Below are 288,358 nucleotides of genomic sequence, written 5' to 3' on the forward strand. Positions count from 1 at the left end.
AATCGTTCGATGTTCTGGTCCAACATGTGTAGGCAGGTGGTCGTGACAGTTTTTGGTATGGGGATGTTTTCCTGTGGAGCCCTCTACTCCTAGACCTCACTGTGAATAATAAAAACTACCTGGAAATCACTGGCCACTGAACCTGTCCAATATGAATCTCGTAGACCATCTCCAGGATAATGTGGATCGACAGATCAGTCGTTTGAACCGTCTACAACAGACTGTCACAGATCTAAGGGATGCAATCCTGGTGACATGGAACAACATACCTCCTGCAAGTTTCAGAGGCCTCATAGAGTCCATGCCTTGCCGTGTGGCTATGGTACTGGCGGCAAAAGAAGGACATACCCACTATTAGGTAGATGGTCATAATGTTTTCACTGGCCAGTATATAGTCAATTTTTTTTCTAATAACTAGAAAATTATTCGCTGGTTTCATCTACGCACTCTTCATTAACTTAAAATATGTCATTTCGTTAACACATTGATAAACCGTGTTTTTTTTTTCGGATTAACGAGGTTTAGATTATCGAGAGGAACATCAACAACGAAATAAAGATGCTTCAACATTATACTTACGGGACATTTTTTTTAAATATTAAATTATACGATATATTAACTATTCACTTTAATTATTATTAGATGTCATTGTTATCTGTTTATTGATTGAGAATTTATGATTATTGATATAATTTTCTTTACCACAGTGCCATTTTGTTTTGTATTATTTATTTATTTTTTATTATTTTATTTATTAACACATTAATAACGATTAAAAACAAAACTTTAATAACTATATTTCAACAATAATAATTAATAATTTATTAATAATAATTACCAACCACAATTTATCCACACTAATATTAACTTACGCGCTTATTTTAATTTATTTTAATAACTAATCTTATGAATCTTTCTGTATTTTAGGTGTGGCTCGGACTGTTTCTGTCTCTTCTTTTCATCAATATTTTTTCTGCAATTATAGAATTCATACTGATTCCAAAAATGCATTCTTCATTTATGTTTAAAAACCGCCTGTCAAGATATTTTTGGTGTTTATTGTCCAGCTTGTTCTGTGAAGGTAAGTTAGAACAAGTTGATGGCCTTGGGCTGCATGACTCAGATAGTGTCAGAGCTAATTAATTCAAGAACTGTAGCTTATTGGTGTGTTGTTGTTGGTGCATGTGAGAGGGACTAATAATACCTCATATAATCTACAGTTCTTTAATTAATCACTAATAATCCATAACAATCACTAATCCGAATTAACTTAGATTTTAATTAAGTTAGTAAGTACGCCTTAATTTCTGTAATCTGTATAACTGTTCTTTAAAAAAATAAAAACTAAAAACAGTGCAGTATGGTTAATTGTACTTAACTCTATTCTTCCAGGATTTCCAAATACACCAATCACCATCTCAGGAAGGACAATAATGGCTGTTTGGTGGTTAGCAGTTTTGGTTCTAATGAATGGATTTAGTGGAAATTTGAAGGCTACTTTGATGGTGAATCCAGAATTGACAAGGATCGAGTCCGTGAAAGATATTCTCGCCAATCCTTCCATTATTCCTCTGGTACACAGAGGGACAGCTTACGAGATCTATCTTACGGTAAGTAATTAAGGTAAACCGATTGTTTATAATGAGTCAGTTGATATGGAATTCAGTTTCATATGTTTTTCTTTGCGTGCTATGTCTGTACAATTCAATGTCCAAGGGCCGATCTGCATGTTTTGCAGACTGGAAATCCTTTAATAACATACTGAGGTACATCTGGTCCTTACATACATTTCTGCAGCCAGCGCAATTTAACTGCCTAATTCATGCAACTAACTAGGCAGTTAAATGCTCACAGAGGAACAAACCTTGCGTTTTATCTAAAGAAACTACCTTCTATTGTTTTTGTTGTAGGGTTTTTCGGCAACTTAGCCCATATTGCGCCATATATAATATGACTGTAAATTGCGCGTGTTCTGTGGCCAATTTGCTGTTTGCCAGAAGAAAAATCCGAGTTTCCTGAAAGGGAAAACCTTCGCCTTTGACCGACTCAGCCGCTTTGTGATAAAGACCCATAAAAATTCCTCACGTCATTGACAAGATTCGAACTCAGGTCTCTTCCATTCGATGTGGAGAGAATAGTGATTATACCAACTGTGCTACCCGGGAGGGTCCTGCTACTTTGTGAGAGGAAGTAGTAATTCCTGAAACTGGGGACTATCTTTTAAGTGAATGATTGATTAAACTCTTGCCGATACTATTTGTTTGAAATTAGTGCAATAACGCTGCAACGCGTTGTGAAGCCAAAGTTTGTGTGTCATGAACGGAATATCGTTTCTTTTAAATCACGAAATAGTACTTTCACCTACTTATTGTTTTCTTAACTAAAATAATGGCTAGATTATTATTTCATTGCATAAAATAACAGTTACCCAAAAGGCAGAAACATACACCGTGCTGCCACTTTATTAGGTACACCCCTGATGTGCACACAAATGATTTGTCCCACAACAAGTCACATGACCATAGTTGTGGATATAAATGCAGCAGAACAACATTTCCAGTATCAGTTAAGCGTACAAACGTAAGTTAAGCTTAAGTGTAGCAAGAATGGGAAAAGGAGTGATATAACGGACTTCGAACGTGGCATGGTAGTAGGTGCAGAACATGCTGGACAAAGCATCTCTGAAAGGGCAGTTCTGAACTTTCCACGCACCACAGTTTCAAGGGTGTATCGAAAATGGTGCAACGAACAGAAAACATTCTCTCAACGGCACTCCTGTGGAAGAAAATCGTTTGTTGATGAGAACTGTATTATTTTATCCGTTCCTCATCAGATAGTGAGTGCACTCTAATGACAACAAGCTGACAAAACAGTTGTTAAGAAGTTATTCGATGTGAACTGCATGGGGTACACGAAATCAGTTTTCAAAGGGGTGAAGAGTTAAATCTATCTTTTGATAGTAGTACAATACCAGGATAAATTATTACAAAGACAATTTTGTGATGCTGCGAGAATGTAGACCGTAGTTTTTCCAATACATCAACTCCAGTCCATAAAACATACGTCACGTCAAGTCCATCAAATAAACGTCATGTACCTTTAGTCAGGCCTCCGTAGCCGAGTGGTCATGAGCAGTATTGTAATAGAACGCGCTGCTTGAGTGCATTGGGGTTCAAGCCACTGATTGCAGACCAGCATGGCGGATTATGGTCATATTTCTTTCAGTGTGAATTGTTGAGGAAGCTTCCATCCAGCAGTGGGTTGATAATGGCTGCAATTTACCTTTTTTTTTTTTTTTTCCTTTACTTATTTGATATTAAAAATTGTGTTTATTATGTACTGTATACGATTTTTTGGAAATATTTCTATAATAACGCAATAGCCTTATAACAATAATGCTATAATTATAATTTGTTTATATTTATACTAATAATATTATCTAATTTATTCAGCAAGGCAAAGATGAAGAAATGAGAGCATTGGCGGCTAGACTGAAGGCAAATGGACGTAGTTTACCGGGTGATGAGCTATACAGTGATAAATGGTTGCAAGAAGTCCTTCACGGTCGAGCAGTCATCATCAGCGATTTGTTATCCATGAAGACGGCGCTGGGAGGCTGGTGTAGCAGGCTCACAAGGGGCTCGTTTTACTTCGCCAAACAGACTTTTTTCACACATTCAATGGCCATGACTTACTCTTTCAACAAGTCCTTTGCCAAAACTTTCGACTCAAAGTAAGAATCAATTCCTTCTGATATCTGGTGAAAAACGATTAAATTAAGGCGATAATCTGACATTTTTTATTATTAATTTTTTTTAATTAAAATCTTATTTGTTACCTTAAGGTGTGTCCCCGATACAGCTATCTGGCTATGAAGGAGTCTTAAACACTGATGGAACTGATATTCAGGTGACACTTTAGTCAAGCGGTCAATATTTTGGCGCAGTCCCGTTGTTCTGCGTCAACCAAATCCTCTGGTTCAACTGCACGATGGTGCGACTCTTAGTAACCCTGGGTATAACCCAAATATAGGTGACCACCCAGAGTACGCAAAGGTCAGTGTTGCGTCCACACCACACAGAGGAATGCTGCCCCTCTGTGTTACCAAGCGATACTATCTGGTAGATGACTCTCACCGACCGGTGCAATATTGGAGGCTTATTGAACTTTGTTCAACTTTGCTTATTGGATGCTTGAAGTGATGAAACCCGTGTTAATCTCCAAAGCAAAGATCTGGACACCTTAATCTCTTCCATCATGCGGTATGATGTCTTTTGAGGTTATGATGGACATCATAGCCAAATACAATCTTTCTTACATTTCGAGGGTACAGCTCTAGAGTGGTGTTCGCAGGCAGCTAAATAGTCCACGGACCAAACCTATCGGTAACTTCTTTGAGGAAACCGGATCAGCTAGTGTATAATCTCGCTACCTCTAATCCTGCCAATAGTGACTGGAGGGAGTCCGAGTTTGGTGCATGCAGGAGATTTATCGAGGCCACATTATGTCAAGGATCTTGGTATATTCTTAGCGTATATACCATATCCAAAAGATTACTTCATACAACGTCTTCCCCACCTTTTCTTTAACTAAATTTTGAACAGACTAAGAGTAGAAAGGTTGGTTGTGGTTACAACGGTAGTCCAGTATTCTAGTCTCTTGTCAAAGAGATTGGCCGAAAACTTTTACCATCTGTATTCCTACATATGCTACAACTCGATAGTTCTGTTTCCAAATTAGCTAAAGATAAAGCCGACTTGATAGCATCCTACTTTTCGTCTAACTCGTGTACTGATGATCTTGTTAAATGATCTCCTATAATTCCCAATACGTTCCACTCGATGCTTCCTATGGTTTTCTGTCAAACGGATATTAGAAGATGGACAATCTTGATGCTCAGAATCTCGTGTAATGATTGTATTTTTCCACTTGTTCTCAAAACATGTGCTCCTGATGTTGCCTCTGGTCAGTATCGCCTTTAAACACGTTCTTGTTCCACTGTTTTCCTTCTGCGGGGAAATTTTCTAATATCCAGAAAGTCCCTAAAAAGAGGAACGAAACCCTCCCATCCAACTATCGTCCCATTGCGCTCACTTCTTCTCTTACTAAAGTAATGGAAAAATCCATTAACCGCCAACTTTAATTCATCTTTAAACCTTCCATCTGGTCAATGATCGTCAATGTAGATTCCGTAGTGTCGACCCACTGGTGATACTCCTGATTACTTTACCCATCTATGGACAAATTCAATGGATATGTTTGGTGAAACTCAAGCAGTTGCTCTTGCCATTTCAAAGGATTTTGATCGTGTTCGTCATAAAGGTTTTCTAAATAAGCTACCATTTTATGGTTTGGAGACTGTTTTTGTAATTAATTATTAGTTTTCTCTCTACCCGCTCACTGCGGTTATAGTAGATGGCTGTCTTCTAACTTCTCCACTAATGCTGGTGTTCTCCAAGGTTCTTTCTCCCAGCCTTTTCTTCTTGTATATTAATGACATTCTTCCATTGCCTGGAAATTCCACCTTCCAGTTTGAGAAACCTTGCCCTGCACAAACAGCTTCAACTTCTCGAATACCCACTACCAATTCTTCAATGCCGAATTCTACAGTGGGGAAAAGATAACTTAGTTGATTTCAATCCTTCTAAACCTCAGTCCTGTCTTATATTTCGCAAAAAGGATTCTTCTTCTCCTATGCTTATCTTTAGTGACACTCCGATTTCTAGGCAAAATGATATACAGTGAAACGTCTCCTAACGGACACCTCTCGTTAACGGACATCTCTCTACAACGGACATTTGCAAATTCCCCAACTCACCTCCATTGGTTTTAACGTGTTTGCAGCTTCTGTCTAGCGGACATTCTCTGTAACGGATGCGGACAGGCAATCTGCACTGTTTCGTTTAGATCTCCCCATAACGGACAGCGGGCGAGCTCACGGCCCTTTTTCTAGGAACGTTTCTTCCACGTATTGCCTCAATCGTGTGTTTATTTTCTATTTCCGATTCTCTGAATTTTATCAAGGTTTACGTCGCGGTTCTAAACCCTTTTTCAAGAATTTTAAGGCACGTGTAAAACTTCTGATGAATTCGGTGTGTGCAGGGGGGGGATATGGTCAGCCTTTCGTCTTTTCAGTTTCAGTTTTCAGTTTTGTTCAGTGTCGTGTGAAGTGCACAATGTCTTCTCGTAAACATTTAACTTTATCTTTTAAAGTCGAACTCATTAATGCGTATGATCGGCAAAAAAATAGTGTTAGCAATCTCGCTGCAAAATTCAAAATCGGGAAGACGCAGGTAAGCGACATCCTAAAGAAAAAAAATGAACTGCTCAAACAATTTTGGCAACACGGAAATGATCAGGTTCAAAATTCATTCCCGAAAACTGTTGGACTTCAAATTTGTCGCGCACGTGCTAAAAAAATTCCCATTAATAGGCCTATTATTAGGGAAAAGGCTTTGGAGGTTGCGAAATCTATAGGAGTAAATGAGTTCAAAGCTTCTGTGGGATAGCTAGACAAGTTCAAAACTCGGATAAAATTTCTTGGAAAACCGTAAGTGGTGAAGGTGGATCTGTTGATACTGGGGTTGTAACAGAGTGGACCGTCAAATTGGAAGATTTATGTCGTGATTTTGAAGCTAAGGATTTTTACAACTGTGACGAAACAGGGGTGTTTTTTAAAGCTCTTCTTGAAAAAACAATGAGTCTAAAAAACGAAAAGTGCCAGGGCGGAAACATTTCTAAGGAACGCTTGACTGTACTATTGTGTACAAATATGCTGGGAGACTTTAAACAACCTCTTGTTATAGGAAACCCATAAAATCCTTGTTGTTTCAAGGGCATAAAGTTGAATCTTTTGAAAGTTTGACTGGAAGTCTAATAAAAAAGCGTGGATGACACGAGATATCATGAGCGAATGGATAAGTCACTTTAACCAAAACATGATTCGGCAAAACAGAAAGATTATTTCTTTTCATGGATAATGCTGGATCTCACCCGCACATTGAATTGTCCAACATTCAAATCATTTTTCTGCCACCAAACACATCTCCAGAGTGTCAGCCCTGGGATCAAGGGATAATAAAAAATTTTAAACTTCACTACAGAAAACGTGTTTTAAGACATCTCATTGCAAACATGAACGATGTAACATGTGCGAGTGACCTTGCAAAGAAAATCAGCATCCTAGATGCGATTCAATGGATTTCCTCTTCAGTAAACGCAATTAGAAAACAAACTGTCGCGAACTGTTTTGTAAAGTCTGGCTTCTCAAACGCAAAAATTTAAGTTGTGAACAGCAATGTGGAGCACCAAGAAGAACAAGAACTTCAACATCTATTGATAATTTCCGATACTTCCGCTACAAGTGAACCTGGCTACAAAGACTCGAACCTCACTACAGAAGATGGTGCTCTAGATATCAACGACATTATCATCGATATTTTTCAAGAAGTTCCTCATGAGGATGAAGAAATGGAAGGAGGTCATTCTGTCGAAGAACATATTAACGACGAACCACCGATGAAAATAGAAGCGCTCATACAAATCAATCGTTTAAAAATGTTTTTCGCCGCTCAAGAAGATACTTTCGATGGTTTCTTCACTCCAAACAAATGTTGAAAACAAAATTATCAGCCGGAAGAAGGTGCAGAAGAAAATAAGTGATTACTGTATGCATTTTTCTTAAGATAAAATCATAATATGCATAGCACAATTGTATGTATATTATTTACAAAAATATTGTGCAAAATCTGTATTTATTTTAATTTAATTTTACATTAAATGTTTAACGATTTTTCTTTCTTTCTTTTTTTTTTTTTTTCTCCCTCAGACTTCTTGTTAGCGGACACTTCTCTCTAACGGACACATTTTCGTTCCCCATGGCTGTCCGTTAGAGGGAAGTTTCACTGTATCTCTTTTGGGGATTATCCTCACTTCTAACCTCTCTCTTGGCATTAGCACATTACAAATATTTCTTGCGCTGCATCTAAAAAACTTTGTTTTCTCTTTCGCTCTCGGCGTTGCTTTTCTTCCAAACAGCTGCTCACTCTGTACAAATCGCAAAACCGCCTTACCATGGAATATTGTTCCCACATCTAGGGCAGTGCCCCTAAATCCTCTCTCAGGCTTCTAGATTCCATTCAAAGGACGGCAGTTAGGTTAATTAATGACTCATCTCTAAAGAGAGGATCATAAGCACCGAAATGTAGTGATGCAGTATCACACAGTAAGATCAAAGATGGAAGGAATGCCATATTGCTCCATATATACTGTCTGTAAATTGCGTGTGTTCTGAGGTCGATTTTCTGTTTGCAGGATGAAAAACCAGAGTGTCTTTGAGAAAAAACCATGCTACCCTCTCCTGAGACCGACTAACACAGCCACAATGTGAAAAAGACATAAAAATTGCTCAAGTCATCAATGGGACTCGAACTCAGGTCTTTTCCAGCCGGTTTGCTGAGAATGGCAATCCTACGAACTGTGCTACCCACGAGGGCTTGAATTCAATGGAAATGACATTCTAAGGTTATCGGAATCACTGCAGCCCCATTATGTAGTTGTGAACATTTCTTGCAAACCTGTATTTGAAAAACATAATGAACACAACACCCATCGTTTATCATTGTCCAGGGAAATTTATGAATCTTCTATGCATGTGCTTGGAAGATTCATATTTACCAAGTCACGTTTGAATATTTAATAATTGCGATACTCAGAAATCTTTATTATAAAAACGTTTTGTAATTCGTGAAATTCTAATATATTTTCAGTGCTAGAAGAATGGTGGAGACAGGAATCGCCGATAAATTCATCAATCAGGTAATTTCAACGTGGTCTGCATGCACAGTCGTCACAGCAAAAGGAGAGAAACCGCTTCGTATGGAAGAAATGAAAGGAATATTTCTACTATGGTTTGTGTGTTTGGGCATTTCCACCTGTTTCTTCTTTGGAGAAATTATATCTTGCGTAAAACTGACCAGGCGAAAGAAGTAGTTATGCTGAAGACCCAAATGAAGTCGTTTCGATCTTCAATGAAATTTTATTGTCCCAAATCACCTTAAACACGTTTCAATTAGCTAATAGGCCCCCTCGCTTAAAAGAAGATCGGATAATCGAATTCCTTAAAGTCTAATATATTGATTGGAACAGTTTCTTTATGCATTTATGGGATGTTACTTCCCGCAGGTGAGCAAAAAGACGAAATGAATCCTTTGACGATTGAGTTATTTGTTTTTAAAAGTTTTCTAAGAAAAGTAATGAAAGAAGCATAAAGTTACCACAAACATACTGCGTTGACTTTTAATGCAGATATATACACTAAATTGTCGTTTAACTTTGTATAAAATGTGTTGTTTGTTTTCCAAAAAGGCAGTTGGCCAATTTAAGGTTTCTTGACCCATTGGTCGATCACATTGTAACCATTGCGTCCATTAGTCATCTTAAAAGAGAAATCAATAATATGTTCTTTGGTTATGGCTGGATAAACGAGAGACAGGTAACAAAGTTAGATTTATTGTGCCATCTGGTTTCAATGATTTCCTATATGGTAACACACGATGGGTGGTACTGGTGGTTAACGAAGTGGATCATTGCAAATTCGTGATATTTCTCGAACATTGTCTATTGCTTCCTGGCGTTTTAATAAGCCACTACAAGCAGTTTTAAAAAATGATTAATATTTATGATTTCAAAGTTTTTCTTTGGTTATAGATTTTCCCCAACTTAAAATGCTTTTAGTTCATATCAAATAAACTTCATGAACTCAATTTATTGTCTTGATTGATTCATATTTATTTATTCGATGTTTCTTTAACGTTGTGAATAAATATCTATAAAAGTTTTTGATCCATTGTAATTTGGACAACCTCCTGTGATTTATATCATTTTTAAAAAAATTAAAGAATTATTATTAAAAATAAACAATAGTAAACCATGTGATTCTATAATTGGTGTCAAACGTACAGCGTGAAAAGTTGGCTGTCAGATGGAATGATCACAATTCCTTGCTATCAGATAAATGCTTCACTCTTACTAGAGGTTCTTAGTCGGTCTGGTCATGGGAGAAGACAGTGCCCCTTCCGATTTTTCAAAAAAGGTGTTATTGTTGGAGCAATTTACCACAGATGTCCATAGAAAACTAACAAGTCTTCGAAACTTGAGTACGAGGGGCGTTTGAAAAGTTCGTGGCCTGAACATGAAGGATTTATTTGAGGAGTCTGGTAGCATGTTACTTTTCGACATAGTCCTCTTTGGAGTCAATACACTTTTGCCACCGACACTGCAATGCGCTGATGATTCCAGCTGCGAAGAAAGTTTTCTCTTGGGTCTCCAAGAATGCATTCATTGCATCAATGATATAATGTCGAAATGTCGGTGGGAAAACGGATGCCAACCAGGTATTTTTTGCTAGATCTGGTGAATACGTGGAATGGTCAAAGATTTCAAAACCTCGTGCAGTGCAGTCATAGCAATGACAGACTTGTGAGTAGTTGAGTTGTCCTGGTGGAACAAGACTTCTGTGATGAGTTTTTCTCAACTTTTGTCTTTGATATTTTCGTGAAAACGCCGCACAAGGTCTGCGTAATATGCCCCATGTGACCGTTTGGCCTTTATGAAGCAATCCACTAACATCATTCTATCAGCATCCCATAAAAACCGATGCCACGACATTGCCAGCAGGAGGAATCGACTTGGCTTTCTTTGGAGGGGAAGATGAGCTGCGTTTCCACTGTTTGCAAGGCTCTTTTGTGTCTGGCTAAAAGTGATGGATGCACGTCTCATCCATGATCACAAATCCTTGCGACGAAAAGGATGCCGATGTTCACTTGACTTAAACTCTTGTGCGTTTTTGATCTGCCGTCATCAACTTTAGGACCCATCGTTCTGACACCTTTTTCATAGAGAGAACCTCTGCTATTATGTGGTACACATGTTCAAATGAGATGTCCAAGCCGCTGTCAATGTACTGAACTGTCACTCGTCGAACACTCATCACCAGACCATGCACACTATTAATAACCTCTGGAGTTATGGACATTGCAGGTCTTCCACGGCGTGGATCATCTTCCAGGCTCTCCCTCCCTCATTTCAATTCTGCCGCTAACTCCTTAACCATGGAATAGGAAGGGGAATCCTCCCCAAAGTTTTAACCATATCCGCATGAATTGCCTTTGGCATAGTCCCATTTTTCTAAAATATTGGATGACTGCACGGTGACTGATTTTGTCCATCTTTCCACATTCACACAGTTTTCACTTCAGGACCTGTAATTAAAAAAAGAATTTATTGAAACTGCATGATTACTATTTGAAGTGTTATACATTAAGTACAGAAATTTTTAACTGCCACTACGCTTTCATAGCGTAGTGGCAGTTAAAATTTTCAGGCCACGAACTTTTCAAACAGCCCTCGTAGTGTAACGAACCAGTCCTTTGCCAGAGCAACGCTAATCACATCGAATGTCTTCTGAAGGAAGACTATAAATTACACATTCAGATACGTTGGCCGATATCAGGCGGAAGGAGTGTAAATTTTTTTTGAGGTATTCCGGACTTTTCATCCCGCACAACATATAAATCGGCCAGTGAATATACACTTGTACAAAGTGCAGTACAAAGCAGCAAATTCAAATTAATTCTACTTCCATGGATACGTAATAGAATTTATTTCACACATATTTTGGCTGTGTGGTACAAAATTCATTGTTTGTGTTGATCTGTTTTGCTGGACCAAAAACCCGAGATTCCCAGGAGGGGCTCCTTTCTCTTTACACCTGAGACTGACTAAATCAGCCACCGGTTGGCGGGATTCGAACCCAGGCCTTTTCCACCCGGTGTGGGGAAAGTGATTATAACCACTGTTCTACCTCACAGACACTCCCCTTTCTCTGAGACATACCGAACCACTAAATACAACAGCAAGATGAAAGCTATAAGGAAAACCTAAACAAGTTACCAAACTATTGCCTTTTGCAAAACATGGTACTCAGAATGTCAGAGACGTTAATACCAATAGACACTGCCCTACCATTAATTCCAGACACCACCCCCCGTTTGGTAGTTCGTCACGTTCTATCCAAGCACCACGTCATACATAGGCATTCGAGGAGATAGTATGAATGTGAATGAAAGATGTCGAGATAAACAGAGTTAAGAGACTTTCAGCGGCGAATGATAATAGGGTGCCACATAAACAATCGCTCTGTATGTGACATTTCAACAGTACTGAAAATCCCTAGGACGATGACTGATGACGTGATCTGCAAATAGAAACGGTCTAATGCCAAATGAAATGAGAGCCCCTGCAAAGAATCATCCGCTCGAAATGCAAGTCGACGTTGTCGCAGCACACACGTAGGCCTTCGGTGAGACGAGTGGGACACATGGCAGCACCAGTATACAGGGCTCAGGCTGCATGATATGGATTACCACCGACGCACAACTGTCCACAAGCTACTAATCATCCCAACTATTGCAAGATTGTGGATCTTGGTTCAAGGCCCCCCCGGTCTTAGATTGTAGACCAATGAAAAGCTGTGCTTTGGAGTGATGAGTCACTTTATATGGTCTACTGCTTGACGGTTGTGCCTGGGTGTGGCAGATGCCCTCCTGGGTAGCACAGCTGGTATAATTACATCCTCTCTACACCTGGTGGAAAAGAGCTCGAATCTCGTCAATGACGCCAGGAATTTTTATGGGTGTTTTTCACAACGCAGCTGCATTAGTGTTAGTAGTGGGAAATGACGCAAGAAAGCAAGCTTATAACAGCCAAAAAAAAAAAGACCTTCCCATTTTCCCTTTCCATCCCTTCCATCAGTTTGTCTAGCTCTTCATTGAATTTATTCAAGCCATTCACTTCCACAACATCAGACTTAAGTTTCTTTCAACAATCAACCACCCGTTGGCTAAAGGCAAACTTCCACACATCTATTCTGCAACCGTCGTTCCTCAGTTTGAATTTGTGTCCCTTTTTGCAGTCTGAGCAAGAGGAAGAATCCTATCAGCCTTGATCTTGCTCAATCCATTCAAAGCCTTAAACAATTCAATCAGATCACTTTGCAGGTGCCTAGTCTCCAGATGCTGCAATTTGCAGAAGTGAAGCCTTCCTTGGTAAGAGCACCCCTCGCTGTACTTGTCTCAGCAGCTCTACATCCTTCCTAAAATAAGGCCATCAGATCTATATGCAGTACTCAAGATGTGGCCTGACCACAGGTTTTTCTCCCCAAACTCGGATTTTTCGTCCAGCAAACACCAAATTGACCACAGAACACAGCAATTTTCGGATATATTATATACGGCACAATATGGCCTCAGTTGCTGATGGACCTAAAACTTTACAACAACAAGAGTCGCGAATACCCGGATTGATTTGTTTTTGGTTTTTGTGGTGCATGAGCGACTAAGGCCATGATGCACAAAGTCGGGTATATTGGGAGAAAGTTACCACCCGGACTGTATCGTCCTGACAAAGCGGCATTATGGTCTGGGGCTGTTTTTCGTATTTGAGACCATTGGTTGTTTTGGACAAAACCATGAATGCTGAGGTCTATCTAGACGTTGTGCAGCACGCTGGGGAAGGCCTATATTTGTATGAGCTGGACAAAGCTCCATGTCATACTCCAGCCGAGGGCCCTGACCTTAATCCTATAGAGACTTTTTGACCTTTGAGACTATATGACTGTTTTCTTATTTTTGACCGTAGGATACGTCTTAAAATTTTTTTGCCCATACTTTTGAAACACCCCGCATTACTCCGTGCCTATTTAAGACAAAAAAGTGAACAGAACAACAAAAATCTTCATCTTGTTACTTCAAAAAGACGAAGACGTTTCCGAGAGCATTCAATTATCTCTTCGTGTCATTACTTGGTTACTGCTTTGTCTGCGGTCCACTGATGGCTCTCTGATGCCCACCCAACCACTTAGAAAACTTGCCGGCCACTAGATAATGAGAAAATCTATAAAGAGGTTGGATCGTGGAAACAGTCTTCGAGTATTTAACGTGTCATTCCTTACGTCTCTTTGGAAACGTGACTCATTGATTTTTCATATAAGATTATATAATGCAGAAAAATATATTTGGTGCCATCAGAAGCTATTTCCCGGAACGAATTCATACCTTTCTGAGCAAAGTAAGTTACCTATTTTCAGGTATCCAAGATTTCACTAGAAAGATAATCATTTAGTGTTAAATACTATAATTTCCGATTAACCATTTTTATCTCAGTATAATGCATGACACGTCTTCAAACTTAAGTGCTGTAGCGTTCCAGATATCTGCTAATTTTCTTTTTACAATTTTTAAACCCGGTTGAGGGTGGTAGTAGTAGGGTTTAGGGATTAAGCGTGTTCTGTGGTCGATTTTTTGTTTGCTGGATGAAATTCCACAGTTTCCGGGAGACAAAACCACGCTACCCTCGCCTGAGACCAACTAACTCAGCCAAGTTGCAAAAATGGCCTATAAAATATCCTGACGTCATTAACGGGACTCGAATTCAAGTTTTTTTGTCTTAAGGCAGGTGTCCTGATATTAATGGTAGGGCAATATATATCTGTTGATTTATCTGTTCTGTATTCGATCGCCAAAGTTGTACGATTTAAGTTTTCCCATGAGTTGATAGATACAGCTCACCCACGTTAGTTAGTCCCCTTGCTGGCAACATGCCAGTAATATTCCATGTGTAGCAGGAGGCATCACATCGTAGTTTGAGATTTAAACTCACGTTCTTACGATTTATTATATGCACAGTTGGTAGGATTGTCATCCTCCCCATACCAGGTGGAAAAGTCCTGAGTTCGAGTCCTGTCGATGACAGGAGGAATTGTTATCGGCCTTTTTCACAACGTGTGAGTTAGTCGATCTGAGGTGAGAGAAGCATGATTTTATTCCCGGAAACTCGGTTTTTTCGCCCAGCAAACAGAAAATCGACCACAGAACACACGGAGCAATATGGTCTTAGTCGCTGATGGTCTTGAAACCCCTATACTACAACAGACGAATTACTTCTCCGAATTAGGAGAAGAAGCACAGAAAGGTTTTCTCATGTTGAGATTACACTAATATCACTGAGATATCGATGTCATTGAATATCACCTGTAGATCCTCTCCAGCAATTTGTTTACGTCTTCCATGAATTTATTTAAACTTCCACAACAGATGTAAGTTGGTTTCAACAATCAACTACCGCTAGATGAAGGCGAACTTCTGCAAGTCCTGCAACCATCCTTCTTCAGTTTGAATTTATGTCCCCTCTTGCGTGTATTTTTGAGCAAGAAGAAGAAGGATGCCATCAGCATTGAGCTTGTTCAATCCATTAAAAGCTTTAAACACCTCAATCAGATTACCTCGCAGGTTCCTGGTCTCCAGACTCTACAATTTGCAGAACTTAAGCCTTTCTTGGTAAGACCACCCTTGTTCCCTTCATCAATCGCGTTGCCCTTCTCTGTACCCGTTCCAGCACATCTACCTCCTTTCTGAAATCAGGCTTCCAGACCTGCATACATTCAAGATTCGGCAAAACCATTGCCTTGTACAATGGGATAATCACCTCCTAACCTTGCTAGCAAAGTAAATTTTGTATAACATTAACAAAACCCATGAGCTGTCCTTGGGTTTTGTCAATCTGTCTGCATTGCTCAGAGAAGTTCATATCTAACTGCACAATTACCTCCAGGTCTCTTTCAGTCTCCAGACCCTGAGTGTGGTACCACACAGCTGGTACGTTAATCCGAGCTCTACAGAAGGACAGTGGTTCATCCCAGAGAAATGAAATTTGCTATATTTTGTCTCAAGACTGAAGTCTTTCAGGAACTCAAGATTTCAGTCTTCTGGCTCTTCAACGTTCAGAGATACAGAGGTGTGATGTGAAAACAGTTATTTGTTGGTTCGAGTAAAATGTGCGGGAATCTTGGAACTTGGCTAGATGCACTGCCACGCACCTCGATTCTAGTGATGGGCATAATCGAATGATTAACAATCGATTACTTCTATACCTTGATAAATTCTAAATGGGAAGCATATATATATACAGGGTGTCTCAAAAATTACAGGCCTCACATCGACGTCTCATGGACTCGCGAAGACGATGCCAAATTCCTGGCATGTTTCGTATTGTTTCACAACCTGCCACAATTCGATTGCGGAGAGTTTCCACATCAGCTACCGAAGTCGAATACACCAATGACTTTAAATGACCCCACAAGAGGAAATCTAGTGGGTTTAAATCAGTGAGCGTGAAGGCCAGGCAGTTGGTCCACCTCTACTTATCCACCGACCAGGAAACCTTCGATTCAGGTAATTGCGGGCTAGGTGGCTGAAATGTGCGGGAGAACCATCGTGCATGAAGTGTGCTTGTTGACGAATGATCAGTGGCGTGTCGTCCAAGAAATAAGGCACGTTGTTTTCCAGAAAGTTTCTGTACGCCTGCCCTGTGAGTTTGTTTGGAAGTACATGGGGCCCAAATAACTTATCACCAAAAACACCCGCCGAGATGTTGAGGCTGAACCTCTGTTGGTGATGTGATGGAAGAATTGCATGTGGGTTTTCCTCAGCCCATACATGCTGATTGCGAAAGTTTTGGATTCCGTCTCGTGTGACCTGTGCTTCATCTGTGAATATCACTAAGGCAGGAAAGTGAGGAGTTGTACCACACTGCAGCAAGAACCACCGGCAGAACATTACTCGCGCAGTGTAATCTGCTGGTGACAAGGCCTGTACCCATTGCAGATGGTAAGGATACAGTTGGTGTTCTCGCAACACTCTCCAAAGAGTCGAACGTTGAACAGCCAGTTGCATTGCTATTCTGCGTGTGCTGATTCCAGAAGTGGAATGCATATATATATATAATATATATATATATATATATGGTGATTGCATCTGCTACCCGCATGAAGTACCTTACATCTGTCAATGTTAAACTTCAATTGCCACTTCTGAATCCATCTGTCTAATATTTCTAGATCTTGTTGCGGTAGCACAACATGATTACTGTCATTAACCACCCTGCCAACCTTCGTTCATCAATATCATTAATAAATCGAGAGAACAACAATGGGCCCAGCATCGAATCCTGAGGACTCCATTAATAACAGTATTCCAAGAAGAGCCGTGCCCACTGTTAATCTTTTACCACTCAACTATCTCTTTATCCATAGCAGCAACTTGCTTCTAATGCCACACTGCTCTAATTCGTGTAGTAGTCCTTTATGATGCAAAAAAGCAAACTTATACAGCATCAGCCAAAAAAAAAAATAAAATAAAATCCCATTTAACCCATCAATTTGCTCCAAAGTTTATCTAGAAGCTTCTTCCATAAATCAACCACACGCTGGCTAAAGGCAAATTTTCTCACATCTATTCTAAAACTGTCCTTCCTCAATTTGAGTCTATGCCCCTTCAGGTTCATAATCTAAGCAAGAGGAAGGATCCCATCAGCATTGAGCCTACTCCAATCATTCAAGGCCTTATACACCTCAATCAGATCGCCTCGCAAGTGCCTAGTCTTCAGACACTGCAATTTTCAGAACTTAAGCCTCTCTTGGTAAGAGCACCCCTTTGTTCCCCTCAGCAGTCTTGTTGCCCTTCTCTGTACACGCTCAAGCAACTCTACATCCTTCCTTGCATTTGTTAATGTTAAATTTCAGTTGCCACTTCTCAGCCCATCTGCCCAGCTTTTTTAGATTCTGTTGCAGTAGCATACATTAACAACTCTAATAGGCTATTGAATCTCAAACTCATCTCAAACTGCCCGGGTTACCCGGACAGTTTGAGATGAAGCAGGACAAACTTTGGTATGGTGGTGTACCATAAATTAATGATAAAATGAGGAGAGAGCGAGAAACTTCGGACGAGTATCGGGGACATTTACAGGGGATGTATAAGAATTACCAAAAAGGTCACATTAGAGAAGTCGATACAAGATGCTCGAAAATATGGTCACATGACATCAGCACGGCATATGATCCTCTTTAACGGCTAAACAGACCTGACAGTAGTGAACCATGCTCGATATAATGGTGTCTATAAGATTTTGTGGCCACAAATCCCATTCTTCCATCACCTCAGCTCACCAAGTGACCGAGGAGTTGGCTATCAGCGTGCAATGCGACGCCCAAGGACGTCCCATACATGTTCGATCGGATTTCAGTCTGGAGATCGTGCTGGCCACTGCAGTCTTTGGAAATCTTCAGTTTCAAGATATTCCTCCAGCACTTGAGCTCAATGTACAGTGGCGTTTTCGTGCATGAAAAGAAAATCGGGGCCAATCGTACCCCTAAAAAGTGGCACATAGGGTTCTAGGATCTGTTCTCAGTACCTCTGCACAGTTACGGTACCCCAATCAAAAAACATGAAGAGGGGTGCGGCCGTATTTTTTCTATGTGTTCTGTTAATTTTGTCGAGCAGTGTACCTCTTCTATCTTTTTCCAAATTTCCTTATTAATTATTATTTTATTTCATTTTATTATTGTTTTTTTTTTTTTTTTCCAGAAAGTGAGTGGCGTATTCTGTGCAACATAAAATGGCTGCGGTGTTCAATCCAAGTGGAAAATTTCGTTTAAGAGTCTGTGCAGTTCCAGTAAGTTTAAAAAAAATACTTGAGAATAAGTAAGAAGTCTTGATAGTTTAAAATGCTCAAATAATATTTTACAATAAACAAATAATAAAAAAACCTACAGTGAAGTTGGTCATGAGTGCTTTTATACTTCGGACCTAAGGTTACAGTATTCTATGGTCCACATGAGGACTGAAGCACATTCACTTCTGGTCTATGTCAAGTACATCCCTTCCCAATAGAGTCTTCCTGAGGGCTGAAATACATATCTTCTCCTGTTGGATGTGAGGAATTTTTTCATTATGAAAATTTTATGGAACTAACCCTTGAATCTTCTTCCAAACAGTCATGCAAGGAATGGGAATGCGTGATTTGAAGAGTATAACATTGTCAGAACATTGCAGTGCTCAGCACAGAGCACCGATATCAACCCAATTGAAGATCCTTGGGATGAAGGAAACAGGATTAGAGTAAGGCTCTTCGTTAGTAGTTCATGTGAGTGCTTTAAACACGAATGGGGCCCGCTACCACAATTTAGTAAAAAATCTTCAGTTACATATTGAAGAAATGTTTAAGATGGAACATGTTGGGATCACAGGAAAGATCCTTAGATGGATCGCAGGGTGGCGGCAAAGCAGAAGTCGCGCTTAACTGTTACTCCACAGACTAGACTAACGTAAAAAGCGAAGTCCCCTAAGGATCAGTACTGGAACCACTGTTGTTTTTGATTATCTTTAATGACATCAATAAAAATATACAGAGTATTATGTCAAATGGGGAGCTAAATCTGGATTTTTTGATGGTTGAATGTTGAGGACATTCAATTAGGATATGCTTTTTTGTTAGTTGCGACTGGAAAAAGAAACACTGAGGAGGGTTCTCCCCAATAAGCAAATACAGATGAGTTGTATGCGAATGACCGATGTGGAGCCTTGCCAGAATCACTTCTTCTCGTCTACTTCTCTTGAAACTAGATGCCCACAGTTTATCTGCAACAGTTTATTATTGATTTGAGTTTTCCTGAGGTGAGACCATTGTTTCCTTCATGTTGTTATAATAATGGATTTGTAGTCAGTATAGGGCCCTTTCATTTGACTGGAAGATCCAGAGTCGGGATGTTTAGCAGCGTCATCTGCACGTTCATGACCAGGCATCCAGCAGAAGGTAACCTTCTGGTTGGCTGCTTGGCGGTGATATTATTTGGATCGGATCTCTTTAAGTATGGGATGAGACGGAAAAGGTATATTGAATGGCAGTAATTGCACTTAAGGAGTCTATATGTATCAGAGATTGTTTAAAATGAATCTCTATGTTATCTAGGGCCAGTTTCATTGCGTACAATTCTGCACTATAGATACTGAATTCAGTAGGAAGACGCACAGCTACTGAGAAGATGGAAGAAACTGCTGCAGATCTACAGCCGCACCTGTTTTGGATCCATCAGTATATATTTGTACTTTCTCTGAGTTTTCCAAGGAGTGAGATTTATGGAGCTGTTGAAAGTTGATGTTTGCCAGAGAAGATTTTCCCCATCTTTAAAATAATCGCAGAGAGGTGAGAATTCAGTACAGGGAGGTTCAGGAGGAGCTAGGTCGTGGAATATGTCCTGAAAGTTAATGTCTCAATTGAGCAAGAGCTCTTGAGGTCAAATATCTGCGGGAGGGTTTTCATTAGGCTTATTTTGATATAACATGGTATATTGGGGATCAAACAGGTATTGCCAGCATGGATGGGATTGAATACTTTTAATCTTTGATGAATAATTACACAATAAATTTTTCCTCCTGAGTTGCAGAGGGGGTTCATTTGCTTCAAATAGCTGTGAACTAGGGATGTTCTGAAGACTCCTACAGCTGTCCTAAGGGCACTATGCTGGATGGTGTTCAGACGTTATAAGGGGCTTTTCCTAGAGGACTCATTGACAGGTGACCCATAATCCAAGTGACACCAACGTAAGAGGAACCACACTGGTTCTTTCATTTGGTTGGTGCAGCAAAAGCCTGTGGTTTCCTTGCACCATATGGTTAATACCAGTAATAAATACATTACATTTAATTTTGTTTATGCCATGTAATAATCCTTTAAATTATCCCTAATTGACAATATCTTTGATGATATTTTCAGCTGATGAGGTGGTTCATTGGTAACGTCGATCCTAATAATACGATTACAAGTTTTGGTGGGATGATGGGTAAGATTATCATTTATGCTGCTACAGGAATGGATTTCAGGTGAGAGAACCAATAATTTTCCAAAATAAGTAAACATAAGCGTTCATTTTCTTACCATTTTTTTTTTTAACTTTTAGTATAACTTTAGTATAACTTAGTTTAACTTTTATTCGAGTACCTCAGTACACTCTGGTAGGTGTACTGAGGTACAATAATCATTTCATTATCAATGCACTTTTAAATCTTAATGGCTGCAAAAACAGATCAAATGATAGGTAGTCCTGATAATAATAACTTCTCTGAGGCCACATGCCTTTAGTGATATTACAACTTTCAATTTCCCTCTTTTAGTATTCAGTAAACTTTGTAACTTAGCGCGAACTGCCCTTACAAATTACAGCTATCTGGCAGGTCACACAGGCCCTCGCGGGTAGCACAGTTAGCACAATGGATGTCCCCCCCCCGCACCGGGTGGAAAAAATTGAGCCCCATTTGACAGTAGGAAATTTTATGGGCCTTTTTCACATAGTGGCTGAGTTAGTCAGTCTCAGGATAGAGGAGAATGGTTTTTCTCCCGGAAATTTGGGTTTTTCGTCCAGCAAACAGAAAATCGACTACAGAACACATGCAATTTTTTTTTTACAGGCACGGTATACAAGGAGTAATATGGCCTTAGTCGCTGGTGCTCCTAAAACCCTACCACTATAACAACAACAGGTTATACAGCGCTTACGTGTGCGTGACCAATTAAGATACGTTAAGCTTCAAGAAACTAAAGCTATGAGGGGTCAGTAATTTCTTGTATTCTTCGGTCGGTTGGCTGGACGAAAAACCGGAGTCTCCCGGAGGAAAAAAAACATAAACCTGAGATAAACTAACACGTTGTGAAGAAAAAAAAAAAAAAAAAAATCCTCACGTCATTGAGGGGATTCAACAGTGATTATAACACATGTGCTACCACGAGAATTCACGTTATAAGAAACCATTGTCATTGTAAAAGGACTTTTCTTAATCGAACTAATTATTGAACTATCGAACTAATTATTTCGAACTCCTGAAGTTCGAAATTACAAGGCGTGAAATAGAGCGGGTGCTTCTGCACCCTGGTCAAGTGCTAGGGTGCAGAAGCACTCACTCTATGAGAGGACCGTGGTTCAAGTTCGCGTAACTGCTAAATACGGTTAATGATTGTATTCCAGAAGTTATGATAATGACGTCAACGCCTTTTTATCATTAGAGGGAAAGGAATCAGCTAATCATCATTGTTAAAGTTTCCATTTGAAAAAAGTATTTTATCGCCCCCTAAACCAGTGCCGGATTAAGGCACGGGCTAGCAGGGACCTTTCCCAGGGTACCATTCTTTATGGGGCGCCAAATTTTACAAATGATTAAAATATAAATAAATCCTTAGTAAGGGGGGCGCCGAAAAATCTTTCTGCCCGGGGACGAAAATACCTTGGTTCGGCACTGCCCTACACTTGCCAAACATATTTCTCTCTCGGGAATATGAAATATTCGAAGTATTAATTAGACAAATATGCAAATTCTGAATCAATTTAATTTAATTTAAGATTAATCTAGCAGAAAGGAAACTGCTGATCTTTAATGCGGCGTTTTTGTTTTCTTATATTTCAGTTACACCGCCACAATGCCAGCAGATCGTGAGTGGGGAGTGCTAAGAAATAACACGTGGACAGGGATGGTTGGAATGATAGCTAGAAATGTAAGGCAAAGAAGTGTCACACATTTTTAAAAGTTGATTAAATCAAAAGCTAAAAACTGGTTTTCAAAATCATTCGATGAATAAGTAAATCTAAAGCCCCGTTTCAATGTCTCCCTTGCACTGTCTCGCATCCAACTACTTTCATTTTCATCCCTACTCGATGTGTTACACATTTCAATAAACATCACACACAAACAACTGACCTCGTTTACATCTGTAAACATTTTGTAACGAGTTGCCCTGGTATTATCCTACTTTCAACCAGTGCCGGATTAAGGCACGAACTAGTAGGGCCCTTGCCCGAGGAGTCATTCTTTAAGGGTTGCCGAAAACAGAAGAACAATGAGGCAAAAAATATCCTGAGTAAGAGGACGCCGAAAAAACTTTCTGCCTGGGGGCGCGGAAATACCTTGGTTCGGCTCTGCTTTCAACAGACAGTATTATCTACACTGAGTGATCACTGAATTATGACCACCCCTATGAAAACTGAATGCGATCCGTTGACCACGTGAGGTACGAGAGTGCGGAGGTGCTCGACCTACGTAGAATAGATAAGGTGTCAGTGGTTCAGCAGGTAGCAAAATTCCGAGCGTGACGGGTAAAAGGAAGGATTTATCAGACTTTGATAAAGGACAGATTGTGGGTGCTCGACGATCCGGTGCATCGATTTCCCAAACGGCTGAATTGGTGGGGTGTTCGAGGGCCGCCGTAGTTAGTGTACCATGACTGGCGTCAAAATGGTCAAACAACGACCCGACGACAAAACTGCAAAGGTCAGTGAAAGGTTCATGTTAGAGCTGAGCGTCTGGTCCGACGACTTGTACAGGCGCAGCACTGTCGAAGAGTTGACTACCCAATACAACATGGGCCAACCCGGAACAATATCTGGCATGACCATGCGTCGCATGCTCGCACGTATGGGCTATACTAGCAGACGACCCCTACGGCATCCTCTCCTAACCAAGGTTCATCGGCGTAAAAGACTCGCCTGGTGCAAAGAGCATGCAAGTTGGACGTTAGAAGACTGGAAGGTGTGCTGGTCGGATGAATCACGTTATTTAATCCACACCGTGGATGGTCAACTACATGAGCCTCTTCATCCGTCATCCATGGTATCAAAAGTGCAAGCCGGTGGAGGCGGTTGTATGGTGTGGGGCACGTTTCACTGGGAGGAACTTGGACCCCCGGTGCATGTGCAACAATGTATCAGTGGTCTCCGCTATCGTCAATTGCTTGCTGACTGTGTACACCCCACTATGTTACACTTTTTCCCAAATGGCAATGGTGTCGTCCAGGATTACAATGCGCCGAGCCATCGGGCACTTGACGTGCAGGAATGGCTTGAGGAATACAGTTCCAGTATATATCGATTGGCCTCCGAAGTCCCGATATCAATCCAATAGAGCACTTGTGGGACACTATGGAAAGGCATATCAGGCGTCTGGATACACCAATCAACCATACCTGCATTACTGGCCGCATTACACACAGCTTGGTTGGCCATACCTCCCGAACGCTTCTGACATCTTGTTGAATCAATGCCACGTCCGATAGCTGCTGTACTGAGGGAAAAAGGAGGTCCTGCGAAGTATTAGGTAGGTGGCCATAATTCAGTGATCACTGAGTGTATATTACAGCATTGAAAGCATTTTGTGGCAGCTCACATCGAACAACTTTACAACTGTTTTGTCTGCCATATGAGATTTTTGAGCGTTAACAACTACTCATCTTGTTGTCCGATTTATTCTCAGTACGATTCCTTTTGCCTCAAAAGTGATACTTCTGCATATGTTCGCTCTGATATTTCCTGTGAAGGATTTCGAATCTCCTCTTTTCAATCTCCTTTGGCTTAAAATCTCTTCACCCCATTCTTCAAATTCCTCTGTTGCCTCTATCGTTCTCCTAACTCCACTTGGAACTCTTTGACTTCTCTTTGAAACTCAACTTTCTCCAGTCCAACTTTTACTAACAGTGAGGTAGTTTTCCTTGGTGATTTTAATGTCCAAAACTCCAGTTGTCTCCAGTAATATAGTTACAGAGACCCAGTCAGAGTACACGGTCAATATAAATGGTCCTCTAGGTACCTCAGATTACACCTTGATGATGGTCTCATCTCCAACATTTCACTCGTGACCATTCTTGGCTTTGTGTCATTTGGCAGTGAAATTATTCTTTTATTTCACATTTCAGACTAAATTCTCGCTCTTAACCATGTTTTTTCTTCTTGTTTTTTTCCAAAAAAAATCTTCTGCAGCTCTTCAGGATTAGAATATAGCATACCACAATTGGCTTGTTCTCTCCTGTGTGAACACAACCTGCGTACTTTGACTCTCTGTCAAATATAATAACAAATTTAATGGGATTAAAGCGTTCATTTGTCTGGATTCAATAAGTTAACCTCATAATTTTTAAATTATTAACACACCCTTTTGAAGATTGTACCTGTACCTGTTAATAGGTCACTTTTTTGTATTCTAGGAATGCGACATTGCAGCTGGTCCATTTGCCTTCGATGAAAAAAGGTTCCGAGAAATGAGATACTCCCCCGTCTTTTTCGAAAATAAAATGGGCATCTTAGGAGGAATGCCAGATGCTAAACCAACGAATCTTTTCAAAAGTCTGCTCACCTTTGACTGGCCGGTAAGTGAAAGTTTAACTGACATACAATCATTGGTGTTGTTGTGGTTGTTGGGTTTTAGGAGCATCGGCGACTAAGGTCAAAATACATATGGACTGCATCCTCCCAACTATGAAGTAGTGGTGGAGGCATAAAAGTATGGGGATGCTGTTCTTGGTGCTGATGCCCTCATTTTTGTAGAGGATACAGTGAATGGATTCTCACCATGATAATAGTGCGTTTCTTCCAATGATGGAATTTTATGATGAAGAGCCACACACGTTTCAGTAACATATTGATCCCTGCCATTAACTGCAATGTATGATGACCCGGTTCAAAGAGAATAGTCAACTCAGAACACCGATCTTAACTCCATTGAGCATTTTCGAAATAAATTGGAGAGGTATGTGCGAAATCAACCACAGAAGCCTTGTAAACAAGGTGCGTTAAAAGATTACTGGGCCCCAAGAATGGTGAAATATTCCTAATGAATCCTGGCAAACCCTGCCTTCCTATAGAAAGTGGAAAGTTTTCTATGCAGGTAGTTGTTGTACCAAAGGCTAAATGTAGGCCTGTACTGTATTCAAATTGCGTTTTTCACTTATGAATGACTCTTGGTGTTCCAATACATTCTGAAAACGATGTATACTCAATGGCCAACACATTATGACCTCCAACCTAATAATGTGTTGGTCGATGTCACGCAAAGTGCAAGCGGTTATCACGCTTTCGCCGGTATAACCTCTTAACCCTGCTTGGCATCGACTACACAAGACCGCAAAACATGTCTTCAGATATCCTGAACCAGCTGGACAAAAGGACATCCCGGAGTTCAGCAAAGAAGAGAGGTACTGGCGTGGACTGGAGAATGCTATGTTCCACAGCATCCCACAAATATTAATGTAGGGGAGTTTTGGCGGCCAGGAGAGCATCTGCACAATGCGGGTCTTGTGACACAGGGCGTTGTCTTGTTGAAAGAGTCGAGTACCATCTGAATCCAAACGATCATTATGTACGGCAAAACTTAGTAGGATCTGGCATGATGGAACTGGAACCTTAATTCATCAGATCAAGAGACTTTTTTCTAGTCGTCCAATGTCCAGGAACTTTGCTCCCATGCGCACTGTAGGCAGCGTGTCGATGATGGTAGCTTCACATAGTCACATGAACAGGTCTCCTACTCTGCAAAAAACGTCCTCTGGATGGTATGCCAGGAAACGTTTCTCTAGGCGCCCTGGTTATAGTTTGTCATTAACCGAAAGATCTTGATCCATCTGTTGTCCCGGACACCACGTGCCAATCGCCATTCACCTCGTCTTTCAACCAGTGATGGTCTCCTCGTCCCGGCACATTGGGTGGGTGTTTATGTGTCCCACTTCGGACTATCCGGCCACACCTTCACTACGGTAGTGTTAACAGCCGACAATGCCTGCAGTTGCTGAGATGCTGGTCCCCACCTTCCTAGCCAAATCATTCCCCGTTAAAACTCCATCAGATCCTTCCCTTTCCCCATTGTACTGACAAACTCGCAGGCACTACTTGTACCGTCACTACATATGCTGTACTGGTCGGTGATGTCACTCATAGGTGCTATGTGATGAGTGCCCTGGTGGAGACAGGGGTGGTCATAATGCTTTGGCTCATGATTGTATGTAATGACCATAAATAATTATAAATTAAAAATAACATGGCCTTTTGATTTGATCTTAATAAAAAATAAATAAACGACAAATAATTATGATGTCTATGAAAATTAATTGACGGAATGAAGAATAAGTTTCACTGAAAAATATTATTTTTTATTGTTTCCCTAGGTGTGGCTTGGACTATTTTTGTCTCTTATTTTCATCGTGGTTTCTTCTGCAATTGTAGAAGTGATACTATTTCCCGAAAGGCGTTCCATCTCCATGTTCAAAAGACGCCTGTCCCGATATTTCTGGAGTTTGGTATCCAGTCTGTTCTGTGAAGGTAAGGAATATTCAGTAGATGTCTTTAAAGGTGAATCCTCGAAATTCAACAAACAGCATGCCCAATTATATCCGATTATAATGTAGATGGCCGAGGATAGAAGAACTTACATTTCATTGTGACTGCACATATGTTGTATTAAAGACAGCTGATTTATTTATTTATTTATTTTTATTTTTATTTATTTTTTTTCTTTTTCAGCGCCAGAATGAACAACATTCTTAAACTATTAAAAGGTTGTCTACATTACATATTCACTATATCCAGAATAAAGTCAATAAGACGACCTTGCGGGGATAGGAAATAGATCCCCCTATGCCCTTGTTTAAAAATCGGAAAAGTGAATGAAACACTGATGAGAAATATTTTTTGATATTTCGGGCTGAATATTTAGGACTTTTGCCTTACCAGAATGATAATAAAAGCCCCATTTTCGGGCTTTTACCAAAGAGAATCGGTAAATCCTAGAAAACAGAAGAATAAATACGCTGAAATTAAAAAGGTAATGTTTTCCTTCGGTCGTCTGACGGTAGCCATTTTGTCAGGGAAAAAAAAGTACGCAGAGTATTCGAGAAAATACGATTATATTCGATTCTATTTTAACGTTTAACCATTTTAAAAGCCATATATTTAAATATTCGTCCAAAAGTTTTAAATGTTCAGGCGCGTGGCGCATTTTGTGCACTATTCACTGTTAATGGAATGACAAGAACTAGTTTAAAAGTGTGCACTTCTAAATTTATAAACTGTTAACTGAGAGCAATACTTGTATGTCTTTTCTTAATGTGGACGAATATTACAGTGCAATTAATTGGGTCACTCTAGGGTTTCCGGATGAACCAGTTTCCATCTCTGGGAGGATACTAATGGCAGTTTGGTGGTTATCGGTTCTTGTTCTGATGAATGGATTTAGTGGAAACTTGAAGGCTGCTTTGATGGTGCAACAGGAACCGGATAAGATGGAGTCTTTGAAGGATTTACTTGCTACACCTGACGTAATTCCACTGATACACAGAGGAACGGCTTACGATCTTTACATCATGGTAAGTTGGGATGTCCTCCTGTAAACGGAGTCTTTGAAATCAAAGCTTTTAAGAAACTGAAAAATTAGACTTAATTAACGTATTCTAAGAGTACCATTTTGATTTTTATTATTGAAAAATCTTCACTGTACTTGGTTACCACAGTTTGTTTTATTGTTTCTTTTTTCACTGCTACAAAGGTTAATGGTTCTCCAGAATACTGCTTTAGTAAATCCCCTCCCCTTTTAGAAAATCCCGGACTGTCCCTGATTGGTACGAAGCGTATTTTACTCTTTTGAGATTAAATTTACAAAAATATGTACTCTAGCTAAATTTTAGGTTAAATCTGTTTATTTGAACTTATATTAGAAGGGGGAGTGAAATTTAAGAAATATTTAGGGGAGACGCAAGGCGTAAAAGTTTGGGAACCTCTGCTGAGGAACAATTGGTAATCAGAAAATTCCTAGAATATGACAAAGGCGCCTTTGTTTTCATGAATGCAATTAAATTAGAACTGTAATATTAAATTATTGTCCATAAAATTATAGATTCAATAAGTCTTTCACTACATTCGATGTCGGCGATTAATCGGCGCCTGTGGCTGGGCCACCCTTACCAGGAACGCTGGCATATTGATTTTTATTTAAAATGAATGCTCCATTACTGAGACTCGCGTTTCCACCCTGCTAGGAGTATCGTTAGTGGGATCGCATTCCTCCCCACATCGGGTGGAAAAGACCTGAGTTCGAATCTCGTCAATGACGTGAGGAATATTTTTGGCCCTTTTTTTACAACGTGGCTGAGTTAGTCGGTCTCAGGCGAGGGTACCGTGGTTTTTTCTCCAGAAAACTTGGGTTTTTCATCCAGCAAACAGAAAATTGACTACAGAACACGCGCAATTTACAGACAATATACACGGAGCAATATGGCCTTAGTCGCTGATGCTCCTAAAACCCTACTAAAACAACAACAAGAAAGAAGAAGTGGGTGGGTAGGCATTGTGAAGACTTGGGTTGTGACTTACAGATCATTAATGTAATATTGTACTATTCATGCAATGCTAATTTCTCTGATTATACATTGTAGACTGCCAAGGACGCAGAACTAAAAGCGTTGTCAGCCCGGGTGAGAAAGCATGGAAAGAAACTACCACAACAAGAGCTGTACAGTAAAAAGTGGCTTCAACAGGTAATGCAAGGACGGGCCGTCATTGTGAGCGATGTCCTGACCATGAAGGCGGCACTTTTAGAGAAATGCAGTCAACTCACTGGAGGATCTTTTTACTTCGGCAAGGAGACGTTCTTTCCTCACACGATGGCACTGGCTTCGAGGATCTCTTTAGAAAAGACCATCAGCAAAGATTTTCACAAGTAGTAAGATTCTGATTTTCATTTTTCTGAACGGTGTCCACTATACATGGAACTTTTAGGGATTTTTAGTAGGATAGTGTATATTTGTTTCTGATTGTCTGAGAACAAAATTTTTATTTTTTTCACTTCAATTTGGAGTCTATTCAGTTCAGTATTACTTGATAAAAGCTTTAGTTTTAATTCTCTTGTTTTGTTTCTTATATTTCAGTACGAGAAGAGCAAAGGAAATAGGAATCTTTGAAAAATATATGGAAACGGCGCTGTTGATGAGCACTTGTTCAGCGAGTACAGTCCAAGGAGAAAAACCCCTTTATATGGAAGAAATGAAAGGAATATTTCTGTTGTGGTTTGTGTGCTTGATTATATCAACTTGTGTCTTCTTTGGGGAGATGATACTTGGCTTCAGGGGTATTAAAAAAGAGAAAAAGTGCTCGTGGAGAGGATAAAAATCTTTACTACTGTTTCTGCACGAGGGATTAACGTATTAATTGCTACACGTGGTATTAAAATTTCCATGAAAATCAGCGTATTCCATCTTCAAAGCACCCAAATGATTTTCAAGACATTCTGTAGAGTTGTTAGATATAAATATTATGATCGGTTCCACCAATTGGAGTTGTATAACGATTTGGTCGAAAACTTTTAAAAATTAAAGAAAAATTCAGCCACACTCAGAATGTGCAATTTGTCCATTCCAATGGACCTGTTATTCGTGACATAAAAAGATTTTACTGAAGATAAAAGTAAACACCTATAAAAGATTTAAAAGTTAATTTTATTGAATAGTAAAGCTTTGAGAAGAAAATACAAAAAACGTAACTTTAGTATATACAAGACAGGTACTTAAATCCCGATAGTTAATTAATGTACAAGACACAGTATGATGTCCAATTACTTTTGGAAGGAATTCAGATTTTTGATTTTTCTCTTAACCAAAATGGCCGCCTCCATGCATAGCAACTGGAACGGGAATTGGAATGAACTGTTGTCCTCCATCGTGACCCTTATGTTTCATCAGCATAGCAAGAAGTCCGGCAGCCAAGAGCTGTTCCATACCTTTGCTCTTACCAGCCATAGTTTCTTGAACTTGAGCTCCTAAAATCACCACAACAAGGGCAGCCCAAAAGAGTTTCTGGTTCATTTTGCCTGTATAAAAGCTGAAAGAATAACTCCAGTTAATCACCGCTAAATCACATTAAACTATTTTCCAAAATTAAATTAAAATTCTTTAATTAAAAATTGATTAATTTAAAATAATTTGGAATTTTGGAAAAAGTCGCTTAAATAGACCTTCTTAAATTTTCTTTTCTCTGAAATATCAAACTAGAAAGCAAGAGATTTTTATCTTTCCAATTAATACTCAAATATTCTTCTTAAAGTTAATAGATGTTGATTTTTGATTAAAAATTACGTTTTGGAATGGTTGTTATTCCCAATCATCATAGAATGAGATAGAAGCTAAAACTTCTTATCTGTTTCAAGCTCGTGGAGATGCTTTGATGTCTTTCGTATACTGAGGGCAGTCCCTTTTATACGCTGGTCAGAGGGTCCTTGAACTTGATTGAATGGGTGCGGCTGAAACAATTATTTTCCTCATCCTGCATTATTGACCTTTTTTCCCTCTTTTGATCAATATTAAAATAGCGAAATGAAAATGAGCGTGTAAATTATCCACTCAGGTGTGTAACTACGCGTTTGTTTACACCCTGTTGTACTCCAATGCGTAAACCTTTTTCCTCTCGGAACAATGCTGCTTTCTTCCTTTTTCAGGTATTTATTTTCTGTAAGGGAAAGAAAAAAAACTGAAAAGGGAAAGTGCAAGTGTTTCTTAAAATTTAGAGCAGCATTTCATTAATGCTAATAGTAGCGAAGTTCAATATAGGTCACAGAAACATGGGCTCACAATATCCGCAATGGTACAGGAGAGCGCAGGGGCATAACGATATGATGCCCTTTTAGGAAACATCGTGCACAGAAGGGTACTGCAAGGGTGGTGTAATCCTGGAACTTTTTAGAATTTTTTTCGCGCATTGTGATATCATGAAGTGGTAAATTGAAGTTTTCATGACGATACGTATTATCAATCGATTATTATTATTTCTCCCTGGAGCCTGGTATTAGTTAATCTTACTCCATTGCTCAATATGTTGCCCCATAACTCCTCGACCATCTTCTGCTCGGGTGGTCCGTTTTCGTCTTTCCCGTCTTGTCCGAGACTCTTGTAGAAGGCTCTTTGGTCCTCATCGAAGATTCGGTTGCTTATTTTCCTCTGGGAGCTCTCTTTGTACACGGACCGGAAAAAAAATTTTTCTTTTTCACTCCCTTTTAAAATTCAGGATGATTCTTGTAGATTTTACTTTGCTGAACTCAAATATGGCAACCATATTGCTGTAATACTCACCCGTTTTAAGGGAGAAGGGATTACAGTCAAAAACTAAGTTTCTAGTCAAGAAACATTTCATATATTTTGAGAAAATGTGCATACAGTACTAAATATTGAACAATGGGTCGATTAACCTTATTCTGTTTACAAAAATGTTTATCTGATAAAAAAAAAAACACTTATTTTGTCCTTTTTTGACCTTTATAATTGTCCATAAATGTCTCGGGTACGAGATTCCAACATCTTTTTTCAATTTGAGAAATGTCTTGGTGAAACCATCCACCGTGTTCATTGGAGACCGCTCTCAAATCTTTAGGAAAAAAAGTCTAAATGGGAATGTAAGAAATGAGGCTTTAACGACAGGTCTTTGTTTTCGGTCATTAACCTACGATATTTGAAAACTGAGGGTGATGAGAATTTTTTAAGCACATATCTGAGTTTTTGAACGTATTTCCTATGAGAATCTGTCGAAATTATTTCAGGGAGAAAATTGATGGCGACCAGTATTTGCGGATTGAGGTGGTCTGCGACTCTCCGCAGGATTCTATTGGGTCTCTGCTTCAGTATCATGTGGGTCTTTATGGAGTCCATTCTGTAATTCTGTTAGGGTCTTCTTCCACTCATCTTCCATTCTGGATATCATGAACCGGTCTCTTCCCACTTCAGCTGCTCTCGGTTGTATTTCTTCTTGCCCTTCTTCCTTTCGTTCCATGTTGTCCATATTCTTTGTTCTTTGTGGTTTATTGCCCGCGTTCTGCTTGATTTTTTTCCAAGATTGCAGGAGCTATCAGGTTCTTTGTGATGGCGATCCTCCTCTGGTCCTCTATTCGCTGTTCGGTAGCCTGAACATCCGGGAATCGTTCCAACCACTTGGTATTATTATTAGTAGTAGTATTTAATGGTAAACAAATTTTTTTGATGAATACATTGTAAATAATAATATATTGTAAATAATAATAATATCGGCGGAAACTACCAGTTGCAGACTGACAAAAAGATCGAAGCCATGACAGGAGGAGAGACCTACAAATATCTGGGGATGATGCAGGTTCAGCAGTTAGAGCACAAAGAAACCAAGGCCTGCCTGTCCAAAAAAAATACCATCAGAGGCTCAGAAGCCTGCTGAAGGCAAAGTTGAACGGAGGGAACACAATTAAAGTCATAAACGCTTATTTAGTCCCAGTGCTAACATACTCCTTCAGGGTCATAGATTGAACTAATACCGAGCTGGTGGATATTATGAGAAAGACAAGGACAATGATAACCAACAGCCGCCAACACCACCCAAAGTCAGCCGTGGAGAGACTGACAATAGCTCGGAAAGTGGGAGGAAGGAGCCTGATTGACCTCATCGAGCAACAGAAAACAGCGATAGCTAACCTGAAGGATTTCTTCCAGAAAAACGCAGCAGCACTCTATCAGGCCATAAGGAAGATAGACAAGCGGCATACCCCACTCAACCTAAGCAAGAAGTCCCCTCCCGCCCAGACCGAATAAACGAAGCTAGAAATGTGGCTAAAGAAGACACTCCGTGGCAGACCCTACAATGACCTCCATCATGGTCACATAGATGAAATGGCTTCCACTGCATGGCTCACGAGCGGAACGCTCTTCCTCGAGGCTGAAAGATTCATGCTCGCCAACCAAGACCAGGTAATCAACACCAGAAACCATAGAAAATATAAAAAGAAAATAAAAAAGGAGCCTGGCATGTCAGATGACACATGTCGACGATGCCACCTGCCCTCAGAAATGATCCAACACATCACCGCGGGATGCAAAGTGCTCACCCACACTGAGTGCACCCATAGACACGACCAGGTAGCTAGGATAATACATCAGAAGTTAGCAAGGAAATACCAGTTGATCAAAGAAAGTGTACCGTACTACAAGTACGAACCTCAGACAGTACTAGAGACCCCAACCCACAAGCTGTACTGGGACCTCGCCATAATAACGGATAGGACAATTCCGTACAACATATCGGACATAACTCTTGTCGACAAGAAGGAAAAGGCTACCTATATGATTGACATAGCGGTGCACAACACTAGCAATGTCCAGAAAACCCATGAGAAAAAAATCAGGAAGTACACGAACCTAAGACAGGAGACCAAAGAGATGAGGCATATGCAACAAGTAACGACCATCCCGATCATCGTATCAACTACCGATATGGTGCCAAAGACCCTACATAACAGCTTAGCAGCAATTGGTCTTCCAGAGAACACCTACAAGAACTCCAGAAGGTCGCAATCCTGAACACCTGTAGGATAGTCAGAGAGTTTCTCGACCAACCATAACACCAGACATTACAACAACCACCCTGTGTGCTTGGAGGCAATACCCGTCACAGGGTGGAAATCTCCCCTCCCCCAAATCAGGGAGAAATAATAAAAGAGCAACAATAATAATGGTTCATATGCAGTGGTACCGAAATAGTTTTTTATACCCTAGTTTAAGTGTAATTGATCAATTTTTATTATTTTTTTTCTATGTTCCTAATTTTTTTATTTTATTTTATTATTATTATTTATTTTTTCATTTTTTATTTAAGGGGCGGTGGGTAACGAGGATTTTAATTCAGCCTTAAAATTCAAAAATTCGTATGGAAGTACGACCACCAGTCACTCCAACCCAATCCAGTTGGCTTAAGTTGAATTTCTGTATGGACGTTCTACAGAACATCGAATCAACATCAAGTTTTGTGTAAAGCTGGGGAAAAGTTCCATGTATACTTCAGGCTTTTTTTGTTATACAAATTTGTATTTTGTTCCTGTTCACTTCTAAACTGCAAAAACGTAAATATATGTTCATCAAAACTAATAGGAGTTGGAGAAAAAGGGAATAATAAAGACAGAATTAACGCAATAATGGTTTCCAGATTACATTTTATTAGTTTCAAAGCCTCATTTGACAAGATATACACAGGAAATATCTCGAATGGAAAACCTACTCCAATTTATGACAAAAGAAGAAGGAAATACTTCATTCCTCCACCAAGAGCTGCTATTTTGGCAAGAGACGTTATCTCCCATGACTTTCCAATTCTTCCAGAAGTGGTTCTTCTGGGTTTGCATCTGGACTCTGAGTAGACACTCCTGTGACTTCATACACTCATTGAAACTGCTTCTATACAGGGCACGAAGCATTTCAGTTCGCACAGACTGATCATTTTTAAAGAGGAATTGTGCAGATAAGCAAGAGCATGGTGTCTGAAATTTGGTAGCGATATACACTGGAGTCTGCAATCCACACATAAAATTGAAATGTTTTTTTACTACAGTTTATGCATCAATATTGGTTATGTTTCAGTAATTATGTAAATACCACCTTTTATGCCCTTGCTCTTTCTTATCAGCATAAGTTTCACTTAAAAGGGGAATGATCACTATGTAGGACTCCGAATGGTGAAGGTTCCATGTATACTGGAGGCTTTCTTATTATAATATTTTGTTCCTGTTTGCTTCTAAACTGCAAAAGAATGCCCAAATACTTCAAATAAAAGATAATTTTTATAATACAAGTTGTTTTTAATGAATACCGTTCGTTGTTCTGCCCTCAAGAAGACATTCGTAATATAAATAAAATTGAAAGTGTTTCTTTTATTTAAATAACCAGCTTTTCACGAAGAGGAAATTAATGCGTGGAAATTTACTGACATGCAGCACATGTCAGTAGACTTCCACAGCAACCCACCACCTGCCCTATGAGCATCCTCTTCGTGGATGGATACTCCAAATCCCAACTACGCATGACATTGTGTAGAAAATAATCTCGTGTCCACCAATCCGCCTAACGGTCATATTCGCTACGACAGTGTGCTGCTACAACTGGGACTTAACATACCCATCGCTCATCCCTAAAGAATCTTAAATCTACTGGGGGGAACAAAATGTATCAGATTTCAATAACAATAATTCTAACACCAAAGAATTCATAGCTAGAAAATCATAGCTGATGAATTTACGTTTTCTTACTAAAATATTAAGGCAAAATTAAAAATGAATCTGAAAAAAGAAATTTAAAGTTAGTTTTACGTGTGTGTTGGGTCTAAAGGTGAGGTAAAACCATACCTAGTCTAGCGAACTGGAACCTTCGGACAGACTAACCAAAAGGAGAGACATCAGGAATGACAGGCAACGATCCGTTCCCTCCCCCAACCTCACGGGTCGGATGACTGCCACACTGATGCCTCCATCTTCCTCCAGTTCCAGCCCTCAATCATTGTGCTCCTTCTTGTCCATCGCGTCTTCGTGGATACTGAAAATCCGTCTTCGAAATAGGTGGCGTGAATAAAAGAAAAGAATACTCATTCCATTATCCGTGAACTTAATTTATTTTGTTATATAATAAGTGCATTTCCAGCAAAAGAACTGTAAGTTAGCCATTGCTCCCTCAGGGCGTAACTCAATAGCTAACCAATGTTGTCTTTCTCTGAACGCAGTGACCATTCTTGGTCTGAGACTGGTTATTAAATCCAAGATTCTCATTGTGACGCATCCAGTCATAACTGCAGATGTCTCAATAATAATAAGAAAACTTTCAGAATGACAGAGTTGGTGTATTGTAATCACAATTATTGCGATATTTCAATACAAACTTTGCAAACACTAAAGAAACTGTTATATAATATTGACTTTTGATTGATGTTAAACTAACAAAATTTCCATCATTCAGTGAAATCAGAGCTTCAGATTTATAATACAGCTAATGGTTTATGGCTTCAGAGAAATCATGTCAGGAACAACAAAAATTTATACAAAACATTAGACAAATTTCAACACATTTCGGAGGAAATATGAGAATATGTAATTCTTAATTGGATTTGAAGGCAAAATTTTATATGCTCGTTGTATACTGATTGAAATTGTCCATTAACTTCATTCATCTTTGGTTGGTATGAAGAGTTCCAAAATTCCACACAGTTCTAGATCTGTTTGATGATTTGAAATCTGCACGCTCCGCTAGTGATCAATTTTTGGAAGTCGATTATGTCAATTGATCAGTTAAGTAGAGTTCTGGGAATTGCCTGCCCACTTGGAGTTTGTTCATTTTGGAGATATATAGAGTAGACTGGCTCTTGTGTTTCGTAGTTCTGTCTAGAAGGAGATGCAATGATTGTGGTTGTGATGTTGGGAGAAACTGTCACTTCAAAGAGCAGATTAGACAGGAAAGCTATATTCACCCGTTTTATCTGTATATGGTACTGTCTTTATCACGATTATATGTGTGCATGTATCACTTGACGCTTTACACGTTGTAAGGGTTGAACACCCTGGATTAACTACTCTGGCGCACATCAGCGACTTACACCCTATTGCATCATACATGTCTGTAAATTGTGTGTTTTGTGATCGACTTTGCCTATTTGCTGATTGAAAAATCTGAGTTTCGGTGAGAAAAATCATGTAAGTGTCGTCTGAGACGGACTAACTCAGCCACATTTAAAGAAACCTATAAAAATTCCTCGTGTCGTTAACCGGATTTGAACCCGGGCCTTTTCCATCCAGTGTGAAGAGGATGATGGTTGTATGTACTGTGCCACTAACGAGTGCCAGATTGAATAGGTCAAGTATTTTTCAGAATGTGAATCATTCTGAATCTTGACCTCTTCAAATGAGTAAGTGTCAAGCTCACTGGACCAGGAATCAGCAGCCTATGGTGTACACTGAAAGGACAGAATTCATGATAACAACAGGGCATCTCTCTGTTATTCTGAAAGTTTGCTTATTATTGTAGAAACATCCTCAATTTTCAATTTTTTACTAATTATGGCTCGCTACGTCACAATGAGAATTTTGGATTTAATAACCTATCTCAGACCAAGAATGGTCACTGTGTTCAGAGAAAGACAACATTGGTTAGCCATTGAGTTACGCCCTGAGGGTGCAATGGCTAACTTGCAGTTCTTTTGCTGGAAATTCACTTATTATATAAAAAAATAAATTAAGTTCACAGATAATGGAATGAGTATTCTTTTCTTTTATTTACTCCACCTATTTCGAAGACGGATTTTCAGTATCCACGAAGGCGCGATGGACAAGAAGGAGCACAATGATTGAGGGCTGGAACTGGAGGAAGATGGAGGCATCAGTGTGGTAGTCATCCGACCCGTGAGGTTTGAGGAGGGAACGGATCATTGCCTGTCATTCCTGATGTCTTTCCTTTTGGGTAGTTCGTCCGAAGGTTCCAGTTCTCTAGACCAGGTATGGTTTTACCTCACCTTTAGACCCAGCACACACGTAAAACTAACTTTAAATTTCTTTTTTCAGATTCATACTTAATTTTGCCTTAATATTTTAGTAAGAAAACGTAAATTCATCAGCTATGATTTTCTAGCTATGAATTCTTTGGTGTTAGAATTATTGTTATTGAAATCTGATACATTTCGTTCCCCCCAGTAGATTTAAGATTCTTTAGGGATGAGCGATGGGTATGTTAAGTCCCAATTGTAGCAGCACACTGTCGTAGCGAATATGACCGTTAGGCGGATTGGTGGACACGAGATTATTTTCTACACAATGTCATGCGTAGTTGGGATTTGGAGTATCCATCCACGAAGAGGATGCTCATAGGGCGGGTGGTGGGTTGCTGTGGAAGTCTACTGACATGTGCTGCATGTCAGTAAATTTCTACACATTAAACTCCTCTTCGTGAAAAGCTGGTTATTTAAATAAAAGAAACACTTTCAATTTTATTTATATTACGAATGTCTTTTCTTGAGAGCAGAACAACGAACGGTATTCATTAAAAACAACTTGTATTATAAAAATTATCTTTTATTTGAAGTATTTTGGCATTCTTTTGCAGTTTAGAAGCAAATAGGAACAAAAAATTATAACAAGAAAGCCTCCAGTATACATGGAACCTTCAGCATTCGGGGTCCTACATAGTGATCATTCTCCTTTTAAGTGAAACTTATGCTGATAAGAAAGAGCAAGGGCATAAAAGGTGGTATTTACATAATTACTGAAACATAACCATTAATATTCATGCATAAACTGTAGTAAAAAAACATTTCAATTTTATGTGTGGATTGCAGACTCCAGTATATATCGCTACCAAATTTCAGACACCATGCTCTTGCTTACCTGCACAATTCCTCATTTAAAATGACCAATCTGTGTGATCTGAAATTCTTCTTCCACCGTGTAGAGAGCAGTTTCAATTAGTGTATCTAGTGACAGGAGAGTCTACTCAAGAGTCCAGATGCAAGCCCAGCAGAACCACTTCTGGAAGAATCGGAAAGACGGGAGAGATAACTTCAATTGTCCGAATGAGAACTCTGCTGGAGTAATGAAGAAGTATTTTCGATCGAATTTTGTCATAAATTAATACCGTATGTCTCTTGCTAAAGAAGGCTGTAAAATTATAATAAAATGTGACCTTCAGACCATTTTTGATTTGTTACTATTTTCTTGATTTCCCAATACTTTTGGTCAGCATACAGTCGCAGACAAAAAAAAACTATATCACCTTAAACAAAGTAACATTTGAGTGAAACGTATAAGATATTGTTTGATTAGTCGTTTTGTTTGTCACAAAGCAAAGGTATTGCATCAGATAACGCTTCGATTGCATCAGACAGTAATTGCAAGGTATTGCATCAGCCGTTTCTATAAACACGGCGTTGGAAGGGTATACACGCTCATTAGTATTCTGTTTTGCGGACGTGTAAGCATGGCTCCATATGTTCAGTTGACACCAAGAAAACAAAGTGCAACTGTTGCTCTGTCCCAGGAAAGGCTTTCTAAGCAGATACTCAAATTTTTGTAGCCATAGAAGTTCCCAAAATCCCAGTGTCTTAGACCCTAAAGTAATATAAACTCACCACTACAAAGAACTATATTGTGAATATGTCAATTTGCTATTTGTAGTATCACCAAAATTGGTTAAATTTAGAATATGAGGCACAATCCCATGGATCTTTGGACTGAAAATGATGGGCAGTTCTAACCCCGACCCCATCCCACCATAAATTCCATTTTCGTTTAATCAAAAAAGTTAGGTTATGCACTAATAGTATCTCTGGTTCTTTAGGAAACGTTTCGCTTATCGTTGGCGACGCATCAGAAGGCAAGAATCAGATAAGCCAAAAACATTTGGACATTAAATATACAAAATTTGTATAATTATTAAGATACAATACTTCCATAGTACAATGGGCCCTTTATTTTTCTGCACGAAAAATTTGCAATAAAATTCAATAACTGAAGGGGGAAGGAACTAAATGACTACGATAATTTCCAGTATCATCAAGGGTTATCAAAATTTCCTTGAAACCGGCTTTTAAGACAACCACGGAAAGTTAAGAGGGACATAACAAATAAATAATACTACTTTACTGGTACATGAGTTGTGGTCTCTGGAGCAGCACGCATATAACAGTCATGCGACGCATATAACAGGCACGCATAAAACTTGGTCGCGGAAGTAAATTTTGTAACTGGGAAGTAAATGAACCATGTAAAATACTGCCGGTTAGTAGAGAAACTCGGTTATGGCGAAAAACATTGGTGCAACAAGGCTGATTAATGCCAAGGAATGTGTAGCACACTTTTTTCTGTCTTGAGGCTAAATTCTTCGTCTATTTTAGCAACAGTATACAAATTAATCTTCTACATTTAGTAACTTGCCATGTAAAATCCATAATTTATTTTACTACATTGTTAATAATTATGACTATAGTCCAAAAATGGAAACTTGACTAGCACGACCCCAGATTACGTCACTTTGTGACGTAAAAAGGGACGGCGAACTTCAATTGTGGATCTCCGCGAAATGAAATTGGCCCTCAGGGGCCAAAACAAATAAAATGCTAAAGGTCAATGCCACATTTTTCTTTCAAAATGTAATTATTGTACATATACTCCGGGAAGACCACACGGTCAGAGGAGTTCATGAGGTAGAGAGAATACAAGAAACAGCGCCATATTCAGCAGTAACGGGCTTGAACCCGGGTCACTCAAGGCACGTGTACTTATGCACCCGCGCGCTTGGCCTGTTGGCGTCAACAAATAATTAAGTGAATCGTTTTCGAGATATTGCACATTTCTAGTTGGGATCCACCACTGACAAGGCGAACTGGACAGAGTTGGGATCTACCACTGACTTGTTTGTTTTTCTGGGGGAAAACCTTGCTATCTACGCCTGACACCGACTAATTCAGCCACGAAGTGAAAAAAACCCCATTAAAGTTCCTCTCATCATCGACGGGATTCGAACCCTGGCCTTTTCCACTCGGTGTGGGGAGGACGGTGACGATACCACTGTGCTACACGCGCACACTGTTAGAAAGAACAGAACAAAATCCAGGAATTTCGAAAGGATGGTTGCTATGCAAGAGCGTGTACTGAGCACGTGTCCGTGGCTGAGTTAGTCAATCATAGCAGTGTGTGGCGAATTTTATATCGCCAATTACTGTACCCCTACCACATCCAGCGTGTACAAGGTCTCAGCAATACAGACTACCCTCTCAGAGTGAACTTCTGCCAGCTAACAGGAGAGCTGTACCTTCAGCTCCTGCAGAATGTTCTTCCAGACCTCCTTGATAATGATAATGTTCCACTTCAGCAACGCCAGAACATGTGGTTTATGCATGATGGTGCACCGACACATTTTGCTCGAGTTGTGACTCGGTATCTAACTAGAAGGTATGGTGAACAATGGATAGGTAGAGGTGAGCCTGTAATGTGGCCTCCCAGATCACCAGACTTAAATCCTATGGATTTTTGTATCTGGGGTCATGTAAAAAGCTTGGTGTACACTTCTGACATTAACATAGTTCAGGATTTGCAGCGTAGGGTTGAAGGAGCCTTTCAGCAAATCAGAAATGACTCAGAAATTCCTGAGAGGATTCGCAACTCAATGCAGAGAAGACTACAATTCTGTGTACGCATGCAAGGACAGCATTTTGAATACCTTTTGTAATATCTGTAAAATCCTATGGTGTTGAAACCAAAAATTAAAAATGTATTATCTTATGTTTAATAAAACCACCCTTAGCAAAAGGATTCACAGCTTTTTGCTGAACTAGTGCTCCTATAGTCAGTGGCGGATCTTAACAGAAAATGTGCATTATCTCGAAAAGGGTTCATTTGCGGCCCAACGTTCACTGGGACTCTTTTGCTTGTTTTAGTTTGTGCTTTTCACCTTTAAATTATTGACCATCATTTTTGAAACACCCTGTATAATAACAAAAAGAGAAACAAAATGTGAAAATCAATAACAGAAGAGATTTATAGTTTCCATTTTCGTGTCTTCGTTTCGGCAAATTTATCGATAACCTCATCAAAATTAATTTTACTGTCATATTAATTTTCAACATTTTTTACATTTATTTATACACACAATTCTATATACATTCTCAAGATTTATATACATCCATTTATATATACATGATACAAGATTTATATACAATTTATATACATTCTCACATATATATCCATTCGCGACATGTATACAGATAAAGTGTATTTGTAAGTTATTAGCGGCTTCCAGGGTTTCCCCTATATCCGCCGTTTGTTAGGCTTTTTGCCAAGTTGCCGGCTTAGAAAAGAACTTAAAAGAGCATCAAAATTTCACGTATATATTTAACACAAAACAAAAAAAAAAAAAAAAAAAAATGCATCTGATAGATGAAATATGTAATTAGGTGTGCATTAGTGTTGTGTTTGCGTTGTGTGTTAGCCGGCACCTGGCATTTAGCAGTAGGGGGCTGTGGCAGGTTTGTGTCACAGCCCCTCACTCCCATCCCTAGCCACATGGAGGCAGCCAGGATCTACTGTATCTTAAGAGGACACGGACTGATCCGGTCCTGTGGTTAAGTTTTTGGACGTCTGATGTCCCATCAAGTTAATCCTGTGTGGCCGGGTAATGCATCAGGGAAGGTCCCCTCAGAATTACCAGGGCACACTTTTTTGGTTTTATTTCCCCTTAGATATGAAATAAAATAAAATAAAATAAAATAAATAAAACAATTAAAATAAAGTAAAGTAAAATAAAATAAATAAAACAATTAAAATAAAGTAAAGTAAAATAAAATAAGATAATTAAAATAAATAAAATAAAGTAAAACATATTAAAATAAAATAAATAAAATAAAATAAATTAAACTATAATAATAATATGACTATCATTTACTTTTCGATATCCCTATACCCCATCTCTCACAGGGCTCAGTCCTGGCCAAGAGTGGGAGGGATGTACTATTCCATCTCTTGCAGGGCTCAATCCTGACCAAGAGTGGGAATGAGGGGACAAAGTTTCTTCTCTTCCCCTTCCCTTCTTCTTTGTAGTTGTTCATGTCTCAATCTTTGCTTGTTGTCCATGTCATACTATTGTGACCTGGGAATTTCACCCCATTACCTCTGCTCACTTGATGTGCCTTTGGCTTTGGCAATGTTAGGGTTAACTGGCCTTATTGTGCCTGGTACTGTTGATGTGAGGTACAAAGTTTTTGGCCCTTGGTGTAATTTGTGATGTCAGTGTTGCAGTCAACCTGCTTTGTTCTCATTGGCACTTAACTGCTTGCAGGGTGAGCTGTCTGAGGCATGGGCACTGGGAATGTGATTCAGTGACCTGCCCCTTGATTTTATTCTGTCTCTCTTCTTCCCCTTTTCCTTCTACTCTCTTTCCTTCCCTTTCCTCCCTTCTTGTTGTCTTCTATGCCTCAATCATTCCTTCTTGTTCTTGCAGTGCTACTGTGATCTGGGACAAATATTCACTACTTCCTATACCTACCAGATGAGCCTTGGGCCCAGGCACTGGCAGGGTTAACTGGTCTTAGTGAGCTTGGCACTAATAGTTTGTGGTTCATACTGTGATCTAGGACACTTATTCACTACTACCATGATCTAGGACAATTATTCACTGCTTCCTATACCTACCAGATGTGCCCTAGGCCCAGGCACTGACAGGGTTAACTGGTCTGAGTGAGCCTGGTACTGATAATTTGTGGTACATATAAGGTTTATGACCGTTGTTGAGGTTCCCTAAGAAGGTACTATTGTAGTCAACATGTATTTTCTTAATGGTGCTAAACTACTTGTGTGGTAAGTGCACCGTGTTGTCTGAAACATCAACAGATAATATAGCAAGATTTCATAATTAGTCTGGCTCATTAGATGAGCGACAGGGTCGCTCCAACCAGGGGTGCATCGCATCCGGGCGCCGACCCTAAAGGCCATTAAATTATATAATTCTTATATTAAAAATCTCAACAAAAAATTATAAAAAGCAAGGAAAATTTATTTTGATTTTATTTCGTTTGATTTTATCTCATATTATGGCTACCTTCACCACGACATACCAGGTATTGCACTACTTCGAATAAACAACGCTTCTCTAATAGAGGAGACACCCACCGATGAGTGAGCCAACAAGCTCCGAAACGCGTATGGGTGGTGGTGTCCACTGAGAATACACCATATATACATATAGGGGTTTTACATTGGCTCGTGGACAATAAATAGCCTTGGGGAGACGGGGCCCACATCGGCTCCGAGACCATTCTCGTTGTCATCTTGACAGTGAGAACAAAGCGTTTTTCAAATACAAGATCTGGAAGTCGGGAAAAATTAAGTGACATCGCCATCGCAGTTGTCCTTTGCTGGGGTGGACGACGATGTTTTTGCGTGATCCAACGAAGGAGCCAGTAATTGGCGGAGTACACGCGCTTGATGTTGGTAGGAGCCGCGGACCCCCAAATTTCCGAAGCATACAATACGACGGAGTATACTGAGGTGTATATGTACCGACGAGTCACATCCAGATCCCTAACGTGGAGCAGTTGTTGTTTTGTGGTCCAGCGCATTTGACAGAATTTTGCTATGAGCTTGTCAATGTGGGGGTTGAAGCTCAGTTTATAGTCGAAGACGACTCTCAAGTCTGTATGCATCTTGACCACTGGGAAGGGAATGCCGTCTAGAGAAGCTTGGATTTCAGTGGGTTGGCGCTTCGGAGAAAAGACAATTTGGGCTGATTTGGCAGGGTTAATGAGGAGGCCAAATTGATGGAGATAGGATCCTAAGTTGTATAACTTTTCACTGATTTTTTATTGATGTTTGAGAGATGTTCACCAGGGTTAATCTGAGGATATATCTTAATATCATCCGCATAGCAGAGTATGCCTTCTCTCTGTTGCACAAACGGAATAATGACTGCAGCGAATAATGCTCCAGAGAGGACTCCGCATTGGAGAACTCCCGCAGTGATCTTTCTCCAGATTGTGTTGATCCGCTTTAAGAAGAATGGTTCTGTCAAAGAGCAGGGCTGTGATAAACCACAACATATCACCTTTTATGTAGGGAGGTGAACAAGTGAAGGAATACTGATGAGTCGCAGGCAGCTTCCAGGTCGATGTACGTGACGGCAAGTTCTACTTTAGCTTCTAGTGCGCTGAGAATGGTGTTGGTTATGGATGTTAACTTGGTGACTGTGGATCTTCCTGGAATTGCATAGTGAATCTGCGAGGCATGATTTGATTGGTGATGGTGGAAAGTAATATCTTCTCCATGAGCTTCAAGAGGCTGGAAGAATGAGAGATTGGCCTGAACCGTTTAATGAAGGTTGCAGATTGGCATTTAGGGTGTGGCCTCACAACATATCTGTTCCAGAGAGGGGGAAAGTAGTGCTGCGTTAAGACACGGTTAAAAATTGATAGTAGAGGATCGATGATAAACGAGCTAAGACATTTAATCATGAATTGTGGCACAAGATCGGGGCCTGCAGTTGCAGTGGATGGCAATCCATTTATAGCAGTTATAAGCTGCTTCCTGGTTATGTAAACGGTGGCGAGCATATCAGTAGGAACGTTGTTGATGGGTAAGTTGCCTAGGTACATCGGGGCAAAAGTGTTTGAGAACCGTGCAATGTGGTCCATCCACAGTTCAAGGTCCAGTGTTTTAGGAATTCCTGTGTGCTGAGAGTCATAAAACGATTTGCCTTTTCGTAGGGTTGCATTTTAAATGCTTTTTAATTGCAAATGATTTCTGGCGGTTGAAAACTGCCCAGGCTCTGGAGAAGGCAATACGATCTTGTATAGCTTCTGAATCTTTCCGTCTCTTATGCAGATTTTGTTTTTCTTGAAAGCTGTTGTTCAATGCTGGTGTCCACCAAGCTCTCGAACGGGGAGTGATGCAGACAGTCTTTGTAGCACCATAACTTGCAATGGTTCGAATCCATCTGGTCATGAGGTCCACAGCTAACTCGAGATCACAATTATTGAGAGCCTCCCAAGATATCGAGGATGCAGCTTCGAGACATCGTGGTCGATCAATGAATTTGGATGTTGTGATGTCTTTTTTTCTTTTTTGGGCCTTGAATATCGAAGTTAGGTGAGGCTAAGTGCAGGAGTATGGCAATGGGTTCTGATCGGATTGAAATAGATTGTGAGGACTGTCTTCGAGGTCGCATGGTGCTGAAGAAAATATCAGATCCAAGAGATTAGATCCTCTCGCGGTGTTTATGGTGTATTTACACCAATATTATACAGTTAATTTCAACCCATAACATATTATGCCTTGTGCATTTAGTTTTCAAAATAAGACATGTACATACGAATCGAACTCGTCTTCATTAACTTTTCAGTGACTGACGAGAAAACAGTTGATGTAAAAGGCCTAAAGGGCGGAAAATTATATCTCGCACCCAGGCGACAAACACCCTTGGCATGCCCATGATGAGCGGAAGTAATTTTTAATTAATTTTAGTTTGGAAAAGCTTCTTTCGTAAGGAGCTATAGATACATATACTGCTAAAAAGAACTTTAAACATAATAATATAAAATTTGGTAGAGATTTCGAAAAATTACACTTTATAATAAACTGTACAAATTAGAAAGCTGTCCAATGTTTTGCTTCCTCAACAGTTATCTCTGCAGCTTGTGTCTTCTTAGTCGGCCAATTTCAAATTATTATTATTATTAGCCACATAGTGCAAGGAAGCCTGAAGCTCATGCTGCACCAGCCAAAAAAAAAAAATAATAATTCCCGAGTTACCCTGAGAGAGAGAGAGTCAAAATTAGAAGGAAATCACCAAGAAATAGAAGAATGATGATATCCAGCTCAGGACCCTGGATGTGGCAAGCCCATACTCACCAGATGTGAGTCCCTGGGGATAGATACAATTCCTTCATGACGAAATACATGAAGAAAGTTTTTGGCAGCTTTGAAATATGCATTTCATATTCTTCTTTCTTCGCCAAACCGAATTATACAGTTGAATAATGGCAAACGGTGAAATAATTTCGTCCATCGCTTTTGAAGGAACCTCCAATTCTCGACGAAATCTATCCAGGCGTTCATACATCGTTCATTTTAATTCTTCTTGAAGTGACAGTCCAGCATCCTTCGTCATTTCTCCTGGCATTTGTTTTTTTATCTTTATTCTTCTTCTTCTTTCCATTGAAATGCCAATTTCCTCACAAATTGTAGCTGCGAATTGAAGAGCACTTCTACAGTTTTATTTCTTCCTTCATTAATAATTTTAAGATTTGTAACCTTACATTTTTCCAGGCTTTTGTGTAAAGTTAACTTCTTGTAGAATTTCGTGCCAGAAAGAAAGATAACTTAGAAAAGAAAAATCACATGTGGGTGATAATAACATTTCGGCGGTGCCTCTGGTATCTATATTCTCTGGAGGTTCACAGAATGTAAGTTATTTTTTCAAATTTCATTTTGACCATATTTACAGATTCATAATGTGCACTCCACCTTGTCTGTGCAAGTCTTTTTACAGGCATTCCTGTATGTTTCTTTATTATTATTATTATTATTATTTCCCAACGGTGTGGAGAGACTGTAAAGAAAGAATAAAGGTTTTCCAAAGTTCCAAAGAAAGTTATGCATGACGAAACGCTTGCAAATGAATGCACTCTGCATAAATTCAACGAGTGGTTTTCACAGGGCGCAAACAATGCTTTAGGATTAATTTCCTTGGTTTTAGATTGGACCCCACTATGGATGCCACACTGTCGTGACCTTGATCACTGCACAGATTTATATCCAGTCCATCCTTTTCTAAATTATTCAAAGTTTATTCTGTGAGTTCGGCAGTGGTCTTTCCAACAATGGGAAGAAGCCTAAAAATGACTCCATGACTTCAACCTTGTCACCTACGATGTGAACATATCTAGTTACCTCAAATAGAATTCCAAAATATTTAGCTTGTTTTATATTATCGACTACTATTTTTTCTCTCACATAATTTTCTAAAATGTTAATAAACTCATTTTGAATCTCTGGCGAGGAATATGAAGGTTTTTTTCTTATCAGATGAATGTTCAATTCTTAAAATGTTCTCTCAAACGGGGTCATATTTTTTAAATTTTTTCTACCATTTCTCTAAAATTTCCTTTATTTGTAGAAAATATGGATTCATCACGTCCACGAAAAGGAAGATTCTGACGAGCCAGAAATTATATTACAATAAAAGCCGATATAAAACATCTCTCTCCTTCTTTATCCAGTACCGTCTGATGAATGTGGTCAACAACATTCATCAGAAATCTGTGGGTTTAATTTCCACCAAGTTTTAAATCCCGTGATAAAGTTGGATTTTTCGATTCCTTTGTTCTCCAATGAAAACAATTTGCAGAAAAAACAAAATAAATTTCCTGATGATGGTGAATAAACCATACATGTTCTTAAAATTTTTTTCTCCATTTGGCAGTGTCTTTTATAACCAGGAAGTTGTTAGCTGTTGACATTTCCCTTTAATTTGTTCTTGTGCTCTTTCAACATTGTCAAAAGGTGCATCCTTATTTTGAAAATATTCACTGCTTTTCTTATAAAATAAATTCTCAAGTTATCTGATAGTGGGATAGGCGAAAAGTGACATGGGAATACTTTAAAAATAAGTTTATTTCCTCTTCCTTTCAGAATCTTCTCTCTGCTCGTGTATTTTCACTAGTGGATGAAGACTTTCTGTTAGATCCTCTTGAGAAGATGACTCTTGTACTTGCTCTTCTGATTTATCATACTGAATACCTATTTCACTAGGTGTTGAAGGTGTAACATACCGGGTGGTTATAAAATAAGTTTCACTATTCAAGAGACCTGAGTGTCAAAACAGTTAGAGTTAGCGCTGTCGAGAAAATCTGTGGGTATGCCATTTAGGGTATGGGGAAGTGATTTTTAGAAGAAAAAAAATTAGTTCAAATTTCCGCCACCAGGGAAAACGACGCTGCACATGCGTAAAAGTTAGTCCTTTATTCCAAGACACGCTGCTTATGCAAATTACATCCTGTTAGATAAAAGCAGAAAGGCCAACACCACCATCAATAACCATTATGGCTATTACAAAAAAGGAATGTGCACTTTTAGTAAAACTGTTCTACCAGAATAATAGTAACACTAATGCAACACTACATGAATATCGGAAACTTAAAGGTTTGCGTAAAGGACCTTTGACATTGTCAGTGGGGGCTTTGAGAAATTTGAAGCAATTGGGGAGTTAGGTGTAATTCTGGGCAGGGGACGACCACGTATTGGAATGGAGGTAGCGGTGGTTGCAGTGGTCAGAATGCGAAACACTACCAGTCAGTAGTGCCTGCCAAAGGTGTGTCAAGAGACTTGAACCTTCTCTGGTCTACTGTACATAAAGTGCTTTGAATAATTTTATGCTGATTCCCGTACAAGATTCACATAGTGCAAGAATTCCCATGTCTTGTGATCAGCAACAATGAATAGATTTTGCTCTATGATTTCTGGCTCGTATGAAACTTGACGATACATGGGCTCGAATGGTCTTGTGGTCTGAGGAGGGATATTTCACTCTTCGTGGGGCTGTCAATGCACAAAACTGCCGAATATGGGGAACTTCTCATCCATCTGTTGTGCATGAAAGACCACTACAAGTCCAAATGTTACAGTATGGTGTGGATTCACAAAAGAGTTTATAATCAGACCATTTTTCTTTGAAGAGTCTACACCTCAAGGTCCCATAAGGTGTACAGTAACTAGTGCACAGTACTGGGCTCTTCTAGCGATCACATTATTCCCGCTCTGCAAGAAAGGCAATGCTTGGAGGCTGTAGTGTTCATGCAAGATAGTGCCCCTCCCCACATTGGTTGACAAGTGAAGGAACTGCTCCATCCAACATTTGGGCATGATCGCATCATTTCTAGAGACTTTCGGCAGTTTTGGCCAGCCTGATCAAACATTGCAATACAAAGATCGCTTTAAAAATTTGAGATTACAGAGGCCATGCAAGGTCCCCCCTATGGTGAGGCCTGAGGCTAGTGCCTCATGTGCCTGTTCATAAGTATGGCCCTGTGAAGGAAGGTATCAAAACAAGGTTTAAATTGATGGTTTATATGATCAATTGTTAAGTTTACAGAAAGCACAATTTGCATTTTTCTTAAATAAATCTATATGTTTGTGACCATTGGTCTACATCAAGGTCACAGTTATCAATCAGCTTTATTGCAAAGTTTACCATATTTGGCATTGACATTCACACATGAGGAGTTATTCGGCGAGGGGAATGCCAGAGGTGTAGTAGTAGTAGTAGTGGCACATGATGCAAGAAAGCAAGTGTAGGAGCTTATGCAGCATCAGGCAAAAAAAAAAAAAAAAATCACACCATTCCCTCCAAATGCCTGTCCAGTTCCTCCTTAAATTTATTTAACCTATCAACATCCACGACAGATGGAAGTTTGTTCCAGCAATTAACCACCCGCTGGCTAAAGGCAAATTTCCGCACATCTATTCTACATCTGTCCTTTCTTAATTTGAACTTATGTCCCCGTAGGTTCGTAATCTGAACAAGTGGAAGGATCCCATCAGAATTCAGCATGCTCAACCCATTCAAGGCCTTATAGACCTCAATCAGATCACCGCGCAGGTGCCTAGTCTCCAGCCACTGCAATTTGCAGAACTTAAGCCTCTCTTGGTAAGAGAATCCCTTCATTCCCCTCACCAATCGTGTTGCTCTTCTCTGTACACGCTCAAGCAAATCTACATCCTTCCTAAAATGCGGCCTCCAGACCTGTACGCAGTACTCAAGGCGTGGCCTGACCATTGCCTTATACAGAGGGACAATCACCTCCTTTTCCCTGCTAGCAAAATTCCTATATATCATTGACAAAACCCCATGACCTGCCCTAGCAGCCTGTCTGCATTGCTCAGAAAACTTCATATCTGACTGCACAATTACTCCCAGGTCTTTTTCATTTTCTACCACCTTAAGTGTAGTACCACACAGTTGGTACGTTTCTCTGGGGTTACTTCTACCCATATGCAGTACTTTGCATTTGTCAAGGTTGAACTTCAGTTGCCACTTCTTAGCCCATCTGCCCAAATTATCTAGATCCTGTTGCAGTAGCACACTGCCATTACTGTCATTAACAACCCTGCCAACCTTTGTGTCATCTGCAAACTTCGACATTAAGCCTGATATACCTTCATCAATATCATTGATAAATACACAAAACAACAGTGGACCCAACACCGAACCCTGTGGGACTCCACTAATAACATTAGTCCATGAAGAGCAGCACCCATTGATTACCACCCTCTGTCTTCTCCCACTTAACCATCCTTTTATCCATTGTAGCAACTTACCCTTAATACCATTCTGCTCCAATTTGTACAGTAGTCTTCCATGCGCAACAGTGTCAAAAGCTTTCCTGAAATCCAAGTATATGATATCAAAATTACTTTTTGCATCCAGTTCCTTTGTAACAACATCATAATAACCAATCAAATTTGTCAGACAAGACTTTCCCTTAACAAACCCATGCTGTGTTTGAATTATTGCTGCAGTCTTGTCTAGATGATCCTGCAATGCATCTTTAACCAGTGACTCCATTATTTTACCTGGAACAGAAGTTAAACTAACTGGTCTGTAATTACTCGTGTCACCGTTCGATCCACCTTTGTGAATTGGGGACACATTTGCACATCTCCAGTCCATGGGAACCTCCCCTGAGTCCAAGGATGCTCTCATAATTATGGCTAAGGGTTTCCTTAGTTGCTTTGCCGCCTCCTTTAAAATAACTGGATAGATCCCATCCACCCCAGGTGCCTTTCTTATGTTTAACTTCAACAATTACTCCTCCACTTTGCTCTCAGTTATTACAAAATCATTAAGCACACTGCTACAATTTGATAACCTTCTGGCATTTTCAAACCTTAATAACTCCTCATGTGTGAATGTAGATGCAAAATACTCATTCAGTTTGTTTGCTATCTGAGCAGGATCATCAACAGTCGAACCATCGATGTCAAGTGGACCAATCATATTCATCCCCTTCCTTTTAGAGTTTATATAAGTAAAGAAATCCTTGCTGTTTTTCTTAGCATCTTTTGCCAAAGATTTCTCGTAATCCGCCTTCGCCTGCCGAACCTCCTTTGTGACCTGATTACAGACTAGCTTATATCTGCCACAGGCTTCTGCGTCACCTGATAATTTATATGCATCCCATGCATTTTTCTTCTCTGTCACGAGTCTCATTAGTTCATTTGATAACCATTTAGGCCTAAACCTTGAACGATATTTCTTAATCGGTATATAAAGTCTAGTAGCTTCCACGATTAATTCCTTGAATGCTTCCCACTTAGAATTCTGTTGGTAACATCGTCAGTTGATCCCACTGTACAGAATTTAAAAACTGTCTGAGACCACTGTACTCCCCTTTACGGAAGCAAAAACCCTTTCCTTTACCCCTGACGGTAGTTACCTCTTTGAGTAAATCCCACTTCAGCACACTGTGATCACTGCCACCTAGTGGTTCCTTTATCTGCAAATTCTTAATACACGAATGATCACTGCTGATAACCAGATCAAGAGTGTTACTTTCTCTGGTTGCCTCTCGAACATGCTGCTGCAGAAAACAATCATCCAATAAATCCACAAAAGTCTGACTAGTGTGTGAGTGACCAACCCACAAGTTCCAGTCAATATCTGGGAAGTTAAAATCCCCCATTATAAGACATTCTGATTTACTGGCCCACTCTATTTCTCTGTACAATTGTTCATTGTACTCATTCAACTCTGGCAGTAAGCTAGAGAAGCTTGTAATAACTGAGAGTAAAGTGAAGGAGAAATTGTTGAAGATAAACACAAGAAAGGCACCTGGGGTGGATGGGATCTATCCAGTTATATTAAAGGAGGCAGCAAAGGAAGTAAGCAAACCCTTAACCATAATTATGACAGCTTCCTTGGACTCAGGGGAGATACCCATGGACTGGAGATGTGCAAATGTGATCCCAATTCACAAAGGAGGATCAAAGGCTGACACAAGTAATTATAGACCTGTGAGTTTAACTTCTGTTCCCGGAAAATTAATGGAGGCACTGGTTAAAGAAGCACTGCAGGATCATCTAGACAAGACTTCAGTTATAGCTCGGACACAGCATGGATTTGTTAAGGGGAAGTCTTGCCTGACCAATTTGATTGGATACTATGATGCAGTCACAAAAGAACTGGATGCAGGGAATAACTTTGATATTATATACTTGGATCTTAGAAAGGCTTTTGATACTGTTGCACATGGAAGACTGCTGCACAAATTGGAGCAGTGTGGCATTGAAGGCAAATTGCTTCTATGGATAAAGGGGTGGTTGAGGGGGAGAAGACAGAGAGTGGTAATCAATGGACACTGCTCATCGTGGACTAATGTTATTAGTGGAGTCCCTCAGGGTTCAGTATTGGGTCCATTATTGTTTTCTGTATTTATAAATGATATTGATGATGGTATATCAAGCTTAATGTCCAAGTTTGCAGACGATACGAAGGTTGGCAGGGTTGTCAAGGACACTACTGACACTATGCTGCTGCAACAGGATCTTGGAAAGGTTGAGCAGATGGGCTGAGAGGTGGAAAATGAAGTTTAACATTGACAAATGTAAAGTACTACATATGGGAAACAGCAACCCCAGAGCAAAGTATCAACTCTGTGGTACTACACTGACAGTGATAGAGAATGAAAGGGACCTGGGGGGGTGGTTGTGCAGGCAGATACGAAGTTCTCTGAGCAGTGCAGATGGGCTGCTAGAGTAGCTCATGGTGTATTGTCAATGATATATAGGAATTTTTCTAGCAGGGATAAGGAGGTGATTATTCCCTTGTATAAGGCAATGGTCAGGCCACACCTAGAGTACTGTATACAGGCCTAGACGCCTCATTTCAAGAAGGATGTAGAGCTGCTGGAACAAGTACAGAGAAGGGCAACAAGATTAGTGAATGGAACAAAGGGGTGCTCTTACGAAGAAAGGCTTAAGTTTTGCAAATTGCAGTGTCTGGAGACTAGGCACCAGCGAGGTGATCTGATAGAGGTGTATAAAACCTTGAATGGTTTGAGCATGCTCAATGCCGATGGGATTCTTCCTCTTGCTCAGAATAATCACCTGAGAGGGCATAAATTCAAATTGAGGAAAGACAGATGTAGGATAGACGTGAGGAAATTTGCCTTTAGCCAGCGGGTGGTTGGTTGGTGGAATAGACTTCCATCCCTTGTCGTGGAAGTTGATAGCCTAAATAAGTTTAAGGCTCAGCTGGACAGGTATTTCGAACGAACAGAGGGGTGAAGTGGAAGTGGTTATTTTTTATTTATTTTTTTTTTTATTTTTTTGGCTGATGCTGCATAAGCTTGCTTTCTTGCATCAAATGCCTCTACTAATGCTAATATAATGTTAAAATTTTACCAGTTCAGCCAGGCCTGCAGCTAGTTTAGGTGTGTCAAAGGTTGGCTGCTGGAACTCTGATGCCAATAAATTTCTCAGGAGGCCATGATCTGGACAGAAAGATGGAATATTGACCTTGTTTAAGATAAGCATTTATGTATAAACAAAAATATTAAACACAAAATGAGGGTTGAAATATTCAGGTTCCCAGGGTGTATATACACGTTAAAAAAAAAAAAAAAAAAAAAAAAGTATGCATATTTTACAGGGCCCCCTAGCCAAGTGGTCAGAAGTGGGAGTGCCATAGCACATGCTCTTTGAGTAGACCAGGTTCAAGCCCCTGACTGCTAAATACAGTCAATCTACCAATTCGCACTGGCCCAGCGTAGCAGATTTCCCTCAATGTGGATCGTTGAGGCTTCCATCCTGCAATCGATTGATAATGGCTGCACTTTATGCATATTTTACACATTTCAGAGTCTCTAATGCATTGTTTCACTCAGTTTCAAAGGTTTGTGTATCTTTTCTTGGAATAGACTGAATATTTGGTAAATTTCTGATATACAAAATAAGACTGCAAAAGTCACTGGATTGTTTAATCGAAGCACACGATAAACTTAAGACCACAGGACATCAGTATACTCTATCTGTAAATTGCATATATTCTTGGCACTTTGCAGAGTGGTGTAGCATTTTGTCTCCTACAAAATGCTACACCACTAAGTAATTAAACCCTGATTAAGACTGACTAATTAGTGCTGAGTGGAAAATCTTTATACAGAATTCCATTAGCTGTCGAGAAGCACAACTTAAACAAACAAACAATGTAAAAGGAAACAATGTACAGGTTTTTTGAGAAAAGCTTGATGCAATCAGGACTGAAATACTTGCTGCTATCAAGATTTCTCACTTTTGTTCTTGAATTTTCCCGAATATTCCTAAATTTCATGAATACAACATCAAAATATAACACAACTTAAAACTATAGTAATTAAAATCATGATGTACAAAACAGGACATATTCCAGCCTCTGCTGAATAAAATTGGTTGCTGTTTTGCCCAAGATGGAGGATATTAGCATTAGTAGTGGCATATGATGCAAGAAAGCAAGCTTATACAGCACCAGCCAAAAAAACCCCTCCCATTCACCTCTATTCGCTCCAAACGTTTGTCCAGTTCTTTCTTGAATTTATTTAAACTATCAATTTCTACGACAGATGGAAGTTTGTTCCAGCAATCAACCACTCGCTGGCTAAAGGAAAATTTACGCATTTATTCTGCAACTGTCTTTCCTCAATTTGAATTTATGCCCCCTCAAGTGCATAGCCTGAGTGAGAAGAAGAATCCCATCAGGATTGAGCTTGCTCAAACCATTCAAAGCCTTAAACACCTCAATCAGATCACCTCACAGGTGCCTAGTCTCCAGATGCTGCAATTTGCAGAACTTAAGCCTTTCTTGGTAAGAGCACCCTTTGTTCCCATCACCAATCTTGTTGGCCTTCTCCGTACTCATTCCAGCAGCTATACAGCCTTCCTAAAATGAGGCCTCCAGACCTGTATACAAGGTGTGCCTGACCATTGCCTTATGTAAAGAGATAATTGCCTCCTTATCCTGAGGATAACCACCTTATTAAATGCTGACATACTGGAATTAAAAAATGTTTCTGACTTCATATTTTGTCCTAGTTGAAATAATTAAAATTTATTAATTGTTTAAACCATTTCATAAAATTTTAAACAATGAAAATTAAGCAAGATTTTTGCATTCAAGTTTTTAATAAACTAAATTAGCTAATAACCCATCATAAAATGATGCCCCTACCATAACATGTCACCAAAATGGTGGTGGCAATCACAGCTCTGATCCTCCCATTATTATGTACCTAAACACTATGTATAAATATAGTGCAAGTCTGAGTACCTAAACACTTCAAGTCACATCACATAACAGCAACACAATACCAAGGACAATACTTGAACATGGAGACTGCACTGTAAGAATAAAATTCCGTTTTAACAAAATGTATATTTTTAAGCTTAAATATTTTTTATTCAGAGTATTAGTAAAAGTATTCTATAGAACATTTAATGTACCATCACAACGGATATTGCAAGGCCTAAACAGCATTACTAAGTTTTGTCAAACTAATAAATTTTGCCTACCAGTAACCTTGTGTAGTGAAAATATAAACATAATTGTGTGGAAATATGCATTACTCATAGTTTGACAGTGCTTCTAGAAGAAAAATTTCACTTTTAGTGTGACAGTTCTTAGCTTCATATACATTATATTTATTGTACTTGAAATATTAAAAATAAATAAATTTCTCTGTTTATATTCGAGGATGACCACATAAGGTCAGAGGAGTTTACAAAATAGAAAGGATACGAGAACATTACTGTATTTAATAGCCATGCAGTTTTGAATCAGTCACTCAAAGTGCATATACTTCTGTACCATTATGCTTGACTTGGCTACGGTAGCCTGAAGAAAGCTAGTGAAAGAATAGAAGGAACTAAATAGTTGGCAGTATGAACTTTTGGGGCTTAATTGCATAATTTTTTATATAATAAAATTAAAATTTCCACTGAATAATTCATACAAACTTCGTACAATGATGACGAAAATGTTTTATTTTACATCTCACTTTGCCACATCACATTTCATTTACATTAAATACATTTGTAAAGTATTTGTACAAAAGTCTTTATATATTTTAGGACATTTTTTTCTTCAATAAGTGGGCTTTCACTTAAGAATACATAAAATGTGCTCCAGCATTAGAAATATATATATATTTTACAGAAGTAAAGGAGGCAGCATTTTGATTATTACAAACTGAAATTTACATTAACTTTGTCTTTTCTGTTAGGATTTCTTATTTAAGAATCCTTGTAAAAATCTTTAAACAAGTAATGCCATAGTATTAGAATACAAACATTTCATCAGCTGTTTCACAAATGATATCATCCAAACCAATTTCAGTGACACAGTTTGTCACAGGATGCTCAGTAGTGTACACAGAATCACAAAACTTGTAATGTTACATAAAGTTTAATTTTAATAATGGCAGCTGTTTTATTTGTCAGTGGATGGAGATTCTAGAACAAAGTCAAAGTGGCAAATCTCTGTCTCTCTCGTGCGTGCGTGCGTGTGTGTGTCATTTTTCCTCTCTTCCCCCACTTGCATAATGTTTCCTGTGATAAGCATCTTTCACGACCTTATAAGTTTTATGACCATTTATGATAAAAAAATCTAAAGAATATGACAATAAATCACATTTCTGCAATTTTAAATTACTAAATTAAGTTAAGATTTAGTTCTTACCTTAACAAGAAAACTTTTATGTATAGTTTCTGAATACAAAAATAAATCAGCTATACCACTTATATATACATATTACATTTCAAACATGATCAAAGATCACCTGGTTCTGATATAAATTATCTTTGGCATGCATTCCTCTTCAAAAATGCACTGCTTCTGTGTCACAAATGCCACAACATCAGCCATCTTGAAAGCATTCCAAAAAATATAGCTTTCGACAAATTTCAAAGCTAAGAGTTTGTCCATAAAAATCTTTTACCACTTCACTGAGTTCTTACACTTCCAGCAGATATAACAAACACAGAACTGTTATCACCTTCTGAATAATGGGCAGTGGAACGATTAGTCCTTGAATCATTTACATCAACCGAACATCTGGTTAACACAACCCCATTAGATGGGGTGCCAGGAACTACCCCTTGTCCATATTTTAAAGAAGATATGGGATCACAACTAAAGCCATTAGACTTTGTTTCAGGTGGTTTATAGAGGAACCATGCTAGAAAGAAGAAACTGGTAGTTACTGCTTTCACACTGGTCATAATTATAAGCATATTAGTATTCAGAAGTTTGTTATCATAAAAGAGACAAGACCCATTATTGCTACAGGAGTGTTGCCACAGTTTGCAACTCACATCTATAATGGCACCAAATAAGATTGGTGCAGGAATTGTTCCTATATGAAAAAATAAAATAAAATAACATATTTTACACATACAGAAAATAAAATATGCAAATTGTCAAATATAGTGCAAAAAATATGAGCAATTTTTTTGTCTTTCATTAGTGGCCTCACTAATTAATTAATGAAATATTTATCAATTACAATCAGTGGACTTCACTGCAGTTTCTTCTTATATTGGAAATTGTAGACAAAATGATGTTATTCCTAAAGTTCTGTGTATACAATTAGGCATACCTAGGTTATGAATATACCCTTCAGAGAGCTTATCAGAAATTGTACTTATATTCATACTAGCAAATGGTGATGAGTTCCAGTACCGATCAGTGCATATTTAGTTTGTAAAAACATTATGTACATTACTTGCTTAAGGGTTCTTTATATTCTTTCCATATACCTCTGCTCTAAGCTGTATGATGGTTTGGCAGGCTAAAATAGAGATAAGCATATACTCTATTATCTTTTAACATGCTCTTTAGAAAACATGATCAAGTAACCCTGGAGGCTAAGGAGAGTTCTTAATATCAGCAAAGGTACTCAGCATATTTGTGTGGTACTTGGGTTGCTAGAATACATGAATGGCAAAAACATGACTCACAAAAATCATCAAATGCGCACACACACTTTACCTAGTACAATGTAAGGAGTGAAATTCCTGCGATTTTCACATTCAGCTTATTGGGATACATTAATGAAAATTAATGCACCAATAAGATGAATGAGGGAAAAATTGAGAGAAATCTTGCTTTAGCTCTCTCTTCAGTCTTCCAAAGCTTTTCTCTCAGAAGCAACTTCTGGATAATTCAACATAACTGCCTTTGGCACTATTTCCCCTCCAGTACTCAGTAATTCGGGTCTAACTTAATCTGCACCTGCTACTGCCACCTTTCCATACTTGATATTTTCTGTGATCATTTATACCTCAAAAACAGAAATATTAGTTTGACATCACATGCTGCAAAGGTAATTTTGAAAATAATGAACATAAGATTTTTGTAATGCTGGGACACAAGGAGATATTGATTGGTGTGACAACTGACTGAGTTTTCTATGTTGTCAAGCTATGGGTGTAAATGACTCTTTCAGTGGTACAGTCATTATTAAAGTCCCAACAGCACATTTCTTGAAAGTATGCAGAACAATCTTTTCTGCATATGTTGCCTTATTGCCACTTACTGGTTTAATTACTTTTCTAGCCTCCTGATATGAGATGTTCAATCTTAAGTCTTATTTCTTTTTCTTCCTTCCACCTCTGGTAAGCTCGAAAGTATGCAAGGGGCTTTCCTTGGCAATTAATACAGGTGGGTTTTGCAGCTTTATATGAGGTAATTTCATGGTCCTTTGCACCACATTGAGAACAGACAAGGGCACCACAGCAGGCCATTTGTGAATGTCCATATTTCTGGCACTTGAACCACCTTAATGGGTTTGGAACACATGGATGTTCTGTGCAGATCAGATAACAAGCTTTAATCTCTTTAGGAAATACTGGCATATTAAAAGTAAAGATGAGGTTTCTAGTCAGGAACAGATTTCGTCCTTATGTACAAAAATTCACTTTGCAGCTGTCACTCCTTGCGATTTTAGTTCTGAACAGATCTCTTCAGGCACTTCAAGAAAACCATTCAGAGAACATGCCTCAGGATAAGTTTAGTGTCTTGTGGAGTGTTACCATAATTGGCATTCCTCCAATGGAGGCGGATCGGGGAAGCTGTTCTGAGTGTTTCTAGCAGGGGCAGGCCGTCCTGAGGGTGCAAGGGGTGCACTGCACCCAGGCTCCAAAGTTCAAGGAGTACCTGAAAACCTGAAACTTACATACACACTTTAAAAAAAAAATTTAAGAGGGGCTCCAAATTTCAATTGGCACCCGAGCACCAAATACCCTAGGAAATGCCCCTGGTTTCTAGCACTTAGTTTCAACAAGGATATCCCCAAATTGCAGTCATCTTACAGATTTCAGGGAGTCTGCCAACCTTTCCAAAACCTTCTGAATATAGATGGGTGACATTTTCCCTATAGATTACTCTCTGGTGGAATGAGTATCAGATATCAGACTTGATATAGCTTCAGTCCTGGGCTTCTTTACTGAAGTAGTGGGTTTTTTTTTTTTTTTTTTTTGATTTGGTAGTTGTTGGCGCATCGGCTTCTGTGGCCATATTGCACCTCCCAAGGTTTTTGCAGTACTTTGATCCAAGCCCGAGGCGGGAATCGAACCCGCGACCTTTGGGTTGCCGGGCAGGTACTTTACCCACTCGGCTAGCCCGGTCGGCTTGAAGTAGTGGTGTCTTTATCCATGTCATTATTAACTGGTAGAGACCATGTTGGGACTCGAGAAGAAAAGCTCAGATTATCAAGATTCAATTTAGTTTTATTTTGGTTCAGTGCCCCTGCTCCCCACAGAACCAAAATGGGACACCCACTACCCAACAAGCAATAAATGCCCTTGGCAGTGGGATGCCAAGGGTATCCAGACACTAGACCTGCACTGCCACCAGCCCAAATCCTGTCCCTCAAGGAGCATGGCATTGACCCAGTTGACCCTTGCAGGCTAACCACTAGCCGATTGATCCTGGCTGAGCCATCCAGGACCACCCATCTTGTCAAAGCAGGGGCTAAAGTGGTGTGTTAGAGATGGGGATCCCCAACTATCAGGATCCTCCTTTCTGAGTTTCCACAGGTCACAATGTATAGCAAACATGCCAGATTCCTATAATTTTAGCCTGGAACCTAGGCTATAGACATTGGATCCCAGTGATGCAAATCTGGAGAACCAACTGCATTACTGAGAGGTCCTCTCACTGTGTACAAGTGCCTACATCAAGGAGGACATTGCCAGGGAAAAGAGAAAAATCCAAAAGTCAATCTAAAATTACTCATATCATTTTTAATCAAATAACATCAAGAAGCCAAATCTGTTATTCATTAAAAGCTAAAAGCTCAGTTATTCAATTCATTATAAACTTTAGTGGCTCTGAGGTTTTAATGAATAATAGATCTGCCTTTTTGCTGATGTTATTCAATTAAAAATGATATTAGTAACTTTAGGTTGACTCATGGATAACATCATTTCTAAAGTGAGCATATCCTAAGCTCTATCACTGGAGGGACAAGAATGTCCCCAAACAGTAAAGACAGTACTTGTTTACAATACACTGAAACCAAAAACAACAGAAAACGTGAAAGATGAGAAATGCTAACAAAACCTGTTGTTACAAAGAATCTGACAGATTGTGTTCACATAAAATTCAGAGTAAACAACAACTGTTCACTTGCAATATTACTCAAGTAAAACTGTCTATATTTAGGAAAAGAGCATTAAGATTATTTGGGGACACAAAAGGGTATTATTACCAAGAAACACTGGGGAACTTAAATTGCAGCATCTGGAAATTAGATGTCTGCACGACCCAACTGGACCAATTAAAGCTTTAAAACAGGGATCGGCAACCTTTTTTGAGTGAAGAGCCATTTTTGATCTAATAAATAAAAAAGAATCCGAAGAGCCGCACCTCAGCTCAAGCTGGGATGAGGAGGGGATGGAAGATGTTCGATTAAAAAAATATTTTTGGAAATATTATTTATTAATACTGAACAAAATGTAACAAACATCCAGTTAGGTACGAATTAATGTGACTTTTGCTGCTGAACTTCTTGAGAGAGTCTCCCAACATCAGGTGAATATGCTGTAATATTCATCGTTAAACATGCTGAGAGACTCTTATTGTTCAGACGGTTTCTTGATTTATTTTTAATATAGTTCATGTTCAAAAATAGTTGCTCACAGAAATACATTGCTTGTCATACATGTGGGCTAAAAGTTAAAGAGCCGCAGCTACATGTTCAAAGAGCCGCAGGTTGCCAACCCCTGCTTTAAAAGGATTGCGTAAACTAAAAGCTGATGACATTTTAACTCTTTCTCTGATAATATATACATGCCATAAATTTAAACTGAAGATCATGGTAAGTAGAAGAGCATAAAAATAACAATGCAATCCATTTTCTATAAAAGCATGTGATCAGAATAATTTGAAATCATTTGCAATTTTATATCATTCATTTTGTACCATACTTTTATTTCAGTAATTAAAAAAAAAAAAAAAATGGGGAAAGGATTATATCTGACGAAATCATCCAGAAATGATCCAAACGTACCAAGTACTCTTACAGCAATCCACTGTATACCAAGGGCAAAGGACTTCTGAGACTCTGCCACACACCTGAAAGTAATAATAAACTGCTATTCATTATGATTACTCTAATAACTTTGTTTAAAATGTCACATATATAAAATTTCTGCTTTATATCATTTTGAATACAAATTGAACTGGGTAATGAATTGGTCCATTTTGAATTGGATAATGTACATCATTATCCAATTCATGTATGTGGTCATCCACTTCACACAATTCAATCACCAGTTTGAGTGCATCATTCTGCAGACCACCTGTACAGAGAAGTGACCAGGGAGGAATTCCATCTCGATCTGGCAGAAGTGCCAGAGAGTACTGGAACCCTAGATGACTCTGCAATATAGGAAGGCAGTGCGGCCCAGATTCAGGACATGCTTTCAATTGCAGATGTGCGATTTCTTTGTTTTAGAATGCTTTGTGTCGTCCATTTGAAGTTCTTATTTCATACGGTGATCAGTAGCTGCACGTAACATGCCATAGGCGCCTCCGTAGCCGGGTGGGCAGGAGTAGCAGTGTGTAGCACACTGCTTCTGGATTAGACTGGGGTTTGAGCCCATCACCACCAAATACGGAGGATGCAGAAAGGTCAGGGAATGACCACGCATATCCCAGAGCAATATGGCTTTAGTTGCTAATGCTCTTAAAAACCAAATAACAACAATAACAGTAACATGCCATATACAACTCCAGTAAATTACCTTGAGTAGAACAGCAATTGTTTTTTAAACCAAGTCTGCTTGCCATCTGAGCAAGCATTCTTGCTTTCTGAGATTAGGAAGGACACAGAGCTGATGGAATGAGTACAGAGAAGGTTAACGAGATTGAGCAACAATTAATGATGTCACCAACAGATTGTCAGATTGTAAGGGGGGATAAAGAGAATATTATTATTCATGTGGAGACTAACGATATTAAGCACACATGATCTGATGATTTGTTAGACAAATATAGGATCATGCTGAAGAAATGGCACGAGTTAGGTCACAATGTCTATGTGTCTGCATTTCTGCCCAGCCATGATAGGAGGGATTATATGCTGAAAGCCTTGTGGATTAACTTAAGACTTTAACTCTGCAAGGCTTTTGGGGGGCATTTTTTTTTTTTTTTTTTTTTAAAATCAGCTTGGCCCACACTTGTAGGTAGAAGGAATCAGTTTTGTAGAGATGGGATACATTTAAACAAAGGTGGTGCAAGGATTTTTGTCAGTATTATTGAGAATACCTTAAAGGTTCCGGGAAACTGCTAGTTTTGGGGGACAAAGGTAATACAGATACGCATTTATCTGATAATATTGGTCAAAGTAATGCTTGCACATACCTTAAGAGTTCTTGTTTGTTACCACAACAGAACATATTAGCAAGATGTTCTTAGGGCAGAAATGTTTCAAATGAGCAGGTAGCTAATGCCAGGGAAGCGAGCTTAAATAACTCTTTAAGGGATGTGTCAGGGTAGTTAACTATATAAGAACACTGTCTTAATTGTTTATACAGTAATGTCAGAAGTGTTGTCAATAAAATGAGTGAATTTGAACTGCTGGTTAGGAAAAGTAACGCTGACATAATAGAGCTTACAGAAACAGAGTACCACCCATAAATAGGGGATGAGTTTCAGTATGGTATGTACAACATATTTAGGAAAGATAGGGCAGATAGAAGGGTCGTGCTTCTTATCAAAAGCAGTCTAGGTGTGACGAAAACTTTTCCAGATTGAGACATTTCACATGATAGTATAGAATCAGTATGGTGTGAGCTAGTTGGAAGCAAGGGTATAATTAGATTGGGAGTAATCTACAGACCAGGTGATTGTGAAGATTATGGGCAAGTAAGCATGAATGTCTTATTATATGCAATTTCAATTTTCCTCCAATTGATTGGAGCAAATGGAAAGGTAACTTGACATGGGGGACAAAATTTTAAATCAACTAGATTTTTATTTGTACCAACATGTCAAGGAAAATACTAGGGAAAAGAATATTCTAGACCTCATCATCACCCATGAACCAGATGACAACAGGGTTGACAGTACAAGAACCAGTAGAAGGAAGTGATCACGGAGTTCTATGGTGGATGATGAAGAGAGAAGTAGCAGTAATTAAAGACAACGGAATGGGTTATAATTTCAGAAAAGGAAATTACAATGTCTTAAGGTGCTACATGGCCTCTATTAACTGGGTAGATATTGCACAGAGAGCAAATACAATTGAATTATGAAGCCTTGAATACGTATATACTATTAAAAAAAAAAAATACTCCATGAGCAGGATTCCAAGTTGGATGAATAATGAAGTTGCCAGATTACTTGAGCAGAAAAAGACAGTATGGAAAAGTTACAGAGCAATAAAGAGTACCGAAGCCTAACAGCTACAAATTGATCTGTAATAATGCCACAGAAAAGGTTAGGCGGGCAAAGGCAGATTATGAGAAATTGCTGGCAAAGAGCATAGAGTGGGAATAAGGTATTCTTCGCATATATAAATGCAAAGAAAGGAGGGCAAACCAGATCTGACCCTTATGTAATGAATGTGGGATAGTATTAGATACCCCAGCTGATGCTGCACATGAACTCAACAGCTACTTTGCATTGATATTTACAGAAGAAAAACCCTTTATATCAAAGAGAAATTATGGGAGTGAAGTTGAAAAATATGTAATTAATGATATTGGAATTTCACATGATTATTTAATGAAAAAAAGCTTTCAAGCCTACAGGCCAGTAAGGCTCCTAGGGTTTATGACATATACCCTATAATCTTAAGGGAATATAGGGTTTATGCCATCATACCTTATAATTCCTTAAGATTATAGGGTATATGGTTGAATGCATAGGGTATATGGTTCAATGCAAGTGAGTGCATTGAACCATTGAGGCTAATTATGAGAGCATCACTGGATGCAGGAGTGATTCTATTGGATTGGAAAAGTGCCAGTGTATCTCCAATACATAAGGGCAGTTCTAAGAGTGAAATGGGAAATTACCAACCGGTCAGTCTAACTTCAGTAATAAGGAAAATCATGGAGGCAATGATCAAGGGTGGAATTCAGGATCATTTAGATAGAAATTGAATTCTGAAGGATACTCAGTATGGTTTTGTAAAGGGAAAATCATGTTTAACAAATCTGGTTAGCTATTTTGACAGGGCCACCATGAACTGGATTTAGGGAATTTCGACATTGTTTATTTGGATTTCAGCAAAGCATTTGACTCAGTCCCACATGAGGGGTTACTTTACAAGCTGGAATCACAGGAAAAATCCATAGATGGGTAGCAGGATGGCTTCGGTTATAAATGATTTAATGGGCAGAGGGTTGTGATAAATGGTTATTCCTCAGATTGGGTTGATGTAAGAAGTGGGGTTTCCCAAGGATCAGTATTAGGACCGCTATCGTTTCTAATTTTCATAAATGACATTGATGAAAAGATAATGGACGTGATGTCTAAATTTGCAGATGATGTAAAGATCACCGCAAAGAGCTTCTTCACAGTGATCTAGATAGACTTTAAGGATGGTCAGAAAAATGGCAGCTATGCTTTAATCCAGCAAAGTGTAAGGTATTGCACCTGGGGAACAGTAACCCCAAAATAACTTATACACTTGGAGTTGAACTAAAGCCAGTAGTGGAGGAAAGGGACTTGAGTGTTATGATATAGTCAGATATGAAGTTCTCCGAGCATTATAGACAGGTTGCAAGGAAGGCCCATGGTGTCCTATCAATGATTTATCGAACATTTGCTAGTAGAGATAAGGACTTCATAATCCCATTATATAAAAGACTATTGTTAGACCACACTTGGAATACTGTGTTCAGTATGGAGACTGCACCTAAAGAAAGACATTGAATTTCTTGAAAGGGTCCAAAGACAGGAGGTGGCGCCTCCTTAGCCAGGTGGGAAGGAGCAGCAGTGCGTAGCACACGCTTCTTGATTAGACCGGGGTTCGAGCCCGTCACCACCAAATACGGAGGATGCAAAAAGGTCAGGGAATGACCACCGCATATCCCGGAGCAATATGGCCTTAGTTGCTAATGCTCCTAAAAAAGACCAAATAACAAATAAATAACAAAACCAAAGACAGTTAACTCATCCTGGTGAGATCGACAAAAGGGCATCCACATCAGAAAAGACTTTGAATATGTGGGTAGCAGAGCTTGGAAACTAGGCACCTTAGAGGAGACTTGATTGGGGTGTTTAAAGCTCCGAGAGGTATAAGTAAAATGAATGAGAATGAAATTTTCACTGTTATAAATGATTCTAGAACTATGGGCCATAAATTAAAGTTATGGGGGAGATGTTTAGACTGGATTGCATAAGTTTTATTTTAGCCAGAGAGTTATAAATTACTGGAATAAGTTATCTACATGAGTGGTAGAGGCTGACAGTTTGGGAAAATTCAAAGGTCAGCTGCATTTCCCTTCTTCCGTAGTAACCTACGGAAGAAGGGAAATGCATAGGTTGTCTGTTTCCTTTCCTTTTATTATTATTTTTTTTTAAATTTTCTTCTTATTATTCTTTTTTCTTTTTTTTTTGGCTGGTGCAGCATAACCCTTAGGCTTCCTTGCACCATGTGGCTATTGCTAATATACTAATTGTTGAGGGGAACAATGGGATGCCCTTACCAAGAAAGGCTTCAGTTCTACAACTTGCAGTGTCTGAAGACTAAGCACCTCAAGGTGATCTGATTGAGGTGTTGAATGAATTGAGCAAGCTGATAGGATTTCCTCTTGCTCAGACTACACACACGAGGGTGGGGGTATAAATTCAAATTGAGGAAGCACAGTTACAGAATATATGTGCAGAATTTGGCATTTAGCCAGCAAGAGGTTGATTGCTGGAACAAACTGCTATCTGTTGTTATGGAAGTTGATAGCTTAAATAAATTCAAGGAAGAACCAGTCAAACTACTCTAGGGAATGGATAGGTTAAATTGGAAGTGTTGATTTTTTTGTTTGTGGCCGATGCTGTTATAAGCTGTCTTTTAAGCATCATTTGCTGCTACTAATGCTAAATCAATTCCCCTGTAATTTTAATTTATGGCTCTTTCTAGAACCATTTATAACAGTGAAAATATCACCTTTGTTCATTTTACTATTGCCTCTCAGAGCCTTACAAAACTCAATCAGGTTCCCCCCTCTAAGGAGCCTGGTTAGCAAGCTCTGTAAGCCCATATATTTGAGGTCCTTCCTCATATAGGTGCCTTATTGCAGATCCCACCAAATGGGTTGCCTGTCTTTGGACTGTTTCAAGAAGCTTGTATCCTTTTATAAGTGCAGTCTCCATACTTGGACATTTATTTTGACTACAATTTCAGTGTTTGACTATAATTTCCCAGAATATTGTAGTCAAACATTGCAATAGCTCATTAACTGTCATTTAGCTCCTCACTGATATGATACTTATTTCTGAGTATTTTCTGTTTCAATAATCACCATAGTAAATGTATGGAGAAGTGAATTCCAGAAACCTGACTGACCACCCAGTGATTTACTGCATGTTTTTCAGAATATAGAGTTTCAAAAAAATAGAGAGTGGGATCTGCAATTTTTGGAATACAGAGTGCTGTTTTCAGGTGTGCTATCCAACCAAATCTGAACAGAAGTTTTCAGCACCTTTTATGAGTCAGACTGATTTCATGTAATTTGAGATGTTCAGTGATAGAAATAATGATTTTCTAGAGCTCCACATAGTAATAAATCTAGTACTAAACCTTCAAAGTATCTGGATATGACTCATAGCACAAGCAGCTATAAAAGCATCATAAGAGTAAGAGATAATGGTAGTAGCCAGTACAGGTCACAGTGTGGACCTTCAGAATTTCTTAGAGGTTTGATACTTAGATACTTTATCAATCATCATTTATTTTGTGTGTGCTACTATAACCTTTTTTAAACTTAACAGTCAAATACAACCAACACTCTTAAAAGAATGGAACAATGCAACAGTTGAGAAAAGAGATTTCTTAGGATGAGAATCTACCATTGGGAGGAACTGCCCCTCCCTGAATAGGATTAGTTGTCTTCACAAATAATGAGGTCAGAAGTCTGAGAAACAAGAAGGGATCCATAAGTAAATCCCATTCATAAAGAGTGAACAGCTTTAAATTTCACAGCAACTATCCTTGGTGTCCATTATGCTAGACTTGTGATCTGGTTGACAACATAATGCTAATGAAATCTTGTCTCTTGAAGTAGTGTATTTCCCATCATTCTTGAATTCTACAAAGGAATTCTAATCAAGGTAGGTTGGTTGATTGGTTGGTCAGTTGCAGTTTCATGGCACATTAGAAACTAAGACCATAATGCACCAAGTCAGAAAGCAAAATACACGTCAAAAATATATTTGGTAACCTAAAGAGGTTACCACATCAAAATATAGAAATGTATATCAAAATATAAATAAGTGTATATAAATTAGTATTAGTATTGGCCGCATGGTGCAAGAAAGCCTATGGCTTATGCTGCACCAGCCAAAAAAAAAAAAAAAAAAATCCAAACAAAACAATGATAAAAACAAAAAATAAATAAATAATAATAATTAATAAAAAAAAGGAGATTAAACCTATCATCCTATGCGCTTCCCTTACCCAAAAGTACTATCCAGATGACCTTTGAATTTCCCCAAACTGTCGACTTCTACCACCCATGAAGGCAACTTATTTCAGTAATTTATAACTCGCTGGCTAAAATAAATCTTCCTGCAGTCCAATCTAAACATTTCCCCCCGTAACTTGAATTTATGTCCCCTAGTTCTAGCATCATTTATAATCTTGAAAATTTAATCCTCATTCATTTTACTGATGCCTCTCAGAGCCTTAAACACCTCAATCAAATCTTCTCTAAGGTGTCTAGTTTCCAAACTCTGCAACCCACATATTCAAAGTCTTTCTTCATAAGGACGCCCTTTTGCTGATCTCACCAGGCGAGTTACCCGTCTTTGCACCCTTTCAAGTAGCTCGATGTCTTTCTTTAGGTGTGGTCTCCATACTTGAACACAGTATTCCAAGTGTGGTCTAACATAAGCCTTATATAATGGGATTATCACATCCCTATCTCTACTTGCAAAAGTTCGATAGATCATCGACAGGACACCATAGGCCTTCCTTGCAACCTGTTTACAATGCTCAGAGAATTTCATGTCTGACCGTATCGTAACACCCAAGTCCCTTTCCTCCAGTACTGGGTTTAGTTGAACTCCACCAAGTGAATAAGTTATTTTGGGATTACTGTTTCCCAGGTGTAATACCTTACACTTTGTTGGATTAAAGCATAGCTGCCATTTTTCTGACCATTCCTGAAGTCTATCTAGGTCTCTCTGAAGAAGCTCAGCTTGACAGTGATCATTAACTACTCTACCAATTTTAACATCATCTGCAAATTTAGACATCACGCCCTCTATCCCTTCATCAATGTCGTTTATGAAAATTAAAAACAACAGTGGCCCTAATACTGATCCTTGGGGAACTCCACTTCTTACATCAACCCAATCTGAGGAATAGCCATTTATCACAACCCTCTGCCTCCTGCCCTGAAGCCATCCTTCTATCCATCTAAGGATTTTCCCAGTGATTCCAACCTGTTCCAGCTTATAAAGCAACCGCTCATGTGGGACTAAGTCAAAAGCTGACTCAGACTGTAAAAATTCATAGACTGTAAAAAGTTAAAAACGTTAAGACATTGTCATTTAAAATCTGGCTATGTGTAAATGATTCAGCCAGATTAATAAAAATCACTAAAATATTAACAGTGTGCACTGGTAAAATGCAGACATTCAGTAAAAATATGAAGAATGGTCAAAACAGTTTTACATTTCTCTCACATAGGAGGGTCATTCACCCTCAGCAAATAAGATTGTGTCAGATGCCTGTGACCTATGTGGAGTCAAGCAAGAACAACTTCCTCTTTTTTTGGACCCTGTGTGGACTGTACTGCCACTGCATGATTACAGGCTTAACCATATATAGTTTATTTATGACCTATCTGTGCCAATAATCTTGCCATTGGGAATATAATCTGGTGTGTATTATTTGCCTATAGTCCGTATAGGGAAATGACAGGCAATGATTATCCAGGGGAGTGGCTGATTTGGCAGCAATATCAGCTAATTCATTTCCCCTGATCCCGATGTGGTTTGGGATCCAGCAGAAGTGAATGTGAAATTCTGACTCAAGGAGAGGAAAAAAGCATCTGCCGAATCTGGGACAGGACCAGATGATGTTACACCTCACCGACAGAAGAGCTTGTAACACACTGAATGAATCACTATATATTATATACCTTTGGTAATGGCTATTTTTAATGTGTTCAAGGGTAATTCCTATTGCATGCAACTCTGCAGTATATATGCCAGTTTCTTGTGGAATCGTGTTGCATACTGTTTTGTATGGGAGAACCACAACTGATCACACATATGACTCTGACTTTGAGTTGTCTGTGTAGACTGGCAGGAAGTCAGAATACTGCACTCCATATGATGTAAAGAGTTGCTGGTAGACAGCTGGTGGTGTTAGCTTTCTCCCACATCTTGAAGGAGAAGTCACAAGTTGGAAGACAGGCGTGCCAGGGTGGAAGGGGCTGCCTTGGTGACTGGGCAACATTGTCTACTGTCACGTTTAGTTCACTTAGTAGCCCTTGGATTTAAATACAAAAAAGGTTGATTGATAGCCTGACATATGTTGTAGAGATTTTCCAATTGTGGTTCAAAAACTGATGCCCATGTAGCATTGTCAAGCAGGGATTTTAATTTAAAAATGTATTGTAGGAACAACTGCTTAAGTCAAAGAGACAGATGGTTCATCTGCTTCAACATACAGGCTTTGGACAAGAGAAGTGTGGAATGCTCCAGTGGCAGTCTGAATGGTGGATTGGATCTAACCATTGTAGTGCACTGTCTCTAGCAAAAGCATACACCTGAGAACCATAATCTAGTTTGGAATGGACAAGGGCTCGCCAGAGACGAAGAAGGGTACAGTGATCTGCACCCCAAGAAGTTGATGAAAGGGCACAAAGGATGTTCAGCCCTTTGACACACCTTGTCCTAAGCTAATGAATGTGTTGCAGAAATGTCAGTTTCTTGTCAAAAATTAGTCCTAAGAATTTGGCTTCTACTACCACTGGGATTTTGCTTTGTCCAAGACTTAATTGTGGATCAGGATGAAGACTATGTTTGCAACAAAAGTTGCACAAACAGTCTTCTCTGACAAAAACCTGAACTCGTTGGCCAAAGACCAAGATGTAAGGTGATCAATGCATTTTGCAGGTTCCTTTCAATGACCCTCATATTGCAAAATATTATAACATCATCAACGTAGAGGGCATTGTTTACTGCTGGTGGAAGTTGTTCTGTGATAGTTTATTTTAATTGCAAAAAAAGCATGATCTCTAGAACAGATTCTTGTGGGACACTCTCCTCTTAGCAAAATACTTGAGAGTATGAATCCTAAATGAACTTGCCGATTTAAAAGAAAGTTCTTATTAAAGAGAGGAAGGTTATCTTTAAGACCAAAGTTACAGAGGCCTTGCAATATGCCAAATCACCATGCTGTGTCGTATGCTTTTTAAATATGAAAAAAAAAAAAAAACTGCTACCAGATGCTCAGATTTAATAAAAGAATCACAAATGCACATTTTCAATATGATCAAATGATCCAAAGTCTGTTTCTTCAGCAGCTGCACTGTCTCATGGGAAGCAGACCATTAGTTTCCAAATACCACATAAAGCAAGTATTAACTATTCTTTTAGGACCTTGCACATGCAACTTGTTAGAGCATTGTCCAAGTAACTATTGTCAGAGACAATAGTTACTTGGATTTTTAGGATTTTTCCTGGCTTTGGGAAGGCAAGGACAATTGCTTTTCACTAGGAATCTAGAAATTTTGTCAAGAAAGATTCTAATAAATAAAATTAAAAGGTTATCTTTGATTGTGGTGAGAGATGCTTAATTATTTTGTAATGGATGCCATCTGGCCAAAAAGCACTTGCTCATGTGAGAAAGACTGCTTCGCTGAACTCTTCATGTGTAAATAGCTTGTTACATGGTTCAAGCCCCTTTGAAGAGAAGTTTAATGGATGTTTCTCACATTTCTCTTTCAGGGCAAAGAACTCTGAGGGAATGCTGTTACTGCAGAGATTTTGGCAAATGTTTCTGCAACTGCAGTTCGATCTGCAATTGAGCATCCATTGCAGTTGAGGATGACTGAAGGACATGGCGGATATTTTCCCTTCATTTTACAGATCTTATCCCAGACCACCGTTGGGCTAGTAGCCTGGGTTATCGAGGAAGTAAACCGAATCCAGGATTTCCTTTGGCTCTGACGTTGAATATAGCATGCTTTTACATTTGTGCACGTTTAAATAATATTAAAAAGTTTCATTTGTGAGATATCAGCAGAATATCCCCCAAGCTTTGTTTTGTGCCTTTTTTTGCTGCTGTGCATTCTGAATTCCACAAAGGTTTGGGGAAATAGTGGAAACTAGGTGGAAGTTTTTGGAATTCTGACTGCTGCTGCTGCATGGACAATATCTTCTGTAATGTATGAAACTGCATCATCTATGGGCTACTGGCTGATCTTTGTGGTGTCAAATTGTGCCAGCTGTTCCCATCAGCCTTATCAAACTTCCACTGAGATATCCTTGATGGCTGACAGTGTTTTTTTCCAGTCATAACAGATATCACAGGGAAGTGATCATTCCTGTAGGAATTTTGGTCAAATTCCCATGCGAATAAAGAGAAGAGAGTAGAGGAGCAGATGGCAAGATCAATGGCAGTAAATGTACAGGTAGGCATGCAGAAAAGAGTGTTCATTCCCCAAGGAGAGAGAGAGAGAGAGAGAGAGAGAGAGAGAGAGAGAGAGAGCTCATTATTTTCCAACATGCACCCAGTGGCAAATGTACTGAACAAACTGTGAGAAGAAACCCCACAAACAGGTGAATAGCAACTGTCTCTATGGTGGTTGTCAGAGGGATTACTTGAAAAGGGGTATGGCTGCTCACTAGAATGGCAACTCTACTGTGAACAAGGCCATCCCTGGTTGTCGTTACGTATTATACTAACATTACGTAAGATGGGATCTTCATTTGCCTTTAGATGTGTCTCCTGCAAACATACACACTGGCCTTATGCCTACGGAGGAGGGCCTTAACGTCAACAGCATTTTGTCAGAATCCGCAGCAGTTAGACTATGAATTTGGCCGTTATTTTGGCTTTGTGGGTCCATCACATGGCTTCTGAAGTGCTGAGAACTTTGCTTTCTCAGCCTTGGATTAATCCTTTTTGGGGAAGTATGGATGTTGTCCAATGTCCATATCTTTGTCCACAAAGTTCCAAAACAATGTCATAATTTTCTTCCTTCTCTATTTCCATGTTTTTATTTGTTGTGGATATAGAGTCAGGTGTTTTAGGTTCAGGTTTTTTTTTTCCATGTTATTTTGCTTATTTCGAGGCAGAGCAGTAAGTAGTATCAATATGGGAGTGGCAGGTGATTGAGTGTTTTGTACTGGCTTTTTGAGTGCTCAAAAAGTAGCATGCAGTAGGAGCAAAATATTCTTTAGGTGGGATTGCCATATCTGTTTGAGTCCCAACAGATTCCTTCCCTGTAGCCTTCTGAGCATATGTGGGCTTATTGCTACTTATTGGCATTACCAGTTTTCTTGCTTCTTGACATGGAATATTCAGTTCAGCCTTGTGTCACTGTATTTGCTTTTGTTTCCACCACTGGCATGCCCTTGAGTTTGCAGGGTGTTCACTTCACAGTTGACACAAGTGGATTTGGTGGCAGTATATTTATTGCTTTTCATAGCACAGGCAGGCTTTTAGCCCCGGGAGAGGGACTTTCTTCTCCCAGGTTACCAGCCCCCACCACGTGGAAGCAGGAGCAGTGCCAACCAGTGACCAAGTGATTGGGAGAATAGTACGTTGGTAGCTGAGGTAGCAGGGTTAGCAGTAACACTGCAAGCAAGTGTAGCAATGACATTTCTAGTGGCCAGCAGTAACATTGCAAGCAGAGGATTATTTTTGAAAGAACTAATACTCACTCCAGGAAAAACACTAGAAAAATCGCACAAGAGATCGCTTGGGAACTATCACTCGGCATGCATTTGGGGCACTGTACTATTGCAAGATACACCTAAAAATACTTAATATAACTCCTCAACTAATATTAATACAATATTTTGAAAGATACTATTATAATATTTTGTTTTTACTAAATCAAAAACTTCAGATAAGTGAATATACCTAAGGGTTGCTGCAAGGGAAGGCATGCTAACCAAGAAGGTGAAAAACATGGAAAAGAACATCATAACAGTAATGATGACAGGTTTATATCCACAATCTGTTGTACATTTTTCTCGAGTTGCTTGGTAAGTTACCTCCTTGACACCATTACTTGAGTTCTTGCCTATGTCATCAATGCAATGACACTTTCCATACAGCTAAAAGAAAACAGAGATATTAGATGTTTACTACATTAATAACCAAAACATAATTTAAACAGTATCTTATATTGGTAATTACTATTATTTCCAGCAGTAAACTACTTTTCAAATTGGACTCTGGGAGGTATAAGGGGAGATAGGGAATTTGGTAAATTCAGCTATACCCTCCCACCCCAACAGTTTCTTTGCTGAAAAAAAAAAAAATAAAATAATAATAATAAAAATAAAAATATTAAAAAAGAAAAAAAGAAAAATATAGAACAATTATTTAAAAACTGATCTTCAGTGGGTACTGTGTTCTAGAAAAGCAGATTAATCTGAACTTCCATCAGTATTTTGCAATGAATGAGTTAACTGAATGAGTATTTTCCAATGAATCCATTAATATTATAATTTTTGCATTGCAGCAGAGGATGTTTGCTAAGTTTTGAAAACAATGAGAAATGATAATTTAAAAAAATGACCTTTAACTGATTAATTACACTGATCAGATGACAAGATAAAAAACTTGCTACCTAGATAACAAGGATGCTTCAGTTAGTTTTCTTTCTTTAATGGAAAGATGTCTAAAGCCCTAGAATTACTAAAAACTCCTCTATATTAAACTGAGTTTCAAGCACACTCTCCAATTAGTAGAAAAATTTCTTTTGACGTTTTTTGGAAGTAGCCTTCAGTATCCAAGGTTGTTGATGAACAAAAGATAAAATGGTTTGCTACAGACCAGTAACAAATGGAAAGTATGCTTGCCTTGTAGTGCCTGCCACAAAGTAAATAACACACTTTCACATAGGGGATGGCACTTCCGTAGCCAGGTGGGAAGGAGCAGCAGTGCATAGCACACACTTCTTGATTAGACTGGGGTTCGAGTCCGTCACCACCAAATACGGAGGATGCGGAAAGGTCAGGGAATGACCACCGCATATTACGGGAGCAACATAGCCTTAGTTGCTAATGTTCCTAAAAACCAAATAACAACAACATAGGGGATGCGTAATTTAAAAAAAAAAAAAATTATATATAAATTTAGTATCAACTGCTTACAACCTTTTTATTTAACATTGGACACAAAAAAAGTGTTCTGTGCTTGCTAACAGCAGAGACTACTTCTACAGGGATGGGATACACTTAAATAGAAAGGGTACAAGAATATTTGCTGATGCTATCGCGGCAGTGTTAGGTGGGTCGCTGACCTTTGCAGTTTTGCCTTGCAGGTCGTTGTTTGAACATTTTGATGCCAGTCCTGATACGCTTTAATTACGGCGGCTCTCGAACACCCCACCAGTTCAGCCGTTTGGGAAATCGAGGCACCAGCTCATCGAGCACACAATCTGTCCTTTATCAAAGTCCAATAAATCCTTTCTTTTACCCATCACGCTCGGAATTTTACTACCTACTGAACCACTGAAACCTTATCTATGCTATGTAGGTCAACTAACTGTGCACTCCTGTACCTCATGTGCTCAACAGGTCGCATTCAGTTTTCATAGGGGTGGTCATAATTCAGTGATCACTTGGTGTATATATATTACATACACTGAGATATATATTTATCTCAGAGTTTGCTTGATATAATGGAGTTTTTTTTTTTTGTTATCTAGAGCTTTTACTGCATACAATTCTGCAGTTTAGGTACTGCATTCAGTAGGAAGAGACACAGCTACTGAAGGTGGAAGGAACTGCTGCAGCATCTACAGCTGCATCTGTTTGGAGCCATCAGTATAGATATGTAGTTTCTCTGATTTTACAAGATACCTGCTTCATGTAATTACTGAAAATTGCTGTTTGCTAGGGAGCATTTACCACATCTTAGAAGGAATTGTCACAAAGAGGTAAGAATTGAGTCCAGGGAAGTTAGCAACATCTTGAAAGATGTACTGGAAATTAACCTCCCAACTGCATATGAGATCTTCCAATCAGTCCCGGACTGTACTTTTCATTAGGTTTATTTTGGTATAAGCATGGCACATTGAGGGTCAAACAGGTACTCCCAACTGGGATGATATGGAATATTTTTAATTTTTGCCATGTAATTACCAGTGGCAGCTCGTGACTCTGATCTATGGGATGCTGCTTCTTAAAGTTACGTTAAATTGCCTCGGTTATAAGACATGTAGACATAGATGGTAATAATAATAAGCAAGTTAAAAATACTACAAAGCATTAACTGGACACTTGCCATTAACAGACTTGGGTAATCTCGAAATTTTATTTAAAAATAAAATCTATTCTTCAGTTTTTATTTGTTGAAAATAGATTAATAACTTTTTCATTCAAGTTTGGTGCACTGTTCAAATCTACAAAGCACTACAAAATACTACAAAGCATTAACTGGACACTTGCCATTAACAGACTTGGGTAATCTCGAAATTTTATTTAAAAATAAAATCCATTCTTCAGTTTTTATTTGTTGAAAATAGATTAATAACTTTTTCATTCAAGTTTGGTGCACTGTTCAAATCGGCACTGCTCGCTCCGTAGTTCCATTGACTCATTTTATCACCTCTAATACGCAATTTTAGAGGTGATAAAACGCGTTTTTAATTTTTATTGTAAATATGTCTTCATGTTTTTAATTCTTATTGTAAATCACATTGATTCAACCACTGGGGCCTAAATGTAGAACTGCGTAGTGCACAGTTCCACCTACAATTAAACTTCCAAGTTGAAAACGATCTCGTGTTTTTATTCATCTATTATTGAAATGATTATTGGAAATAGAGGACGAGTATACTATATGCGAGACCTGTTAATAAAAATATTCACTGTGTTGCATTGTTCTTCACAAAATTTCATATAACTCCATTGACTGTATATTTAGATTTAAAAAGCTGGGGGTGCTGCAGTTCCATAGTGCCTACCAATGAGCCGCTCCTGGTAATTACACATTAAGGATTTTCTCTTAAGGTGCAAAGAGGGTTCAGTTGCCTCAATATACAGAATGCGGATCAGATATGCTCTGAAGAGGCCCACAGTTATCCTAAGAGCACTCTCTTCTGGATGGTATTCAGACAGAGAACTTTTCCTTGGGAAGTCACAGACTGGTGATCCATAATCCAAAGGTATGAATTTCCAAAGAAAACTTCTATCAACACCCCAGGACATAGAAGAGACAACTCTTAGGATGTTCAATTTTTTTTTTAGACAAGTCATCCAAAGGTAAGCTATACAAGTAGCAAAATTAAGTTTATTATCTAAATATAAGCCAAATAAATGAAAGTTGTTAGTAGGAGAAATTAGATTGTTTTTTAAATATACTTCTGGATCTGGATGCAGTTTGCATTTTTTAAAGAAATGAATTGCAGTGTATTTCTTTTCTGGTAGGGAATGGCCATTTCATAGTAAAGTGCCCATAATTCTGTTTTGGCTATGGAAATTTGAAGTTTCCTTTCAATGGTATTCATAGTTTGTGACTAACAAAAGATAATCAGGTCACCAACAAACATGTACAATTTAACTGTTTTTGGAATGTCCTGTGTCATGTTTTTAATTCTTACTGTAAATAACGTTGCACTGAGTATGGAACCCTGTGGTACACCCTCCTATTTTCAAATAATTTGCATAAATTGTTCAGATAACTAACCTGAAATGTTCTGTGCCATAGGAAATTGTATAAATTGCAGTAACTAGCCTCCCAAACCAAAAGAATGAAAATCTTGACGTACATCATATTTCCAAGTGGCATCAAAGGCTTTTCAATATCGAGAATAACCATGACCAGTGTTGTCTCCTTATGAAACCATTGCAGATGTTTGCTTCTCCTTTGATTATCATGTATAATGTGGACCAATTCTTTTGAAACTTGTACAAATTATTGTTTAACAAGTTGTAGCCAAGTGGTTAGGAGTGAAAGTGCAGTATCACATGCTCTTTGAGCAGACAGTGGTTCAAGCTTGTGACTGCTAAATACAATTAACAATTCTATTCATGATTTATTTTAAACTGCTCTAACCTGGTAGTTATAATGGAGTATAAACAAGAACAAGTCAGCCACCAGCCTGGAATTATGTGGAAAAGTATGATCCTTTCCTGGCTTCAGGAAAGGATCATACTTTTGAGTGATGCCAGGAGTTTGAGCAAGTATTTTCTAAAAATATTCAATTGGTTGGTTGGTTTGTTATTTCATGGCACAAGAGCTACTAAGGCCATATTGTGCCCGTTTCTTTTCAGTAATGCAGTTACAAGTTAAAATCTGTTAATTGTGTCTGCTTCAGGAACACAAAAAATCTCTGCTAGATTTACATTGTCTCCAATCAGATGAGATAACGTTAAAGGTTCTTGAACATGAGAAAGCAATGTGAAGATGGTGTTTCAAACATTAACATAATGGTTACATTCTATTAGAATATTCTTCACTGTAAGTAAAGACTGACAACAGGTCACTGTTGAAAAAAAGCCGTGAATTAGGGTTGAAATTGAAAGTGTATGCAATTCTGCCCAGACACGATAGGAGGGAGTATATGATGAGAGCCTTGTCGATCAATTCGGCCCCGGAAAGATTGTGCAAAGCTCAAGGGGTAGAATTTTTCTCAGCCTGGACTGTACTTGTTAACAGGAGAGACTGCTCCTACAGGGATGGGATACACTTAAATAGAAAGGGTGCAAGAATATTTGCTGATGCTATCGAGGCAGTGTTAGGTGGGTCGGAAAACTGCTAGCTTGGGGGGGGATACAAAGACTAATAGATTAACAGTAGCCGCTGGCAGAGATGAAAGTGATTCTTGCACTGCTTCTATTGGAATAAGCAGAAGCCTGAAAAACTAGATGCAGGATATTTCAGAGACTGCTGGGAGTCATTGCAGTACAAGTAAACACATGGGTTGTGTTAGGGTAGCTAAGAATAGAAACAGGTGCATGTATACTTGCGTGTACACCAATGCTAGGAGTTTGGTAAATAAAATTGATGAATTTGAGGTATTGCTCAAAGCATCAAAGGCGGATATTGTTGGGATATCAGAGACGTGGTGTCACACAGATATAAGGAATGCAGAACTGGAACTTGGGGAGTACATCTACAGAAAGGATAGACAGGATAGGAAGAGAGGAGGGGTTATGCTATTAGTTAAGAAACACATAAAATCCAGGGAAGTGAAGCCAGTCGGTCGACATCGCTGGACAGTGCAGTGTCGAGTCAGTTTGGTGTGACATAAGCATTGGGAGATCAAAATTGAGAGTAGGAGTGTGCTATAGGCCTAATGACTCTGATGAGTATAATAAGAAACTGTACAGGAAAATAGAGTGGGCCAGTTTTTTTTTTTTTTTTTTTGATTTGGTAGTTGTTGGCGCATCGGCTTCTGTGGCCATATTGCACCTCCCAAGGTTTTTGCAGTACTTTGATCCAAGCCCGAGGCGGGAATCGAACCCGCGACCTTTGGGTTGCCGGGCAGGTACTTTACCCACTCGGCTAGCGCGGTCGGCTAGTGGGCCAGTACATCAGAGAGTTTTATAATGGGGGATTTTAATTTCCCAGATATTGACTGGAATTTGTGCGCTGGTCACTCACACACTAGCAAGGCTTTTATGGATTTATTGGATGATTGTTTTGTACATCAGCATGTTCGGGAGGCAACTAGAGGGAGTAATTCTCTTGATTTGATTATCAGTAGTGATTCTTCATGCATTAAGAATCTGCAGATAAAGGAACCACTAGGTGGCAGTGATCACAGTGTGCAGAAGTGGGATTTACTCAAAGAGGTAACTACCATTAGGGGTAAAGGGAAGGGTTATTGCTTTCGTAAAGGTGACTACGATGGTCTGAGACAGTATTTAAATTCTATACAGTGGGACCATCTGATGATGTTACCAACAGCAAATTCAAAATGGGAAGCATTCAAAGAACTTATCATGGAAGCTACTAGGCTTTACATACCAACTAAGAAATATTGTACAAGATTAAGGCCTAAATGGATGTCAGATGAACTAATGAGACAAATGGGAGAGAAGAAAAATGCATGGGATACATACAAATTAACACGTGACACAGAAGCCTATGATAGATACAAGTTTATCTTTAACCAAGTTACAAAGGAGGTTAGGCAGGCGAAGGTAAATTACGAGAAATCTTTGGCAAGGGATGCAAAGAAAAACAGCAGAGTTCTTTACTTATGTAAACTCTAGAGGAAGGTTATGAATCAAATTGGTCCACTTGATATCGATGGGTCAACTGTTGATGATCCTGCTCAGGTAGCTAACAAACTAAATGAATATTTTGCATTGACATTCACACATGAGGTGTTATTCGGCGAGGGGAATGCCAGAGGTGTATTCAACTCTGGCAGTAGGCTAGAGAATCTTGTAATAACTGAGAGTAAAGTGGAGGAGAAATTGTTGAAGATAAACAAAGAAAGGCACCTGGGGTGGATGGAATCTATCCAGTTATATTAAAGGAGGCAGCAAAGGAAGTAAGCAAACCCTTAGACATAATTATGAAAGCCTCCTTGGACTCAGGGGAGGTACCCACAGACTGGAGATGTGCAAATGTGACCCCAATTCACAAAGGAGGATCAACGGCTGACACAAGTAATTATAGACCTGTGAGTTTAACTTCTGTTCCAGGAAAATTAATGGAGGCACTGGTTAAAGAAGCACTACAGGATCATCTAGACAAGACTTCAGTTATAGCTCGGACACAGCATGGTTTTGTTAAGGGGAAGTCTTGCCTGACCAATTTGATTGGATACTATGATGCAGTCACAAAGAAACTGGATGCAGGGAATAACTTTGATATTATATACTTGGATCTTAGAAAGGCCTTTGATACTATTGCACATGGAATACTGCTGCACAAATTGGAGCAGTGTGGCATTGGAGACAAATTGCTACTATGGATAAAGGGGTGATTGAGGGGACAGAAGGCAGAGAGTGGTAATCAATGGACACTGCTCATCGTGGACTAATGTTATTAGTGGAGTCCCTCAGGGTTCGGTGTTGGGTCCATTATTTATTCAATTTATAAGCATATAAATTAATAGCAAACAACGAAACCTACCATGACAAGTGCATAACACATGCTGAACAAGGATTAGCGAGAAACATCCACACTCGCGATTTTGTCACCCCTCTCCCCCCACCCACTGAGCGCTGTTTTGACTGGGAAAGAATTTTAGCCACGCCCATGTTTTTTTATGGCGGAAAATGATCACGGCACTTTAAAATTCACATTTTTTTAGGTTTCATTTTATATTAAATCAGCGACCGCGAATACGCGAAACCACGAATACAGATACTGCGAATAGCAGGGGGTTTACTATATATATATATATAGTACATTTTTAAGTTTAACCTTCAGTTATTAGTATATAACTGTGTCAATAAATATTAAAAGAATTTTATGCTTTGCTAAAAAAACAAATCTTTAAATACTTTTAAAAATTTTAACAATAGCATAAAAATTAGAATAACAAAGCTCATAGCTTACTCTTGCATCCCCAACAATATAAACATCTTCACAGCCAGCAAAGCAAGGTGAAAAATACATAACATTGTTTGTACTACACACAGGATCATAATCAAGCCTGGAACATTTGCAGTTTTGATTACATTGAGAAGAAAAGTTCATATTTGTGCTAGAAATGGAAGAAAAAAATGCATATAGATTAGTAAATAATCAGTTTCAAAGTACATTTATTTTCATGTGTTAGTAATTTTGCTATAGTGATTCAAATAATATAAGAAATATAAATAGATGGACACTCACACACTAGCAAGGCTTTTGTGGATTTATTCAATGATTGTTTTTTACAGCAGCATGTTTGGGCAGCAACTAGAGGGAGTAATACTCTTGATCTCATTATCAGTAATGATTCTTCATGCATCAAGAACCTGCAGATAAAGGAACTACTAGGTGGCAGTGATCAGTGTGCTGAAGTGGGATTTACTCAGAGAGGTAACTACCATCAAGGGTAAAGGGAAGGGTTTTTGCTTTCGTAAAGTTAACTATGGTGGTCTGAGACAGTATTTAAATTCTACATGGTGGAACCAACTGATGATGTTACCAACAGCAAATTCAAAATGGGAAGCATTCAAAGAATTAATCTTGGAAGCTACTAAGCCTTTCATACCAACAAAGAAATATTGTTCAAGATTTAGGCCTAAATGGATGTCAGATGAACTAATTAGACATGTGACAGAGAAGAAAAATGCATGGAATACATATAAATTAACATGTGACACAGAAGCCTACGATAGATATAAGCTGGTCTGTATCCAAGTTACAAAGGAGGTTAGGCAGGTAAAGGCAGATTATGAGAAATCTTTGGCAAAGGATGCAAAGAAAAACAGCACAGAGTTCTTTACTTATGTAAACTCTAGAAGGAAGGGAATGAATCAGATTGGTCCACTTGATATCGATGGTTCAACAGTTGTTGATCCTGCTCAGGCAGCTAACAAACTAAATGAATATTTTGCATCGACATTCACACATGAGGAGTTATTCAGTGAGGGGAATGCCAGAGGTGTATTCAACTCTGGCAGTAAGCTAGAGAAGCTTGTAATAACTGAGAGTAAAGTGGAGGAGAAATTGTTGAAGATAAACACAAGAAAGGCACCTGGGGTGGATGGGATCTATCCAGTTATATTAAAGGAGGCAGCAAAGGAAGTAAGCAAACCCTTAACCATAATTATGAGAGCTTCCTTGGACTCAGGGGAGATACCCATGGACTGGAGATGTGCAAATGTGATCCCAATTCACAAAGGAGGATCAAAGGCTGACACAAGTAATTATAGACCTGTGAGTTTAACTTCTGTTCCCGGAAAATTAATGGAGGCACTGGTTAAAGAAGCACTGCAGGATCATCTAGACAAGACTTCAGTTATAGCTCGGACACAGCATGGTTTTGTTAAGGGGAAGTCTGACTAATTTGATTGGATACTATAATGTAGTCAACAAAGGAACTGGATGCAAAGAATAACTTTGCTGTCATATATTTGGATCTCAGAAAAGCCTTTGATACTGTTGCACATGGAAGACTGCTGCACAAATTGGAGCAGTGTGGCATTGGAGGCAAATTGCTGCTATGGATAAAGGGATGGTTGAGTGGGAGAAGACAGAGTGGAAATCAATGGACACTGCTCTTCGTGGAGTAATGTTGGGTCCACGAAGTGTTGGGTCCATTGTTGTTTTCTGTATTTATAAATGATATTGATGATGGTATATCAGGCTTAATGTCCAAGTTTGCAGACGATATGAAGGTTGGAAGGGTTTTTAATGACACTAATGACAGTACACTGCTGCAACAGGATCTAGAAAAGTTGAGCAGATGGGCTGAGAGATGGCAAATGAAGTTTAACATTGACAAATGTAAAGTACTACATATGGGAAGCAGTAATCCCAGAGTAACGTATCAACTCTGTGGTACCACACTGACAGTGGTAGAGAATGAAAAGGACCTGGGGGTAATTGTGCAGGCAGATATGAAGTTTTCTGAGCAGTGCAGATGGTCTGCAAGAGTAGCTCATAGTGTCTTGTCAATGATATACAGGAATTTTTCTAGCAGGGATAAGGGGGTGATTATACCCTTGTATAATGCAATGGTCAGACCACACCTTGAGTACTGTATACAGGTTTGGAGGCCTCATTTTAAGAAGGATGTAGAGCTGTTGGAACGAGTACAGAGAAGGGCAACAAGATTAGTGAATGGAACAAAGGGTTGCTCTTACAAAGAAAGGCTTAAATTTTGCAAATTACAATGTCTGGAGACTAGGCACCTGCGAGGTGATCTGATTGAGGTGTATAAAGCCTTGAATGGTTTGAGCATGCTCAATGCTGATGGGATTCTTCCTCTTGCTCAGAATAATCGCCTGAGAGGGTATAAATTCAAATTGAGGATAGACTGTTATAGGATAGATGTGCGGAAGTTTGCCTTTAGCCAGCGGGTGGTTGATTGCTGGAACAAACTTCCATCTGTCATTATAGAAGTTGATAGATTAAATAGATTCAAGGCAGAACTTTACAATATTTGGAGCGAGTGGATGGGTGAAATAAAGTTTTTTTTTTTTTTTGGATGATGCTATATAAGCTTTCTTTCTTGCATCATGTGCCTTTGCTAATGCTAAATTCCATTGTATTACAGTGTCTCAATGCCCAAAAATGAAATATAGATGAGAGATGCATGTGTGTATTAAGGTACCAATAAGATATTAGCATTTGCAAAATGACACAAGAAAGCTAATTGTTTTGAGTTTATAGGCATAAAAGCTACTAAAACTATATTGTGTCTTTCAAATGGTTTTGCATGATACCAGATTTCTCAGTTATTTTAATAAGAAATATGTTTGCCTATATCAGCATGCAGTTCATTTTTCTTTGTTTCTTTTTATGTTATCTCTAGTTATAAAAATTTATTAATATTAGGTGTTTGAAAAGTTGTACCGATTATGTCATACAGGGGATCCTCGTTATCCAAGGATAATTGGTTCCAGAAAATTCCACTTAAAATAAATTCACTTAAAGCGAGGGCCAATTTTCGTAATGTTTACTATTTAAATAAAACTAAATGCAACTAGGCATAATATTTTATGAGTTTAAGATTCTATACCTATATAATATCGGTGTAGATACACCACAGACAACTCTTAAAGAAAAACTATGATAGTAGAGTGAAAAGCATCATTTCATCTGTACCTCATATTGCTCATCCTTCACAATGAGTTGCCCATGTATTACACTACCTCAAATAAGTAACGAAAGAGAAGACTATTGTTACTTATTTTGGTGGGTGCCGCCACTCAGACGGCACCGTTTCAAAGCTAGTTGGCTTTTCATCGGTGGGTGGGCAGGCACCCTGGTATTGCAAGTGACGCATTACTTATTCGAGGTAGTGCAATACATGGGCAACTCATTGTGAAAGAATGAGTAGATATAGTGTTGATTACATATGGTGTATCTACACAGATATTAACATCTGTAGTGTTTATTATGTACTTGTACATAGTAAAAAATGGATGAAGGAACTGAAAAATGAGAAAATTATTTTATTAGACATTTTTTATTATATGTTACACAATGTAAGGTTAAGTAAAGTTTATTGAAGTAGACTATTTTTCAGTTGTACGAATAAAGAATGAATCCAGAGTTGTTAGTGTTTTTTTTTTTTTTTTGTCATATTTTTTCAGATAAAATTGTGTTGTAGCATTTAGTTATATCTTTAACTTTGCGCTTAACATTTGTTGCATGATCATGAAGAAGATTGTTCTCACAAAAAATATTCAAGTGCTTGGTCAATTTTCTCAAGGGAAAAAGTTAATTCTTCAATTTTCAAATATGCATAACTGCAGGGACTTGGATAATGAATACTCGAATACCGGGGACTCCCCGTGTATTTGTCTTCTAAAATCTTTTAGAACAAGGGGATCTTGTAACAAGGACCCAAAAATTATTTTTTCCTCTCTCATAAACAGTAGCGTTAATTATTAGACGTACTCTCTACAATTTATGAAAACTCTAGCATGGATGCAAGTATTCTTCTCAAAGTAAGTGAGAGTGTGCAAGTTGTGTGTCCAATTCTTAATCTGGCTAGAATGACTTCTTGTCTATCTATTCTCAGGCTAGATTTCCACAGTTGTAGTTGTGGTTTGATCCTTCTAATTTTATTCTGGGTTTGATTTCCTCTGTTGCTGCCCTTTTTTATTTATTTATTTTTTTTTAATTTACATTATTCTTGGTGACTTGTTTATAATCTGTGAAATTATATTTTGAAATTTAGGTTACTGGGTTTTTTTGTAGTCACCTTTGCTACAAATGGTTGGCTTGCTTTTTATCTCTAATTACTTCTTGTCCTGGAACTCAATAGAGTTTAACTCTTTGATTTCTTTCAAACATAGCAAGGACAACTTAAATCTAGCTCAGGACAGGATAAAATCTTAGTATTAGTAGTGGCAAATGATGCAAGAAAGCAAGCTTATACAGCATCAGCCAAAAAAAAGCTAAAAAACTTCCCATTTTACCTAACTGTTCCCTCCAATAGTTTGTCTAGTTCTTCCTTGAATTTATTCAAACTATCCACTTCCAAACAACAGATGGAAGCTTGCTTCAGCAATCAACCACCCATTGTCTTAAGGCAAACTTCCACATAAGGAGGTGATTATCCCAATGTATAAAGCAATGGTTGGGCCACACTTGAGTACCGCATACAGATCTGGAGGCTTCGTTTTAGGAAGGATGTAAATCTGCTGGAAGAGTGCAGAGAATAGCAACAAAGTTGGTGAAAGGAACAAAAGGGTGGTCTTACCAAGAAAGGCTTCAGTTCTGAAAATTGCAGCTAACAGAGACAAGACACCTGTAAGGTGATCTGTTTAAGGCTTTTGATGATGTGTTTAAGGCTTTTAATGGATTGAGCAAGCTGATAGCATTCTTCCTCTTGCTCAGACTACACAAATGAAGGGGCATAAATTCAAATTGAGGAAGGATGGTTGCAGGATAGATGTGCAAAAGTTTGTCTTCAACCAGCAGTTGGTGATTGTTGGAACAAACTTCCATCTGTTGTTGTGGAAGTGGCTGGTTTAAATAGATTCAAGGAAGAACTAGACAAATTATTGGAGGGATGGATAGTTGATGTGGAAGGGGTTTTTTTTTTTTTTTTTGGCTAATGCTTTTTAAGCTTGCTTTCTTGCATCATGTGACATTACTAATAATAATTCAACAGTAAGTTCTAATGAAATTTAGAATGGAAAGATCACTGCAAAATCTAGCAATGATTCCAATTTGGAGCCATCAGTAGAAAAAACTGACAACAAAAAAAAAAAAAAAAAAAAAATCAGAAAATTAGATCAGTCATATGTAACTGTTAACAGACTAAAGAGAAGGTAATATTTTTTTCTCCAATTTTGAAATGAACAAAAAAAAAAAAAAAAAAAAAAAACTCATTTTGGAGTATATACATTCCACATTGGCAATGAAAGTGTTTTGGAGAAGTAGCTACTTTATCAAAGTTTCGGTATTAGATCTATTGCATGTATGCATTCACATACCATGGGGGTTATTTCCACTTGGTCAGATGTTTTTAGGTTTTTCCATTTCAGTGTAAATACTATTGGCCTTCTACATATAGGCTGCAGGTTGAAAATGTCTGAAATGCACCTGTGGCAAAGCAGATCCCACTGTGACATACTGAATCTAACCAGGAGAGGGCACTTTTCTATCCCAAATCTCTCAAATTAATGCTCCAAATCTAATTTGAACTGACTGAGCATTTGATAAAGTTTCAGAAGAGCAAGTCTGTCAACTCTGCAGTTACCAGTGGAGTTGACAGACTTGCACAAAAATCTTAAAATGTTCTGCTCTGTCAATACATTTGGTTCATAGTTGTCAAATGTATTCTAGAAGGACTATCTTTTTGCATTGAGTTTTAGTTTGGGTTTTGAGTGTAAATTTTGTTTCTGGCAGAAATTAATGCAAATATTTAAGTGTACAATTAGAAGCCATTATTTAAAACCCATTGACTAATATTATTTATAGCATTTTGTAGTTGTCTTTCAATTGCCCTCATCTCACATGAGTGATAGAAAATACCAAAATCATCTATATAGGGCACTTGATACAGTCAGTGGCAGTTGTTTGTTGACAGTATTTATTCTCGTTGCAAATAATGTAGCACTAAGAACCCCTACCTATAAAATCTGTGAGGGGGGGGGGGGAATCCAGACTTGGAAACTTCTGCTTGGTAGAAACTTTTTGATAAAGAGTATAGATGTTCCAATATGAATGTGATGATGGTTTCTATTTGGATTAAATGATTAAATTAAATTTTAGGCCTGTTTACTCCATTTATTGATTCGTGATTTGGATAAAATCATGTGGGCCTGTTAAGACAAAAAACAATCTATGTATAAGTAAATATATTTTCTTTTAGGTGTCATTTTAGGCGTCTAGCATTAACTAATCTTTCTTGGCCTCTACACAGAAAACTAGTTAGCTATGGGGAGATAATTATTTGGAACAGACGAAAAAATACTGTTCCAAATAAACATTTGGAACAGTATTTTTACCTGGTTTCGGGAAAGCCAATGTTATGGCTTTCAGATAAGAATCCATAAAGTTTCTTCTTTAAATATTCTTTTAAATGAAAGGAGCAGATTATCTACAGATAATGTCTCCACAACTTTCAGCACGTCATAATGACTTTTATCTAGTCCTAAGGGAAGAATTAACACTTTAGTTCTTTCAAAATCCTTTTGAAAGAATTAGTGTTAACTAATTCTTCATTTGTGAATGGATTGTGGTACGATTTAATTCCCTCTGAAGTAATTATTTAAACATTTCTTTTTGTTCTATTCTTTATTTGGCAGGAATTCTGAGGGGAAGGTGTTTTGTACTAAGACTTTGGCAAATGTCTTTTCTAGCACATTAGAAACTACCATAGGGTCAGCTATAGTCCTGGCCTTTATATTGTAATATTTCAGGAGGACAATTTCTGTAATTTCCTAACATTTTGAAAATTTTATTCCATATTACTTTAGTACTGACTTTCTGCAGACTGAATTATTGATAAAGTAAAATGGATCCAGTAAAATCATTTTTGTATTGGAGTCTTAATATGCCTTGCTTTTGCACAGGCATATTTATATAAATCATGTCAGATTTTCAATGGCAGAATAACTTCAAAACTTCCCCCGGCTTTAATACAGTAAACTAGTATGGTTTTATGTATCTTTGGAAATGAGTTGAAGTCTTCAAGACCGTATGATCTGCTGCACATATTTTTTCTGTGATGTGTTTTACTCCATTTATTGATTCATGATTTGGATAAAATTGAGCTAACCTATTAAAAATATACCAGTTTGCACTATCTAGTTTCCATCTTGTAATTTTGCTAGTTATGCAAAGAATCTTTGTAGTCAAGGCTGAAATCACTGGGTACTGATCACTACCTAATACACTATTTTATACTTTTTTTTTTTTTTTTTTTTTTTTTTAATGTGGTTACTGGGACTAGAGAAGGAGACAAAAATAGATAAGTCTACTGTGTATTAGAGTGAGTGGAGAAATAAAAATAGGTATTTGTTCCAACATTAAAGATGGAGAGATTATGTTGGTCTAATGCCCATTCCGTGAAGTGACCATGTAAGTTTGTTTCAAAACTTCCCCATGGGGATTAAAACCATTAGGGGCATATCACCTTAGAGGCACAAGGGAGATGATAGTTTAAGAATAAGATTGTCAAGCCCATAAGTAATATCAGTTTATGGTGGAAGTTAAATGGAACATAGTGTTAGAAGAAAACCAACTGTTATGTGAACCAGCACAGCTAACAAGTTACTATTAAGAAACTTATTTGCCAGATCATAAGATGAACCCCAGGGGCTCACATCTGGTGAGTATGGGCTTGGCACACCCAGGGTCCTGAGCTGGATATCATCATTCTTCCCTTCTTGGTGATTCCTTTCTACTTCTCTCTCTCTGGGTAACTTTGGAAATTTTTTTTAAGCTGGTGCAGCATAAGCCTCAGGCTTCCTTGCACTACATGGATAGTAATAATAATAATAAAAAAAATAATAATAATGCATTTTTCCCTAGAAAATATTGCCCGAAATTTTCCTATGTTTTGCAGGAAAATTTTAGAGACCATATTTTAGTTCAGAGAGAGGTGACCAGATTGGTTTGCCCTCTCAGAACCCTCTCCAGTATTTGTCTTTTTTTTTTTTTTTTTCCCTTCAGGTGCAGTCTTCAGATTTGAATACAATTCTCCAGGTATACAATTTATGTAGCCTGTTTTGATTGTATTTTATGGTCTATGTGTATCAAAAGTAAGGCTAAGGTTTCTGGCAGAACAATATTGCTCTCTCTTTTAACTGTTATGCATTTCACATTTATAATTCCCTGTTTTTTTAGTTCACTGCATATTTCTTCTTTCAAAGCATGGAGCTGGTCCCATTCTGACATTATGCTTCTTGAATGCTTACTTCAATGGGTATCATACAAATTTCAATGCATATTGTAGTAATTCTAAAATGCTTGAAATGTGATTTCAACCAGTACATTGCCAGAACATAATCTCTTTGGAAGATCCAGCTAATCCTTCTAGCCCTTTCTGTATAAAAAGAAAGGAAGACACTTTAACAAGTGTTTTTTCACTTGGTAAGGATGATGAGAAAAAGGGGTACATTTTGTGTACTTGTTTCTATCCATTGTCTTTTTTATCTCGCTTGTTTCTACGTTTTCCAACTGTCCATTAGGTTAGATCCTCAAAGAAGACCCTGAGAAGGAGAATTTGGATTACTCATTTAGCCTTGAAAGGGTTACTTTCCTCTCCCAAGTTACCAGCCTCGCATGAAGGCAAGAGCAACTTAGTGACCAGACCACAAGGTTAAAGTTAGTAGGATTAATATGAGCACAAACAGAAACACAACAAAAAACCTAAACTACTTCTATATTTATTTACCAACTTCTTTTTGAGTTTGTGGTTTTTTCTAACTCTTGACCTAAAGAAACAAATATAAACATCACTCAGAAAGTGTGTGTGATCACTAATGCTTTTTTTCCTCTCTCCTCCCCAAGGCTCAATAATAAACTCCAAAATTGAGTTACCAATATCATCATCGTTCAAACATGATTGTGTACTTTAGAAGGAATCTGAATCTCTACTGCTATCATTAATATTTAAATGAAATCATTTGTCCCCCTTTGTAAGCAATTTCAAAAATATACTGTTGCAAGCTGGGACCACTGGGTGAGAGAGTTTGGCCCGTTGTTGTTTTGTATATTTATCAATGATATTGATGAAAGTATATCAGATTTAATGTCCAAGTTTACAGATGATACAAAGGTTGGAAGGGTTGTTAACACCAGTAAAGACAGTGTGCTACTCCAACTGGATCTAGATAAGTTAGGCAAATGGGCTGAGTAGTGGCAACTGAAGTTTAACATTGACAAATGCAAAGTACTGCATATGGGTAGCAATAACCAAAGAGAAACGTACCAACTGTGTGGTACTACACTCAGGGAAGTGGAAAGTGAAAAAGACCTGGGGGTAATTGTGCAGTAAAATATGTTTTCTGAGCAGTGCAGACAGGCTGCCAGGGGAGGTCATGGAGTCTTGTCAGTGATATATAGGAATTTTTCTATCAGGGACAGAGAGATGATTATCCCATTATACAAGGCAATGGTCAGGCTACACCTAGAGTACTGTGTACAGGTCTGGAGGCCTCATTTTAGGAAGGATGTAGAGTTGCTAGAACAAATACAAAGAAGGGCAACAAGATCAGTGAGGGAAACAAAGGGGGCGCTCTTACCAAGAAAGGCTTAATTTCTGCAAATTGCAGTGCCTGGAGAGTATGCACCTATGAGGTGATCTGACTGAGGTGTATAAGGCCTTGAATGGGTTGAGCAAGCTGAATGCTGATGTGATTCTTCCTCTTGCTCAGATTAAGAACCTGAGGGGGGCATAGATTTAAATTGAAGAAAGACAGTTGTAGAATAGATGTGCAGAAATTTGCCTTTAGCCAGTGGGTGGTTGATTGGTGGAACAGACTTCCACCTTTTGTTGCGGAAGTTGATAGCCTAAATAAATTTAAGGCTGAGCTGGACAGGCATTTGGAACGAATGGAGGGATGAAATGGGAGGGTTTTTTTTTTTTTTTTTTTTTTATGACTGATGCTGCATAAGCTTGCTTTCTTGCATCATATGCCTCTACTAATGCTAAATGCTACGTTTTTGTTCAAATTATACTTTCAAAAGGGAAATGTGCATTGCATTTTTCTGAAAATTCCCTCTTAGTTATAAGAAATGTGTAATTTATTAGTTTCCCAGAATATTTTACCACCCTTAAGAAAGTGTTATTCATACAAAAATTTGTGTACTGAATATTTCAATATGATCCAACTGAAACTCAGTTTTCTTAGTGTTTTGATACGAAAATTTCTGTCCTTCTGATTTTCTAAATAAGATGAAAAGTCACTTCAAAAGCCAATGTTCAATAGAAATGTCAAATGATTAAAAAATTAATAATATGTAGTAAGTGTTATCTAACAATGCGAGATATATATATACAGGGTGTCTCAAAAATATTGGTACAAACGTTTAGGGGAGGTAGGTAACATCTAAAGGAATGCGAATCGCATAGGAACCCATAACCGGAAACGTCACGGGAAAGTAGTAGCAGAGGCACAAGAAGCAGAAATGACACAAGACAGTAATTAGTGGCAAACATTTATTTGACATAATATTAACAATGGAGTACGAGATGAATGCATTTCATGATGTTACAACAGATGCTCGAGGGTTCCATCATGAGATGCGATGCATGCGTGACACCGATGCAGCATGGATTGGCGGACACGGTCAAACACACCCAGAGTTTCTTTGACAGTAGCAGCAGCGCAGACGAGTCTCACCACGAGATCCATTTCCGTCTCCACAGGCGATTCATACACAATAGATTTGAGGGTCCCCACAGAAAAATCAGGTGAGCGTGGGGGCCAGGCAACGGGTCCACCATGGCCAATCCATCAACGCTCAAAACGCCTGTTAAAATGGTCATGAACACATCTTCCATAATGAGCAGGCGCCCCGTCATGTTGAAACCAAACATTGCGTCTCACATTTGCTGGAACATCGTCAAGTAACCCTGGTAGAACTTGTTCAAGAAAGATCCAATATTTAGTGGAGTTCATGCGGGATGGTAATAGGTATGGGCCGACTAAGCAGTCACTGACCATACCTGCCCACACATTTATTGCGAAGCGATGTGTGTGCCGCATGGGGGCACACACCGTGTAGGCCCCCTGCTTATCCATACACTAGGTGCATGTCTGCCAGCTCATAGTTCGTATATCAATGCATGCTCTTCGTGCGGTGACTACTGCTTGAATGAGTAAACCAGAAATTTTCCCTCTCGTGAACTGATGAACAGCACCGTGTACTGACTTACGGTGACGTTTCCGGTTATGGGTTCCTATGCAATTCACGTTCCTTTATATGTTACCTACCTCCCCTAAACGTTTGTACCAATATTTTTGAGACAACCTGTATATATATAAAATATTTATTATTATAATTCAAAACTTATGTGACTGAATGTAATTAAAAACTTATTTTAAATTATAAGCTCTCTCTCTCTCTCTCTCTATAAAAGAACTTACTGGTTATCGAAATGGGTGTTCAGTCCAGCAAACTTCAAATCAGGACAATGAAACAAAAATAGGAGTGAAAGGGCTAGGCAAACTAGACAAAAACCAATACAAATTCGGATTATGTCAGCACACTTTAAATTAAATTTCTTTACTAGATAGCCACCAAGGAAGTTGCCACCTCCAGCACCAGGAATAGTTACAGCTCCTAATCCATATAAAAAAAAATAAGAACCTTATAGGATGAGAGAATAACAGACATTGAAACTTAAATTTTTTTTAACTAAAATAATATTAAGAAACCAGTTGGCAAGGAAATGTCATTTTTGCTATTCATTTATTTGAATTAATTTGTTCAGTTATTTCAGTAGGCATTTTTGTGAAGTCTGAATCTTACAAGTTTCATCTTACAAGTTCAGTTAGCCTTAAATTAAATTTGAAACATTCCAGGTTTTTTGAAAAACTCAGTCCCTCCCCCTTACAACAGCCCTACAAATAAATGCCACTTCCCTTTCAAGTGTAAGGCTGCTCAGAAAGAAGTGAAATGGAACAATTCCATTTCTCTCGCTCACTGTTTTTCTTTTCCCACCTTTGTAACTGTAATTTGTCTTTATCTATATATCATCACTGGAAAAGCTATTTCAATGATGCTGCCATCCCAGAAGCAAGCAGACTTCCTATTAATGCATGCATGACAAAATAAACACTATTTTGCAATGTATGCACTGATGGAATTACAAATAAAAAGTAATAGTACTTCAGTAACGTTCATTCATAGCACAATACTGAGACTATTTACTGCTGTGACATAGAACAATAAAAGATTAGTACAATTCAAAAATATTTTTCCTAATTCTGGCTTTGTTTTAACATACAATTTCCTGGTATAGCAACAGTTTTAATCTACATTTTGAATTAAACATTATGAATTTTATTAGTATAAACCATTCAATTTTTTAACTAATGAATACTTCCAATGGTAAGTTGCACGGGTGAAGAAGTTACAGGATAAGTAAATATAAACCACTGAACCTGCATGAAAAAGTTCTAAAAGAAGATTGATGCATTCTTTAGGAAGAACATAGCAACCTTCTGTAAGTGAAAGGAGTAGTGATACATTCCTCTTTAAATCCTTGTAACAGGTCATTTTTCAATATTTTTGTTAATGTCTTTTAGAAGAATGTACTTTACTGATGATTAGAATAGCACCTTTATAACTTTTGTTTTTAAACATAATTTTTGAAATTGCGTGTCTAAATTCAGTCATATTTGTAATGAACTTTTTAAAAATTTGAAGCATGGTTTCTAATAGAATTTGTGATAACAGAATTATTTTTTCCTAGTAAGTAAAGATATCTTTACTTACTAGGAAAAATATAAAAAATATAAAAAAAAAATATATATAAAAAATAAAAGTATAAAAAATATTATATTCTTAATCTCTTTTTAGGAATGTTTGCATAAAGTGCATATATATAAAATATTTATTATTATAATTCAAAACTTATATGACTGAATGTAATTAAAAACTTATTTTAAATTATAAGCTTATAAGTCTTTTGTTGTCTTCGTCGCATCTGTCTGCAAATAACAACCCAACTCATATTGGGCAGATAGCTTATCCTTGTAACTGTATATCATGGCTGAAGCGTTCTATATTATGATTGTACTGTTTTTATAAAAAAGAAAAAGTTTAATTTAAACAGGCACACAGTTGTTACTTTTTGAAGAGCTTGCTTTTTTTTATCAATTTAATAAAATGTATAAATAAAGTTATACTATTTGTTTATTATATTAAATAAGTGTTTATTTCAATTTTTAATAAAATCCAGAAAGAAATAAGCAAAATATATTCCAAAAATGTTGACTTTATATTATGATTTGGGGTAAGTTTTGCTGTTTGTTTAGTTCATTATATCAAAGATCTGCAAAATATGTATTGCGTTAATTTTTATTAAAATCCAGGAATAGATAAGAGAAGTGTTAATTTATATATTATTAATTAATCAGGACTTAGCTGGTACAAAGTTACTTCTCATTTCTATTAATCAACATTAATTGAATTGAAGAAAAAAATGGATATTGTAAATCTGTTTGATGAAGGATGCATGTGTATCCTGTACATTCACTCCATTATCCTATAATTTTTGCAGTAAAGTTCTTCATTCTCTCCCTCTCTCTCATGAATACTGTTATTCGTTATTTTTTCAAATACCCACTAACAATGAATAATATGAGTGGTTATTATTTTAAATAATAAAATAATTTATTAATTTTAAATAATAAGTATTTTTTAAAAGGTATAACTGTATTTTTAAAAATAATTTTTTAAAACATTTTTAAACATTTAAATAATGTAGCTGCATGACAATGTTATGTTTTTCTGAGAAAGTAACTGGTAAGTTACTGGCATTATAAATATATGATTTTAGGTTTGACAATTGTCATTAATATTTTTTAAAATTCTCACTAATAATGTTTATTATCAGTGGTTATTTAAATTAATAATAAGTATGTATTCAAAATATTTAAATAATGTAGCTACATGATAATGTTCTTATGTTTTTATGAGAAAGAGTAACTGGTAAATTACTGGCATTGCAAATATGTGATTTCAATTTCATGACTAATAACAGCTATAAAAAAATTGAAATAATTTTTGGTGAAATCATCCCATTTTCCATTCATTTATCCACCAGAAAATAAATGCCTTTTGTGGGCTGAGCCATAAATGAATGATAATAGCTCAAACTGCAAAAAGCATTTTGTTAAAATTACCTGTAATCTTCGTGGGTGGGCTAGGACTGTGTACAAAAGAAACTTTGTTTATAGTGACCATGGAGACTATAAAAAGCAAGTTTCTCATGTTTTTTTACAGTCTCTATGGAAAGTAGTGTGCAAAAGGTTCATATTACAGTAAGCAAATGATCTAAAAGTCACATGGGGAAACAGTGTCTGAAACTGTAAACACCGGCTCTCCTCTCTTGTTGTTAGCAAATAATAGCATTCCAAGCATTTTGATATATTGTCAATCAGCACTTGTGCATTAACTTGGGAATTATGAGGTAATGGTACTAAAGCCATTTAAGCATAAAAAAGTGCTGCTTTGTTTTTTGATCACCCTTTTCTCCATTGTGAGATTTCTCCATTTGTCTGGAATCACCATGGGCTAAGATTAATTATTTCTATATGAAAAATGACTGAATTGGTGGGCCATGATATGGTCCCATGCATACCAAAAGGCCGTTCACAGCTCAAAATAGTCAACTGTTTCAATATTCTGTATCTATAAAGTTGAAATAAAGATTATAAATTTCACCATACACAGATTTAATGTTCATTTACCTGATCTTTATTTATCAAAACTTGCAAATTATAAATGTTATGTCCACTCTAATAACACTAAAATCAGCAAAGAATCTTACCAACAATCAGTGCTGCAGTGCTAGCTGCTATACTAAATTGAGATTCAATGATCTTGGGCAAAAATGTAGCCATTCCTGACACAAGAATACCTGGAAGAAAATGGAGCAGTATAGTAATCAACACTGATTATAAGTACTAAATTGATGAGAACTACTCTAAAAAAGATCATCTCCACATTAGTTTTTTTTAAACCTATAAATGGCCATTCAACTGATTTCAGAAAAGTTGCATGATTAATGAAACAATTTCCTCAACTGAGAGAACACAAAAAAAATATTTTACAAAGCTTAATTCTAACTATAAGATGCCAAAATTTGGTCAAGTTTTTTTTTTTTTTTTTCATCATGAGAGAGGTGGCGGGGGGGGAAGAACTGTTGTTTGTTGTTGTTTTTTGGTTTTAAGGAGCATTAGCAACTAAGGCCATATTGCTCCGGGATATGCGGTGGTCATTCCTCGACCTTTCCGCATACTCCGTATTTGGTGGTGACGGGCTCGAACCCCGGTCTAATCAAGAAGCATGTGCTACGCACTGCTGCTCCTTCCCACCTGGCTACGGAGGCGCCCGGGGGAAGAACTACATGCTACTACCACCAGAGTTGTTGCAATATGCATGCATTCTTTATTGATGTGCATGCTTGAAATTCTTTGTCTTTCGTTTCGGGCACATCTGATCAAGAGGGATAGAAAAATTGAGGAAATAACACTAACTATTATTAGATTGTGGTTGAAGTATATGTAACTCCTAAATGATTGAAAATACTTAGAAAAATATATACTTCCAGGAAAAGGATTCACTGGCTTTTCTTTTGGCAAAGGGAATAACTATTCAATTATTATTTTTAAATTTTTCTTATAGCATACACACATCATTCTTTATTTGGGGGCACCAGGAAATTTCCTAATTTGCCTCTGCATTTAAGTACCTCTACACTTTACATACCGTCATTTTTTTTGCAAGTCATAATGACCAAATTTCACCCCAGATAATACTTGAAAGCACATAAAAGGAAGTTACATTCACCCATCTATTCTCTTATTCATATTCACCAACTGACTGAGATAAAGTGATGGGCATCACAAAGGAACATGGCATCTATCCCCAACAACAAAAACTACTCAAAACTGACATGGAAGCTAAAAAACATTTGTTTGCAAAACATCTATTAATGTATTAAGTTAATTTTTCAAAAAATTTCCATAACTTAAGACAGAGGTACACACCAGCAAGAAGCTTCCCCCCCCACCAGTACAACTTCATTAGTTTGTGTGATGAGATTTTTTTAATTCCATTCAAGTGAAAAATACAGTACCATCTTCACTGAACAGTCCTCAGTTGTCACGAACCCACTGGTATTGGCTGCAGATGAAAATTGGGTACAGGAGAGATAAAAAAAAGTATATTTCATAGAAAAAAAAAAAATTAATCCTGCTGTACCTTTTGCTACCTTTCAAGGAAATTAAAGGATGGGTCAAAAGCAATAAACTGTATTTATTTCAGTGACTGTAAACCAACTGTGCAAATTTTTGTACACATGCTTGGCTACACTTCCTACAGTGCAGAAAATCATTTGCAGCAGTGATAAGGATTATTTTTGAGAGTGAAGAATAGAAAAATCAGAGGCTTCATAAAGTAGTGAAATACTAAACTTTACTACTAACAAAGTTTCCAGTAGCGTAGCTACCATGTAGGCAGGCAAGGCAATTGCCTCCTGGCCCAGGCCCTTTAGGGGTCCAGCATTTTTAGCTGTCTCCTGTTTTTGCAATTTTCATTAATTAAGTAGGGGCCCCGAACATGTTCTTTGCCTCCGAGCCCAAAAAAGGGTAACTATGCTACTGAAAGTTTCATTTTCCTTTTAGAGAAGGCAAGACAAGATCACCCCTTAACAAATCCAGGCTATGACTGCTGTAAAACTGCATTCCTGTGAAATTGGTCTTGAATTATTTCTTTAACCAGTGACTCCATTATATTTCCTGGAACAGAAGTCAAAGTAACAAGTCTAATTGCTCATTGCTCTTCAACCCACTCCCCACCTTTGTTTACATTTTCAGTCCATAAGAACCTCCCCTAAATCCAAAGACAGTCTCCTAATTATGTCTAAAAGTTTACTTACCTCTCTTAAATATAACTGGAGAGATCCCATCTGCCCCAGGTATCTTATTTTTTAGCTTCAACAATCTCTCTTCCACTTTCAACTTCATTATCAAAAAATTATTTAGCTTGTTAGAATTTGATATACTTCTGCCATCCCCATCCCTAAGAAAAAATTCCTCACATGTTAATGTAGATGCAAATTATCCATTCATTTTTTCAGTAACCTGAACAGGATCATCAACATTTATATCTAGTGAACCAATGTGACACATCCCTTTCCTTCTAGTGTTAATACAAAAGTTTTTGCTACCTTTCTTTGCAATTTTTTTGCCACAAAACTTGTAACATGTTTGGCTTGCCTAATACGCTTTTTGACTTGATTTCAGACTAGCTTATATTTACCGTGGGTTTCTATATCCCCTGATAATTTATATGTATCCCATGTATTTTTCTTATCTGTCACTAGTTGCATGAGTTATCTGACATCTGTTGAAATCTAAGCTGTTGAACAGTATCTCCCTTGGTTGGTAGCAGCCTAATTACTTCCACGAATACTTCCCATTTATAAGTTGCCATTGGTAACATCGTCAGTTAGTCCCACTGAATAGAATTTCAAATGTCTAAGACCATTGTAGTCACCTTTATTAAAGCAAAATCCCTCCCCTTTACCTTTGACAGCAGTTAATTCCTTAAACAGAACCCACAAATCAGTACACTGTGATCAGTGCCACCAAGTGGTTCCTTTACTTGGAGATTCCTAATGCATGAACAGTCACTGCTGATAACCAGATCAAAAGTACTGCTTTCTCTCTCATTGCCTCTCTAACATGTTAGCGTAGAAAACAGGTCATTCAATGAATTAAGAAAAGTCTGGAAAAGACAATATCTGGAAAGTTAAAATCCCCATTGTAAGATATTCTCATTTACTGGCCCACTATTTGTCAGTATAGCTGTTCATTATACTCATCACAATCATTTGTCCTACAACACACTTTAATTTTTGTTTTCTTGAGTGCTTATGTCACACGAAACTGACTCAACATTGTGCTGTACCCCCATATCAACAGAGTGCACAGCTTTAGATTCTATGTGCTCCTTAACCAAGAGCATAAGTCCTACCCCCACCTCTTGTCCCATCTGTACACATTGTACTCGTCATATTCAAATTCCACTCCTGATAGATTACAGTAAACAAACTGAAATTTATTTACTATACTCCTAGTATTAGTGTCCATGCAAATACACATGCATCCTGTTTTTGCTCTTAGCAACCATAACACAACCCATGTATTTGCTTGCCCCATGAGGACCTCTAGCAGGCCTTGTAATCTCTGACACCTTGCTTTCCAGGCCACTGCATATACCCAACAGAACAGTGCAAGAATCACTTTCACCTCTGCCTGTGGCTCTATTAATCTGTCTCCCTCCCCAACCAAGCTAGCAGTTTTTCAACACTTCCTATTGCATCGGCAAATATTCTTACACCCTTTCTATTTAAGTGTATCCCATCCCTGTAAAAACAGTCTCTCCTGTCAGCAAGCACAGATCATGCTGAGAAAAATTTTACCCCATGAGCCTTGCAGTCTCTGCATGGCCAAAATGATTGACAAGGCTCTCATCGTGTATCCCTTCCTAAATTGTCTAGGCAAAATTGCAGACTTGCAAATTTTAATCTGAACTCTTCTTTTTCTCAAGATTTTCCCTGTACTTGTTAAATAAATCCTCATATCTCATTAGTAAACTCTTAATATCATTACCATGTACCTGTACAATATTACCTTTTATGCCCTTAAAAGATGATAGCTGCTCTACAATGTTATCAACTTTTGCTCCAGGCAGAAATACCCATCCTTTTTATAAAATATTGATGACCAGGGGGAAAAAATATATCGTCTCATATGAGGCAGTGACAAATGAAGAGCTCAATCAGACCAGAAGAGGATAAAGATGAAGAAGAAACTCCTTGATTAAGATCTCTTAAAACATAGGATCTTGAATCAGTTTTCAGACAGTAAGAGACAATAAAGGAAGTAGAAATCTGGAGAATTTCTTCTATAACATGCTACAGAAATTTATATGCTCAAGAAACAAAGGATTCCACTCAATTCTGTTGAACAAATTTTTCACTCCCAAGATATATAGCACCGTGGAGCCATGAGAAGGCACACGAAACATTAAACTTCACAAATGACTCCTCAAGAAAGTCAAACAGAAACATATAAAAGTTCACGTGAATAATTTTTAAATCCCATTCACATAAGCAAAAACTTCAAGTGAAAGTGAGTTCTTAATATTCTTCTAGTGAACTAAATACTGTATTTTAAAGGGCTTGAAGAACACACAGATAGTATTATATTTATAGTACCAAGAACTGTTTAAAATAGTGTAATATCAAAATATAATCTGGTTTTTGAATTTTGGGAATGAATTACCTATTTATAGCATTGTGCTTATGAGGAAATAACTCTCAATAATGTCTTTTCACTTAAGGTCCAGCATTTCCATAGAACCAATTAAGGACAAACAGGGAAACTTGCATTAACATTTAAATTTGTTCAATTTTCTTATCTCTAAGTCAACACTCATGTTACAAAATTTTGCATTGACACTGGTTAGTTAAAAATAAATTTTTACATATTAAATATTTATTTGGAAGCTAAATTACAACTTAATTCGTCCAAATGGGTGTAAAGTAGCCTTAATTTAATTCACTTCACCTTATACTTACCATCACTAGCTCCTGCCAAACTCAAAAATACAAAGGTAGGATTGAGTATTAGCAACTTGAATGATGAAGGCATATCTCTTAATCTAGTACCAAACCCCATCCTAGATGCAGCACTGTTCTGTAGCTTCTGATGCATCTCTGTGACTTTCTGAGCTTGGATTTTTTTTGACCCTAACAGAGAAAATAAAAAAAAAATAATAAAAATAAAACAGAAAAATCATCAATACTGTAGTTTCACAAAAATTGAAGTACATTATGTTAAATATAAAAAAAATGAAAAGAATTCCTGGATTTTAAATTTAAATATACAGGAAACTGTAAAATATGGCACATTTTACAATCAGAAAATATTAAGAAAGCAATCTAGCACTCATATCAGCAGTTACCTTTGTCTTTAAAAATCCATTCAAAGAAAGAGTGATGTGATATTTCTCTCTTTTAGTGACTGGTCAACAGCACTTTAATGAGCTGATGACCATTATGACATTGTTTTAGAACAGTTGAGAGCAAAGTGAGATAAAAAATCCCCAATGTGGGTGCAGCTTGAAAAATTTATGATTTGTGAGAAATTGATTGAATATTTCCACAGTGCATTATTAAAATCAAAATTATATCTATTGATAAAAAGTGAACACCCCTCGTTATAATTATTCCTGAGGAATTAATTTTTTTTTTTCACTATGAAGCACATTCACTGATATTCTCTGGTACTGTGCTAGGCATCCATTTAAAATTGACATTACAGTACATGACACTTGCTGTTACTCAATTTGACAAATTGAACTGTTATTTACGTTTGTAATCACTAGCATTAAGTCAATGTTCTTAGCACAAGCATTAAGCCATTATAAGTGTTTAGAGATTTAAATAAATTCAGCTGCAAGTGCTTAATATTCATTGAAATGTACTTTTCCAAAACTCTTCAATCACTAAAAAGTAAAAAAGTAAAGTGCAGCCATTATCAACCCACTGCAGGATGGAAGCCTCCTCAACAATTCATGTTGAGGGAAATGGACCATAATCTGCCACGCTGGTCCAGTGCGGGTTGGCAGATCGACTGTATTCAGCAGTCAGGGGCTTGAACCCCGGTCTACTGAAAGAGCGTGTGCTACTGCACTCCCGCTCCTGCCCACTCGGCTATGGAGGCCGTCCGTAGCAGCTAGATATCTCTTAAAATCCAGTGACCCTCAGATTTTAAAAAGTTTACAGTATTACAAAAGAAAATTTTTTTGATGGAATACATTACAGAATGTCAAGCGAGAGAGAGATAACAACCGTAATCTTGACATGCTGACTTGCACTTTGATGGAAATCTAACATCATGTGGATGTCTGTCAGTTGATAACAAAGAGATTAAAACGTTAAAAATAGTTTTTGTTGTCGTTTTTTCAATGATCCTGTATTCTTAAAATTAAAATACAATAAAAAAAAATTTCACATTACTGTATAGAAATATGACTACACAAATTCTCATTTCTTAATAGAACACAACTATGAAAGTAATGATTCAGCTCACCTGGGAGAACTTTAGGAAAAGATGACAGAGGGACGGAAATAATGAAACCTAGGCCAGCTGCTACAACGAAACCTACCCACCAGGCTCCAACCCACACACTACTAGATGGCGTAAGACCCAATCTTTAAGAATAAAGAAAATCAATAAGTAAACACACATTTCATAATATTTTAAAGTAATATTAAAAGTAATTAAATTAGAACTTTAAGCAAGAAAAGAGATGCATATTTTAAGAAGACTTCCATACAAACTGAAACACACATGACCTATAAGAATTTAAATTCAAACAAAAATATTTTTAAGACTTGAATTTTGTCTATAACACTACCTCCCTCTCTTTCATTTCAAGTCTGTCAAGTTGCCCTTTTCTCCCCTCTGCCACCAAACTCAAAGAAAAAACAAGAGCAGGCATTCATATAATATTAAATATTGTAACATAGAGGAATTTGGACACCATCAACAACATAAGTAATTAAATGATGCCAGTTTACTTTATGGTTAAAGTGGTCAGTTTACTCCACTACTCTGGTGGGGAGGGGTGATCAAAATTTGCTTTCGTAATCTGTTTTTATATTTTCAAACATTTTATTTCAAAGTGTGTAAATTCTTTTGTAAACAAAGCATATTTAAGTACTCCTGTGTCAAACAATCAACTGAGCAATATTTTTATGTATAAATGTGAACGTATAAGAAAAAAAAAAAAAAAACACAAGAATTCCTTGAATGTTGATAAACACAGAATGAATGCAATAATGACAGAAGTAAAAGTTGTGTAACAGATGGACCATAATTGTGTTTATGTCATGACACAATAAAAAAAAAAAAAAAAAAAAAATTAAGAGATTCTAAAGTAAATTTTCAAATTTTGAATTTAATTAAAAACAAGTAACTTATTGCTCTTGCTTTTGTTTCCTTTCAACTTTCAGTTTACCTTCAATGGCCACCTTTTTTTGACACAAATTATTAGTAATCTTGCATTAAATTTGGGGAAAAAAAAAAAAAAAAAAAAAACCCACTACAGCTCAACTGAATGATAATTACTACTTTCTGTTTCAAACAAAAAAAATTTTCTAAATATAAATTGTGCACAAGTGTCCTACACATCCTGTATTAATAAGACTACCACAAAAAATATCATGTGCTGATTCTGTGTGTTATTAATACATCATTAAACTTCACTTCAAAAATGCAAAAGTCAATTACTATTTTTAAAAAAAGTACAAAAATCAACTTAAATTTTAATTCTTGCAACTTTTCTCAAAAAAAAAAAAAAAAACAGAATAAACACAAAACAAGCTAATGTTAATATGCTATCAAATAAGACAGTATATATCAAAATTCTATTGGAATTATGAGAGTCATTTTGTAGATTTAACACTAATAAATAGATAAAAACTGTCTGCAACTTGGAAAAATCCTGTATTTCAGCAGGGATTCAACATACTGAGTTCTGCTAGTCTTAGTCTTGATACACTGAAGCTGTGCTCAAATATAGGAATTTGCTGTATTTGATCAGTACATACTACAACACAAGCAATCAATCAACTGGAATGATATGCCACAACAACCTACATCTATCCCCTACTCAATTTAATCATGTTTTTTGAACTTCCATAATAGTGAGGAGACAGATGTTCAATTGCAGCACTGTAATCAGTTGTGTTCAGGAAAGTAATGATTCTCTGATAACCATATGGATGCCATGTGCAAATTTAAACAAGTATCCCCTGAACAGCTACTTTGCCCAAGCAAACAAAAAAGTAACCACATTCATATAAGTCCAAGGAATAAAGGAAAGTATATGCCAGTATCTCCCAAGTCCAGCTCTGCAGCAGCTGTTGAACATACCAAATGTAATGGGAAGTTGCATTATCCTGATGGTAACTGATGCCATAATTAGTAGTTCAGGATGTTTCCAAGGAAAAATAAGTCTCAATGTATGTAACAATGCCACATAATATGCACCACTAAAAGCACAAAATGATCAAGTAGAAGCCCTTGGCAAGTGAAAAACATGACTAGTAACACTTTCAAAGCATCTTGATTCAATTGTGCAATCTAGCCAAATCTGTTCAATGTTTTTTTTTTTTTTTTTAAAGATTTTGTCAAAAGTACTTAGATTATAAAGAATTTGTTTCTTGTCTGTATAGTTTGTAAAGCTAATTTATTTGCTTTCAGAATGAGAGACATTACAGAAAACCTAAGAAAGACAGAGCTATACATCTTCCTGGGACTAGCTAACTCAGCTGTAAATAGAGCAACATTTAAGCATGCCACATTCAGGTGTTCCAGTTTTTGTTATAATTTCTCCAGCTCATAGAATGGTAGAGAAAAAATAATAAAATTTTCATTCCATTATGAACCAAATGATACTTTTAGAATATATATAACTTACAAAACAATTTAACGCTTGAATCATGTACACAAAAGTATTTTAAGGCAGGGGCCAGAAGTCTGTTTCACTATGCTAACTACTTTAAAAAATAAAAGTCATTAGCAGTAGTAGTGACATACGATGCAAGACAGCAACTTATACAACACCAGTCAAAAAATAAATTACTTCCCATTTTACCTAACCATTAGCTCCAATAGCTTGTCTAGTTCTTCCCTGAATTTATTTAAGCTATCAACTTCCACAACAAAAGATGGCACTTTGTTCCAGCAATCAACCACCCACTGATTAAAGGCAAACTTCCACACATCTATTCTCCAATCATCCTTGCTCAATGATCTGAATTTGTGCCCTTTCATGTACATAGTCTGAGCAAGAAGAAGAGTCCCATCAGCAATGAGCTTGCTTAATCTGCTCAAAGCCTTAAACACTTCAATCAGATCACCTTGCAGGTGCCTAGTCTCCAGATGCTGCAATTTGCAGAACTGAAGCCTTTCTTGGTAAGAGCACCCTTTGTTCCCCTCACCAGTCTTATTATTACCCTTCTCCGTACATTCCAGCAGCTCTATATTTTTCCTAAAATGAGGCCTCCAGACTTGTATGCAGTATTCAAGATGTGGTTTCTTGAGTACTCAAGCAACCTTACACAATGGAATAATCGCCTCCATATCCCTGCTAGCAAAATTCCATATATCATTGACAAAACCCCATGAGCTCTCCTAGCAGCCTATCTGCATTGCTTAAAGAAATCCATATCTGTCTACACAGTTACCCCCAGGTCTTTTTCATTTTCCACTACCTTGAGTGTAGTACCACACAGCTGGTAGATTATTCCGGGGTTACCGCTACTCACATGCAGTATTTTGCATTTGTCAATGTTAAACTTCAATTGCCATTTCTCAGCCCACCTGCCTAACTTTTCTAGATCCTGCTACAGTAGCATAACGTTGTTACCCATCCTGCCAACCTTTGTATCATTTGCAAACTGGGATTGAGCCTGATATGCCTTGATCAATATCATTGACAAATATATAACAAAATTATTATATTTTTATTTCTATGGACCATGATCATCCATTTTCCACCTTCTCTTTTAACTATAGCATTAACAAGGTCTTAAACTGGAAATTAGAAATCTACACAAGTAAACAGTTATCACGAAACACATTAATTTTTGCCTAATAAATAACATTGAACAAATTAATTTCTTAGCCAATAATGTTAAAAACTGTACATCTTACATGAAAAATTTTTGGGATTGCTTTCACTGTTTCCCTCCCCCAAATCATCTTTGTGTCAGCAATTTTGAAAAGGCAGCAAATCTTGCTCTAAACGAAAATGCCTCAATCAGTTTCTCACTCAAAATTGATTCCTCAAACACCTTCAAAATAAGTGGTAAACAATACAGCCCTATACAACCCTAGAATGATTAGTAACTCACTTCTTTGTTAAATGTGTTCAAATAACTAGCTAATTGGTTAATTATTTTCACTCATGCATATAAATAAAAATAAATTTTCTGTTTATACTCCTGGATAACTACACGGTCAGACGAGTTATGTATACATACATACATACATACATAGCTAGCTCCTGTATGTATACATACAGGGGCAGACTGGCTATAGTTGATCCTGGCAGCTTCTTCCAGAAATTTTGGCTCTTTTTTTTTTTTTTTTTTTGTAGTACTAGCATGCTGCAAACACTGTTGGTCCTGACAGCAATTATCATCCAGCCACCAGGGCCAGTCCACCCCTGCATGTATGTCTCAAATTTGCTCTATGTTATGTATATTTCCTTGTATTCACTTTGCAGCTCCCCTTCATAAGTGTTGACACATTAAATCAGAACAGGGAACTTATGAAAGCTAAATTACCTCATAAGAAACCTTATAAATCGTATGTGACAGGAGCAAGTTTTCTACTACATTCATTCTTTGATGTTTAAATAACCAGTTTAAATTTAAAAACAGGAACACTCTTATTTGCAATCTTCAACATCCATACTCTAACTTTTAAGCTTCAAATTATGAAAAAACGCTGCAGCTAATAATCCAACATACACCCTTTAAAAAAAAAAAAAAATCCAGTTGCTCCCCAAGATAAATAGAAAAAGTGTTTTATCACACCTACTGTGTAGCATTAACTCCTGCATCCACATATATTCTGAGAAGCTGTCCACCTAGCAAGTAGCCCAGTGCAGGTCCCATAATGGCCATTGTGTAATAAATACCTGTAAATATATTTTAGAAAAACCATATCTTGTAAAGATTAACTGACGTATCGCACTAATAACTTAGTATTAAAGAGAATTAAAGAATAATTTCTAATAAGAACAAACACTGAAGGAATAATTAACATAACTTGTGACACCAGGTCTAAAAGAAAGCAGCATAAAGAAATAAGATGAAACTTCTCTTAAATGTGCTTAACGGAATCATTTTTCTGTGAAAAAAAAAGTAAAACTCAAACCTCCTTAGCCTGATTATATAAAGATGGGCAGAGAGATTAATGGCAGCAATTGGGAAATACTTCTCCAACAAGACCTGAATAAATTAAGTAGATGGGCTGAAAAGTGGCAATTCTGATTTCATATTGATAAATGCAATGTGCTGCATTTAAGGAGCAACAGTCCCACAATAACATATCAATTAGGTGGTATCACACTCAAAGGTTATGGACAGTGATGAAGATCTAGGAATAACTGTACAGTCCATCATGAAGTTTTCTCAGCAGTTCAGACAGGCTGCTAGGATTCGTGAGGTTCTCTCAATGATACATAGGAATTTTGCCGACAGGGACAAAGAGATGATTACCCCATTATATAAGGTAGTGGTTATGCCATATTTTGAATTATGCTTACAGATTTGGAAGCCTCATTTTAGGAAGGATGCTGATCTGTTGGAACAGGTGCAGAGAAGAGCAACAAGATTAGTCACGGGGACAAAATGTCACCTCTTGTTGTTGTTGTTATTTGGTTTTTAGGAGCATTAGCAACTAAGGCCATATTGCTCCGGGGATATGCGGTGGTCATTCCCTGACTTTTTTCTGCATCCTCCGTATTTGGTGGTCACAGGCTCGAACCCCAGTCTAATCAAGAAGCGTGTGCTACGCATTGCTGCTCCTGCCCACCTGGCTACGGAGGCACCATGTCACCTCTTACCTGTGAGGAGATTTGATTGAAGTGCTTAAGGTTTTAAATAGGTTGAGTAATGCAAATGATGATAGCATCCTTACCCTTTATCAAATGACACAAACCAGGGAACATAAATGGTAAAATGATGATGCAGAATAGATGTGTTAAAATTTGCCTTCATCCAAAAAGTAACTGACATTGGAATTAAACTTTTGCTGGTTGTTTGAGAAAATTATTAGAAGGAATCAGCAAATGAAGTGAGCATTTTTTTTTTTTTTTTCTCTTTTTAATGGCTAATGCTGTATAAGTGTGCTACCTTGCATCATTGTGTACTACTAATAATGATATTAGGTAATCACTGGATAAAGCTAAAATTATGATGCATACAAAGTTACTGATAATTTGTATGTTATATAATGAGTGATTAACAAAGTATCTCATTGATCCTCCTGTGAAATCTTGCCTTAAAAAAATAGAGGGGCAAGTACTCAAATCAGTTTGCTTGATAACTGTAAAAACCTTATACTGCTCCAGATGAGAGGTTACTGAAGGCAAATTTCCACACATCTGCATGCAATCATCCTTCCTCAATTTGAATTTTGTCCAAAGTGTGTGTGTGGTCTAAATAAGGAGGATGACATCAGAATTGAGCTTATTCAATCCATTCAACACCTCAATCAGATCTCCTCACAAGTACCTAGTCTCCAAACACTGCAATTTACAGAACTGAAGCCTTTCTTTGTAAGAGCAGCCTTTTGTTTCCCTCAAAAATTTTGTTACTCTTCCCTACACCTGTTCCAACATTTCCACATCCTTCCTAAAATGAGGGAAAAAAACTGCCAACTCCATAACTAACCTAAACCCTCATGTCATAAATTGATAATAACAGCACAAAGTATACAATATTTCTGAATTCTATGTTGCTATATTAATGTGTTCTTCAAGGGTGTTAGACTGATTTTATGGCCCCCCCAATTAATAATCCTGCCCCCAGTGCAAACAGCAAAGGATAACCAGCTGAATATTTTTATATTAACACAGTACAGCTAGTTTAAATTGTAGTTCTAGGTGGAGAGGATAAAGTTACAGTGATATGCAAAATTGAGAACAGAGCAATGAAGCTGCTATTTATCCTTAGTTTCTTTTAACTGGATCAGGAGTCCATACAATTTGCAAAATAAATATAGGTTGTGTCACTGGTGATGATATAATTCAAAGGGCAGATTGATTTATTTGTTATAATAATCACTGTGAATTATAGAAGGTTTCCCCCCCCCCTGCTAATGTAACTTATCAGTAGTGGCTAGCTGTAAAGTGGTGTTGAGCTGGCATTGCCACAATAACAGAAAAAAATAATAAAAGTATATAAATTTTGTGTTTGTAATTATAACAAATTTATACTGTATTTTCTCAGCTACACCATACACTTTCGTTTCTTAAAAATTTGGGTGCATGGCTTATTTGTGAACTTAATCTGAAACTTTCTTCCAAGGCTACAGCTAAACAAGCAAATAAAAATGCAGTGTTTCTATTAACTTCAGCATTTTTACTGGCAGATATTATTAACTTTAGCCTATTCTAAACATTATTTGCCTGTCTGATCAGTGCCTAAAAGAAGTTTCTTGGTTATTATATTTATCGTAACAACTTGGAATGCTGTACTATATAAAGAGAGATTCTCTCCTTCAAAAATGAACGGTTTTTCCTAGCCATATATACAATTCATTTAAATATTGAGATTGTGATTTTTGATGAACTGAAACAGATGGATAATGATACTGATATGGTTTAGTGCTCAGTGGAAATGAGATACATTCATCACCTTCCCTTACCCACAATAGATGTCACCTAGCTCACTTTATACAGCTCAAGAAACTGTGCTGCTGAAAGAAAATAAATCCAAAATTTTCATTTGCATATCTTTAAAAAATGGGGTACGTGACTTATGAGTTCACAGGATATTAAAGGGGGGGGGTATTTATTACCGATTCATATCTATAACAATTGATGTTATAAATGATCCGTAAACATATTAATAAGAACCAAGTGACACACACTGTGCTACTCTGAAGGTGGCTCGCATTGTTAGATACAACAAATAACCCACACATACACATGGAAATGCTTTGGAACTTTTCTCCCAGCTAACAATCAACAACTAGGATTGTGTCAAAGGAGCTAGTCCCAGTTTCTAGTTTCACATGCTTTTGTTAGCATTTATTCAATGAATAAGATAAACAATTTATTTTGTGAAGGGAACGGAACCTTTTGACTGGCTTCTACCATATTTAAATACTGTGAAGAAGCAATAATGAAAAAAAAATAACAAAAAAATTTTAATTAAACTAAACACAGTGTAATGAAATAATGATTTATTAAATTGTACTCTATTATATCATGTTAAAGGAAATGCTGAGAACTGCAGAGATACTATGAAAACATAGTTACTATCTGCACAACATCAAAAATTAAAAAATACCAAAGAAATTAAACTTAAATTCAGAATAAATAAACAAAGGCCTGCACTCATCCAGGGACATACAACCTGATCCAACAGGGGCATGCACTCAACTTTCCAGAATTCCTACAGTCCTGTGTTGAGTCAGACACCTGCAGTAATTTTGTGGTTTGCAGGTCAGGTGTGGTCTCAGTTTCTAAATGTAAATAATTTAATGCAATAATAATACCAAAAATTAATATATTAACTAAAGTAACTATTTTCATTAATTTTTGAACTATAAGACTTTTCAACTAAAAGGGAAGATAATCTTCTAGAATTGCTGATTATGATATTATTACACAGAGCATAAATTAAATAATTAAACTAAATTCAATTAAAACTAAAGAACATCACTAAAATTTTTCTAAAAATTGCAGCTTAAAAGAACACTACCTTTTTAAGATTTCACTCATTGGGGATATTCAAATTTACTGTACATAAGTAGCTTATCATCATACATAAACTCTGCATTTTCTTTTTTTACTGTTTATTAATATTTTTTAAAAAGTTTATATTCATATCTGGGCCTTGTTGAGGTAATAAAGATATAAATAAGGATGTAAAAATTTTATTTGATCTTTTGTGCAACTTAAGCTATGATGTGCCAAGTCCAAGGATATAAAGAAAATGTTAGAAATATTATTTATTATTATTAATAGTCATATAATGCAAGGAAGCCTGAAGCTTTTGCTGCACTAGCCAAAAAAAAAAAATTGAGTTACCCAGAGAGAGAGAGAGAGAGAGAGAGAGAGAAGGGAATCACCAAGAAAGAGAGAGAAGAATGATGATATCCAGCTCAGGACCCTGGGTGTGCCAAGTCCATACTCACCAGATGTGAGCCCCTGAGGTTAATATAAAGAAAATGTAATCCATAAGCGAGATATGCAGAAATATAAAATAACAAAGTATACAATTAACCCTCATCTGCTAGCATGGCATCTGACAGGTACCACTGTCAGATGCCATGTATTAGAGTATTTTTCTGTTATCTTTTTAAGTTTGGAAATAAAATGAAGTCCTCCCATATACCTTTCCTACCAGTCTTTCCTCTAACTGGTTGCACTGTATTTTCTGTTTTCATTTTAATATACTATGAATTATAAGACATTAAATTTTTGTTTGGCATTGAACAGATGCCAGGTAAGCAGAAGCATCTACCTTTCTTCTAGACAAATCCCATTCCCATATGGTGTGTGAGATGCCAGCGACAGATGTCTAAACAAAAATATCGACAGATATTTTTGTCAGCCATTGCCAGTTAAAGGCAATGGCTGACAAAAATATTTGTGCGCATCTATCAGACATTCGCATTGCATCTACCAGATGCCGTGCAAGTATCAAAGTTTCAAACTGGGGGGTCAGTGACCTGAAAATTCTACAAAAAAAATAAGCTTTCTTTATTATTATCTCTTTTATTTTTGTTTGATATTTTTCATTGGGTTTAGCAAATCATAATTAATGTGATTAATCTAGGTTAATATAGATCACCATTTTAAATTTAGTAAAAAAAGCTAAAAATTAATTTTTTTTATAATTAAAACAAAACAGAGGTTAAACAGATGTCACAAGAGCATCCCTGTTATGATTGAGAATGTGAGTGAGTGAAGGTTAAGGGAAAATAAGAGTTTAAATCAGGCTTATTTGAAATAAGAGTTTGAAATCAGGCTGATAATGGAGGTATATGGGTGGATGCAGCCCCTCCCATTATTAACGGCAATTTTAGTTTTGGCCGATTAAGTGATCTGTGTAAATTATACTGCAACACCCCGTTGATGTGATAAATAACGTTTTAGAGTATATAGTTATCAACTGTGTGGGCTAAAAGTTTTTGGCCCTTATGTAAAAATCACTAAAGAGCCTCCCTCTGTTTTTATTAACATGATATACCAATGCCTTGGTCATAAAAATATTATTCATAATAATATTCACAACAAATCTAAACTACAAAAAAAAAAACTGTTAAAAAAAGTAACATCAATACAAATTAATAATCTGTTATGTATAATTTGTTAATTTATTTTATAAATTATTTAAAAAATTCATCTTTGCCTTTATGTTTGCAGAATCATTAATTAGTTCCACAAGATCCATTTTGGCAGTTCATTTAATCTGATTTTCCTTAATGAATTTATTTTTAGTCAGTTATTTTTAATTTACTAAATGACCTTTCAATACTGTTATAGTCACTGTTACTGAAAAAAGTAACAAATAATGCATGATGCTATTAAACAATAATAGCATTATTTGATATAGTTTTATTTCTATAATATTTATAAAAAATATATATTATTGGGCTCCCCATGGAATCTCCTCATTCTTCATGGGCCCTTACGCTTTGCTAATTCTTGAACTATGCTTCTGACAATTACATCCAGTCTTTGTCAAGTGCATCCCTCACCTCCCTTGGAGAACTAGTGATGATGACATAATCAATTATGGAAACCAAAAAATACTGAAATACAAAAGTAAAAAAAAAAGAAAGAAAAAATTATAGTGGGGGAATTCAAACTGATGTTATCAAAACTATAGCTGAAGTCCTGAGTTTCCTTATGCCACTCCCTTTCTCATACACCCTGTCAGGGTTGTATTTGACAGGGTGTATGAGAAAGGGAAGTCCTGAGTTTCCTTATGCCACTCCCTTTCTCATACACCCTGTCAGGGTTGTATGTGAAAGGGAGTGGCATAAGGAAACTCAGGACTTTCGATTATAAAAAGTCCATAATCAATCGTGACCTTGTGATTGTGCCCATTACTATGAAGAACTATGAGGATTTAATTCTGATCATCCCTGAAACAACTCAGTAAGCAAGTTTTTAATACATGAAATAAGAACACAGCTGAACTTATTCTATAGTCAATTTGCCTCTACTGAACAAAAAAAAAAAAAAAAAAATACATGCAATCCTCACCTCAAACAACTAAGCCACATTGTGGAAAAACCATAATAATTCCTCCCATCATTTTTTAATCAAGTTTAGAATCCAGAATTTGAATTCAAACAGGATTTGAATCCAGAATTTTTGCACCAAGTGTGGGGAGGGTGGTGATTACATCCAGTGTATTACCCACAAGGGCTCAGAAACTGTTGATGTACTGTTTCCACACAAGTACTTACCAAAAAATTTGTAAAATTAATTATATTATGAATGTTTCATTATTGTTTTAGGCGTGTCAGCATATATACACAATCATTTACTGTCTTCACCATGTCCATCTGTTGACATGTAACAACTCTGCTCCCAGTGGCATAAATTAAAGTATGTTTTCGCATTAGTCAATGAGAAAAATGCGGATTGCTACCCAATTGTCAACATACATTCCATTGGTCCCTGGGATGGGTTTAAGTTCAATTCCGATTTCATAACATTCCCTCCACAGTTTCCTCTAAATTTGGAACAAGATCTTTGATCCATTTCAAAAATTTCAATGCTTACTTAGAACTTAAAATATTTTAGGAATATCTGTAACAAATTTTATATTAATGGGTTATTTTTGTTATTAATCATGAATTATTACTATTTGCTAAAGTGCCTGAAATGTAACACACTGTATACTAACTTGTTTTATGAATTATATTCAATAAAATGTTAATATTATTGATTGATTTGTTTTAATTTAAAGCTAACTATTGAAGTATTACTGAAATTTAGAAAATGTAATACCAATTTTTTTTAATTTTTTTTTGTGAGTACAAATGATATAGATCAGGCTGTGATGCAATTTCAATACAATTGATCTCTGCTGGACTCTAGGGCAGGCTCCTGTGCAAGAATGGCACAAATGTTGCTGGGAACAAAAGTAGAAACCCCTGCATTATGTTATACTCAATGGAAAAATACATAAACTCTTACATTAGTAAATTGATAAGAGGAGGTTAAAGCTAACTATTGAAGTATTACTGAAATTTAGAAAATGTAATACCAATTTTTTTTAATTTTTTTTTGTGAGTACAAATGATATAGATCAGGCTGTGATGCAATTTCAATACAATTGATCTCTGCTGGACTCTAGGGCAGGCTCGTTCAGCAGCGTCAGAATTAGCCTTTCATGCCATTAACGAAAAACATACTTTTTTATTTAACGAGGCCAAAATACTTAACGTTCAACGTAATTATACGCGACTATTAATTGCAGAAACCGTTGAAATTAAATTACACGAGAATTCTGTTAATGTTCGGCGGCCATATTTGATCTCCGATGCGTGGACCTTTACGCGCATGCGCGAAGACACATAATCACTATTTAAGTTGCAGGTTTAGCCTGATTCGATAATTTTCATTCCTGTGAACACGACAGTCGGTCGAAAAGCATTGTCAGCTTCAGGAAGGAAAATCGTTTTGAAGATTTTCGTTAGATTCTTTTAATTGCGTTAATTTGAATTTTAATTGTTTTGAATTGATTTTGAATTGTGTTAAATTGATTATTTAATTATTTATATTTCACTTTAATTATTTATATTTTACTTTAATGTACCGGTAAGTTGTCGATTTTTTCGTTTTAATTTCTGGAGGGTATCATACGGAAGTGTTCCACGTACTATATTGAGGTTAACTCCTCTTATCAATTTACTAATATTATTACCAACGTAGAACATATTGAGTAATACAGCTCTGATTCATACTATCTAATCAATTTTCATACTCTTATTGACTATTTCATTCACTTCCTGTCTCTCCAGTTGTATACAATCGATACACACAATTATGGGAGATTTTTTGAATGGCTTGGTACAAAATTACATTAAATCTACACTAAGGTACTCGGCCCAAAGTTACCATATTTCTTTCCTAAAATATTGCCTTCAAAACAACATCGTTCCGAAGTTTGCCAGGGTGAATTTAAATCAAAAAATTTCAGGCATAAAACAACTATCACTGGCGACATCACGTAATATTGTTAAGCTTGCCTTAAAATCTCGATATTCGGATAAACAAAAATACCTTTCCCAGGTTAGGAAGCTTCGCGATAAATTAAAAAATTATCTACATCCGAACGATTGGTCTGTATTGAAGACCTCCATAGATTTGCGACGGGAAGCACAAGCCTCAGAAATAAAAAACAGACACGTTAATAAGTTGCAAACATTATCGAATAGTTCAAGACACGTTCATACGAATTCTAACACATTGTCGCGAGCTTGCGACCAAGTTCACACGAGTTGGGTGACATCCCCCCCACAGACACATAACGCACTACCACAGAATATGTCGGCTAGTTCACGAACACCCCCTCACCCAGTATCCAACGAACCGACATATCAACAGGTTACAAATCTTTCCTCGTGTACACTATCGCAGGACCAGATTTCACTTTTATCCAAAGGATTAAATTATAATTTACCACCTCGAAAGCTGCCAAAAAAACAATGCGTAATTGATTTTGAATTTGGACTTCGTAGTGTTCCACAAAAAGATGTATTTATTCAACAAGTTAACCAAGTAGTGAATAACATAAAAGAAACACGACTTCCTAAATTGAATACACAGGACAGTTCAGCTTTACGAGAACTTCGAGAAAATAAGGACATTATTATACAGAGGGCAGATAAAGGAGATACTGTGGTAATACTAGATAAACATGATTATATTAATAAGTTAGATTCAGTTGTATCTGATAGCTCCACTTATTGTGAAGTGGACCCGACACTGTTTACCAATTTGGTAAATCAATACAATAAAACGTTAACCACATATCGTAAAAACGACTACATTACTATGGTTCAGTTGAAGGAATTGAAGTCCAGAACATACAATATTCCTGCACTTTTTGGTCAGGTAAAATTACACAAGCCTGGATTTCCGATTCGACCTATTGTTTCCTACAGGAACTCGGCATTTTCAGCCTTAGCCACACATGTATATAACATTATAAAACCTTTTAGACAGGTTATACAATTTGGGATTAAGAATTACGATACATTATTTAATAATCTTAAGGACTGTAAACTCGGCGACAATGACAATTTATTCTCATTAGATGTTACATCATTATATACGAATGTAAACGTTGAATACACATTAGATATTATTTGGGATATGTTAAATAAAAACTCGACACCGATTAATTATACGAAGCTGCCTATAAAGGAGATTTTTCACTTAATTAAACTATTAGTTGAGGCTAACTACATCACCTTTCGAGACAAGGTGTACAAACAAATTTTTGGATTACCAATGGGTTTGAGCCTGAGTGGCTTAATGGCAGAGATCTATCTCTCAACGATTGAGCAGATACATTTGACACCTTTTCGTCCCCGTATCACATACTATGGGAGGTATTTAGACGATGTTCTAGTTATTACCGATAGTAGTACTATCCAAGATATTTTACATTCGTTTAACAATATTCATTCTAGACTCAAATTTACATTGGAAAGGGAAGATACGGATACAAAGTCATTAAACTTTCTAAATTTCACGCTTACCCGGGACTCGAACAAAATACAATTTAGCATCTATCGAAAACCCACAAACACCGGTATGCTTCTACATTATAATAGCTACCACCCGTTCACCTACAAAAGATCGATTATCTTTAATCAATTTCTAAATGCCTATAAATATTCAACGACGTATTCTGCTTTAGACTCAGAAATACAAATATTAACTAGCAGATTCTTGAACAGGGGTTATCCCATTAACACAATAAATCGAATTAGGGTACAAGCTAAGGATAGGATACAAAATACTGCACCAATCAACAATAGTAATATCAAAAAATACTTTATTTCTGTCCCATATGTTGAACAGTGGCACAAACAGCTTAACAGATTCTTTAAAGATACCGAATTTAAAATTATAGCTAGGCCTATACGGAAGTTACACACTATACTGAACAATCGCTCGGTTCTTTCGGCGTTCGCAACACAAATTAATGATCTAGTATACAACATTTCTTGCGGTGATTGCGACTCGTCTTATCAGGGTTCCACGCGGTTTTCTCTTAATATCCGTGTAAATCAACACGAAGCCTCTGTTCGTGCTTCTCGTTCAGCAGCGTCAGAATTAGCCTTTCATGCCATTAACGAAAAACATACTTTTTTATTTAACGAGGCCAAAATACTTAACGTTCAACGTAATTATACGCGACTATTAATTGCAGAAACCGTTGAAATTAAATTACACGAGAATTCTGTTAATGTTCGGCGGCCATATTTGATCTCCGATGCGTGGACCTTTACGCGCATGCGCGAAGACACATAATCACTATTTAAGTTGCAGGTTTAGCCTGATTCGATAATTTTCATTCCTGTGAACACGACAGTCGGTCGAAAAGCATTGTCAGCTTCAGGAAGGAAAATCGTTTTGAAGATTTTCGTTAGATTCTTTTAATTGCGTTAATTTGAATTTTAATTGTTTTGAATTGATTTTGAATTGTGTTAAATTGATTATTTAATTATTTATATTTCACTTTAATTATTTATATTTTACTTTAATGTACCGGTAAGTTGTCGATTTTTTCGTTTTAATTTCTGGAGGGTATCATACGGAAGTGTTCCACGTACTATATTGAGGTAAACTCCTCTTATCAATTTACTAATATTATTACCAACGTAGAACATATTGAGTAATACAGCTCTGATTCATACTATCTAATAAACTCTTACAAAAAAAAAAAAAAAAAAAAAAAACATTTAATTTTAGGTAACAATAAGCACCATTGTTGTTGCAGTTTGAAAGTTCTTTATGGAGGTTCCAAATATAATATTTAGATATATTTGGAAGAGGAGAATGATGACATCCATCTCAGGACCTTGGGTGTGCCAAGCCCACCAGATGTGAGCCCCTGAGGTGAAATTAAAGGTTTTGGCATGTATATATATATATGTGTGTGTGTGTGTGTGTGTGTGTGTGTACACTGGGTCCAGTCACATTATTATGACCACCTACCTAGTATCCAGAATATGTGCCTTTCGCAGTATGCACTGCAGCTAGCTGCCATGGGATGGACTCAATAAGTCAGTGGAAGGTTGTTACGGGTATCTGTGACCATGAAGACTGCAGTGCACCCTGGAGTTCCTGTAGGTTCCTTGGTGGAGGATCCATCCATCTGATGTTTCGATCAAGGTGATCCCATAGATTTTCATTTGGGTTAATATCCAAGGAATTGGGTGGTCAAGGGAGTAGCTTGAAGTCTTCATTGTGCTCCTCAAACCACTCACGGACAATTCTGGCAACATGGCATGGTGCATTGTCTTGCTGATAGATACCATCGTCCCCCAGAGAATACGGACAACATGTATGGGTGTACCTGATCAGCAATAATCAATGGGTAACCATTTGTGTCCAGGGTACCCTCCAGAGGTATCAGCAGACCCAAGCCATGCCATAGAAACATTCCCCAGCCCCCACCGGCCTTGCCTTCTGCCAACAATCTTATCTGGGTGTCTGTTCTCTGAGGTTTCACGCCTAATACGCCACCGTCCATCCACTCAGTGGAGCAGAAACCGTGACTCATTGGAGAAGGTCACCCGTTGCCACTCAGCCGGGGTTCAGTGTCGGTATTGTAGTGCAAACTGACGGCGTTGGTTGCGACAAACGGCCGTCAGCATGGGTGCTATCACCAAGCGTCTGCTGCTGAGCCCAATGAGCAACAGGGTTTGCTGCACTGTCATGTTGGAGACCTTTCTGGTGGCCCACAGTTCATTTGGATGGCCAGTTGCGCAACAGTAGCACACCAATCGGTCCTGACTAACCGTTTCAGCTGAAGTTCGCCTCTGGGATCAATGGTGCATGGAACTCCACAATTGGCACATCGTGTCGTCAACTGCCCCATCTGTCCAGTCTTGATACACTTTCACCACTGCAGCACATGAGCATTTCACAAAGTCCACTGTTTCAGAAATGCTGGTACCCCTGAAACGATAGCCGATGATCTTGCCTTTTTCCAGGTCTGATAAGTCACGTGCTTTGCCGATGACAGAGGCTGTTACTGTGTTGACAAATGCCAAACATCAAGCCTTATATGCTTGTGGTGTGTGAACTTGACACGTGCACTATATGATTTGCTAGGCGTGTGTAATGTCTGCACTGGGGGAGTCATAATATTGTGACTGGACTCTGTATACAGGGTGATTCACTACTAGTGCGACAAACTTGCAGGAGGTGTAGGGGGCACAAAGACGAATCGGAATCACATAGCATTGCAGGGTCCAAAATGCCTTCGTCATGCGGTAGAGGACGTTGAATGGGAGGTTGCATGAACAGCGATCCTGCTGGAAGTCAGCATTTGCGAACCAGTTCCCGAGGCAGTAGGATGGATGAGTATTCAAACATTGAACTGGCCGACATGCACCTCACGTATGGAGCTGTGGACTGTAATGGGCGTGCCACTCTGCGCTTGTACCAGGAATGTTTCCCGCACAGGCGTGCTCCTCATCATACGATTTTCGCACGTGTGTACAGAAGGTTACGTGAGACTGGTTGTTTCACAAGAGGTACCATGAATCGAGAGCGAACGACGAGGATGCCAGACAATGAAGAGAAGGTCCTACGTCTTGCAGAAGGCAATCCCAGTACAAGTACTCAAGCGATAGGCCAACAATTGGGTATTTCCCAATCCACTGTATGGAGGATACTGTCAACAAACCAAATGAGTTCATACCATCTGCAACGTGTCCAATCATTGGAGCCTGCGGATTATCCACTCCAGAGGACTTTTGCTACTTGGTTTCTTCAACAGAAACGGTTCGCAAATGCTGACTTCCAGCAGGATCGCTGTTCACGCGACCTCCCATTCAACGTCCTCTGCCACATGACGAAGACCCTGCAATGCTATGTGATTCCGATTTGTCTTTGTGCCCCCTACACCTCCTGCAAGTTTGTCGCACTGGTAGTGAATCATCCTGTATATATACATACAGGCAACCCCATATAACACAGTACTTCTACAACACGGTTTCGCTCCAACACGATTGATAAATTGCAACAATCCTCACACAACACGGTACTTATATAACAGGGTTTTGCTTTAACAAGATTAGAGAATTTCGTTAAACCTCGCATAACAGCGTATTTTTGAGCTTTTGTGCAGGGAAAACTGCAAATTATGTTGGGTGTAATTTTTCAACGTTTCCATTTTTTGAATCCCCGCTGTTGACTCGCTAATTAAAAATAAATAAATAAAATAAAATATTGAGAAATCCCTGTATTTTTTGTTGGGAAAATTCCCGTGTTACATTCTGTGCTATTGAACTTGTACTTGTTGAAAAATCTAGATTTCAAAGTTTTATTACTATTGGATAGCACATTAGGCCATCCAAAACATTTAAGTCATCCAAACGTTGAAGTCATGTTTCTACCACCACAGTTGTACTGGGTTAATACAACTTCTTTCATTCAGCCATTAGATCAAGGCATTATATCCACCTTTAAAACTCATTCCATCAGAAAATTGTTACAATGGATTTTAGAAAAAATTGATTCCGAATCTATTGAAGTAATGGAGGCATGGAAATATTTCTCAATTGTGGACTGTATCAGAATCATAACTTTATCGCTGAAAGAAGTAAAACAGTCAATGTTAAATGCATGTGGAAAAATGTATGGCCAGAGTCAGTTCATTCAGGAAACATGATCAAATGGGCAGAAAACGGAATCGGTGTGATAGTAAAACTTGCTACGTCGGTAGAAGGGGAAGGTTTTGATGATACGACTACTGAAGCCCTCGTGGGTAACACAGTTCATAGAATCACCCTCCTCCCCACACCGGCTGAAAAAGACCCAAGTTCAAATCCTGTCGATGAAGGGAGGAATTTTTATGGGTCTTTTTCACAATGTGGCTGAGTTAGTTGGGCTCGGGCAGCATGGTTTTTCCCTCCTGGAAATTGGGGTTTTTCGTCTAGAAAAACAGAAAATTGACCTCAGGACACACAAAATTTATAGACAATATACAGAGTAACATGGCCTTAGTCGCCGATTCTCCTAAAAAAGATATTACTGAAGACGTTCAAAAATTACTGGTAGAAAAAAAGCCGGCGTAGTGGATTTGGTGCAAATGGCATCGGAGGTAAAATCAAATCAATTCAGATGATGATATCGCAGATGAAAATTCTAAACTTCCAAATTTTACACTAAAAAGCATAGGGAAGGCATAAAGTTAGCCAAGCAATTAGAATCTTGTTTTTTGAATGCAGATTCTTGAATGAAAGGAGCCCAAAGTTCAAAAGGGAGCTTCAAAAATTCTTAGTTCCATACGACGAAATTCACAAAGATTTATCAAACAAACCTAGATTACTGATTTTTTAAAGAGAGAAGAAGATAAAACGAAATATAGAATTGTGTATTTTTGTTAACGAAATACTGTAGTGTATTTTTGTTAGCTTTTGGAACGTAACCCCCAAATTTTGTACTTTTTCTTAGTCCCGTATAACACGGTTTCGCACAACACGACATTTTACAGGAACCTAATAACCGTGCTTTTATATTTCTCCCTTTGTACCGAATTTTTGCCTCTAGCCTAGTGCTGCAATGGGCTTGTATTTGCAATATATATATATATATATGTATGTATGTGGGGTCCGCTAACTTTTTTTCATTTTTGAAGGGGTCCGTAGATTTCAGTAGTTTGGGAACTACAGGAATGAACTGAAGGTCATCGCCATACACAGTCGAAGTAGAGGGCTCAATGAGTAAGGAAAACGTGGGCTATTGCAGATATTGCATATATAAAATAATATACGTCTATTTATATTATAGACCAAAATCGAGATGAGATTAGAATTGATTCTATACATGTTATATATTTATACGATTACTTCTGTTTAAAATTAATCAAAAGTAGCCTAATCACATCTAAAATAGATATTATCCGGTAGTGACCTCGAGTTCATTCTCGTGGCGGTGTGACTGTGGGTGTGTGTAAGGTCAAGAGAATAGGCGTGCGTACGTACGGGGAATGAGGTGGTTTAAATCCCCCAGGAACGTATTATATATTTTATAAAGCTGCGACACGTGATAGTATTGCAGCTTGTAAAAGCTGCAAATGTGGAACTTACGAGCCTCGCATCATGTTGGTCAATGCTGTCCAAATTTCTTAAAATTTATCCTGGTTTAAAAGTTAATCTTTTTACTTTTAACAGAGTTTAATTACGGTGAACCATCCAATATCTATCACAGCACAAGATTGATTGGTGTCGGCTTCTTTGCGAGGTTTGAAATTCAGTGGGGATTCCAGATAGGGGCTAAATGTGCCACGATTTTTGTTTTGATTTTTTTTTTTTTTTTTTTTTTTTGTCCGTTACGATTATTAAAGCTCAATGAGTCTCCAGAATAATGCTCTTCGATCCTCCCCTTCAGAAAAATTCTAGGACCCCCACTGGTTGGAATTACACAAATTTAACGCTGACACGCAAACAAAGTGAACACTGGCATTACTTCATCAGGTGACTCGAGTTTACTCCTTCTAGGGCTGCTCCTCCAACCGTGGGCCGTGCAAAAAGGTGGAGGCAGGCGCGTATTCAGGGTACGGCAGAGGTGCAATACCCCCTTAAGCATGTTCCTAGGTCTATCTTAAAAAAAAAAAAAAAAACGCCCAAATCTGGTAGTCACCCCTCCTTACGATGATACCTGGATACGATAGTGGGTGGAGGTACACTGTATGCGACCCCAAATTAGAATGGCAATAACATGGCCATAACAAAAGGAGGCTCACCAGAGAAAAGACCATGCTAAATCTCCTTTATCTAACTTAACCAGAGTTTGGGCACAACTGAAATAACATTCTCAACGCATAGTTTGCTCATCATCTTTAGAAGTAAACACATTATGAACGTAAACAGCATCATTATCATTTATATTAACATTTAAGTAACATAATCGGAAAAGCAGGTGAAAGGGCAATACAGTTTAGGCTACTAAATACAAGTGGAGGTCAAACAAGATATCAGGTCCTGCTTTTTATCAAGCATCAACTAAGACCGCTCGTTTCAATATCATGTTGCCACTCACAACCATTATATCGAGAGTAAATTTTTGATTTTACTTTAGTATTGCTATTGGAAAAAAAAAAATATATATATACACTATTTTCTTGTACACAATTTCATATTGCAACAGGAAAATTGCTACCGAACACCACAAAACAATTATTTGATATAAACCTATCTGTGTTGTTTATATCAAAGATAATTTTGATAAAAACAACACGGCAAACTTCTGGACATATGAAAACTTAGGTTTCAGAAAGTTCATTGCTGTTCCTTTATTTTCATTCAGTCCTGCCGAAAGAGAAAAAGTTGGTGGAAAAAATTCTTCACTTCCATCAATCAATTGAATCAACAGATTGTGAACTATTTGTATTTCCATCAGAAACTTGCCTGCCTGTTGTTTGGGCTTTGCTTTTCTATATTATTCATTTCATTTTAAATCATCACTATTTTAGGTCATTTCCCCCTCCTCTTTTGTTACCCATCCACTACAGTCGGTAACACACCCAAATAATGACGTGATAAGCATTTTGCTTTTGTACTATTCCCGGTAGTCACGTTCAGTACTCAATGGTCCAATAAACACCGCATCTCATTTCTACTAATGGTATGTTCCAGAACTTTCCAGTGGTGCATTTACATTTATTTTCAGAAATAGCTGTCTAAGGTGACTTGTAAAACATGATAAATGATTAAACGAGTTGCTACTGAGAGACTCCTAAAATAAAGAAAAATATATACAAAACTGACTCAAGTGATGTTTTAAATTTAGAAGACTTACTCACTTATGTGCCGTACCTCTCAACCTGTCAATCCGAACCCTCACCCGTTCATATTTTCGGATTCGTATTACGTGTAAAGTCTAATTAAATTATATGAGTAATCTTGGTGGGGATATAACGTGCAGATTATATTTCACTTTGACAAACACGATGCACCGCATATTCTATCAACGTACTGTATAGTGTTTTATGAACTCTATACTATATGTTGAGATAATACTCAAGTTACCTCCTCTCCGGGTTTAAATTAAATGAGGTCACAAACTTGACCTAAAATTTTTCACACGTGTACTCAATTTTAAATAAAATACGCCAATTGTAGAATTATCATTTTTATTATAAAAATGATAATTCACAATGTCGTGGCTTTTTCTGTTAAGTTATTAGTTTAAAATACTGGTTTAGTACAAAAACAAAAGTTTAATTTTAATAAAGTAAAAAATTATTTAAAATTAATGATCCTCATGAAGCAGATGGCTTTTATCAAATCATCAATGAAGTAAAATAACCTTGTACCAAGCTATAGAGCTACAGATTAAAATTATCCACAATTGTTTTCCGAAAGAATTAATTTTTATTGGCAAAAAAAAACACGAAAAAATGCATAGAAGGTTTAAGATAAATAAGGAATGTACTTTTCTAATAAACATACTTCTTTAAGAAGACCGGTGAAGACTACATCAAAACTTGACAATGAAAAATATTTGGATTTCGTTGAAATGTTCTCAGAGTCTAAAGATATTAAAGCCCATATTCAGTTATTTTAAGGCAAAAATCAAAATGAACAAGCTGGATAAACCGAAGATCTCTCATATAATGTCTGAGGCTGACTACTTTGCAAACAATTTTGAAGATAAAGCAAATACTGACAACGATCTAAATGAAGTATTTCCCAAAATTAAAACGACACACTAAATGCATTTAAGATAAATGAAGTCGAATTGTTAAACACTACCCAAGGTAAGAAAAAAGGCATTGCTTGAGGTCCCGATGGTATTCCCTACTATTTTATGGAAGAAATGTGGAACAACGGAGGTAAAGTCGTTACTGCACTTAATAAAATCATATTTTGAAACTGAAATTGACCCCGCCCAATTAAGAAAGGTATTTTCTCCCCTATTTATAAAAAAAGGAGACATCTTCACCCAATATTATAGACCAGTTTGTCAACTGGATACCTTTTCAAAGATAAAAGAATTCGTTGTAATGGCTGTTTAAATTTATTAAACCTCATCTGTCGAACTCACGGATTTATCAAAGGATACGACTGTTATCCACTGTTAAAACCATCCTGTGCAAGGACAAATTATTACAACTACTATAACCAGACGGCAAAAATCAACTAGGCAAATTTGGAGATATTTGTTGCTCCTGGACAATTCAAGAAACAACTCAAATCTCTAAATACATCTGTTATCTGAGCTTTGAAATTTATTTTATTTTAAAAATATGTTTTTCTAATGTGAGAGAAGAGAATCAACTGTACAATTATATTCCTTTCTGTATATGCCAATCATCACACTGGTCCCTCCTTTTCTTTTAAGATTATTCATTAATTCATTAAATGTTTTTACTTTCTTTTTGCCTCTTGTAATTAACATTATTGCCAAGGTTTTGGTATTCATTTGTTTCTCGTTTATGTAGCTGCATTTTAAGGCATGTACGATTGCTGTTTTGTAGTTGGAATAGATAAAATTACCCCTGAATATTTAAACTACATACGCAATCTAAAAAGAAAAACAACAAATTTTCAAAATTTTTTTTTTTTTTTCCTATGCACCAATTTCGACCAATTGTAAACTCTTGTTCTAAAACATGGCGGTGATAAAGTGAAAATTAGAAATCCATACAAGTAAAGAGCTATCACAAACGTTCTCTTGGGATTCTTTTTACTAATAAATAACACCACAAACTATTTTATTTATTCTTTCTTATTATTATTATAAAGTAGTCAAATCTTTAAAAGCATTTTACGCGAAAAACTTTCAGGATTGCTCTCACTATCCAATCATCCCTGGGTCAGAGGTGGCAACTCTAGATTGGCCAATTGTCTGACCAAGTTTCCTCTTGTAAGAAACTTTTTTTCAGAATAATAACAGCACTTTGATAAGTTCCATATAATTATTGATCTTACAGGATTCACTGCTTTTTGAAAAAAAAAGAGAATGGGTTATCTTTCGTAACACAAATGGGAGGCGTGGCTAGATCATATCTCGGAAGTGTGGTAATCAATACACAGCCCAAAAACGCGTTCTATCATCGTCTGACTCCCTAAATCCAATTTCAATAGAAATCAGCTGACATCAGCAACTGATCCCAACAGGCCCTGAAAATATACCTTTGCTTCGACAAAATCAATCGTGCGTGACTCGACTGGAGTAGTTGTTATTGATGTGCTTTACAGATCTACCTCTCCTGAACATTTTATTGCTAATGAAGGCAACAGCTTCTATTTTGTGTTCTTAGAGATTTTTTTTTTTTATTATTATTATTATTAATTTATTTATTTATTTAAGAGAGTTTACAGTCTGACTGTGTCAGAGATTTTATGATGCAATTTTGTTTTTGAGTAATATGACAATAATAAAGTTTCTAATAGTAGTAAATTTATGTTATTAAGAGAATTTAAAAAATATGCATGTACATACCTAAATACACGGATGACATTTTTGTAGGCACAATTTCATCCAGATAAGTACATCCGAGGGTATAAAGGGGCGATGCTCCTGCCCCATGAAGCAGCTGACCTAAGATAAAAACATACTTGTAATTCGACAGGGAAGAAACGTTTAGCTCACACTCTCTAGTGGTATTTAGGTTACATCCGCGTTCTTCTTCAAGACTGAATGAGTACCGCCCTGCTGTGAAATATGGCAAAGAAAACACCAGAGAGCCAGCAGCCATCAAGACGAAACCACTCCCAATAAACAATGGTTTGCTTCTAGAACCACCAAAGTAACTAATGGGAACGAGGCACAGAAAGGAAGCGATGTCATAACTGCCTGCAATAAGACCAGATTCCGTACTCCTCAATTGATACCTACGTTCAATGGACGTGATCACAACGTTAATGAAACCATTCACTATCAACCCCTGCAGGGCTCCGGCCCAACACAACCAAAACAGTACCCATCGAGGGGTACGAAAACGTTGAAGACAAGAAGGTCGCAATCGACCCCACCCACAAGTCCCACCGGCATCGTCGTCCTCTTCAAGTCCGCCGTCGTTTGGAAAAGCACTACGAACTTGTCCGTTTGTACAATCCGGAACTTCACTCTTCGCATAACAAGTCGGATCTACAGACGTTACGGTGTGGACGGAAGATGGCACTAAGGGATCCCGACTTTGTGATCCAATCATACTATCGCCACCACAGCTGGCTACTGTGGAGTCACTACCTCCATGGGAGGAGGGAATATCTGCTCCTGGGACGGTCATGGCAATGGATGGAAAACCTTCTAGGAAAGTAAGATGGCAGGAAATCGTAAGAGAGTTTGGAATGTCATTAGGAAATTTTTCTCACTCTGCATCTGAAAAAAAAAAAAAAAAAAAAAAAAGATGAAATAAATTAATATCCAACTTACTCCATCCACAATCAATTATTAATCTTAAGTTTCGCATATAGTTAAGAACTATCTCTTTTTTTTTTTATTAAAAATATCAAAAAAAACTGATATGGTGTTCAAGCAAACTAAGAAATTCCTCGGAAATCTGAACTCAGCCCTTTCGTGAAGAAAGAGATCCAAGTCTATTCATATTGTCCGATTTCTAAATCAAAATGATGAACCCCCAAATATTGAATTATCAGTGTCGGGGACAATCACCCGGCAGCTTTAATTTGATAAAAATCATCCAGATTGCGCTTTGCTAATATAGTTCATAGTAAACTCACCAAAAGTGGTTCAAGAATGCTAAAAAGAGTTCGAAACCACCATATCATCATTGGTGAGCATTAATAGTATAGTTTTCGAAATATCTTATAGGTAGGACGGAAAGGTCAGGGAATGACCACCGCATAATCCCGGAGCAATATGGCCGTAGTTGCTAATGCTCCTAAAAACCAAATAACAACAACAACATCATAGTAAACTCACCAAAAGTGGTTCAAGAATGCTAAAAAGAGTTCGAAACCACCATATCATCATTGGTGAGCATTAATAGTATAGTTTTCGAAATATCTTATAGGTAGGACATGGTTAACGATAGAGTTTTAACCAAAAGATCAGGATGCCTTGTGAAGCTCTTATTAATACAGGATAGATAGAGCTAAGACACTGTGGGAATGTCGGCATGAACTCGCTATATTGAAAAGTATTTCTTGCTAATGAAATTAGAAATATGATCTCCAAAATTTAAGCCAGGAAATCACAATAAGTTTTGCATTACAATTTCCTATACTACTACTTCAAACCACTGTATTTCCTGCACTTTAAGAATGTTGCTTAGGGAGATCATTTTTATGTAAGATGGAACGCTTCTCGATAAGGCTACGCCTGATAAATAACTGCCGACTACAGTTTTTAATGACAGGCTAATTAGTGATCTGCTTGCTCATCAGACTTCGACCCCTGTAAGTTTTGTCTACGCTAATATCGCAAGTATAGTTTGTGATGCTAAAAACGTACTTGCAGGTCTAAAGATCAGCAATTTCCTGTCACATTGGCAATATGCTTACACATGTTAAACCACTGAATTAAACTCTGAGTTTCAAATTTAGCTATCAGTGGCTACTACACTGGAAACGTAGGCATTAACTATTTTGTTTTTTCTATTACACGAGTTGTACTCACTTGACACCAAACAAAAACCACTTTGGCAGTAAAAATTATTGATTTTATGAGTTATGGTCGACAATGTTTCATTTTGGGCATCCCTAAATATTCTATATTTAAAAATTAATGGGCGCTAAGAGTATTTCAATATGCAGTATACACAGTTGGCCAGAGAAAGCCATAACCAGATTCAGAGTAACTGTGATTTCATCCAAGACAAAAAAGTTCAGTTCAACTTCCCATTTGAAAAAAACTACAAACAGCGGTAGTAGCACTCATCTTGCACACACAAGTACAAGAAAATGTACGTTAAGAAAATCATAACTGATGCACATTCCTATTCTCTACAAGATATGATAAAGAGTCCCCGAATTATATTAGGGAGAAAATCCGTGCCGTCACCATTGAAAATTGATACACTGAGTCCACTGATTCTGAAATTATTTAAAAAATATTTCCTAGAAACCTTTGTTTTGTCATTCAAAGAGTTAATATCAATCACTGCGTTTTTACTTGTTCTCTAAACTAAAATTTGCACTCAAAGGGATGACATTTCGGAACGGTCCAGATATTAAAAAATTAAAAAAGCTAGAAATGCTTCGCACAATGACAGAATAATTGAACTCTGTGTCAAGTCTCAAAGTGACTATTTCAAGAAACTGTCAGTAGTAGTGGCATGTGATGCAAGAAAGCAAGTGTATGAGCTTATGCAGCATAAGCCAAAAAATAAATAAATAAATAAATAAATAAATAAAAAAAAAAAAAAATCACACCATTCCCTCCAAATGTCTGCCCAGTTCCTCCTTAAATTTATTCAACCCATCAACTTCCACTACGATAGATGGAGGTTTGTTCCAGCAATTAACCACCCGCTGGCTAAAGGCAAATTTCCGCACATCTATTCTACATCTGTCCTTTCTTAATTTGAATTTATGCCCCCTTAGGTTCGTAATCTGAACAAGTGGAAGGATCCCATCAGAATTCAGCGTGCTCAACCCATTCAAGGCCTTATACACCTCAATCAGATCACCACGCAGGTGCCTAGTCTCCAGTCACTGCAATTTGCAGAACTTAAGCCTCTCTTGGTAAGAGGATCCCTTCATTCCCCTCACGAATCTTGTTGCCCTTCTCTGTACACGCTCAAGTAAATCTACATCCTTCTTAAAATGAGGCCTCCAGACCTGTACGCAGTACTCAAGGTGTGGCCTGACCATTGCCTTATACAAAGGGATAATCACCTCCTTTTCCCTGCTAGAAAAATTCCTATATATCATTGACAAAACCCCATGACCTGCCCTGGCAGCCTGTCTACATTGCTCAGAAAACTTCATATCTGCTTGCACAATTACTCCAAGGTCTTTTTCATTTTCTACCTCCTTAAGTGTAGTACCACACAGTTGGTACGTTTCTCTGGGGTTACTTCTACCCATATGTAGTGCTTTGCATTTGTCAAGGTTAAACTTCAGTTGCCACTTCTTAGCCCATCTGCCCAAATTATCTAGATCCTGTTGCAGTAGCACACTGCCATTACTGTCATTAACAACCCTGCCAACCTTTGTATCATCTGCAAACTTCGACATTAAGCCTGATATACCTTCATCAATATCATTGATAAATATACAAAAGAAAAGTGGACCCAACACCGAACCCTGTGGAACTCCACTAATAACATTAGTCCACGAAGAGCAGCACCCATTGATTACCACCCTCTGTCTTCTCCCACTTAACCATCCTTTTATCCATTGTAGCAACTTACCCTTAATACCATTCTGCTCCAATTTGTACAATAGTCTTTCATGCGCAACAGTGTCAAAAGCTTTCCTGAAATCCAAATATATGATATCAAAATTATTTTTTGCATCCAGTTCCTTTGCAACAACATCATAGTATCCTATCAAATTTGTCAGACAAGACTTTCCCTTAACAAACCCATGCTGTGTCTGAATTATTGCTGCAGTCTTGTCTGGATGATCCTGCAATGCATCTTTAACCAGTGACTCCATTATTTTACCCGGAACGGAAGTTAAACTAACTGGTCTGTAATTACTCGTGTCACCCTTCGATCCCCCTTTATGAATTGGGGATACATTTGCACATCTCCAGTCCGTGGGAACCTCACCTGAGTCCAAGGACGCTCTAATAATTATGGCTAAGGGTTTGCTTAGTTGTTTTGCCGCCTCCTGTAATATAACTGGATAGATCCCATCCACCCCAGGTGCTTTTCTTATGTTTAACTTCAACAATTTCTCCTCCACTTTGCTCTCAGTTATTACAAAATCATTAAGTTTCCTGCTACAATTTGATATTGTACAGCAAATATCCTTCTATATTTGATGTACATAAAATCCAAAGCTGATATCTGTTCTTTAGTAGTCAAAATAGGAAATGGTTGAACAACCTTCGTATATCCGATATGTAAATTTGATGCATAAAGTGAACAAATGAGTAGAACTATTCCAAACCAATGCCAGCCTGAAATACCCTAGTTACCATTTCTCTCACCTCCCACACAACAGGAATTTTTTTTTTTTTTTTCTGAGAACATATGTAGGTATATAATCTAATTATACACCCACCGTCGAGAAAGAATAATTATATTTAGAAAGAAGGGTTTTTTTTTAACCTACTTATATAAATCAATTACACAAACCCAAGGAGTTCCATGTGAACTACTTTCGCGCCTTCCGTAACAAAGTAACCCTACAAATACTACGGTTGGTATTTATAAACTATTTTGTCGACAAAGTCCTACATAACAGTATAACCTAGAAATCATTTTAGATAGATATTCTCAGGATACAACCCAGCTGTTTTGTCTGTGAGGATTCTTTTCATTAAGGTTAATGGACATAAGAAAAAAAGGGTGTCGATCAAAACACTTTTAGAATGATAATTTTAGTCCAAAATGACTTGGGATCAGTAATCTGGGTGGTAAATAGTTGTATACGTAAAAAATACTTTCTCACCAGCCGAATGATTGATAGATCTAGTTACAAATCAGTACAGACGTGGCATGTCACTATGGAAAGAGGAAAGTCCAGATTTTGAAGATCTTGACTCTGTCAACCCGTTTTAAAAATAGCTGTTACAGTTAACTACTAACACGAAATACCAGTTTTCTCGACAGAATTGGTGTTGGGATGTGTGACGTATCTGTTCCACGCAATAATAAAGAAACTTAACCAGCTTTGCTAAAGTCCATCAATTAAAACACACAAAAAAACCCCATCTTAATACACTTGAAATACCTCCTATTAATACCCGTTCGCTATTAAAGAAATGGAGAGCCGACGGAACGGAAGAGCACCCGGGGCAACTGATGTGACAGTTCTATTCAGGAATGCACTCTCTCTCTGCAACAGCCTCACTTAAGACGCTTTTCGCTTCATGCGCCATTCAACGAATAATAATAAAATGAAGTATCTACAAATATACCCATGTTTTTGAAATAAATGTAATACTATATATTCATAACACAGGGTTATTATTAGTTATACAGTGGTAAAATGCATGTCAGACCTGATCAGCGTTCTTTAGCTATGAATGGGAAATGAATGTTATTGTCAGTCACCATTAAAAATATTTAATAATAAAATACATCACAAGGTAAACCACTTTCAGTATTCTTCAATCACCAGGTATGATCAGAATGAAAAAAAAAAAAACTGTAAGATGGCGGCAGACAATATAAACATGGGTTGAATTTGAAAGTGTCTGAAATTCTGCCCAGACACGATAGGAGGGAGTATATGATGGGAGCCTTGTCGATCAATTCGGCCCTGGAAAGATTGTGCAAGGCTCAAGGGGTAGAATTTTTTTCAGCCTGGTCTGTACTTGTTAACAGGAAAGACTGCTTCTACAGGGATAGGATACGCTTAAATAGAAAGGGTGCAAGAATATTTGCTGATGCTATCGAGGCAGTGTTAGGTGGATTGGAAAACTGCTAGCTTGGGGGGGGGGGGATACAAGGACTAATAGTTTAACAGTAGCCGCAGGCAGAGGTGAAGGTGATTCTTGCACAACTTCTATTAGAATAAGTAGCGACCTGGAGCGAGAGGTGTTGGGGGTTTCAGGGACGGATGGCAGTCATCGTGAAATAGGTGAGTATATGGGATGTGTCAGGGTAACTAGGAATAGGTACATGTATACCAGTGCTAGAAGTATAGTAAATAAATTTGATGAATTTGAAGTGTTGGTCAAGACATCAAAGGCGGATATTGTTGGGATAGCAGAGATGTGGCGTCACACAGATATAAGGAATGCAGAACTGGAATTTGGGGAGTACAATGCGTACAGAAAGGATAGACAAGATAGGAAGGGAGGAGGTGTTATGCTGTTAAATAAAAAAAACATAAAATCAAAAGAAGTGCATCCAGTTGATATAGATGAACAGTGCACTGTTGAGTCAGTTTGGTGTGACATAAGCACTGCGAAAGCAAAAATAACAGTAGGAGTGTGTTATAGGCCTAATGACTCGAATGAGTACAATGAACAATTGTACAGAGAAATAGAGTGGGCTAGTAAATCAGAATGTCTTATAATGGGGGATTTTAACTTCCCAGATATTGACTGGAACTTGTGGGTTGGTCACTCACACACTAGTCAGACTTTTGTGGATTTATTGGATGATTGTTTTCTGCAGCAGCATGTTCGAGAGGCAACCAGAGAGAGTAATACTCTTGATCTGGTTATCAGCAGTGATCATTCGTGTATTAAGAATTTGCAGATAAAGGAACCACTAGGTGGCAATGATCACAGTGTACTGATGTGGGATTTACTTAAAGATTTAATTACCATCAGGGGTAAAGGAAAGGGTTTTTGCTTCCGTAAAGGTGAGTACAGTGGTCTCAGACAGTTTTTTAGTTTTGTACAGTGGGATCAACTGACGATGTTACCAACAGTAAATTCTAAGTGGGAAGCATTCAAGGAATTAATCGTGGATGCTACTAAAAGTTTCATACCTATTAAGAAATATTGTTCAAGGTTTAAGCCTAAATAGTTATCTAATGAACTAATGAGACTCGTAACAGGGAAGAAAAATGCATGGGATGCATATTAATTATCAAGAGACTCGGAAGCCTATGGCAGATATAAGCTAGTCTGCAATCAGGTCACAAAGGAGGTTAGGCAGGCGAAGGCAGATTACGAGAAGTCCTTGGCAAAAGATGCTAAGAAAAACAGCAAGGATTTCTTTACTTATATAAACTCTAAAAGGAAGGGGATTAATCTGATTGGTCCACTTGACATCGATGATTTGACTGTTCATGATCCTGGTCAGACAGCAAACAAACTGAATGAGTATTTTGCATCTACATTCACACATCAGGAATTATTAAGGTTTGAAAATGGCAGAAGGTTATCAAATTGTAGCAGAGTACTTAATGATTTTGTAATAACTGAGAGCAAAGTGGAGGAGAAATTGTTGAAGTTAAACATAAGAAAAGTACCTGGGGTGGATGGGATCTATCCAGTTATATTAAAGGAGGCAGAAAAGCAACTAAGCAAACCCTTAGCCATAATTATGAGAGCATCCTTGGACTCAGGGGAAGTTCCCACGGACTGGAGATGTGCAAATGTATCCCCAATTCACAAAGGGGGATCGAAGGGTGACACGAGTAATTACAGACCAGTTAGTTTAACTTCTGTTTCGGGTAAAATAATCGAGTCACTGGTTAAAGATGCATTGCAGGATCATCTAGACAAGACTTCAGCAATAATTCAGACACTGCATGGGTTTGTTAAGGGAAAGTCTTGTCTGACAAATTTGATTGGTTATTATGATGTGGTTACAAAGGAACTGGATGCAAAAAATAATTTTGATATCATATATTTGGATTTCAGGAAAGCTTTTGACACTGTTGCGCATGAAAGACTATTGTACAAATTGGAGCAGAATGGTATTAAGGGTAAGTTGCTACAATGGATAAAAGGATGGTTAAGTGGGAGAAGACAGAGTGTGGTAATCAATGGGTGCTGCTCTTCGTGGACTAATGTTATTACTGGAGTCCACAGGGTTCGGTGTTGGGTCCTCTGTTGTTTTGTACATTTATCAATGATATTGATGAAGGTATATAAGGCTTAGTGTAGAAGTTTGCAGTTCATACAAAGGTTGGCAGGGTTGTTAATGACAGTAATGGCAGTATGCTACTGCAACAGGATCTAGATAATTTGGGCAGATGGGCTAAGAAGTGGCAACTGAAGTTTAACCTTGACAAATGCAAAGTACTGCATATGAGTAGAAGTAACCCGAGAGGAAAGTCACAACTGTGTGGTACTACACTTAAGGAGGTAGAAAATGAAAGACCTGGGAGTAATTGTGCAGTCAGATATGTAGTTTTCTGAGCAATGCAGACAGGCTGCCAGGGCAGGTCATGGGGTTTTGTCAATGATATATAGGAATTTTGCTAGCAGGGAAAAGGAGGTGATTGTTGCTCTGTATAAGGCAATGAGTACTGCCTTATGCAAAGGGACAATCACCACGCCTTGAGCACTGCGTACAGGTCTGGAGGAATCATTTTAGGAAGGATGTAGATTTACTTGAGCGTGTACAGAGAAGAGCAACAAGATTGGTGAGGGGAATGAAGGTGGGGGGATCCTCTTACCAAGAGAGGCTTAATTTCTGCAAATTGCAGTGGCTGGAGACTAGGCACCTGCGCGGTGATCTGACTGAAGTGTATAAAGCCTTGAATGGGTTGAGCACGCTGAATTCTGATGGGATCCTTCCACGTTCAGATTACGAACCTAAGGGGGCATAAATTCAAATTAAGAAAAGACAGAGGTAGAATAGATGTGCAGAAATTTGCCTTTAGCCAGCGGGTGGTTAATTGCTGGAACAAACTTCCATCTGTCGTTGTGGAAGTTGATAGGTTGAATAAATTTAAGGAGGAACTGGACAGGCATTTGGAGGGAATGGTGTGATTTTTTTTTTGGCTGATGCTGCATAAGCTCATACACTTGCTTTCTTGCATCACATGCCACTACTATTACTACCATCAAAAAGTTGGATGCTGCACCTTTAGCAGAACAACTGCCATATTAGAGCCAACCAAGAATAAACACATCTGCCCATGTGTAATATGTTTATAAATTGAGTGTGTTCTCCTGTCGATTTGCCTGTTTTGCTGAAGAAAAATACCGAGTTTCCGGGAGGAAAAACTTTGCTGTCCACACCTGAGACCGAGTGAGTCACAGAATGAAAAATAAAAGCTCTCAAAGTTATTGATGAAATTTGAATCCGGGCCTTTTTCACACAGTGTAGGGGTCCTCCCGCGTGGGTCCACTGTGACCCACGCGGATCAAATCTTTCGCAGATTTAGTTTGCGCGTAACCTACTTGCAATATTTTGTGAATCGTGGAATAACTCTGTTACATCCAGTACAAAGGAACCACTGTCAAGAAAATTCTATCAAGAAAATAGACTGTCAAGAAAATAAAACCTGAGAAATGTGTTTTTTTTTTTGTTTGTATTTTTTATCGCAAATGTCCCTTCAAGGAAAATTCATTGTTAGGATTTTTTTTTTCCAAATACAGCCAAACCAGTTTGATTTCTATGTGCTTCCAGAAGGTAAAGCTGAAGGGTTTTCGATTTAACTCGATTGATGAAGTAAAGGAATAAGTTACAAAAATTTTATTGGAAGTACCAGAGAGTCTTTCTAAAAGCAGCACACTACCGAAACGGTGGGTTGTTGTAGAGTTTCAGGCATATCAACAACTTAGGCTATATTGAGCCGTTATACTGTCTGTAAATTGCGTGTTCTGTAGTCGAGTTTCCAGAAGTAAAAACCATGCTACCTCTGTCTGAGACAGAATAACTCAATCACTTTATGAAAAAGGCCCATAAAAATTTCTCGCTTCATTAACGGGATTGAAATCGGATCTTTACCACCCGGTGTAGAAAGGATGGTGATTCTACCAACTGTGCTACTCATAAGGGCACCGAAACGGTGAAATAAGTTCATTAATGCATTTTTAGAGCATTTATGAATAAATACGTATAATAGTTTGTCTATATGCGTTTTGACCCGATTCCATTTGACTAGCCCTAGTAAATGCTAAGAAACGAATTGAGTAATAGCCGTTAGATAATTCTTAGTTTTAAAACGAAACTAGTTACTGCCAGTCATTTACACAAAGAAATAAAGTGGATTTAGAATAACGAAAACTCAGTAAATTGTTACCGAAGTACTACTTAAGGTAATTTAATCTCCATTTCGCTTCGGATTTACATTGAAAATTCTGTTATGCAACTTCTGCATCGTACCTCAGTCATTTTAATTATAACTAATTGGCCCGGTGAAGGATTAACTTAACAAGCGAAACGGTTCAATGCAGATCAATCGAGGTTGGTACATGCAAGCACGCTACAGTTGGTGAACTGTAACATCATTACTAGCAAACATTCAGAAGAGTTACAGAGTTAGCTAGAAAAAGACACCAAGGTTGATGGATGATTTTTACATCGATTTATACTTCATGTTTAAAATATGAGTACAGTATATGTAATCGATACACCGTAACGGCATTTGTAATCATGTAGCTGCAAACCAGTGCTTGCTCTCATATTCGTATTACAGAAATAGTGATGATTTTATACAAAAAATTCTGGCCTCATTCCGTTGGACGCTTCCATTGCAATGCATTTATTTATTTATAAACTAATACCTGGTTTTCTTGTTCGCCCAGTCTTTACCTATCTTAAATTCTAGATACCGTAAGAATTTTTCTTTAGTGTTAATAGGTCTGAAAACTTTGTTTTTAAATGAGAATTATTTGCTTTATCCAATCATGGGAGTTTCTTATAATTTCAGTGATTAAAGACGTTTAGGGGAAATTAAGGGGTAGCTCGTGTTCCCTAAGGCACTGTTTAAAATTCATCATATACTCTCAATAGTATTCTGAAACCCTTCCCAAAGTAACTTCTGTGACAGTGAAGTGGTTTCGTCACTTGTAACTCGTTTGATGAAGTATGGGTTCGAACCCCATAATTAACTAGAGGAATTCTTAAAGACCTCTCCAATTGGGAATGTAGTGAGCCGATTTAAAGCGGAAGGAGTAGGGAACTCTCCAGCGGTTAATCTGGGAGTTTTCTTCCCAGAGAAGATGCAAATTGGCCCTTGAACACACTTGTACAGACATTAATAATAAAAAAGAAGTAGATGGTTCTTCAAATATCACCAAGAACAACTTCCGAAATAATCGATAATGCAACCCGGGCTTAAGCATAATACGATATAGGTCTATACAACGTATAAAACAGTAGTACAGATAGCATAGAAGTGTACAGAAGCTTTAACTATCAGTAACAACCGTGTTAACATGGAAGTAATCGCACCCAGACTCCACCTATCTGGGACGACAAAATACACATCTTATACCTTCATATATAGGGATAGAGTGACATTTTCTTGTTTGCACTAGGTGCTTAAGTCTCTACCCAGCCAATAAGCGTCACGGTAAGGCTTATTACAGAGTGCCAAAGAAGTGCGATTGCAGTTGCCATGTGAGTAATTTTTCAGTGAATGTTGCAGTGCTGCTTGAAAAATATTTTTTGAATTCCAGAGGTATAAGCGTAAGGTCAAATTATTGGACAACTGACTTTGTCTCTCTGATTGAGTCCTTATAGGTTTTTCCAATGTATCCCAATGCAGATCGGAATTCTAAATAGGCCATAACATCGATGAACCCCAAAACAAATCATCACACAGAAACTTTGATATGGGACATTGTTCTTTTGGACAATGTCCCATGTCAGAACCTAAAGTATTTATGCCATAAAATTGCATCAGTGTTGGAAGAACGACATTACTGATATGTCACAATCTCTCTCTCTCTCTCCTGGTTTCAGAGTTCTGTCTTATGGCATCCCACCTCTGTCTTCTGTATCTTCATTTATCTCTGTGTTACCGTACTATCCTCTATAATCAACCAACAATTTCCATAAACTGTGCTTATTCTTTACGAGTTCAAGTTTGACTCGCTATATATTCATTTTCGAAAACCGAAATGACCACGCGAGTAAATATGACACTTCTGGTACCAAATTTAGGTGCATATTTCATTGTCCAAATGTAAGAGTAGTTTAAAATAGATACTGTTCGCAACATTGTTACAGTATTGAAGAAGACACTTTCATCAACAGTCTACATGAAATTAATGTAGAATGTTGAATGCATGGCTACCTGAGTAAAGCATCGCAGTCATCCACCAGTCTTTCATCTTCACTAGTTGTTGCGGGATTTTTTATTTTATTTATTTTTTGTCTCTGAATGGTCCCAAACTCGTTTTGGGCATTCGAAAGTCCGCCACGATCCACACTTAGTTGTGGCTCAACTCCTCGTGAGGTAGACAGACAATGGGCAGGCTCTCCTGGTGGGAAAGTACCCAGAAATAAATAAAAATAACAAAAATAATGTATATTATGAAACCGCTTAAGATGCCTTTGAAAGGATAACAGTTATGGACAACTCAAGAAAAGAAATTGAATTTTAGACTAGGAGTACAAATCTCAATGTAGTAACCAACTGGTTGTTCTTTATTACAGGCAACAAAGTTGACCAAGTACAGTAAACAGAGATGGCACAATAAGTTAATACTCTGAGTTATTGTCTTAGACTCCGTAATTTTGGGGGAATTGACTAACCAAGACACAGTGCACCAGTTATTATGTTATATACTTCAGAAGTCCCGAAACTTAAAAGTACTGTTCAAGCAGATTCAAAAATTGTAAGTAGTTGCCCACGAACCCAAGAAAGGCAGCCAGGATAAACTTGAAAATGAAAGTTTGAAAAGTTTCCTTCCTTAATAAGGTATACACAAAAATAATAATAGTTATACGCATATCCTTTTCGTGGTTTAGACTTAGGAAATCCTAATACAAACCAACGTTGTATTAGGAAAAAAAAAAAAAAAAAAAAGTTCTGTAAATGGCATAGATTTCACATACAAAACACAATCTATCTGCAATGTCTTAGTATTGCACTACTTCAAAACTAAGGTTTGCAATAGAAAACAAAAAGACAATTTTGTTTTTCTTTTTTTCCCCCCCTCTTTTTCCGTGAATGCCACACACTTATTTTAAAATTAGTTGCCTCAAGAGAAAAATGCTTAATGTAGCGCAGTATCGAGGCAACTCGTGGTAAAGGTGGAGAGCATTACATATTCAAATAAACAGTATCTCATCTCAAAAGAGAAACACTGATTGTTTCAAATAGTGCAATATCAAGTTAGTCATTTTTAGCATTAACAAGGGAATAATCACCTCCTTATCCCTGCTTGAAAAATTCCTGTATATCATTAACAAGACACCATGAGCTACTCTTGCAGACCGTCTGCATTGCTCAGAAAACTTCATATCTGCCTGCACAATTACCCCCAGGTCCTTTTCATTCTCTACCACTGTCAGTGTAGTACCACACAGCTGATACATCATTACTCTGGGGTTACTGCTTCCCATATGCAGTACTTTACATTTGTCAATGTTAAACTTCAGTTGCCACCTCTCAAGCCCATGTGCTCAACTTTTCTAGATCCTGTTGCAGCAGCGTACTGTCATTAGTGCCATTAACAAACCTGCCGATCTTCGTATCGTCTGCAAACTTAGACATTAAGCCTGTTATAGCATCATCAATATCATTAATAAATACAGAAAACAACAATGGACCCAACACTGAACCCTGGGGGACTCCGCTAATAACATTAATCCACGAAGGGCAGTGTCTATTGATTACCGCTCTGTCTTCTCCCACTCAACCGGAATGGAAGAAGATAGTAGTAATCAATTTAAGAGTTTTGAAAGAACTTGCTGTTAATTTGAAGTAGTGCAATACCAGGCAACTCGTTATACAGGTGGCAAGTGTAATGCGTGGTATACATATGGTTCCCCTCCCTCCACCAAACTACTTTCTATACCACTTTTAAGTCTTGAATTTAAAGTGTTGGTCAGGGGGAAAAATTTATACGTGCCCAGTTATAATTCACAGGAAAATTAAAAGTAAAATAAGAATTATTAGGCGAGAAATCCTTTTAAATGTACCTGAAAATTATACTTTGGACTTCTAATAATAAAATAAGATAAACTAAATATTATTCATTCGAAGTGTATATTATAAAAACTGTGAGCAATGCAGTATATTTCTCAGGCTAAATACTAAATTTTTTTAGCAAAAAGGCGATTTTTTTTCTATGATATTTCTATAAAAATTTGGGAAAAGTTGCCAATAATTCATACTTCAAGCAGGAAATGAGTATTGAACATGCGTAGTTCGGTTTGTGCAATTACTTTTAAGAGTTGATGCCAAGGACATTTCATTCTCTAATGAACTATTAACAGACCGGTTGCCTAGCAACGATGTATGTTTTAAAAGGAAATGGAGAAAAGCGAAACAACTTTTCTTGTTTTCAGTTTTGACCGCTGAAGCGAAACCATTCATTTACGTTGAAGGGAAATACGGTGCACGTAACATCCTGTGACAGCCTGTCAACTTCACAATAACGCTGAAAGTCCCATCCAAGGTAGTAGTGCCTCCATATTGATGCTCGTGAGAATTAGCCTACTGTACAGAGCCTGTTGTGTGGGTGCGTTGGAGGTGAATTGTATGGGCGCAAGCAACCTGATTTTCTACATTCTCCACACAATTCGTCACAATGGATAAAAGGCACAGGTACAACAGTGCCCGTCATGCTCTTAGAATGAAACTACCAGGCGTTCTCTTCAGCTAACACACTACGTGAATATTCTCTATAGGTTGGAGTAAACCCATTATCCTTAACTTGTCAGGGTTTTTGCCCAGTGATGTCATTTTCTTTGATTCTGCAATTATGACGAAACAGCTGCCATGAAATTTCAAAATACTACGCTTGAACATGATATCCTTCTTAACAATATTCAAATCAAGTACACCGTGGTTGGAAACACCTTTTAGCCTACTTTACATGTTTAGAAAGTAGGTTTGTGAGATCAACATGTGGGACGCATCAGTGCGCGCACGCATCTGATTTAAACCAAATTAAGCATATGATGGAAAGGGTGGGGGACTAATATCTTCTGATACCAATATAGGCATATTTGGAGCTTCCACATTCATTTTTGAATATGGCAGCTCGAATAGCCTCTATTAAAAGAGGAAAACTGATTCATAATGCTAACAACACTTGTCATTTTTAATACAAAAAGGCACTTTTGATTTTACTCAGGAGGTAAGAAGGAACTAATTCGCATTATACGGAATAAATTAAAAGTTATCTGTAATTTTATTATTAAAATTGTTGCAATTAAAAAAATTGTTTCCAAATTTTTAGATATAGGAGTGGAATTGGCTCCTTCGGTCTCATTCTCTTAACTTCTTAGGGGAAAGATCTCCTTAACTTTATTCCTTAAGAAATAAAGAACCCACTTACTCTCTGATGATGGATCAGTAAATACCGAGATAGGATGACATAGTATTTCTCACCATTTTAAATGGCAGATCAGCTATTTGACAAAAGTAATTAGTTTAAAAGTAGTGCAATCCCAAGGCAACTCATCGTAAACATGAAATTCTGCTGTGGGTAAAAGACAGTACACGTACTGAATAGTGATGAAATTTAAAACCTGTTAGGGACAAAAAGAGGAAGAGAAAGTCCTACGTCTCATAATTTTGTAAAGGTCAAAACAGCATTTAGCTATTGTATAATTTCAAAATATGAATATGGGGGATTATTTCATTTTTTTGGAAGGGGTGACCTCCACGGCACATAACATAAATAACTGTTGTAAATAAAAATCGATCAATAATAAAAATGTAAAAACAAAATTAACGTTATAGTTAGGGAAGGACGCTACGTGATTGTTTTCCATTGAGGTTATTATTATATTAATACCACTCATACCACATGAAATTAATAATATAATTTATTAATTAGGCTATTGTCTAAATTACTATACATCAAGGTGACTTCTATACATTGTAACGGCAATTGAAAACTTAATATTTTAGAATCGTAATTGTAAAATTGGTAATTGTAACTGTAATATTCTAAAATATTCAAATTTGTAACCCTTTATTTTCTCTTCCCCCAACAGCATGGTCTGATGACGGTTATCGGTAAGATACCCGAAACGTCACCTTAATGTATAGTAAGTTAGGCGAACAGCATAAACTATATTATTAATTTCATGTGGTGAAAAATTGGCATTACTATAAAAAATTAACATTCTATGGATGAAAAGACAACGGAAACTATTTACAAATACGAAACAATATATTTCTTAATAAATGTATTGTTTCGTAATAATATACTTCTTAATAAAGTATATTATTTTTGTTGAAAGGAATTTGTTCAGAGGCCCTCCAATTAGGGGGCCCTAGGTAAGCCTTGATTAGCCAGGCATAAGACAAGTTCTGTCTCGATTAGACTATAGTACCATAGTATTTGCAATTTAAATTTAATTTTAAAATAGTCTTAATTTCGAAACAACATTTCATAAAATATAAAAGAATGGCATGAATTTCTTCTTTTTTTTTTATTATTTAAATTCTGACATCCTTAGGTCACTAAGGTTTTGGCACTGCTGATTTCGCTGTCTTCACTTCGCAATTTTCGGCTAGACATGCACGTGTAAGAAACTAGGCAGGTCCAATTTCTGAACGAAGTTCGCAACCTCATTATAATAAAAATATGCGAAAGAGACAGCTTCTTGAGAAATTCTGTACTTTGGCCAACCATCAGATAGTTAAAAGAACGAATCAAATTCAGCACTTGCCTGATTCTGTGACTTTTCTCGCAGTTATTAAGTAGAAAGAAGAACCAATACCTCCATATCACAGCAAGGAAAAGGCTTTAATTTTCAAAACAACGCCCTACTTATTCCTATCTAGTAAACTGTTTCATTTATAGTTATAAAACCAATGTCGAAGTCTTTTGAAATACCTCATAAACTAGAACACAGAATCATCCAAAGCACATGTATGAATCCATAATTTTTTTTTCTAAGATAATTCGAATTCTCTTAAAGAGTGTGATACCAATGTAACGTTTATTTTGATAAATCGCTTGCACTCAATAACATATTTCACGAGCATATGCATTGAAATGTAGACAACTCTCAACTTGAGATAGCACTTAAGGAATAAATAACGTATGACTTCGCTAAGAATTCCAAAGGAAACAAATCAAAGCTATTCAAAGTACTGTATGGGGGGAACCAGATACAGATGAGTGGAAATCGATACATGTATGAACAACGGTTCAGAAGGTGTGGACTGTAAAATTTTGACAACCAAACATCTGGTTGAGGTGTATGAGGCATGAACATTAAATGTGTTATACTTCAATTGGTAATAAAATCCAGGAAGAAATAAGTAAACTACATTACGAAAGTGTTAACAACATACCACGATCTGAGGTATGTGCTCCAATTTGTTTAATTTATTAAATCACAGAACGTGAAATACGTGTTACATTTCAATTTTTATTAAAATCCACAAAAAAAACTAAAGTAAATTACAAAAAGTTTAGTGAATATTATTGAGGTATGCGCAGTGAAGTGAAAACTTTTATATAATATTAATTAATCACTGAAAATAAATTCAACAAAAAATCGAACGCGTAAAAATTTAACGCACTGCATACATTACGTATTTTATTTATTTATTTTATTATTATTTTTTTAATTCAATAACCCCTTGGTCTTTCAACTATTCTATTCCTGTCTTTCTTCCTTTGGTGCATTGCGGAGGTACTATTCCATGATTACTGGAACTGTTCTTGGCTCATATTTACCAAATTTAAACACAAATGTAGATTCCGTCATGACAGAAAATATGAATATATCTCTTCATAAACACAAATATTTAAAGGATAAATGGATAGTACCATGGACACCTTGTAGCTGACAATTCAAAACGCCTATCACAAGAGGGCATTCAGCGCCATTACCTAGTACGAGGAGTGATCATTTAATTAGCGGACTGGCGCAAGGTTTTATGCTTACCGCGAGAACTTTCCATAATCGCCACTAGAGGCGCTCTCCCTCATCGCTACTGAGCAGACTGTGTGCGCATGCCAATACTTGTGTCACTGACAATCGCTTTGAAGCAAGCATCATGTCGGACATACAGATTGAACAGCGATATGTGATTCGTTCTTGAGTCAGACGCGGCTTAAATGCATCGGAAACAGTTAAAGAGAGGAATGAAGCGTATGGTAATGAGTGTCTTGGTAAGACGGTCATATTCCGGTGTGACCAAACTTTCCGGTGTGAAGTGATTTCTTTATCAAGACAATGCCAGTCCCCATATGGTTAATACAGTGCAGGAAGTGATCACTGCCATAGGTGCTGAGGTTCTGCCACATCTCCCTTTATTCACTGGATTTAGCCCCGTGTTATTTCTTCCTGTTTCCACGTCTGAAGAAAGCTCTGAAAGGCAAGCGTTTCGCGTCGGACACAACGATGCTCGCTGAGCCACAACGGAAGCACTTCGCAGTCTTTCGAAAAATGACTTGCAAGAATCATTTAATGCGTGGGCAAGACGGTGGCGAAAGTGTGTAAAGTTGTAGGGAGAGTATTTCGAGAAGGAGAAATCCACAGAAGATTCAGATGATGACAATTAAGATACGATCATGCACCAGTCGTTGAATTAAGTGATCGCCCCATGGCTTAACTTTTTAAATATTGTTAAATCTACCTACCCTCCATAGATGATATCTTAGGACGACTCTCGGATGCACAGCTGCATATTGCTTACGAAAGAGCTTCAAAATGCAAAAATCTCCAATCGCGCGAAGTTCTGGTTCAGCCCACAATTAAAATCAGCTTCAGAGCAAGCAAAAATTCTCTATAAAATGGAAGAAAACTTAACATACAATTGATCATTGTCCGATATAAACGCTCTACAACAACCCCTACACGAACCCAGAAAGGGGGAACAGCACGGAAGCTTTTCAAAATGCATACTTTCAAACTGAGCTTGAAATGTAGTAACAAAGTAAAACTGAACTGAAAAATCCTTATTTTGAATTATTATACTGTATAGAATTATTTTCGTAATTACGGTTTTTTGTTACCGAATCGCTCTAATATGTGTTTACGTAAATATTGTTAAATTTTTTCATTAATTTTCAATTCTTACGCATTAAATTATATGTATTATAGACCATTTAAATTAATTAATAATAAGTATTATAAGCCTTAATTGAATAACAACTAACGCATTTCCCTATACAAATTCTATCCTATAATAGAATTAGATTTGATTTCGCCGTGGTTCACGTCCACATGATCGCTAAATACGGTAATGTTCTGGCCTCGGCCATACAAAGTTAAACAGAAATTTAATTTTTTTATTTATTTTTTTTAATAATAAAAGGTTATAATATAAAGTTCAGTCTCTACTCCAAGCGACAAACATTTTGTCAAAAAAAAGGGGGAGGTCAAAGTTTTGACTTTATCATGTGTACCAAAAAATAACTGCCTTGCTTGAAAGCCATTTATCAACCATGGAACATTATGTTGGCGATTAACAAACTGCTCACTCTACTCTTATTGAGATCTACTTAGCGACAAAAGCGATTATTCAATTAAGAAATTTCGTAACTATCATCATAAACTCGAACGTCATCGAGACCTTCTAAATAATTACGATTTGTCTTGATAAATGCAAAACTCAAGGACAAGACCACAGACAACAGATATTTAAGAACGGGTTTCGTAAGGCATAACAGATTGCAGCTTTATTATTAAGTCGTTTAGTTTATTACATGTTTTTACAGAAGTACTTCTTAGCAGGAAGATGGTGGATCGTATTTCAATCTATTTTAGTTGGAGGATACAACTGTATTCATCATCCCCTAAGTAATTAATGGGGACGTAGTAGTAGAGGCATATGATGCAAGAAACCAAGCTTATATGGCCAAAAAAACAGCCAAAAAAAACAACAAAAAAAACATTTCATACATCCATTCCCCCAAAAAGTTTGTCCAGTTCCTCCTTGAATTTAAGCTATCAACTTCCACAACGACAGATGGAAGTTTCTTCCAGCAATCGACCGCCCGCTGGCTAAAGGCAAATTTCCGCACATCTATTCTACAACTGTCTTTCCTCAATTTGAATTTATGCCCCCTCAGGTTCGTAATCTGAGCAAGGGGAAGAATCCCACCAGAATTGAGCCTGCTCAACCCATTCAAAGCTTTATACACCTCAATCATATCACCTCACAGGTGCCTAGTCTTCAGACGCAGCAATTTGCAGAATTTAAGCCTTTCTTGGTAAGAGAACCCCTTCGTTCCCCTCACCAATCTTGTTGCCGTACTCTGTACTCGCTGAAGCAACTCTACACCCTTCCTAAAATAAGGCCTCCAGACCTGTACATGTACTCAAGGCCTGACCCTTAAATTTCAAAAACCAATGATTCAATCACACGTAAACTGGGAACCATCCAGCGCACCATCCTTCTTACTATTACAAGGGCATGCTGCGCAGTTGGCAACCCAGCCCTTCAGGTTCTTGCGGGCGTCCTTCCGCTTGATCTTGAGGTTATTCGAAGGGGCCTCCACTACTGTCTATCCAGGGGTATACCAGCAACTATCCTTGGACACTCCATCAATAACCTTGGACACTCCATCAATGAAATCAGGCAGGAAAAGAAAAAATTGCCATCCTACTACTTCAGACCTGGCAGGACAGATGGACTGCTACCGACAAGGGCCCAATCACCAAGAAATTTATACCTTATGTGAATGCCCTATTTCCTAAATCTCCATATTGGTTTTCTCCTGGTCTTTATACCACCTACCTCATTACTGGACACGGATCAATAAACCATAAATTAACATCCATGGGAATCATTGACAACCCTTACTGTGCATGTGGTGAAATAGAAGACTGGAACCATCTAGTATATACCTGTCAACACTGAGGCCCTCCGCAGCATCCTGTTTACTCGTATACAAGATAACCCTCAAGGAAATGAACACTTATTCATCACAGAAGAAAACTACTACTATGAGTTTACCAAGTTTGCACAAGCCCTCTTCACAAGACGGAGCACCCTATTGCCAACACAAAATAGGAACAACCCAAACATCTGATCCTTACCTAACTGACCAACCGATCTTAACCTGGATAGGATCAACTGGCGTATGGGCCACCTCATTCCTCAGTGGCAACTTGCACACGGCTCCCTTGATGTCTTATTTATCGTCTTTCCCGGGTTCCCCTTTCAACTGATGGCGCTTATTGCTCCATTGATAACCTGGAGGATGCCTTCGCCTACATCCTCCATATTTCTAGCTATACCCTCCTTTCTTGCGTACACTCTGTACTTCCCCGACTCTACCTTTTTTTTTTTTTTTTTTTTTGTCTCCGTCCAGGAAGCTCTGGCGACCCTGGCGGAGACAAGCCAGAGAATAATGGGCAGACTGGCTACCTCCTAGTGGTGTGTGCGGGCAACGTGGAGTCCCACCAGGGGCCCTGCGGCCAAATGCCAGGACACACAACAGAACCTAACGCAATATGTCATATACAGCACACAACACTTTTCTAGCATTTACAGTAGCACATAACACTTTTCTAGCATTTACTATGCACACTATGATTCAATCACAAATACGAGCTTACGTTGTTAGTGAAACTGCTATTTAAAATTAAGGAAAGACAGTTGTAGAATAGATGGACGGATATTTGCCTTTAGCACATGTCAATCAATTTTATCACAAGAATGGAAATGAGATGCGTTCAGCCAAGTTTGTGTCTTGCATCTTCACTGATGATCACAGGGAGGCGAGTTTTCGCATATAACGGATCTTTGTCCACATGCTGCTACTAACTGGCACTTTGTTTCTTCCATGGTTACTGGTAATGAATCGTGGGTGAACCGCTATGGCCCAGAAACAGACCTCCCAGTGAAAGATTCGATTCTCCAAGGCCCAATAAAGCAAAGCAATCTCGAACTGTGAAAATCATGCTTATGGTATTTTTTAACTCGCAGGGCATTGTTCATTATGATTTGGTCCTGCTTAGTCAAATAGTGAAGCAGGAATACTCTTCGGAGAAAACGAATCCCGGATTTAGATCCCTGGTTTGTTTGTACCCCCCCCCAAGTTTTAAGTCCCCTTGATCAGTATATAGTGTTAGAGACTACGACTGACACTTCGAAAGGGGGATCCAATAAGCTTCATTTCACACCAGAAGTGGAGGTGTGATCTGTGTGAGTTTGGGGACTGAACTTTTTTTTTTATCACATCTAAAACTAACAAACCTGTAACAAAGAATTTAATAATTATTGTTATATTCAGTTGGTGATGATACATCCATATTTTGGTCATTATTCCTACACATGATTGTACTTTTTTTTGGCTGATGTTTTGAAAATTTTTAGCTGGTGTTGTAACATAAATTTCACAACGAGAGAGCGAGCTGCTGGTATTGTAACCTGTTCTAAGCGGTCTTCGTTTTGAACAGTCTTGAGTTATGACCTAGTCAGCGTTTTTACTGAAGAATTTGCGTGAAATACACTGCCTGCTTTCTTTATACAGTTTCAACCAAACCACAGATGGATCAGTCGTGCTGGCTGATCTTTCTGTGGACGTTATTCTGTTCAAAGATTTCAGGCGGAGGGAGTAGGGATTTCCCCTAAATTATTCAGTCTCTGGCCCGCACAACATGCAAATCGGCTTGTAAACACTTCTACAGACATAGCATACTTATACGGATATAGGGAGCCTAGTTAACATAGTTGTGTTCAAGGTGTTCCTTCACCGTGATTTGGTTTTTATGACCCCTGCCCATGAAAATTTGTAAAAAAAAAAAAAAAAAAAAAAAAAAAATGTTACGCTATACATTTTTATAAAAGAAATTTCAATAATAAAATTTAAGTTATTAAAACAGAAATTTATTCAGACACTCCTTCCTTGTTTTCGAAAATAAAATGTCATATGACGTGGTTATTGATACAAGATGACGTAAGGGTGAAGAGGGCGTAATACTTCAAGGCTGAGTTTCATTTCGAAAACAGTTGAAGTGTAGTTCATTTTTGATGTAACCACCAGAGGGCTAATTATCAGCGAGAAATAAACTATGAACAAAAAAGTAGTCTCAGTAGACTGATATATGTTGTGCGTCATTTTTTCGATAAAAAAAAAAAAAAGAAGTGTCATTCGCACGCGTGCCACACCTCTCATTCCAGAAACTGCACATCCCACGGGACAAATTAAAGTACTAACGTAAACATACGCAAACAGCATGGGAACAGGGTCGGAACGAGTAATGACAAAGCAAGCTTAGCCACAGTAAGTGAACCGTAAAATACACATGTGGAAATCCCTGAACACGCATTTCATTCACCTGAAATACTGACCAGTAAAAGCCTTGTACCACATTCCTCTTCAGAAAGTGCGAACTATTTTGCCCCAGTCAGCATTTTTATCACAAAGGGAATTGACGTATGACCACCCTTAGAGGCCCGAGCAAAAGATAAAAGCCAGTTTCGATTAACAGCCTACCTTTCCACTTTTAATGCTGAGCAAGGATTTTCCACTTAATCCTGGATTAGAATCTTCAGCTACACGGAAGTGACTTATTATGAATTCTCCATCTGGACCGCTGGGTAAACTTTAATCTTCGGTTTCAACGAATATTTTGAACAAATCTATGCTGAGTTTGACATGAATGTTAAATTTAGGGACCGCGTTGCGTTGTTGTAGCTGAAGGTGCACTTTACTACTTGCGCAGTAAAGCATAAAACATCTATCATTTCCAATAACATACAAAACAAATATGGATTGAAGAAATAACAGAATGCTAAGCCAAAAATGTACTAATTTATGAATGAGTACATTTTTGGTTTGTCAAAACCAATTGTCGAAAGAGAAAGACAGTTGTGTATATATTTTCAATTATGTTTTATTAAATCATAGTTGTTTAAATATAATCGTTTAAAATTATTTTCATTGCAATATTCATCAATGCAGCTCTTAATATACCTCACTGTGAATCATCGTGCGTGAGTCAGATGAGACTAGACGTATTGGCAAAATTAATTCGATGGCAAAACCCCAGTTTTGGAGTATTCCACTATTAATATGTTCCATGACGTCACAATCATGTGATCAACGTAAAAGGGCTCTTAATTTACAACTTTAAGAGTTGCTAATAAATTAAACGCTGACACTTCATTTTTTTTCGTTATCAATAACAACGTTTACTGGACATTAAAAAGAAATAACAAATCTGTCCAAGAATACACGCAATTTACAAACAATGTACTGATGCTTTGGAGTCTTAGTTGCTTTGGCACAAGAAAAATTTAAACAGCTTTTACTGAAATATAATCATGTTTCTTACAGATGGAGCAAATCTGTGGTATGTGAAATTAATGAAAGATGCCTTTGCATATGTTCCAACAATGTATCATTACCAATTCAGTTATCATAATATTACGAAGAAACTTAATGCTGTTCACCATATTTTGAGAAGGTATAAGAAGGAAAAGTCGACCAACATCACACACAACCCACAAAAACGGTGCAGGCATTCAACTTCGCAGTAATGTACGATAGTGCTAACCTCTAAATTTTCCTCAGGAAAATTCAAGGGTTACGACTAGTCACTCACTACAAGAACTGTCGATGCCTTTCAATTGTCTTCTCGTGCGCTCCACAAACTTTCTCGAGTGTCTACATTTGGAGGTCGTTTCAAAATCCAAACGGCCTCCGTAGCCGAGCGGTCAGGAGCGGAAGTACAATAGCACACTTTGAGTAGACCAGTGGGGGAGTGTAAAGCCCCCGACTTCTAAATACAGTCGATCTGCCAAACCGCAACCAGCGTGGCAGATTATGGTCCATTCCCTCAACATGACATTGAGGAGACCTCCATCCTGAAGTGGATTGACGATGGCTGCAGATTTATTTATTATTTTCAAAATCCATAATTGCTGTCATCAGGTCCACTGAACATCCCAAGGTCTCTCAAGAGAAAATATGAAAAGCTCTATGTGCACCCCTTGATGCTCATTCCATAGGAATGCATAATTTCCTCAAATGCTTCCGAATAGGGTTTCCTTTAAGAAAAATAGAAGATTAAAACTAATATGAATATTCTTGTAGCAGAAGGTGGTTCAAAATTTTCTCAATCCAAAATGAAGCAGCACTTTCTCTCAATTTTGGTTATCCAGTCTTACAAAACCAAATCTGTGGCAACACTTTTATGACTACGCATACAGAACAGTGGCGTCACCTACATAAAACAGTGGTAAAGTTATATCTACACAAAATCATCCATATAGGTTTGTTCATCCGTGTCTGAGCACGTTTTTAATGTAACATTTTTTTTTTTTTTTTTTTTTTTTCGAAAACGTATGCGAACATCAACGCCGAATATATATATTTGCAACATTTATTATAATTACTTTTCATATGGTATCATAAATACTTGATTACGTCACCTGCCAGGAGGGGAAAAAATGTATACTCGTAAATTTTAATATTTTGGTAGCGCGAATTTTAAATAGCTCTGTAGTTCATAATATTTAGAATATTATGGACCACCAAAAAGATTGACAAATATTTCAGGATTGAATTTCTGCCCGCCTCTTAGTAAATTAATTCCTTCTTAGAAGCAGATGGTTTTATGGCGTCCAAGGACCATAATATTCTCTATCCATATAGGATATATGCTATAAACTTCAGCAGTTTATCAAAGGGCTGACTATTAAAACTTTTAGAGATAACTCAAAATATAGTAGAGCGAAAAAACCATAAGAACCCTGGGTACACCTAGTCCATTCCCTTTTTTCTTTTATAATGCTGGACAGAAATAGTTTTAAACCGGAAGTGTAATTAGACCCAAGATGTGGGTTGTGCGTGAAAAAACACTTCATGAATAACCTAAATAAATTGAAGAATGGCCACATTTCGTTTCACTTCGCATGCTCTCCTAAGATATGGGTATATATTACAAAAATTGCGTACGATACACTCCGTGGATACAAAGCATACCACTATAATGAAAAACTTTCATTAACTGAACAGAACTCGGTATTAGCACAGAAATGGGGCTACTCCTCATGATGTCAGCAAATTGCATTCTTCCTTTCTTCACCGCCTTCCGGAAACAATACAAGTAATGGGGTTAAACTGCCGCCCAAAGTAAATGTTTAGCGTCCGTTATTGTTAGTCCTTTCATCATGCCTGGTACAGCCTCTTAGAGGTTTCTTGGATGTGACCTGATCAACAACAACAGCGTCAATCCACTAACGAACGTACAATGAGCTACGTTTAATTTAACCAAAAGTTCAAGAACAGAGTTGATTTGATGGTCCCCAGCTGCGTAAATGTCCGTCATGGTTTTATACGGCCTCTATTGTTCTAAACCACGAACTTCACGTACATTACGTCACCCTTTTCACAAGACTGTTGATGGAGAGAGAATAATTATAAGAAGTAAATGTCTGAAATCCAGGAGATACGCACCCTTGATGGCTGTACCTGTGTTCAAAACCACCATGTCTCTTCCAAAGAGGGGACTGATGATTGGAATCAACAAAAACATCATCGTGAATGAGAAGCCCCATTTGGATTAACACATTTTATAAGGATTTTGATCGAGAACCTACTATAACTCCATGCATTATTAAATGCCCCCTATAGTTTCAGGTATGGCTACAGTCTATCCACTATTAATCTCAGATCCGATAGCTCTGACATCAGACTACTGATGTCATTTCCGATTTTCTCAAAAAAAAAAAAAGCTTCGACAACAGTTTGAAGAAGCCACTGATGAGGTATTCCTAATCCCGGTCCCGAATTTTTAGTTAATATAACCTTTAGTATATAAAGGGTAAAGTTTCATCTAATTCGACATCACACTACTGCTGTCAGGATAGTTTGGTTTTCTCAAGAAAAAGCCTCCACAACACGTTGAAGAAGTTCACTGCTGACGTATTCCTATCTCAGTGCCAAATCTATACAATGATTCGGGACTGGAAATCAAACTATTGATGAAGCAATAATACTAGCATCAATGCATTCATAGCAATTTTTTATTTAGGTTTAAATCACCAAGCAATATTTGCCTTCATGTCCGTTTATACTAGCCATTTTAGAAAGATTTTTATAAAATTTCATGAAACCTATGTAATTATTTACCTGTGCATTTATAGTGACGTGATTTCCCCGCCCACTTGTACCACATTACCCACATCCCTCTTCTCCCGCTGGCTACCCCACCACACGGCATTCTCAAGGTCGAATAAATATCACTATGCAATTATTTACCTGCGTTTATATAGGTCACTTAGGAAAAGGCATTTGGCTTCAAGTTCCATCATGCATGAGGAATAGTGTTGCATCCGAAAGAGCAGGACTAAAATATTTACAAACTATACAAATATTTAAAATACTTACAAAATACTAATACAAACTATATCGGGATGATGGGTCCCTTTTTATTAATATACAACAACCGTTATAATGGAACATCAAATGATGCTGGGCATGGTCATGTATTAGACAGTGAAGCACATGCACGAGGTTGGTGAACGTTATGGAGGCAGTTGTCTCAATGCGACGAACGTTGGCATGTGTCCCGCGTACGCACTCTACATTGTAAACAACAAGTGTCTGATTCTGCCCAGTAACGCATTTGTGTACCTTCCATTTAACGAAAGTAGAGGTAAATTGTTTAGTAGATTGTAAATATTTGATTAGTTTTGTATTGTATGCTATTATTTGTATACTAATAACATTAAAATGATATATGTACTAACATTATAACGCACTGATCGAAATCTAATCAGGAAATGACCTATGCAATTATTTACCTGCGCATTTGTAGTGACTAACTGCCTCGCCCTCTTCTCCCATTAGCTGGGATAAATATCACTAGGAGGAAAACTTTTTTAATGTATAGAGAGATAAACATGGGTTTTACCACTTCAGGCCTCCAATAAGCAAAGTGGTGGTATGAGAGTCATCCCAGTGTTAGTTCACATTAGTATTATATTATACTAATGTATTATTAGTGCTATTTTATATTAGCATTAGTAGTAGAACCGTGCACAGTTTGAGGAAGAAGGGGAGGATGCCAGAATATGCATACACCTTATATTGTAGCTGAAGCACTGGATATTATGTTTGTTGGCATGTGCTGGTCGGAGGAATGAATGGCAATATGGCGGATGCCCAGAAACGAAATTTTCTCGGTTCGCATATAAAAGTCGTTGCCTTTTGCTTTTTTTTTAATTTTTTGTTGTTGTTAAACATGAATTATTACTAAATGCTAACGTGCTTTAACAGTTGGAGAAAGTCCAGCTTTCATGTAACCAAAGAAGGAATGATATGGTTTCTTAAATTATATTTTGATACACACACAAAGCTAGTATTAAAAATGGGGAGTGAACGAATACGTCCCAGTTCTAATTTTAAAAATCCGAAAAGAACTCTTGAGAAAAAAAAATAATAATAAATGTTTTGCAGTTCAGTTTTACTTCATTTTGCTGTTCATACTTCTTTTGCCCTATTTGAGGAAGTACCCCTTCGGCTTTGAAAATCCCTACCACTAATGCCAAGGTTATAGTGGTAGAAATTCTTTTATTGCAGTTACATTTTTGAATCGTCCATCAGGAAGTGCACAACACTTTCGTTATATTTTTTTGGCAGAGAACCCATAATTACATTCCAAGTTAATCTTTTCTTAAAGCGCGTTTTTTGCTTACAAAGTTTGGCAGAATGAACTAAAGGGTGAAGTACTTTTTGAAGATGTGTATTGGTAGCATCTTTACGAAAGCAATTATTTGTCAAAACAATAAATAATAAATGCAATTAAAACAGAAACAAGTGAAAAATATTTTAGATGACCTTCAAAAATATGTCTGAAAACTGAGTCGCTTAACATGGCACAAAGCACTTACGGATTATAAAAATAAGCCAGCAACTTCTGGCCTAAAAAACCACTTTTAATCCAAATTAAAACCCAGAGTTTAAAACGTATTTAATAATTTCCATGCATCGAAAATGAAGTCGTGGCCTCGTTTCTTATTTACAGCTAGGAGCTACCTCCCACGCGTGTCTTCTTCCTGGGATTAAATAATTACTGCACTTTATTTATAAGTGCAGACGACAGTTTCCTTAATGAACTTCAAGAAGCTGCACTGCATAAAAGCAGACTGGAAGCAGTCTGAACGAAAATTTTGCTTTCCCCTTTATGTAAAAATAAAAGGGAAAACAATATATTAAATAACTAATTATGCTAAGTCAGAGGTTCTCAAACTGTGGATTGCAACACCCTCAAGGGGAGTAAGCAACTTAGAGGGGAAGCTGCTTCCCTTTTTTCTATTATAGTAACTTGAAACACGAAAAGTTAATGGGACCTTGTAGTACTGCAGTTCCACGTACGAATTTGGATTGAGAAGTTAAATCCAATTATTCGAGGAAGTATTAGGTGGGTTGGAAAACAGCTAGTATGAGGGGATAAGGAGACTAATAAATTAATAATAGCGGAAGGCAGAGGTGAAGGCGATTTTTGCACTGCTTCGATTGGAATGAGCAGCAGCCTTGAAAGCAAGGTGCTTGGGATTTCAAGGACTGCTGGGAGTCATCATGGAACAAGTAAACACATGGACTGAATCAGGTAACTAAGAGTAAGAACAGGTGCATGTATACTTGCATGTACACCAATGCTAGGAGCATAGTAAATAATTTTGATGAATTTGAAGTGCTGGTCAAGACATTAAATGCGGACATTGTTGGGATACCAGAGATGTGGTGTCACTCAGGCATAAGTGATGCTGAATTTGAATATGGAGGGTATAATGTGTATAGAAAGGACAGACAGGATAGAAGGAGGAAGGGGTATGCTCTTAGTTAAGAAGCACATAAAATCTAAGCCAGTGCATCCATTGACATGGGTGGCCAGTAGAATGTTCAGTCTGTTTGGTGTGACATAAGCAGTGGGAAAGCAAAAATGGGAGTACGAGTCATAGGCCTAACGATTCTGACGAATACAACGAACAGCTGTACAGAGAAATAGTGGCCCAGTAATTAGAGTGTTTTATAATGGGGTTCCAAATATTGACTGGAACTTGTGGGTTGGTCTTTCACAAACTAGCAAGAATTTTGTGGATTTATTGGATCGCTACAGCAGCATGTTAGAGGCAACTAGAAGGAGTAATACTCCTGATCTGATTATCAGCAGTGATGACTCCTGCATTAAGAATCTGCAGAATCACTAGGAGGCAGCGATCACATGTATTGATTTGGGATTGACTTAAAGATGTAACTACCGTCAAGGGTAAAGGGAGGAGTTTTTGCTTTCTTAGAGGTGAATACAGTGGTCTCAAACAGTTTTTAAATTCTATACAGTGGGACCAAGTTGCCTTATACAAAGGGATAATCACCTCCTTTTTCCTACTAGCAAAATTCCTAGGGTTTTTTTGGTTTTTTTTTTAAGTAAACCCCAAACATGAGAGGTATTAGAACCTGTAGTACTTAGTACCGTGCTTGTGTTGGAGGTTGAGAAGACGAGAGAAGATATTTGTTGACATTGGACTTGAACTTCTGTAGACTGAAATTTTAAGGAAATACGTATGAAGGAAGGTTGTTCCAGAAAACGGCAGTTGAATGAATAAACGAGGAAGATGAAAAGTTGGTTCTGTGAGATTGAAGTTGGAGAGTAAATGGATGTTGGCGGCATGTATTCGGACTGTTTTGAAAGAGAAAGCGGGAATTATAGAAGCCAATTCAGAAGAACAGTGCCCATGGAAGTATCTGTAGAAGAGCCATGCAGCAGAAACAGTACGTCTATGAGACAGCTGTTATGTTATTTGTTGTTATTTTGGTTTTTAGGAGCATTAGCAACTAAGGCCATATTGCTCCGGGATATGAGGTGGTCATTCCCTGACCTTTCCGCATCCTCCGTATTTGATCGTGACAGGTTCGAACCCCGGTCTAATCAAGAAGCGTGTGCTACGCACTGCTGCTCCTTCCCACCTGGCTACGGAGGCGCCTGTGTGAGACAGCTAGTGAAGAGACTCTGTTAGAGATGAATCATTAATTAACCTAACTGCCCTCTTCTGAATGGAATCAAGAAGCCTGAGAGGGGTTTTGGGGGCACCACCCCAGATGTGGGAACAATATTCCATGGTAGGGCAGATTTGCGATTTGTACAGAGTGAACAGCTGTTTGGAAGAAAAGTAACGCCGAAAGCGAAAGAGAAAACCAAGTTTTTTTAGATGCAGAGGAGGCAATATTGGTAATGTGCTTGTGCCAAGAGAGATTAGAAGTCAGGGTAATCCCCAAAAGAGATATATCATTTTGCCTAGAAATCGGAGTGTCACCAAAGATAAGCATAGGAGCAGAAGAATCCTTTTTGCGAGATATAAGACAAGACTGAGTTTTAGAAGGATTGAAATCAACTAAGTTGTCTTTGCGCCACTGGAGAATTACCTGGAGATCGGCATTTAAGGAATTGGTAGCAGATATTCGAGAAGTTGACACTGATTGAGCTGATATTTGTTATTTGGTTTTTTTTTTAGGAGCATTAGCAACTAAGACCATATTGCTCCGGGGATATGCGGTTGTCATTCCCTGACCTTTCCGCATCCTTCGTATTTGGTGGTCACGGGCTCGAACCCCGGTCTAATCAAGAAGCGTGTGCCACGCAATGCTGCTCCTGCCCACCTGGCTATGGAGGCGCTGCACTGATTGAGCAGGGCAAGGTTTCTCAAAATGGAAAGTGGAAATGCAATGTGCTATCATCGGCAAAACTATGGATAGGATTTCCAGCCGATGGAAGAAGGTCATTAATATACAAGAGGAAAAGAGTGGGGGGGAAGAACTGAACCTTGGGGGTTACCAGCATTTAGCGGAGAAGTTAGAAGACAGAGCCATCTACCATCACCCTCAGTGAGCGATCAGAGAGAAAACTGGATAACCAATTACAAAAAAAAAAACAGTTGGCAAACCATAAGATGGAAGATTGTTTAGAAGACCTTTATGCCAAACATGATCGAAAGCCTTTGAGATGTTAAGAGCAACTGCTTGTGTTTCACCGAACTTTTCCATTGAATTAGTCCATAAATGGGTAACATAAGCCAGAATATCACCAGTGGATCGACACTGACGGAATCCATACTGGCGATCGTTTATCAGACGGAAGGTTTCTAGGTAGTTTAAGAGTTGGCAGTTGATTGATTTCTCCATTACTTTAGAAAGAGTAGAAGTAATTGCAATGGGACGATAACTGAACGGGAGGAATTTGTCACCCTTTTTAGGAATTGTCTGGATATGAGCAAATTTCCAAGCAGAAGGAAGAACACCTTTGGAATAAGAAAGTGAAAAAAAAGCGGCAAAGAACAGGAGTAAGTTCAGGAGCACAGTTTTTGAGAACAAGTGAAGAAATACCATCGGGACCTGGAGCTTTCTTAGCATCAAGATTCGTTAAAATCCTTCTGACATCCTTTTAATGGAAGACCACATGAGGCATTGAATGGAGCGTGTTGGGAATGATGGGAGGTGTTTTACCAAGATCATTAATACATGAGTTGGAAGAAAAATGGGATGCTAGCAGGTCAGCTTTATCCTTGGCTGAAGTGACAACAGAACCATCTGGTTTGGATAGAGGTGGGAGCAGAGATGGGCAAAAGTTGCGGCCAATAGCTTTGGCAAGAGACCAGAATGCTCGGCTACCATTAGGGCAAGAAGCAAGTTTTCTACTCTTAGCCTGTTCAAACTCTAGTTTGAACTGATTAATAACTGCTTTACAATTGTTGCGAGCTTTGGTGTAGGCAGAAAATGAAACTGAAGAATTAGAAACAAGCCAATTACGATATGCAACGTTCTTCTCTTGAACAGCCTTAGCATATTTATTGGAAAACCAAGGTTTATTAGATAAAGGACTAGATTTTAAAGTGGAGTGTGGGATAAATGATTCCATTCCTGCATGAATAATTTCACTGACACGATCTGAGCAAAAGTTGACATCAAAAGTTTTGAAACAGTAATCCGACCAAGGAAAAGAAATCTCGCAGGTCATCCCATTTTGCATTCTTGTAATGCCAAACAACACGAGGTTGGAAACAGCCATGAGATAAAGGCTCCATTGGAGAAGAGAATCACCAAGTTCTGATCTGAGGTGCCTAAAGGACCTCTACTTCGACCGTGTACTTAGAAGGGTTGTTTGTGAGAAAAAGTTCAAGCGTGTTGGCTGTATGGTTAGGATTGTCCGGTATTCTTGTAGGTAAATGAACAATCTGTGCAAGGTCATTAGTAATTGCAAAAGCCTCAGCATCTCGACCAGCTGGGTCGGTGTGACTAGAAAACGGAAGCCAGCTGGAGTTGTGAACATTAAAATCACCAAGGAAAATTACCTCACTGTTAGGAAAGTTGGACTGGAGAAAGTTAAGTTGCAAAGAGAGGAAGTCAAAGAGCTCCAAGTGATTAGTGGAGTTGGGAGAACGATAGAGACAACAGATGAATTTGACACAGAGGTAGAGAGATTTTAAGCCCAGAGAAGATCGAAAAGAGGAGATTCCAAAGGCCCGACGTAGCCCAGTGGTCAGGAGCGCGAGTGCATAGCACGCGTTTCTTGAGTGGACCGGGGTTCAAGCCCGTGACTACTAAATACGATAAATATTTGTATTGACGATTTATTGTAAACTCTACTGACTTGGTTGTCGTGCCGGAGTATAAACAGAAAATTATTACCAAGTCTCTGACAGGGAATATCGGAACGGACATATGCACAAGTACCACCTTTGAGGCTAAAGGAATCATACAGCGAATAATTTGGGCAACCGAGATGAGCAGTAGTTGAACCAACCGATAACTGAGATTCTGTCAGAAAAAGTACATGGGGTTTGGCACACTGCAAGTGGAAATGGACATCGTTGAGATTAGAATTGAGACAACGTATATTTGTGAAATGAATTAGGAAGTGTTTATATCATTGACAATACCCCATGACCTGCTCTAGCCGCCTGTCTGCACTGCTCAGAAAACTTCATACTTTACATATTAATTCTGCTCTAAACAACACAACCAAAATATTAAGAGCTTTATCTTCATTTCTAATGAAAAATTAACATGATTAATGTATGTATGTCAGTCATTTCATTGCCGCCAGTGTAATGATAAAATGAGCTCATTTTCATTGGCACACATATACAGATGCTGGTCTCTTATCGGACAACCTGCATCATTTCACTCTTCCGGCGGAAATGGGACAACCCATAGCAACCATCTGGTTATACTGTACTAAGAACAGGTGCTTGCATACTCTCAAGCAGCTGCCTTTCTGCTACCAAAGTTGGTTGCAAATTCTACACTGGGTCAGCACGGCTATTGTCGCAACTTTTCTTTAAGAATATTCACTCAACTAGCTGATGAATTAGAGTATTCTCAATTTTTGTTACTTACAACATCGAATTAAAGATGATAAAGAAATATAGGTGATTATTTCGTGAATTGTGAAAATAAAGATTACTTATTCTTACTAATACTAAATTCGTACTAATACTGAAGGCTTTTTTTGCCTCTAAAGAAATTCTATAATTAAAGTACTGATATAAATAAAACATGAGAATTTATCTATATTAAAGACTTAAAGGAATATACTGATATGTAATGTATTATGATTTGGAAACAATTATAATATGAACTTGTTGGTTATCATTTCTTCCCCAAACAGCATATATGTGGCGCCATCTATTCTGTTTTCTCCTGAGTAGAAATGGTGGCTGGTGAAGCATTATACACATTCACGACTAGGGAAGCCATTTCTCAGAAACTTGATCCCAGCTGGTTCGCGCAGTAAAGACTGATTACTCACGTAGCAAAGGCCAGGTGGAAATACAAGCCGCCTTACCTCGCTCTGTTTTTTTTTTTTTTTTTTTTGTGCCAGTATAGAACAGCACATTAAGTGACTCTTACTAGAAAATGGCTTTTGGAGAATGCTCCTAGTTATAGGTTTAAATGCACGTAGAGTTTAGACTTTAAATATTTGATGTTTAAGAAATAGGCCCCGAAACGTACTTCGGTCCGAAAAAGAAGAAAAAACGAAATACTAGTTGCGACGAATGAACATTAAATTAAAGCAGTCTAGCGTTTACTTATGTTTCTTCAAGTTCACAATTTTTGGGAGTTTGAACATCTATGACCAAAATGGCTTTTAAAATACAGTAAACTCTTTTAAATCTAGAAGTCTCGGGGATTGTGAGATGCCGGATTTTAAAATTTTACGGATTTTAGAGAAGGGTACTTAGTGGTTGAGCAGTTTCAGATGCTCATATTTTAATAAATATTAACACTAAAAATTGAGTGTATTTATATCGTTAAACATTTATAATGACTGGCTTCTCCCCTCATCTATTTTTTTGCGGTCAGCAGTATTTAAACTGCATCGATAATGCAATGGTATCAGCATCCTTGTCAAGAAAGTTTGCCATTGTAACGAGTTGTCCTGGTATTTCACTATTTTCAGACACCTTTGGCTATATTACAATTTTGAAACTGATTTCATATAGACTATCTGCTGTATAAGGAGGGACCAATTAGCCATGAAACAGGCTGTCACAGCAGTCTCACCTTATAAACAAATGGCCAATTTGCTTTCTTAATATTTTAGGCTCTCTTTGGCCAGTCCACATTAAAAGAGACTACTAAATAATGTTCTATTCTTGTCGTCTCTCTATCTTATAAACTCCTCTGGTCCTTATGGCTGCCAGGACTCAAAGATAAAAATTATTTTCCTAAATTTGGCATAATTAAGGCAAATTCAAGGAAATAACTGTTTTCAGGCAAAACTATTACAGGGCATATAAGTCACAAGAAGAAAAAAAAAATCAGAATAAGGAAAAGGGGACACCAAATTTAAAGGTTCGCTTCAGGCGCCGAAATTATTGCCTCATGTACTAGGGCGGCCTTGACACCAGGGTCTCTCTCTCTCCTCATCGGCCTTGCCGGTTAGGGCGGACCTGCCAGTAGCTATAATGTACTTCGGAACAACCGGTATAGCTCTGTGTCAATGGGACACGCAAGGCTTCCCACTCGCAAAAATTCCTCCAACGAAGTAAGACGCTACAGTCTTGTTTGCCATTATAATGCCAAAATAGGTTGACGAGTTTACTTCTTTGTGAAACTGCTGTTTCAGATCTCTTGACACGTCTCTGAAAGAACTGAAAACCATCTGTTCCTTATTCTATTATGAAAACCCTTCCCGTAAATAAAACTCTATTTTCAGTGTATGGTAATGCCATTCGAGATAACAAATATCTCCCGCCTATTTAAAGCAACACCTTGGGTTTTAGTAGCGATTCCTTCGTTGGATGAATAGGGTCGTAAGGAGACCACCCTGAGTATCAAAGGCAATACTCATTATTACCACCCAAGCAAGTGCCATAGACATCTGCAACACTTTTTCCATTGACCTTGGCAAGACCAACCTACCAATTCGATCCATGCAGAGGAGATCCCAGGATTTTCTAAAGGAAGGAGCTAAAGCAGTGTTATGGGGAATAATTAACTTTTAATTAACATATAGCAGTAAAGATCTACATTATTTTGATCATAAGGGACGGGCTATAGCCCCTACACCTATGGACTATTCGTTGACTGCAAATCAAGTTACTTATGCAATATCTGCAAAACTCAGTCGAGAAATAATTCCTGCCCCACCTTTTTCCCTACATTTCTCTGTTAATTTTTGCATATTGATAATTTATGTGACAATTTTATTCATTTGAATTATAAACGCCATATATAACACACTTAAATTATAAAACTAATCAAAGCAGTCATATCCACGTCGAAGCGAAATTAATATCAAGTTTGTTTTTATAAGCACGAAGTAGTGGTAGAATTCTAAATTTAGCTTGCATAACGACAGATTCATTTAACTTTTTTTTTCTCTCTCTCTCTAAAAAACCTAATACTTATGTTCGTCCTGAACGCCAGTCACATGTCTGGATCTGTCACCTGTAACAGCTTGGTAATTTTTCAACTGAAAACTAACATCCCTAAATATCTTTCTTGACACTGCTGCCCACATACCCAGTTGAGAATGTGATTAATTTTCTCCGTTGTATATGAAACTCGATTATGCCCATCACTAGTTAAAATCGTGAACACCCACTAAATAAATTTTCGTCAGTTAATAAGAATCGCTCAAATCTCATATATTAGCTTTCATTCCATGTATTTGGTTTTAAATTGCGTTATCCTTTCTCTACGTGATGATTAATGTAAGTAGGGTAATCGCACGTTGAATCCAATCAGAAATCGCTTTCGCTTTCCTTAAATAAAGGAAGACTGTCCCCATAAATTACTCCATCTAACGGATTGGAACCATAAAATGGGATTTGTGATGTTTTAATTAGCATCCGCATCTCACTTTTCTCCTCAGTAAATTGTCGGAATACTACCGATCTACGGCTATTTATTCTCTTCGCCATACTTAAACCCGGAAACGGAAGTACGTCAGTAGAGTCAGTCTATCTTTGGTTTTCGCTAGCTTGAACGTGTCAGAGAAAAAAAAGAGCTGACTTTTCTTCCTCCACACATGACACTTCTTGGATTTAAGCTGCAAATAGTGACTCTGGGGAACAATAAATAGCCCGCAATGAATAAGTACCATGATATAGTGCAGTCTTTTCTCAGGAACTTATAAACGATTTTGTGAATATCCAATAACAATTTCAGGAGTTGGTCGCTTGAGAAACCAAACTGAACTGAAAAGAGAGAAGACGAAAAAAAAGAAAAAACAAATCAGTATCGCAGTTCTCATTGGCACAACGCTGCAGCCTTAAAAGATATTTAGTACCAAAGCAACCCAGGTCGGGAGGCGAACTGTTATCGTGTTTATGAAGTGAGTTCTGAGGTCAGTTTTTCTGAAAGATGCCAAACAAGAGAGAGAAAAAAAAAACTTTATACATATTCCAGAGACCAACTGCTTGAGACACACGAAGTGCTTTAACTTTCGGGGTTTACAGATGGGATTCGAACCTGCACGTGTTAACAGCTGGAAAGGAAATAAGAGCAACGTGTGCAATATAACCGGAAATGAGGGCTGCAGATGTAATCTGATCAGGGGATGCTCATCCAGATGAACGGGCAGACTTAAACTGGGTCGATTTTAATTCTTCAATCAGAAGTGGCTCTCATGTCAAGACAGGACACTTAAACTGCGTCAGTATATCTGAGAGAGGGTCATATAACACTGTACTATCGCGTATAAAAATTTAATTTGAATGAATTATGTAGTGAAACTCTTATAAGACATGAATAATTCAAAGCCAGTTTGGCAGCGAAGGATCAGGAGCTCATGTATTGGTCTGATGATAGTAAAGTAATTAGGTCACAAGCGCTTAAACTTACTTTGAATTACATGTGGTGTAAGATTGTTTCATTACATAATTAATCTATGAATAATCACAATTTATCGCCATTCCGAAATTAATTAGGACTGATACATCTTAGACGTGTCAATGGTAAAAATATTATAATCGAAACTAATAAAAACACTGACATTATAAATGAGAATATAATATTGTAAAAAAAAAAAAAAAAAAAAAAAAAAAATACAATAGAGAAACTTAAAGCCGAAGGTAAGAATTTACAGTATTCCAATATATTTTCTATTAACCTTTTTCGATTGATAACCGTTTATTTTGTGGTTATTCCTCTTCATTTTTGAAAAGAAGATATCTTATAACATCAAATAAATATTACGTAATTGTATATCAGTGATTATGGTAAAAATTAGCATAATGGACATGAAAAGGTTCGCATGCATTGGTACCACTAATAGAAGCAAAGAAAAAAAAAAGTATTTTAACTGTACCACAGATGGTCTAAAATTCGTATCGTATATATTATGTACGTTCACGGGCCGATCTCCATGTTGTGAGGGCTGAAAATCCAGAATATCTGGCGCACTATGGCCATAGTTGCCGATGCGCCTAATAAATCCCTAAACCAACAACAACTCCAGAATATTCATGTGGAAAAACTCTCTCTCTCTCTCTCTACCTTAGATCGGCTAACTACAATCTCACCTGAGGATAGGGGGGGGGAAGAAACTGTACTCCCTCTGCCTAAGATTGACTAACTCATTGGAAACTACATAACTTCTTTGCTCAACATTTCATACAGTCTTCCGAACCTTCTCAACTACTACCAAAACAACGTTGACCAGCAATAGTTGTAACTCCACACTTTTCAAACACAAGGAATTTTGGATGAAAAAATAAGTATCAACTGAGCCAGTTGATAGGTTGGCCAGTTGATAAAAAATTGTGATGTGCATTTTTTATAGTGTATATCCAGTAGAACAAGTTGAGAGCATCATGCCAATAATTTCCTTTTCAGGTAAAATAAATTTGCAAATATACATGAAGAATTTATTCACATTTATGCCCAATATTAGTTTTCGAAAGTTAACTATTCGCCTATGGCACCTGCTCTATTACACCGATTCTGTTAACAGAATGTATTATTCCATCAGTCAACAGAGGCAGATTAATGACCCCTTCCTGCCATTAGTCTAACACATATCTGGAACATATACCTATCACTTTAATATGTTCCAATAAGATATTTCAGAAAACAGTCACCCGCAGGCACTTGCCTACTCTACCTATTGGTAAATCTGTCCCAGTGAGTCAGCAAAGCTATTCTGGAAAACTGGCGTAAGCTTGTTCAGCGACGCGGGATGCCCTCTGAGAAGCCCGTATTAAAAATGCATATAATATTGACAAGTTGACATGAGGTAATATAAACTGAAGCCATTAACGGGAAGCCACTGGGGATTCGCCCATACTGCAAGGATTCATGGAAGTCAGCAGGGAGGAGATTCTTTGGATTTCAGACATTAAAAGTTTTGCATCCCAGACTATTTAAACTAGACAGTCTTAAAAGCTGTGTTCCCACACCAGAAATTTTTTGGCAATGTTTATGCGATAATGGCCTGCAAAAAATAGTTACCGGAAAGATACAATTTTGACCACAGGCCATTTACTACTACTAAACAACCATGCCAATAACCATTATTAACTTGGTAAATCCATTATTCTGCATCTAGTAAATATATATATATATATATATATATATATATATATATTCTAGTATATATATTCACTAGATTTCAGAATATAAACCAAAACACACCTGATTATGTGCTAGCGTTATCCTAGAACCACGTATCACCAATAATTAGTCAAAGAACATTAAGGGAAGTTACCTGCAAAAAATTAGGATAAGTTTTCTGGACTCAGTCATCTCACATCTAGGCAAAATATCCTGGTACATAAGAATAAGGAAGTCTTTCGGCCATCTTTACGTATTGGCACCGTGAGTACAGACTAACAGGAAAAACTCGCTACTATTCTTTACAAATTCTACATGTACCGATCTCTTGAAATCCTTCTAAATGCTACCTACATATCGCCTTTCGTACAAAGCGAAAAAAATAAACTTATTTTACGATGCACTAAGAAAGGATATTACCTAATGGGCAAGTCTGTTATTAAGAAGAACCGATTAAAAAATGTTTCACTGGATAAAAGAGTCAAGAACACAAAAGTACGAAAACACCACGCACTACCTGGAGAAAATGGTGGGTTCCCCTCCTCACACACACAGCTTTTGTTCAATAATTAGGTCATCGTGACATCACCTTGTTTACTTGGAAATGTCGTGTGAAGACTTTCGTGACTAAATTTTAATGAAGATAGCACGCTACGAAAAACTGACAAGATTCGCTATCCTTTATTTCATTTATTAAGTGTTTAAATGGCGCATAAAATTCACGGATGAACAATTTCAGCTGTTGTCCAGTTTGCATTATAATAGGCCTATTAAGCTGTTCTTCGTGGTAAGAATTCGTTTAGTTAAAAATAACTCGATTTGCATTTAACTACTACAGACAAATGTCAGTCAACTTTTTCTAGAAATAAGATAAACAAACATGATTTTAATACAAGTACTCTGCTGGTTTTGAGTACGAAAAGATTGTGGAAATTACAGTATTTATAAGTTGCAGTCACAATGCCCCTAAACACCCACTTAATCGAGTTAAGATTTAAGCAGAATGCAACTCTGCTAAGAAGTATTAGGCAGAGGGGTCGATTCGAAATGACGGAGACAGTCACCCGCGGAGGACAGTGGCGCTGTTCTCTGTATGACACAACTGAGGGCAAGGCCACTCAGCCCAACCAACTAGAAGTGCTTTCCGCGCAATTGCGCTAGTGACCATCCAAGAAGGAAGAAAGCCAACGCATGAAGTGGAGAATTAAAATGAATACATTCATCATGCGAGCATACTACGAAGTAATGAAGCTAGAGACAGCATACGGGATAAACTACATACCAAGTGGATGGGAAGGTTCCCGAATGTTCAGATCACTGAATAGCAGACCAGAGACGGACCATCGTCACGAAGAACCTGATAGCTCCTGCAATCTGGGAAAAAATTTCCTGCAACCTTGAAAAAAAAAATCAAGTAGGATATGAGCAACCAACTATAAAGAACAACGAATACAGCACAACGGAACCAGAACTGGAGAAGAAACAGCAAGTACAAGAACTACAACGAGGAGCAACCGAAATGGAAACCGGCGGGGTCACGATATCCAGAACAGAAGTGGAAGGAAGCCCTAGCAGAATTCGAGGGAATGTACCCCACAAACCCCACACCATAATGTGCTTTGGCGCATGCACGTTTGAAGGCTATTAGATTATCTGTGGTGGAATAACGGTGAAATATCCATCACGTCTTGATTTGAACCTATGTGGGAAACCAAAAGTGGCGCCTTACCCAAACACTATGTTGTGCATTCTTCGGGGATCCCAGGCTTGCCTGATAGCCCCAGTAAGTGTCTCTGGTTGGAAGTGGACCCTGGCACGCCTCCTCGTGGCCAAGGTTGGGAGTCAGGGACCCTGATGTCCCTTGCCCCCGACTGCGAAGTCGCTAGGTGCCGGAACTCAACACACATACTTACACACCTACACTTGCCGGACTTGGCCTTTTGCCTTTTCAGAAGCTACAGCGGTATATAGGAAAAACCCTGGAGAGTACAATTAAAATACACCCTGATCTTGTTGTGCATTCTGCATTCCACTATGGTTTTGTAAATTGTGGAAACCGGGTCGATGTCCGGAGTTGCAATTTCCATTGCCTGGACAATATTTTCTGTGATGTGCTTTACTGCGTCATTAATTGGATCCTTGCTGACAGTGGCGATATTAAAGGATGCCAGATGTTTGGAGGCATTCCAGTCAGTGTGATCGATCTTCAACTGTGGCTTCCTAGATGAGTGGCATGGTCTCTCTTTATAAAGGGTGGATATTAGCATTAGCATTAGTAGAGGCATTTGATGCAAGAAAGCAAGCTTATGCAGCATCAGCCAAAAAAAAAAAAAACCCACTTCCACTTCACCCCTCTGTTCGTTCAAAATACCTGTCCAGCTGAGCCTTAAACTTATTTAGGCTATCAACCTCCACCACAAGGGATGGCAGTCTGTTCCACCAACCAACCACCCGCTGGCTAAAGGCAAATTTCCGCACGTCTATCCTACATCTGTCTTTCCTCAATTTGAATTTATGCCCTCTCAGGTGATTTTTCTGAGCTAGAGGAAGAATCCCATCAGCATTGAGCATGCTTAAACCATTCAAGGCTTTATACACCTCTATCAGATCACCTCGCTGGTGCCTAGTCTCCAGACACTGTAATTTGCAAAACTTAAGCCTTTCTTCGTAAGAGCACCCCTTTGTTCCATTCACTAATCTTGTTGCCCTTCTCTGTACTCGTTCCAGCAGCTCTACGTCCTTCTTGAAATGAGGCCTCCAGACCTGTATACAGTACTCTAGGTGTGGCCTGACCATTGCCTTATACAAGGGAATAATCACCTCCTTATCCCTGCTGGAAAAATTCCTGTATATCATTGACAATACTCCATGAGCTACTCTTGCAGCCCGTCTGCACTGCTCAGAGAACTTCATATCTGCCTGCACAATCACCCCCAAGTCCCTTTCATTCTCTACCACTGTCAGTGTAGTACCACAGAGTTGATACGTTGCTCTGGGGTTGCTGTTTCCCATGTGTAGCACTTTACATTTGTCAATGTTAAACTTCATTTGCCACCTCTCAGCCCATCTGCTCAACCTTTCCAGATCCTGTTGCAGCAGCATAGTGTCAGTAGTGTCCTTGACAACCCTGCCAACCTTTGTATCATCTGCAAACTTGGACATTAAGCTTGATATACCATCATCAATATCATTTATAAATACAGAAAACAATAATGGACCCAACACTGAGCCCTGAGGGACTCCACTAATAACATTAGTCCACGATGAGCAGTGTCCATTGATTACCACTCTCTGTCTTCTCCCCCTCAACCACCCCTTTATCCATAGCAGCAATTTGCCTCCAATGTCACACTGCTCCAATTTGTGTAGCAGTCTTCCATGTGCAACAGTATCAAAAGCCTTTCTAAGATCCAAGTATATAATATCAAAGTTATTCCCTGTATCCAGTTCTTTTGTGACTGCATCATAGTATCCAATCAAGTTGGTCAGGCAAGACTTCCCCTTAACAAAACCATGCTGTGTCTGAGCTATAACTGAAGTCTTGTCTAAATGATCCTGCAGTGCTTCTTTAACCAGTGCCTCCATTAATTTTCCTGGAACAGAAGTTAAGCTCACAGGTCTATAATTACTTGTGTCAGCCTTTGATCCTCCTTTGTGAATTGGGGTCACATTTGCACATTTCCAGTCTATGGGTACCTCCCCTGAGTCCAAGGAAGCTCTCATAATTATGGCTAAGGGTTTGCTTACTTCCTTTGCTGCCTCCTTTAATATAACTGGATAGATCCCATCCACCCCGGGTGCCTTTCTTGTGTTTATCTTCAACAGTTTCTCCTCCACTTTACTCCCAGTTATTTCAAGATTCTGTAGCTTACTGCTAGAGTTGAATACACCTCTGGCATTCCCCTTGCTGAATAACTCCTCATGTGTGAATGTCGATGCAAAATATTCATTTAGTTTGTTAGCTACCTGAGCAGGATCATCAACAGTTGACCCATCAATATCAAGTGGACCAATCTGATTCATCCCCTTCCTTCTAGAGTTTACATAAGTAAAGAACTCTTTGCTGTTTTTCTTTGCATCCCTTGCCAAGGATTTCTCGTAATCTGCCTTCGCCTGCCTAACCTCCTTTGTAACTTGGTTGCATATCAACTTGTATCTATCATAGGCTTCTGTGTCATGTGTTAATTTGTAAGTATCCCATGCATTTTTCTTCTCTGCCATATGCCTCATTAGTTCATCTGACATCCATTTTGGCCTAAACCTTGAACAATATTTCTTAGTTGGTATGTAAAGCCTAGTAGCTTCCAAGATAAGTTCTTTGAATGCTTCCCATTTTGAATTTGCTGTTGGTAACATCATCAGTTGGTCCCACTGTATAGAATTTAAATACTGTCTCAGTCCATCGTAGTCGCCTTTACGGAAGCAATAACCCTTCCCTTTACCCCTAATGGTAGTTACCTCTTTCAGTAAATCCCACTTCAGCACACTGTGATCACTGCCACCTAGTGGTTCATTTATCTGCAGATTCTTAATGCATGAAGAATCACTGCTGATAATCAAATCAAGAGTATTACTCCCTCTAGTTGCCTCCCGAACATGCTGATGTAGAAAACAATCATCCAATAAATCCACAAAAGCCCTGCTAGTGTGTGAGTAACCAGCCCCCAAATTCCAGTCAATATCTGGGAAATTAAAATCTCCCATTATAAGACTCTCTGATTTACTGGCCCACTCTATTTCCCTGTACAGTTCCTTATTATACTCATCAGAGTCATTAGGCCTATAGCACACTCCTACTCTCAATTTTGATCTCCCAATGCTTATGTCACACCAAACTGACTCAACACTGCACTGTCCAGCGATGTCGACTGGCTTCACTTCCTTGGTTTTTATGTGTTTCTTAACTAATAGCATAACCCCTCCCCCCTTCCTATCCTGTCTATCCTTTCTGTAGACGTTGTACTCCCCAAATTGCAGTTCTGCATCCCTTATATCTGTGTGACACCACGTCTCTGATATCCCAACAATATCTGCCTTTGATGTTTTGAGCAATACCTCAAATTCATCAAATTTATTTACTAAACTCCTAGCATTGGTGTACACGCAAGTATACCTGCACCTGTTTCTATTCTTAGCTACCCTAACACAACCCATGTGTTTACTTGTACCGCAATGGCTCCCAGGAGTCTCTGAAATACCATGCATCTTGTTTTTCAGGCTTCTGCTCATCCTAATAGAAGCAGTGCAAGAATCTCTTTCACCTCTGCCAGTGGCTACTGTCAATCTATTGGTCTTTGTCTCCCCCCAAGCTAGCAGTTTTCCGACCCACCTAACACTGCCTCGATAGCATCAGCAAATATTCTTGCACCCTTTCTATTTAAGTGTATCCCATCCCTGTAGAAGCAATCTCTCCTGTTAACAAGTACAGTCCAGGCTGAAAAAAATTCTACCCCTTGAGCCTTGCACAATCTTTCCAGGGCCGAATTGATCGACAAGGCTCTCATCATATACTCCCTCCTATCGTGTCTGGGCAGAATTGCAGACACTTTCAAATTCAACCCTAATTCTCGGCTTTTGTTCAAGCCGGAGAAGTGATCACTACCTTAAACCTCCCATAAACAAACAGTGAGGAGAGAAGGAGTGCATACAAAAAGATCAATCGCAGTAAATGCACAGGTACGTACGTGGAAAATGGTGTTGTCTCACATTGAGAAGAGCCAGACAATTTATTTAGAATATGCGCTCTATAGTCCGACCCCTTCCACTGATGTCAGCACTGTCCCACAGAGTATTGTTTCCACTGAAGTCCCCTAATAACAGAAAAGAGTACGGCAATTGGCTAATGAGACCATCAAGTTCTGCCTGTGGAGGGAATGTCGTTCCCAGGTAGCAACCAGTTTAGAGGAACTGCTACTGACTGCGGCCAAGAAGCCAGAGACAACAACATTCCATTTATTTGTACACAAAATTATTACATTTATATATAAACGTTACAAAATATATATACAATTTTATATACATTAACATTCTCGTTATACATATATAAAATACTATATTATCTATGACCTCCTGGTGCATAGCATTCGTGTATCCCAGAATCAAGGGCGACTCCTAGGCAAAAGCCCATCTCCACCTAGTTCATCTGTACAGCCGTAGAACCTCTACGAAGTTGGCTTAAAAACATGTGTGCGGTATTATACCACCGCCGATACAAGACAGCTGTTACCTGGTGCCCTTCTCTAGTCCCGGGTTTACACTGTCTGTTTGTGCCGAATGCACAAGTCCCGCAACCACCGGAGGTAGTGCAATACCGGTGGGTGCCTATCTCGCTTCCAGATTACCCTGAACTTGGAGCGACCGAATAATTAAATAAAATGAAATAAGAAATGAATGAAAAGTGAATCACTAGTGGAGAAAATTCCACAAATTATCCTCAGTCCACCAAGAAACAGTAATTATTATATAAACAGATATATACAACATTTGTTTTAAATGTGCTCAGAGTCTCAGAATTCCTGAGAATCCGGAAAACAACATATAATTAGTTTACATACAATAGACTATGTTTAACTACAGAAATACTCTTCAAAGAAAGACCACCTCCACATACAATTAACAGCACTATCTAGTCTATCCGCTAGAACTTCCAAACCTGCTGACATCTTGTCAATAGCAGTTGACCCAAATCACCATTGATTAAATTAAATAAATCAGCACAATAACAATTAGTAAATCTTCCGTTTCTACATTAATCATTTGTCTTTTTGTGAATTCAATTCCCAGGAGAAGTTGAAGTTCTTAGCTAAGTCCTCAATGTAAAGGCAGTTCTTGAGAAGATTTGCGGAGCTATAAAGTTATCACGATCTTTAGCTACGATATTTACATTGGTCTCCAATAGGTTTGGAACCACAGACATTAACCCCACTGTAGGTTGAGAGTACAATGGACAGTTCAAAAGTACATGAATCCGATAGAGACTCAATTGTATGTCTTCAGTTGGCGGACAGTAAACAGACGCAATATAAAAACTTATGAAAGGTGTGGAGATCATTAAACAGGTCACAGTGTCCGTACACATACCTGTAATGTAGGTAACCACCAGATCATTATTTAAAACTATTGCACTTTTTGGGGGTTTTTCAAGGAAATGAATAATTCTTGCAGAGGTTGGAAAACCCATAACTTTATGGGCCCCACCTCCTACCTGCAAAGAATAAAAGGGTTCCTGTTTGCAAATAAATGTCAAAAGTTATTTTCAAATGGCCATATTCTAAACTCATCCATTGCCACTCTTGAGTGCTGACCATTTATCTGAAGAACTTTTACACCCTCATATATAACATCACCCAAAATTGGATTCTTATCAGCCACTCTGTCACTGAATTTGAACCATTAACCATTATCACTCACGTTTTGTTCTACTGTCCGTAAGCTGTACCGCTTTCAAGTATTCTGGACACTTAACATCCCTTACACAATGATTATAATCTCTACCACGTCTCTTACAGTTTATACATTTTGGAAAATCTTTATGGGGACACTCTCCATAGACATGACCACCCTCTGCACAGTGTCCACAAGAAACTGCCTTATGGGAACAAAATTAGGCCGAGTGGCCATACCCCAAACAATGGAAACATTCCGTAGGTTTACAATCGTAAACCTACGGAACTTGTGTGATGTGAATACAAGATAGATTCTATCACTCTCCAGAATATAACTCATCATACGAGGACTAAATCCGATAACCCGATTAACCACTTTTGTACCTGATCCAGAACTAAATCTGAAAGTCACCTCGTCTTTAACTTCACCCTGCGAGAATCCAAAATCTTTTAAGTTTTTAAAGAATAGATCTTCAAGTATATCCTCCTTAACGAGGGACACCATATATTAACACTGTTTGATCTGTTAACCGAGGTTTCTCCATTGTAAGGCCTACCTCTTTCAAGGCAGGAGCAGAAGAGATCCTATTAGCATCCACCGAATTTGTGGTCTCCACAAGGTTCCCCTTATTCCTAAGGAGACGAATACCTTTTACTTTCATCTGTTTGTGGTCACGCTTAATGACTTCAGTCACTTTCTGCTTTATGCCCTGACTCGAACTCAAGGAAGAGTCCTCGGTGGGCCTGAGAATAACCAGATTCTGAGGATTAGGCATACCTCTAGGAACTGATAAGGATCTATCCCGACTAGCACTGCCAGTCCCCTCTTTGGATCTTGGTTTATTCCTGATGTCCACAGGGTCAATTAACTTGAGATCCTGACTCACTATCTCTGCATAAGATTTCTTATGAAGTTAAATCTGGCAATCTAAAATTTGATTTATCTGACAAGCACTCTCCTCCAGATCCCTAGCTCGTACCTTGAGGCACTCATTGTCCACGACCAAAGCTGTTGTCACCGCCTCCAATTCAGCCCAGAGACCAAAAATTCTATTGGACGCTGGTTTTGTTATTTTACTTGACTCTTTAGACATTATTTTTCCTAAAGCCTTTCATGCCACATACAGCTCAGAGGCATTTAATGATCCTCCCAAGTTTAAACCATCTATAAAAGAAATCCTATGGTCCTCACTACTACAAACAGAACATAACACTACTGACATAAACCAGACATTACACTTTTTCTGGCTTTTACAGAGATTCTGTACTTCACAAAGTACCATGGCGCAGATGTGGGAAACCACCGGTGGCGCCTTCCACAAAACACTATGCCGCTATATTTCTAAATTTGTGGTAAGTGGTGTAGCTTGAAAAGGAATATGGTTACCGACCGAAATGGAGACTCCTCCGGAGACGATTCCATCCCCAGCTCTGTCTTTACGAATTGAATAGTTAAGCAAGTAAGAGTCCTCATTTGCCTTTAAATATGTCTCCTGTAAGCAAAAGCAGGTTGGCTCATACTTACGCAGAAGGGCCTTGATATCAACTCTATTCCGACGAAATCTACAGCAGTTCCATTGCACGAATTTAAATGTAGTCATTATTTTAGTTTGTTGGGTCCGTTTGGTGACTCCTGAAAGACTGTTTTCTAAGTCCTGGATTTGTCCTTTTTTTTTTTTTTTTTTTTTTGGAAAGAAAGGACGCTGGTCTGTATCCATATCTTCTTCTTCTTGTGGAAAGAGTTCCAGGACTGAATTGTCTGGTACCTCCTTAAATTCTATATCCATTACCATTATTTCTTGTGCGACTTGTGGCTCCTCCGGGTTTTTTTTTTTTTTTTTTTGCTTAATGTAACAATTTGTTTTGGTAGTGGTGGAGCATTAGGAGGTACGGATATAGGAGTGCAGCTGACTTTTCTTTTTTTTTTTTTTTGTAGGCGGAGCTTTTATGAGCTCAATAAATAGCGAGAAATTGGGGGTACTTCTCTACAACTTTCTCAGCATACGTTGGCTTACTGCTATTTATTCTCTTCACTACTTTCCTCGCCTCCTGATAGGATATGTTCAAGCTCGGCATCTCTTTTTTCTCCTACTGCTGGCATGCTCTTGAGTATGTAGGATGTTCTCCTTGACAGTTAATGCATACAGGTTTAGCCGATCAATCCATGATTTTGTCGTTCTTTGCACCACATCGAAGGCATGCAAGAGCGCCACGACAGGCCATTTGCGAGTGTCCGTATTTTTGACACTTGAAGCATCCTATGGGATTTGGTACGTATGGCCTTATAGGACAGTGCAAATACCCAGCTGATGGAATTTGGAGACGTTGGGGAGTTGAAAGTAAGGATGAGGTTCCTAGTAGGTACTCTATTTCCATTCCTACGTACGAAATTTCTCTTTACAGCTGTCACTCCTTGCGGCTTATGCTCTGAACAAATTTCTTCCTCTGAAACTTCCATAAGATCCCAATCGGAGATCACGCCATGAGATGAATTTCGTGTTTTACGTATGGTAACAATAACTGGTTTTTCCCCCCAATTAAGATAGTTCGAAGAAGCTGTTCCGAATGCTAATTTTTCGTTTCGATTAAGAGGTCATCAGAACGCAGCCGCTTTAGCGATTTCGGAGAGCCTGCCAAGCCCTCTAACCCCTTCTGTATAAAGAAAAGCGACATCTTTGCTATGGGATTTTCACTATTTGAGTGGATTATCAGGAAGCGTGATATAGGTCCTGTCTCCTGAACGAAAAACAAGAGTTTCCGAGAGAAAAAAACCATGCTGCCCTCGCCTGAGACAGACTAACTCAGCCACGTTGTAAAAAAAGGCCCATAAAAATTCCTCCCGTCATCGACGGGACTCGAACTCAAGTCTTTCCACTGGGAAATTCTCGTTATCGAGAAACAGACAGACAGAGACAGTGGTGTGTGGAGTAATGTGGGATCCCACGGCCATATGCCAGGAGAAACAACAGAACCCAACATAACACTTACATAAGCAACAAAAAGAAAAAAGTTAAAAATGGAGAAACCACCGGAGACGCCACATTCCCTACACTATGCATACTGTCGAATGACAGATACAACGAAGTAATGCGTTCTCCAATATATGAAACAGATTTGTCATAGTCAATATTGCAATTATCGTTTCAAATAAAAAGAAACCTTTATTTTCTAGGAAATTCAGAATATTAATTAATTAGGAGAATCTGCTCCATCATGTGGAAATGTCGAAAACTGGGTGGCTGAATTTAAACGCGAAGGAATCGGCATCTAAAATGAAAACAGCAATTGACTTCCATCAACAGCAACCACTCTAGAAAACAAATAAAGTTCATGTTCAATAAAGTTAAAGGTGATGGATGGTCGGCGAGTAATTGGTAGAGAAATAGTAGAGGCTACAGCAACTCAACTGTTGACATCCGATGAGAAATGTCATCGATTCAAAACAAGTTTTTGCTGGTTATCAAGCAGATCCTTAACTTTCTAATCAGATATGCAACTATTTTCAAATATGGATGAAACATGGATTCATCACCGGCAACAGAGTCTAAAACGCAACCAAAACAAATGGAAGCGTGCTGATTCACCACCTCCGAAGAATGCCACCTCCAGTCAGAAAACCACTGCATCTGTCCTCCGGGATTCAAAAGGGATGATAGTACTTGTAGATCATCTTCAAAATGAACAAACAAACGTATAATACTGTTCTAACTTAGTAATTACGAGATGCAATGAAGTCAAAAAGGCCAAAAATGCTGACCAAAAGCGTTTTGTTTCATCAGGATCATGCATCTGTTCATACACTGCCATGGCTGTAATTAATCAGAGTGGCTACGAATTGCCTCGCCCACCATATTCGTCAGTTCTATCCTCAAAACTAAAAACAGACTTGTCTGGAAGGAAATTTGGGTGGATGATCAGGTGTTAGCGGCCACACGCTCCTTTTTTCAGAACCTTCAAGAAAGCGACTACAAAACTAAGATCATGAATCTGAAGCATCGGTGGATAAAATGCAAGGAAACGGTACGAAAAAAATAGTGCAAAGTCAACGTCATAACTCCTGGGCTAAGTTACGCACAAACAACCGTCTTATCAATTGTTATTATTGAGAAATACGAATAGTGTCAATATTTTTGGGTGTATCATTTGAACTTTGATATATAAGCAGAAACTTTTGCTCGAAAATGCATTACTTTAGAAAATTTCCTGGTAGACAATATTTACACTGCAGACTTTTCTTGATGAAGGTCTGTTCAACCTTTAATACGATTTCTGTAACTTACTCTAAAAAAAATTCAACATCAAGTTGATCATGAGTAAACTAGGTTGGGCAACATTTTCCAACTCTGTCGAATGACTGGAGTCTGAAATTTGCTAATTTATTATTATTATTAAATTGCAAATGCTAAAAGACTTGGCGCCCTATCTCAATTAATAATAATTGAACTATTAATAATAATTGAACTTGACCAATAGAAACAAATTTATATAAAAAATAATTGCTATACCACGAATCAATAGCAATACATCGTATTGAAAACAATTTATATAACGGATACTATTTTACAAACACAAATCAAATTAATACATTAGTTTTTTTTTTTTTTTAAAGAGATGGTAGTGTCCTCTATATTTGCAAATTTTTTAAACTGAAAGAACTAAAAATTTTAAAAATAATATAAACAAAAAAAAAAAAAAAAAAATTTAAACACACACACGATCATAAATAATTACTTATAACGTATTAAATTATTCTATGAATTACAATTAATTGATCTATTAAAACTACATGAAATTACAATCGATAAAGTTGATCCATTAAAATTATACAATATTGGAATTTATCTTAATAGGTCTAATTTGCAATTTTATTCTTGTGTTATTTTTTCATTAAGTTTAAAAATATTGGTTTTTACATATTCTTTTTTTAATTGGATTATAAAACACAAAATTAATATGCCCACCTTTTTTTTTTTTTTTTTTTGCTTTCAGAATCTCGTATCCTACTATACATACCTGAAGAACGCGCGCGGGCGTGCACACACACACACACACACACACACACACACACACACACACACACACACACACACACACACACACAAAATAAATAAATAACAGATGAATTTCTACATTACTTACATTTATGTAAACATTCCTTTAAAAAATATGTTAATTAAGGAGTCAACACAATTAGTGTTGACTTCTTTATAGCTTTAGCCTAAAGTTTAGTTAAATTGTGATAATCTTAGTATATTAGCTATGCTTATTTTTTTTATACCACAAAAATGATGAAATGGAGTGCACTTTTTTACGGGTATTTAAAAGCTAAGTTTTATTTAAGAATGTCTGTAATAAGTTTAACAAAATATACTTACAGCGTCACATCTTGGATTGGTGATTGAGCATCCACGTCTTGCTCAAATATAAATACCGCTATAATCATCGAAAGGTAGCAGCCGACGGAAGTTCAGTAATGACGTGATATCTGCGCATGCGTTTAGATTTTCCTTAAAGGAAAGAGAGAAAAAAAAAAAGAAGGTGAACTGTCTGTCGAATATATTGGTTTTAGAAAATATAAATAAATATTATTTCTTAAAATTAAAGCCACAAAAACACAATAAAATATTTTGTAAATATAAATTTCGGAATGTTGGCGAATTCTGCTTGCCAGTGTTAATATTGATGGATGACTAACAACTGACTGTCAACTGGAACACGTTCACAAATCTAGATTGTTTTGTAATTATCCGTTTTACTTCATGGTTGGACAATCGTATAGTGGAAAATAAGTAAACGTCGTCATAGTTTGATAAGTAATTTATTCTCAACCGGTTATCATGAAGTCTGACAGACCAAGAAAACACAAAATTAATTTAAAAATGCATTTGTAGGCGTTAGCAATTTTTTTTCCCCTTTTCATTTAACATCAAAAGATGATCGCGACTGACTGAAAATAGAAAACTTACAAGAAAATAAAGGAGTAACGCCAAATAAGATTTTTTTTTTTTTAATAATTTATTTGCCCCTATACGATATCCGGGCTTTTGTTTTGACCGGAAATAAAGATAAGCCTATCCGCACTAATGCTTAGCGAATGTGAAACCATAACAAATTGGAGTCACATAACCCGTATATAATAAAGTCTGGGATGCAATTGGAATACAAAAAAGGGCACAATATTGATAATGTTTTAAGTCTGCCGAGATAAAAATCAAACTATGAAGATCAACTGACATGCCTTATAGCGAGTGTTGCTGGAACCTGAATAACTGATAAGATAGACGAGGGTGTGCCGACGGTTATAAAGATAAATATGCGTGGAATGAGACTGATAATAGTACGAACAGAACAAGAAATCGAAAGTAACAGGCCTCAAACTCATAAATATGTTCTGGAGCAGGGTTCCCAACCGATTTGTCACAAAAAGCTAGGAACTGTGTCACTTCCAGGTATACCTCGAACTAATACATGTAGGAGTTTCTTATTTGGTTTTTTTTCCCATTGATGTACTTTGTGTTAATGTTGTGAAAACATTTTTAATTAGAACATGTTAAAATTTACAAATAGTTTACCGTATTAAATACAATATTCACTCATACTTTCAACAATAATATTGTTAAAATGCAGTACAAAATACAAAATACATTGTTTTGAAATAAGAATTTAAATAATAAAAACAAAATAAATAAAAAATAAAAATAAGAAATTTGAATATTAATAAAAATAAGAATTTTTTTTTCTCTTAATGCACAGTTGATCACATCAAGCAGTCTTGCGATGGAAAGGGTTATGCTTTTTTTTTTTTGGTTTTTTTTTTTTTTTAACACGAAATTTTAGACAAATTTTTCGTTTTCAAAAGTCTTAGCATTCTACATTCAGCTTGTGGTACAAATAATTTGCACGGTTCTAAAAATTAATTTTAAAAAGCACTCCCAAAAATATGTTCAAAAGAATATAATTCGATTATATGCAAAAACGCCGATTAGAATTCGAAAGATAACTATAGTCCGGCTAAATGTTGGCCAATGGACATTCAGAGGATACTTTGAATATGTGGGTCAGAGAGCCCCTTGCCCGACGGGGGAGGGGTATAACTAAGGCTGTAAGAGGGGGACTGTATTAAATGATGCTGGAACCACGGATCATAAATTTAAACAAAGCGAGAAGAATCAGAGACTGTAATGTCCGAAGTTTCTCCTTAGCTAAGGAGTTATTAATTAGTGGTATAAAATGCCTTCACAGGAGTTTAGGCTTACGGCAGAGAAAAGAAAAGAAAACACTATCTATATTTCCTTCCAAATTTCAGAACCAGTGAGAACTGATGTATGATATTTGCATGCGTTGGATAAACTTTTGAAAAAGGGGAAAAACAAATTAGTTAATGTACGCAGTGCGTTATATTTCATGCACGTTAGCAAATAGTACTAATTCACAATTTATAACAAAAAAAAAAAAAAAAAAACCAGGAGCGAAAAAAACAAAGACTTATGTGCGAACCGGGAACATTTCGTTTCTGAGCATCCACCGCACTCATTCATTCCTCCAATCAACACATGGCGGCAAACAATATCCAGTGCTTCAGCTGCAATATACTGACAGTCTTATTATTTCTCCCTGATTGGGGGTTCCACCTCGTGACAGATATTGCTACCAAGCGCACAGGGTGGTTGTTATGTCTGGTGTTACTGTTGGTCGAGGAACTCTGACTATCCTACAGATGTCCAGGATTGCGCCTTTCTGGAGTTCCATGTAGATGTTTGCCGGGAGCCCTATTGCTGCTAGGCTGTTATGCAGGGAATTCGGCACCATACCTGTGGTTGCGTCGATGATCGGGATGGTCGTTACTTGTTGCATATGCCACATCTCTTTGATCTCCTGTTTTAGGTTCGTGTACTTCCTGATTTTTTACCCCCACGGGTTTTCTGCAGGTTGCCAGTGTTGGATACCGCTATGCCAATCAGATAGGTAGCCTTTTCCTTCTTGTCCACAAGGGTTATGCCCGGTCTGCCATGCGGGATTGTCTTGTCCATTATTATGGCGCGGTCCCAGTACAGCTTGTGGATTGGAGTCTCTAGTACTGCCTGAGGTTCGTACTTATAGTACGGTACACTTTCTTTGATCAACTGGTATTTCCTTGCTAGCTTTTGATGTATTATCCTGGCTACCTGGTCGCGTCCTCAGTCTGGATGATCACCTTGCATATTTTTATTATTATTAATAGATATATGGTGCAAGAAAGCCCGATGCTTTTGCTGCACCAGCCAAAAAAAAAAAAAAAAAAATGAGTTACCCAGAGAGAGAAGGGAATCACCAAGAAAGAGAAGAATGATAATATCCATCAAGCTCAGGATTCTCCGTTTGCCAAGCCCAAACTCACTAGATGTGACCGATTGCCAATTATTTTAAAGATGTATTAAGTATGTACAGTAATACTGGTATGATAAGTAAATAATAAATGCAAATTGTGATTTTCTCACATTCAGCTCTTAAAATCTATTATCCAGAAAAATTGGTTATCCGAATTTATCAACGGGTTCCAATTCTTTCGGATAACTGGATTCTACTCATCACACCTGATTGCATTTCAGGGGGTGTAGGAGGGAAAGATTAGCAGCTTTCGACCAATTTGGCTAAAAGTTTATCAGGAAATCTTTTCTTTAAAAACTCTTAAGTAGTTATAAAACCTCGTATTTTATAATTAACTCGGTAAAGTCCCGATAATCAGAGGAATACAAGGAAAGAACTGCTTTAGATCACGTGACAATGAAAATAAGCAGTTTCCAGGTACGGAGAAGAGATTATTGGAAACTTCACTGTTTGAAGAGTTGATTGCAACTAGCTAAATGTCACTTAAGTTCAATGGTCATCTCTCTGCATTACCTACTAATATTTACAAAACATCAGTTTTACTTACGTGACTGAAAGAATAGAACTGTACCACATAATTGAGAAGTAACCATAGAGACGTGTCGAACAGTGGCTCCACCTAGATAACCTTGGATGTTAAATGACATCAAGATCGTTCAAAAAGTGGTCTATTTTTGTACGTGAAAGGAGCAGCAAATACGATTACGTATATACTGCCACCCTCTAACTATCAACACCTAAGAGAAACGTGGCCATAAGCTCTTTCGGAAGAGCAAGGAACTTTAAACCTCGTAGTGAAAAATTCGGGTTGCCTCTACATTATTTATTTATTTTTAGTCAGTGTCTGATGTATCAAGCAGGAGACAACTTGAATTCCTAATCCCCAAAATTCTTTCCCTATTCACTAAAATTATGTAAAAACACTCCCCTTCCCTCCCAACATTAGAAATATTGTTTTTCGGGGTGTGAAGTTGGACTAAAAACCAGTTTCGGTTTTTTTGTCCAACAAAATCCGGCAATTATTATTACTATTACTATTTTTTACTTTCATACACATCATACAGGCTATCGTATTATACCATATATTGTAGCTGAAGCACTGGATATGTTTGTTGCCACGCGCTGATTGGGCAATATGGTGAATGTGTAGAAATGAAATGTTTTCGGTTTGCGCATATGAAGTTATTTTTTGGTGAGGTCTTTTTGTTATCAGTTTACTAAATATATAAATCATGAATTATTATTATTTGCTTATCGTGTTACTCATAGTATACGTGTTCAATTTTTATTAAAATCCAGAAGGAAATAAGTAAAGTACATTACAAAAATTCTGACTGCATACTACGATCTAAGATACATGTTTATTTTTCTTAAATTGAGAATATCTATTACATGTTTGTAGCTCGAAGAATTCCAAGGGGGAGTTTATTATGTTGAAGGACTCTAGACTATAACAGTGTTGCTCCGAAAAACAATACGGAGGGATATTTTTCCCTTCTTTTTTAATAACACGATGCATACTTCATAATGGTATAAAAGTTAACAAGACAAACACTGCTTATCGTTAAGATCCCACAAGTTTTTTGTGGTGTGTGAATTTTTATTCCAATATTTTGTGTAGATCGGTTTTTCCTTTACCACGCACAAACACAGTCCTTTTCATCTTAGATTGGTTTGACAATCTCAGTTTTCATTTGGTTTGGGTTTTAGTAGCGCATCAGCAGCAGCAAAGGCTATAATGAGCTAAAACCAGGTCATATAAAAGTAAAAAAGGTGAGAAAAAGGCTTCAGTGACCTCCGGAATTAGGTCACTATGTCAAAACGTACTTATGAAATGTATAAGGATAAAAAGTATATTTTAAATAAGTCTCACCAAGTAGGATTTCAAATGGCTAAAAAGACGTGGTCACTGTCGGTTACTTATTCGGGTTTTAAGGCGCATCTTGTCAGACAGTATTCATCGCTTATACAGGGATCAGTCAAGATGAGTCGACCTGGGTGCAACATCCGCCAGATCCTTACTATTGATACCAATATGGCTTTGAATCCAGCAGAAGCTTCCAAAAGAACGTTCAGAAGGAGAAGGTTGCATTTGCCGAACCCGGACAGGGCTGGGTGAGGATTACATAGCATCGATAACAAGGCCTGAAATGCACTTGCAGTCTGTATACACCAAATACTTTTGGTGGGTCCTAATGTGACCCAAAGATAACTCTGCTGTTGCATACCGCAATCGTGGGAAATCCTCTCAGATATGGGAATGTGGCAGCAGCTCTAACAGATGATTTTGACTTCGAGTCATCAGTAAAAACGACAGAGTATTCAGCTCAATGAGCAGCGTAGGGTTATAGATAATTAGAGAGTGGAGTGTTCGCCTTTCCCAATTTTTAATGCAGAAGTTGCATGATGGTAGGTCGACCATGCCAGAGTGCAAGGGATTGCTCTGATGACTTGGCAAGTGTCTAACATGATATTCAAATCTCGAAATAGTTTTTGGGCCCTCTTATTATATCCCTAACAGAATTAATCCTTTTCAGAAAATGGCGCTTTATAATGGTAATCGTTGGTGTGTATTTTAGTTAGTTTTATGAATTTTTTGATAGGATATCTGTCTCCTTATATTTCACGATGTTTAAATACAAGTTCATAAATCCTTTGAAATCTTCGTGAAAAGTTGTGAGTATATGTCAGAAAAGAGACAGCAGAAAAAAGGGGCATCGAAGGAAAGATCACTTACTTATATGAAGAGAATCGGATCCAGACTAAATCCATGAAGAAAACCTCCACGTTTGAACAAATATTTGTTCAAGCTAGATAAATTGAGTCGACTTAAAATCCCTGGTCCAGTACCTTCAATGTCTGTAGATCAAAGACCATCAAGTTCATTAGGTAGATCTCCCATTGACAAAAGCGTGAACCTGCTTTTTACTACTAATCCTAATATTTTAACGACAGAACTGCCCGGATTAATCTATTCGTAAATGATCCCTTATTGCCCAGTTTAAATTTCGGTGTTAAATGGTTGCCGCTCTTAACCATGTATGGAAACTGGTCATTTTTATAAACGAGTCATCATCAATAAGGACCATGTAGATAAGTGTCACAACTACTTGCCGTTACTGTTCCAAAGCCCGTGCAGTTGCAGCCTACCGAATAAAAGCGACAATCTTTCTGCTCAGCCTACTGCAAAGTATCTTTCTGCTAATCGACTTTTAAAGTTCGCGTACCCTTCAGTAAGCAAATCACCCTGTTGTAATCCCTCAACTCTCTTCGATCGTCGCCAGATCGCTTTGTTACTGCGAAACTGTCCACCGACTAAACTACAAAACAAAGTCCAAAAGTTGTTTCCCCGGAAACGTAACCTTCAGCGAGCTTGTTTCTTCGGCTGATTGACCAGTTACCTAGGAAGCTGTGTGCGCTGAATGCATCTGTGTCCCATCGTCAAAACTGACGTCGCAGAGGCGTTATATGACGCTACGGCACCGTAAGCTAACTTGCGCTGTCGGGGAAAATTGTCTTCTACAATCAAATTTCCCGCAAGTTCCGGAGATGCGGGGCCTGCTTTAGATAACGTCCACCGACCAGAAAACGTGGGTGTCGGGTTTTCGAAGAAAAGCAGGCGTTCGGAGATGAAAGCGGCACGTGCCCGCAATAAAAAGATGTAGCTGTCAATTGCAGACGCAAGATGAAGTGACATTTTCTTTCGGGGGTCGATCACGGCCATTCTCGTCTGTGATATATACGGGAAAGTGATGGATTTGATGCAAATGGTCACCAAACTTCAAGTCTAGTTCAATCGAGTCTTATTTGCATATAGCATTTTCCAGGATTTTACATTTCTTCTTCCCTGCCAATGTTAGTTCCCATCTTTGCATTTACTATTCGTCTGCTAGAATAGATGTGAACCCGCTTCAAGCTCTTTTGCAGTTTCTTGCATTTGTAAGTCAGATATTATTGAATATCTAGAATCAGAAAGTTCCAAAGCTCACTTTTTTTTTTTTAATGCCAGTAACAATAAGGTTTTATAATTAACAAAAAGTGCAACTAGTTTTCAGGATACATACTGTATTTAAAAAAATATTTCAAAAGTTTCAAATATTTTGCTTAAAAAAATAAATTCTAAAAATTAGAATTCTGAGTTTACTGGTTGAAGAACTCCCAGAAACATAAAACGAACAACGTAGTTGCGAAACTAAGTTGTCCGTTTTATATCGATGTGAGAGTACTCAACTACTGATGTCTAGGATTAATCATTTTAATTACAATATTACGAAAGACAACTGACAGAATTACACAATGCTACGCACAAAAAAAGAACACAAGATGAAATTTATTCTCCCTGACAGCAGATTCCAATGAACTCTCCAACCTTCTGAATTTCAACTCAGAATTCTATCTTTCTCTAGACAGAGCAAGATGGCGACAGGGCATATTTCAACAGTAATGAGCAGCAAAGCAATGATGTCAATATTCATAAAGAAATCGAGCCCTCGTGGGTAACAACAGTTGTTAAAATCGCTGCCCTTCCCACACCGGGTGGAAAAGACCAGAGTGAGTCCCGTGGATGACGGGAGGAATTTTTATGGGCCCCTTTCACAATGTGGTTGAGTTAATCGGTCTCAGGCGAGGGTAGATGGTTTTTTCTCCCGGAAACTAGAGTTTTTCGTCCAGCAAACAGAAAATCGCCTACAGAACACACTCAATTTACAAACAATATACACGGAGCAATATGGCCTTAGTCGCTGATGCTCCTAAAAACTCGACAACCGATTTTGATCTGAGGATGACTTAATTTTCAAGTCTGTGAATATGGGACTTTGATGTATCCAATACCAGTTGTCTTCAGAAAGCAATAAATTCCGTTGTTCTCTAGGGCAACCAACTCAGGGCTCAACAGTAAGCTATTTCAGATCTACAATGACGTGTAAAATACTTTTGTTCGTTGTGGTCATTGTTTATAACCTGTAAATATTTTCTCCGTGATTTTTCCTGTTTGGTATCATTACCCATATATACACTGGTGTTCAAAGAAAGTGCGTCACCTAGGAATTAAACATTTCTAACCCTTTTTCGCGAAGGTATGTTACATTAATGACTAGCATCACAAATAGAAATATAAACAAAAGATATTTATTAATAGTTAAGGCAAAGCTAAGTAATATTGGACAGATGCTCTCAAAATATTCCAAAATGAGCATTTGCAACCTTTATACAACAGTTTTGGTAAACACAACAATTATGGCTGAAATGTTATCAGAAGCCCTCAGTTTGCTTCAGTTTATCATTTTAAATGGAAAACAAAATGAAAAGGTGCAAACTAATATTTAGTTGAACCGCCTCTGGCCCTGATGACAGCAGCACACCATCGAGGCATTGACAAGATCAATTTCTGAAAGCAATTGACTGATAGTTCGTATTTGGAACCACGAATTATGGCTTCCTGAAGTCTACGAAGGGTCTTTGGTTTCTTTCTGGCAACTGCACATTCCACACGATGCCAACAGTTCTCTATAGGATTCAGGTCCGGGCTGTTTCCTGGCAAGCTAAGAGTTGTAATGGACCGTTCTTCCAACCATTTTTTCACCTGTAACAAATGTAAACACATTACTGTCGAACATCTAACACAGAAATGAAGCTAAAGTAACTACAGAAGTGCCTATTTACACTTTTCGCCCGATGACAAGGAGCAGAGTCCTGAAACATGCAATTACTTGGCAGGTTGAAATGAATGTCTCTAATGGTTGGCAGCAATTTGCCTTCCAATATAGCCAAGTATCCATTGGAATTTACGGAACCTTTTATAAAATGCAGGTGATACGAAATGCACTCCCATATCATTTGGCTGGTAGGGAATTTCAATCTGGATGGTATTCTTCACCACGTCTACGGCGAATCGTTTGTCTTCCATCAGCATCAGAGCCATGCAGGTTGAATTTCTTCTCATCCGAGAAAATAACTGACTTCTACTGCTCAGGAGTCCATTTGACATGCTCCTTACACCAAATTAATCGGACTTTTTTCATTTTTTGTGTGAGGAGGGGCTTCTTCTTAGGACGACGGGCTACAAGTCCATTTTTGAAGAGGCGTCTTTTGACTGTTACTGCACTTGCTACCACTCCTGTGTGTTCTTCCAATTCTCTTTTCAGCTCAGACGAAAAAGCTTTACTGTTTTTAAGCGCTTCAAAACGCGGTCCTGTTTTGGAGTAGAGACTCCTTTGCGTTTGGTTCCTTTTTTGCTATCAGCAGAACCAGTATTCTTGAGTTTGGAAATAAATCTACTCACTGTCGACTGATTATAAGATCCTCTATAAGCAATATGACGGGAAGCACATCTTTCTTCGTGGCGTCAACTGCACGTAACTCTCCATCCTGACACAAGCAAGGAATGACTGCAACTCTTGCAGAGCGTGCTTATATAGCTGAAAGTAACAGCTGATGCAATATTACGTCATCACCTACTAGTGGTGACGTGATATTGCATCAGTTCGTCCGTGATTACGTAATACTCGTCATCACCTACTCAATCTTATCTGATGCAATCTGTAAGAAATATTGCCATATACTTACGTTATTCGGACGACAATTACAATTTTAAGGGGGTGATGCACTTTCTTTGAACACCAGTGTAGCATACAATTAATTATATCGTTACTAATCAGTTCGATTGTATTTTTGAATTTTGTTTTATTAATGAATTACTGTTAACTGTACAATTGTATTTTTTCTCTCCTCTGATTACACAGTAAACGGGTTAACTTTTGTATATGCAACATTTAACCCATTCCACTTTACTCTAGAAATCGTTGGTTTGTTCTTACTTTAAATGAAAGAAATTTTTATACAAACATCAAATTCAAAAATTTGGATGTAAGCTTACATTCAATATAACCGGTATTGATCTCAAATCATGCATTTAAAAAGAATACTCATTGTCGAATTTTAGTTTACTTTAACCTTAAAAATTAAAACTAACGTTCTAAGGTTAAAAACCAGTGGCTAGATAGCAATCGCTTCAAGTCAAAGCAAAGTATTATGGAAAAGGCCCATAGATTTAAAAGCCAAAGACTTTAAAAACGTGGGAGGAAGAAATTTAAAGCATTAGACACGAATTCTTTTGTCACCCTATATTCTATGAAACTTTCCTGTCACTGAGCCAACTGGAATAAGCTCAGGATATGACAATGTAGGATAACTGCTCAGCTGGGATCTCTAGTGTTTGAAAATTCATATCGGAAAAGAAGTATTGTATATTCAAACTTTCTTAATCGAATATCTGCTGAGGAGACATCATCCACGTCATAAACAGATATTTAGTTAAATAAATAAAAAAGGCATTTTAGTAATTGAAATTACTATTCAGTATTCAACGCATTGCAGCATCGGCAGTAAAAGTTGTTGTTGTAGGGTTTTAGGGGCATTATCGACTAAGGCCATATTGTTCAGTGTATACTGTCTGTAAATTGAGTGTGTTCTGGGGTCGATTTTCTGTTTGTTGGACGAAAAACCGGGAAGGAAAAAACATGCTACCTCGCCTGAGACCGACTAACTCGGCCACACTGTGAAAAGGGCCATAAAAATTTCCTAACGTAATCGACGGGACTCGAACTCAAGTATTTTCCACCCGTTGACCAAAAGAAGACTAACTCCGTCTGGTGGAAGATCATGGTTTCTATGACCATGTAGTATCCTTATGTCATTTCAAGCGAATCATTTCATCCTTGTACCATTCTGTAATCTGTGGTTGTTCGCCTGGAAACGTAAGTGCTCAATTTGTACTAAATAGAATTTAATGGTGGTTACTTTGTTGATCGGAAGAAGCCACTCAGTACACCATACCTTCTCTTGCAGAGATTGCATTTTAAGCAAACGTCATACCTAAAGGTATGACCATCTATTGGTCAACGTGCTAATAAAGTAGTTTCTCTAAACAGAAGACGGTTTTTTTCTATTTTCGTTAGTCACGATTTGTAAAAGTAATTTCAGTTCATCATCTGTCATTAACTTACAGGAAATAGTTCCTCTATATTCGAATCAGATACAGGACTTTCAAATGGTCTTGTAATGAAGTTTCAGGATTGATTTCTATGAATTCCGAATTCGTAATAATCAATTACCACCATTTTCTATTAGTGTTTTACATATTTTATGTAAAAAGTTTTTCATGCACAGGAACAGAATACGGTGCTTGGTTACCATAACAGTTGTCACGACAACCACGTAACATCGAATTATTGATGAAAGCTATTTTATTTATTTAACTTTGAACAACCCACGTTACAGTACAACCTGCAATAGATATGTTACCGAATATTTTTCTCCCCGAGTTGCGACAACGCCACAGGATTTCCAGATCTGGTTTACTTTCCTTCCAATTTACCACTTAATCGCATGATGCAGCAGTTAACGGATGGAACATAAACCTCCGCTTCACGTCCTCTTTTATTAACGAAATGCGTTTCACAAAAAGTTGTGCCAATCATGCAGACACAGTACAGTTAACCCACATCTGCATACGTCCTTTATTCAAGACAGAAGTCGTGCTCCACAAACCAAACACGGAAGTTATGCAAAGTAGATTTGTCTAGCTTGAAAGAACATTGTGTAAACCATGCTCTCTTGCTTATTAGCTTAGAAGATTTTGCTTCTTAGGAGAGGAAGAATCCTTAGCAAATTGACTATTTTGGTGACAGTGTGCCAGTTCACTGTATTCTCTGTACAATAGTACAATGGTTATTCTTATAACCATTGAGTTGGTCAGTATCAGGAGTGGATAACAATGATTTTCCCCACGAAACACGGGTTTTTCGTCCAGCAAATCAACATTCTCGTACAGAATGTCCATAAGGTTCAAGTTGGATCGCTCTTGAAATCCATAAAAATTTAGGAGTTGTTCCTATGAGGTTCAGTATGGTAATAGTAATAGGAAGCAGTATGAAAGTAAACTACTGAAAACAATTTACACAGCGCATCCTGGTTTTGTCACTAAGACAAACTCTCAAAAAGTCTTCCAACATAAAAAATAAAATTGAAAAACTCTAAAATCTCGCAGATTCTCTTTTTTTAAAGTGTTCTGCATGCAATTTACTTTAAAGCCATTCTTCGTGCAGCCGCTGAGAGTCCGAGCGACCAACAGAGTTTAGAGAGTAAGATGACTATGGCACCTCAGATGTAACTCTTGACTAACCTTGAAGACTGTGACATAACCTTGAAATTGTCATTCTCTGGTCACGTGACCATGATGCTGTCCTTCCAAAAGACACTACCCCCACCCTCTTGGGATGCAGCAATCAACTACTTCGGTTACAGCGCATCAATTCATGAGGTACTTCAATTCCTATGGTTTATCGTTATTATGTCTATTCAAGTGTGTGCGCGCGCATTCCAAAATGATATTTAAATAAATCCTACAGAAAGAGAGAGACTGATCAGACATCTTCGTTCTGTATGGCATTAACTCCACAAAGCAGTAAAAATGCACATAATTGCTTCTTGGGTTGGTCGAAAGCCTAAAATATTGCAAACACCTCGTTTTCTGTTGCCATAGCACGTCAACCTATGTACACGACTGTGACCTTGAGATCCGATCCTCCTATTACCGGTAAACTGATCTCTCGTTGCCTTTGATCCCCCAGAGCGAATTACGTGTCTGTCAGTGTGTTTGTATTTCGCAGTAAACTGGGTAAGAACTGAGATAAAAGGATTCGTTCAGCAGTAAATTTCATTATCTTTACGATGTAACTTCACCAAGAGTCTTTGAGCCTACCTACAGCATTTTTATCCCTCTTACGACAAATTCTCGTATCGTAAAGGTCACCTTTATTGCCATTTCCGCCAATGCGTGGTACGCGAGGATTTTGATGTTATAAATCCTGAATGAAGCCAGATTATGAAGACAATGCTACACTCTTGCATAAACACGTTTAAGTATTCGTATTTCACAAGCATACAAATCGTGGATGGTAGAAATTTAAGTTCAACATTTGCTTGACATTTTTATTTTGGGTGAATACTGATTGAGACAGCGTTCTTAGGGAACCGACCCGTTTAGTTCAGAGAATTTGTACATCCCGTTTAGTTCAGAGAACATTGTACATCTCAATATTTAAATTTTTTTTAAATATGCAATTTTTTAAAATAAAAGTTATTGTATAACAGAGCGACAACTTAACTAAAAAACAACAGGGGTGTTTTTTTAGGCGCGTTAACATATATACGTAATAGACCTACACGTACTGTATTGTCTTCATCATGTCCATCCTCATGAAATAAGTTGGCTCTTAGTGGATGGATTTTCATCATGCAATTTATGTTTTGGCCTTATAAAAAGATTTGTGGAGCCACCCCAAATTTCATTAAATTTGGATCAATAGAAATTCGGTAATTATTTCTCTGTACGTCCGTCCGCATGTGTAAACCAGACTCCCAATGAATGGATTTTCATGAAATTTTGTACTTCGCTGATTTGCTAAATCCTCCCAAATTTCATTAAAATCGGACCAATAAAAATCAGGAAATTATTTATTTTTTTACCAGTTTGTTTCGCAATGCAATAGAATAATGATCACTTGAACACTACAGCCAAATCAATGTCTGACATAATAGCAAGCAGTCATGAACAGAGTATATTATATTTTAATACGAGGTATAGCAATAAAGTTCCTGGGCTGGTGCAATAAAAAAAAAAAAAAAAAAAAAAAAAAAGTGAAGGAGCTCAAAATGGTTTCATTTTTATTCAAATAATGAATCACCACCTCATTGAATGCATTTATTGCGCCGGAAAAGAATCAGAAATGTCTTCACAAGTGCGGAATGCGCAGGAGAATTATCGTACAAGAAGAACCAGCCCCTTTCTCTCGAAATTGCGGCCTCGGCCTAGAAATGAGCTTCAGTGGTCTTTGAAGCACCAGCACATAGAAAGCAGCATTGACTCTTCCCTTCAGGTACAAATTCCTTGTGAATCACACCCTGTTTGTCGAAAAACATGATCAGCATCGTTTTGATCCTGGACTTCTGTAAACGAAAAACTTTTGGGATTTGGTGGTGAATTTCAAAGTTCACTACTTGCTTTGACTCTTCACTCATCTTCCTTTTCCCTAAATCTTCATGTAGAAATTTGAGGAATCGTCTCCTTATTCGTGTCCAACTCATCCACCATCATTGTGAGGGTCAAACAACGATCTCTTGCCGCAATTTCCAGAACTTTTGCAGCTGTCTTCATTTCTACAGGTTGACGGATGCCCACTTCTTGGGTCATCACGAACATCCTCATGCCAGGCTGGAAACTGCTTATACCATTCAAACACACTGGTGCTATTTAACGTTACATCACCATAAACAATTTTTAAACATTTTATGAGTTTAAGTTGCAGATTTTCCAGTTTAAAGCAAAAGTACGGAGCACTTACAACACACAAACCAAGTTTTTTTTTACAGACAGTGAAGTAATTTATTACTCATTATCAGAATTTTAACTGCAATATATTAAAAAAAACAATGTTCTTGATAAAATTATATTTAACTTTATTCTTTTTAAGCTGCTTAGCGTTTTAAGATGTAAGGTCCATAAAAATCCATAAGGCTTGTCATTCTAATATTTCATCCATCGTATTTATGAAGTGCTTGCCCTCTTGTGGTCTCCAAAGATATCAATATAGAAGGCTTGTTAGAAAAGTAATGAGATTAAATCAATAAACATTTTTATTTTGAATTTTATGGAACTTACATCTTACGTTATTTCGAGGGTGACCATGGTTACCCTCGAAATAACTTCCCTCTACAGCTACACAACGTGTCCAACGGAATTTCCAGTCCCTTTTTCAGCTCCTTTTAAATTGTCTCAACGACTCAATGATTTCCTTTTAGTTTCTTTTTCAGTTTTGGGAATTGAAACTAAACATGGAGCTAGGGCTGGTGAATACAGAAGTTGCGAGAGGAGTGGAATCTAATCTGGGCCAGAAATTCTGTAATGGAGAAGACAGAATGAGACTGTGCGTTGTTGTGGTGGTGAGTTCAATTTTGACTGATCTCAGGTCGCACGCGAAGGATTCTTCTACGTAACCGCTCGACAATTTTTTATAGTAATTTTGGTTCATTGTTTGTCCCTGTGGCAGATTTCTTCGGAGGTGGAGGTGTTTTCGTGTGCCATTCCTCACTTTGGCGTGTGGTTTCTGGATCGTACTAGGAAAAACCAGCTTTATTCACTAGGAACAACTCGTTTCAACGAGTCTGGATCGATTTCTGACCTTTCTAGCAAATCAAGAGACGTTCGTGCGGTTTTGTTTTCGTCCATCACTCAAAACCCGCAGAATCATTTTCTCATGGCCAATTCCACTTAAATTTTGTGAACAGCGTCTCCATTTAAATTCAATTCATCCGCTATCATTCTGATTGTTAACCTTCGATCTCGACGAATTAACGCTCTCACTCTTTGGACATCGTCGTGAGCTCGAGTGGTTGCTGGCCGTCCAGCACGTGTTTCATCTTCCACGTCCCTTCAAAAACATCTTGTGCCAACGGAACACCTGAGATCATGATATGGCAACGAGTTGAAACACGTACTGAGGTTAGGGGAAGGACCACGCTACATGTTGCTCGTTTTTCCAGTGTTGCCACTTCACTTCTTACAAAAAATAATCTCATTACTTTTCTGACAGGCCTCTTTGGTTCATTGAGTTTGGTATGATCAACAATGTAATTTGGGTCTCCCTGTATTAAGTGACAAAAAAAAAAAAAATAATAATAATAATAATAAATAAATAAAATAATAATAATAATTAAAAGTAGGAACGGCGATTTTCAAAATGACATTTGCCCGTAATCAGTTACGGCTGACAAAACTGAATTTCAGGAAAGGAGGACAGTAAACTCCGATAGCACAAAAAAAAACAGACTGTGCTAAATAGTTTCCCCTTGTTTTTGATTTTAGGTCATATCAACATCTTAGACATATTGCGCCATATTTCAGTCTGTACAAGTGCGAATTCTCGGGCCAATTTGCGTGTCGTTCGGGTTAGCCATCTAGACGCTAGTTTAAATTTGGAAAACGAGTTCCCCCCTCTGAACTGCCGGTGAGAATGAACTTTGGTTCAAACTGCCTTAGCAAGAAGAATTAAATTAAATCTTATATTTTAATTAAATTAAATTTTATATTTAAATCTTAAACCTTATTTTTACTTCAATCAATTCACCTGAACCTGAAAGTAATATAAACTGAACGAGCTTTATATAATAACCGGATTACAGTAATACCCCGACTTACGCGAACTCGGAGTTACGCGGTTCTTGATTTTTTCGTTTGGTGTATATCTAAAATTACCTTACCAGTGATTTGGAAGTCAAATCATAAAGCTTGGGTGACAGCTTCCGTTTTTGAGGACTGGTTTGGAGGACCCGAAGTCGAACGTTATTGCAAGTCTAAAGAGATTCCATTTAAAGTGATGCTTCTTATTGACAATGCACCCGGTCACCCCCTGCTACCCTAATTAATTTCGACCCACGTGTGAAAGCTGTGTTTTTGCCTACAAACACAACCAGCTTGCTTCAACCGATGGACCAGGGAGTCATCAAAACATTCAAGGCTTACTACACGAGGTGTTCGTTTGCACATCTGAATGAAGCTATGAGACAAAATAGTGAGATATCTGTTAAAGACTTTTGGAAACAATTCAATGTTTTAGATGCCTTAAGAATCATTGAAGAATCTTGGGATGAAATTCACAAAAAAAACATTGAATGGTGTCTGGAAGAAACTTTGTCCATTTTTTTTTCAAAAACGAGACGAAAACAACGCCAGAAACTGATCATGTCGCTCATGTGATAGAAGAAGTTGTTAATCTTGCCAGGCAATTAGATTTGGAAGTCAATGGTGATGATGTCAGGAGCTGACAATGAATGAGCTCATAGAGATGCATGAGCAAAATGTCACTGAAGTATCCGACACTTCAGACCCAGTTCCACCAGAAAAGCACATGACAATTGCAAGCTTGACAGAAGGTCTCAGCTCAATTGAAAAGGGCTTAAAAATTTTAGAAAACAGACTCCAACGAAGAACGCGTTATAGCTACAAAGTAAGGAATAAAAAAATTATTAGCTTGCTACGAAGAAATTCTGCGTGAAAAAAAGAAGGCGCTGTGTCGTCAGACGAATTTGTTAGATTTTATGAAGCCATCGACATAACTTTTTTTCGTAATTCATTTATTTTTTAATACATATTTGGTATTAATACGTATAAAGAACTGCAATTTTATTAAATATTTTTCTTCTAAACTAGTGTTTTTGTTAGTCCTTGGTCCCAATTAAACAAAATTTATATGTATTTATATGCAAAGTTGTACCCCGACTTACGCGAATTCGACTTAAGCGATTTTCGTCGGACCCACCTATCGCGTAACTTCGGGGTATTACTGTACTCTTGTCAGCCTTGTGGTTAATCTTTACAAGCGGGTACCACTTCCATGGATCTTTGCGACAAGCAATGATAGACACGTGTAGCTCCTCCCACTTATTGTTCTCATAGGCTGCTAATTACCAGTCGTTTGCGTTTCAGTGAATGCCGTCTACAACCGACTAAACCGAAAGGTTTACGTTAGAGCACACGGAAATACCGCTGGTTTAAAATTTGAAAACGAGTCCCCCCTCTGGTGTTGGTTTAAAATCGATAAACGAGTTCTCTCCCCCCCCCCCCTTGGTGCTGGTTTGAAATAGCTTTTCGCTTTAAAAATAGTGAAAAGGTGGGGAAACTCGTTTTCCAATTTTAAACCAGCACCAATGGGGGGAATTTTTTTTTTTTTTTTTTTTTTTTATGAAAACCCCAAACACGGAAGGTATCAAAACCTATAGTACTTAGTACCGTGCATGGATTGAAGGAGAAGTATGGGGAAAGGGGGATGCCGGAAACTTTGCTCTAGAGACTAAACATGGGTTTCACCACTTCAAGCCTCCAATAAGCAAAGTGGTGGTATTTCACCGGTTGATGAAAGTCATCTACCACCTTATAAATAGAAACCAGTTTTCCGATTTTCAAATTTTCTCTAATTACAAGACTATTAGCCTAACTTCTCACGCTAGCAAGATTCTTCTTAAAACCATATTGAACAGCATCTCAAGAAAACTTGAAGAAATGCCAGAAGAGCAAGCAGGTTTCAGAAGGGGTAGAGGAACCAGAGATTAGATCTTAAGCCTACGACTGATTATTGAAAAATGCAAGGAATTCAATGTTCCAGTCGTTTTGTGTTTTATAGATTATACAAAAGCTTTTAATTGTGTTCAACATGAGAAACGATGACTATTATGGGTTTCCCATTCCACGTAATTCAGCTGATTAAGCTACTGTACCAGGAACAGGAAGGAACTCTGAGAACCAACATGGGAAACACGGACTTTTTCACAATACGTAACGGTGTCAGGCAGGGCTGTATTTTGTCATCTCTCCTTTTTAATTTTTATGCCGAAGATATCATGCGTGAAGCTTTGGAAGATTTAGAGACTGGCATCAAAATTGGAGAACTCAAGATAAACAACCTTCGTTATGGAGATGATACTGTGCTAATTTGTAATTCTAAGGATCATCTTAAAGGAACTCTGAGAAGGGTATGTGAAGCAAGTAAGAAAAAACTAAAATTATGGTGATTATCTTGATTCCAGGAAGGTGAAGGTTAATGGGCAAGATATCGAAGAAGTTGATGAATTTGATTACTTGGGGTCAAGAATAAATAAAAATAGTGACTGCTCAAACGATGTAAAAAGACGACAGCAACTGCTAAAACGTCGGTCGCCGATCTGATAAAATTATGGAGAGATCATGATCTGCCCCTAAACACGAAACTGAGAATCATTGATTCCTTAATTTTTCCAGCTGCCACTTATGGATGTGAAGGATGGAATCTGAAAAGGGTTGACAGGAAGAAAATTGAGGCATTTGAAATGTGGTGTTACAGGAGAATACGGCGTATTTCTTTCTTGGATCGAAGAACAAATGAGTGGGTATTGAATAAAATTGGCAGGCCTAAAATTCTTCTTCATAGCATCAACAAAAGAAAACTCAAGTTTTTTGGTCATATAGTAAGAAGGGAAAACTTTCTGTTGAAGAATATAATGGAAGGAAAAACCGAGGGGAAGAGGTGCAGAGGACGACCTGCAACTAGGTGGAAGGATGGGATCAGTGAACTTCTGGGCATGACACTTTGCGATTCTGCTCGTATAGCACATGATCGATGCAGTTCGAGGAATTTGTTGGTGGCCACAACAGCTTCTCAGGAAGCTATATGACTGGAAGAAGAAGAACCAATGGGAGAGGGAGAGAAAACTCGTTTCCTATTTTAAAATATTAATAAAATATTTAATATCACGTACATAATTAATTAATCGAAATTAAAATACAGTATACAGGTAAAAATGTTAGAGGGTAAAACAGATAAATACGTATTTATTTCAAAATAAATTACATCAAGTTTTTCGTCATATATTTGTAAAGATAACTTCCCCCCCCCCTCCCCATCGTGATGTTTACAATTCACAAATTTCAGTTATTTTGTAAATAAATTCCAGGTTTCAGTTTATTAATGTTTGCTACAACATGAACAAAAATTAACTGTCTGAAGATGTATTTTTAAAAAAATAATTGAATCGATAGCAGGACCATGCCAAGATATACACAAAGGGGCACTGTGTCCAGGCGTATTTCCAGGGGTGGTCTTAGAAATAACATAAATTAAGTAAAATTTAAAGTTGTACGGGACATACTATGAACTGTTTATCCCGGACATTAAACTACCTAAGCACGACCCTCTTCACTAGCTTACCAGTGAATAAATTCCAGGCATAATCATTGTGGACACCTATACAATTACAGTTGACTGTGGTTCGAGTTCATATGACTGCTAAATACGGTTATTGATTCTATTCTTGCATAAAGGATTAATGTAAATGAAGCAAACAAAACATTCGTATCATTGAAGATTAATTTCAAAATGACTACCAATGACATCCTCTCACCGTGAGAGAGAACTCTTCGATGGGGTGGGTCGTTTCCAGTCTTCAATAATAAAAATTCCCCTCGTCCTAGATAGAGCTATCCTGAAGTATAAACAGAAAAGGCAACTCAGGCTGGCAAGCGTATTTTATTTGCGTGTCCCCATCTGTAGGAACCCGAGTAAGGATATTTTGTCTAGGGTCCAAAAATTCATAAATGCCATCCTCTGTTGTTTGATTTATTCATCGATACCATGCCTCTCACTAAATGGAGGAAAGAGGGGAGATTGTTCTCTATAAGTGGGTCATAACCGATGCACGACCCGCTTAGCTGGTATCGGCCGTGACCTCAGCAGAACGATATCCTTTAACGAGCTATAGAACACGATGTAGAACTGTACAATGTACGAAGAAAGTCAGTCGGTCAGAAAGAACGCGAGACTGTCACGCAATATTGCCAACCCGGTGGAGTTGAAGCGTGGTACGCTTGATCATATCTTAACAATGATCTGACAGCCGTACATTAGGATGACGCCAATTAGAAAGTGGAAATTATTCAGCACGAACAGCACTTCGTAGGAGAGTTCAGTCTGATTATGTTTGGCAATGTAAAAGTAACTGTTGGTAACTTTTTTTTTTTTTTTTGTTTTTTGCCCTCGTGGGTAGCACAGTTGGTAGAATCGTCGTCCTCCCTGCACCAGGTGGAAGATTTGAGTTAGAGTCCCGCCGATGATGAGGAGGAATGTTTATGGGCATTTTACACAATGTGGCCCAGTTAGTCGGTCTCAGTGCGAGCATGGTTTTCTTTTTTCTCTCTCTCCGAAACTTGGGTTTTTCGTCCAGCAAACAAAAAGTCGACCTCAGAACACACGCAATTTATAGATAATATACACAAAGCAACATGGTCTTAGTCGCTGATGCTCCAAAAACCCTACTACAACAACTTAACTTCTTTTGTACATTCGAAACACTACCTTGTACTCCAATACAGAATAAAATACACTTTCTATGGTACTGAATCTCCGCTTTATCTGTCATTTTATCAGGGATTGGATTCTTGTTACTTCAAATGTTCAGCTCAGCCAGTTGCAATGTCACCTCCACCGTTCCGTAGGTGAAACTTATTTCATAACTTCAGTTTAGATCAAATCAGTACAGCTGCGGATTGCACGCATCTGTTCTACAAGTGGCTTTCCTACAGTTCTGTTGACAACTATCTCTACGTTTTACACCTGTACTTGACATATCTCTCCATGCAACCTGCACTAAGTTGAGCAAATTATCGAACTCAATGCCCTCAATTTGTATTTTCTTTTTCAGCTTCAAAACACACAGCAATATTTTCCGGCATTTGTTCATCAACAAATGTGGGAAGCCTTATCTTTGGTTTTTTACAACATATCATTGTCCCCCTCTATGCCTGATATGAATAGATTGCAATATACACTCACTGGCCAAAAAATTTAAAACTTTTTGCAATTGACGTCAACAGATAATTAAACGTACGGTATCCAAATGTACGTGGTATGATCACAAGGTCCTTGTTATCAGATAAATATACGATTTCCTGGGAACGTTTTTTTTTTTTTTTTTTTTTTGTCGATCCGGTCGTGGGGATGACAGGTGATCGTTCCAATTTTCAGAAATCGTGTTATCATTGGAGCACGTTTAGTTTAGCAGGAGCTAAACGTGCTCCAGCAATTAAGAAAATACTGGTAAGTCCAAAGTAACCGTCACTAAAAAAGGTTGTTAACTGACAGACTAAAAAGGCAAATACAGCTCTAAAGGGAAGAAATACTTCAGAATGTGGGCACTCCAAGAACGAGACCACAGAAATTTTAATAGAATTGTGTCAGAATAGACTGTCCAGTGGGCAGCAAAGACTGAAATATTCAGTTTAGGCAAAGAAATACCCATTTACAACCAACCTATGCGGCGGTGGGAGTTGAATAATCTGTCAGTTGGTAGTCTAAATCCAAAGATCCGACCGGAGTGGTGATGCCAACAACAAGACTAGACTGTGGAATAGTGGGGGAAAAAAAATATCATGTGGTCCAACGAGTCTCAATTTACACTTTTTCGCATCAATGGGTAGGTTGAAAGTGTGACACGAACCTCATCAAGCCATGCATCCAGACTGTCTCGTGCCTACCACTGAAGAGGCTGGAGGTGGTATCATGGTACGGCTTATGTTCTATTAGTATGAACCCGGCCAGCTCATATCGTTAGAAGGTCGTGTTTACCTCCAGTGAATATCTTTGTGGTATCTAACCAACTTCACTCTGCAATGCTTCATTTTTACTCAAATTGCGATGAACTCTTTCAAGACGACAACGCAATCCTGGTAATTGCCCACTATCCACCATGCAAAAGTTGTATCTGAATGGTTCGAGGAGCATTTCCAAGGTTTTGGAAATGCTCCTCGAAAACCTCGGAAATGCTCCACCTCAGGCGCCTAATTCTCCATATTCTAGACGTTTCCCATTGAGAATGTCTAGGGTATGTTGGAACGAGCAGTTTGGCTTAGCAGATTTCTACCGACCACAATACAGCAAGTGACAAATATCCTGATGGAAGAATGGTCAAATCTGGAGTTACACTTCCTCAGACACCTAGTGGAATCCATGCCATGAAGTGTACGGGCTATAATTCGGACAAAAGATGGTCCTACTAGATAGCGAATAAAAATTTCACCCGGTCGCACAAGGCCTGTGTCAACCAGAACAGACCGTTGTCTGGCTCTAGCAGCAAGACGGAACCCTACGATGTCCTGTCATCAACTGCCTCTCGAGGTTACTACGGCCACAGGTGAAAACATTTCAAACTGGACTGTTAAGAAGGCTCAATTCAAGTGGTCTCTACACAAGAAATCCGTACCCCTCTTCACGATTTTGATAGGGGTATCTTAACTGCGCAGAGATACAGAGAACAGCTCCTCTAACCCTTTTTCTTTTCATGCACGACAACGCCACTGCACATAGAGCTCAAGTGGTAGAGGAATATCTTGAAACTGAAGATATCCAACGACTGCCGTACCCAGTACGATTTCGGATTTAAATCCGATGGAACATGTGTGGGACGCGCTTGGGGGTTGCATTTCACGCCGACAATTAACTTCTCGGTCACTTGGTGAGCTAAGGTCTCCGCTGGCGGAAGAATGGGATTTGTTGCGTAGAATCTTATAGGCTCCCTTAAATCGAGCATGGTCCACCACTGTTAGGCCTTTTTAGCCGTTAAAGAGGATCATACGCGGTACTGATGTCACGTGACCATGTTTTCAAGCATCTTGTATCGACTTCTGTAATGTAACCATTTTGGAAATTCCAATACAACCCCCAATAAATGTCCCCAATACCTGTCCGAAGTTTCTCGCTCTCTCCTCATTTCATCGTTGTTCTTTGGTACACCACCATACCAAATTTTGTCCCGCTTTGCTTCCATGCGTTTCTTCCAAGCACAGAAACATTTCTGGAAGTCATCACCTGCTGCTGGAATGTCCATGCATTTTCAAGAAAAAAAAAAGTGGTTTCCTTTCTTTGCTTAGTGTTTGTAAGACAATCACTTTTTACCCCCCATATGTGGTTTCTTTATTCATATCTCCATAATTCAATTAGATCAAACCAACTCAGAAAGTCACAAAACTCCTCTTTGCCAAAAGGTTTATTTTTATTATAGTAACTTAGATATTACAGTAGGATAAAACACTGCGTTATTAAAGATATCAAATAAAACACTTCAATTTAAAAACAAAATCTCGACACAAAGTTTTAAGCAATAATTGTAAAATCCAAAATTTGCACCTTGGAGCAGCTTAGAAATTCTAGAGGAAATAGTAACATGTTATATTGGCCGAGTGTCATCTAGTAACAATAGCCATTAGGTTTTGCATTACGTGTAGCCCAACACAAAAGTTCTAAGAAACGTGATATCGATTCTCAAGTTTCCCCTTTCAGAGAAAGGCAGCTGTGGGCAGAATAAACAGTTCTGAAAAGCACAGCAGATTCATAATAATTCAGCTGAAGTTCGTTTATTTGCTCACCTGGAAAAACACTGTTCCATTATTTTATCCTAAATTACTCATTCTTAAAGGCGTCAGAGCTTTTTGTAGTTTTTCTGAATTAGCCTTAAGAAGAAAGACTTGGTTCGTAAAGCGTCTATGAATACTTTATTTTTGGAAAAAGATAAAAAAAAACCGAAGTTTGTTAAGCTTAATTGATGGTAATTTAGGTTAAATCACATATGGGTAACTAAAAATCATTATCCAAGTATAATCTCAAGTCTTTTTCAATCAAGGTAATGGCTAACCGTGATATGACCATTTCGACATCTAATTTGCTAATGATATTTAGGGCCTCAAAGATCGACTTAAGATCAGTGATCGAATTAGAAAATTCAGCACTAACGGCCGGATAGCCAAGTGGTCAAACGCGATGGTACAGTTGTATACGCATTTGAGTTTAAAGTGGTTCGAGCGCACACGACTGCTAAATACGGTACTGTCCTTCCATTCTCTCTATCATGTGAGCTCCTCTGACAGACACAAACATGCAGTTTGTAACCACAGCGTTAGCATTTTGGAAAATGTTTTTGCGAAGTTGACTGAAACCTTCATTTTTAAAAATAAACTTTTACAATGCCAACTAGGACGTAACTTTGTCCAAATTGCCTTGCATGTGACCATATCATATGACTTCGTGGTTTGGACACATTTCCTTTGCCAATGCAGAAGGTTTCTAATATTTTTTCCGGGCAATGTATCATCAAGGACAATCAATCGATGTCACACACAATGTGCGTGCACTTTTGTAAAAGGGCAGTTTCCCAACCTGTACGAACCACCTACACCTACGAACTAGAACATGACGTTAAGGCATACATTTTCTTTCATCATTAAACAGGCCCCGAGCGCACACGCCTAAGTTTCCCTCTTCGTGACTTCAGGGGCTGTGTACCACTGGTTTTAAGCCACTATTGTAGAAACTCCAATGCTGAAACCCAAACCCTGGCTGTTTTCGATATTAGCGCCCACGTTTTAGTGAGCAAAATAAGGTGATTTCAGTACACAACCTACAAAATCTAGTAAACTACAATAAATCCCAGCAGAAATTTGTTGTAGTTCATATTATTTAACCCATGTACATTACTTCGAAAGCCACTTTAAATTCAACCAGGATGAAATACATATTCTTTAACCCATATACATTACTTCATAAACCACAATAAATTACATCACTGCAAGAGATACATTTTTATCCCATGCACATTATTCGTACACAACATATTAAGGAGATACATTTTTTAAGCATGTATATTACTTGTAAATTACATCATGTTAAGAGATACATTTCTTAATCCACTTACATTACTCGTAAACTACAAATTAACCCATCTACATTACTACCTATTTCTTAACCGGTGTACATTAATACCTATTTCTTAACCCATATACTATAAAAAAAAAACAATAGCAAACTACCTATTTCTTAACATAGGTACAACAAAAAAAACGGAACTGCGAAATATTAAATTAATATATTCAAAGAAGGACGTGGTGATTCACGTTATACTTTTCTCCGAAAGAAATATTAGATATATTTTTCTGTAATTAGGAATACCACAAGCATATTAAAGTTGAACAAAAGTTATTAACTTTTTAATTCGCTATTTTTTATTTATCAGAAAAAAAATGATGAAACTTAAAAATGATTCAGTATATAGAGTTTCGATGATTGTTTACTATTGAAAAATGAAAACTTCACCTTAGCACTGTTTGTTAAGAGGGCAAAAGAATACTGACCTCTGAAAGAACAGTTGGGTAGTTTCCAACGAGACACCTTTCTACGGTTCGTAAACAGGCGGTTGTTCACCCTTTTCTACAATTAACTGTACATGAACAGTTATTTTAACGTATTGCACTACCACTACCACTGGAATAACTTTGGATCTTTTCAGGTAGTGACTAGCTGAGCATTTATTCGCGTGCTGAGTAAACAACAGGGCATCACTTCGGCAAATAATTATCTTCACAGCAAATCTATAACCTCGTTCTACATTTTAGTTATACTACACTAAATATTGCTCAGTTGGACTACATTCCCCCATGAAACTTTTAAAAAAAAGTTTAATTTTGAATTAATTATTATGCAAAAATGGCCTTACTAGTGAGAATATCAGTGACGTAATACAAGTCATTTATGCATGATGAAATACTTCCTTTTCAGATTCAGGTCTTTAGGGAACAGGTATATATTTCCACTACGATTACCAGATATTCTTTTTGATTAACAATAATTTAAAGAAGTTCACAACTTCTTTTAAATCACATTTAAGGATCAATTTGTAACACTTGTAAAATTATAATCGTTAAAATGAACTTAAATCCAACCAATGAATAGAATGATTCCATTGAACCATCTTCCAATGCCCCAATGAGAATACCTACTACCGTAATTCTGCCTTGGGGCTCTGTTATCTTTCCCCCCTCCTTTCAGGCAACTACAGGGACCACTTCGTGGCCACACACTTGACTATTATATAGCAAAAAAAAAAAAGAAAAATTGTTACAGGTAATACAAGGACATCACAGAGCCGGTTTACAGACAAAAGTTTCCTTATACCACAAACTATTTCTTACCTCTTGAATGGTACCTAAAATCACAGCATCGAATGAACCTCACACGAGAATACCACACCAGTGAGGACGTGGCTACTGTCTTACTTGCACTGGGAAAGATAGCAGCCAACTTGTTGCAAATACAACCCTTCTTTACTTACAGAACTCACCGGAACTACGGGAATGACGACACGATTCCTTCCCACGGCAACGGCGACCGTATTTGTTACCGGCTGCGCGTGGTCGGACAACATACGAAGCGGGAAGTTAAACCTTGGAAGAGTCTACTCTAACGGAGGGTAGAGACAGTAACGAGGAAGCCCAAGAGTTGTGGAATACTGTTAGAGCGCTAGCTGTAAACGTTTCGTCCGGGCAGCTGCCGAAATAGGTCTCTTCGTTTTCTTAACAGTTATGTAACCAACGCGCAAGGAACTTTGGGATGGAGTTTTTCAGCGAAGATCGTTTTTGAAGAAACCACGTAAAATACGTTTTCTTAAAAGTCTCCCAGTATTTGCAAACAAAAAAAGTATTATTGTTGGTATCATCGAATAACGTTCTGTTAGCCAAAATATAATCCCATTACCATCTATGATGGTTAAGTAGAGAAATTTGCATCTTTAACTAATAATCAAATAATCTGAAGGTTTGAACGTTTTCGATTTGCTGGGGATTTGCTGAAGCCATGTAGCTAGACATTGTATGGCTTCCTCCTTCATCCAGGAGGGCTGAGCTGTGTTTGGATACACATTTCCATCTGACCCTTCCTCACTGGGGTTGTTGTTATGATGAAATTTAACGACACATAGGCTGCTAGGGCCATATTGTGTCTTTCTAATGGTTAATAGGAAATACTAACTTTATTGTAATATCTGTTATATTTTATGGTATATTCCTATGTTATTTAGGAAGACAAACAGTTCTGTTTTATTAGGGTCTTCTCCAAGAATATGCATTAATGTTAGTGAAGACTGTGCATTAGCACATGATTTAAAGCTGTTTGAGCGGATATTCAGAAGGTGAGGACAGTCCACTAATAAATGACGAATAGTCAGTTGCATATAACATGATGTGCACTGAGGAGCGCTATCATTCATTAATAGATAGAGGTGTGTGAGGCGAGTATGCCTAATTCTTATCCTTCCTATTCTTATCCTTCCTAGAATTACTTCTTCTCGTCTGCTTTTCCGAAAGCTGGAGAGCCACAGCTTTGGATCTGGTTTTATTCGGTAAAGTTTGTTCCCTGGATAACCTCTCCAGATTATTGACCATCTATTGTAACATGCTTTAAGGATGGAAGTATCTGGTTGTTTGGCGGCAAGATCTGCTTTTTCATTTCCTGCTGTCCCAGAATGACCTGGGATCCAGCAGAATGTCATAGTTTGGTTTGACTGATTACATGCAAGTGATTTAGAATGCATTTCTTTTATTACAGAGTGAGATGAGTTGGTATTACTGCTTATAGTGGAGACAGCACTGAGCGAGTCAGTGTATATTAAAGCAGATGGAATTAGAAGTTCAATAATGTGAGCCAGAGCCAAGTTTATAGCATAAAGCTCACCAGTGAAGTTACTGCATTCTACTGGTAATGAGATAGAAGTGGTGAATGATGGGAATATTACCGCAGCACCAACTTGGGTCTCAGTTTTTGATCCATCTGTATAGATTTCACATGCTTTTGAATTAGAAAGAGAGAAAGTTGCATGTAACTGCGCAATGTTGGAAGGAGACAGGGTGTTCTTTCCCCACTGTTGAAAATAGTCGTCATATATTGTACAGATATTTGTTCAGGGTGGATCTGGTGGTGTCATATCCTGAAATATATTACCGATTTCTAGGTTCCATGATTGAGATAGTTCCTTAAATCTAAGTGGAGCAGGTCAGTTTTCATTTGGCTTACTGTTGTAAAATGACTCACATTCGGTATTGTACAGACATCTCCAACAAGGGTGAGAGGACAGACTGCGGATTTTTGCGGCATCCATCAGAAGTAATGTTTTTCTACGAAAATGTTAGGGAGGTTCATGGGCTTCGATGTAAGGCTCTGAACCGGGGAGGATCTGAAAGTTCGTAGAGCGACTCTCAGAGCACTATGCTGGATGGAGTTTAATCGTTCTAAAGTACTTTTCCTCGCAGAATCATACACTGGACAACCATTGTACAAGCGAGACCTGATGAGAGTTCTATAAAGAGGGATGAGGGCATATCGACCAGCGCCCCATGACATGGATGGCACACACCGGGGGAGGTTTAATTTCTTCAAGCAGATGGTTCGAAGATAGGCACATGTGCTTAAAAGTTCAGTTTCCTATCTGGTATCAGGCCAAGAAATCGGACAGTGTGAGTAAGAGGAACTGGCACGCGTTCGTTGTTTTAACTTTAGCTCTGGATAAGGATGAAATGACCGAAGTTTGCAGAAATGAGTGGAAGTGAATTTCTGTTCAGCCAGATGGTATCCATTGCGTATGGTCCAGGATTGAATTCTGGTTAAAACAATTTGTAGCTGTCTTTCGATAGTATTCATACTTTGCGATTGGCAGGATATGGTGAAGTCGTCAGCATACATGTATACTTCAATCGTTTTTGGAAGATCTTCCAAAATATTGTTGACCCTAATCGCAAATAGAGTTGGACTCAATATGGAACCCTGTGGGAAACCGTTTTCTCGAATGTGAGATACTGACAGCATGTTTTTATATCGGACTTGAAATGTGCGTAATTTTAAAAAGTTCTGATTTATTAAAAGGTAGTAGCCTCTTAGCCCCATAAATGCGTATCTTTAATAACACCATGACGCCATGTGGTATCAAATGCTTTATGAATATCCAGGTTGACCATCAGTAGATGTTGTCTCCTGACGAAGGCATTACGAATGTTGGATTCAATTTTGACAAGTAAATCTAGGGTGGACCTGTTTTTACGGAAGCCATATTCGTGATCAGAAAGTAGATTTTGGGAGTCTGGAATCCAGGTGAGCCTCTTAGGCATCATCCTTTCAAAGATTTTGCCCAAACAGCTTTTCAATGATATTTGTCTGTAATTCTAAACTAGAGAAGGATCTTTGTCTGGTTTTGGAACAGCACAAATATAGGAATGACGCCATGACAGAGGATACGTATTTCCTGAAAAGATCCGGTTATAAAAGAGTAATATTATGTAGAGATCGGCTTCACATAGATGCTTCAGCATACTGTAGTGAATGCCGTCTGATCCTGCTGCGCTTTTCAGAGATTTGCTCAAAGATTCTTTGAGCTCAGCTAGACGGCTGGTTATATGGAAGTGAGAGTCTAGTTGAAAAATTAAATTTATGACGTTCTTCATCAGTTTTAATGCGTTGAAAGGAGGTCATATAAGAGGAAGAGGCGGAAATGTTACAAAAAGATTCTGCTAAAGCATTTGCAATGTCAGTAGGATAGAATAAGTCCTGCCCATTGCATTGTATTATCGGAGATTGCAGCAGTAGAAATTTCCGATTGAGGGCTTGTATTTTTTTAAAGATAATTCGAGTTTCAGTATTTTTGTTAATAGTTGAGGCAAAGTTAATCCAGAGTCACGTTTTGCTTTCTTCCTAATTTGTCTTGCTTTGGCTCCGAGTTTTTTGTAAATAATTAGGTTGACAGTAGTTGGAAATTTGCGAAACTCGTTCCAGGCACTGTTTTTTTCTTGTTTCGCTTTGGAACATTTTTCATTCCACCACTGCTTTTGATGTACAAGCTTGTGCTGATCAGATTTTGGAATGGAAATTTAATGTGATCAGTTACGTCATCAATATGTTTTTGCTGTACATATAGGTTGTCAAGTAGGACACAAGTTGAATAGTTTTTCCAGTCTGCTTTATGAAAATTCCAAGAAGTATGGCCTTTAGGACATGACCCCGTCTGTGTTTGAATTGAACTGATGATAGGAAAATGGTCACTGTGTAATGGATCACTTAGAACTAACTATTCCATGCTTGGAAAAAAAGATGCTTAACATATGGATAAGTCTATGACTGATGTAGTACCTGTAGGTAGTTGGATACGAGTTGGAGAGCCAGAATTTAACAGAGTCAGATTCTGGTTATCCAGGAAAGTTTCAATTAATTGGCTTCTCCTATCCATGTGGAAGATCCTCACAATGGATGGTGACCGTCGACATCACCGAGTAAACAGACTGGAGATGGCAGTTGTGTGATAAGATTGTCGAGTTCAGTCTGGGAGCATGGATAATTGGGTGGGATATAAATGGATGCAAGGGTTAACGATATTCCCATTGCTATCCGAACAACCACAATTTCTAAGGAGGTTTGCAGTTGGAAATATCTTGATGGTATGGTAGTTTTGACAAGAATAGCTACCCCACCACGAGCAGGAGTGTTAGAATTCCTGTCTCGCCTAAACATGTATAATTTTTAATTTTCAGAGAAACTTGTGGTGATAAAAAGGTTTTCTGTAAGCATACACCTACTGCATTAGTTTGTATGAGCAAATCAATCAGGTCATCTACATTACTACGTAATCCTCTACAGTTCCATTAAAGGAATTTATTCATTGGTTGGATTTATTTGAGGAAGATTGATCTGGCTGTTTTTTCTGAGAAGGTTTCTGTCTGCTTAGTTTTGATTTTTCATTTCTGGGAAAGGTTGGGCGTCCTGTATCCATGGTATCGTTAGCATGTAACTCTAGTACTGTGTCGTCATCTGACTGAACCTCCATTTCCATGCTGATATTTCGTTGTTTCACTTTTTTCTGATTTTCAACGGTAGCTGATTTTGTTGTTTCAGGCAACATTGATATAGCATCAGTTGAGATACTGATCGGCGTGTTGCTGGTTTCATTAATTGTAAGTTTCTTATTGTGTGTTGGCACAATTTTGGCCATGGTGGCAAAGGAAATATTCGGTTCCATGGAGACATCTGTTTGGGTTGCAGCTGAGCGGCTGTTTTTGATGACCGATGCATATGACCGACCAGGCATGGCCACCACTATTTGCTTTCTTGCGTCAGAGTATGTGACTTTATGCGTCACTTTATACTTCTGGATTTTTTCCTTGTTTTCCAAAGGTCACATGCTTTAAAAAATGCAGGATGGCTTCCTTTACAGTTAGGGCAAGTAGGAGTGGAAGCTGTACAGTCTCCTTGGGGATGCTTCTTGGAGCCACAAATATGGCACACAGAATCGTCTTGGCATGCCGTCTGAGAATGGCCGTACTTCTGGCACTTAAAGCAGCGAATGGGATTCGGGATGTAAGGTCGAATCTTGCAGTTTAAGTAACTTGCTTTAACAGAAGATGGGAGATTCAGAGTACTGAATGTCAAAATAATGGACCTGGTTGGTAGTAGGTTGTCATCATTTTTTTGTCATAATTGTGTGGGCTCTAGCAGTGGATATGCATCGCAATCCATCCCTGCTCCTTTTATTCCTGAAAGAGCGAATTCCTTTTCCCAGGTTACCGGCCCTACCACGTGGAGGCAGGAGAGGTACCAACCAGTGACCAATCGATCAGCAGAAGAGGAGAGCAGTACGTTGCTAGCTATGAAGCAGTGACGTTGCTCAGCGAGGGAAGCAGTAACGTTGCTCAGCGAGGGAAGCAGTAACGTTGCGAGCGGTGGAGAGTTTATGAAAGCACTAGTACTCGCCCTAAGAATAACGCTAGAAAATTGCACTAGAAAGATCGCTTGGCACTCGGGGCCAATTCGTGTGATGGTGTCTTTTGTGATGATTGATGCAATCCACGAATCGCCTTTTCACTTTCCGTCTAACTTGCCTTGCTTTAGCTTTAAGCCTTTTATAAGCAATTAATTTACTAGTGGTAGGAGACTTCCTGAAATTATTCCATGCACGGTTTTTCACTTGTATTTTTTTTTTTTTTTTAATGTAAACCCCAAACACGAGAGGTATTAGAACCTATAGTACTTATAACAGTGCTTGGGTTGGAGGTTGAGAAGACGAAAGAAGATATTTGTTGACATTGGACTTGAACTTCTGTAGATTGTAATTTTCAGGAAATACGTATGAAGGAAGGTTGTTCCAGAAAACAGCAGTTGAATGAATAAATGAGGAAGATGAAAAGTTGGTTCTGTGGGTTTGAAGTTGGACAGTAAATGGATGTTGGCTGGTGGCAGCACGTGTTCGGACTGTTTTGAAAGAGAGAGCGGGAATTATAGAAGCCAATTCAGAAGAACAGTGCCCATGGAAGTATCTGTAGAAGAGGCATGCAGCAGAAACAGTACGTCGATGAGACAGCGAGTGGAGAGACTCTGTTAGAGGTCAATCATTAATTAACATAACTGCCCTCTTCTGAATGGAATCAAGAAGCCTGAGAGAGGTTTTGGGGGCACCGCCCCAGATGTGGGAACAATATTCCATGGCAGGGCGGATTTGCGATTTATACAGAGTGAGCAGCTGTTTGGAAGAAAAGTAACGCCGAGAGCGAAAGAGAAAACCAAGTTTTTTAGATGCAGAGGAAGCAATATTTGTAATGTGCTTGTGCCAAGAGAGATTAGAAGTCAGGGTAATCCCCAAAAGAGATATATCATTTTGCCTAGAAATCGGAGTGTCACTAAAGATAAGCATAGGAGCAGAAGAATCCTTTTTGCGAGATATAAGACAAGACTGAGTTTTAGAAGGGTTGAAATCAACTAAGTTATCTTTGCCCCACTGGAGAATTACCTGAAGATCGGCATTTAAGGAATTGGTAGCAGATTTTCGAGAAGTTGAAGCTGATTGAGCAGGACAAGGTTTCTCCAAATGGAAAGTGGAATGCAATGTGCTATCATCGGCAAAACTATGGATAGGATTTCCCGTTAATGGAAGAAGGTCATTAATATACAAGAAGAAAAGAGTGGGAGAAAGAACTGAACCTTGGGGGACACCGGCATTAGTGGAGAAGTTAGAAGACAGAGAGCCATCTACCATCACCCTCAGCGAGCGATCAAAGAGAAAACTGGATAACCAATTACTAAAAACAGTTGACAAACCATAAGATGGAAGCTTGTTTAAAAGACCTTTATGTCAAACACGATCGAAAGCCTTTGAGATGTCAAGAGCAACTACTCATGTTTCACCAAACCTTTCCATTGAATTAGTCCATAAATCGGTAACATTATGCTTGAATATCACCAGTGGATCAACACTGACAGAATATATACTGGCGATCCTTGATCAGACGGACGGGTTCTAGGTATTTTAAGAGTTGGCGGTTAATTGATTTCTCCATTACTTTAGAAAGAGTAGAAGTAATTGCAATGGGACGATAATTGGATGGGAGGGATCTGTCACCCTTTTTAGAAACTGGCTGGATATGAGCAAATTTCCAAGCAGAAGGAAAAACACCTTTGGAATAAGAAAGTGAAAAAATGCGGCAAAGAATAGGATTAAGTTCAGGAGCACAGGTTTTGAGAACAATTGGAGAAATACCATTGGGACCTGGAGCTTTCCTAACCTCAAGATTCGTCAAAATCCTTCTGACATCCTTTTGATGGAAGACCACAGGGGGCATTGAATGGAGCGTGTTGGGAATGGTGGGAAGTGTTTTACCAAGATCATTAATACATGAGTTGGAAGAAAAATGGGATGCTAGCAGGTCAGCTTTATCCTTGGCTGAAGTGACAACAGAACCATCTGGTTTGGACAGAGGTAGGAGCAGAGATGGGCAAAAAAGTTGCGGCCAATAGCTTTGGCAAGAGACCAGAATACTCGGCTACCGTTAGGGCAAGAAGCAATTTTTCTACTCTTAGCCTGTTCAAACTCTAGTTTTGACTGATTAATAACTGCTTTACAATTGCTGTGAGCTTTGGTGTAGGCAGAAAATGAAACTGAATAATTAGAAACGAGCCAATTACGATATGCAACATTCTTCTCTTGAATAGCCTTAGCACATTTATTGGAAAACCAAGGTTTAGATAAAGGACCAGATTTTGAAGTGGAGTGTGGGATAAAGGATTCCATTCCTGCAAGAATAATTTCACTGACACTATCTGATCAAACGTTGACATCAAAAGTTTTGAAACAGTAATCCGACCAAGGAAAAGAAGAAAAGAAATCTCGCAGGTCATCCCATTTTGCATTCTTGTAATGCCAACCAACACGAGGTTGGGAATAGCGATAAGATAAAGGTTCCATTGGAGAAGACACAATCACTAAGTTGTGATCTGAGGTGCCTAAAGGACCTCTCACTTCGACCGTGTACTTAGAAGGGTTGTTTGTGAGAAAAAGATCAAGCGTGTTGGCTGTATGATTAGGATTGTCCGGTATTCTTGTAGGTAAATGGACAATCTGTGCAAGGTCATTAGTAATTGCAAAAGCCTCAGCATCTCTACCAGCTGGCTCGGTTTGACTAGAAAACGGAAGCCAGCTGGAGTCGTGAACATTAAAATCACCAAATAAAATTACCTCACTGTTAGGAAAGTTGGACTGGAGAAAGTCAAGTTGCAAAGAGAGGAAGTCAAAGAGCTCCAAGTGATTAGTGGAGTTGGGAGAACGGTAGATACAACAGATGAATTTGACACAATGAGGTAGAGAGATTTTAAGCCAGAGAAGACCGAAAAGAGGAGATTCCAAATTACCAAGTCTCTGACAGGGAATATCAGAACGGACATATGCACAAGTACCACCTTTGAGGCGAAAGGAATCATACAGCGAATAATTTGGGCATCTGAGATGAGCAGTAGTTGAATCAACCGATAAATGAGATTCTGTCAGAAAAAGTACATGGGGTTTCGTAGACTGCAAGTGGAAATGGACATCGTTGAGATTAGAATTGAGACCACGTATATTTGTGAAATGAATTAGGGAGTGTTTGGGAGGTTTAGATCTTTTCGCAGATAAGCTTGCTCTATTGATTTGACAATTCATGGTGTGTTCAATAGTTAGAAAAGGTGGGGGGACATGCTGATGAAGTAATGAAATAACTGGATATTGCGTACACATGGTAAGAATATACCCAGATCCTTGACATAACGTGGCCTCGACAATGTCCCTCCCCGCATACACAGTACTCGGACTCCCTCCAGTCACTATCTGGCAGAGTAGAGGTAGCAAGATTATACACTAGCTGATCCGGAAGCCTCCTAGAGAGTTACCAATAGGTTCGGTCCGGTGTACTAACTAGCGGCCGGCCTGCGAACACCGTTTTAGAGCTGTACCCACGAAATGTAAGGAATATTGGATCACGCCACGATGTTCATCATAACCTCAAAAGTCATCAATCATATTGCATGATGGAAGAGATAGGGAAGGGTTGACTGTAACTTAGCTCTAAAGACTAAACATGGGTTCCACCACTTCAAGCCTCCAATAAGCAAAGTGGTGGTATTGCACCGGTTTATGAGGGTCAACTACCACCTAGTACTGCCTGGTAACATAGAGGGGCGGCATTCCTCCATGTGGTCTTGGCGCTACACCTCGACCTCTGCTTACGTTGGTTCACACCTGGGTGGTCACCCACCATGTACTTGTGCATGAAGGTTATATCCAGGATTACTAACAGTCCCACCATCGTGAAGGTGCAAGCAGAGGATTTGGCTATCACAGACCGTCCGGACTTCGCCGAAATTGGGTCCACTTGACTTCAGTGTCACCCGAATATTAGTTCCATCAGCGTTTTAGACTCCCAGGTAGCAAGTACAGCTTGTCTGGCATATCTGAGAGAATGTCTGTGACAACCTCAAGGACCATGTTTGGCATTAAAGCACTGCGTGTTCCACCAGTAATTTCAGTGAGTGCGATATGTCTTGGATTTTGTAATGAAAGCATTTGCCGCAGTCAGAATTTGATTGATGTAAGTAGTTACATCATCAATAGGTTTCTGTTGAACAAACATTCTAACTAAAAGAATTTCGGCAAAATAGCCGTCCCAGTTGGCCTTATTAAATTTCCAACTGGATCGTTTATCAGGATTTTGAGTTACCGCTGTTTGTATTGAGCAAATAATTGGAAAGTGATCGCTGGTAAAGGGATCGGATAATACCGACCGTGTCATAATGGGAGAGATGGATAGTGAGCAAATTGACAAGTCCACTGCAGAAGTAGACCCTGTAAGTAGGTGGATGTAGGTAAGAGATCCAGATTTTAGTAAATACAGTAAGATCGTTATTATTGATAAATTTCTCAATCAGTTTGCCTCTTCTGTCCATTGTAGTAGAACCCCACAATGGATGGTATCCATTAAAGTCACCAAAAAAACAAATTGGAATTGGGAGTTGTGTAATGAGATTGTCAAGTTCTGAATGGGGTAGAGGTGGAGATGGCGGAATATAAACGGAAACAAGGGTAACCGATGTTCGAGCTGCAATACGAGCAGCCACAGCCTCTAGATTGGTTGTTAGTTGCATCAGCCTGGATAGCACATTGAATTAACAAGAATGGCAACTCCTCCACGTGCAGGATACTCTGAGTTCTTATCTCGTCTCTACGTTGTATAACTTGAAATTGAAAATTTTGGCGAAACGTGGGATTTCCTGTAGGGATGCACCTATGAGATGAATTGAGCTAGTAAATCCGTTAAGCATCAGAATGACTGATTAGTCCTCTGCAGTTCCACTGTAAGATGTTATGCATTATTTAGGTTTGGCTGAGGATGATTCATCTGGCTGCTTTTTGTTTGCAGGGCATTTTTTTCCGTTATTTCTTTGGGAAGATGGTTCGCCCACTTTCTATACTATCATTTTCGCAAAGCTGTTCCTAATAATCTCGGTGTACGTCTACTTCCATACTATTGGTTGGTAATTCGGATTTCATGCTGTATTCGTACAGCAAAACAGATAAATCGATCAGAGAACACACGCAATTAATAGACACAAGATACATAGCACGGCAGATGAATTCAATTATTCGGGTGGCCTAAAAATAATAGTTTGGTTTTCATGAGGTATTTAGTTTTTTATAATATTTTACTGTCATGCGAGACGTATAGAGTATCAGTTGGGACACTAATTGGTGTGTGTTAGTTGCTTCTCTGGTTTAGTTTTAGGAATATTTTTTAAGGAGGCTGATAAGGTTGCTTTAATCCAGGTCGACAGAAAGGTGTTCAGTGGTATTGTCACATCTGTTTGAACTGCAGTTGAAAGAAAGCTTCGGGTGCGAGACGCATAGGATAGACTAGGCATGGTCAACATAATTTGTCTGCGTGCCTCAGGATATGCGACTTTATAGTTTTGTATCTTTGAATTTTCTTTCCAGTTTTCCACATATCTCATGATTTAGAAAAGGCAGTGTGGCTTCCTTTGCAGTTGGTACAAACGGGACAAATTGAGGCTGAGCAAGCTGCTTGTGTATGATCCTTGGATCCACATATAGGACAGATGGCGTCACCTCTGCATGCCTGCTGAAGTGGCCATATTTCTGGAATTTAAAACAACGAAGAGGATTCGGGATGCACGGCCGAATTCGACAGTTTAAATAGCCAGCTTTTACTGTGGATGGCAAATCAGGAGTGCTGAAAGTTAAAATGATGGATCGAGTTGGAATGAGATTTCCATGTTTTTTTAATCATTATTCGTTTCGCACTTATTACCTTCTGCTTACTAAGTTCCTGAACTAATTCTTCCACAGAAACTGCAAGTAGGCCCCACTTTGTGATGACGCCTTTCGATGAATTTAAGGTATTGTGGGGAGTAACAGATACTGGCAGCCCACCAAATATCTTTGTCTTTAAATGTCACTCAGAATGCTTGGAGGTGGCTGTTTCAACTAGGAGGTCTCCGGATTGTAGTCGCTTCACCATTTTTGGTGATCCAGCAATAGATTCCAAATATTTGTGGATCATAAATGGAGATAACTTGCCCACAGGCTGAGTGGACAGAGAGAATATCACCAAAACATTCGGTAGGTTAGGACAGTCTGCTTCTCTTCGAAGCCCTTTAGGTTGGTTGGCGTCATTTTCATTGGATATGTCTGTCCTTGAGCTTGATGCCTCTAAATTGGGAAAATTATTTAAATCCATCGTTGCTCCTTTTAGTGCTGGGAGAGTGACTTTCTTCTCCTAGGTTACCGACCTCGCCACGTGGAGGCTGGAGCGATGCCACCAGTGACCAAGCGGTTGTAGAATTTAGAGTTTGTTAGTAATTAATATATGTATATACTAAATAAAGAAAGGTAGATTTCCTTTCTGAGCTCTTACTTTAATATTTTAAGTAAAGAAACCACTTGAAGTGAATAAAAGAGAAAAAGTCACTAGAAATTAACGGAAACTTTATCGCTTGGAAAGAGTAGTCCGTATATCACAGAGAAAATTACTCGGGGGGTGGCCAGTTCGCCTCTGACTCCCTGGACTCAGATCGTAATCACTCAGAATATTCATACGTTGTCTGGTTATGCTCGGTCTCTGGAAAAGACACTGGTCGAGAACAACACCAGAACAAGCAACAGTAATGAACCTACCTTCGAGGTTCATTGAAAAACATGCAAGCACTAAATAGGATGCTTCTCATGGACGCGATTTCCATCTACAACAAGTTAAAGACTACATCCGGAGACTTATTGCCAAAATAAAAAATATATATATAGGTCAGACAGGGATGTAGAAACATATGGAAAACATATTAGATTCTAATTTTATACTATCCTGCTCGCCTAAGGCTGTCCAGGGGTTGCAAAATAAACGGATTTAAATAAAAATAAAAAAAAAAAACTGAAAACTGAAATGAACCTTATGACTGGGTTCATCTTTGGAAAAGAAAAATATAAATAAATAATAAATGTAATTCCAAAAATATTGACGGTTAATACTTACACAATAATTAATATAAAAACAAGTAAATAAATAAAATTCCTTGGAGATTTCTGCCTTTAGAAAGAATGCTTTTTCATCATCTCTATTCATCACTCTCCAAGTCGGAGAGGGAAAAGGTACTCTAATCAGTCGGTATAAAAACGAATTACTTTCTGAAGGTTAAGTTGCCTATTTTGAATTTAGCGTGAAGCAGAAAACGCAAACAAACACAGACCATTGCCAAAGAAACTCACCACGGACATGTACGATAGTAGGAACTGGCAAATGTATCTTTGGCAAAGTATGAGTTCAAGGTGAATGCTCCCTTTCTTCCGGTATGCCTGCTTAAGTGACGCCTCCCGGAATCAATGAGAAGGACGAAACATTAACCGTTGTGACTTTTAATTTTGGTGAAGGTTAAAGAGTCTCCAGCAAAGAAACAGATTCCAAAATAGCGCTGGAAAGAATCGAATTACCAGATCTATCCTGGCATTTCTATATAGTACTTTCTGTGTGAATTAATGTTTGAAATTTTATTTATTCATTGTTCAAATTCAAAGTAAATCTGAATTCGCTAATAATCTTCTCATACACCATAATCATATTTAAATGAATTCATTAAATAAAGTTCTACGGTTTCTAGTTCTGAAAATGTTAGAAACAATAAGAAATTTAAAGCAGAAATTTTGGATATAGCATCAACGTGTTGCTTGTATCACTGTCCATGATTGTACAGGGTGTGCATTAAGTCAATACTTATTTTCAAACTTTTTTTTTATCGTTTCAGTTGAACGTTAATTCCAATCCAAAATGTACAGAAGAGCCCCAAAAACTGCACCCATTATGAAGTTTGGAAATCCGTAGTCAAAACGTAATGGTCGTAGAGTACTAAAAGAGGAAAGAACAGATTGACCAGCAAAAGGAAGACCAGCAAAAGTTCCCAGAAACATTGAGACAAAAACTGTCATATTAGGACCAACCCAAGAACTGACTTACATGCCAATGTGTATCATGTCCATAAAATTACGTGTTCTCTGGTCGATTTGTCTGTTTTGTTGAACTCAGAACCCGAGTTTCCGGGGAGAAAAAACCTTGTTGTCTACCTGAGACCGACTAACTAAGCAACGTAGTGAAAAAAAAATGTCCATAAATGATGTCCAAGAAGTATGCGTCATTGACGGGATTCGAACCCGGATCTTTTCCGCCCGCTGTGGGGAGGATGGTATTATAACCACTGCGTTACCAGCGTAGATAAAAACTTTTTGCTCAGAATAATCACCTGAGAGGGCATAAATTCAAATTGAGGAAAGACAGATGTAGGATAGACGTGAGGAAATTTGCCTTTAGCCAGCGGGTGGTTGGTTGGTGGAACAGACTTCCATCCCTTGTCGTGGAAGTTGATAGCCTAAATAAGTTTAAGGCTCAGCTGGACATGTATTTCGAATGAACAGAGGGGTGAAGTAGAAGGGGATATATTTTTTTTTTTTTTTTTTTTGGCTGATGCTGCATAAGCTTGCTTTCTTGCATCAAATGCCTCTACTAATGCTAATGCTAATGCTAATTGAGACAGGGAACTACTGGCTTCTTTTCAACGGCTGGGTGACTTCTGTTATGCCTTTAATCTGTAGAACTAGGCTGCGTTTTCCCTGTGCAGAACAATAATATATGATTGAAAGGGAACATTTAAACGCAGTTTGTTTAAATCAAACAAAATTCCAACGCTGACTGCCTTCGATTTTCGATAATGGGATCCCTCCGCTCCACCGAAGACAGGCCAAATACTCGTCATTCAGGCTTAGGCTTATGTTAATTCTTAAATAGGGAATAAAATCATTTAAGGAATAAACCGAGCTACGTAATCAGCATGAAAAACTATAAGACGAAATAAAATTTAGATCACAAATAAACGGAAAAAACTACAAAAATTCAGCTAAAGCACACTAACTACACTGTGGCCAAAAAAAAAATAATAATAAAATAAATAAATAAAATAAAATAAAATAATAAAATCATTACGACCAAATCCCTAATAACTTTAACTGCAAGTTATTCTAAATTGATATAAGAATCCTTGCTTGAACTACTTATTTATTATTTATACGTATAAGTCTGTTTGTCATAGTGTTAGGTTTTTAGGAGCATCAGCAACTAAGGTCATGTTGTTCCGTATACAATGTCTGTAAATTGCGTGTGTGCAGAAATCCATTTTCTATTTGCTAGATGAAAAACCAGAGTTTCCGAGAGAAAAACCATGCTACCCTTAGACCGACTAACTCAGCCACGTTGTGAGAAAGGCCCATAAAAATTCCTCACATTATCAGCAGGACTCGAACTCAGGTCTTCTCCACCCGGTGTGGGGAGGACAGGGATTCTACTAACTGTGCTACCCACGAGGGCTCGAAATGTCTTGAAAGTGAACAACACATATTCACTTATAAAGCATGTAACTTTGGATCTGATCATACCAATGAATTATAAATGGCAGCTAGACAATTAGATTGGTGTTTAGGATCTTTATAAAGAGGGAAGATTTTTATCGTGATAACACGCTATTGAATTGATAAGCTTACTAAAACTAAAAGGCCACAAAATAATACGAATTGAAAATATGATTTTCATAACCATTATAAACTTTTCTTGTGTACGATTTCGTGAACAGTCCAAGGTAGCAGTTGAAAGACATTGTATAATACCAATTTGTAATGATGACACTTCCAGGGCGTTGAAGTATGTCAAGAGTTGCTAGGCAATCCGAAAACTATGACGTCACTCCAATGAGCGGGCAATCTTTCTGTCCGCATTCTTTAAGCATGCCATGAATTAAACTTTTTAAATGCAATCAAACAGTAAAAACATGAATAAAAGATCTCTTTAGATAGAATAAAGTCATTAAATTGGTAACCTTTCTGGTTACATCGCGTTATATTTCGGGCGAATGCGATTGTCAAAAAAATTTACATATTCTCAGAGTTAACGTCTCCTTCAAACGGTATTTATTTGTGCTTCATGTACAGGGTGTTTCAAAATTTTATGGAACAAATATAGGAGCATATTTAATAGCTAAAAATAAGAAAAAAAATCCTACAAGAAGGCTTTATTTAAGAGGTGAACTGTAGCCATTATCAATCCACAGCGGGACTCGAACTCAGGAAGCCTCCTCAACAATTCATGTTGAGGGAAACGGACCATGATCTGCCACGCTGGTCCAGTGTGGGTTGGCAGATCATCCGTATTTATCAGTCAGGGGCTCGAACCTCAGTCTACTCAAAGAGTATGTGCTACTGCACTCCCGTTCCTGTCCATTCAGAGGTAGTAAACATTAATCAAAGATTACACGTAAAACGGCAAAATATTTTTATGTTCAAATTTATGTCATAAAATATGACTGTGTAAAACGGACTATAAATAGTACAAAGCACTCCAGAACAGTTTGTTCTACTACAATCAATCATACCAATTGCTTAGTTATGAGTAAGAAGTGTGCCACAGTATATACTGAGAGTGTCTTCTTGTCTCACTTCGGTTTCAGGTTCCAAGAAGGATGTATCGTTGGCAGAATTGCATTTGTTAAACTGATATTATGGGACACATAATATCAGTTTAATTTATGGCGAGGTTCTTAAGAATTCCGTGACTGCTGTTCGCAGATACACCGAAAAATTTTAAAATCGATAAGTATCTAATGATAAAACTTTTCCGGCTGTGGAGGGACTACATCGAGAAACAGGTATGTTGAAACGATTATGAAACAGTGGTTTCAACATACCTGTTTCTCTATCCTTCGAAATCGCCCTCTACAAGTAAACGCTGGTAGAGGGAGATTTCGAAGAAGTGCGAATGTTGAAGAGCAATACTTCGTGCTGTACAAGTAGTTCCTACCACGAAATATAAAAAAATAAATATTTCATTAGGGTTACTCAAGAGAACAGACTCATACAGCCACGTGTGTTATGTTCTTAAATTGTGGGTTTTTAAACGAAAAAAAGACGCGATTCCTGGAGGGAAATCCTTGCTGTCCTGACAACTATTTCAGCTATGTTGTGAAAAAGGCCCATAAGAGTTCCTCACATCATTGACTGGATCCGAACTCAGACCTTGCCACGCACGGTGTGGGGAGGTCGATGATTCTAACTACTGTGCTACTCTCGAAGGCATGCAATATACCAAATCCACTGCAAAATTCTCACGTACTCATTCCTAACTGTTAATTTTATTATTTTCACAGCACCGGAGCTTGTCACTGATACCGATTTCTTGTATGTACTTGTCTGTAGAAGTGTGCGTTCAAAGGCTGATAACTTCTGGGAGAAACTCTACTGCTCATATGACATCGGACAACCTCGGGGATCAAAGAGACCAGAAGAATGCTTTTTTCAGTAGGAAACAATTATTAGAAGGAATGTTCAAACAGCAATAATATTTATTTATTTTACCTTCAAGAACCAATTTCTTTTTGCCCATTACTTTTAATAATTGGTCACATCGGATTATTAGAAATTTTTTGCTCTTGGTTAGGGCTTAAATAGGACTCCAGGATTTCCTTCAGTCAACTGGATCGAACACAAACCCCTCAAAACGGGAGAGGGCTATATAATACGTTGACTTTGCTGGCACGGAGGATTTTCCCACTGTTGATTTTGTTGTGATTGGGCAGCTAAGGCCTAAATTCGTCTCTCTGCAATTAATTTGCAAATCGGATTATGAGCAGGACGTCAATGTTAATTAAATGGAGTCATAAAGGTTGATCTGTCTAAGGAAGAAAAAAGGTTCTGTAAAATTTGCTGTATTTCCCAAATGTTGTAGTGGTGGAGGGCCCTGTAGATTTGAAAGAGTCTGAAAAGTGCTACACCATTTGAGTAACGGGGACAGTCAATTAAGATATGTTTGACAGTGCGCTAATTCGGTGCTGTTCAAAGTGTGGTCTGCGGATCGGTGCCGGTCCGCGACGGATTGTAAATAAAAGAAACTGGTCCTTCACCACAAATAGTTTGAGAAGCACTGCGCGGCGGCGGCTATATGAAGCGCATTGAAGAGAACTCTTCCACTTATGCTGATGGAAAATATATGTGGCCAATGCGTAAACGTGCTAATACGACTTCTTCTTGTCTGCTTCGGCGGGAAGGTAGAAATCCACTTTTTTGCGGTTTACTTTTAATTTAATGGGGATTCTTCGAAGATTGTTCTGTCCATATCTGTGTCCATTAAAGATCACGTCCTTTTTTTTGGATTATGCTTTTAAAATTTACGTAGGGATTCACCTAGGAGAAGGAGACGAATGGTCAGTTCGTTTTGTCAAGCACGAAAGAGCCTGATCTGCTGTTTTGTTTCCTAGAATACCAAAGCGTTCCAGTATTCAGCAGAGTGTTGTTTCTTTACCGTGTCCTTCATGGTGCTGAAGGACACGGTAAAGATGACTCTGATGTCTTTCAATACCGGATGGGAAGGGGAAAGCTTGTTTCGAATAGCAGATAATGCACTGAGGAAATCTGTATAAATTATGGTACACCTAAGCAAAGACTGCAGATTTTTATCAAGGCTAGATGGAGTGGATACAGTTCAGCCGTCAGTATGATACCTTCCAGGGGTAGTGAAACTTCCTTCCTTTCCTAATTTTTCCATTTTATCTTCCTTTACTGTCTGTAAAGGAAGGAAAAATGGCTGCTTCACCCATAGTTTCGAAATTTCGCTCCATCGGTGTATATTGTACATTTATTGGAATTTTCTGACGTCTTGGCAGCATGCAATTTTAAAAAATTAAGGGCTGGTAAAGTATTCTTTTCCCATTGTATGAAGATTGTTTGGTTTGGTTGTTTTGTTGTTTATTGGCGCATTGACAACGAAGATCATAGTGCGCCAGTTCATTTGTTATATTATGTTCTTTGTATGCATATTCATTCTCTATACGTTGATTGAATGCATGGGAGTTAAATATTTTCTGTGATTATATAGTCCTTAAGCTTTATTTATAGCAGATGGTAGACGTTGATTGTCTGCATGAATCTAAAAATGTCTGGTACACGCTCCTTGTCACCTAGAATATCTTTGAGGGTAATGTTTTGATTTCCTTTATATAATGATGAGAAAATCTTTTATCGATCATTTTCATAGGTTGGGCATTCTATCAATATATGCCTGATTGTTTGGGTAGTATTGCATGTTTGGCATCTTGGAGGTTCTTCGGCACTTAGTAAATAGCCATATGTGATGTGTGTATGTCCAGTTCGTAGTCTGGTCAGAACGACTTCCTCTCTCCTTGATTTCCATGTTTTCCAATGTTCAACTTTTGGTTTTATTTCATATAATTTATTTTAAGTTTGTTTTTGCCAGAGTTCTTGCCATTGTGGTAGAGAGCGGTTTTGGATGACTGGTTTGTAGTCCTGATATGGAACTGGGAAAGGTTGTTTCTGGTTAGTTGTTGATTTTTCAATTCTGTTAGCTTCTTCGTTTCCTTTTATCCCTTTGTGTTCTGGTATCCAGCAGACAAGTATTTCCTGTTGTTTTTTTTTTTTTTTGTTTGTTAAGTCTGTTAATATCTGTTTAATTTGCACGAGAACTGGATGGGTTATATTGTTTGTGGTTTGTATGGCTTGTATTGCACTTAATGAATCGGAATATATTACTGTTCTCAAATGATATGTGGTTCTGAAGTGCTCCAGGGCTATCTAAACTGTTACTAATTCTGCAGTGTATACATTGCATTCTTTTGGAAATTGGCATGCCAGGGTAGTGTCTGGGAATACTGCTGATGCTCCTAACTGGTTCTCTGATTTTTATCCATCTGTATATATTGGTACATGGTTGGGATTTTTAGTTCTATGTACTGCATGCAGTTGTTGAAAGTTAATGTCTGACAAATTATTTTTATTCCAGATTTGTGTGGAGAGTTCACAAGTTGTGGAGTGGTTTATCCATGGTGGTATTATGTGCCCTTCAAGATTTTCAACATTATCTATGTTAAGATCATGTTGTCAGTAGCTCTTGTAGTATGATTCCTAAGGGCTTGTTTGCACTTTTGCGATTCCTATATATATTTTCCCATTTTGGTGAGAATAGTGATGTCCAATTCGGATGGTCCCTTGTGGATCTTATCTTGTATGCATAGAGTAGGGCCAACTGTTGTCTCCTGAGGAACAATGGTAGTTCATTAGCTTCTGTATAAAGACTGTATGTAGGTGATGTGCGGAAGGCTCCTGTTGCTATTCGTAGTGCACTATGGTGAATTGGATCTAACCATTTGAGGGCGCTCTTTTTGGCGGATGCATAAACGGGTGCTCCGTAATCTATTTTTGATTTTACTAGGTTTTGTAAAGGTTGAGCAGGGTATAACGGTCTGCTCCCCAAGATGCTGACTGTAGTCTCGTGTTTTTTAGAACCATTTGAACAGGTTGCCATGTTTCTGCGTGCTATTTGCGAATATCCAAATTTCTGACATTTGTAACATCGCAATGGATTTGGTATGTACTGTCTTACGTGGCAGTTCAGATATCCTGCTTTGACTGTTGTTGGAGGTTTTGGAGTATTAAAGGTTATGATAAGAGTTCTTGTTGGAATTATATTTCCATCCCTTCGGATATTAATTCTCTTCACTCCTGTTACTCCTTGGCTTCTCAATTCTTCTGTGAGCTCTTCTTCTGACACATTTAAGAGGTCCCACTCAGAGATCACTCCTCTGGTAGGATTCAGCGTTTTGTGCGGTGTTACAACTACTAGTAATCCTTCAAAAATTGTTGTTGCTAGCAACTTCTGGGAGTGTTTGAGACTTTCTGTTTCCACTAGTATGTCCCCGGATCTCAGGCGTCGAACCGACTTGGAAGATCCTACTAGACCCTGTAATGTTTTCTGAATTACAAAGGGAGACGTACGTCCTAATGTCTGATCTGTCACAGGTATAACAATGCATGTCGGTATTTTTGGTGGGTCCATATCTGTCTTCTGTCTCTTTGTCTTTGTATTTTCTGTATCACTACTTGGTAGGGCTTTCTCTTGAAGCCCTGTAGTATTAGTAGTTATTTTACTACTCATGTTTGCTCTTTTGGCCCTGGGAGTGTTACTTTCCTCTCCCAGGTTACCAGCCCCGCTACATGTAGGCAAGAGCAGTGCCACTTAGTGACTAAGCGGCTATTGCGTAAGTTAGATTAGTAAAAGTGAGAATAAGAGAAAAAATAAGAAAGGTGAGTTTCCTTGCTGTGTCTTCACTTAAGACAAAGAGCTGTTTCACAAAAATAAAAGGAAATTATCGATTAAAATTAAAGAAACTGGTATATTTTCCAAAACGCTCTATAAATCGCTGGGAATCGCTTGGCACCTGGGGCCACTGCGTGAAGGAATCATCACAGAAGAATAAGAGTCTTCCACAGCAGATCAGGCAAGTAAGTATCCTGATGGATGTTGCTGAAATCCAATTTCCAGATAAACAGTTGTTGTTTCAGAAGTCCTACAGGTTGAGGCTCTGTAGACTTTGCCTCATAGAAAGGAAACCACTGAGGATCAAATAGTTCCAACATGGATGAGTAAAAAAGCTTTGTATCTTTGCTGCATATAGACACAGGAGGGTTTGCCTTCTAAGAGATAATGGGGTGGGGGATTCATCAGCTTCAATATGCAAACTGTGAACTGGGGAAGTTCTGAAAGCTCCAAGAGCTGACTTTTTAAGAATAGTCCTGAAACGGTAAAACATGACAGGAAGTCATGGATTCTTCAGCTGAATACTGCATTTAAAAAAATGGAAATCACTTTGAACGGCTGCTTTAGATGTTTTTCTTTTAGATTTTTATTTCAGTTTCTTTTTATATTTTATATTTTATGATTAATGCCTATTAATCTTAGAAATAAAGACTTTTAAGACTTATGTTGAGAGGAACTTTTATTTTTTCTTAATTTTAGCTGCACAATATGCTCCATTTATTCCTTGCAATTTTGAAACAGCCTGTATAAGAAAGGTAATTCCACAGAACTAGGAAACTATAGATTGCAGGATATAACCACCATCCTCAACTGTCTATAATGCACGGGCTCGAAATTCTTTGTTTATATTTTTCATTCCGAACTACTTTAGTAATTTCTATTTTTTTTTTTTTTTTTTTATAAGTTCCTACAGGAAAAAGATGAAACGTTTGATTGCGCAAGTATTAACTTTCCTGCAACAGGTTACATCTACTGTGCTCAATTTGCTGATGATTTCAACATTTCATTTCGAAATGCATTCACTGACATGAAAGAGGACGGATATACACAAATAGGAATATTTTACGCGGGCATATAGTCTTCTAATAACGCCTATAGTCAGGAGAACATGTACAGGAGGTTGAAAATGATTCACTGGCTACTCTCTTTTTATCTCACTCTGTACACCTTTCGCCCTTATAATTCGTAGTATTGGCTACTGAAAGTAAGAGAAGGCGAATTGTTCTGAGACCAATACTTCGTTTATGAGAAGAGGCGGTGTTATAGCGCGTTAGACGAGCAAAAGCTAGTGAATGACCTCCCAACACCACCCCCTTCCACCTGCAGATTTTCACCTGGCTTTGGTGCATTAATTCTTGAGAGAAAAAAAATAATAAAAAAATTAATAAATTGAAATTCGATATATTTACCAAAAAAAAAATTCCCGAATTACCCTGTGAGAGAGAGAGAGAGAGAGAGAGAGAAAGTCAGAAGTAGAAAGGAATCATCAAGAAAGAGAAGAATGATGATATCCAGCTCTTGAAGTTCGCCGACATATTTTCAACTGCAGTCTTGTAGTCTGGATCTTTATTGTTCTCTAAAATATTCTCAACCACACACCTGAAACTAATGCATACCTGAATTTCTCTTTTAAATTTCGTTCCCTCATTAGTATGCGAATTTAAAGTTTTTTCTAGCCGTTCTAAAGAAATGTAGTGCGAGTAAGCAAGTAAGCCAGTACGCGTCGAATTCTTATGTCGTAAGTAAGTAAGCCGGTACGCGTTCAATCCTTTGTCATTTCTTGTATCTGAGGAAACTTAATAAATTTTCTTTGATTTCACCATTTCAGACCGATCCTGAATACATTTGCAGAAACACTAAAAGGTACGTATCTTCTTCGCTGCAAGGTACGTTCAACATGACCGATCATAGTAGTAGCGGACACGTCTTCCTGACTGCGACATAATTCTGAATCCTTAAATTATTACTCACCTTAAAAAATAATAATAAAAAAAATCAATAAATAAACTCGAAGTTGATAACGATAAAATGATGACTTCTGAAAGTTTTAAAGTATTAAACGTAACGAATGGCAATGAGTGTATGAGCTCGCGTGCGCAACATGGGGACATATAGTGAGCGAGCACTGCAATTGAATCCTAATGATTAGTTATTTCTTTTAAGGTAGGCAATTTCACAATTGGTAGCACAGTTTTATTATTATTTATTTTTTTTTTTTTTTTCGGAACAAAAGACACGATTGTGCGAACGTGCAAATTGTTAATCATTTAAATAGTTAAAATTCAAATTGTTAATCAGAAAAAAATGCCTTATCAACTTTATTTAACAGTTAACATCTTCCTGTGGCTCGATCTATGAAGTGAATGTTGAACTATTCTTGTTTGTAGTACGAAACTGGCCCGTTCATTAAAATAAAAACTATTCGGAATTTTTCAATTTTAACAACTTTGTGCACACCTATGAAGAAATAGCTTCAATTTGAGACCACTTCCAGCCCGACCAGATAAATCTATCATTCACACTGACGGAGTAAATAAAACGCCTTCCGTATTAAATATATAGATTTTCACATGAGATAGAGTACACATATATTTATACCTATTAATGACTATATAACAACATTATTTTTTTTTGAAGGAGGAATTTTGAATCCTCTTATTTGAAGTACAGATTTATTCCAAAATGATTCATTTTTGGTACCGCATGTTTCACAGTCCACATCTATTTGGAGTATGCTCAAGTCTGTAAGAATTCTGGAAGATATCTTTCAGCATCTATCTGCAGGGAGTTGAACGTTTTTAGTGTATTTTCCGGGAAGAATCTGGAAAGGCATCCAGTATGGCTAACGATTGTGTGAAGTGAAGATATATATATATATATATATATATAGGGGGGCCGTTTAAAATGTTCGTGGCCTGAGTATGAAAGGGCAGTGATACAGTATTAAAAATTTATATACTTAATGTATAACACTTCAAATAGTAACCCACCAAGTTTCATGCAGTTTCACTAAAATCTTTTTTAATTAGAGGCCTGAGGTCAACAGAAAGTTGTGTGAATGAGGAAAGATGAATAAAATCAGTCAACATGCAGTCATCCAATATTTGAGAAAAAGAGACTAACGCCAAAAAAAATTCACGAGGATATAGTTATAAAATTGGGGGACAATGTCCCTTCCTATTCCATGGTTAAGTTGGCAGCAGAATTTAAATGAGGGAGGAAGAGCCTGGAAGATGACCACGCTGTGGAAGACCGGCAACGTCCATCACTCCAGCAGTTGTTGACAGCGTGCATGATCTGGTGATGAGTAACTGACGAGTGGCAGTTCGGTATATTGCCAGGGTCTTGTGCATCTCATCTCAATAGTACATAGTAACAGAACTTCTCACTATGAAAAAGATGTTGGCATGCTGAGTGTCCTAAAGTTATTTACGGCAGGTCAAAAACGCACAAAACAGTTGTCAAGTAAACATTTGCATTGTTTTGAAACAGACCTAGCAAATTTTCTTGCAAGTTTTGTGACCAAGGATGAGACGTGAGCTCATCACTTTCAGCTATAGACAAGAGCAGTTCAAACACAGTTCTTCTTCACCTCCAAAGAAAGACAAGTCAATTCCTTCTTATACAAAGGTGACGGCATCGATTTTTTGGGATGCTGTTGTACTGTCAGTGATGTAGTCAGGGTAGGGTCAGCAGGTACATTGTATCCCTTGATGCCAAAATCTGGTATTGTGGCACTTTTTAGCATTAAACAATTGGCACCTTTTTTTTTTGTGAATGTATTTGCTGATAAAAAGATCTTGGCTATGCCATTGTGTACTGTTGTTGTAATAGGGTTTTTAAGAGCATCAGCAACTAAGGCCATATTGCTCCATATATGCTCTCTGTAAATTGCGTGTTCTGTGGTCGATTTTCTTTTTTCTGGACGAAAAACCAGTTTCCGGGAGAGAAAAACCACGTACCCTTGCTTGAGACCTACTAACACAGCCATGCTGTGGGAAAAAAAACCCATAAAATTTCCATGTCATCGACATGACTCAAACTTGTATGTTTTCCACCCAGTGTAGGGAGGACGGCAATTCTATCAACTGTGCTACCAATGAGGGCTTTTGGGATACTGATGGAGTGTTGGTATTGGATTACCTTCAGAAAGACCAGGCAGTCACGGGGGCATATGAGGAAGACATTTTGGTGAAAACATCAAAGTAAAACTCCAAGGAAAACTCAGCAAAGGGTTTTGCACCCACCAGGATAACACACCTGCTTACAAGTCTTTCATTGCCATGGCTGTACTACATGAGTGCAGCTTTGAAATCTTGGATCATTCCCCACAGTCATCAGAACTAGCACCATTGGACTTTGACCTATTTCCTAATTTAAGAAAAATATCTAGCTGGCATCTCACCCACAGTGATGTCATTGCTATAGTGCATGCATTCCTGAGGCCCAAGAGAAAACTTTCTTCGCAGCTGGAATCAAAGCTTGTTTGTTTGTTTGTTATTTGGTTTTTAGGAGCATTAGCAACTAAGGCCATATTGCTCCGGGGATATGCAGGTCATTCCCTGACCTTTCCACATCCTCCGTATTTGGTGGTCACGGGCGCAAACCCCGGTCTAATCAAGAAGCGTGTGCTACACACTGCTGCTCCTGCCCACCTGGCTACGGAGGCGCCTGGAATCAAAGCATTCGGTGGCAAAAGTATATTGACTCCAAAGGGGACTATGTTGAAAAGTAACATGTTGCTAGACTCCTCAAATGAACCTTTTATACTCAGGCCACGAACTTTAAAAACTCCAGTTGTGTATATATTTAAAAAGAGAGTAGATAAGAAAATACAAATTATTTGTTTCCTTCCTTACATAGGTAACTTTCTATATATATAGCTATCTATATATATAGTTATTTATGTTCTCTACCTACAAACTTTTATATATATATATATATATATATATATATATATATATAGACCGCATCATTAAGTTGGTTTTGGGATTTTAGGCACATGAGCAACTTACTCCACATTGCGCCCTATATAATATGCCTGGATACCGCATGTTCTATGGTCAATTTGCTGTTTCTGGACAAAAAAAAAAAAAAAAAAATTTTTGGGAGAAAATAATTTAATTCAATTGCTCACAATTTGGCAGTATAACTGCTACATTCAACCAGTAGTCATATGGAGACCAAAAGATGAGAAAACAGCTGCAGCAACAATGGCAGAATCTGTTTTTGAACTGTCAATACATAAGCAGTTCTGAACATTGATAATAATATGGCCTTCATGAAGTTGCTTAATATTGTGATTTACTAGAGATTTCTTTCCCAGTGATACCACAGAGAGGATGATTTATGGAGTCTGGTGGGTGAGGTATATCAATTTCTTAATGTATATTGTCAAGATGAAAATTCAAGGTATGCATCAAATCATTAATTCTAATGCCAGTGAGTCTATTTTCGATGGGTTTGCTGATATAAAACATTGCCTGTCTGGTGTTGAAAAGGAACTGTCGAATGGGATGTACTGGAGAGCTTTGAAGTCTGGTGCATAATCGAGGAGTAGCATTTTCCTTCTAAGGTGGAATGGAAGTTCGTGCTCTACACACAGAATCTCTGAAACTCTTGTCCAGAGTCTGACTTCGTAATGCAGTGCGAAGGGCATTGTGTTGGATGGTATTGTCAGGTGAGTGCACAATATAAATGCAGAAGAGTACATATATTGGCACCCCGTATCACAGAAGGAAAGGTTATAAGTATGTTAAGTTTCTACAAGTAAACATTTCGGAAAGAAGTTGAGTTTGGTGTCCAGATTAAATCTGGGAAACAAACAGTAATATCTCAGTTAATGAAGTAGATGTGTTCCAGAACTTCAGTTTGTTACAAGAAAATTTGTTATGGAAGGTAGAAATACCATAACAGGAATAAGAATATGTTCTTACACTTAAAAAAAGAGGTACATATCATTAAAAATAAATTTATTTGAAATGAAAATCACATATCTTATTAAGAAATACAGTATAAAAGAAAACTTTACAAAAGTCAAGTAAAACAGTAAACTCAAAATCTATTATGAAATGAAAAATAACACTGAACAACACTATTGCACACTGCATTGACTTCAAAGCCTACAAAGCCTGTGCCATTTGAACAACTTCTATGCTAAGACATTCCCTGGCTTCTGCCCTTCTGGAAAGGTATGTCTGCCAGGGGCAAAAGTTGATGAAATTGTAGAGCAGATATCATCTTTTAAGGACACAAAAGGTGATATTGTTGAACACGTTGTAACTAATGACATTAAGAGTAAGAGATCTGCAGATTTACTCAAGAACAGGTCAGTGTTGAAAAAAGGTCGTGAGTTATGTTTGAATGTGAAAGTGTCTGCAATTCTGCCCAGACATGATAGGAGGGAGTATATGATGAGAGTCTTGTCGATCAATTCGGCCCTGGAGAGATTGTGCAAGGCTCAAGGGGTAGAATTTTTTATTTTTTTCAGCCTGGTCTGTGCTTGTTGACAGGAGAGACTGCTTCCACAGGGATGGGGTAGACTTAAATAGAAGGGTGAAAGAATATTTGCTGATGCTATCTAGGCAGTGCTAGGTGGGTCAGAAAACTGCTAGCTTGGGGGGATACACAGACTAAAAGGTTAACAGTGTGTTTTGCCAGGCAGAGTCAAAAGTGATTCTTGCACTGCTTCTATTGGAATGAGCAGCAGAATATCACCCAGGGTCCTGAGCTAGCTATCATCATTCTTCTCTTTCTTGGTGATTCCTTTCTACTTCTGATTCTCTCCTTGGAAGCCTTGCACCTTGTGGTGCAAGGCTTCCTTGCACCACATAGCTAATAATAATAATAATAAATTGAAAGCAAGGCAATGGAGATTTCCAGGACAGTTGGGAGTCATAGTGGAGCAAATAAATACATGGGCTGTGTTAGGGTAACTAAGAGTAGGAACAGGTGCATGTATACTTGCATGTACACCAATGCTAGGAGTATAGTTAATAAATTTGATGAGCTTGAAGTGCTAGTCAAGACATCAAAGGCAGATATTGTTGGGATATTAGACACGTGGTGTCACACAGACATAAGCAGTGCAGAATTGGAATTTGGGGAGTACAATGTGTACAGAAAGGATAGACAGGACAGGAAGGGAGGAGGGGTTATGCTGTTAGTTAAGAAACACATAAAATCTAAGGAAGTGCATCCAATTGATGTTGGTGGACAATGCAATGTTGAGTCTGTTTGGTGTGACATAAGCACTGGAAAAGGAAAAATGAGAGCAGGTGTGTGTTATAGGCCTAATGAATCTGATGAGTATAATGAGCAATTGTGCAGAGAAATAGAGTAGGCCAGTAATTCAGAATGTCTTATAATGCAGGATTTTAACTTTCCAGATAATTGACTGGAACTTGTAAGTTGGTCACTCACACACTAGCAAGACTTTTTTGGATTTATTGCATGACTGTTTTCTATAGCAGCATGTTCGAGAAGCAACCGAAGGGAGTAATACTCTTGATCTGATTATCAGCAGTGATTATTCATGCATTAAGAATTTGCAGATAAAGGAACCACTGGGTGACAGTGATCACAATGTACTGATATGGGAATTACTTAAAGATGTAACTGCCATCAAGGCTAAAGAGAAGGGCTTTTGCTTTTTCTTAAAGGTGACAAAGTGACTTCAGGGGTCTCAGACAGTTTTTCAATTCTGTACAGTGGGATAAACTGATGATGTTACCAATGTTGAATTCTAAATGGGAAACCTTCAGGAACTCAATCTTGGAGGTTACTAGGCTTTTCATTCCAATTAAGAAATACTGTTCAAGGTTCAGGCCTAAATGGATGTCATGAATTAATGAGGCTCGTAGCAGAGAAGAAAAATGTATGGGATGCATATAAATTATCAGGTGACACAGAAGCCTATGGCAGATATAAGCTTGTCTGTAATCAAGTCACAAAGGAGGTTAGGCAGGCGAAGACAGATTATGAGAAATCTGCAAAGGATGCAAAGAAAAACAGCAAAGAGTTCTTTACTTATGTAAACTCTAGAAGGAAAGGGATGAATCAGATTGGACCACTTAACATAGATGGGTTGACTATTGATGATCATGCTCAGGCACCTGATAAACTGAATGAGTATTTTACATCTACATTCACACATGAGGAGTTATTCAATGAGGGGAATGACAGAAGTTTATCAAACTCTAATAGGGAGCTAAGTGATTTTGTAATAATTGAGAGCAAAGTGGAAGAGAAATTGTTGAAGTTAAACATAAAAAAGGCACCTGGGGCAGATGAAATCTATCCAGTTATAATGAAGGAGGCAGCAAGGGAAGTAACCAAACCCTTAGCCATAATTATGAGAGCTTCTTTGGAGTCAGGGGAGGTCCCCATGGACTGAAGGTGTGTGAATGTATCACCAATTGAAGGATGGCCTGGAATGAAATGAACCAAGATTTGAAGGATGGCCTGGAATGAAATGAACCAAGGTTTGAAGGATGGCCTGGAGCATCGTCCAGTAGCAAAAGTGCCTTGGATTCGAAATTATTTCATTCGCACTATTGGACAGCAGGACAAAAATAGTTGACAAACCAACCGGTAAACAAGCCCATTGTTACACGGGCTTTTCTATTCAATCTCCATATTACTGGCAAATTAAGTTTGGACAACCCTTCATAGCGCGAGACCTTTCATAATGGTAAAGATACATCCTTTTAGATCTTATCCTTTTTTGCAGAGTACATTGCAACAGTTTTTGTTCTGGTAGACGAAATCCATTGTGAAGGGTCAATGTTTCTAACTTATTAGAAAGCTACAGTAGCTGTTTCTCAAATGGTATGAACGTTCTGCAAATGGTCTGATATAGTGAGATCAGCATGCAAATATAGTTTTAGGTTTAAAATTCTGGTGATGTTTTCTGTCAAGCTGTTTAGTCTTAACAAAAAAGAATATCCCTAAGTATTGATCGGTGTGGATGCCTTCTACCTTAATAATAAAAGCCGACCGAGCTAGCTAGGTGGGTAAAGTGCCTGCCTGGCAACCCAAAGGTCACAGGTTCGAATTCCGCCTCGGGCTTGGATCAGAGTAAAATGTAAAAACCTTGGGAGGTGCATTATGGCCACGAAGCCGATGCGCCAACAACAAACAAAAAAAAAAAAAAACCCTTAATAAAAAATTGAGAAAGCACACTGAATTTGAAGGAGGAACAAAAGCAGTGTTCTGGGAAATCATTAAAACTTTAATCACCATGTAATAGTAAAAAAAATTCACATTATTTTGATCCTAAGGGAGATACAGTTCTTTTAATCCCTACCTGAGACCACCTCTGATGGAGAGATATAATACGTTCTCCTGTGGCTTTAGGTGCTGACTATTTTTTCTGGTTATTATTTTGGAATGTTGTTGCAAATCTATGAACATTGCCCCTTTGGGAGTTACTGCTCAGAGGACCCAAAAATATACATAAATTAAAATTCTTATTTCATCCCTAGATTTTTTTGTTTATTTATTTATCTTTATTTTTTGACAGCACAAAAACAAATTTGTGTCTCTGCCTACACAGAAAAGCCAAAAATCTTAAGTGCAAGGTTCAAGTAGAACAAAAATGTTGAAAGCCTTCAGTCTTGTGGAAATGCATTAAAAAACTTGTTTATTATAGAAATATTGCTAAAAGCAGTTCAAATATATCAAAAAAGGTTCTCATTCTAGAATTTTATTTTGAGATCATTTATAAATAAATAATGAAATTACCATTTTTATGAAAATTAAGTGTGCACTTAGTACACGGGTTTTTTTTTGTTTGTTTTCACCAGCATATATATTAAATAACTATACATACTGGTCTGAAGTATTGGAAAGTACATTGGTTTTGGTTTCCCCCAAATTTTATTTTCTCAGGGTATGTCTTCTTTCCAATAACTATTCAAATCTAGCAAGCATGTCTTAAATTTTCATATTTTAAAGTTTTCAAGAACACGGTAATTTTTTTGTGTTGCCTCTGGAAGCGCCTGTCGGTGGGGGGGGGGGATGTTCCTCATCTAGCCCTTGTGGGCAGCACATTTGGTTGAATTGCCTGTTTCCCACACCAGGTGGAAAAGACTTGTTTGAGTCCCGCCAATGATGTGAGGAATTTTCATGGGCCTTTTTCACAATGTGGCTGAGTTAGTAGGTCTCAGTCAAGGATAGCATGGTTTTTCCCTCCTGGAAACTTGGATTTTTCATCCAGCAGCAGACTTTATAGACTTTACTTTTACTGTATCTTATTCCAATATGTTGAGAAAGCCTGGAGAATATCTGGTGCCCGAGTGCAATGTGCCAACAGTGAAGTTCAGATGGAATGGGATTATGTATGTAATTGTTTCGCATAGTATGACCTAGGCCACTTGGTGGCTTTATGGAGAGATATAAACAGATACTATTTCAAACAATTCTCTGCTCCCTACAATGTGGCAGTTCTCTAGTAGACTTATTTTCAAGAGGACAATGCTCTGTGGCATTCTATGGCTCTCACAGGTAGCAGAGGTTATAAATCACCCATCCTTCACAAGACAGAAAAGGCTCAAATTTAAATCTTGTCAATGCTGTGAGAATTTTTATGGGGGTTTTTTTTTTTTTTTTTAACAGTATTGAAGAGTTAGTTGCTCTCAGGAGACAGTTGCATGGTTTTTCTCCAGAAACTTGGGGGTTTTTTTCTTCCAGCAAACTGATCAATGATTACACAAAATTAGACCTCATAGCTGCTGTTGTTTAAGAGTTTTATGACATAAGGGCAGCAAAGGTCAAGATGTGTCTTTCTAGGTTTCTTAACATAAATTTGTTAAATTTGTTTATCAAAGTCAATTTGCTGAATGAAATTAAACAGTTCTAGATTTGCAGAGTTACCTAATATCTGTAAAATACCTGTGACCTCAGCCTTAATTGCTTTGGTGCTTATACAATACAATGGATACAATACAATACAACTCATGAACACAAATGTACTAAGCTGGAATGTTTGCTACAGAGTCTCAATTTCCACTTTGTGGATGTCAGGTGAGGACCAGACCAATACTGCTCACATCAACAGCTGAACTGGTCATAGTGTTACAGGTCTTGCAGCAACAGGGGTTCCCAACTCTGCAACTGGTCACTTTTTTTGCAGGAGGAACAGAAGACTATCTGCTATAGCCTATCATTCAATGGAAAGCCTACCCAGAATGGTAGTGTCTTAGTGGCCAAAGGAGATCTGACATGCCACAAATATGAGTGGCAGTGATCATAATACGAAACTGGTGCATGTCCAGATACTCTTTGGAGGCTAGCGTGTTTAACATAGCATGTGGGGTTACCCTGATATGAATTCCAGCAAAGATTGAAGTGTCAAGTGATGATCCTGCATGTTTCTATTTCACTTGCTATTTCTGCAAGAGGATCTCCAGAATACAGTCTGAACACTGCAACCTGGAGATCCTCTCTGAGTAGCTTTCTCCATTTGTTGTTCAGAAATAGAGAAAACTTGCTCATAGGCTGATCTGACAATGAGTGAATTATAATGATGAGTAATCTTGTGTCAATATCTTTTCTTCCTTCTGAAATGTGAAATTTCATGGTCAGGATTTGAGTTGATAGGCTTAGCAGTGGAAATAAATTTTATTTATTTTAATGCAGGGAGGTCTTTACCTCTCAGCTGACTAGCCCAGCAATTGAGAATCCCTTTGTACTGAAAGGTTTTCTGCTATATATATATATATATATATATATGAGGCATTTCAATGAAAGCGCCTGGGGTTTATTTTGCTTATTTTTAGGTTTAGGATATTTGTTGTCTGGAACTTTTGTCATATTTTGGTAGAAATTTTTAAATTGATGTTAAAATTGGACCAAGTATTACTGTTTAAAATTTGCAATTTCTAAATTTAAATTTTGTAATAAACTTCTTCTTACTGATTGGAAATGTTATTATGCAGTTTAGTCTAAAACATCAATGTACTGATATTTATCTAAACCTAATTTATTTGGGAAAAAAAACTAACAATAGCTGTATGTGATGTTTGCTCACTCTATCAAGTCAGTTTGCATCAACAGCAAACAACCATTGTTTGTTATTTGATTTTCTTCAAGTAAAATCTCTTTACATTTGTTTCAAAAATAATCTGACAACATTTTTGCCATTGAAAAAAAACATTTGTTTCAGAAATAATCTGACAACTTTGCCAATGAGAAAAAAACAGTCAATTAGGAAAAATTTAAATTTAGAAAATTTTAAGATATAAATAACTATATCTTTTAATTTCAACACCCTGTAGAAACCCAGCTAGACAAAATTAATAGAAATGTTTTGATGAATACTTTATTGTGAACAGTATCACTGAAGGGGTATATTTGATATTATAGGCATCCTGGCATGCAAATTCTGAGCATTCAGTAGAAATGGGTATAACCACCTTATAGAGCCACACATTATGCAAATTATTCATACCTATAAAAACAGGGGTTATGACCACATCACTTCCTTTGCATTTTTTGGCTTCCTCAGTGGAATAGCCACATCACCAGTAATCAGGATGGCAAGTCATTGTTTAAACGATTCCTTGAAATGACAAGCAATTGGATAAATTGAAGCTGGCAGTTGCAGGTGGCACGTTGGTTTAGTGTGTCATGCAGTGTCATCTCAGCACTGTGGATGCAGTTTCAGGAGACAGGAACCATTACAAAAAGAACTGGCCAAGGTCACCCGAGGGCTACGTCAACCAGAACAGACTGTTATCTGGCTCTAACAGCAAGACGGAACCCTACAATGTCCTATCATCAACTGTCTCTTGAGGTTGCTGTGGCCACAGGTGAAAACATTTCCAACCGGACTGTGTCAAAAAGGCTCAATTCAAGTGGACTCTACACAAGGAAGTCAGTGTTTCATATCCCATTAACCCCAAATCACCGCAGAGCTCGTCGAAACTGATGCCATGAACATGTGACTTGGAGCCCTAACAAATGGAGTACAGATCTGTTCTCCGATGAGTACCGTTTTAGCCTAGATTCTAGTCGTTATTTCATTTGGAGACAAGGAATGTGGTATCATCCTTCCAACGTCAGAGAAAGGGACACAATTAAGGCAGAGGTGGTGTTCTTGTGTGGGGCTGAATAATGATCAGCAACTGCACCCCTCTTTTGATAGAAGTACCATAACTACACAGAGGCACTAAAAACAGATCCTTGAACCCCATGCGCAACTTTTTAGGGGTGCAGTTGCCTCAGATTTTCTTTTGATGCACAATGCCACCGCACGTAGAACTCAAGTGGTGGAGGAATATTTTGAAACTGAAGATATCCAACAAATGCTGTGGCCAGCACAATCACCAGACTTAAATCCGATCAAACACGTGTGGGACACCCTTTGGCGATGCACTGCACACTGGCAGCCAACTCTTTGGTCACTTGGTAAGCTAGGTCTGTGCTGGGGGAAGAATGGGATTTCTTGCCACAGAATCATATAGACACCTTTATATCGAGCATGGTTCACTGCTGTCAGACCTGTTTAGCCATTGGAGGAGGGTAATGTGCCATACTGATGTCATGTGACTAAATTTTTGAGCATCTTGTATCAAATTCTGTAATGTGACGTTTGGTAATTCTGATACAATCCCTATTCTCATACAGCTTGTCCAAAGTTTCCCACTGTCTCCTCATCTCATCATTATTCTATAGTACATTACCATACCATTATAGCCTTAATTGCCTCGGGTGAAAACATTTGTTCCACTTCATTGCAAGCTGCACGAGTCACACGTTTTCTGTTTTGTCGAGAAGTGTATATTAACTACCAGAAAGTACAATTCTTTTCTAAACCCTTTAGGAAAGATTTCTACTAATGTAGTAGGAGAAACATACTAGTATTGTAGTAGGCTGTGATATTTTGTTTAACGGAAGTATCAGGGATGGTTTTGGTTATATACCAAATTTAACTGTCATTTTGCATATTTCACTCCATACCCATGTTGAGTAACATGCTGACTAATTTGTCACCCAACACAGATTTTGTCATTTTATTTCTATGGCATATGCTTTTGCACTCTCTCTGTCATTGGATGAGAGATTTTGTGGTACAATATCTGCAGAACTGATTCCAAGCTTTATTTTGCTGCATTCTGTTTTCTAAATAGTTTTCCTTACACTAAGCTTCACTGAAGTTTGGAGGAATTATATTTTTGCCAGAAGCTTTTGATATGGTTTAATGTATTAAAAATAGTTCTAGTGGTTACTTTTGGATAACTTAAAGGAATAAAACTGCTTTTCCCTTTAATTTTTTCCAGTTTGTTTTTGTAACAATAGCTGAATTTCCTGTTAGATCAGCAAGAAGGCTCGCTGATTAAGGAAAAGTTACTGCTCATTGAAATATCTAGTACTTCTACATCGTTCTGCATAAGTGGAGCATCAGAGGTAACTGAATTTAAAACGTTCCAATCACCACTTTCCAGACATCAAATAATATCTTAATTTTGCCTCAACTCAGTTTTATGAGCTTGCCACAGGCATAACCTTATCCACACTTAAAACTGCATTATGAATAATAGATATAACACACATAACTTTTTCACAACAGAAGTTGCAATCTGTATATTTAAATTTTGAATGCATTTTCTTAAAAGTAGTTAAAAAACATATAAATGTAACTATTTTATGCCCATATCTATGCATGCATATATGTACTTCAAAAATTAAAATAATGAAGAAAACACGAGACTGGATGGAAACAACTGGTTTTATTTTGAATTGCTTCATCCTTAGTGTACTTTATACGCCATTGAATATTATTTTTTCAAATTTGAATGGTGTACAATGGCCATTTGTGTAACATTTTGTGAGCCAACAAAGATAAGCTGCTGTTAATTGCATCATTTCAATTTTAAAAAAAATAATAATAAAAAGAAAAAAATCTATATATAATTTGTAACTGTATTTTCTGTTAAAAGGTTAAAATAATGAATGGCATTGCAAAACATATAGTTTGAAGCCTTTATTCTTTTATTTTTTTAAAAAACTGAATAGTCAATAGCATACACTAATGCAACTTTTATGCACTCATTTGACGAATAATTAATCAACGACATAATTTAAAAGCAACATAAATCAGGGATATGTGTATATCAAAATTTCTCAATAAATCAATCATATATAACAGTTTTACTGAATTTTAAAACTTTTTTCATAATGTTAAATCTGGTAAATATGCATTTACTGTTTCACACTGAAGACAAATTAGAAACAACTTTTATATAAAACTTACTATTACAAATACTGTACAGTTTTTAAAATAATCTTTTCTCTGAAAAAGTTAGCAGCCAAAAATCTAAATAATTACATGGATGGATCACATTGTGGATGTGGAGAAATGGAGTATTTTGATATCTTTCTACAACAGATGTATGAAATAAGTAAAAAAATTCCACTTCTATTTCTGCTTTAAAAAAATCTTAAAGATATGACTTTCACCTGTTACACAGAGCTGAAGATGTTAAATGATTTTTCTTCACATAAATCTAATTTATTGAAATTATTTGTGCAACGTTAACAATAAAATTCATGTTTCATGCTTATCAAAAAAGTGGACAACAACAGCAGCATGTTAATTAAGTTTATCTACATTATTTGATATAAATAAATTTATGCTAGATACAACATAAAAAAGAAATTATTAATATTCTATAAAAATATTTCTGTCCAACAAAGCTTACTCTGAAAAATTAAACCTGTCTCAATTACATAACATGAAAAATAACATAAAAAAACAACAAATATATACCACACTTAATTTTTAATGACAGATTAAAATGCAATGTTCAACACTTCAAAACAATTGCATTTCAACCAACACCTTAATCACACATTTCATCTAGTAATCAACACAAGTATTATAAAAAGAGAGGCTTAAATATGATATGAAATACTGGATATAGGAAATCAGAGATGTCCCTTAATCAAATACAGTAAACCCTCACTTAACAACATTCAAATGATAACACTGGTGAATTGCTCACATTTTCACTTGAAAATATTGATTTTTTTTTTTTTCAAAATAATATTTGCAGTATTTTAAAATCTGCAATTTTTTTTTTTACTCTTATATGCAAATATTTTTTTCAAGTGCAAATTTGGTTTTCTTCCTTATTACAAGTTTTTTTTTTATGAGATACATTCAGAAAAGGGTAAAATATGCCCACTCAGTTAAAAAAAAAATTTTTAAATCAGAAATGCATTTTTTTAAAGGATGTTAGCCTTATTATTAAGCAAGGGTTTCTGTATTTATTCATATAAAAACCTATAGCATTATCTATAGTACACAGTGAGAAAATTACCGGTAAAATTATTCTCAACTCTAAAAACTGTCATCTTCTACACTTTTTTTTTTTTTTTTTTTTTTTTTTGAAGGCACTGAAGTTTTATTGATATAATTAACCTAACAATTTGTTATTATGCCAAATAAACTTAATCCTGCAGGCTAAATATTCAACATATATACATATGTTGAATTGTTTAGAAAAAGAATGTTAACTATGTTAATACTTTTATTAAATACCTGGTATACTCATATATTCTAGTGAAACTTTTTTTTAATACAGGAAACTAAATTATTAGAAACTTTAGTAATGTTCTAAATAATTTGTACACAAAACAAGGCAGTCTCCAACCAAAATTTTCAAATTGTATTTGAAAAAAAAAAAAGGGGGGCATTACATTTCTGTCTGCAGTACATTAAGTTGCAATCATAACTGCTATTGTGGACAAAAAATATAAGGAATGAGGGTGACTCTTCCATGCCTGATCTTTCCACATATGTAATTCAGAACATTTTATAAAACCAATTTTTTTTCACCTTGGCATAGTTGTGGCATTAGGAGGAAAGTTACTTTTCTCCTAATGCGACAATTTTAACAGCAGTCTTTCATATGAAACAGTAGTAGTAGAGGCATGGCATGCAAGAAAGCAAGCCTACGTAGCATTAGCCAAAAATAAAATAAAATAAATGAATTTATTTAAGCTATCAACTTCCATGAGAGATGGAAGTTTGTACCCGCAATCAACTACCCTCTGGCTAAAGGCAATTTTCTGCACATCTATTCTACAACTGCTTTCCTCAATTTTGAATTTATACCCCTCAGGTTCGTAATCTGAACAAGAGGAAAAATCCCATCAGAATTGAGCCTGCTCAACCCATTCAGATCACTCGCAGGTGCCTAGTCTCCAGACGCTACAATTTGCAGAACTTAAGCCTTTCTTGGTAAGAGGATCCCTTCGTTCCACTCACCAATCTTGTTGCCCTTCTCTGTACTTGCTCAAGCAATTCTACATCCTTCCTAAAATGAGGCCACCAGATCTGTATGCAGTACTCAAGATGTGGCCTGCCCATTGCCTTATACAAAGGAATAATCACTTCCTTTTCCATACTAGCAAAATATCTGTATATCATTGACAATACCCCATGACCTGCTCTGTCAGCACTGCTCAGAAATCTTCATATCTGACTACACAATTACTCCCAAGTCTTCCTCATTTTCTACCACCCCAAGTGTAGTACCACACAGTTGGTACGTTTCTCTGGGTTACTTCTACCTATATGCAGTACTTTGCGTTTGTCAATATTAAACTTCAGTTGCCACTTCTCAGCCCATTTACCCAAAAATAAAATTTTTGGCATTTAATGGCATTTGCCCAAATGTCATTAATGTTTGTTGATGACAGTAATGACACTGCCATTACTGTCATTAACAAACCTGCCAACCTTTGTACCATCTGCAAACTTGGAGATTAAGCCTGATATACCTTCACCAATATCATTGAAAAATATAAAAAATAACAGTGGGTCCAACACTGAACCTTGTGGGACTCCACTAATAACATTAGTTCACGAAGAGCAGCGTCCACTGATTACCACTCTGTTTTCTCCCACTCAACCACTCTTTTATCCATTATAGTACCCTTAATACCATACTGCTCCAATTTGTACAGTAGACTTCAAAGTGCAAAAGTATCAAAAATGTTCCTGAAATCCAAGTATATGATATCAAAATATTTTTGCATCCAGTTCCTTTGTAACCACATCATAATATCGAATCAAATTTGTCAGACAAGATTCTCCCTTAACAAACCCATGCTGTGTCTGAATTATTACTGCTGTCTTGTCTAGATGATCCTGCAATATTTCTTTAACCAATGACTCCATTATTTTCCCCAGAGCAGAAGTTAAACTAACAGGTCTGTAATTACTTCGATCCCCCTTTGTGCATTGGGGATACTTTTGCATATCTCCAGTCCATGGGGACTTTCCCTGAGTCCAAGGATACTCTCATAATTATGACTAAGGGTTTGCTTACTTCCCTCGCTGCCTCCTTTAATATAACTAGATAAATCTCATCCACCCCAGGTGCCTTTCTTATCTTTAACTTCAACATTTTCTCCTCCGCTTTGCTCGCAGTTATTACAAAATCATTAAGCTCCCCATTAGAGTTTAATAATCTTCTGTAGATGCAAAATACTCATTCAGTTTGTTAGCTATCTGAGCAGGATCATCAACAGTCAAACCATCAATAAATTGTACCAATCTGATTCATCCTTTTCCCTCTAGAGTTTATATAAGTAAAGGAGTCCTTGCTGTTTTTCATAGCATCCTTTTCCAAAGATTTCTCGTAATCTGCCTTTGCTTGCCTAACCTCCTTTGTGACTTGATTACAGACTAGCGTATATCTACCATAGGCTTCTGTGTCACCTGCTGAAATCTAAGTACATAATGTCAAAATTATATTTTTCATCCAGTTCCATTGCTACACAGTACCCAATCAGATTGGTCAAACAAGATTTCCCCTTAACAAATTCATGCTGTGACTGCCGTATAACTGCATTCCTATCTAGATTGTCCTGCATTACTTCTTTAACCAGTGGCTCCATTACTTTGCCTGGAACAGAAGTCAAACTAACAGGTCTTTAATTACTCACTTCACCCTTCGATTCCACCTTGTGAATAGGGGAGACATTCACATATCTCTAATCTGTAGAGACCTCTCTCCTGAACCCAACAATGCTCTCATAATGATTGCTAAAGGTTTCCTTTCCTCTTTTGAGGCTTCTTTTAATACAACTGGATAGATTACATCAGCCCCAGGTACCTTATTCACTTTTAGCTTCATCAATTAATCTTCCATTTTCCTGTAGGTTATCACAAAATCATCTTCACATGTGAATGAAGATACAAAATATTTATTCAGTTTGTCAACAACCTAAACAGGATTTAACAACTACACTATTCATATCTAATGGATCAATGCTCATTCACTGCTTCCCTTCTGGTGCAAAACATAAGCAAAGAATTCTTTTCCACTTTTTTTTATTCAAAAATTATGCAGAATAGTCCAGTTCTATGCTTGTTATTCAGCAAAAAACCTTTCAAACAACATGAAGAACAAGGAAGTAAAACTTCATACCTACAGCTACTAAAAGATAAAAAAATAAAAAAGAATCAGTATCAATAAACTGTATTCAGACAAAAAAAAAGTCATCCTCTACATGTAGAGAAGTTGACAGGACTACTCAAATTAGCATTAGGACATACGATGTGCAAGCTTTAACAGCACCAACCAAAAAAAAACCCACTTCCCATTTCTTCCAAAAGTTTATCTAGTTCTTCACTGAATTTATTTAAGCTATCGACTCCCACAACAACAGATGGAAGTTTGTTCCAGCAATCAACCACCCACTGGCTAAAGGCAAATTTCTGCACATCTATTCCACAACTGTCTTTTCTCAATTTGAATTTATGCCCCTTCCAGTGCATAATTTGAGCAAGAGGAAGAATCCCATCAGCACTGAGCTTGCTCAAACCATTCAAAGCCTTATACATCTCGATCATATAACCTTGCAGATGCTTAAATGAACCAATAGTGGACCTCCATGCAAGTTACCTGACCTACAAAAATTACTACTGCTTCAAAAAATACTAATGTTAGACAATGTATTAATCACGGCATGTTGCAGCAGTCATATGATCTAAAAAATATATATATATATATATATATAAAATCGAAAGATTAGTGTTAACCAAAATACAAACGGATGTACTTACCGCTGTTAAGAATCCACAGTTATTTGTTTTAATACAAAATGCCTTTGTGCACACCGATTGTAAAAAACAGAAAGTAATACCCTCTCTTCAGCTCATACTGCTAACATAAAACATATGTATTCTTGTGTCAATTGTTCACTGTTGTTGTATTGTGTGAGCTGTGTGTAGTATTCAAGCTGGATTGCCGGTGTGCTTGACATCACTGTTTCCAATGGATAGTGATGAGAGATAACAACAATAGAGAAATATGCTTTAGTAGTGGTTTCCAAAGTGTGGGACACTCTCTGAGGGGATGAGATCTTCTCAAAGTGGCAAAAAGCAAGGTCAAAATGCAAAAAGCAAAGATCATAATAATAATTTACTTAAAAAATTAAATATCTAAAAAATGTGGTCAGATGAACTAAACTTGAAAAATACCACCTGTACAAAAGAAGAAATTCATTGAAATTGTCTGATTTTTTTAACAATACTCATGTACTGACATCTATGATTTGTTTGTCCAACAGTTTCCATTTCCTGCATGCACTGCAATTCTTACCACAAGTGTGATGCAGGCAGTAGCATATAATGTATTTTAGTGTAGTAAAACACCATCCATTTTAGTAAGTGTGCACACTGACAACAGATTTATAAATAATAACTTGAAGCATTATATAATGCTACAATTACATATAGTAAAATTTAATTGATTAGAGTTATATTTCTATGCATAGACTTGAAATTATATCTCTCTATACATTAAAAAAGTTTTTCTCCTGGTGATATTTATTCAACCTTGAGAATGCAGCTTGGTTGGGGTGGGGTAGCCAATGGGAGAAGAGGGATGTGGGTCATGAGGTACAAGTAGTTGTTGTTGGTTTGATTTATTGGTGCAAGGGCTACTAAGGCCATAATGCACCTATTACAATATTATTTGGTATAGGCTTGATAAACAGGTGGATTTAGATTAGATGGAATGTGTTTATTGTTCTCAGGAAGGTAAAGAGATCATTTAAATCCGGTCAGTCTCCGAGAATTTTCTGTAAAGTAAGTTGATTGGAGGAACATAGATGTGAAGAGAAAGCTGTTTGTCATTCTCTTAAGTATAATGGGTTATTTGTTTTTTTTTTTTTTTAGGAGCATTAGCAACTAAGGCCATATTGCTCCGGGGATATGCGGTGGTCATTCCCTAACCTTTCCGCATCCTCCGTATTTGGTGGTGACGGGCTCGAACTCCGGTTTAATCAAGAAGCGTGTGCTACGCACTGCTGCTCCTTCCCACCTGGCTATGGAGGCGCCTAAGTATAATGAGCAATCAAGAATAAGATGTTTTACTATGAGTTGAGTTTGGCAGTTGCTGCATAGTGGAGGATCGTTCCGTGTGAGTAAGTAACTGTAAGTTAGGTGGGTATGCCTGATCTGCAATCTAGAAAGTAAAACTTCTCCCTTCCTATTCCCTCTGAGGCATGATGGCCACAGCTTGTGATCATTTTTAATTTGGAACAATTTATTGGTTTTGTTCTCCTGCCAAATGAATAGCCATTTTTTTCCTTTCAGAACTTATGTGGTAAAAGTGGGCAGGGCAATTACATCACTACAAATGCACAGGTAAATAATTACATAGGTCATTTCCTGATTAGATATCAATCAGTGTGTTTCCACAAGTGTCTAGAATCTGTGACGTTTGATTTGCTAACATAGTAATTAACACAATGCCGCAGCCTACATTGGCAATCACCGATTCCGAAAGAAAACTATGCTGCGAGGAGTCTGCACTGAAATATAGAGAGAAACATGCTGAAGGTTACAAACTATTCAGAGAATAAGTTCGATGATGATGGAGCAAGTGGAAAATCAATGCGACAGGAAGCGGGTAGTTAATATGGGCGAAGAACAGGTTGAAACTCAGTGACCTATTAAACGGCTCAGACGTAATGTAAGAGCTTCACAAGATCCTGATAACAAAGAAACCACTGAAGTATCATATTGCAATTTGGGTGATATGGTAGATGAACATCAACATTGCAGCAGATTATCTTTTCAACTCAGAAGTGTTGCACATTTGCATTGTCGCGGAGGGAAGGTATGTTTGCCAATGGCAGATACCTATCCAGACACTTTAAAGACTTTGTTTGACAACACGGAAAAAGGGAGACACTTCCAAGAAAATGTTCGAGTCTACAACAATCTTTACGCCTTCACATCTTTTAATGCCGAAAACATGGACTTCCAAGGTGGAGGCGGCCCTTATATGATGCGAATAAGAGGAGGTGCCATGGTGCCACAACAAGTTTAATGTCCGTTAGAGAAGTTCCACAATTCGGCTAAATCTATCTACATTTATGACAACAGAGAAGCGTTGATGGAACGAAGTGAGCACGGGGTTGGCAAACAAATCCTCCTAGTATATATTAAAAATGATTATATAATATCAGTGTAGATACACCATAGTTTACCTATAAATTTGAACTACATATGTAATGTAAAAGGCATTGTTTTTCTCATATTGTGGGTGCCTTCACAACAAGATAGCTAGTATTTCACTACTTCAAATAAATAATGCTTCTCTAGTAGAGAAGCATTATTTATTTGAAGTAATGCAATACCAGCTATCTTGTTGTGAAGGTGTAAGAACCCAATTCTTACACTTATCTTAGGGAAATAAATATTATAACATAACAAGAAAATATATATATATATTAAATAATATTATTTACATAGGATGATTTTCAGCTTAGATTGCGATCGCTCTGTACCGTACAGTTAAGTAGGGGAGGATTAGCGTAACAACGGGGGGTAGCTGGACAGGGCACAAAAGTACAATGGGGGCACCGTAAAGGGCAGTTCAAGTCGCTATAAACAGAAAGTGGGCAGCTCTTTGGAAGAAAAGAACAAGGGAACCGACTCCCCCTTGTGGAGAGGAAGAATTTTAAAGACTAAGAGGGTGGAGGGGACCCTGGATGCGGCACACACCGTGTGGAAATGGCTAGCCGCTGGATAAAACAAACCGACTCCTTGAGCACTTACTAATTTCAAGGAGCGGTAGAGAAAAAACAGAGTGGACTAATAGGGGTAAGCGAATCGGAATGATCACAAGGAAATATCTAGAAATTTCTAGACGTCCGGAAGTTCATCGAAGCTTCTAGAAATTTCGAGAAGCCGGATGTTTCCCCAGGAAAGGGAAGGGCCAAGAAAACAGAAGAAGTGGGAGAGAGCGAATGAGAATAAAGAGATGATGAAGAACAAACTACAATTGGATCAGAATAGAAGGGGTGGCTGAAACAAAAGGAGATACAACAGGAGGAAAAGGAGAGTTACAGTTTTTTGACAGTTTGGAGAGTTTTTGGAAGTTTTTGAGAGTTCCTGTGGGTGTGCCTGAGTGATGTGCGGCTGGAAAGAAATCCCGAGAAGTGCCAGAAGAATCGCTGGAGAGTAGTGGACAGAGAAATTAATTTAGGGGAGTTTTTTTTGCAGTTAGAGAGTTTTAGAGTTTTCTGGAGTTGTAGGAAGTTTTGAAGAAGGTGGGAGTTCTTGTGAATCGCTGGAATTTGGTAGTGGGAATTGAAGCAGTTTGTCGCAAAGACAATTCGTTAGGCAAGTCCTGGGAGAGGTCAGCCGCAACATGGAAATAGGAAGGAGATACCCAATGAAAGATGGAAACACATATGCTGGAGCTGAGAGATAAGGATCGAAAGTCCCGGTATAGAAAGATAAGGAAGAGTTATACAGTCTGGCTTCTCGATAAAGCAGTAAGGAGAGGCTTGTTAACTCTATTATGCACCCCAGTATCGTCGAGCTGATCAGAAGCCCAAAGCAGGCCAGAGCAACTCATTTATGGAGAGAAGAGTGAGTTCCTGAATGAAGGAGAATTCCTATAGATGAGCAGCAGTTCCCCTAGCCGATGATTAATTCCAGTAGGAGCCTGACGATGCCCTATGCTGATGATGATGATGGCCGCTCCTGAGCTGAGAAAAAGGTTGTATAAAGAGTGATCCCCTAAGCTGTTATGTAAGTACTAAATAATAGTTTTAAGCTTGATTGAAGGAAAGGACTCTAGGGAACGTTTTAAATTAGTTGATAGTTGATTTGATATTGTTTAGCATAAAGGGAAGGAAAAAGTTCATAAGATATAGATATATGTACTTCATCACAAAGATAAGTTAATAAGCAAGGAAGATTTAGATATATGTACTTGAGAATAGTAAGTTTTAAGTTGAGACTAAAGAGTGTTCTATGCACATGTAATTTTTTTGGAAGGGATAATTAAAGAAAGAGTATAGCGGGGAATTATAAATCTAGGAAAATACACATATAGGTGTTATGCTCACTGCTGTAATCCCAGTTGGGAAGTTTAATTGTTAGAAGGCAAGAGAATGTTATGAGATGTAACCTAAACCAGAAGGAGAAAAGGCAGAAAGACATGAAGAGACATGATATATGAGTTGTGATTATCTTTACATCTTAGCACACATATAATGCTAGTAATTAACATTATACCCAATTGATGATGTATGATATATTCTTTTAATGTATATACTGTGAATAAACAATATTGTATATGTTTATCAAGTGTAGTATGAGTCATTCTGAATACTCAGCCAGTCCAGAGGAGAAATACACGAACTACTATTCCCCCAGAATCTGTGATCTTCTGTGCAGTATACAAGTCAGGTGTTAATGTGGAAGGGGGTAAATTAGGGGGAAAATAAACTGGGAAATACAAAGTTAAGAGAGGTGGGTCTGAAAGTATAACGAGATTTATTAATTACAGAAATTATAATTAATAATAATAAAGAATTCTTCCCCACAATCTAAAAATTCAACCCCCCCACAAAGGCACCCATAATATGAGATACTATTAAAACGATGCCTTTTACACTACATACGTAGTTCAAATTTATGGGTAAACTATGGTGTATCTACACCGATATTATATAGTTAATTACCTAAACCCATAAGAAATTATGCCTTGTGCATTTCATCTTCTAACACATTAAAAATGATATACAAAATGCCATAAAAAGTAAAAGTAAATGCCATAGGTTATATTAATTACTTATATTTTTCAGAGGATTGCTGTTTATTAAATATTACTTGGAGTCAATTTATCCCTTCGAGATGAAAAAATACTTGACTAGCTTAAAATACGATTCAACGTACTTATCATTTGGATTACAAGGATTGTTACTAATGGAGAGGAAAGATCACAGATGTTTAATTTGCACAAAAATTTTAGCAGTGAACAGCATGAAACTGAAACTACATCTTGAAACTATACATACAGAATACATTTGCAATACAAGAGATTTTTTTGCAGAAAATTAAGATTCTTTTAATAAGCAAAAACAAACACAAAAACCATGTATGTGTCATCCAAAGCATTGCTTGCATCACAAAGTTGCCTATAGAATTGCAAAATGTAAATAGGGTCATTCATTCAATAGGAGAAACGACGGTATTACCTGCAGCACCTGATATGGTTGACGCTATGCTTGGTGAATCATATGCAAAGCTTGTTGTTGTTATTTGGTTTTTTAGGAGCATTAGCAACTAAGGCCATATTGCTCCGGGATATGTGGTGGTCCTTCCCTGACCTTTCCGCATCCTCAGTATTTGGTGGTGACGGGCTCGAACCCCAGTCTAATCAAGAAGCGTGTGCTACGCACTGCTGCTCCCTCCCACCTGGCTACAGAGGCACCTATATGCAAAGCAGCTTTGAATGATTCCTCTTGCAGATAATACAGCGGGAAGACAAATTGTAGACATAACCAAACACCTTTGTGATCAATTCATTTACAGAGGTGGATTAAGCGGTAAGCAGACTAAGCGGCCACGTAGGGCCTCCTGGAATACTAAGGGGCCCGAGGTCTTAAAATGTCTTTTCATTAGGATTCGAGGAAAATTATGTTTTTTTGTATACAATCAACCCTCCTATAACGTGGTATTATTTAAGCTTTTCAAGGGAATTTATTTGAGTTTTGGAGGGATTCTAACTTTTAACTGGACATCAGGGGATGAAACTAGTATAGCATAAATAGGCCCAAATTAAGTAAATATATATTTTTTTAATTACACAAAAAAATCGATCCCTCCCAAAATAATAATTTGGTTTAAATTTAAATACAATTTATGATATGCAGAAAGAGGGCTACATATAAAATAAAAATTTGAGGTTTGTAATTTTTTTTAGTTTAAAAGCAAATTGCCCCGACAGGCCGCTATTTTTCATAATGAGATTTTTTTGTAAGAAAAACGATCATAATTCGGAAAAGGAGCCCCGAAATTTTTACCGCTTGGGGCCCCCACTTGGCTTGATCCACCTCTGTTCATTTATAAACAAAAAACATCAGACTTTGCATTGGAAGTGGATGAAGCAAACGATGTAGTGAAAGATGCTCATCTGATTGCATATGTACAGTATGTTGTAAAAATTGATATTGGGAAAGACTGATTTTGCAAACCTATTGATGGCAATACCATACAATAGAAATTTGCAACATACAGTAGACTTTCAGAATGACAGCACCTTTGAGTATTCAAGATGTCTTTATTTTGATTTTTCCATTAAATAGAAAGTTTTATTTTTAATATATTTCATGCAAAAATAATGAGGCTAAATAAGAAATAGAGATTAAGAATGCAAATTTTATTAACAGCACATAAAAAACAAGCATGTTGATGATCCAAAGTTATATTCTGCCATAAATACACTGTATGATACATAAGTATCATACACTTCTGTATGATACTTATGTATCATACAGAAGTGTTCTCCAGCAATTAAAATGAAAAAATCAAAAATCCTACATTACAGTAAAAAATAATTAAAAATCAATTGAATGCAATTAATTATTTTTAATTGTGTTCAATTGATTTTTAATTATTTTTTACTGTAATGTAGGATTTTCGATTTTTTTCATTTTAATTGCTGGAGAGTATCATACAGAAGTGTTCTACGTATTACATTGAGGTAAACTTCTTATTATTTTACAAATATTGATATCAACATAGAACGTATTGAGCATTACAGCTCTAGTTCATACTATAATTTTCTATTATTATATCGTTTGTCACTAAGCTTTACTGTTGTTCTTCTTTTCTTTTCTGTATGAGGTTTATTAACATTGGGAGCCATAGTGGGGGGGTTAATTTAAGTAAAACATTATAAGCATTTTAAGCATCATAAGCTGTGATAATAGTACAGAATTCACTTTGAAAATGGCAAATTTAAACAAATACAGTAATCACATGACCTGCAGTTTTCTTTTTTTTAGTACCGATCTCAAAGTGCCATTAGCTTGAATGCTCCGGGGTGCCGTTATTCCGACAGTCCACTGTAATTGTCAAATTTTTTTAGATAATGATATTAAGTAAGCAGGGCTGGTGCTAGCATTTGTGGCATGTGAGACAAAACCTTGTAACAGCATAAAGGCGGTGATTTCAACAGATTTTACTTGTTGCCATATTGGTGGCACCCCATAGCATTACTGCTATGGGGTGCCACCGATATGGCAGTTTGGACCAATTTTGTCTCCCATAATCCTTTGTGCAGATGACGCCATTGGATTGATGTTATCTGACATCTTTCCTGTGCTACTCCGCTATTTTTTGCCACCATTTTTTTTTTCATAAAAATAAATTTCTTTTTGTGGTGGGATTCAAATGGAGGTCCATGTACTTTTTTGGGTAAATGCCCCAATCACTGGGCTAATAAGACATTTATTTACAACACTGAAAATGTGGTATTAAAAATGAAATTTGAACAGAATTATTTTTAATTGTGCTTCATCAACAAATTAATTATTTTTAATGAACAAATTTTAATAGTGCTTAATCAACAAAATATTTGTCATATTTCCCCAACTGAAAATATAAAGCATGCATTTTTTAAGAAGTATTCATGATTTTAAGTAAATATTTTTTTTTTCACTAAGAAACAGATTTTAGGGTTGGTGTGCAGGCTGGTTCTGGGAGGGGGGGTGTATGTGGGGCTGCTCCTCCAGATATCTGTACTATTTTCTCCCCCCCCCCCCAACAGCATGGTCTGATGATGGGTATCGGTAAGATGCCCGAAATGTCACCTTAAATGTATAGCCACTTAAGCGATTAGCTTAATAAACCATATTATTAATTTCATGTGATATATGAGTATTAATTATACAGTCGAATCTCATTAATACAAAGTTCAAGGGACCTAAATTTTTGCATTTTGTAATAACGAGGTTTTAGTAACAAGGTCCCCCAAAAGTGTCAAAATTTTACCCTTTTTTTGGCACATACTATCTAAGGATAATAATAAATAATAATAATAATAATATCAAAAATAAATAAAAAATAAATTAATTTAAAATAATAAAAAGAAAAGCCTTGTCTAACAATACAGTAATAGGAATAACACACCTTTTAAAGATTTTATTTTATTTGTAAGGTAAACTAAGAGAAAAGCAATTAACGGAAATGAAAATATTGTACAGTATGTATTTTGATATATACAACATTTTAGTATCCCAGTAAAAAGAATTAATCTTGATATAAAATGAGATACACAAACCGTTAACTTTTTGATAAATTAATCTAATTTAAAGAAAGAATCCAATATTCTTTGCTCAATTTTTGTCCTATATGCATTTTTAACTACAGCACAGACATTATCAAATGCAATAGCTGTTTCTTTATGAATGTTACTGCAGGCAGTGTGCGCGCTTCTTCACTTTCACTGGTAACAAAAACATCTTCATTTTGCATGATGCTCAGCAGCTCTTCTGCTTGCTGTGGTACCAACTTCTTCATCCACCTTCACAAACTCTTTAAATTTGCCAACAAAATCCATATGCACCTTCAGATTCCTCCAATTCCTCAATGTTGCTATCACATTCATTTGCTGGACCATGTTTTTCAATGATATTCTATCCAAAGCCACTCTTTCTGAAGCAGTTGACTGTTACACTTGATGTAGTACTGTACCAAGCAATAACAACATTACAGATAGCATCCAAAACATTCCAATTTGGCTCAAATCGTTCCCCCTTCTATATTGCAGATCAAGTACCATATCAGGTAGGCTCTATATGGTCTCTTGTGATTATAAATAATGCCTTTATCCAGTGGTTGCATAAAACTGGAGGTAATGGGAGGTAAAAACAACAGACATATTTGTCAACTTAAGTGTGTTGGCAGAATGTACTATATAACAATCTAGAATCATCAAAATGTTCCTTTTTTTTTTTTTTAAAGCTATTCTTCCATCCACTTTTGATAACCAAGACTGAAAAATTTTGACCGTAAGCCAAACACTTCTATTGGCCTCATAATCACAGGGAAGTTGTTTTTTTTTTTATGAAAACCCCAAACGAGAGGTATTAGAACCTATAGTATTTAGTACCGTGCTTGGGTTGGAGGTTGAGAAGCCGAAAGAAGATATTTGTTGACATTAAGACTTGAACTTCTGTAGACTGTAATTTTCAAGAAATATGTGTGAAGGAAGGTTGTTCCAGAAAATGGCAGTTGAATGAATAAACGAGGAAGACGTAAAGTTGGTCCTGTGAGTTTGAAGCTGGACAGTAAATGGATGTTGGCTGGAGGCAGCACATGTTCGAACTGTTTTGAAAGAGAGAGCGGGAATTATAGATGTCAATTCAGAAGAACAGTGCCCATGGAAGTGCCCATATCAGTGCCCATATCAGTAGAAAAGGCATGCAACAGAAACAGTACGTCTATGAGACAGAGAGTGGAAAGACTCTGTTAGAGAGGAGTCATTAATTAACCTAACTGCTCTATTCTGAATGGAATCTAGAAGCCTGAGAGAGGTTTTGGGGGCACCGCCCCAGATGTGGGAACAATATTCCATGGTAGGGCAGATTTGCGATTTGTACAGAGCAAACAGCTGTTTGCAAGAAAAGTAACGCCGAGAGCGAAAGAGAAAACCAAGTTTTTTAGATGCAGAGGAAGCAATATTTGTAATGTGCTTGTGCCAAGAGAGATTAGAAGTCAGGGTAATCCCCAAAAGAGATATATCATTTTGCTTAGAAATCGTAGTGTCACCAAAGATAGGAGGAGAAAAATCCTTTTTTGCGAGATATAAGACAAGAATGAGTTTTAGACGGGTTGAAATCAACTAAATTGTCTTTGTCCCACTGGAGAATTACCTGAAGATCGGAATTTAAGGAATTGGTAGCAGATTTTTGAGAAGTTGAAGCTGATTGAGCAGGGCAAGGTTTTTCAAAATGGAAAGTGGAATGCAGTGTGCTATCATCGGCAAAACTATGGGTAGGATTTCCAGTCAATGGAAGAAGGTCATTAAAATACAAGAGGAAAAGAGTGGGGGAAAGAACTGAACCTTGGGGAACACCAGCATTAGTGGAGAAGTTAGAAGACAGAGAGCCATCTACCATCACCCTTAGTGAGCGATCAGAGAGAAAACTGGATAACCAATTACAAAAAACAGTTGGCAAACCATAAGTTGGAAGCTTGTTTAGAAGACCTTTATGCTAAACATGATCGAAAGCCTTTGAGATGTCAAGAGCAACTGCTTGTGTTTCACCAAACTTTTCCATTGAATTTGTCCATACATGGGTAACATAAGCCAGAATCATCAGTGGATCAACACTGATGGAATCCATACTAGTGATCATTGATCAGACGGAAGATTTCTAGGTAGTTTAAGAGTTGGTTAATTGATTCCTCCATTACTTTAGAAAGAGTAGAAGTAATTGCAATGGGACGATAATTGGATGGGAGGGACTTGTCACCTTTTAAGGAACTGGCTGGATATGAGCAAATTTCCAAGCAGAAGGAAAAACACCTTTGGAAAAGAAAGTGTAAGAAAGTTTTTTGAATAAGAAAAGGCAGCAAAGAACAGGAATAAGTTCAGGAGGTTAGTTAGTTAGTTAGTTATTTGGTTTTTAGGAGCATTAGCAACTAAGGCCATATTGCTCCGGGAATATGCGGTGGTCATTCCCTGACCTTTCTGCATCCTCCGTATTTGGTGGTGACGGGCTCGAACCCCGGTCTAATCAAGAAGCATGTGCTATGCACTGCTGTTCCTTCCCACCTGGCTACAGAGGCGCCTAAGTTCGGAAGCACAGGTTTTGAGAACAAGTGGAGAAATACCATCAGGTCCTCGAGCTTTCTTAGCATCGAGATTCGTCAGAATCCTTCTGACATCCTTTTGACGGAAGACCACAATAGGCATTGAATGGAGCGTGTTGGGAATGGTGGGAGGTGTTTTACCAAGATTATTAATACATGAGTTGGAAGAAAAATGGGATTCTAGCAGGTCCGCTTTATCTTTGGCTGAAGTGACAACAGAACCATCTGGTTTTGACAGAGGTGGAAGCAGAGATGGGCAAAAGTTGTGGCCAATAGTTTTGGCAAGAGACCAGAATGCTTGGCTACCATTGGGGCAAGAAGCAAATTTTCTACTCTTAGCCTGTTCAAAATCTAGTTTGGACTGATTAATGACCGCTTTACAATTGTTGCGAGATTTGGTGTAGGCAGAAAATGAAACTGAAGAATTGGAAACAGGACAATTATGATATGCAACGTTCTTCTCTTGAACAGCCTTAGCACATTTATTGGAAAACCAAGGTTTAAATAAAGGACGGGATTTTAAAGTGGAGTGTGGAATAAAGGATTCCATTCCAAAAAGAATAATTTCACTGACACGATCTGAGCAAACGTTGACATCAGAAGTTTTGAAACAGTAATCTGACCAAGGAAAAGAAATCTCGCAGGTCATCCCATTTTGCATTCTTGTAATGCCAAACAATACGAAGTTGGGAATAGTCATGGGATAAAGGCTCCACTGGAGAAGAGACAATCACCAAGTTGTGATCTGAGGTACCTAAAGGACCACTCACTTCGACCGTGTACTTAGAAGGGTTGTTCGTGAGAAAACGATCAAGCGCATTGGCTGTATGGTTGGGATTGTCCAGTATTCTTGTAGGTAAATGAACAATCTGTGCAAGGTCATTAGAAATTGCAAAGGCCTCAGCATCTCGACTAGCTGGGTCGGTGTGACTAGAAAATGGAAGCCAGCTGGAGTTGCAAACATTAAAATCACCAAGGAAAATTACCTCACTGTTAGGAAAGTTGGACTGGAGAAAGTCAAAGATCTCCAAGTGATTAGTGGAGTTGGAAGAACGGTAGAGACAACAGATGAATTTGACACAATGAGGTAGAGAGATTTTAAGCCAGAGAATATCGAAAAGAGGAGATTCCAAATTACCAAATCTCTGACAGTGAATATCAGAATGTACATATGCACAAATACCTGTCAGAAAAAGTACGTTGGGTTTGGCAGACTGCAAGTGGAAATGGACATCATCGAGATTAGAATTGAGACCACGTATATTTGTGAAATGAACTAGGAAGTGATTGAGAGGTTTAGATCTTTTTGCAGATAAGCTTACTCTATTAGTTAACTTCTTTAAAACATCTTGGCTTGAAAAACTTACCAATCACAAGTGGGCATAGTTTTGTACTGCCATCTGAATTGCAGCATAATAGAACAGTGAGTCTTTGTTTACTTAATTTTCCACTATGACAAGACTCTTCTCAAACAGCAAATGTTTTGTTTGGTAGCAAATTATAAAATAAACCTGTCTCACCAAGATTAAAAATATCCTTTGCAAATATTTTTCAAGAATGGACCGTACAGAACACAATCAGTATGTAGCCTTTTCTTTGCAGACTAATTCAGACTCACCATATACATTTTGCAAAACCAAGTTATTCCTGTCTTTAAATCTTTGGAGCAGCCACTGCCACATTTGAAATCGCTAATTCCATTTTGCTGAGCTAGATAATTTGCCTTTTCTTGCAAAACTGGACCTGATATTGGCAAATTGGATGCATGCATTTGTTGGTACCACTCGAAAAGTTTTGTTTCAAGCTTGTTACGTTTTGAACCACAAATTCATTTTCAGATTTTTTTATTGCTGCTCCAGTATTGCACGCGCACTTCAAGTTTTTTTCAGTTTTTCAGTATTCAGTAAAGTAGATAAAGGGATGTTGTATTTGCAATGTCTGTTTTGCTTCATTCCATTCTATCAGCCTCTTGTATAATTTTCAGTTTAATTTCCAGGCTTAATTCTGTCCATTTACATTTTGTTGCTATAACACTGCAAAATGAGATTTAATATAAACAAACTTTAATTTTATTTAAAGACAAGATCCAAAAAAAGACATCAGGTCAGATAAAATGGCACAAAAAATAGATTATACTGTACTGTAGCAAAAGACTTGTTTAACTTGGAACAATTGCAACTAAACTTAATCCAGTGGAGAGCGAGGGAATGTATATAAATAACTTATAAAAACTGTTTTTATTATTTTGTTAATTTAACATCTCATCCTTCACAATAGTCCTCCATAGCCAATTGGTCATGAACAGGAGTGCAGTAGCACACGCTCTTTAAGTAGATCGGGGTTCAAGCCCCTGACTGCTAAATACGGTCAATCTGCCAACCTACACTGGACCACCGTGGCAGATTATGGTCCATATCCCTCAACATGTTGAGGTCACTTCCATCCTGCAGTGGACTGATTATGGCTGCAGTTTACCTTCACAATGATGTTTTTCAGAGTGCACTTAAGTTGTAGCTACCATAAACTGGTTTTGTTTACACAAAAGTAAATTCTAACAAGTCAGTGCCATCCTTCGGGAAGCAGGAAACTGGGTGGTCAAAAGCAATACAGGAACTCCCCAACTTATGTAAGGGTTTCGTTCCGTGGAATGCTACGTAAGTCGAAATTTTCCCCATGCTTTTGCAGCACTCGCAACTGTGCTCGCTGAATTGATTGAATCAAAATATAAATGTTCAACAAACATGTAAATAGAATTATTTATTGTATTTATTCAATTTTTTATCTCATTCGCAGGAAAAATTACAAAAGCGTGCAATTTAAAAATTTTCAAAATTATAAAATTACAAAAAAAGAGAGGAGACAGGCATAACGTCAGTAAGTTTTACCTCTCAAGCATCATTGCCAGAATCGACGTCTTCAGCTAATAAGTACACCACTGCGTAGGGTGATGAGGGCTGTGTAGATTTAGAAGGAGTCGGCTGCTCAACCTTACGAAAGACCATATTAATGGATGACTGGACGGTGGCTTTTTTCTTTTCATCGCAGATTTCTTTGTAGAAAGCAAGCATATCATTCACCCCTCTGTTAACCCTTAAGAATCGTTTGCTGGTAGGATCCATCTTCTCAAACCTGGCCATTGCCGATGCAATTTCACAAAATGCCATTGCCATCTCTCTGGTGATGAAGCATCTCAACTCCTCATTTGATTCATCTTGAATTTTGTCAACATTTTCTTCTTTCACCATCGCTGCCTGCAAGTCAATAAGTTCTTCATTAGATAAGTCCTTCTCTTCTTCCTCTATTAACTCCTGCATGTCTTTGGCATCAAACTCCAACTGAAGTAGCTCTGCAACCTTTACAATCTTATCTGTAACCTCTTCATGTGATTTGTCTTTTTCAAATCCTTCGAAGCCTTTTACATGCCATGTGCATATTTTCTTCCATGTGCCATTTAAACAACTTTTAATAATTTCTGCCCAGGCCTTATTAATGTCTAAGATGGTGTGATAAACATCGTAAGATTTCCAAAAGTCTCTTAACATAAAATTTTTCTCATTATCTACTGCAGACAATGCCTGAGCAAATATTGTGCATAAATAGTATGCTTTTAAATTCGAAATAACCCTGATCCAAAGGTTGGATGAGTGAAGTCGTGTTTGGTGGTAGAAATATGACTCTCACGTTCGAAATGAAATCATCTAGATGCGTAGGATGTCCAGGAGCATTATCTAATAGAAGTAAAATCTTGAAAGGAATGTCATTGTCTTTACAATATTTTTCAACCTCAGGAATGAAGCAGCATTTAAACCAATCCGCAAAGAGAGATACTGTTATTCAAGCTCTCTGATTTGATCGGAATTGCACAGGTAGGGTGGCTTTATTTATGCCCTTAAATGCACGAGGATTTCCAGAATGGTACAAGCAGTGGTTTTAATCTGTAATGTCCCTCTGCATTAGCCCAAAGCAAGAGCGTGGCCCTATCTTTTGACGACTTGAAACCTGGCATTGTATTTTCCTCTTTGGCGATGTACGTTCGATCCAGCATTTTTTTCCAATACCGAGCAATCTCGTCAACGTTAAAAATTTGCTGCGTTGAATAGCCGCCTTCATCGATAATTTTTTCCAATGCATCACAAAATTTCTCTGCAGCTGCAGAATCGGCACTGGCGACTTCACCACATACTTTAACGTTGTGGAAACTAGCACGATGCTTGAACCTATTAAAACACCCGTTGCTTGCCACAAACTTCGGTTGGGGTTCGCCATACTTATCCTTAATATCTTTATAAATACTTCTTGCATTTGCTTGAATGGTCATCAGACTCAGGGGCATTTGCTTCTGAATCTGATTTTCCATCCATTTATTAACAGCTGTTCCATCTTCGATATAGCACCTGAACGCTGTTTTGTGATCACTGTTGATCTTAAGTGCATTGATCCTTTGACATATTATTTTATATGCGCGTTGTCCTTTAAAATAGTATTCACTGTTGAAGCAGTGAGACCTAATTCCCTTGCAATAGATGATAAACTTTGTCCTGCTTCGTACTTCATTTTCATCTTCATTTCTAAATCATTTCTGTTTGGTTTCCTAGCACTGCCAGCACTTGCACTCTCCGTTGGTCCCTTTCCCTTCACCATTGTAATAAGTAAATAAGAATGAAGAGAATATTCTGAAAATTTATTTGTTTTTTTATATGATTGAAGATTTCAGTGAAGGGGAACACATTTCACCATAATAGCATAAAAACCCACACAATTGCAGTTATCGGTATTATCGCAAATGCAATAAGATTGAGTTTACTACCCATTTTTAATTAGATGCACTAACAGAAAAGTCCAATAAACTGAAAAATGCAAATTGTTTTTACTGATTTATGGTCGTGACCTCCAGAAACGTGCCTTAGAAAAATAACACAAAGGCATTCAAAAATTGATTCTTCGACGGGAACATATGATAACGATGAAAGGGCAGTGCAATTTCTATTATAAATATGACCTTTTAAAGAGATAAATAGCTTAGGAATATAGCAAAATTTTCAACTTCCAAGGACTTCAAACGAATTACAAAAAAAAAAAAAAAAAAAAAAAAAATGTGTTATTGGGTTCACATTACCATATTTTCATGATACCTCCATTTATTCCTACGGGATGCAAAATACATTTCCCCAATTTTTTTAAGTTTGCACCAGCCGGCAAAAACTTATGTAAAGTCCAATTTCCGTAAGTCGAATATTATGTAAGTCGGGGAGTTCCTGTAATAGGGGCAAGAATCAGACAACTGTGCCAAGATTTGTACTAAATGCACAAAATAATAATATTTACTTCTCACAGGGTGAAAATGAACGTTTTAATACATATTAACTGAATTTTGTAATAAAAGAATATATTTACATAGAAAAGCCTATCCTTTAGCAGGGGAATGGTATGTGCTTCATATAAATGAGTATTTGTATAAACAATGAGATTTTACTATAGTAATAATCTTACTGAAAAAAAACCGTGTAAAGTGCTTCTCTAACTATATTTCTTTCTTAAATAATTGTCCTTAAATGCAAGAGGGTGATGTGTGAATGTTTACTGTAATTAAATTTTAAGTCTTCATACCTACACTTTTGATTGAATAATCAACACCTACTCAGCATTGAAAGAGTAATTGCCAGAATTTTATGGTTTGACTAACAGTATACCAGCATGTATTTCTGAACTCAATGCATAATCTCTTAGTCATTGAGTTCAGCATGTATTTCTGAACTCAACGACTAAGAGATTATGGATTACTGTACCTATCGACATGGTATGTTTGTATAATTGTAGATAGTGAAAACCTAACAGAACAATAAATAAGGAAAGATATTTTGTATTTGGGGTAGAGAGAAAGTAGGAGAAAGTGTGGGCCTCATTTCTGCTGCAGTTGTTGCAGTATAACATTAGAGGGTCTCCTTCTATATCACAAATATGGAGAGAGCCCACAAATCAACATTATGACCATTGCTTTTGTACAATAGATATATCAGTTTAAAAAGTCTGCAGATTTAAATCGCTGCATAAAGAAGAACTGTCAATTCCCAATGCACCTTCCAGGGAAGAGTCTCCAGAACTGGATGATGGTGAGGAGGATAACTGGAATTACATCTCAAAAATTTGTTAAAGCAAAGCACCATGTTTCCCTAATCAGTAAGAATTGGATGGGCCTAACTAAATCCAATGCAGAGATTTGAATATCTCATTTAAAATAGTGCAAACTACTGGATCCTAACAAGACCACATATAGAAAAAGACATGTCACTTATGCATATTTTTACGCTGATGCAGAATCCTTTTGCTATTGTTTCAATTTGATTGGCCTTTATGAAGAAATTAATGTTTGTCACAATTCAGAAGAGTAGCATCTTTTCATATATAGTTCAAGTAAAAGTTTGAAAGCTGTGTTGCTTCACAATGAGAATATACACCCATCAATTCCTGTTGCTCATTCTGTTCATGCTAAAGAAGACTATGGAAATATGAAGCATGTGTTAGAAAAGAAAGTATGACTAGTATAAATGATGTGAGAGGGATGGTGTGATTCTTTCTGAGTTGACAAGATGATTTTGCTAAAGTTCCCTTTTCTTTCCTTCTCTGCCCTGGAACAGCACAGCAGAAGGTCAGTACTACAGAAGAAGAGAATGGTCTGCCAGAATTGAGTTGCAGCCTGGTGCACACAATGTAATAAACAATCTTTTTTCACAATGTAATAAACAATATAGGCCCATCTGGGCCTATATTAGGATTTTGTTTTCCAAATAGAAGCCCATGGGCTTTTATTGGGGACAAATAATAACGCGCTTTCTCATAACGTACCGTATATCGGCGCTCTGCACATGCCTGAGATGTCATTGCAATAGATGTGAACTGCACGTCTTTACTTGTTATCAGAATATTTAACCCTAAAAATGGAAAATAAAAAGTCTATTAAACGAAAATCGTATACTATCCAGGAAAAACTACAGTTTGTGACATGTTTAAAAGCAGAGGAAAGTCAAAATTCGATATCGCAACAAACAGGCATTGACAGGAAAAATCTTCGCCGTTGGTTGCAACAAGAAGCAGAATTATTGAAGCTGGTTAAAAAACGTAAACACAAACGTCTTGAGGGTGCAGGAAGGAAGGCGTTTTATCCCAAAATTGAGAAAAAAACTATTTGAATTTTTCAAAAAGGAACGAAATAACCACCGATCAGTTACCTATAACACATTGCGAAACTATATTTTCTCACCAGAATTTGGCCTTAAAATACCACCTGCTTTTAAAGTAAGCAACAAGTTCTTATTTGGATGGACCAGGAGACATCGGATTAGATCACGTAAAATAACTCATCATGGACAACTGGATAATCGCGATCCAAAGGAAATGCAGGAACAAGTAAAGCAATACTTAATTCAAGTAAATAATGCTACAGCAGGAATGACAAGTGATCATGTTTTTAATATGGATGAAACTCCATGTTACTTTGACATGGCAAGAGATTGCACTCTTCACTTTGTTGAGAGCAAAAATGTTGATGGTGCAGATACAGGGTTCAGAAAAAAATCGATACACTGTTTGACAATATCATTGGATGGATGCATACTCCCACCTATGATTATTTTTTGTGGCTTAAAGAAAATTCCCAAAGTAACAATTCCCAGTGGTAAAGCAGTTGTTGCTGTAAACAAAAGCGGATCAATGGACACAAATCTACTGAAGACGTGGATGGATACTGTTTTCTGCAAGAGAGGATCTTATTTTAGTAACACTCCATCAGTAATTATTTGGGATTCTTATGGAACTCATAAGAAAGAAGAAATTTTAAAATATCTTTTTAAAAATTATGGCTCAAAGGCAGTAATAATTCCAGGAAAGACAATGCACTACACGCAGCCCCCAGATGTTGCCATAAATTCCAGTTTCAAAGTTGCTATGAGAAAGGAATGGGATAATTGGGTAAGAGAAGAAACTGCTGAATTTACTCCAAAAGGATATAGAAAAAGACCATCTTACCAAAAGATTGCTGAAATGGTTATTTCTGCCTGTAATACAATCCAATCAAAATCAATTCAAAGAGCATTTGAATGTTGCGGCATAGCTGCAAATGGACAAGAAGTACCAGCGACCAATATATTAAATCAAAAATTGCGAATTATCCTTGAAAACAATCATGGACTTAAAATTGAATCTGATGATCTGGCTGCTAGTGATGAAGAATTAATGGAATTGGATGAATACAAAAACAACAATTCTTCCACTACTAACTCGGATTGCTCAGATGAAGACGAAAACAACAATTCTTCCACTACTAACTCGGATTGCTCTGATACAACAGGTTCTGAATTAAAATTACTAATATAAATAATTCTCTTCTTGCAATTATTATTTGTCTTATATATTTATATTTTTTAAGATAATAAGAATAATTTTTAATTTCATACTGTTCTATTGTTGCAATATTTAAAATAAAAATAGCCTTTCATTAATCAAATAAATATTATTTCAAAATAAACCTGTTTTCATTAAGAAGCCCATGGGCTTCTATTTAGGGACAACATGAGAACCTTAAAAATGCAAAAACCAAATACAAGCCCATGGGCTTCTTAATGGAAAAACCCAGTAGTTGGTTTGGGATGATCACACAGACCACAAAAGACAAAGACATTCAAATGTACATTTTTAAGGATTTTTTTTTAGCTTGTTGTTTATTTGCAGCAAAGATTGATTACTCTAATTTTGTACAGAAATTAAACACTCTTAATAAATATGATATAGTATTATTGCATGTTTAATTTTTCTTTAATTTCTTGGCAAACCATTAATGCTATGCAAAAAATAAGGTCATATTCAGAATCAGCATACCCAAATTTATAAGTAAACAAACACCAAGAAATGCGAAATTTCCAAAAAGAGAACCTTTTTGGAAATTTGTTGTGTGTGTGGGGGGGGGGGGTTGATGGCGCATAAGCTGCTCTGGCTATAATGCAGAAATTTGTTGCAGTGTTATCTATATACACAGTACTTAATGTTCATTGATACTGGTTATTTCATAACTTTTTCTCCCACAAAAGGCAGATAATCAAAGATCTATTGCAATTAAAATAGCCAGATACTTTGTAAATCACAATGTAGATTATAAATGATAATAATTTAACATTATACTAATTTCTTCTTTTAGCTGCATGGTATGCAGATAAATCAAAATGGATAATAGTGAAAATACAAGTAATTCAACTTGTGTAGATTATATAACCTTTTTAATTTCTACACAAACAAGTTAAGGTAAAGCATCATTTTAGTTCATAGTAAATCACCGAAGTAAGTGAAATGGCCTCATTTCTGTTACATCTCGTATTGTGAACACTTTCACAACTAGCTGCCTGTTATTGCATTATCTCGAATAAGCATTGCTTATTCGAGGTAGTGCAATAAGAAGCAACTCACTGTGAAAGCATTCATAATATGAGATATAACAAAAATGATGCCATTTCACCTACTTCAGTGATTTATTATGAACTAAAATGATGCTTTACAATAACTTGCTTGTCTATTAAATTTCCTGTAGTCTGAGGCTTTCAGCCCTAGATCTTTTTTAATTTCTCTAAAAAGAAAAAAAAAAAAAAAACCTACAGATTATTCTCAGATGATTTGTGGTACTTCCAGTACCACTGTAGCATGTCATCACTATTCTCATCATCATATCTATTGTGAAATCAAGAAATTTGATTATAAAATTATTGCAATTACTGAGATGTGTATTTTCATGTTGTCTATAAAACTTTGAATTTACAAAATACAGGATCCGTATTTTGTTTGAAGAATGATTTGAATAATTAAATAAAACAGCAAAGTAGTTAGACATACACAGCAACTGTAATGATTATTTAGTTAACAAACCTTAAACCCAACTACAATAGAACCTTAAATCTGGATCCTTGGGAACATAGCACATTCTGGATTTCTGAAAATTCTGTTTTTTTGAAGGTTAAGCTATAGTCCAAGTATTCAGGGATAATTTGTTAATTTTATTAGATAATGCAGTAGTTCTATTTCCTATAATATTCATGGAATGATTGTTACCAGGATTAAGCCAAAATGTTAACCTGTACTGATAGATTGGTCCAGTAATGTATCTGGCTAAGAAATGTGTTTTGGATTTGAATGTTGCCTTCAGTATGGCATTGCGATTGTTTAATATTTTTTAATACAGTTGAAGCTCTATATAATGACCCCCCCCTAAGGAAATGAGAAAAAAGGTTGTTATATCAATTGTTCATAAAATCAGAAACAAAGCAAGTAAAAGCTTGAACATTTAAAGTAATTCTACTAATACAATATAGTATAATCTTATTTATAATATGTACTACAGATTAAACAAGAAAATTAGGATTGTAAATTTTGCATTGATTGTAGAGTGCAGTAAGGTTACAATTAAATTGTAAATATCATTACATAGGCTACATACCTATCAAGATCTAACAAGAAAATTATTTTATAATTTAAAATAATTCGTCAAAATATGCTCTTTTCAATGGCATGTTTTAAATGAATTATGAAGGTGCGTGATAGCAGTTATTTTACTTTCACAGTTAGGGTAGGCTGTGCTTGAAAAAAACAACAACAATCAATCAACGATACAAGTTCTAATCCTTGATGAGCATCTTTCACTGAAATTTCTTGTTCAACCACAGTAGGTTCCTCATCTCCATCACTACAAATTTCAGAAGATTCCATTACGTCTGAAATGAGTTCCTCTTCATTTGTGCATATCCTGAAACATTCAATGTTCAGATCCACTTCAGCATAATCTTTGAAGCTTATGTTTTCCTGTATGTTTAGGTGGTGAAGCACATGCTCAAATATTTCTACCCTATTATCAGACTGTTCTTCACAATTAATAGAAAAAGAAGCATGCAAAACACACATTGCATTATTCAAGGCAGTAAAATCCAGCATGTTTGAAGCAGTTAGAAATCACTTTTTCATCAACTTTATCCCATGCCGAAACACATAAATACATTGCCTGCAGGACATCAATTTTGCTTTCAAGACATAGCACAATTTTGCTTAATAGCATTCTTTGGTAATTTTTCTTAAAACACTGGATTACACCTTGATCAAGTGACTGAAGAACTGAAGTCATATTTGGTGGTAGGTACCTGACAGTGATTGCACATAGGTCATTTATAGTTGACAATGATATTTATGTGACCTATTCGTAGGTGTGCCAATATTACCTCCTGTTGTCGAATTGAGCTGAAGCTTGAAAGACATTGCTCAAGATTTGACTTAATACTTCGGAGCTTATTGTTATATTGATTTTTCCATGATAATTGCCAATGGTACATGCATTTTGCCTGGATTATTGATATATAGTCTTGATATGGGACTTCCCAATTGTCATTGGGTGGTAAGACGGCCGATTTTGCAGCATTGTCAGCTAATTCATTTCCTGGGATTCCCATTTGTCCAGGGACCCAGCAGAGGTGTATACTTTTTCCAAGTTCGGATAAAGTATGCAAAGAGGAGGTTATTTCCTTTAAGACTGGGTGGGTGATATTCATGGTGTTTTTCAGGACTTGAAGTGCACTTAAAGAATCTGTAAAAATTATACTATTTTCAATATCGGAGTACCCGATATGCTTCATTGCATTCTGAATTGCCATTAGTTCGGCAGAATATATACTGAGCTCATATGGCAATTCATAAGCCAAAGTAATGTTTGGAAAAACTGCGGCAAGTCCAACATGGACCTCATTTTTTGATCCATCTGTATGCACAACAACGAAGTTGGGGAACTGATCTACTACTGCATGATATAGTTTTAAGAAATTTTCTTTATGTAATGTAGATTTATTCCATTAATGGAAGGATAAATTGCATGAAGGTGAAGTAATGTCTCGAGGAGCACAGGAAATTGGAAGGGTATTTGCAACATTATTTAAAGACAGATTAAGTTCTTCTGAAAGGTATTTTATTTGCATACCTAATGGTCAGTTAGCAGAAGGGCGGTTTCAGTATAACATGTTGGTGCTGGTGATGTGAAAAGTATCTGCCAGTTTTGGTGTTCGGGCATAGATCTAATTTTATATCCATGGCATAATATGTTGTTGTCTTCTGATAGAGAGAGGGGGTTCATGTGCTTCAGCATATAGACTATGTATTGGAGACGCGCAATATGCTCCTATGGCAATGTGTTTGTACTATGATGGTCAAGCTAGCGAAGGACACTAGGTCTTGCTGAGCTATATACTGGTGCTCCATAGTCAAGCTTTGATCTTATTAAGGCTCTGTATAATCATAACAAGGTAACTCGATCAGCTCCCCACTTAGTTGCTGAGAGAACCCGGATGATGTTTAGCTTTTGCTAACAGGATGTTCTTTGTTTTTTTAATATGCTCTAAAAAGGTAAGTTTATGGTCTAATGTTATTTCTAAGAACTGTATGATGGGATGAACTGCTATTGGTTGGCCATTCAGTTGTAGTTCCGGATGTGGGTGAAGTTTATGTTGGCAGCAAAAATGGATGCACAACGTTTTTTGGGGGCAATGTTGAAAGCCATTAATTTGTGTCCATGAACTGATCTTATTTATTGCCACTTCTGTCTCTCAACAGTATTCATGTTTTTCGCACGACATTAAATGCTAAGGTCATCTACAAACAGTGCTGTATCAATAGTGTTTGGAAATGATATTAATTACAACTATAAAAAGTGTAGCACTGAGTACAGAGCCTTGGGGGGACCCCTTCTTGCAAGAATACTTAAGATAACGAAGTTTTGAATCTAACCTGAAAAGAGCATTTGTACAGGAAGTTTTGTATGAAAATTGAGAGATGACCCCGAAGTCCGTGTTGATATAATTCGCGGAGTATTCCATACTTCCAAATGGAATCGTAAGCCTTACTGATATCAAAGCATACCATGGCATGATGTTCCGACCTAAGGAATGCATTTCAGATGGAGTTCTCAGGTCGTACTAGTATATCTAGTGTTGATCTGTTTTGTCGGATATCAAATTGTGCAGCATGTATGAGCTTAAAATTTTCTACGTACCATATCAGTCAACGGTTTACCATCTTTTCAAGAATTTTGCAGAGACAACTGGTCAAGGCAGTGGGTCTATAGCAAGTGGGGTTTTTTGAATCTCTACCTGATTTAAGGAAGGCAAGGACTGTAGCATGATGCCATTTTTTAGGGAATGTATCCCTTTAGGTAAAGTCTATTGAACAGATCAAGGAGTGACTGTAATGATTCAGAACTTAGTTTTTGTATCATCGAATAGTGAATATTATCTAGACCTACCACGCTGTGTCTAGATGTTGACAGAGCTCTACATAGTTCATGGATAGTAGATGGTAGGTTATATTGTTCATTCCCTTTTGATGAAAAGTTTAATTTTTTTTTTCCTTTGTTTTAAATCTTCATCAGCACTGAAGATATCATTGTGGTCATATATCAGCAAAACATTTTTTAAACTATTTTCCTTCCATTCCTTTGTAGCATCAATGTCCACAGCTGGATTTTCGCCACACACTTTCTTGAAAGACAGGCCATGACGAGGTCTTAAATTTCAGGAACCATCCATCTGAACTTCTAAATTCTTCAATATCTATTCAATGCGCAAATGATTCAGCCTAACTTTTAAAAGATTACCATCTACAGGAATGTTTTTTGCATGCATCATCATTAGCCATTCCAAAAGTACCTTTTCAAGATCCAGATACTTCGCCTTCATGCTCGAGTCCTATCTTGTGCAGCAGATTTCTCTAAACTTTTAATCTTTTTCCGATCTTTCAGAATAGTAAATAGAATACTCTTAGGAATGCCAAACTGTTTGTCAATATCAGTCTCAAAATGCACAGTTATCTGCAGCTTGCAAAATCCTAATTTTATCTGCAATTGGAAAACTGCAGATAAAATTAGGATTTTATCTGCTTTCTTGGCACCATACCAATAAACATACACTCTAACGAAATTAACTCCTGACTGATGTTCATTTCATTACCACGCTGCGAGAAAAGAATTTGGAAAATCTTAACAAATGATTTCTCATGGTTAGGCTGCAAGCTTGTCAATTACGTCAATATATTTGAAGCATTCTGTCATTTTTAAATATGAATATTGTAATAGAAAGTAAAAATTCAGACTATGAGGTTGTTGTTGTTTTTGTTGTGTGGTTTTTAGGAGCATTAGCAACTAAGGCCATATTGCTCCGGGATATGCGGTGGTCATTCCCTGACCTTTCCGCATCCTCCGTATTGGTGGTGACGGCTCGAACCCCAGTCTAATCAAGAAGCGTGTGGCTACGCACTGCTGCTCCTTCCCACCTGGCTACGGAGGCGCCAGACTATGAGGTAGAAATTTAAGGTTGCTATGGAGAAATCCTTTTATTTTCAATGTCATTATACTGAATGTAAAATTATGTTAGGTTAATGAGAAAATTAGCCAGGACTAACCACATAGCAAGTTATGATGTGTTGGGATGTTAAAAAGAGAGTTGCTATAAAGAGCTTTAGCTGTATGACATAGTGTGATATGATTATAACAATCAAATCACTTTAAAAACTAATACATACTACAGTATTACTATAAACTAGTATTGAACAGATCAGAGGAAAGAAACTGGCATGTATAAATTATTAACAGAACAATTTGCATAAATATGGCACTGGCAGTGGTGTTTGTTTTGTTTTTTTTTAAGTTCAAGCAGCCTATTTTCCCTCTGCCCTTGTACAGTCGACTACCCTAAAAGTTCCAAGATTTTGAGGTTCTACTGTTTACTACAGCTTACAAATTATGGTTTTGACCCCTTGAAAGCTTCAAATTGATTTATACATTTCAATTTTCCAAATATGGGTTCATAACTGAGTAAATAATGGAGATGCAGAACACAAATTTTTTGAATTATTTTTGACAAGCTCTTAAGGATCTACCAGAACCTCCATGCCTGCTTATAGGTTTAAATAGGAAAAATATGAACAACCTCATTTTACAGTGTAAATAATACACTGAAAGGACAGCATTCGTGGATACCTGGTTCCTGGGCAATGCAACACTGTCACCCTTCTCACTAGTGGACAAACCCACCACTTGGTATATAGGTACACTGCATCACTATATTCACGTAGACAGTAATTCGATGTCAGTATGGATAAATGTTGTGAGTTAACCGCCTTTGAAAGAGGGATGATAGTGGGTGCTCAATGCATGGTTCACTCTATCACAGAAGTGGTACAGAAATTGCACTATCCTCATTCGAGAGTATCAAGAGTGTATCAGGAATACACCATTTCTGGAATAACATCTCATCGTGGACAGCGCTGTGGGCGGAGAAAGGTGGTGGATAAACGTGGCTGTCGACATCTGTCTCACATTGTTTCAGCCAACCGGAGAGCAACAGTGGTACAAATCACCACCAACTTCAATGAGAGAGGTGCCAGAAACGTCTTCACCAAGACCATCAGGTGATCATTAACCGCAATAGGTTATGGGAGCTGCAGACCCACCAGAGTCCCATTACTAACACCAACACAGGACTCTATGCCTCAACTGGGTGAAAGAACATCAGCACTAGACCTTGGATGATTGTAGACTGGTCTCTTGGTCCAATGAGTCCCGTTTCCAGTTATTTCGAGTGGATGGGGTGGTGCATATCTGGCAGAAACCGCACAAAGCTATACACCCGTCATGTCAACAAGGAACTGTTCAGGCAGTTGGAGGATCAGTAATGGTTTGGGGCATGTTCAATTGGCACACGTTGGGACCTCTGGTATGTATAGACACATCTCTGAATGGTCCAGGTTGTGTCCATCCTTGCAGACCATCTGCATCCCTTCATGGTCATCGTGCACCCACAGGGCAATAGACTCTTCCAGAAGGACAATGCACCTCCCCACAGAGCTGTGGCGACTAGAACATGGTTCGAAGAGCATTCCGCAGATTTTACCACCATGGAATGGCCTCCCCATTCACTGGACATGAACCCTATGGAGCATCTTTGGGATGTTGTTGAAAGGTCTGTTCGAGCTTTGGATCCTCCACCAAGGAATACGATGGAATTATGGACAGCATGCAGCAAGCATGGATGGAAATACGTGTGGAACGCTTTCATGAACTAGTGGACTCAATGCCTCACTGTGCGACTGCCCTTATCTGGACGAAAGGTGGGTGTACCCATTACTTGGTAGCTATCCCATGATTTCTGTCCACTGAGTGTATAACAGTTAAAGGGTTAATCTATGTATTAATCTAAGCATCAGTTTACATGCTATATTTCTACGAACATAATTGTAAATAAAATTATTGCTTTATTTAGCAAAAATTTTATTTCATTTGTATTTTTTCTAATTTTTTCTATAAGTCTGATACAATACTCTTCCCATAACAATACTCTTCTGGAACATTATTCTTGCATTTGGAAAGTTTTACTGTACTTATTTTAAAAACAACTTAGCTAGCCTGCACAATTGCCAATAACAATATTGTCATAAAAGTAATAATTCTATGATTTCACACTGAGTAATCACTTAAGGATACTTTGTACTGAAGGAATCAATTTAAAGTAACAGTTAGTTTAAATTGTTGATTTTAATAACAATTCTCAATTTATTTTTCAATAAGAAAAATATATGTATAAACATTTAAGCTCTTCACAAACAACCCTTTAATTTAATCTCAAAGAGCATCAATGGCACGTGAAGTTACTACTGTATGGGTATATATAAATTTTCTATTCTCAATGAAAAATAAAAAAATTTGACTAGCAGGAAATTTGTCATTTGAGATCTGTAATTAGCTATAAAAATTATTTATAGCTATAAAAAAATATTGTTTATTAAATGACAAAAATTGAAATAACCTCATTAAATAAAAAAGCTTTTTTATAATATATATCGCATCATAAATAGATATCATTACTATATATCCAGGGCTGTGTTACAGTTTCTACCAGATAGATCCAACCAAGGAGACCAAAAATAAACAAAATTATAAGAACTGTTTTTGTTGGCTGTTGATGACTGAGAACTTCTGTGAAGTCTGGAAAACCCATATGATTGCAGAAAGCATGGGCAATGAAAGGGGCAATGAAGTGGCCTGAAAAATACAATAGTATGCCAGAAAACTAAAAAGTCCACTAATATTAATCAAAATAACAGTATTTTTGTGGAAACTGTCATTTCTATTATAACACCTCGCAAATGTCAATGAAATCGAATAAGATAAGCAATTTAAACATTTTATAGCCCATTTAAGATGCCATCTGATTTTAGAAGGTCATAATTTTAGAAGGTCACAAAATTTTACAATTTTACATGTTTCTTAGCTTAACAGAAAGTATTTCCACTGGATAGTTTCCAGACAACAGACAGTGATAGCAAAACATGGAAAACTTCATAAAAGAAAAGCAATTTATAATTAATGTTGCCCATTTGTATATTCCTGTATACAAATGGTCAACAAATAGTAAAAAAAAAATTTTTTTTTTTTTTTACAATTAAATGATAATCATGTAATCATGATACCTGAATAAATATTTGCAAAGTTACACAATGATAATAATTTTATTTCTTTCTGCCGTATATTATACAGCAGAAAGAAATAAAATGTGTCTATGTATAATGGAAACGCATGATACATGCTAATTTGCAATGGAGGTGCAATGAGTTATTTAAAATAAGATTAGATGAAATGCCTATATACGGTTAGCAATTAAGTTTCGAGACAGCGATTCAAAAAATGTACTTTAATGTGAAACAAAAATTAACATATTAACAAGTTTCAAAGTACTCTTCTCCTCTGCAACTTTGATGTCTTTTAAAAAAATTTTTTCACAATAAGTTTAATGTCTCCGCCATTCACAAAATGCCTCCCTTTGAGAAAAGCATTCAATTTATTGAATGTCCATAAGTCAACCAGAGAGATCAGAGGAAAAGGGCAATTTTTTCTTTGCTAAAAATGTGATTGCATGAATCGAAGCATGAGCCTTATGATGGAGAACCCAGGAATTATTTCTCCACAGTTCATTTAGTTTCCTTTTCACAGTGTCTACTTTTTTAAAAATCACACAGAATTATCTGATTCACAGTTATCCCTTCTAGCATGAATTCTATGTGAACAATGCCATAAATGTTAAAATAACAAGATCAACGTGGTTTTGATTTTTGCCTTTGCCATTCGTGGCTTCTTCTGTCTGGGTGAGTGCACCATTCTTCACTCCAACTGTCATTTTGTTTCAGAGTTGTATTTGACAGCACCAGTTTAAATTTTTTGATTCATTACAAAAAATCTTTGCATGTATTCAGCTGCCTTTCTTTCTGTTCATTCATCAAAAGTCACAGTACCAGTTTAGCCATTATTTTACCCATGCCAATATCTTCCACCAAAATTTTCCAAACTGTTTCTTTCTTAATCTCCTTAATAGCTTAGCTCTTAGGCTATTATTTAACAGGTTAACCTGTGATCAGATCATACCATTTCCACAATTTTCATCAAATTGTCATCTGTACTCTTCTGTATGGGAGCACTGCACCCCTTACATCATGAACATCTTCACTACCTTCATGGAACCTTTTGTGTCACTTAAAATCATTTGCTTTCACCATGGCAGCACCACTGTAAACTGACCTTAATATCTGTAACATTTTTCTAAGGTATTTTTACCCATTTTCATACAAAATTTCATATTCACTCTTTATTCAACTGGTCTACATTTTAAACCAAAAAAAAACCAACACACACACCACTTCAATGAGCTGCCATTCAGCAAGCACTATAAGTAGCACGCTGAAACTTGCCTATAAAGTTCATCATATCATATCACCAAATGGTGCAAATGGTAGTGCTGCCACATCGTCCAGCATGAAATACAAAAAAATGGTCTTGAAACTTAATTGCCCAACCTTACATGTATATCATGCTAATAAGAAAATATTTACAATAAAATAGTCAACCAAATAACTGCTCTTTCATTGTCTCCCTTGTCTTCCTCTTATTTATTTTCCCTTTTTCTTTTTTTTAAATGAATCATTTAAAACTATACCTGTACTTAAAACTGGATTACAAAATATTTATCTATCATATTTCTTTTGGCATTATTTCATATATTTAATTTTTTTTCAAAAATATCCAGGTCTGCCTTTCAACTCTACTGAATAAGCTGATGTATAATGTAAGGTAGTGAGAAGAATGGTCTCAATAAAGCATGTTTTGTTAAACATTTAGTTAGTTAAAATTCTTGTAGCATTACTAGTATCACATATTCAGGAATAACTACAAAAGGTAAACATAATGAATAATTTACCTGTACGAAGGAAGAGATATGCAGAATATGCTCCAAATATAGTGGTATAGCCAAACTGAAATACTACAGAATAAAATATAACAGTATCTGATTAGAAAATATGTCCAATTAAGTAAAAATAAAAGAAATTTATATGAAATTTTATAATATATTTAATTTAAATAACATTCTTTATAACATTCCTTATTATAAAGATATAATATTTTTATTATAGAGAATATTACATAAGAATTATGTTTATATCAAAAGTATACAAAATTCAGGAAATGCTAATGTACCGTTTAAAATCTTTTATCCAAAAATTAAGTGAATATGAAATTTAGAGTTAGAACTACTGCTATCATTACTACTACTAATAATAAGGCTATTTGAGCCAAAATGATACAACCAGTTGCATATAATAAAAAAGAATGATAACGAATGTATTAGGTTAACTAAGTATATAATTTAACTAAACATATAATAAATTAACTAAATTAACTAAGTTAACTAAATATATAATAAATGACAGCTGGTTATTTGCCGTTGTGGGATTTTTAGGCACATCAGTGACTTAGACCACACTGCATCATAGTGTATTTTGTCTCTACAAGTGTTTATTCACAAGCCAATTTGTATGATGTGCAGGCTGAAAAACCCAGAATAATTCACGTGGTGGCTACTCTCTCTACCTGAGATTGACTAACTACAGCTTTGATGGAAGAAGACTAGAAATTCCTCCAATCACGGATGGGAATCAAACCCAGACCTCTCCAAATGAGTGAAAATTAGTGAAACCACTATTCTGTTAAAGAAAACTGATGGTAAATGATCCACTGCCTATATCTCTGATGAGAATCCTTATTTTAGCCTTTCCTGGAACTTGTGAAACAAGCTTTGGTGGTACAACTCATGGTGACTTTAACAGTTCTTTCACTGATCCCAGGGATGTGCAGAATAATAATGTGGACTGCCTTCCTCCATTAGTTGAACACAATCCAAGCCAATAAAAACTTTAGGCAATAACAACAGATGCAGAGCTGGCTATCTCATTTTAAATATAAAATAGTGAGATCAATTCCTCAGTCATCAGCAGAACCTCACTGCTGCTGCCTCTTCCTCCTCTCCCAACTTCCAGTTCACTGGGCCCCCACAGGTAATTAATGACACCTTTACAGTCCAACCCCAGTGCTGATAGCACTAACAGGGATCAAAGCTTAGAAAGTAGAGAAGTATAGCAAAACAGAGCATGTCTAATAATAGTAGCCCTATTAGAGACTATATTGTAATTTTGCTGTTTCTTAGACTATATTTGTTGCTACTAAAAGCTGTACCATTATAAGGACAACTAAGGGCCATAATGGCTTTTCATGTCTATGTGATATTACAAACCTGTAATTAATTTTTAACCTAAAGCAATTGTGCATTATTCTATTTAAATTATTGATTTTGCACATGATGCAATCCCAAGAATATGTCTGCTGTCTATCATGTCCCCAGAGTACATTATAGCAGGAATAATAGTACAACTTTTGTATCTTTTGAAAGACCTTAGCTCCTCTGTAATATAAGCACTCTTGCCTCAGATAAACACACAAGAGAAAGAGCTCTTATCTTTCTTACAAAGTATGTTGGCAAAAGTTTTAAAAGGGGAGCCCCCTAAATATCATAACTTCCTGTGTTATCATGTCAGTTGTTCTGGGGTAATTCTTACTTGTAGAATCATCACTTTATGCTGAATTCTTTGTATTATCTTTATATTACCACAAACTCCTCTCGAAATCATCAGTTCCTTTCCTTAAATGCTCAATCTCATCCACTGAATACAAATGTTTTCCATTTTATTTTATTTGTTGTTCTTACATTCAACACTTAAGAAAACACCATAAATAGCTTCTTTGACACTGCTGTATCCAATCAAACCCAGCTATATACACATGCCAAAACTACTTAGAATCATTTGTGTGGTTCATGGCAATCTTGCTCATCTGTTCTAGTCCTTACCATTTCACATATTTCAGATGATAAAAAATCAAATTATAGCACATTTATGTATAATATACAATATCTAATACTATTTATAACAGAATATAGATTATAATATTACTACTAACAAGAAATTATTCTAGCCACTTAATATTTATAAGAAATTATAACACAATTAAATATATTAAATTAAACATCAACAGTATAAACCAATAGCAAATTCTACTGCCATTAATGATTATAACTGTAACATGACGAGAAACTGAATTTCAACATTGTTTAGTCTGGTACAGAAATAAGCATACGAACAATCAATGAAAATTATAACTGATAAATGCTTACATGACTGAAGAACAGCATGCATCAGATTTGTACCTCTTGCTAATCTATCATGGAGATGGTGAAGGTGAGCTGAAAGATAAAAGATTATTTTGATACAGAACAGTCTGATGGGAAACCTATATAACTTTTTCAAAGTCATCATGAAAGGATAATACATTAAGAAAGAAAAAAAAGAAAAGAAAAGTATAATCAATAAGGTATCTTGAAGGAGGATGAGATTGAGCTGGAAATACTTTTGGCAGCAGAAATCAGCCTGTTCATTTCTCCATTCCAACAGAAAATGAACTTGTGTGTGTGTGAATGTTTGAATTTTTTACAACAGAAGATGGGAGAGGATTTGCACTGATAAACACAATCAGTACTGAAGGAGTCAGTGTACATATATATATATATATATATATATATATATATACATATATATATATATATATATATATTTTTTTTTTATGTGAACCCCAAACACGAGAGGTATTAGAACCTATAGTACTTAGTACCGTGCTTGGGTTGGAGGTTGAGAAGACGAAAGAAGATATTTGTTGACATTGGACTTGAACTTCTGTAGATTGTAATTTTCAGGAAATACATATGAAGGAAGGTTGTTCCAGAAAACGGCAGTTGAATGAATAAATGAAGAAGATGAAAAGTTGGTTCTGTGGGTTTGAAGTTGGACAGTAAATGGATGTTGGCTGGTGGCAGCACGTGTTCGGACTGTTTTGAAAGAGAGAGCGGGAATTATAGAAGCTAATTCAGAAGAACAGTGCCCATGGAAGTATCTGTAGAAGAGGCATGCAGCAGAAACAGTGCGTCTATGAGACAGCGAGTGGAGAGACTCTGTTAGAGATGAATCATTAATTAACCTAACTGCCCTCTTCTGAATGGAATCAAGAAGCCTGAGAGAGGTTTTGGGGTCACCGCCCCAGATGTGGGAACAATATTCCATGGCAGGGCGGATTTGCGATTTATACAGAGTGAACAGCTGTTTGGAAGAAAAGTAACGCCGAGAGCGAAAGAGAAAACCAAGTTTTTTAGATGCAGAGGAAGCAATATTTGTAATGTGCTTGTGCCAAGAGAGATTAGAAGTCAGGGTAATCCCCAAAAGAGATATATCCTTTCGCCTAGAAATTGGAGTGTCACTAAAGATAAGCATAGGAGCAGAAGAATCCTTTTTGCGAGATATAAGACAAGACTGAGTTTTAGAAGGGTTGAAATCAACTAAGTTGTCTTTGCCCCACTGGAGAATTACCTGAAGATCGGCATTTAAGGAATTGGTAGCAGATTTTCGAGAAGTTGAAGCTGATTGAGCAGGACAAGGTTTCTCAAAATGGAAAGTTGAATGCAATGTGCTATCATCGGCAAAACTATGGATAGGATTTCCAGTCAATGGAAGAAGGTCATTGATATACAAGAGGAAAAGAGTGGGGGAAAGAACTGAACCTTGGGGGACACCGGCATTAGTGGAGAAGTTAGAAGACAGAGAGCCATCAACCATCACCCTCAGTGACCGATCAGAGAGAAAACTGGATAACCAATTACTAAAAACAGTTGGCAGACCATAAGATGGAAGCTTGTTTAGAAGACCTTTATGCCAAACACGATCAAAAGCCTTTGAGATATCAAGAGCAACTACTTGTGTTTCACCGAACCTTTCCATTGAATTAGTCCATAAATGGGTAACATAAGCCAGAATATCACCAGTGGATTGACACTGACGGAATCCATACTGGTGATCGTTGATCAGACGGAAGGTTACTAGGTAGTTTAAGAGTTGGCGGTTAATTGATTTCTCCATTACTTTAGAAAGAGTAGAAGTAATTGCAATGGGACGATAATTGGATGGGAGGGATTTGTCACCCTTTTTAGGAACTGGCTGGATATGAGCAAATTTCCAAGCAGAAGGAAAAACACCTTTGGAATAAGAAAGTGAAAAAAGGCGGCAAAGAATAGGAGTAAGTTCAGGAGCACAGGTTTTGAGAACAAGTGGAGAAATACCATCAGGACCTGGAGCTTTGGTAGCATCGAGATTCATCAAAATCCTTCTGATATCCTTTTGACGGAAGACCACAGGAGGCATTGAATGGAGTGTGTTGGGAATGGTGGGAGGTGTTTTACCAAGATCATTAATACATGAGCTGGAAGAAAAATGGGATGCTAGCAGGTCAGCTTTATCCTTGGCTGAAGTGACAACAGAACCATCTGGTTTCGACAGAGGTGGGAGCAGAGATGGGCAAAAGTTGCGGCCAATAGCTTTGGCAAGAGACCAGAATGCTCGGCTACCATTAGGGCAAGAAACAAGTTTTCTACTCTTAGCCTGTTCAAACTCTAGTTTGGACTGATTAATAACTGCTTTACAATTGTTGCGAGCTTTGGTGTAGGCAGAAAATGAAACTGAAGAATTAGAAACAAGCCAATTACGATATGCAACATTCTTCTCTTGGACAGCCTTAGCACATTTTTGGAAAAGCAAGGTTTAGATAAAGGACGAGATTTTAAAGTGGAGTGTGGGATAAAGGATTCCATTCCTGCAAGAATAATTTCACTGACACAATCTGAGCAAACGTTGACATCAGAACTTTTGAAACAGTAATCCGACCAAGGAAAAGAAGAAAAGAAGTCTCGCAGGTCATCCCATTTTGCATTCTTGTAATGCCAAACAACACGAGGTTGGGAATAGCCATGAGATAAAGGTTCCATTGGAGAAGAGACAATCACCAAGTTGTGATCTGAAGTGCCTAAAGGACCTCTCATTTCGACCGTGTACTTAAGGGTTGTTTGTGAGAAAAAGATCAAGCGTATTGGCTGTATGATTAGGATTGTCCGGTATTCTTGTAGGTAAATGAACGATCTGTGCTAGGTCATTAGTAATTGCAAAAGCCTCAGCATCTTGACCTGCTGGGTCGGTGTGACTAGAAAATGGAAGCCAGCTGGAGTTGTGAACATTAAAATCACCAAGGAAAATTACCTCATTGTTAGGAAAGTTGGACTGGAGAAAGTCAAGTTGCAACGAGAGGAAGTCAAAGAGCTCCAAGTGATTAGTGGATATATATATATACAGGGCGTTCCACGTAAAACTGGCCCGCATCACTCATATTGGTGTGATATTCATTTCGGAACAACTCCCGCGCGAAGTTGTTCAAAGAATGAATGAACGAAGAATGAATTTTAGCCAAATCATTTCAGTTTGTGTTGCTCAACATACAGTCGGTGTTTGGCACTCATAAGTGATGGATGTGTGAGAGTACTGTCAACAATGCCATATTCTGTACAAGAATGGATTTGTATAGTGGAAGCCTATGTACATACTGCTCTTTTAAGGAAACACAGGAATTGTTTTCTGAGAAATTTCCTATTGCTACCATCCCAGCTAAGAATACTATTCAGTGCTTACTTGCAAAATGGCATACAACAGGTTCTGTTGTAAATGCACCGAGAAATGGTCAACCCTCTGTTAGGACTCCAGAGGCAGTGTGTACACTGAGTATATGTATACATACTCTCATTCTTTTGAACATTCAAAAGAGAATTTTAGCTAGCCCCAGAAAATCTATCAGAAAATTGTTGCAACAAACTCGAGTGAAACACAACTTCTTGTTTTTGTGTACTTCATTACCTGAAATTGAAACCCTATCGTGTGACATGTGTCCAAGAATTACTGCCACCTGATGCAGCAAAACGTCTGAATTATTGTGAGTGGCTCTTTAACAAGTGGGTTGAGTTCACCATCTTTAACAGATGGTGAACTCAACCCACTGCTTTATTCCATGAGTGATGAGGCATGGTTCCATCTTTCTGGTCATGTGAATTCTCATAACACTTGATACTGGTGTGCCGAAAATACTAACAATTTACAACAGAATCTGCTTTGCGACCAGAAAATCGGGGTATGGTGTGCAGTTTCTGGAAATCGAATTGCCAGCCCAATATTTTTTGACACTACAGTGAACACAGCAGATTTAGCTTCAGATTTTTGAGAACTTCTACACTCAGTTAACGGAACACGAGTGTGAAAACTGCTACTTTCAACAGAATGATGCCATGTCACACATCTCGTGAATCACTGGCCCATATTCATGACAGTTTCACAGAGAAACACATAGTTGGCAAAGGATTGTGGCTGCCACCTTCTCCAGATTTGTCTTTGTGTGACTTTTACCTGTAGGGATATTTGAAAGGAAGAGATTATGAGCACAACCCCACACAATAAATGAATTGAAAGACAGCATTCAAAGAAATAGAGGCTATCGACGTCACTGTTTTGCATCAGGTCACCTTAAATATGATTACACGTGCACAAAAGTGTATAGATGCACAAGGACATTATTTCCAGCATCTCTTATAACTGTGTGTACATTCAGAGAGAATAAATAAAGTTACTTTTGACTGAGTTTTTTTTTATGTTTATCTCATTTTACTCCTGTCTAGATTATTTCTCTAATTATTTTGCCAGTGACTGGGGCTGGTTTTATGTGAAACACCCTGTATATATTTTTTTTTTTTATGTGAAACACCCTGTGTACATATATATATATAATCTAATTAATTCAAAAATTAAAATAGACAAAAATTAATAAAAATATATATTAAAAATATATATTAAAAATAAATAAGAAAAATAGTAGGAAAGCTAACATCAGTGGCAGCAGAAAAGCACAATCCACTACATGTTGCTTATAATGAAATAAATTAAAATAGGATATTTGCCAGCAGCAAATATCCTATTTTAACCAAACCAGTAAAGTGAAAATGATTAACCAAATAAAAATAACATAACATTAACAGAAAAATATATATGAGGGGGGGAGATAAAGAAGAAGAGAGTAGTGTTGAAGCAATGTTCCTAAAATTATTTAGAAAATTAAGCCAATTAAAAGAAATTTAGCGGCACCCCCCCCCTGAAGGCACCCATTTCCAAATTATGTGAAGTCTCACTAAAGTGGAAACGTAGACTAACAACATTACATGACCAATTAATAAAATGAAAAAATATAGACTGACCATTATGCCCCATCTCGACAAGGCCAATAATAGTCAGGGAATCACTACATTTCAAACGTTAAACAAATCGATGCAACGACGGAATGATACTATGATCAGACCACCGGTGCAATAGATTTGCATAGCAGTGGTCCTTATGCAGCGAATAAATAAATAAGAAAAATAGTAGGAAAGCTTAATTTTCTAAATTATTTTAGGAACGTTGCTTCAACACTACTCTCTTCTTCTTTATCCCCCCCCCCCCAAATATATTTTTCTGTTATTGTTATGTTATTTTATTTGGTTAAATTCATTTTCACTCTACTGGTTTGCCATGCTGCTGGCAAATATCCTATTTTAATTTAACTTATTATAAGCAACATGTAGTGGATTGTGCTTTTCTGCTGCCACTAATGTTAGCTTTCCTACTATTTTTCTTATTTATTTTTAATATATATTTTTATTAATTTCTGTCTATTTTTATTTTTGGATTAATTGGATTATATTTACATGGGAGTAGCATGATGATCTGCTAACGCTGCGTTCGTACCCCCATCTATAGCCTAATTTGTTTCTATATATTTTCAGTTCAACTATTGTTTTGTGGTGTGGATTGGCCATGCGAGTACTAGGCTTTGTTGTATTATTTTTTGCTGCATAAGGACCACTGCTATGCAAATCTATTGCATCAGCGGTATGATCATAGTATCATTCTGTCACTGCATCAATTTGTTTAGCATTCAAAATGCAGTGATTCCTGACTATTATTGGCTTCGTGGTCCTCTGTCGAGATGGGGCATAATGGTCAGTCGATATTTTATTTCATTTTATTAATTGGTCATGTAATGTTGTTAGTCTACGTTTCCACTTTAGTGAGATTTCACATAATTCGAAAATGGGTGCCTTCGGGGGGGGGGGCTAAATTTCTTTTAATTGGCTTAATTTTCTAAATTATTTTAGGAACATTGCTTCAACACTACCCTCTTCTTCTTTATCCCCCCATATATATTTTTCTGTTATTGTTATGTTATTTGGTTAAGTTCATTTTCAACCTACTGGTTTGCCATGCTACTGACAAATATCCTATTTTATATATAGACACCAATGAGCCAAAACATTATGACCACCTACCTAATATGATGTTGGTCCTCCACGTGCAGCCAAAACAGCTCGTACCTGGCGAGGCATGGACACTACAAGATTTCTAAATGGTACCGTTTAGAAAGGATTTGCTGGTACCAACACGTAACCAGCAGATCTAATTCCTGTAAGGTCCGTGGTTGAGACGCCACAGATCGGAGTTGCTGTTCCAACACAAACCACAGATGCTCAATGGTATTGAGGTCTAGGAAATTTGGGGGCCAGGGCAATACCCGGAAGTCTTCCTCATGTTCCGCGAACCAGTCTCGAACAATCTGGGCAGTGTGGCATGGTGCATTATCCTGCTGAAAAATGGCACTGCCAGAGGGGAAGACCACTGCCATGAAAGGGTGTACCTGGTCAGCAATAATGTTTAGGTAGATGGCAGACATCAGAGTTCCCAGCACACAGATGACTGGACCCCAGGGTATCCCAGCAGAACATCGTCTGAAGCATGACACTGCCACCACCGGCTTGTTTTCGTCCAACGGTGCATCCAGGCACCATCACTTCACAGGTAAATGATGCACACATACCTGGCCATCCACATCAGACCAGACGACCTTCTTTCAATCACTCAAGATCCAATTTCGATGCATGCATGCCAATTTTAGGCGCTGTTGCCGGTGAACCATGGTTAGCATTGGCACTCAGAGCAGCCTGCAGCTACGCAGCCCTATTTTCAGCAGGGTTCGATGTACTCGGTGTTGTGACACATTACTCCCATCACCAGCATTCTAATACCGGCGAGTTGTGCCACAGTTGCCCTTCTTTTGCCACGTACCATCTGGGAGAGCTTTCGTTCACCTCGAGCATTGATGAGCCGTGGTTGTCCAACACCTC

At 37.5% G+C, this 288,358-nt stretch overlaps 1 protein-coding gene across 4 annotated transcripts; it reads right to left on the minus strand.

Annotated features, from left to right (window-relative positions):
- Positions 1-57,235: 57,235 nt before the first annotated feature.
- LOC150076977 (solute carrier organic anion transporter family member 4A1-like) lies at positions 57,236-207,978 on the minus strand. 4 transcript variants are annotated; one of them, XM_090386542.1, is made up of 12 exons: positions 207,788-207,978; positions 181,194-181,325; positions 128,261-129,142; positions 108,403-108,502; positions 103,879-104,000; positions 102,363-102,533; positions 97,542-97,631; positions 94,129-94,324; positions 82,472-82,619; positions 74,858-75,054; positions 62,594-62,658; positions 57,236-58,435 (listed from the first exon to the last, which is right to left on the minus strand). In XM_090386542.1, the coding sequence occupies exons 3-12, from the start codon at positions 129,048-129,050 to the stop codon at positions 58,023-58,025; spliced, it is 2,292 nt and encodes a 763-aa protein (XP_090242668.1). In that variant the 5' UTR covers positions 129,051-129,142; positions 181,194-181,325; positions 207,788-207,978; the 3' UTR covers positions 57,236-58,022. The 4 variants fall into 4 exon arrangements, with proteins under 4 accessions (XP_090242668.1, XP_090242670.1, XP_090242669.1 ...); XM_090386544.1 differs by lacking the exons at positions 181,194-181,325; positions 207,788-207,978 and adding an exon at positions 168,854-168,947; XM_090386543.1 differs by lacking the exons at positions 181,194-181,325; positions 207,788-207,978 and adding an exon at positions 168,588-168,840.
- Positions 207,979-288,358: the final 80,380 nt, after the last annotated feature.

This window comes from Mastigoproctus giganteus, chromosome 12 (assembly GCF_048544385.1).
Source record: "Mastigoproctus giganteus isolate SK-2022 chromosome 12, ASM4854438v1, whole genome shotgun sequence".
In the NCBI taxonomy this organism is placed as follows: domain Eukaryota; kingdom Metazoa; phylum Arthropoda; class Arachnida; order Uropygi; family Thelyphonidae; genus Mastigoproctus; species Mastigoproctus giganteus.

Bases quoted from the DNA above. Each gene is read 5' to 3' on its own strand.
- LOC150076977 (XM_090386542.1), bottom strand. From the start codon at position 129,050: ATGACCGTCCCAGGAGCAGATATTCCCTCCTCCCATGGAGGTAGTGAC. The intron at 102,534-103,878 runs GTGAGCTGAATC...TTTCTCTGTTAG, and splicing joins TTTTCCTAAAGTTCTCCCAG to GGTCAAAAAAAATCCAAGCT. The intron at 58,436-62,593 runs GTACGTTTGGAT...TTTTTCATATAG, and splicing joins GATTGCTGTAAGAGTACTTG to GAACAATTCCTGCACCAATC.